Source organism: Coturnix japonica, chromosome 10 (genome assembly GCF_054131305.1).
Source record: "Coturnix japonica strain WE chromosome 10, WE-NBRP24, whole genome shotgun sequence".
In the NCBI taxonomy this organism is placed as follows: Eukaryota; Metazoa; Chordata; class Aves; order Galliformes; family Phasianidae; genus Coturnix; species Coturnix japonica.
Genome location: NC_140672.1, coordinates 8,968,278 through 9,256,635, shown reverse-complemented (window position 1 = coordinate 9,256,635; position 288,358 = coordinate 8,968,278). Strand labels below are relative to the sequence as shown.

The 288,358-nt window shown below is 43.3% G+C and overlaps 2 protein-coding genes and 2 long non-coding RNA genes across 4 annotated transcripts; 2 read left to right on the top strand and 2 right to left on the bottom strand.

Annotated features, from left to right (window-relative positions):
* Positions 1-5,752: 5,752 nt before the first annotated feature.
* LOC146759256 (inositol 1,4,5-trisphosphate receptor-interacting protein-like 1) lies at positions 5,753-22,827 on the bottom strand. Its single transcript, XM_085510335.1, has 4 exons — positions 22,715-22,827; positions 14,350-14,475; positions 7,181-7,241; positions 5,753-6,952 (listed from the first exon to the last, which is right to left on the bottom strand). Exons 1-4 carry the CDS (start codon positions 22,825-22,827, stop codon positions 5,771-5,773), a joined length of 1,482 nt encoding a protein of 493 aa, XP_085366461.1. The 3' UTR covers positions 5,753-5,770.
* A 10,997-nt stretch (positions 22,828-33,824) lies between these two features.
* On the top strand, positions 33,825-35,054 carry LOC146759255 (uncharacterized). The gene is made up of 2 exons (XR_014932280.1): positions 33,825-33,874; positions 34,786-35,054. It is a non-coding gene; the product is annotated as an uncharacterized LOC146759255 (long non-coding RNA).
* A 26,752-nt stretch (positions 35,055-61,806) lies between these two features.
* LOC146759253 (cytosolic carboxypeptidase 4-like) lies at positions 61,807-265,702 on the top strand. Its single transcript, XM_085510194.1, has 7 exons — positions 61,807-62,600; positions 164,604-164,784; positions 198,187-198,316; positions 202,675-202,806; positions 205,942-206,118; positions 235,593-235,759; positions 265,206-265,702. The coding sequence occupies exons 2-7, from the start codon at positions 164,627-164,629 to the stop codon at positions 265,207-265,209; spliced, it is 768 nt and encodes a 255-aa protein (XP_085366320.1). The 5' UTR covers positions 61,807-62,600; positions 164,604-164,626; the 3' UTR covers positions 265,210-265,702.
* LOC146759254 (uncharacterized) lies at positions 230,966-234,726 on the bottom strand. The gene is made up of 3 exons (XR_014932245.1): positions 234,434-234,726; positions 234,172-234,263; positions 230,966-233,021 (listed from the first exon to the last, which is right to left on the bottom strand). It is a non-coding gene; the product is annotated as an uncharacterized LOC146759254 (long non-coding RNA).
* Positions 265,703-288,358: the final 22,656 nt, after the last annotated feature.

Below are 288,358 nucleotides of genomic sequence, written 5' to 3'. Positions count from 1 at the left end.
TAACAATGATGATTAGGATGCCCACATGTGCAGCAGCCTCTTCAGCTGCATGGGCTCTGGCTCCTTTGGGTGAGCTTATGCTGTAGAGAAAACAGCAGGAGCAACTGCTGTCTACCCCATGTTGCAAAATCACATGTGCACGAGGCAGGAATATTTCTCAAAGGCCAACAGAGAAAGGCTTGGCTGGGAGCCTGTGGGTGTTGAACCAAGGCAGCCCTGCAGGCACAGAGTGGTCTGGTAGGTAAGGAGACAGCCCTGTAGGACAGGAGCGTGATGGCAGCTGTCAGACCAGCTGTGCTTCACCTGCATACCTTGCTGCCTGCAGCACAAGGCTCCCAGCCATGGCTGTATTGACTTCTGGGAGGTAAGGCCAGAGTCACCTCCTGAAGCCAGGGGAGATCCCAGATCAACAGGGTTGGAAGTCATTTGAACCTCACGAGATCCCCTAGACCAAATCCCCTGCTACAGCAGGTTCCCTAGTGTAGGTTTCTCCACAGAAGATAATCGCTCTTCTTCTCTGTTTCCGGTAACAAGGATATCAATAAATATTATTAACCAACAGAAGCTGTGTAACCCAGTGAAACAGGACCTATTCTTTCCTGAATCTGAATTCAGCATTCAGATTTCTGTACTTCACCAGTCTCTGGGTGTCTGTTGTTTCCTGCATTTGGCGGAGCCTTGCAGCCGGAGCTCCAGGCTGGTGCCTTCCAGTGCCAAGCAGTGCAACTACAATGGGGGGCAAGTGGGAAGCCAGTCATCATGGTAACACTGGAGCACTTCTGACATCCTCCTCTCCAGATCCTCCTCTCAGGCATGTTAAACTTGACTCTGTGCTTATCTCAGGTCACTGTGCTTAGCGAAGGCCTTTACCAAAACAGTGTTGGAAATGTCAGTGAAGCAGCTCCTCAAACTGTTTGTATCCTGTTCCCCTTCTGCAATCTGGTCAGCCTCCACATGTGAGGCTTTGCTGCTGCTGCTCAGAGAATCACCAATGTGGGTTCCTCTGTAGGCAAACCAGTCAAAGCCCCTTGCATTATGCATCTATCCAGTGCACCCTCAATAATTTTGCACATGACAGCAAGTTGTTAGGAAGTGCTGATCTGCCTTAGGGTAAACAGGCCCCACAGAGAGACCAGGACAGGCTGATCAATAGGCTGGGGCCAATGGGATGAGGTTCAACAAGAGCAAGTGCTGGGGTCACCACCCCTGAGTGAAAAATCTTACATGCTTGGAAGAGGCAGAACACAGCAAAGACCCATTCCATCTTTATTCTTGCAATCTGAGCTGTATTTTTCCTTATTGAAGAATCCACCTTTGCTGGATTAGGACTTTTCCTGAAGTCATTCTCTGAACTGCATAAAGGATGAGCCAATGTCTAAATCCATACTGCTAGCGCAGGAAAAGCAGCAGTGCTAAATAAACACGGGAATATATTTCCACAGGTTGGAAATTCTGGGCAAAATCAGTGGATAGAAAACTAAAAAAGGTGAGACTAAAAAGGAAGGGAAATAAAAACATTCCATCCAAAAATGACATTTCACTGTCACCATTACTAGAGATATATTCTTGGGTGCTCTGCTTTATATATGAATCTTACTTTGATGTTAAAAGAATATCATAAAGGCAAGTATGAGACTCGGCTACCAACTAAGAGATTTCTTTGGCATTCGCCCACCAGGATCCGGCTCTGTCTGCATTCAGAGGCTGCAAGGCAGAGAACATGCAATGGTCCAGCCAGGGAAATCCCCCCGAGCACAGTGCCTCATGGACAGCCTCCCGTTCCACTCCTGCACGCTCCAGGCCCTGCAGGCACCCCCCAGAGTAAATGAATGAGCTCAGGAAGCCAGTGTGATGGTGGCAAGGCTGGGTGGTTGGTTACAAGTGCAGGCAGAAACTGGCAGCACTGCCCACTGACTCTGTCAGTGTCTCTTTGCTAAGTCCTTTGTTGTCAGTTTCTCTCATCCGCTTGTGGATGGACTCCTGTTCTGGGATTAAGAGGTATGAAGCCAAGCGGCATGTTGCATTTCATTCTTAAGGAGCATTTGTTGGGGTGAAAGCAGCAGAAGCAGAGATCCAGGCACCCTCTGTGCAGCCAGAACTGAGCTCCAAACCTGTAGGGCCATCCCCAACCTTGGGACTCTGGAAGCACTCAGCTGGCCACTGTCTTCTCCCCTCCCCATCCACATTAATGACTCCAGCAAGAAGCTGCTCCTCCCTGATCTCGCTAAACATCAAGTCATGACTCGGGGAACAAAAGAACCACAAGGAACACTTCAAAACTTCGAACAAAAGATGAAAGCTCCAACAATGTCAACCCAACCAGGTGTTGCTGTTTACCATGATGGCCTCATAATCCTCCAGATGAAAGGGGCCCTTTGCCACCCTTCAGGCAGTGAGACAGGGAGAGCAGCCGACATGATAAAAATGCTGTGATACATCCCTTTCATCAGCACTCCAAACAGTAAGTACGCAAAAATTATGGTTTGCATACAGCAATTTCTCTTTGCTTACACCATGCATTTCACTTAACTACAACCTATCCCACCGGGCAAACACATACAGAAATCCAGGAGCGCATTCACTGACTCCCATTTAAAGCTTGATTCAAACCAAAGAATGATCATTTAAAAGAGAGATGAAGGTTTCCAGCAAATGAAACTCACCATAGCAAATAAGGGGCCAAATACTGTCGTGAACACAACACAAAATCATGGGTGCTCTGATCTATTATTTTGGTGTTTCCTTGCTTGAAACCCTATAGGCAATCAGCACTGCATGGCAATGCTCCTATAACACAAAGCCTCTTCCTTTCATCTTTGCGGTGCCACCAGCGATGGAATTAGATGATCATTGTGGTACTGTTCAGCCCCAGCCATCCTATGAGTCTATGATGATGATTCTGTGATTCTCTAACTGCTCCTCAGTGATGCTACAGCAATGCAGCATCCCAAAGATCAGCATGGAAAGGAGCAGTGAGAGCACAGCAAAAAGCCTCCAGGTAACAGCAGGGACAGGAAATGCTGAATGGGACTCTCTCTTCTAAATGGTCCGAGACAATAGCTGTTAGAAGGCTTAGCACCAGGTCAGGTTTGATAGGAGGAACTGCAGCTCACTATCATATGAAATTTCTCCTCGTTCTGGTTGCAAATTGCTGGAAGGCAATTCATCTTATCTACCACCTGCTTTCAGCTATACCTTGGCAAGTCCCTGTCCATGTGGGATTGCTCTGTCCTTGCTACCTGCAGGCAGAACCCAGAGATATGTTCCATCTGCACAGGTAATAATCAGGTGGCAGGAGATGTGCAAGCCTCATCCACCTTTAGCACAAGGATTTACAAATCCTTCAGGAGCCCATGGACACAGAAGGGCAGAAAGTGCCATTTTTAACAGCAAACCTGTGCCAACCTCCCACTGATCACAGAGTTCTGTAGTATGTTGGGGTGCTAAGTTGTCTTTGCGAGGATTTATGAGTGCATACAGTAGTTCTGAGTAGATGGAGTGTTCTAGAATAGCTGAGTTAGGCCTGTAGGTTAAGAGTTAGTGGGCTGCGGGTTTAGGTAGGTGTGTGTATAGGTTCTCTCGCGTGCATCGGGTTTTGCGTAGCGGGTGTACGTGTCTACGCGGGATTTAGGATGGCATATAAGGTGTGTGACAGAGCAATATATTGAGAGAAGACATGATGGCATCCATGTTTGTGTCTCTCTCCCCGGGACAGTTGAAGTCCTGGGATAAGTCAGGTTAATTGGCGAATACGTCAGTAGTACCTCTCAGATTACTTTCAAGAAGCTGAATTTTTTACCTAATCCTCTCTCTAAAGTGGATTTTTCATCTCTCTTATTTACTGATAAACTTCCAGGGCTAAGCATCTACAGCACAAAACAGACCTGTGTAGTTCATCACCACGCTATATTTTTGGTCCAACATGATGAAAAAATGGAGCAGACATTTAGAAAGATGACAAGAAGATCCAGAGCAGAGCAGTTATAGTCATTGATGATTATATCAAAATATTGTTGAAGGAATATTAAAACCCCTGCTTCAGGGTATAAAATAATATATACATTTTTGTCAAACAGGTGGACAGAGTAATATATGTTTGTCCACTGTGCTGCATTTATATACCCTTCTGAAAGGTCTATCATTTTTATATATGTAAAGGTATATTATTTCTATATAATACTGCTATCGATGGACATGAGATCTGGTCCTAATGAACTATACAGGCCTTTATGCACCATTTGTATTCGTAAAGCATCTACCAGGATACGACCCCAAACAGGACACCCAGGGCAACACCAGCAGTATTTGGTTAAGAGCACATGAAAAGAAGCATATTGCAACAATAATCAGACAGCGATTTATGTCACCCATCATACAATCATGAAATGGCCGGGGTTGCAAAGGTCCACAGTGCTCATCCAGTCCCAACCCCCTGCTGTGTGCAGGGTCACCAACCAGCAGCCCAGGCTGCCCAGAGCCACATCCAGCCTGGCCTTGAATGCCTGCAGGGATGGGGCATCCACAGCCTCCTTGGGCAACCCGTTCCAGTGCGTCACCAGCCTCTGAGTGAAAAACTTCCTCCTAAGATCCAACCTAAACTTTCCCTGTCTGAATTTAAAGCCATTCCCCCTTGTCCTATCACTGCCCACCCTCACAATGTCATGGTTTTGTACATTTTTCTATTGGTATTCCACATCATAACATCATATAGAGCACAGAGAACAACTACATGTCCCAGAGGGTCTCACAGTCAGAGAGGGAAACACATCACGGAAGTGATGCTGTCTCTCTCTCAAACTGCCTGGTAGCGAGTCTGGGTGTGCTTCCAAGCCGTGGCACCTTCAGTTTCAAAGTAGGCTTCTCGGTCTTCGGAAAACCTCTCTCTCTCTTTCCCTTTTATTTTACTTGGCTTATTAGCCTCAATTTCCATTAGATTGTAATTAGTAAAATAATAAGTTTTCCTCCTTAGATCGTTGCCACTTCTCTGTTTGTTTCCTTGAGTCCAGCTCCCATCTCCCTACCCCTTTCTTATTTTCCCTTCCTATACGCTGGGAGCCAGGGGGAACAGGAGCCTACTGCCCCTCCCCGTCACAGACATAGATTGATCTAGATAACACCGTGACACAGCAATTCCTCCTCTGTATACGCTCCCTTCAAGTACTGCAAGGCCACAACGAGATCTCCCCAGAGCCTTCTCTAAGCTAAACAAGCCCAGTTCCCTCAACCATTTCTCACAGGAGAGCTGCTCCAGCACCCTGACCATCTTAGTGGCCTCTATATTCTTTCAATATACGTACACACGACGGCGAGATTGAGACACAACAGGATATATAGTTTATAAGAGTTTATTAAAAGTTGTTGTTGTTTAGGGAAATGGGGAAGGGAAGTCGGGTGATAGAAAAGAGATAGGAAATAAAAGCAAAGAGTCTTTGTAGAAAGCAAGAGAGAATTAGTCACCACTGGGTTTCCAGCATGACTCGTAGTTCAGATGTTGATCTTTAGTAGAGATGGTCGTCAGAGGGAGCAGGGAAGCATCTGTTTGCATCTTGCCTTCACAAGATACAATGGTTCCATCCCCAGATCTCCCATACCAAGATGGAGTCATTTGGTCACAGGCCGGATCTTCCACTGGTAAGCTCTCTCCAACGTGACACTGACTGCCACAAGGAAACAGCCACCTCTGGCCTCCTAAATAGGTCTCAGAGTCTTATTGCTCACAGGATGTGAGCTTGCAGCCAAAACAAGAGAAGGGTTCGGACAAAGGTCTCTCTCAGCGTCCGAACAGCAGCAGTCTGATGTAGCGATCTCTCAGCTCCCTGAACTCACGCAGCGCTATGGAGTGGGCGTCCGGGTCCTCCTCCAGGTGCTGGAAGAGGTTGAGCGGCTTGGCGGATCGGAAGGACTGCGGCAGGACAATCGTGCTGTGCACCGACTTGCTGCCAAGGAAGAAGTGGTTCAGGCATTTCTCATCCAGGCAGAAGCGCAGGTACCGCAGGAGATTCTCCATCCGATTCAGGAAATATTTCCTGCGCCACTTCTTCAAAGGGATGATGGCCAAAGTGTGGAGGACAAGAGTCTTGATGACATAGGTGGAAAAGCCCATGCCCACTAAGATGCTGGCAAGCAACGTCAGGCAGTGCAGGTGGGAGCTGTCCTGTCCGGTACTCCTGGCCGTGTGCTGGAAGAACTTCTTTTCTGCCACAGCACAGCTCTGTGGCCATGTTGTGCTGGGCGTAAAGCCGGCGTCTGTGTTCTGGCTGGTCAGGTAGATGTCCGAGTATTCTTGCTGCACCCCGAACAGCAGCTCGACGAGGACTTTTTCCCCGCTGTAGGCTTCTGTCAGCTGGAGCTTGCAGGAGCGTCTGGAAGGCAGCACCTTCAGGCTGTAGGCGTGCGCGTGGTGGGTGGTCTTCCAGATTGCTGCCACCTGTACGGTGAACCAGGTGACAGTTCTCTCCACATCCAGGTAGGAGTCAGTGCAGAGAGTCTGTAGCAGGCTGGGGTCCTGATTTTGGCTCAGCTCTTCCTCATGGTGGTGGAGGAAGCACAGCACATTCCCCAGCTGCTTCTCCCTTTGGCACATGCACTGAAGCTCCACGCGGACGCGGGAGTTCCTTGCCAGCCCGTGCCCTTCATCTCCCAGCTCCAGGAGGAAGGTGTGCCCGGGGGGAGGCTCTATGGGCACGAGCAGGCAGTACACATTGTCCCACTCCTGGGGACTCCAGCCTTCAAAGGCACTGCCCACCCCAATGGCAGGCTGCAGCACCGGGAAGAAGCTGTTGGACCAGATGAATCTGAAGGTCTGCACGAGCTCGTTCATCAGCTCCTCCACTATAGGGCACCTGGTGGCCCTTCCTTCCACCTTTTCCAGGGCACGCCTTGTGAGAAATTTTGTCAGTGCTGAATCTTTGAAGTCTTCTTCCTCGTCATCCTCCTCTTCTTCCTGTTCCTCCTTTTCCACCAATTCCACCTGCTCCTGCTGTTCTACCTGCTCCTGCTGTCCGCCCTGTTCCACCTGCTCCTCCTGCACCTGCTGTTCCTCCTGTTCCACCTGTTCCTCCTGCACCCGTTCCTGTTCCTCCTGCACCTGCTGTTCCTCCTGTTCCACCTGTTCCTCTTCCTCCTGCACCTGCTGTTCCACCTGTTCCTCCTGATGTTCCTCCTGTTCCTCCTTTTCCACCTCTTCCTCTTCCTTCACTCCCGATGCCTCCTCCTTGCCACTGGAGCTGTCATTTTCACTGCTGCTTTCATCACGCTTTTTCATTTTTAGGGACTGCACCATGTTCCAAAAGAGCAACAGAATCAGTCCCATACTGAAACAGATCTTCCAGTGCTGCAGCAGAGCAAAGAGCAGAGATGACATGTCCACCCAGCTCTGCTGCTCATTCCTCTGCTCAATCTCGTGCTGCGGAGGTATCATGTGCTTTTGCAGATCAACCTCGCGCCGCTGCACGTTCTCGAGCATGAGCACATCAGTATTGACACTGACACTTAGCGCCCGCACCAACAATGCGAGAACAAACACCAAAGCCATGATCTGCAAGAGATGGGAGAGAGGGGCTCAGTGGGGCTGGGAGGGAGCGGGGCCAGGAGCCGCATGGCCCTGTGCTCAGGTAGGAGCAGTGGGTACGAGGGAGCTGGGTGGCAGCAGGGACCGAGGCCAGCGCTGGCAGGGACAGTTCCAAGCACTGCCCGTGGTGCTCCCACAGGGGCCGCTGTTTGCACCACATCCCTCGTCCAGCCCGACCTTCCCCTGCTGCTGCACTCACCATTGGCCCAGGTCAAAAATGCAGCAGCGCTGCCTGCCTGTGGCCCTAAACCCATCCCCTGCATTGTCATGCAATGCATTCCTGCTGATGTCACAAATGGGCTGCCCGACTCCACCCTTCTCAGCTGCCCAGGGTGGGCACATGGCCACTGAGCCACGGCACTGCCTCAATTTGGAGGCATATCTCTGGACAGAGCTCCTGGGGACGCTCTTTACTAAGCAGGTGGGAGCTGCCCGGGCCTTTCTTTAAAATAAAATGGGGTGGTATTTCCCATGGATGCTGTGCTCCTCATGTGCCACCCCACAGGTTATGTTCCAAACACACTGTCCCTGGAAAATCATTTGGACAGAAATGGAAAATCAAAACTACTGCTCCTGAGGAAACATAAGAATTTGCAGCATATGCAGAAACTCATTTTAGTGCTGAAATGCCACAGAGGGAACAAAGCTGAAGATCAGTGCCGGTCATGTCAAAGTCTCAGCACCTGACATCACACAGCCCTTTGCTGATTGCTCCCTCAGCCACCGGTGGTCTGAACGTCCTCTGAGCAAAAGGCCAGATGGCTCGATCCAAGCAGCTCAAAGGGGCTCTAACAATGATGATTAGGATGCCCACATGTGCAGCAGCCTCTTCAGCTGCATGGGCTCTGGCTCCTTTGGGTGAGCTTATGCTGTAGAGAAAACAGCAGGAGCAACTGCTGTCTACCCCATGTTGCAAAATCACATGTGCACGAGGCAGGAATATTTCTCAAAGGCCAACAGAGAAAGGCTTGGCTGGGAGCCTGTGGGTGTTGAACCAAGGCAGCCCTGCAGGCACAGAGTGGTCTGGTAGGTAAGGAGACAGCCCTGTAGGACAGGAGCGTGATGGCAGCTGTCAGACCAGCTGTGCTTCACCTGCATACCTTGCTGCCTGCAGCACAAGGCTCCCAGCCATGGCTGTATTGACTTCTGGGAGGTAAGGCCAGAGTCACCTCCTGAAGCCAGGGGAGATCCCAGATCAACAGGGTTGGAAGTCATTTGAACCTCACGAGATCCCCTAGACCAAATCCCCTGCTACAGCAGGTTCCCTAGTGTAGGTTTCTCCACAGAAGATAATCGCTCTTCTTCTCTGTTTCCGGTAACAAGGATATCAATAAATATTATTAACCAACAGAAGCTGTGTAACCCAGTGAAACAGGACCTATTCTTTCCTGAATCTGAATTCAGCATTCAGATTTCTGTACTTCACCAGTCTCTGGGTGTCTGTTGTTTCCTGCATTTGGCGGAGCCTTGCAGCCGGAGCTCCAGGCTGGTGCCTTCCAGTGCCAAGCAGTGCAACTACAATGGGGGGCAAGTGGGAAGCCAGTCATCATGGTAACACTGGAGCACTTCTGACATCCTCCTCTCCAGATCCTCCTCTCAGGCATGTTAAACTTGACTCTGTGCTTATCTCAGGTCACTGTGCTTAGCGAAGGCCTTTACCAAAACAGTGTTGGAAATGTCAGTGAAGCAGCTCCTCAAACTGTTTGTATCCTGTTCCCCTTCTGCAATCTGGTCAGCCTCCACATGTGAGGCTTTGCTGCTGCTGCTCAGAGAATCACCAATGTGGGTTCCTCTGTAGGCAAACCAGTCAAAGCCCCTTGCATTATGCATCTATCCAGTGCACCCTCAATAATTTTGCACATGACAGCAAGTTGTTAGGAAGTGCTGATCTGCCTTAGGGTAAACAGGCCCCACAGAGAGACCAGGACAGGCTGATCAATAGGCTGGGGCCAATGGGATGAGGTTCAACAAGAGCAAGTGCTGGGGTCACCACCCCTGAGTGAAAAATCTTACATGCTTGGAAGAGGCAGAACACAGCAAAGACCCATTCCATCTTTATTCTTGCAATCTGAGCTGTATTTTTCCTTATTGAAGAATCCACCTTTGCTGGATTAGGACTTTTCCTGAAGTCATTCTCTGAACTGCATAAAGGATGAGCCAATGTCTAAATCCATACTGCTAGCGCAGGAAAAGCAGCAGTGCTAAATAAACACGGGAATATATTTCCACAGGTTGGAAATTCTGGGCAAAATCAGTGGATAGAAAACTAAAAAAGGTGAGACTAAAAAGGAAGGGAAATAAAAACATTCCATCCAAAAATGACATTTCACTGTCACCATTACTAGAGATATATTCTTGGGTGCTCTGCTTTATATATGAATCTTACTTTGATGTTAAAAGAATATCATAAAGGCAAGTATGAGACTCGGCTACCAACTAAGAGATTTCTTTGGCATTCGCCCACCAGGATCCGGCTCTGTCTGCATTCAGAGGCTGCAAGGCAGAGAACATGCAATGGTCCAGCCAGGGAAATCCCCCCGAGCACAGTGCCTCATGGACAGCCTCCCGTTCCACTCCTGCACGCTCCAGGCCCTGCAGGCACCCCCCAGAGTAAATGAATGAGCTCAGGAAGCCAGTGTGATGGTGGCAAGGCTGGGTGGTTGGTTACAAGTGCAGGCAGAAACTGGCAGCACTGCCCACTGACTCTGTCAGTGTCTCTTTGCTAAGTCCTTTGTTGTCAGTTTCTCTCATCCGCTTGTGGATGGACTCCTGTTCTGGGATTAAGAGGTATGAAGCCAAGCGGCATGTTGCATTTCATTCTTAAGGAGCATTTGTTGGGGTGAAAGCAGCAGAAGCAGAGATCCAGGCACCCTCTGTGCAGCCAGAACTGAGCTCCAAACCTGTAGGGCCATCCCCAACCTTGGGACTCTGGAAGCACTCAGCTGGCCACTGTCTTCTCCCCTCCCCATCCACATTAATGACTCCAGCAAGAAGCTGCTCCTCCCTGATCTCGCTAAACATCAAGTCATGACTCGGGGAACAAAAGAACCACAAGGAACACTTCAAAACTTCGAACAAAAGATGAAAGCTCCAACAATGTCAACCCAACCAGGTGTTGCTGTTTACCATGATGGCCTCATAATCCTCCAGATGAAAGGGGCCCTTTGCCACCCTTCAGGCAGTGAGACAGGGAGAGCAGCCGACATGATAAAAATGCTGTGATACATCCCTTTCATCAGCACTCCAAACAGTAAGTACGCAAAAATTATGGTTTGCATACAGCAATTTCTCTTTGCTTACACCATGCATTTCACTTAACTACAACCTATCCCACCGGGCAAACACATACAGAAATCCAGGAGCGCATTCACTGACTCCCATTTAAAGCTTGATTCAAACCAAAGAATGATCATTTAAAAGAGAGATGAAGGTTTCCAGCAAATGAAACTCACCATAGCAAATAAGGGGCCAAATACTGTCGTGAACACAACACAAAATCATGGGTGCTCTGATCTATTATTTTGGTGTTTCCTTGCTTGAAACCCTATAGGCAATCAGCACTGCATGGCAATGCTCCTATAACACAAAGCCTCTTCCTTTCATCTTTGCGGTGCCACCAGCGATGGAATTAGATGATCATTGTGGTACTGTTCAGCCCCAGCCATCCTATGAGTCTATGATGATGATTCTGTGATTCTCTAACTGCTCCTCAGTGATGCTACAGCAATGCAGCATCCCAAAGATCAGCATGGAAAGGAGCAGTGAGAGCACAGCAAAAAGCCTCCAGGTAACAGCAGGGACAGGAAATGCTGAATGGGACTCTCTCTTCTAAATGGTCCGAGACAATAGCTGTTAGAAGGCTTAGCACCAGGTCAGGTTTGATAGGAGGAACTGCAGCTCACTATCATATGAAATTTCTCCTCGTTCTGGTTGCAAATTGCTGGAAGGCAATTCATCTTATCTACCACCTGCTTTCAGCTATACCTTGGCAAGTCCCTGTCCATGTGGGATTGCTCTGTCCTTGCTACCTGCAGGCAAAACCCAGAGATATGTTCCATCTGCACAGGTAATAATCAGGTGGCAGGAGATGTGCAAGCCTCATCCACCTTTAGCACAAGGATTTACAAATCCTTCAGGAGCCCATGGACACAGAAGGGCAGAAAGTGCCATTTTTAACAGCAAACCTGTGCCAACCTCCCACTGATCACAGAGTTCTGTAGTATGTTGGGGTGCTAAGTTGTCTTTGCGAGGATTTATGAGTGCATACAGTAGTTCTGAGTAGATGGAGTGTTCTAGAATAGCTGAGTTAGGCCTGTAGGTTAAGAGTTAGTGGGCTGCGGGTTTAGGTAGGTGTGTGTATAGGTTCTCTCGCGTGCATCGGGTTTTGCGTAGCGGGTGTACGTGTCTGCGCGGGATTTAGGATGGCATATAAGGTGTGTGACAGAGCAATATATTGAGAGAAGACATGATGGCATCCATGTTTGTGTCTCTCTCCCCGGGACAGTTGAAGTCCTGGGATAAGTCAGGTTAATTGGCGAATACGTCAGTAGTACCTCTCAGATTACTTTCAAGAAGCTGAATTTTTTACCTAATCCTCTCTCTAAAGTGGATTTTTCATCTCTCTTATTTACTGATAAACTTCCAGGGCTAAGCATCTACAGCACAAAACAGACCTGTGTAGTTCATCACCACGCTATATTTTTGGTCCAACATGATGAAAAAATGGAGCAGACATTTAGAAAGATGACAAGAAGATCCAGAGCAGAGCAGTTATAGTCATTGATGATTATATCAAAATATTGTTGAAGGAATATTAAAACCCCTGCTTCAGGGTATAAAATAATATATACATTTTTGTCAAACAGGTGGACAGAGTAATATATGTTTGTCCACTGTGCTGCATTTATATACCCTTCTGAAAGGTCTATCATTTTTATATATGTAAAGGTATATTATTTCTATATAATACTGCTATCGATGGACATGAGATCTGGTCCTAATGAACTATACAGGCCTTTATGCACCATTTGTATTCGTAAAGCATCTACCAGGATACGACCCCAAACAGGACACCCAGGGCAACACCAGCAGTATTTGGTTAAGAGCACATGAAAAGAAGCATATTGCAACAATAATCAGACAGCGATTTATGTCACCCATCATACAATCATGAAATGGCCGGGGTTGCAAAGGTCCACAGTGCTCATCCAGTCCCAACCCCCTGCTGTGTGCAGGGTCACCAACCAGCAGCCCAGGCTTCCCAGAGCCACATCCAGCCTGGCCTTGAATGCCTGCAGGGATGGGGCATCCACAGCCTCCTTGGGCAACCCGTTCCAGTGCGTCACCAGCCTCTGAGTGAAAAACTTCCTCCTAAGATCCAACCTAAACTTTCCCTGTCTGAATTTAAAGCCATTCCCCCTTGTCCTATCACTGCCCACCCTCACAATGTCATGGTTTTGTACATTTTTCTATTGGTATTCCACATCATAACATCATATAGAGCACAGAGAACAAGTACATGTCCCAGAGGGTCTCACAGTCAGAGAGGGAAACACATCACGGAAGTGATGCTGTCTCTCTCTCAAACTGCCTGGTAGCGAGTCTGGGTGTGCTTCCAAGCCGTGGCACCTTCAGTTTCAAAGTAGGCTTCTCGGTCTTCGGAAAACCTCTCTCTCTCTTTCCCTTTTATTTTACTTGGCTTATTAGCCTCAATTTCCATTAGATTGTAATTAGTAAAATAATAAGTTTTCCTCCTTAGATCGTTGCCACTTCTCTGTTTGTTTCCTTGAGTCCAGCTCCCATCTCCCTACCCCTTTCTTATTTTCCCTTCCTATACGCTGGGAGCCAGGGGGAACAGGAGCCTACTGCCCCTCCCCGTCACAGACATAGATTGATCTAGATAACACCGTGACACAGCAATTCCTCCTCTGTATACGCTCCCTTCAAGTACTGCAAGGCCACAACGAGATCTCCCCAGAGCCTTCTCTAAGCTAAACAAGCCCAGTTCCCTCAACCATTTCTCACAGGAGAGCTGCTCCAGCACCCTGACCATCTTAGTGGCCTCTATATTCTTTCAATATACGTACACACGACGGCGAGATTGAGACACAACAGGATATATAGTTTATAAGAGTTTATTAAAAGTTGTTGTTGTTTAGGGAAATGGGGAAGGGAAGTCGGGTGATAGAAAAGAGATAGGAAATAAAAGCAAAGAGTCTTTGTAGAAAGCAAGAGAGAATTAGTCACCACTGGGTTTCCAGCATGACTCGTAGTTCAGATGTTGATCTTCAGTAGAGATGGTCGTCAGAGGGAGCAGGGAAGCATCTGTTTGCATCTTGCCTTCACAAGATACAATGGTTCCATCCCCAGATCTCCCATACCAAGATGGAGTCATTTGGTCACAGGCCGGATCTTCCACTGGTAAGCTCTCTCCAACGTGACACTGACTGCCACAAGGAAACAGCCACCTCTGGCCTCCTAAATAGGTCTCAGAGTCTTATTGCTCACAGGATGTGAGCTTGCAGCCAAAACAAGAGAAGGGTTCGGACAAAGGTCTCTCTCAGCGTCCGAACAGCAGCAGTCTGATGTAGCGATCTCTCAGCTCCCTGAACTCACGCAGCGCTATGGAGTGGGCGTCCGGGTCCTCCTCCAGGTGCTGGAAGAGGTTGAGCGGCTTGGCGGATCGGAAGGACTGCGGCAGGACAATCGTGCTGTGCACCGACTTGCTGCCAAGGAAGAAGTGGTTCAGGCATTTCTCATCCAGGCAGAAGCGCAGGTACCGCAGGAGATTCTCCATCCGATTCAGGAAATACTTCCTGCGCCACTTCTTCAAAGGGATGATGACCAAACTGTGGAGGACAAGAGTCTTGATGACATAGGTGGAAAAGCCCATGCCCACTAAGATGCTGGCAAGCAACGTCAGGCAGTGCAGGTGGGAGCTGTCCTGTCCGGTACTCCTGGCCGTGTGCTGGAAGAACTTCTTTTCTGCCACAGCACAGCTCTGTGGCCATGTTGTGCTGGGCGTAAAGCCGGCGTCTGTGTTCTGGCTGGTCAGGTAGATGTCCGAGTATTCTTGCTGCACCCCGAACAGCAGCTCGACGAGGACTTTTTCCCCGCTGTAGGCTTCTGTCAGCTGGAGCTTGCAGGAGCGTCTGGAAGGCAGCACCTTCAGGCTGTAGGCGTGCGCGTGGTGGGTGGTCTTCCAGATTGCTGCCACCTGTACGGTGAACCAGGTGACAGTTCTCTCCACATCCAGGTAGGAGTCAGTGCAGAGAGTCTGTAGCAGGCTGGGGTCCTGATTTTGGCTCAGCTCTTCCTCATGGTGGTGGAGGAAGCACAGCACATTCCCCAGCTGCTTCTCCCTTTGGCACATGCACTGAAGCTCCACGCGGACGCGGGAGTTCCTTGCCAGCCCGTGCCCTTCATCTCCCAGCTCCAGGAGGAAGGTGTGCCCGGGGGGAGGCTCTATGGGCACGAGCAGGCAGTACACATTGTCCCACTCCTGGGGACTCCAGCCTTCAAAGGCACTGCCCACCCCAATGGCAGGCTGCAGCACCGGGAAGAAGCTGTTGGACCAGATGAATCTGAAGGTCTGCACGAGCTCGTTCATCAGCTCCTCCACTATAGGGCACCTGGTGGCCCTTCCTTCCACCTTTTCCAGGGCACGCCTTGTGAGAAATTTTGTCAGTGCTGAATCTTTGAAGTCTTCTTCCTCGTCATCCTCCTCTTCTTCCTGTTCCTCCTTTTCCACCAATTCCACCTGCTCCTGCTGTTCTACCTGCTCCTGCTGTCCGCCCTGTTCCACCTGCTCCTCCTGCACCTGCTGTTCCTCCTGTTCCACCTGTTCCTCCTGCACCCGTTCCTGTTCCTCCTGCACCTGCTGTTCCTCCTGTTCCACCTGTTCCTCTTCCTCCTGCACCTGCTGTTCCACCTGTTCCTCCTGATGTTCCTCCTGTTCCTCCTTTTCCACCTCTTCCTCTTCCTCTTCCTTCACTCCCGATGCCTCCTCCTTGCCACTGGAGCTGTCATTTTCACTGCTGCTTTCATCACGCTTTTTCATTTTTAGGGACTGCACCATGTTCCAAAAGAGCAACAGAATCAGTCCCATACTGAAACAGATCTTCCAGTGCTGCAGCAGAGCAAAGAGCAGAGATGACATGTCCACCCAGCTCTGCTGCTCATTCCTCTGCTCAATCTCGTGCTGCGGAGGTATCATGTGCTTTTGCAGATCAACCTCGCGCCGCTGCACGTTCTCGAGCATGAGCACATCAGTATTGACACTGACACTTAGCGCCCGCACCAACAATGCGAGAACAAACACCAAAGCCATGATCTGCAAGAGATGGGAGAGAGGGGCTCAGTGGGGCTGGGAGGGAGCGGGGCCAGGAGCCGCATGGCCCTGTGCTCAGGTAGGAGCAGTGGGTACGAGGGAGCTGGGTGGCAGCAGGGACCGAGGCCAGCGCTGGCAGGGACAGTTCCAAGCACTGCCCGTGGTGCTCCCACAGGGGCCGCTGTTTGCACCACATCCCTCGTCCAGCCCGACCTTCCCCTGCTGCTGCACTCACCATTGGCCCAGGTCAAAAATGCAGCAGCGCTGCCTGCCTGTGGCCCTAAACCCATCCCCTGCATTGTCATGCAATGCATTCCTGCTGATGTCACAAATGGGCTGCCCGACTCCACCCTTCTCAGCTGCCCAGGGTGGGCACATGGCCACTGAGCCACGGCACTGCCTCAATTTGGAGGCATATCTCTGGACAGAGCTCCTGGGGACGCTCTTTACTAAGCAGGTGGGAGCTGCCCGGGCCTTTCTTTAAAATAAAATGGGGTGGTATTTCCCATGGATGCTGTGCTCCTCATGTGCCACCCCACAGGTTATGTTCCAAACACACTGTCCCTGGAAAATCATTTGGACAGAAATGGAAAATCAAAACTACTGCTCCTGAGGAAACATAAGAATTTGCAGCATATGCAGAAACTCATTTTAGTGCTGAAATGCCACAGAGGGAACAAAGCTGAAGATCAGTGCCGGTCATGTCAAAGTCTCAGCACCTGACATCACACAGCCCTTTGCTGATTGCTCCCTCAGCCACCGGTGGTCTGAACGTCCTCTGAGCAAAAGGCCAGATGGCTCGATCCAAGCAGCTCAAAGGGGCTCTAACAATGATGATTAGGATGCCCACATGTGCAGCAGCCTCTTCAGCTGCATGGGCTCTGGCTCCTTTGGGTGAGCTTATGCTGTAGAGAAAACAGCAGGAGCAACTGCTGTCTACCCCATGTTGCAAAATCACATGTGCACGAGGCAGGAATATTTCTCAAAGGCCAACAGAGAAAGGCTTGGCTGGGAGCCTGTGGGTGTTGAACCAAGGCAGCCCTGCAGGCACAGAGTGGTCTGGTAGGTAAGGAGACAGCCCTGTAGGACAGGAGCGTGATGGCAGCTGTCAGACCAGCTGTGCTTCACCTGCATACCTTGCTGCCTGCAGCACAAGGCTCCCAGCCATGGCTGTATTGACTTCTGGGAGGTAAGGCCAGAGTCACCTCCTGAAGCCAGGGGAGATCCCAGATCAACAGGGTTGGAAGTCATTTGAACCTCACGAGATCCCCTAGACCAAATCCCCTGCTACAGCAGGTTCCCTAGTGTAGGTTTCTCCACAGAAGATAATCGCTCTTCTTCTCTGTTTCCGGTAACAAGGATATCAATAAATATTATTAACCAACAGAAGCTGTGTAACCCAGTGAAACAGGACCTATTCTTTCCTGAATCTGAATTCAGCATTCAGATTTCTGTACTTCACCAGTCTCTGGGTGTCTGTTGTTTCCTGCATTTGGCGGAGCCTTGCAGCCGGAGCTCCAGGCTGGTGCCTTCCAGTGCCAAGCAGTGCAACTACAATGGGGGGCAAGTGGGAAGCCAGTCATCATGGTAACACTGGAGCACTTCTGACATCCTCCTCTCCAGATCCTCCTCTCAGGCATGTTAAACTTGACTCTGTGCTTATCTCAGGTCACTGTGCTTAGCGAAGGCCTTTACCAAAACAGTGTTGGAAATGTCAGTGAAGCAGCTCCTCAAACTGTTTGTATCCTGTTCCCCTTCTGCAATCTGGTCAGCCTCCACATGTGAGGCTTTGCTGCTGCTGCTCAGAGAATCACCAATGTGGGTTCCTCTGTAGGCAAACCAGTCAAAGCCCCTTGCATTATGCATCTATCCAGTGCACCCTCAATAATTTTGCACATGACAGCAAGTTGTTAGGAAGTGCTGATCTGCCTTAGGGTAAACAGGCCCCACAGAGAGACCAGGACAGGCTGATCAATAGGCTGGGGCCAATGGGATGAGGTTCAACAAGAGCAAGTGCTGGGGTCACCACCCCTGAGTGAAAAATCTTACATGCTTGGAAGAGGCAGAACACAGCAAAGACCCATTCCATCTTTATTCTTGCAATCTGAGCTGTATTTTTCCTTATTGAAGAATCCACCTTTGCTGGATTAGGACTTTTCCTGAAGTCATTCTCTGAACTGCATAAAGGATGAGCCAATGTCTAAATCCATACTGCTAGCGCAGGAAAAGCAGCAGTGCTAAATAAACACGGGAATATATTTCCACAGGTTGGAAATTCTGGGCAAAATCAGTGGATAGAAAACTAAAAAAGGTGAGACTAAAAAGGAAGGGAAATAAAAACATTCCATCCAAAAATGACATTTCACTGTCACCATTACTAGAGATATATTCTTGGGTGCTCTGCTTTATATATGAATCTTACTTTGATGTTAAAAGAATATCATAAAGGCAAGTATGAGACTCGGCTACCAACTAAGAGATTTCTTTGGCATTCGCCCACCAGGATCCGGCTCTGTCTGCATTCAGAGGCTGCAAGGCAGAGAACATGCAATGGTCCAGCCAGGGAAATCCCCCCGAGCACAGTGCCTCATGGACAGCCTCCCGTTCCACTCCTGCACGCTCCAGGCCCTGCAGGCACCCCCCAGAGTAAATGAATGAGCTCAGGAAGCCAGTGTGATGGTGGCAAGGCTGGGTGGTTGGTTACAAGTGCAGGCAGAAACTGGCAGCACTGCCCACTGACTCTGTCAGTGTCTCTTTGCTAAGTCCTTTGTTGTCAGTTTCTCTCATCCGCTTGTGGATGGACTCCTGTTCTGGGATTAAGAGGTATGAAGCCAAGCGGCATGTTGCATTTCATTCTTAAGGAGCATTTGTTGGGGTGAAAGCAGCAGAAGCAGAGATCCAGGCACCCTCTGTGCAGCCAGAACTGAGCTCCAAACCTGTAGGGCCATCCCCAACCTTGGGACTCTGGAAGCACTCAGCTGGCCACTGTCTTCTCCCCTCCCCATCCACATTAATGACTCCAGCAAGAAGCTGCTCCTCCCTGATCTCGCTAAACATCAAGTCATGACTCGGGGAACAAAAGAACCACAAGGAACACTTCAAAACTTCGAACAAAAGATGAAAGCTCCAACAATGTCAACCCAACCAGGTGTTGCTGTTTACCATGATGGCCTCATAATCCTCCAGATGAAAGGGGCCCTTTGCCACCCTTCAGGCAGTGAGACAGGGAGAGCAGCCGACATGATAAAAATGCTGTGATACATCCCTTTCATCAGCACTCCAAACAGTAAGTACGCAAAAATTATGGTTTGCATACAGCAATTTCTCTTTGCTTACACCATGCATTTCACTTAACTACAACCTATCCCACCGGGCAAACACATACAGAAATCCAGGAGCGCATTCACTGACTCCCATTTAAAGCTTGATTCAAACCAAAGAATGATCATTTAAAAGAGAGATGAAGGTTTCCAGCAAATGAAACTCACCATAGCAAATAAGGGGCCAAATACTGTCGTGAACACAACACAAAATCATGGGTGCTCTGATCTATTATTTTGGTGTTTCCTTGCTTGAAACCCTATAGGCAATCAGCACTGCATGGCAATGCTCCTATAACACAAAGCCTCTTCCTTTCATCTTTGCGGTGCCACCAGCGATGGAATTAGATGATCATTGTGGTACTGTTCAGCCCCAGCCATCCTATGAGTCTATGATGATGATTCTGTGATTCTCTAACTGCTCCTCAGTGATGCTACAGCAATGCAGCATCCCAAAGATCAGCATGGAAAGGAGCAGTGAGAGCACAGCAAAAAGCCTCCAGGTAACAGCAGGGACAGGAAATGCTGAATGGGACTCTCTCTTCTAAATGGTCCGAGACAATAGCTGTTAGAAGGCTTAGCACCAGGTCAGGTTTGATAGGAGGAACTGCAGCTCACTATCATATGAAATTTCTCCTCGTTCTGGTTGCAAATTGCTGGAAGGCAATTCATCTTATCTACCACCTGCTTTCAGCTATACCTTGGCAAGTCCCTGTCCATGTGGGATTGCTCTGTCCTTGCTACCTGCAGGCAGAACCCAGAGATATGTTCCATCTGCACAGGTAATAATCAGGTGGCAGGAGATGTGCAAGCCTCATCCACCTTTAGCACAAGGATTTACAAATCCTTCAGGAGCCCATGGACACAGAAGGGCAGAAAGTGCCATTTTTAACAGCAAACCTGTGCCAACCTCCCACTGATCACAGAGTTCTGTAGTATGTTGGGGTGCTAAGTTGTCTTTGCGAGGATTTATGAGTGCATACAGTAGTTCTGAGTAGATGGAGTGTTCTAGAATAGCTGAGTTAGGCCTGTAGGTTAAGAGTTAGTGGGCTGCGGGTTTAGGTAGGTGTGTGTATAGGTTCTCTCGCGTGCATCGGGTTTTGCGTAGCGGGTGTACGTGTCTGCGCGGGATTTAGGATGGCATATAAGGTGTGTGACAGAGCAATATATTGAGAGAAGACATGATGGCATCCATGTTTGTGTCTCTCTCCCCGGGACAGTTGAAGTCCTGGGATAAGTCAGGTTAATTGGCGAATACGTCAGTAGTACCTCTCAGATTACTTTCAAGAAGCTGAATTTTTTACCTAATCCTCTCTCTAAAGTGGATTTTTCATCTCTCTTATTTACTGATAAACTTCCAGGGCTAAGCATCTACAGCACAAAACAGACCTGTGTAGTTCATCACCACGCTATATTTTTGGTCCAACATGATGAAAAAATGGAGCAGACATTTAGAAAGATGACAAGAAGATCCAGAGCAGAGCAGTTATAGTCATTGATGATTATATCAAAATATTGTTGAAGGAATATTAAAACCCCTGCTTCAGGGTATAAAATAATATATACATTTTTGTCAAACAGGTGGACAGAGTAATATATGTTTGTCCACTGTGCTGCATTTATATACCCTTCTGAAAGGTCTATCATTTTTATATATGTAAAGGTATATTATTTCTATATAATACTGCTATCGATGGACATGAGATCTGGTCCTAATGAACTATACAGGCCTTTATGCACCATTTGTATTCGTAAAGCATCTACCAGGATACGACCCCAAACAGGACACCCAGGGCAACACCAGCAGTATTTGGTTAAGAGCACATGAAAAGAAGCATATTGCAACAATAATCAGACAGCGATTTATGTCACCCATCATACAATCATGAAATGGCCGGGGTTGCAAAGGTCCACAGTGCTCATCCAGTCCCAACCCCCTGCTGTGTGCAGGGTCACCAACCAGCAGCCCAGGCTGCCCAGAGCCACATCCAGCCTGGCCTTGAATGCCTGCAGGGATGGGGCATCCACAGCCTCCTTGGGCAACCCGTTCCAGTGCGTCACCAGCCTCTGAGTGAAAAACTTCCTCCTAAGATCCAACCTAAACTTTCCCTGTCTGAATTTAAAGCCATTCCCCCTTGTCCTATCACTGCCCACCCTCACAATGTCATGGTTTTGTACATTTTTCTATTGGTATTCCACATCATAACATCATATAGAGCACAGAGAACAAGTACATGTCCCAGAGGGTCTCACAGTCAGAGAGGGAAACACATCACGGAAGTGATGCTGTCTCTCTCTCAAACTGCCTGGTAGCGAGTCTGGGTGTGCTTCCAAGCCGTGGCACCTTCAGTTTCAAAGTAGGCTTCTCGGTCTTCGGAAAACCTCTCTCTCTCTTTCCCTTTTATTTTACTTGGCTTATTAGCCTCAATTTCCATTAGATTGTAATTAGTAAAATAATAAGTTTTCCTCCTTAGATCGTTGCCACTTCTCTGTTTGTTTCCTTGAGTCCAGCTCCCATCTCCCTACCCCTTTCTTATTTTCCCTTCCTATACGCTGGGAGCCAGGGGGAACAGGAGCCTACTGCCCCTCCCCGTCACAGACATAGATTGATCTAGATAACACCGTGACACAGCAATTCCTCCTCTGTATACGCTCCCTTCAAGTACTGCAAGGCCACAACGAGATCTCCCCAGAGCCTTCTCTAAGCTAAACAAGCCCAGTTCCCTCAACCATTTCTCACAGGAGAGCTGCTCCAGCACCCTGACCATCTTAGTGGCCTCTATATTCTTTCAATATACGTACACACGACGGCGAGATTGAGACACAACAGGATATATAGTTTATAAGAGTTTATTAAAAGTTGTTGTTGTTTAGGGAAATGGGGAAGGGAAGTCGGGTGATAGAAAAGAGATAGGAAATAAAAGCAAAGAGTCTTTGTAGAAAGCAAGAGAGAATTAGTCACCACTGGGTTTCCAGCATGACTCGTAGTTCAGATGTTGATCTTCAGTAGAGATGGTCGTCAGAGGGAGCAGGGAAGCATCTGTTTGCATCTTGCCTTCACAAGATACAATGGTTCCATCCCCAGATCTCCCATACCAAGATGGAGTCATTTGGTCACAGGCCGGATCTTCCACTGGTAAGCTCTCTCCAACGTGACACTGACTGCCACAAGGAAACAGCCACCTCTGGCCTCCTAAATAGGTCTCAGAGTCTTATTGCTCACAGGATGTGAGCTTGCAGCCAAAACAAGAGAAGGGTTCGGACAAAGGTCTCTCTCAGCGTCCGAACAGCAGCAGTCTGATGTAGCGATCTCTCAGCTCCCTGAACTCACGCAGCGCTATGGAGTGGGCGTCCAGGTCCTCCTCCAGGTGCTGGAAGAGGTTGAGCGGCTTGGCGGATCGGAAGGACTGCGGCAGGACAATCGTGCTGTGCACCGACTTGCTGCCAAGGAAGAAGTGGTTCAGGCATTTCTCATCCAGGCAGAAGCGCAGGTACCGCAGGAGATTCTCCATCCGATTCAGGAAATACTTCCTGCGCCACTTCTTCAAAGGGATGATGACCAAACTGTGGAGGACAAGAGTCTTGATGACATAGGTGGAAAAGCCCATGCCCACTAAGATGCTGGCAAGCAACGTCAGGCAGTGCAGGTGGGAGCTGTCCTGTCCGGTACTCCTGGCCGTGTGCTGGAAGAACTTCTTTTCTGCCACAGCACAGCTCTGTGGCCATGTTGTGCTGGGCGTAAAGCCGGCGTCTGTGTTCTGGCTGGTCAGGTAGATGTCCGAGTATTCTTGCTGCACCCCGAACAGCAGCTCGACGAGGACTTTTTCCCCGCTGTAGGCTTCTGTCAGCTGGAGCTTGCAGGAGCGTCTGGAAGGCAGCACCTTCAGGCTGTAGGCGTGCGCGTGGTGGGTGGTCTTCCAGATTGCTGCCACCTGTACGGTGAACCAGGTGACAGTTCTCTCCACATCCAGGTAGGAGTCAGTGCAGAGAGTCTGTAGCAGGCTGGGGTCCTGATTTTGGCTCAGCTCTTCCTCATGGTGGTGGAGGAAGCACAGCACATTCCCCAGCTGCTTCTCCCTTTGGCACATGCACTGAAGCTCCACGCGGACGCGGGAGTTCCTTGCCAGCCCGTGCCCTTCATCTCCCAGCTCCAGGAGGAAGGTGTGCCCGGGGGGAGGCTCTATGGGCACGAGCAGGCAGTACACATTGTCCCACTCCTGGGGACTCCAGCCTTCAAAGGCACTGCCCACCCCAATGGCAGGCTGCAGCACCGGGAAGAAGCTGTTGGACCAGATGAATCTGAAGGTCTGCACGAGCTCGTTCATCAGCTCCTCCACTATAGGGCACCTGGTGGCCCTTCCTTCCACCTTTTCCAGGGCACGCCTTGTGAGAAATTTTGTCAGTGCTGAATCTTTGAAGTCTTCTTCCTCGTCATCCTCCTCTTCTTCCTGTTCCTCCTTTTCCACCAATTCCACCTGCTCCTGCTGTTCTACCTGCTCCTGCTGTCCGCCCTGTTCCACCTGCTCCTCCTGCACCTGCTGTTCCTCCTGTTCCACCTGTTCCTCCTGCACCCGTTCCTGTTCCTCCTGCACCTGCTGTTCCTCCTGTTCCACCTGTTCCTCTTCCTCCTGCACCTGCTGTTCCACCTGTTCCTCCTGATGTTCCTCCTGTTCCTCCTTTTCCACCTCTTCCTCTTCCTCTTCCTTCACTCCCGATGCCTCCTCCTTGCCACTGGAGCTGTCATTTTCACTGCTGCTTTCATCACGCTTTTTCATTTTTAGGGACTGCACCATGTTCCAAAAGAGCAACAGAATCAGTCCCATACTGAAACAGATCTTCCAGTGCTGCAGCAGAGCAAAGAGCAGAGATGACATGTCCACCCAGCTCTGCTGCTCATTCCTCTGCTCAATCTCGTGCTGCGGAGGTATCATGTGCTTTTGCAGATCAACCTCGCGCCGCTGCACGTTCTCGAGCATGAGCACATCAGTATTGACACTGACACTTAGCGCCCGCACCAACAATGCGAGAACAAACACCAAAGCCATGATCTGCAAGAGATGGGAGAGAGGGGTTCAGTGGGGCTGGGAGGGAGCGGGGCCAGGAGCCGCATGGCCCTGTGCTCAGGTAGGAGCAGTGGGTACGAGGGAGCTGGGTGGCAGCAGGGACCGAGGCCAGCGCTGGCAGGGACAGTTCCAAGCACTGCCCGTGGTGCTCCCACAGGGGCCGCTGTTTGCACCACATCCCTCGTCCAGCCCGACCTTCCCCTGCTGCTGCACTCACCATTGGCCCAGGTCAAAAATGCAGCAGCGCTGCCTGCCTGTGGCCCTAAACCCATCCCCTGCATTGTCATGCAATGCATTCCTGCTGATGTCACAAATGGGCTGCCCGACTCCACCCTTCTCAGCTGCCCAGGGTGGGCACATGGCCACTGAGCCACGGCACTGCCTCAATTTGGAGGCATATCTCTGGACAGAGCTCCTGGGGACGCTCTTTACTAAGCAGGTGGGAGCTGCCCGGGCCTTTCTTTAAAATAAAATGGGGTGGTATTTCCCATGGATGCTGTGCTCCTCATGTGCCACCCCACAGGTTATGTTCCAAACACACTGTCCCTGGAAAATCATTTGGACAGAAATGGAAAATCAAAACTACTGCTCCTGAGGAAACATAAGAATTTGCAGCATATGCAGAAACTCATTTTAGTGCTGAAATGCCACAGAGGGAACAAAGCTGAAGATCAGTGCCGGTCATGTCAAAGTCTCAGCACCTGACATCACACAGCCCTTTGCTGATTGCTCCCTCAGCCACCGGTGGTCTGAACGTCCTCTGAGCAAAAGGCCAGATGGCTCGATCCAAGCAGCTCAAAGGGGCTCTAACAATGATGATTAGGATGCCCACATGTGCAGCAGCCTCTTCAGCTGCATGGGCTCTGGCTCCTTTGGGTGAGCTTATGCTGTAGAGAAAACAGCAGGAGCAACTGCTGTCTACCCCATGTGTTGCCTTGTGTAAGGTAACCTAAAGAACTACGTCCATCATTGAGAATGTGCATCTGACGGCCCCATGACCAAGTTACACGCTGATCACACCAATATGGTGAGCTGTAAAATGGCGTTTAATGAACCGTGTGAGACCCTTATATAGGGCTCCAATTTCAGCCTCATACATATACATTACCGAGCACGGGGAGGCCTATCGTGTTACATCCCGTGAGTTCGTGCCGCCTAATACATCATTTCCCCCTCTCCATGCTCGATAAAGTATGCCCCGTTACATCCCGAACGCTAATCCTTAATCCTAATATAAAAATGTTAGTCTCTATAATTTAAACTTAATAAGTTATCTAAAAAGTGAGGTAGACAAGCTACAGAGGTAGGTAGTGCAATATCTAATAACATCAGTAGTTTTCTAATGATTATATCCAAGGCATCTTGGGTTAATACAGTTCCTTCTTCTTCTCAAAGTTTATCATATACCCGTTGGTACTCCATTTTTTCATTAAACATTCTTTCTATCATACGCTGTAAACAACCCTGGACACACTGAAACAAACAAGGTAAGCAAATCATTAAAGCTAAAAAGAATAAAATACCTATGATTAATACTTTGAGAAACTGCTTAAGCCATGGGCCCAGATTACCAAACAGTCCCTCCAACCAGCTTCCGAATGCATCATCTATTGCGATCTTCTTCGTGTGTTCTTGCATCCATTCCAACTTCCTATGTATCGAATCGCTGTGGTCGCTCAGATTGAAACAACACATCCCTTCAAAGTCCTTGCACCCGTGCCCTTGAGCAAGCAGCAGAAAGTCAATTGCAGCTCTATTTTGAAGAACAGCGTGTCTGATGTTGTTAACGTCCATCAGGAGTTCCGACAGGACTGCTGTGGTGACATTAGCTTGCTTCACGGACCAGCATGCCAATCTCTCAATTTCTCTTAGGGCCTGGGCTGAAGCTACTCCCGGAGCCAAGACGGATGCAAAGATTCTAGCTGTGGGACCCCACAGCTGAACCTCATCACTACAATCCTGGTCCAATGTTTTTATTGACCTTTTCTGGCGTCGAGCTCGATCGATCTTTTTCATAACACTTATCATTGCAGTGTGATTGGGAGCCAACAATGTCAGCTTTCCCAAATAACACGGCCCCCCAACTGGATTCTTTGGTATCCCTTGCCAAGCTCTATCCCCACATATCAAAAATATGTCCTTAGGAAGGGCCTTGGCTGTACCATTGCAGTTTATTCCTTCCCCAGCTAAAGGTTCCTTTCGAGAACAACAACCAGAACATGCCAGATCGTCAGGGCCCCAGTAGCATGAGAGATTATAGGTGGACCCGTTAGGATGACGTACCACATACTTCTGATTGTAAGAGAGCCACCTCCCACCCTGCTTTATGCATTGGTCTGCAAATCCATTCTTGGAGCCATCCCCGGAGCAGGGACGGGAGAATCCCTCCACCCTTTCAGCTGAGAAACCACAATATGCCCCTGACAAGCTATATGTGTCAAATTGAATGGGGTTAAGTAAAGTAAAGGGTTCCGACCCAGTTGTTCCCGAGAATGGTGCCCCATTCCCGAGTAGGCCTTCCCATACCCTGCGATTGGACAGTTGACCCGGTGTCCTAAAACCCGAAAAATACAAACATCTAACCGGGCGTTCCCACTTTTGAGAGTTCTTATTCCATGTTACGTTACCAACCGATTGGGATCCAAGAAGCTGCAACTCTGGTGGATCCCAGGGCAAGGAGGTGTTCAGGGATCTAATAAAACATGCAGACATTCTGGCCCAGTCAGTGAATTTAGACTCAAATGCTTTCATAAAGAAAACTTTGTCCACTGCATCTCTCTTGCAGTTGTTCTTATGCACATATCCGTTGAACTCCTTTGGGTCCCACCTGGGTACACCTATAAGGCATGTTCTAAACGGTGATGTGGCTGACTGCAGGCTAAGGCAGAAATCTTTCTGCCCAGTTCGATTAGACCATGTAACCCAAATATTTTCTGGTTGTGATGTTAAGTGAGTACCCTCTCCCCTGGTAATGAATGCAATTACACAAAGACACACAGCAAGTGATACAACAGATGTCCTTCTCGTTGGTACTAGCAGCAGTTCTTTATCTGTTCTTTTTCCTTTTTCTGAAGAGTCACTTCGCGGTTGCGGCTGGCGGGTTCCCATCAACCATGCCTGAAAAGAAAGTACTCAGCTTTCTATTAGTTTTTTGTTTCTCCTAGATCACCCCTATGGGTGATCGTCGTATCAGGCTTTATCTTTCTTGACGGGACCCATAAAATTCTCCCCGATTCTCTGTCTTTTACAGCAGCATAACCTCTGCCCCAAACTAAAACAGACCACCCTGATTCCCAGGTACCATCATCCCTTTTTATCTTTACCGGTGGCCCCTCATCAATGATTGTTGGTCTCCAGTGTCTCTGTATTGGGGTGTGCTTACTCTCTCCTCGCTCAAAATGGTTGACTGCATAAAGTGCTCGTGCCAATACTTCAGCCTGCTGAGCTAGTGGGATCCTGCCTTTGTGACCATCCCCCTCCCCAAGGACACGTATCTTGTCCTTCAAGAGACGGTTGGCCCTCTCCACAATTGCTTGTCCCTGGGAATTCCCAGGGATGCCTGTAGAGTGAGATATTCCCCACCGTTCAAGCCAATCTTGTGTAGACCGCGAGATGAAACACGAGCCATTATCAGTCTTGATGTGTTGTGGCAAACCGAGGGCCGCAATGGCAGTGGCCCAGTGTTGCTGAGCTGCAGGAGAGTTAGCACGCGCATGCTGGGTGGCTATGATGATTGTCGATGATGTGTCAATTGTGACCGCCAACCATTGCTTTGGTGCCATGCGTTGTTCGAAAGTGAAGTCAGTCTGCCAAATATCTAGAGGAGAGAGCCCCCGAGGGTTAACTCCCGCCCCCAACACAGGTGCTGAATTACAATGCGGACACGTTTGAACCACGTCTCGGGCTGCAGATAAAGGAATGGAGCATGTTCGTGACAAAGCTCGTGCTCCAATGTGCAGAGTGGAGTGTAAGTCACGTGCTTTCTGAAGGGTGAACACCTGTCCACCAGCAACCCGGTCAGCCATCGCATTCCCAGTTGTAAAGAACCCCGGTACCTCCGAATGACTGCGGACATGAAGAATAGCCACAGGTGCAGATCGGAAGGCCAGAGCCTCCTCCAACAGAAAAGCAATCTCAGTGCTAGGCACACCCTCATTGCCCATGCGAAGCAACAACTTTGCCACAAAGGCTGAATCGGTGACCACATTACATGGAATTTCTGGCCACAAGCGTAAGGCTATTGCTACAGCCCTGGCTTCAAGCACCTGAACACTGACCGTTTTATCTGTTATCAGCTTGTGCTCCCATTTTTTAGATGAATTCTGCCAAACCACTGCTCCCTGGCCTGTGGCAGAAGAAGCGTCTGTAAATACAGTTGGTCCCTTCATCGGTTTGTCAAATACCCTGAGTTTTAATGAAATCTGAAGGGGTTTTGCAAGATCATAGATTGGCAGTGAGTCTGAGTAGAAGATTTTACCACTGAAACCTTGCAAAGCAAGTAGAATGGCATCAGGTAAAGGGTTAACATTTCTAAAGGCACTTGGTATGTATATAACATCTGGCTCTTTTCCCAATGCCCTCACAGCAGCGAGCCTGATTTTTTGAAGCAAAGAGGATAGCTGCTCAAGCCAGGAGGTGAATGCTCTCGCTGGCTGTACAGAGAACAGCCACCAGAGCGGACGTGGCCGGGAACCCAGAGTATGTCCGAGAATCCCCACCGCCCCATCTTGGCACTTGGTAACTGCCCCCTCCAGGGGTTGATCAGGGCTCCATCGAGCAAGAGCATTGGAGGAGCAAGCCTGCAAGATTTCCTGCCAGGCCGAGTCCATCTCTTGTGTCCACGCTCTCTCCTCTCTGGGGTCCGATCCTTTCAGCTGGTCATAAAATGGTTTCATAATACGCGGAGGTATGCCAAGGGCATTGCGCACCCACTGGATAGCCCCCACCAGCTTCTGGACATCCCACAAAGTCCTAATGTGGGGTTTAATATCCAAGCCTTGGGGTGCTACCATTGTGGGTCCAAAACGGTAACCCAAAAATTCAATCCCTGGCCCCTTTTGAATCTTTTCTTGGGAAATAGTAAAACCCGCCGTGGTGAGAGCTTCAACCACCCGCCTTTCCAAGTCGTGTAATTGAACCTCACTAGGAGCCGCAAGCAACAGGTCATCCATATAGTGAGCAACTCGACAAGCAGGTAGCATTGCTCGGACTGGCTCAATTAGCTTGCCCACAACAAGTTGGCAAATTGTGGGGGAGCATGCCATACCCTGAGGGAGTACCTTCCAATGGTACCTCTCAGCAGGCCCTTGGTTATTAACGGTGGGTACAGTAAAGGCAAAGGCCTCTCGATCCTGGACTGCCAAAGGAATGGAAAAGAAACAATCTTTAAGATCGATAACCACCAAAGGCCAACCCTCAGGTACAGCTGATAGTAGAGGGCTGCCCTGCTGCACCGGACCAAAGAGGATGAGCTGAGCGTTAACCATGCGGAGGTCATGTAACAGCCGAAATGAGCCTGATGATTTTCGAATGACAAAAACAGGAGTGTTCCAAGAACTAAGAGAGGGTTCCAAATGACCTAAAAGGAGTTCTCGTGAAACCAACTCCTTGAGCGCTGTTAATTTTTTATAAGGAAGAGGCCACTGATCTACCCAAACAGGACGAGCATCCTGCTTCCAGCGCAAAGGAATGGCGTGTTTTATTGCCAATTGGTAGACAGTGGCCCTTACCATAAATTTGTCATGCGAACCCCTAAGGCGTCAAGGAAGTCTCGGCCCAAAATTGTGCCTGGAACAGACCCAATCATAGGTTCGATCAGTACAGGTTTGTCTATGGAGTCATCCCTATTGACAAGGGCGATTTCCACCTGTTCCGCTGACTCGCCAGCTGACACTGTACCTCCAACCCCAGAGATGGAATTCGTCAAGGCAAGAACTGGCCAAGCTGGTGGCCAGTCCCTTTCTGCTATTACCGTAACATCCGCTCCGGAATCAAGCAGGGCGGTGATAAGGATGGAGCGAGGAATCTTTTTGTAAGGCAATTGTCCCATATATGTCAAGATTATCTTGACTATGGGGCGCTTGCTGAGGTCCATAGTTAGCGCCACTGTGGGCGAGAGGTCTGGCCTCTCCCCCTGAACGAATTCGATGGGATGGTAGGCCCAACTGCTTGATTGTGGGAGGGACCCAGGGCCTGAGGTGCCCTCCCAAAATCGTTTCCCTGCGGCATGATAACATATTTCCGGCACTGTCGGGCCTCATGACCCAGCTTGCCACAGGCCTGGCACTTTTCTCTACTCCTATGCCCCTCTTCTTTAGCTGTACACTGCGTCTTGTAATGGCCAGTCTGGCCACACTTAAAGCAAGGGCCATTTTTTCGATCATTTTGTATGGCCATAACAGAAAGCCATGCGCTTGCTAGCCCTTCACTGGACAACGGCGTTGTTTGTTGTTTGTCCAGTACATACTTAATAATTTCACCAGGAGTCTCAAGATCTTCAGGAGCCGCTCGAATGATATCCTTAATCTCTTTATGAGCCTTTTGCTTCAGGCAATCCTTTATAACAGAAGTCAGCGCTTCCTTAGGCAGTTCCGATCCTTCTACTGCCCGTATCAATCGATTGGCAAACTCAGAGAATGACTCTGAGGGACCCTGCATAATCTCTGACCACGGGGCTACAGGCTCTGCTTTTCTTATAAAGCGTATAAAAGCAGAGGTAGCCGCCCCCGTGGTGGCAAGCAGCTCTCCTGGGCGGAGGTCCCTAAGCTGCCTCTCTGCAGATCCAGCCAAATCCGCAGATGAACCTGAAAGCCTCATTAAATCAGTTTTTGGATCTCCCTCCTTCCCATTTGCTGGATGCTGTGGATCGCGCGCAGCCTGTGCTAAAACAGCTTTGAGTTGTATTATCCACTCCTCCTTCCACACAGTAAACTGTACTGGTTCGAGGGCTACTCTCATAAGGCTTTCAATATCATATGGGAGTAGGGGACCTGGGGCTACGAGAGCCTCAAAGGCACTCATTGTCATCGGGGATCTCAATCCCTTTTTGTCAATCGCCTCTATAAACCGAGCAACTGCTTTTGCTTCCAAAGGTACCCAAACCGGTCCCTCCTGTTTGACTACAATTGGGAACACCGCCCAGTCCCGCTCCTTGAGCCCCACCTCTCGCATTGTATCGCAAATGTCAGTCCAATCAGTGGGCTTACGCGATATCTCTCGTTCCTCCCACTTCTCCCCCCTCCTCCGGGGAACCACGACCGACTGGGTGGGGACAGGCAATTCCTTCCGTTCCTCCCCTTTCTCCTCCCCCTTCGCGGGAGACGAAACCGACGGGGTGAAGGCAGACAGTACCTTTTGTTCCTCCCCTTTCTCCTCCCCCTCCTCGGGAGGCGAAACCAAAGGGGTAGGGGCAGGCAGTACCTTTCGTTCCTCCCCTTTCGGGGAATGAGGTCCCTCCTCCGGGGGCGGGTCTAGGGGTGGCTTAACGCCTCCACGGCGCGCCTCCCCCCATGACTCTCCCTCCCTCGGACAGGACCCACCCCCCTCAGGTGAACGAAAGCTCTGCAAACAGGGGTATAGGCGGGGATAATATGGCGGCGCCTCCCCAGATGAGGCAACTTCCGCCATCCCTTCCGGAGTTGTTTCGGGCGCCGCCATGGCCATTGTGAAAACGGCCGGCGTGGTCGGCGCCATCTTGGGTACGGAGTCGCCACAAGGGAGCGGTTCCTCCGCACCCTCCGGGACCCCAGACGTCCCGGAACCCACCCCAAAAACCCCATTCGCGACTGCCTGGATCTTTTTCTCCTCCTTAGCCGCTTTAAGCGCACCCAGGACCAAAACCCAGGTTTTTAACTCCTCCGCCTTATAATCGTTTGTTGCTCTTAGGAGCAGGGCAGCGGTGAAAGATTCCCACCGCTCCGAATCGAGCAAATTACAAGGGGAGGGTGAAAGCTCCGCTTCCTGCAAAAAAGTAATAACGGCAACAATCTCCTTCTTAGAAGGAGCATTCCTACCGCAGTGGGTTTTACAAACCCGTAATAGTACCTTTGTGACGGAATCCATGTTTTTTCTGGTGCTCGACACCGTACGTCCTCGCACCCTTTGTATATATACCCGGGCCCAAAGTCCCACGGTCTTCCACGGTCTCACCGCAGGATAATCAGTAGCTGCAGTCAATATATCGCCCCTCCGGCGCTTCCACGGGATCTAACCGTAGGATTCGCGTCCGTCTCGCGGTTAGCCGTCGCACACTCACTCTCAGGACGGCCTCACACGGGGCACCAATTGTTGCCTTGTGTAAGGTAACCTAAAGAACTACGTCCATCATTGAGAATGTGCATCTGACGGCCCCATGACCAAGTTACACGCTGATCACACCAATATGGTGAGCTGTAAAATGGCGTTTAATGAACCGTGTGAGACCCTAATATAGGGCTCCAATTTCAGCCTCATACATATACATTACCGAGCACGGGGAGGCCTATCGCGTTACATCCCGTGAGTTCGTGCCGCCTAATACATCACCCATGTTGCAAAATCACATGTGCACGAGGCAGGAATATTTCTCAAAGGCCAACAGAGAAAGGCTTGGCTGGGAGCCTGTGGGTGTTGAACCAAGGCAGCCCTGCAGGCACAGAGTGGTCTGGTAGGTAAGGAGACAGCCCTGTAGGACAGGAGCGTGATGGCAGCTGTCAGACCAGCTGTGCTTCACCTGCATACCTTGCTGCCTGCAGCACAAGGCTCCCAGCCATGGCTGTATTGACTTCTGGGAGGTAAGGCCAGAGTCACCTCCTGAAGCCAGGGGAGATCCCAGATCAACAGGGTTGGAAGTCATTTGAACCTCACGAGATCCCCTAGACCAAATCCCCTGCTACAGCAGGTTCCCTAGTGTAGGTTTCTCCACAGAAGATAATCGCTCTTCTTCTCTGTTTCCGGTAACAAGGATATCAATAAATATTATTAACCAACAGAAGCTGTGTAACCCAGTGAAACAGGACCTATTCTTTCCTGAATCTGAATTCAGCATTCAGATTTCTGTACTTCACCAGTCTCTGGGTGTCTGTTGTTTTCTGCATTTGGCGGAGCCTTGCAGCCGGAGCTCCAGGCTGGTGCCTTCCAGTGCCAAGCAGTGCAACTACAATGGGGGGCAAGTGGGAAGCCAGTCATCATGGTAACACTGGAGCACTTCTGACATCCTCCTCTCCAGATCCTCCTCTCAGGCATGTTAAACTTGACTCTGTGCTTATCTCAGGTCACTGTGCTTAGCGAAGGCCTTTACCAAAACAGTGTTGGAAATGTCAGTGAAGCAGCTCCTCAAACTGTTTGTATCCTGTTCCCCTTCTGCAATCTGGTCAGCCTCCACATGTGAGGCTTTGCTGCTGCTGCTCAGAGAATCACCAATGTGGGTTCCTCTGTAGGCAAACCAGTCAAAGCCCCTTGCATTATGCATCTATCCAGTGCACCCTCAATAATTTTGCACATGACAATAAACTTCCAATCTCTACTTTTTGCATTTCAGGTAAACAACTAAACTGAATACTCATTATCAACCAAGAAATAAATCCGGACAAGCACTTGAACTGCACACTCACAGGTGAGCACTCACCACAGTGTGAATGCAGACTGTGTGCACAACTGAGACAAATGTAGTTTGCAGCCCTGGAAGGAGGATGCTCTCCACTGGTTCCCATCATTTATTGCTCAATTTCCCTCAAGTGAGACAACGGAGAGAAAATCAGCTCTGTATGCAGAAACCAGGAGCTGTCTATTAATGTGCTTGATTTTCACTAACCTGAAAATCATGCTTATCTTGTTCAAGTTTTTATGCAGGTCTTACTTCATATTTTTGAAAGAAATCTTTCTATGAAGTCACAAAAAACCTGTGATTTTTTGTCAGAAGTACTTTTCTAAACAAAACAGTGATGACGTATTTCCAGTTCTTCTCCAGTCAGTTCACACATGGCCTAGTGCATCCCCTCCAGTGGTGCACTCCCCATGTGAGACAGAAATGCGATGAGAAATGTCATTAAGTGTCATTGTGTTGTTATAAACTGTGAGGTCTGGAGGCTGCCACGTGGAAGCACCTCTGATTGGGAGTGAGACACTGAAGGAAGCTCTCATTTTGAAGGGCTTTTATCCAGTTACAGTGGGCTCATAGTTTCTCTGATGATGAAAATATAATTGAGGAAGGTGCTCCTGTCAGCAAGACTGATGCTAAAGTGCTCCCAAGCTTGGAAAGTGTTTTATTGTTTTTCTGTTGTTATTGTAGCTTTAAAAGACAAGAACGGGAGAGATGGCCAGCAATTCTTTTTGTTGAGTTTGAACTTGTTCTTGGTTGTGGCTGAGGCTCCTTCTTAACAGTTCGGGTTTAGTTCTAACAATGAAACTTTTAAATAATAGACATTTTTCAAACCATTCACAGCGCAGGCTGAGTTCAACTCCCTGGGAAGCCGTCTGTGCAAAATCATGTGTGAAGGAATACTAAAAGTAAGTTTGCTTTTCCAGGCAGAATGTACTGCATAAAGCAGTCTTTAAAGCAGCCCATGCCTATGAGATCACACAAGTCATCTCAGCCTCATGCAGAAAGCACACAGTGAGGGCACGGGGCAGTCTGACCTCTACGCCTTTGGAAATTGAAAGGATTCACTGAACTTCTCCTCCAGAGAAAAGAGAGCTGTTGTTCCTTTTAAAGACCTATTTTATTTCTGAACCACAACACATCAGACCACGACCCAGCATCTGCCTTAAGATATCAAAAATAGTTTTCTTTTCAATGCTGTGTGAAATTTCAGGTTTTCCTTTTCTCATTCTAAGTGTGTAAATGCAGCACTGGCTGCTGACTGCCCGTGCTATGCTAACTTGTTTCAGAGATAATAGAGGTTTCTTCCATGAACACTGAATCTTATTTGCTGACTATTTCCAGTGGAGCACTCAGGAATATTTCTTTTAGTTTTCTTAAAAAGATAATCAAGAATATACAGATGTGCTCACAGTCTAAGTTGAGTTTGTCTCTATACTGACATCTTAATGCCCTTTTTTCCTGAAATCATGTTTCTTTTGACACCTGTCTGAGAACTGATCAGGGATGAGGGGAAGTCAGAGTTGCACCATGGTGATGCCACAGTTTTCCCTCACATTAACGCTGCACGGGAGAGTTGGTGGAGACAACTGCGGGGTGCTGAGCTGGGAGGAGGAGGAGGGGGAAACGGCACCTGCTGAGCCTTCTGTGCGCCGGCTGTGCTGTGCTGGGGCTGCATGGACTGCAGGCACTGGCTGCTGCCTGCCTGCACGGGCTGCTGGGGGAGCATGGAGCTGAGCCCAGGCAGTGCCCCATCAGAGCAGCCAGCCCATCCCTGTGGGATCGGATGAACCTTTACTGCTTTGCAGTCTCTATGGGCTGAAAACAATCCTGATATAAATAATTTATATGAGAATGTTGTGGAGACAGATTTTCAGTTGTTTTCATTCATTCTCAAAACATGAAATGGTAAATGAGATAGATTTGCTCATCTACACAACACTGCTCTCCTTCACTCTCAAGCCCAGACCAGAGAGGCAGGATGACCTTCTAAGAATCACTGTGGCCCCCCAGGACCAGCAGAGGGAATCCCTCCCAGTGCTGCCTTCTTTTATCACAACCAGAGCAATGTAATCACCGAGGTCTGCTCCTCAATCTGCATGTGGTGCTCATCTCAGTCAAAGAATGTCTGTGTAAGGTTGGCTTTGATTTTTTGTGTGGATTGCATCAATGACAGGTTGGACTCCAGACTCAGTGGGATCATTTTTCATTGCGCTCCTTCCTCTGCAAATCTTCCAAAAATGTTGGTTTCTGCTGAGCTAGAGGAAGGAAGGAGTTCAGGCCTCCTTTACTTTGAACTAATTCTGAATTATTCTTCCATGAAAGTGGGTGATGAAATAAAACCTTCAGTATATGCAAAAACAAAACAAACAAAGCAACAAATGCTTCACAGTCTTTGCATCCTCTAGTTGTATATAGCTGCATCTTGAGAAAGATGAAAGGAACCCAGTGCCTGAATACCACAGTAAACACAGCAAACATTCCCTTCAGTTTGAAAATAAATTCCAAACTCATGGGAGTGGAGCATTTTTCTCAGCACGTTCCTAATTTATCGAGAGCACTAAAATCAATAAAACTATTTCTCTTCAACTTGGAAGCAGACCCAGAGCTCATGAGCATTTGTCTAATTTTAAATAAAAAAGCAAGATCACTTTTCACGTGCTTAGTTTACCCAGAAAATACTGTGTTAGCTCGATTCAATACATCTTTAGGACACTGAAGCAGTCTTCATGTGTCTGTTTTCTAGTGGAGAAGAATGGAAATTCTTTGATCAAGAAAAAAGACCAAAGTTGCAAAAACTGACCAATAAAACCATTCCAACGTAAATCACATCATTAGATGCACTGGTAACATACATGTAAAAATCTGGGAAAGCACCATGTGAGGATCACTTTTAGGTAACATTTGTGTAATTCATAGGATGAGTTTTGCATGTATCAGCTTTCTATAAGTATTCAGTTAATTCAGGTATTCATGAGGCTTCCTACTGAAGCACGGAATTTTAAGTTAATATTGCAGGGTATTTTGAGACAGGATATTCAGAACTGAAAATCTCAAATATTTGTATCTGGGAATGGGTCCTGAAAGTCCTATATAGATTGAAACAAAAACAAATTGAAGACTGGTACATGTTTCTTTCATAAAGACACATAGTGAAATCATAGAAATAGGACTCCTCTATTCCAGACAAGACTGATTCTGTAATGGCAGAAGTTATTCAAGCCAGAGAAATATCAAGAAGAAGAATGCTAGCAGCATTTAACCAGCAGTATATAACCAGAAATCCGAGAGCAAGGAATATGGAAGTAAAGATGTGCAATATAAAGGTCTCCATCAGACTAACTCATTTAAAAATCTCACATTATTATACTTGATCTACATTCATAGAAATAGAAGGTGTCTTAGGACACATTGTTCCTGTAAGTTTTTTGTGTATCATCTTTGCATCATTCTGAGAAGTCTGTTCCCAGGCCTGCCTGCTTATTTGCTTTGCTCGTTCTTCACTCTGGAATAGATGTAACCCTAATTGAAGTCTTGGGTCACCCTCTCCTAAACCTGAAGCAAATGAAGAATAGAAATATTTATTTTCTTTCAAGGTGTTGGTTCTTATACAGCATTTTGAACTCAGCGTCACAAAGAAACACAAGTATTTCATCAGGCAGTTGTTTTTTAGAACTGCCCTTGGCCTACACTGTCTGCGGTCAAGTGAGCTTCACATTCATCATTCACAGCACACAGTCATTGGTTTTCCTGGTACTTTGCAAGTGCATGGGGAGACACTGTTCCTGATCTGAGTTCGCAGCCTAATGAAAGACAAAATAACAGAGACACTTGTGGCATTCAGAGTACAGGATTGAATTATGGGAGAATAACACACATCACATTCAAAAGTGTTTTCCTGGCAATGTCTGTTCAGAGGAGAATGTGAAAATTTGCTTTCACTGAATCTGAGAAGAAGAGGAAATACCATAATATATTTTCTGCAGATGAAAATGATTTTACAGTGGTTTGCAGATTTTGTGTAATTAATCTGGAAATGGGTTTAGAGTTACAGTATGTCCAGTCTGGCAAATTATGGGGCTCAGCCCTCACATGAGCCAGAATTCTTGCCTCCCCAGTGCTATAGGCTCTGTTTAGGGTTCCCACTTTGTTGTGAGAAGACCTACTGAAATTTTTGTCTCTGATCTCATTCATAAGAAGCTTCTGACAGTGGGGTAGAACTGCCTGCACAGGCTAACCATGGTGTTGCCTAATTTGGCAAGGCTACAGGCAACAGATGAGTTCAAAAGAATTCAGGCAGGCAAACTCTTTGATCGCAAACCTTTCCCTCACAACAAGGGAACCCCTCATGCCAATGGGAGACCTGCTGTGCCTATCAGAGACATTTCACTGCCTTCATCTTCACATGGAGTCAATAGAAGCCAAAACTGGAGCACAGGACTTCACCACCTCTTGTAAAAGTCTCATTTTGTTATGACCCTCAGTAAATTTCTCATCTACTTTCCTCCCTTCCATCTACTCGGCCACATCTGTATGTACCCTCTATGATCTTGGTTTGCTTTCACTGCTCCTCTGCCATTCCCCCTTTGCTCCTCACATTTGTCTGGTTCATTATTTTGCATCAAAATTACATGCATTAATCCCTCTTATTCTAAATATAATCCTATAACTGATCCTATTTGCCTTTCCTATCATAATTCATACTTCCACCAGCTGGAAAATTACTTTACAAGCAATACAGACTGACTTTCATCTGTTTTATACCAATGACCAAACACTTGAAAACTTTGTCCCAGCTGTTCCCAGTTAGTTTGATTCCCCAAAAACACAGCACAGTGGAGAGCGATGGATTCCTCTCACAAAAGCCCACTGAGTAATCAGCTCATCAGCATAAGGAATGAATGGGCAATTGATTCCCTGCCAGCCCATCTCTTCCATGTATTTCTCAACTAATAATCAAGCTTGGCACTGTTTATGCCATCAGCTATTTACATCTCCCTATTTCCGTACTCACCTCTGCACTCTGTCATTGCCTGAATGTGTTTAGATCCAGCTACTGCCTTGAATTTTCATCTTACAACTGTCTACCTGAGCAAGTTAATTCCCATTTGCCCTATGGTCTCTGCTCAACTTTCACACTTCTATTTTTTATAATGCCTACACTAACCAAGTCCTAAATGTACTGTTAGTAACTCCATTAGCCACAGAAACTGCTCATATGAAAATCTCTGAAAAACTCCCCTTGGAATCCACACTTAATCTCCTATCCATCTTCTGTTATATCGACTGTGAATCTAAAAGCCAAATAAGTAAATTAACTTCTGTTTTTCAAAAATAAAAAACAAAGCAACAACAAAGAATTAACATAGGATCCACTGTCTGAAATATGGCTGGTGCTTTCTATTTCTGATTTCAGCTAGATCTGTTATTCCAAAATGAATCTGATGAAACTGACAGTTATGAGGGAAAAGTTGGGCTCATATGTCTGTTTCCCAAGTCAGAAGGAAAATAATTCTGCTTTAGAAGAAGAATTAACAGGTGCCTCCCATCATTTGCTTATTGAAGCACTTACTAAATCTCAGCAGTATTTGACTGTATAAATGGTTACTCCAGTGTGCTAACAGGAGACCAGGGGCTATTTCCTTTGTCCCTTTCAGTTTCAACATCCATCTGCTCCTCGTGCCTACAAGATCCCCTGGCACTGGGCAAAGCCCATCGCAGTTAAACTGTGCCAGGTGCTTTGGGCAGGACCTGAGGAAACTGGGAATTCCTGTGTTTTGGAAGAAGTACAAGAGAATGACCAGCAAGGTTTTTTGGTGGACTTGACAATAACTGGGCCTGACAGCAAGGGATTCCATCTGTACAAGCTTCAGTCCGTGACAGCCTGGTAGGTCACATTAGATTCACAGAACAAGAAATTCAACACATACATGTCTGACATTTTCAGTAGGATGAAGGGCTAACATCTTTTTTATAACTAAAGATACAAACTGTTTCTGAAACTGACTACTGCTACTGCTTGTGGACAGTCACTGCAATTTTCACTTTAAAACAGTTGTTGTGAGTAACTTCCTTGCTGAGCCAGATGGCACAATACTTGCATCATTTCATTCAACAATGCGGTGATTTATTCATTCATTTTTTAAGCTATCAAGCCCAGGAAAAAAATACCTCAGTGCTTTAGCTCCTGTGTTTTTGTTTCACTGCTCTATATGCAAACCTATGGAGCAATATGATGTGAGTTGCTCTCAGGCCACTGATTCCTTCCAGCTCCATATGTGTTGTGCCAAGAATGTTAAAACTGCTGAAAGGTGTATGTTATGGTAGTAAGGGGCACTGGATAAATGTTTCTCTTCTCACACTCATTAATTAGGCTAATATTGTATCTAAAGAAATCATATGTAGTATTTAAAGAAACAACAAAAGAAAACTATAAAACTGATTTTGGCATGAAAGGATGCACATCCTGAGACCATTCTTAACAAAGTGCAGTTTGTAGCACACTGCAGGACTGAAGATGCAGCAGACCCTCATAGGCAAAGCTATGTGTAATGGTCACTGCTGGAAGGGCAGCAGGAGAAAAGGAAGATGAAGACATTACTGGACAAGAACAGGCTGTTACTTGGTGAGACACAAGGAAGTTGCATTGAGTGGAAGTGGTAGTGGGTGTGTGTGTCAGTACAAAATCATACAGCCCATCTTGTGCCAGACACCAGCGCTGCTAAGTGCAGCATCTGAGTGCTTTCTACTTCAGTGTTTATAAAACCAAATAATGTGATCTGCCAAGGAATAGCAGAGAACTTACAGCCACAGGCCTTCTGTGGAAGGCTGGAAATTTGCTTTTGACCATCTGCAGAGGCTGCTGGGCTTTAGGGAGGTGCAGACAAGGTAATCAAAGGACAGAAAGACAAAGCTTGGCTTTGGGCACATACCCAAACTTTCACAATATTCCTGGGTAAATTAAAGGGAAAATACGCTCCTAAGGTAAGGGCTTGTGAACTGTTCTGCACCCAAAATTACTTTCTCAGAGAGGAGTCCAACCCTGCAAACATAGTGCAGAATTAAAATGCTTAAACAACCATTACAGCAGAGATGTGAATATGCTCCTGTAATTATATAGCTGTTTGTTCATTAAAGGAGAAATTTAATGCAATTAAAATATTTACAATCCTGCACACTAAAATCCAAACCAAAATTAGTTTGTACCAGAGATGCAGGCTGTGTTGCCTCCCCTCCAAACTGGCCTTTAGATACCAGAGCTTACAATGGAGAACTTTCCCCCTTCAGATGATGTAACCCAGAGTTAAGAACTGAGCTGGTGACTGAAGGGTCCCTAATAATCTTTAAGATATCAGATTCATGCCAGGCATGCCGTGTAAAGTTCTTGGGATCAGAAACCAAAGGAGAAAGGACCCTGGGACAGCCACACAGAAGGGTCACTGGAGCTGCACTGCTTGCTGTGTCTGTGTTCTTTCAGACTGGCACATGGCTATGTGGGATGGGAAGACATGCTGCCCAAACTCTTGCCCTTTTGCGCGCTCCCTGAGGGCTGGATCTCTGAGATTAAACATTTTCACTTCTCTCTTCAAATGAAAACGTAACAGAACAGCCCAAAGGCCATCCCTACCAAGAGTGCGAAGTGCAGACACAGAGAGGCACAGAACCACAGCAGACAGATGTGAATGCAAGCTGCGAGCAGCACATTTCAGATCCAGCTGCAAGGAGAATAGAGAAGCACTGCAAGAGCACGCTCCTCTCCCATACAGATAGCTCACTGCTATATTGGACCTGAATTTACATGCCATTTCACTGCACCTCAGCCTTCTCCTTGCCTGTTGTTACCAGCTTGCCTGTGTCACTCACTACTGCGGGGGGGGGGGGGGGGGAGGGAGAGGGAGTAGGGGGGTGAGGAGGTGGTACACCCTTGTGGACTTTCCTTTTCTTATTGAGGTACCTGTAGAAGACTTTCTTGTTCTTCTCATCAAGTTTAGTTCAAGCTGGGCCTTGGCTTTCCTGACTACATCCCTACACAAGCATCCTCATACTCCTCCTACAAGACCTGTCCCAGTTTTTACTGCCTGTGCATTTTCTTCTTGTTCTCCAGTTTGACAAGCAGGTCCCAGTACAGCTATGCTGGTCTCTTACCTTCCTTTCCTGACTTGCTATACTTGGGGATGGAGAGGTCTTGTGCTCTGAGGAAAGCATCTGTAAAGCTTTCTCTCATTCTTCAGCCATCAGAAATCATCCAGTGAGTGCAAGTAATGAGGATGACATGGTGCATGTAGAAAATGTAATTGGCAAAGCTGAGGGGACAGAGAAATGTGAATGAACCTTCAGTACTTTCCAGCAAGAGTGGCTTGGTATAAGATCTGCTCTTAGCCAAGGAATGCAGGGCAAGCTGAGGAAAAGCTGGAACGACAGCTTGGACAGTTATAGTATTTAACTTTATTCTAACACTCATTACTCATGGAAAACTTAAATGAATAGCACACTGAAGGCTGCACTTGACTTAGATGAAGTGGATGTAACTAAAGCATCTCAGCTACATCGTTCAGACTGAATGTATGGTAACAGGAAATCAATTAATCTCCACCAATATTTGTTCTTTTTAGTATGAAACTGCTTTAATGAACTCATTGTGAGTGGTCAGTCACCACTCACTCTGGAAGAGCCTCACACATTTGATAAATCACCGTACTTTTAAAATTCATGTTGGAAAAGTGACAAATGTTGAAGATGAATTGCTTGGCATATGTGATCAGCTAATGAAATATCTTCCTCATCCCTATTATTTAATTCATTTTCTGCTGTTTTTCCCAATTAGGCAGTAGTCTTCTGCCTTTGGCTCTGAGTCCAGAAGCAAGCCTGCCATTATCACTTGTCAACATTTAATTTGTATGCAAAAAACTGCTTTAGTGGAGGTGGCAGTCACCTAATTTTTACCTGGTACTTTCTGTAGTCATTAAAGTGTTTGAAATGAATAAAAGCCACCAGCAGCCCAGGGTAGGTCCTTCACTGCAAACAACATGGGGTAAGGGAGCCCATTGCTTGATGGAGCAGCTACAAAGGTGTGTAAGGGAGTCCCTGTCAGCTGCATGAGGCACACCTACACTGCTCCAGGCAGAAGTCAGTGTATAGAAGGGAGAACTGAAATGCATGGAGTCTCTAATAAGATAATAATTAAAAAGAAAAAAACAACCAAGCAACCAAACAAAAGAAAGAAAACCACTGAAAAACTGAAAAACACCACAATCTTGGGCCCACGTCACTGTCTGAAGCTTCATACCAGCTGGAACATTTGCAGCCAGATAAGCAAAGGGAAGCTCCGTGATTGCACTTGTTTTCTTTGGTGTCAGTTTTCTCATTTCCTCACACTGCTGAATTTTGTGACTGCACACAGGCAGGTTTTGGTACATAAGGCGAAGGTAAGTGTAGCTTCTGCTTGTTGCAACACAGCCCACGATAGAACAGATGTGAAAGAGATTAGAAGGGGGAAGAGTGGGTGAGCTTGTGCTCCTGCCTTGCAAACAGAAGGTGCCAGCAAAGCCCCACTGCTCTGCTGGGCAACAGGGCTGCCAGATGTACCCACACCAGTGGTTGTCTGGCTGACACACCCCAGGGTTGGTAGGAGGGTCATCGGTAATGTGGAGAGCAGAGAAGAGGGGATTACTTTGGAGCAGATGTTTACACCTTTCCTCTTCTCATTGCTTTCATTTGCATCACCTGCAGGAGCTGCCTCATCCCCACTGGAGCCAGTTTCACCACTGGGGATGATTATAGGGCTCTTATCAAGTACATGCAAACCACTTCTCCAAAGCAGGCATAGAGAGTGCTGATGACACCCTGATGAGAGACAAGGAGTATGGATCACGACTATTGTCTGTGGGCAGCTCTGGCTGCACCTTCCTGAAGAAGGAGCAGAGGTTACCCACAAGTACTAACTGGAGGCGAGAGCTACAACAGACAAAACCTGGAATGCCTCACCTGGTAATCAGGTGGCTTTTCTAAGCAGGAGGTCAGGTGTTGCATGATTATGGTGATGGATGTAAGAGTGCTGCACAGCACCCCAGCTCAGGGAGCAGCAGCATGGCAGAAGCTCATTTACGTCCTCTCAGTCATAAAGCTTTGTTGTTGTTGTTATTGTTGTTGTTGGTGGTGGTTTATTTCCCCCTCAGAAAAAATGTAGTAATCCAAGCTTGCCTTGACAAAGTCCTTCAGCCTTATCTTCCACACGTTATCACTGTTTGGAGGTCTGTGCTGGGAGAACAATGTCCTGAACTACTTAGCAGCAGTGAGGCACCCACTGGCTCTCACCTGGCCTGCCCCAGAGGAGGACTTGTTTCCTGGTGTTTCTCATTTAGAGCCAAGGGAAGAGATCTGAGTCCCTCAGGCAAGAGATGGCTATAAGAGATGGGAGGCGCTGCAGCAAGACAGGACAAAGTGCACTAAGCTTCCCAACAGAGAACTTAGTGGTGGCAGAAGTCACCAGTGTAGGAGTACTTTGAGGAAAAGTCAGTGCCCTGTTTTCCAGCAGTGGTTGTTCTGAGGACATCCCCACGTGTTTTTTCCTCTCTTCATGCAAGTGACAGGAAAGGAAATAGGTAGTCAAACACCTTATGAAGATAGCCTAAGATTGGGAGAAAAAGATTATTAATATATATATACATATATATAATAAATGTTAATTAAAATATTAATAAGGAAAGACTTCAGTCATTCATGTATAAATGAAAAGATAGTACTGTGGGCATGACATGGGAGCAAAGCAGAGCTCTGACCCCCAGCATGTACCTCACACACATCCTTCTCTGAGCACACAGCAGCAATCTTTGCAATTTGTGTGGCCATAATTATATTCTCAGTATCTCTCCTTAAGCTGTCTTTGACAAGTCATTTATATTTTGCCTGCTTCCATGAGCTTTTATAGAAAAAAATGTTGGCAGGCAGCTCTCTGCTATCCTGCCTGTCTCTTGTCTGTCTGATGACTGATTTCCAGTGGGAGTCAGTTTTGATACTTGAAAGGATCCAGACTGTTATTACTGCACATGTGAGTGGTGCGATGGAGGTGTCTGACAAACGCAGACGGGTATTTGAGTGAAGGGTTCAAAGGCTGAGGGAAGTTCTGGATCATGTGTAAACCACTGTCCAGTGCCTTGTGTCTCTGCATCAGACAGATAATGGAGCAAAGGCAGCACCAGAGGAGCACAATCAAGTGAAGGGAAAACAGAACAAACTGAATATTTCAAACAAGCCAGCAGAAATAGTAAATTCTCTGAGGACTGAAAAATACAACACACGATGGGACAAAAAGAACTGATCCTGATGTATGTATCTAGGCAAAAACCTCTCCAACGGGGAAAGAGTGTGCCCCTGATCTGCACTAGTATCAAGACTTTGGGCAGACAAAATTGGGTGGATACTACAGAAAAGGGAAAAAAATCACACCTGGTCCAATAAACAGTCCGAAGCCAATGTGAGGGCTGTTGGCAGCTTGATGTGTGCTCAGACTGGGCTTAAGATGAAGTTTGTAGGTGGGTAAACAGAACCACCCTCAGCTGAGGACCAGGCACTGGTGAGAGTTTAGAGATGAGCTCTGCCAGGACAAACACCATGCATGGAGCCGGGCAGTGTCAGCTGGTTACAGGGCATGCCCACGTTGCACTGCTCAGGGCCCAGTTCCAGCTCAGAGCATCGTGAGCAACATGTGCAGATCTTGCACAGGACAGCTGTTTTTTCTGGAAAACACACAAAGGTTACGCAGTTTGCACCCTCAGCTGTGGCCCCCCCGTATCTCATTGCTTATGTCAAGCACACAGCTGGGCTGATACAGCACTCACATTATTGCTCACAAACTGCTGAGGGGAAGGCACGTCAGATGTGAGGCAGTGCTGTGCCCTCAGCAGCCAACAGCTGTGAGCCATGAAGGAACTCACCTCTTGTAGCCAGGTGGGCAAACACATTTCAGGGAGCCGGGGGAAGGATAACAGCCATGTCTTGAGGCACTGAATGCACAGGGAAATGCCACTCATATGTGCAAGGAGTCATCATCACAGTGATGTGCTTCCTCACCACAAAACCAGTCCTGAAGCCTGACTGCTGTGACAGTGGTGGTGCATGGTGTGATCCTGGCATTGAGTGGGCAGAGCAGTGAGTGGGGTTGGCACTGTGCAGGAGCGACCCAAGGAGCTGTGCCCTACAGCAGAGCTGTGCAGGCAGTGCTCTGCAGGTTGGGGAGAGGTCTGTCTTGGCCTTTTTGTCATCAGTCCCAAGCAGGTACTTCGTTTGCTGGGCTTGTTACAGCAGGTGCATTATTTCTGGGGGTAACTACTCATTGTCATGTTCTAGTACATCTTGTCAATTGACTTAATTGATTTATCAACTAACTTAGTTGATTCAGGTGAGGGTTGGCCTCTTCTCCCACATAACTAGCAATAGGACAAGAGGGGCTGGCCTCAAGTTGCACCAGGGCAGGTTCAGGTTGGATGTCAGGAAAAAAATATTCTCTGAATGAGTGGCACTGGAATTGACTGCCACGGTGATGGAGTTACCTTGCCTGGAGGCAACATGTAGTGCATCACTAAGGGACATAGTTCAGTGGGGAAATATTGGTGGTGGATGGATGTTTGGGCTGGATGATCTTTTCCAGCCTTGGTGGTTCCATGATTCTATGATTTTAACTTTTTAATTTTTTTTTTCTCACAGTTGGATTTGTTTACCAGTTTTATCAGTGCAAGCTGTTTCCAGGGTGCTCATGGATCACACATGCAGCCATCCCACCCAATCCTCCCAAACTGTCCCAAATCCACTCTGCTCCAGAACCATAAAGCAGAACAGGATTCCCTTAAACTGTTCCATGTTTTGATCTGCAGAAGTCTTTCGGGCTGCTCATAACATCTTTCCACTGTTCTTCAAACAAAGAGAAGAAAATTTTCCTAAGATCAGGAAGTCCATAAGAGTTAAACAGCCTTGCAGAAGAGACACATCATCCCATCCTAACACAGAGACAAATGCTGTCAGAGCCTTCATTAGCACTCTGCTTTGTTTTTCACTAATCAAGTCAGTGTGAATGATGCTGCTCATGATTGTGCTTGATTGTATTAGTGTTACCGATTGAACAGTCCATTTTTTAATCTGCAGAAAGCAGCAGCATTATTGCTGAACTATATTTAGAGATTTTATAGATAGCATGCTCTGTTCTCTTACTGCTTCCTTGTAATAGGATATTACATGTAGAGCCCCAGGGAAAAGGAAATGTGCCCTACACAGGTGGCTGCGAGGTAATTTTGCATGATGAGCATGTACATTTCTGAGTCATCAGTCATTTCACATCTTCCTGTCTGACCAAAGACCATGATGGTTCCATACAAAAACACTGTCACCTCGGATGTTGGTACAGATCCTGCACAGTGGTGGGGGTTGAGGCAGAGCCTGGCAGATGCTAAAGCCCAGAACCCTCTTCTGGAGATTGGTAAAGCCAGGTCAATAACGCAAAGGAGAAGGGAAATTTTATGATTTCTGGTGTAACTTCTAATAGTTTTATTAAACTGGGGGCAGTTTCAATGTCAGAAGGACGGAAGATTCAGTATGCTCTCAACTCCTACATCCCCCACAAAGGTGATGAGAAGATTCTCTTAGTCCCACCTTTGTCAGGTGTCAGCAAGAAATAAGGTCAGTAACTGTGAAGAGAATAACCCTACTCTCATTTTAAAACTACTGTTATTTCTAATGGTACTTTCAGTTTGGTATTTTTGGATTCCTAAAATAAAATTAGGTAAGGTTGATAAGGAATGCACTCATAGGCTGCACAATCGCTGATAGAGGAAAAGATAATGCTCACCTCCATCACACTCTGACTTCAGTGCTGCTAAATAAAACCCAGAGGTGACACTATAGTTTTAAACCTCATAGACAAAATCACATTTTGTAAATCACATCCGCCTTGCCTGCACTTATACTATATCAAAATTAATGGAGACATTTTCTGCTCCAGCAGTAAAAAGTAATTTATATGTCAGGCCTGAAGTTATAATTGCAGGCAAAAAATACGTGAGCACGGGAAGCAGATTTCTATGTAGCTTTAATCACCAGCCACGGTCCTTCGAGGCCACAGAGGCTTGAAGGTGATGGTGCAGCACCATTGCAGCCATAGCAGGATTTATGGGCAGCTCCACATGGTTTCCGAGAGTGGGGAGCAGAGCCCTGGCAGCCCCCTGGGGCACAACTGGAGCATCGGGGCCCCCACCCCATTCTGGCCCAGAGCTCTGGCCAGGGCTGCAGTGTCCCATGGGGAGGGCCTGGAGTGGAGGCACTTCTTTGTGGGAGGGATGGCTCTGACATCTCTCCTTCACTGATGGCCCTTTGGGGGGCTGCCAGGACAAGAACCCCACTGACATGGCTCTGTGGGACCCCCTGCACTGACCACCAAGCACCTGCACCACATCTGTATCACATCCTGCCCTAACACCAACAGTGTGTAGAGGTACAGGTGCCATGGGACGCAGAGCCATACCTAATGCAGCCATGAAGAGAGGGAAATGGAGCGTTTGCCTCACTTTTACAAGGCTCCAGCTGATCCCTTTACACTGAGTAAATTGGTATGTTTGATTCCTCCACAGGAAGGAGCAGATAAGGAGACAAACAAAATCAAAACAAATATGCACAGCCAGAGCAGTAGATTTGTTTGCTTTAAAGAATGGAGACCATGGTTAAGATTCTAGACTATGAAGCTACAGGATGCTTGCAATGACATTAGTTGAATGGTTCATACATTTGCTCCAGTGAGAGGTGGGTACTGACATGTGTGACTCCGGAAGGATGAAGGAAGATCTGGATCCTGCAGCTCAGCAGTGGAGTGGGGGGGGACAGACCCTCCTCAGCAGAACCTGCACACCCACCCACTGCCACTCTGCTCTGCTCAGGCTGTGGCACTTCTCAGCCAAAAAGGGCCATGCAACCATTCTCTAAACATCTTTGTACTCACTTACTAATCCATTTCTGTCAAATATTCTTGCCTGATGTCAAAAGCACAGTTTCTATTACTCTGCTCCTCACATTCACTTTACCTTAATGCTGTCTGTAAATACAGAATTTGCATAATGAATGGTATTTATGAAAACCAATTGCACTCTGTGCGGGTGACTCTGTGACTTCATCACCTCTGAACGCAGAGGTCTACAGTTACACAACAGTGGAAGGGAGTAAGTGCTGCCAGCACACAGATGGGGCTGCGAGGTGGTGGGGAGGGTGTGACAGACACTAATGGGCTGTGGGAGCTGAATGCACAAAGCCAGTGCCGAAACAACACACAGCTGATGGGATGGGAAAGCACAGTCAGAGACCCACTTCTCAGCGACAGGCAGTTTGTTGCATTGCTACAGCAATTGAAAAGCCATTATTAGAGGATGATGCTTACAGACTTGTGTAACATTCAAGTATTAATGATGCCACACAGAGAAAAGTCATCCAATTTTGCCTCTTTTTCAGAAAAAATGAATTTAGTTGCAAACCGCATTCTGGGCCTAAGACTTTATTCATGCATTCTCTAATTATCTCAAAGTTTGTGAAATCAAGCTTTCTCCATTCATATGCTCGTATTTCCTATTACCCACATTTCTTTCTGTCTTTGTCATGCTACAAAAGCCTCAGTCCATCTTTATGAAGTCTCTGAAATAGAAAAAAAAAATGAAAACACCAATAGAGAGGGACTGCACTGGAGTTGGGGATCAGCACTGAACCAGAGGGTCATTTGAGGGGTGGGAAATGGGAGCCAGGACCAGGCCAGGGGCTGAGGTCCCATTGCCTGAAGGCAGTTAATCACAGGGAAATCATCGTATTCTCAGCCCAAGCTCAGTCTTTCAGTGAGAAAGATGTGAGATAAAAATAAATTAAAAACAAAACAAAAAACTAACCAACCAAATAAAAAAACCCACCATAATGGCAGGTTTGGGTTCCTAGTAACTGCTTAGTGGTACCTGCCAAGAGCAACACGCATCTCCTTCATTAAGCTGATCACCTCTGGACTGCACCACAGAACGCTCACAGAGAAGCAGTGGGAGGTGGCAGGAAGGGCAGCCCCCAGCACTGCCCAGCCCCAACCCCCTACAAGGTCTAGGAGAAGGAACAAGGCAGCTCAGGGAAGGCAGAGGTCTACCCCCAGTCCCCCCGCTTGTGCCACAGGACCCCAACTCAATCTTCACCCCCTCCCCCCGTTGCCTCTGCAGAAAAGTTCCACAGGAGTCCTTGGGTTGCCCCACCAGGTGTTTCAGTGCTCAGATGAGTTTTGCAAGGCTGGGGGCTGCTGTCCTGGAGTGACATCGGGACATGCTCAGCCAACAGGCCTCTATGCGCTGTGCTGCTGCACAACGTCCATTTGAAATGCAATCAACTTGCTCTCCCAGTGAAGCAAGGGGAAGTACAAAGGAAACAGTAAATGTGCACTACTCGTGACACATAAATCACTGAACAATCCTGCAATTATTGTTCTTTCAGATAAGTCATAAATAATATAGCAGAAGGAACGAGGCCTAATGAGAGAAAAGGAAACCGCACTGAGATTGTTTATCAGCCCTGCCCAGAAGAGGAGCAATCTGTATTTCTAACAGTGAATTTCCAGGCAAGCAGCAGAGACTGCTTCAAGAAGTGCTGCTGCTGGTCTGCTTTGTTCATGTGCTGCAAGATGCAGTGCAGAATGTTTCTCAATTGTTTTCCTTCCCTCTTCCCATACCTTATCTTTTGCATAGACACCTCTTCCTTGTGCTGAAGAACTCCATTACATTTGGTTATGTCCTTTGTGAAGTTCACCACCACATTTTCCAGCTTGGCAGGATCATGGCTGCACAGAGCAGGGCAGAGGCCAAACCAGACAGCGCTGCCTCAAACTCTGAGTATTCAATTTGCCTCTTGCTGTCTCCAAGACCTGATTCAGTATCAAATATTTGCAGTGATGACATTTCATTTGCTTCTTGCAGAAATACCAGATACCTAGTTATGCACTGTGTACAGTTCACTATAAACCCCTGCCTTTTGTTTCAGCAGTATAAACTTCATCAGTGATTTTATACCTGATTATTTAAAGCCGACACCAAAGGCATGAAAGAAGGACCTCACACAACTAAGTATCAAGAGAGAAAGTGATGAAGTCCACTAGCAATGGAAGTTTTTCAGCATAGGCTGAATCATCTGCAGGCTTTGTGTTCCCACTATGTACTGAGTTTTCCAGGTTATCTATTGAAGGAGAAACAAGAATGAAGTGTCCTTGCAAAATAAAATTTGGGAAGGATATGGGGTCCCCTCAAAACAAGACATAGAAAAAGCTGAAAAGAAGAATTTCAGCCCCAAGGATCTGGTTAAGCAATCTTATCTTGTAAATATATGGCAGGAGATGCTAGCTTAGCACCTGCAAGTAAATCTTGTTTGCAAAAGCGAGACTTTACAGGATACAAACATGGTTCTAGTTGGGCAAAGCAAGAAACTGGTGAATCAAGGAGAACGTGAACCCTGAGTAGCTCAGCCAATGGAGAAAGGGGAAGGGCTCATTAGTGTCGGGGCTCAGGGGACTGTGCTCCCCAGAACCTTGAGGCCCCACAGGGATACAAATACAGAAAGATGAAGACTCTCTTCAGTCTCTTTCTGGGATTAAAAGACAACTGAGCAAAATGTTTGGAGCTGAAATTTTCCCAACATCTATGAACAATATATACTAAATATATTACGTAGAAACAAAAGACAACAAATGCTCTCTCCACACATCCCACAGCACTGTTACTTTGCAGAGAACATTTGGTGAGAACTTTATAAAAAACTTAAGGAAATCCAAATATGCTGCAGGAATTAGGCATCTCTGGGAACATTTTTTATTATTATTATTTTTTTAATCAGTAAAGGTAAGAGACGGCAGTGCTGCTTCCTGCAGCTCCCAACACACCTCACCCACAGCAAAACACTGACTGTGCTACAGGGCGCAGCCTAGGGGAAGGAGTGATGCTAGGACACTGCTAAGACACAGCTGGGAGCAAGCAGCACCGTTTGCTACGAACAGACCGCAGGGAAGAACCCAGACCCAAAGCACAGGACAATGAAGAGTGGAGAGCAGAAAGTACACAGATCCCGAAGCACCAGCTAAGCAGAGAGGAGAGTAACAATTAAGGTAACATCATAATATAACATAATTAAGTAACAGCAACAATTAAGGGTTTTATAGCTGCAACTTGCAGGAGCAGGTGTTGTCCATGGGGTCAGGGGATGGCATTAGATTGGGTGGGATCCCAAGCAACAAGGGTATCCCTGGGCAGCAGCAGCACAGGGTGGGGGAAGCACCACGTGGAAATGGGCAACATTTCTGTGGGGAACTGCATCTCAACGATCAGAACTGTGTAAAGTCCATTAAGTGTTACACTTAAAAACTGAGTTTAATTACCACCTTTCAAAATGAAGAACACTCCACATGTGAGTACCAACTTCAGAGGAGAAAATCATGGTTTGTGTTACAACAGAAACACGATAGACAGTGCAGTAATAACAGCACTGTAGGCTGTAACAAAGAGAGATATGCTCAAACAGAGCAGCTGTGTACACAGAAAAAAAAGATAAGAATCTGCCTACTCTTTCAAAGCCTCAACTACACAGCGATCTCCAACAAGAAATACTCACCTCCACTGCCAACCTGTTAATGAGGTCTGGGAAGGGGAGGATCCTGGTTCCACCTCTTTCAGTCAGAGCTCCCCTGGGTTGGCTCTGCCTTCCCACCATGTGCTCCATCATTGCTTCAGGCCACTACAGCATTTCCACTACAGCAACAAGTATTATTGAAGTAATACAACTTGTGTATGAGTTAATGTTATTTGTTTGCTGTAGTCTTATGGTTCCCAGCAATGTTTTTGCACATGTAGCTGCAGTGGGCATCCTGCCTTTTCCCATGAGTAGTGGGAATGAGCAGGTGAGCGCCTGCTGCAGCCATGAGATCTGGATTATCATGAATCTGATTCCTAAGATTTCAATAATGCTCGGTAATGCCATGGTTTTGGTTATATATGAGGTGTGCCCATGTAAGTACAGCGCACAGCTGGGCTCCAGTAACTTGTGTGACCCTAAGAGCCCTGGCAAGAGCAGCCTTGCCCCAGGGATGGCTCAGGCTACATACACTTACTGCACTTAGTACTCAGGAAACATCACATCTAAATCCCACAAATCTCAGGGGTGAAAACATCATGCCATCTTTGTGTCTTTCTGTTTCAGCAATGATGAACAGTTTCTCAGTTCAGTTAGTGCCTTAATTCTGACAGGACACAGAACTATAATGCTCTTTTGCTCTTTTACTAATGGAGGACAGCTCACTAGCAATTTCTGGCTGATCAGTTGTCTACCTTTCCTGCTTTCATGACAGCTGTAAGAAAGTGCTCTTAAATGACAATCAACAGATGATGATTCCCACCTGACAATGCAGCATAATGAAAGGAAATAATTCTTTTCAGTTTTACTCAGGGCAGTTACACTGTAAAACAGACACCCATGCTATCTTTGGGCCAGACCCTTCTGTCCTAAAAAAGGCAGAAATGGAGAGATGGTGACACTCAGTGAAGCTAGTGTAACTTCTGTGAGGTCAGGGAGAGAGGAAATGGGTTATGGTCCAGGGGATTGGGTGATGATGGGAAGGGGCATCAGCACACAGGGGTTCATCCAGATGGACGGCAGTGGCAGAACCAGCTTGAGATAGCCATCATCAGGACATTATGTTGTATAAAAAATAGACGCACAGAATCATTAAGGTTGGAAAAGACCTTTAAGGTCATCAAGTCAACTGTCAACCCATCACACCATGCCCACTACACCACATTCCTACGATAAATACTAAGAAAAGAAAAAGAGAGAAGAGAAGAGAAGAGAAGAGAAGAGAAGAGAAGAGAAGAGAAGAGAAGAGAGGAGAGGAGAAGAGAGAAGAAGAGGAAGAGAAAGTTGGAGGAAGGGATTCCTCAGTGAGTTTCCACTTCTAGTAAAAGAAAGCTTAAATCAATCAATATTTTTGTTCTGTGTTATGTTCCTTCCATTTTCTTTTCATCCCTTTTCCATTATGGAAAGATGGAAATGAACTGGGAGAAGCAGGAAATGGTGACCTGAAATTGCAGATGAGAAGGGGATTAGAACTGAAACATTTTCCAAAAAAAGAGAAAATTCTTCCCAAACTCTTGATTCTTATTTAAGCAAAATTTGAGGGGGGGGAAAAAAAAAAGAAATATGTTTATGCTTCATTTTGCTGAATTATTTATTTATCCTGCGGGAAAAAAAATAGTGTGTCTTTCTGAGTGGCCGTGGTGGCTTAGGACTTTCAAGGCAATCATGAGATAAATGGGGCCTCCAGACTGCTCAGTGCTGCCAAGCAGAGTTCATGGCATGTGAAGCAGTGATAAATAGTAACTGCTATACAGTGCAGACTGAATAAATGCATACAAATTGGGAAAATAAATAAAGCACAAAGGGGACACCCGAATGGGAAAAACACACAACTTGGAGGCTCATAAAGTGGATTGTGAGCCTTGGGAAAATATGGAGGACAAGTTTTCAGTAATAGTTTATGCGATGTCTGTAATACATCAGATCTTCTTTGATGCATTATTAACTGTACCCACAACTGAAAGCTTGAATTAACACCTGTGCAGCAGTAAGTGTTGGTTCCTGGGCCATGATGCTCCCTGAGCTTCACCCACAGCCACTCTGCCATTCTGTGTGCAATGTGCTGCTGTTTTCATTTGGCACACCCTATGTTAGAGCACAGCAAAGCTCTGCTTATGGAGCTGTTCTGAAAATCACAGGAACATTTTGTATTTTTGGCCTTTTTACTTTTCATTCTGGCTTGCAATTAAAAAGTGTGAAGCACGTAATTAGCCAGAGCAATCCCTTACATGTTTAAGGCTTAGATGCATTATCAGCAGCTCAGCTCAGGGTGAAAGGAACTTCTTCCTGGATGCATTGTTTTGCAATTCTAAAGCAAGAGAACACAATGTTTTGTGTGAAATCCATGTGTGGTATGGAACTATATCAGAAATGAGACCAGGTGTTTTGTGTGGGTTCTCTTTTGTGTGTTTTGGTGCCCATCATGTTTGAAGATAAAACCAGGAATGGCAAAACTCTCCTCTGCTTTTCTGCTGGAAATATACACAGACTTACTGAGTTGCAATGGTAAATTTATTTTTTAAAAATGATTCTTAAATCAGATAGAGCTAATAAAATCTCTAGGAATGTGGTTAAAGATACTTCTTTCTTCTCTTGTTGTTTGTTTTTGAGAAAGCAAACAGCTGTGTGGATCAGTCCCTGGGTGATGTGTGGCTCTGCAGCAGGGAGCAGGAAGGGCTTTGCCTGCAGTGAGTGGGGCCCACATGCTCAGAGCCTTGGGGATGGGCTCTGAACCAACTACACAGGACACACATTTTTGGGTGTGCTGACTGAGAACATCTTGTCCATGAGTATCTGCACTTCTCCAGGAGGTGAAAAGCTTTTCTGGCAGCACACCCTTTTGCTATCCAGCCTGAAATCTGAGAGCGGAGTCATAAGAGAATGGACTAAATGGAGACAGTAGTACTTATTTCTTTACTGTACATAGACAGCCCCACTTTGATTTTAAAAAAATCCCTTCCTACTAACATGTAGCTGTGTGCAGCACATTTAGGCTCCTCCACAAAAGGGAAAATTTGAGTGATGGTGCCTCAAATGGATGAATGTTTTAAAGAGGCCATAAGAAATGAGAAAACTTGCAAGAACTGGGGAAAAAAACTTATTGACCATAGGGAAATGCATCCAGGATTCAATAAAAATCACAGAGGAAACAAAGGTTTCTAAAAGAAAAGTAAGAAGAGGTTTTGATGGAGCGTGTGAAGTACTATGAGAGAAGTGGAACAGCAAAGCAGGAGTGGAAGAGGGCTAGGGAACATGTTTCAGGTCAGCACCAAAGGGCTGGTGCTGCTACAGCAGAAAAAAGTGAATTTCTGATGTCCACTTTTAACAATAAAAATAATAAAGTCACCTGGGTTTTAGCAAGAGGGTGGGCTGAGGGAGCTTCACACGTCCCTTTCCACCCCTGTGGTTCTGATTTTGTGACATACGTATTCCCCATAGACTGCCCCATGGCACCATGAGTAGAAAATAGTTCCAAATGGGCTTTAAAATGTGCTTGCTGCCTGACTACGTGGGAGTGAATCCTCCATTGGAAACACTGCCACAGCTAAACTCAGTAATTCAAGAGTGTTCGGAAATTGCATAGTATCATCTTTATTAGATTTATCTCACAGCTCTTCCTTCCTCCTCTGTAGGGTCCTTTATTCAGAATTTGCTCAAATATTTTTCTTCAGAAGATTTAATATCTCAAAGTGCAAATATCCAAACCTTGTATCATTTTGTAATTTCATACTCCATGGTTCTTTCATATGCATATCACTCATTTGCTATCCCTTTGAAGAATGCAGCTTGAGTAATGGAAGTGAAAGAAAACCCATTCAGTGTTGATTTTAATTGAACAAGCTTGGAAGCTATGGGGATCCATGCCAGATTCCAGCTCCCTCTCTTTTGAAGAATTATTACAAGACTTCTTTTGCCCATGTGCCTCTGCATTATTTTTTTTTCCCCATTGGCAAATTCCTGACAATATTAGTTACCCCAGCATCTTTCCATTTCTACTTGTTTGGGATGTTTCTGCCTAAGTCATTCTATCTAACTCCTTTTCCTGCCCAGTGGAATATTCCTTCTCTGGTGAGAAAATCATCAGACAGAATTAGACCCTGCCAGTACCTGTGAGTAAAATTTTGGAGTAACAATTGATTTGCTTTGATGCAACTTTGTCACTGAAGTGTGGTTATGCCAGTGATGAAATTCTGTAATGAAATTCTGCTTTAAGCTGTGACCACAAAGACTGTAAACCGAGTGATTATTATTTATTTTTTTTAAACTTGTGTGCATAAATGGTTCTTCATCCTCCCACTCATCAGCTAATTGAGAGCCTTCAGCTGATTGGGTGGGTATAATAGATAGGACATGCAGAAGGAAGATGGAGCAAGCGGCTCAAATTACTCTTCTCCACTTAAGTCTTGGCCTAAGGTAAATACTTGAATCAGCAGCTGGGAGACAAGCAAACCATTTTCAGTTCATGCTGTAAACCAGCCCTTCACCTGGCTGCTTCAGAAGCAGCAAGGATGCTCAGGCAATTCATGCAGGCTAATGATGCTGACTTTGCTACTTCCTATAGAGATGTCATCTCCACAAGGATAAGTCACATAAGGAATAATGTGAATAAGAAAGCATTAAAAAAATAAAAACAACCAAGCAAACAGCAACATGAAAAGAGTGCAAGTGTTAAGGGAGCTCATTAATAACTGCCAAGGGCACACCTAAGTACTGCCAGAAGAAGGGAAAAGGAGATGGGCAATGGAGCACATCCTTAACCCAGATGCTTGGTTTTATTTCATGAGCACAGGGGTGGCTGCAGTGTGTGGGACAGAGGCACTTCACTACAGCTGGGTGCAGCCCGTCCCATCCCATGCACTCCTCACCCAGCAGCTCTGCCTGCCTGAATGCAGTGGGAGTGCACTGACCCTGTGGTGAGCAGGCTGGAAAGATGGACAGTGCTGATGGAGGCACTTGGAGTGGTGCTCTGTGTTCCTCCCCATCCTCCCCGTCCCCCATGCAGCCTGGTGCTGGGGCCACGCTGCTGTCCAACAGGCCTTGTGCTGGTACTGATCTGCTGGGTGGCATTTGTTAGATAAAAGAGAGATATAAACCACCATTTTGAAAGTCAGGTGCCAATTGGTAGAAATCTTCATTTTATCGCAGACGAGATTTAGAAATCAACCCAAAAGGTGTCAGTGCTTTGTTTTACTTCTTTCTCAGAAAGCGAGGCTGTTAGAGAACAAACAGTATAATACTGTAATCATGAATGTAAATCTAGGCTGAAAAGATTTGTAAAAGATTAAAAAACAAAACAAAACAACAACAAAAAAGCCCAAAACAACCCACAATCAAACAAACCAACAAACCCATAAACTAAGAATCCCAAGGTGCACATCAGCAACCAAGCATCTATTTCACCTGGCTTAGTTTCAGCCAGGGAACCAAGCTGACCTGATGACCAGCCTGCTTCACCACCACCCAGCAGTGAAGCACATCCAGGGGCAATAAATGAGTCCGTGCTGCTGCTCGCGAACACGTGTACTGTGGGCTTCAATGCAACGCCAGTCCACTTTACATAGCGTTAGAGCTATTAAAGTAAGGAAGAGGCTTATCCAGCAATCCCTTCTGTGTGCCAGGCTCCCGCGGAGCCATGGCCGGTGATGGATCGGGTGAGCCCGGCCCGGGAGGCTCTCACCGCGTGGAACCGGGAGGAGCAGCCTGCGCGGTTCTTGTGCAATGCAACAGCTCCCCCATCTTACAGACCGCAGAACTGAAACTAGAATAATTTAAACCGTGGGAAACCAACAGCGATGAACCTGACGTACCGCGCTGCTGCCGCCGGACAGAGCGTCCCCTGTGCCCGATAACCGCAGTGCTCCCATTGCCCGGCCCTCAGGGGAGGACACACTGCATGCAGCGCTGCCCCGACATTTCCGTCACTGAGGCATTGAGCTTCTTGTAAAAATGAGTAAAAACCGCAGTTCCCAAACGCTTCTTGATTAGCCACAACAGACTACCATAAAAAGAAGCATTTACTCCCTCTTGCTTCAAAGTTCCAACAGGGATGCTAAACCTTGCAGCCACCCATCCATTGCTGTTCTACCTCCCTGCACTGCTGTTGGTCTCCTTTAGGGTGTGTACATAGCACACTGCATTAGCACTCAGAGGTGGTTTTGGTTTGTTTTTAAGCATTTTGCTCAATCCAGACTGTCTCCCTAATCTGTCACTTCCCCAGGTTTGCACACAACACCTTAGGAAAGTATTTCTCCTTCCTTTCCCCAAGAAAAACGCCTGCGTGCCCAGCTGCTGGGCAGCACTTCTAACTGATGGCATCTTCCCCAGCTGCAAGGCCAGCAAGGGGTTATGGTGTGAAGCAGGTGGGGAATAGCAGCCACTGTGCCTAGGGCTGAGTGGGGCACATGGCTCTGGGGGGCAGGAAGCACTTGGGCAGCATGACAGGTACAGCACGTAGCTGCAGCCTTCCATCTTTATTTCAGCCAAAAGAGACCAAAGTGATGTCCGTGAGCCAGTAATGTGCCCTCACAGCCCAGAAAGACAACTGTATCACAGAATCACAGAACTGTAGGGGTTGGAAGGGACCTCTAGAGATCATTGAGTCCAACTGTACCCTGGGCTGCACAAAAAACAGTGTGGTCAGAGACTGAGGGAGGTGATCCCACCCCTCTGCTCTGCTCTGCGAGACCTCACCTGGAGCACTGCTCCATATGTGGAGTCCTCAGTTCAGGGGAGACACAGACCTGATGGTGTGTTCATCCAGAGGAAAATGGTTAAATGGTTTCAAACTGAAAGATGGGATATTTAAATTGGACGTAAGTTTTTACAATAAGGGTGGTGTTGGCACTGCACAGTTTGCCCAAAGAGGTGGTGGTGCCCCATCCCTGCAGGCCTTCAAGGTCAGGAAATGGGTTCTGAGCTTCTGACGGAGCTGTGGGTGTCTCTGTGCATTGTAGGGGAGGTGGATAGGATGACTTTCAATGGTTCCTTTCAACTCAAGCCACTCAGTGATTCTATCAAATAATTCTTGAATGATACCTACGAAAGGAGAATATAGGGTAACAAGTGGTCTTCTGTCAGAAATAAGGCATTTATCCTGTTCCTGAAGGCTGCAGTAAGACAAAGCTCCCTCAAGGGCTCGTGGGGAAGGGTGGAAGTGCAGGTACAGTGGCTGAGCTGTGGCACAGCGGGTGCTCCCCATGGCCACCTGCCTCTCAGCGCTCTCAGACCCTCTGGAAAAGAGCATTTTTCCCTGGGGATGTTACCAAAGCAGCAGGGCCATTTCAGGCCCATGCCCAGCATGAATTTTGAGCTGGCAGTAGCCCCTGCACAGCCCTGAGAGCAGAGGGTGCAGGATGTTCCTGAACCTGCCTGTGAGGAGGCAGCTGCTGGGAGGTGCTGTCACAGTACCTGTTCAGAGTGATTCTGACCCAGACCTGGTGTTTGTGTTGGATGGTAGCAAAGCAGTGCAGCCTCCACTATGAGCCTGACTTGGAACAAGCTTCTCCTGTCACCAAGAAAGTCATACCCAAACATTTGCTTCCTTTCCTCGCACCAGAACACAGCTGGCACCGCTGCTGTGCCCGCCCTGCTGCTCCTGGGCCAGAACGGAGTGCCAAGGCAGCAAATGCTGGGAATGAGAGGCCTGAGGAGGCTGCTCCATGTGGCAGAGGTCAGCCAGGACTGCAGATGCATTACCACAGAGCGCCTTCCTGTCTGTCTGCTCCCTCCAGGGAGCACACTGCTAATGCTGAGCAGGGCCAAGCATGGGACTGAGGAACACCAAACACACTCCCTCCAGTTCTAAAAGACAGCAGTGATAGAACTGAAAATTAGGGATGCACAAGAAAACCCTGGCAAAGCCAACTTTCTGACATGGCTTTTCTCTTAGGGGAGCAGAGGAATCAGTCGCTCCCTTCCTTCATCACTTGGGCCTCTCTGCCCTTGTAACAGCCTGATCCTGATCCATGGAGCAGAGGGCTTGAAAATGGATAGAGGAGAGCTGCCCTCAGTGCCAATCCTCAGTTCCCAGCCCCAGGCAGCAGTTGCTGATAGGGCAGAGGTGGCCACTGCTCTGGGAAGGGCAGTTTTGATGGTCCACAGGCACAAGCTGTGGTGCTGATCTCAAAACAATGCTCCTTTTCCCCCTTAGAGGTTGCAAGAACTGTGTCCTCAGGCTGCACAGAGATGGGTCTGGGAGCAAAGCCGCATTCCCTTTCCTTGCTCACACTGACCCCAGGCGCTGGATCCCAGGGCAGGAAGGTTTCCAGGAGGAAGGTGTGAGGTGCAGCGCTGCAGCTTTCTTCTTCTTCTGGGGCTGTGCCCCCCCACGTGCGCACCCAGCACAACGCCCAGCACAAGGTATCCAGAAGCATTGCATCCATCCCGGCACAACGATGGGCTGTACCCACATGCTCCACAGTAACCCTGGCCCCGCGCTCCTCCAGCTGCAGGCAGCATGAGAGTGGGGACAGCCCCAGCCAAGCGGCACCACTGCTGTCCCCACGGGAGGGTGGCCGAGGGGCCAGGGTTCATGGCCAGTGGTGGGGGCCTCTTTCCAGGCGCAGGGTTGCTGCATGTTGGCAAGGTACGGCGGCTCCTCTCCGGGCAGGCAGTTTGTCGCGGTGCTCTGCTCGCCGTGCTGTAACATCGCTGTCATTTTCTGAGAAAACCGGACCAAGGTTTCAAAATGTCAGAGCTGCACACTGCTAGGAGTCCTGGAGACAGGTAACAACCTCTAAAACCCTGACGCCTACAGAATTTATTGACCCCGGAGACAACGTAACCTCTCATTTCCGCGCCGGGCTCATCTCCTCCACCCAGCCGCGTGTCGGGGCCGGGGCCGGGCCGGCAGGAGACGGTTCCGCTCCGCGCAGCTCCGCGTTCGGCTTCCAACGCCGCCTCGAATCCGTGCGTGGCTCCTCCTGGCGCCGCAGCCGTTTCTGCCGGTTCCCTCAGCGCAAAAGCCGCTCGAAAGCCGAAAACGCTCCTGAGCGGTGGCAGCAGCATTCCTCTCCGCTCCTCTCCTCTCCTTTCCTCTCCTCTCCTCTCCGCTCCTCTCCTCTCCTTTCCTCTCCTCTCCTCTCCTCTCCTCTCCTCTCCGCTCCGCTCCTCACGCACCCGCCTCCCCACGGGGCCCGGGGTCCCGCGTCCCTCCCGCATCCCGACCCGAGTGTTGGTCAGACTCGTGGCTCCGTGCTCCCTGTCGGCGCTGCCCCGCCCGGTGCGCGGCTGCCCGGCCCGCGACACGTCTGCGCGCGGTCGGGCGGCTGCGGCTCAGCCGTGCGTGCGGGGCGGGGAGCGCCCGCATCCCGTGCCCGCCCCGGCGCGGCGGCGCGGCGCGGGGGAGGCGGCGGCCGCCTCCGTGCTGCATCGCGCGGCGCCGCTGGCGGGGGCCGGGGCCGGGCGGCAGCGCTGGGTGCGGAGGATGGGCGCAGCGAAGGGCCGGGCCGAGCACCCCGCCCTGCCCCACCGCACCGCGCGGCGCCGCGGCTGCTCCGCCTGAGCGCGGAGCCGCATGGCCCTGCCGCCCGCCGCGCCGTAGGTGCCCCCGGGGAGGCTCCGCGGCCCCCCCCCCCCCCCCCCCCCTCCAAGCTCCGTCGTTCCGCAGCGAAGCGCGGACACGCAGCGCTCGGCGAGGATTCACCCGGCTCGGCTCCACCGCGAGGTCGGCGGGCGCGGAGCGGAGCGGCGCGGGCTGCCCGCGGCGGGGCGATGCGAGCGGGCTCGGAGGGCTGCGCCGCTGCGTGCCCCGCGCCCGCGCCGTCCCCCCGCCTCCCGCCCGCCCGGCGCGGTGTGTGCGTGTGTGCATGTGCGCTGCCGCTGCCCGCGCCGGAGCCGGAGCCGGAGCCGAGCCGCCGCGCTCCATGGGGCCGTCCGTGCGGGCTGCCCTTCCCTCCGCGGCCGCCGGCAGCCGCCACCGCGGAGCCGGTCTAGGATGCGGCTGCTGAGCCATGGCACAGGGCAGAGAGGCGGCCAGCCTGCCTGCTGCGAGAGTCTGAAGCCCCGCCGGAGCCCGGCCGCGGCCGCCGCTGCAGGGGAAGCGCTCCGGACGCCGTCTTTCCCCGAGAGGCACCAGGTAATCGCGGAGCTGGCGGCCGTCGCCCGGCTCCCGCCGCATTGCAGCCGCCGTTACTTATTCATGGGGGAAGGGGCGCGGGAGGGCGCCAGCGGCGGGGTCCCGCCCGGCTCCGTGCAGGGCTCGCCCCGCATCGCACCGGGACGGGACGGGACGGGGTGTCCGCCGGCGCCTGGGACTCCCCTCCCGGGGGGGCGGCGGCCGCGGGGCCGCGCGGGGCGAGGGTGGGGTGGGCGCCACGAGCCGGGCCGGGCCGGGCCGCGCTCCCATCGCTGCCCGCGGGACGGCGCCGGCGGCCGCCCGCGGCTGGGGGTGCTGCAGGGCCGCGGATACCGCGGCGGCCGCCGCCCCCTCCGCTCCTTGGCGCGGTGCTGCCGCCGCCTGGGGAGCGCCGGCACCGCCGGGCCGGGCCGGGGCTGCGCGGTGCCGCCCGAGCCCTGCGCTGCCGGGGTCGCGGCCGTGCCCGCGGTCCTGCCGGGCGCTCGCTCGGGGGCACGGCTCGGCTCCTCCGGCTGCGGGGGGTTCCTGAGCTCCTCCGCAGGGAACGCACCGGGTGTGCGGAGATGCGGCTCCCGGCTCCCTCCTGCCGCCTGCCCTCACCGCGGGAGGCTCCCGTCAGCCGCGCCGTCCCGCTGCCCTCGCCCGGCACACGCCTCTCATTGCACCTCTGTCCTGGGAGGCTGTCGCTTGTCCCCTGGATCCCAGGATTTGTGTTAAGTGCCGTCCCTTCCCCTCCCCTCCTTTTTGTGTGTAGTGAGCGCTCCTCGTCTGCGGGAAAGCAAATGTAGGACACAATCAACCTTTTTTTTATTTATTTATTTTTTTTTCTGATGGAAGGTTCCCGTTAGGGGAGACAGCACGGCAGTTGTTGAGGAGCCAGCCGAAACCTTGCAGCCATGTTGATGTCAGGAACAAACAAACCTCCCTGCAGGGATCGGCTGCAGCTGAGGAGGGGGCCACGGAGGGCGGCTACATGGAGGGGCAGTTCAGTGCTGCCACACCTGGGGAGCACGGGCAGAGGTGGGCGAGGAGCTGTCACAGCCCTTCGTGCTGTTGCTGCTTGCCAGGCGCTGGCTTGGCATCAGCATGGCATCTGCAGATCACGGCCACTGCCCTCTGTCATTTTCTTCTGTGATACAGGGCAGCAGTATTTCCTCTCCTGTGCTGTTGTCTTCTCTCTCTAGCCTGGTCTGTCATGTCTCCAGGGCAGGCAATTTTCATTGCATTGAGCAACTGGAACAGGAGGGTGTGTTGGCCTTAGCTGCTGGTGTGAACATCATCTGACCAGCCCCCAAACCAAGGAGGGGAAAGCTGGGAGCCTTTAGCTGGGGCTGTCCCTGCACGGTCTCTGGCTGTCTCCTACAGAGCTTGACAGCCCAGGATACCTATGCCTTTCTCGTCATGTTGCTGGTTACTGATCTTTCCCATTCACGTTTACATGTCCCCAGAGTAAGGTGGTGTCTGCTCATTCCTTCTGAGAATCCTTGTCTGAATGCTGCATGTCCAGCCCTTTTCAAGTGAAGGTCGACAGACAACAAAGCAGTGGGATGGATGGATCCTCCCTGGGTTGTTGGAGCCTTTTGGTGATAACTGTGTGTCAAAGGGTTTCTACTTCCTTGGGAGGGCTGGGCTGGTTCTGGCAGCACCCATCCTACCTGCAGCCATCGGCAGGAGCACAGTGCCCAGGGCTGTTGGGGCAGTGTGTGCCTCGTGGTGTGGTGGGGCCTCTGCCTGGTTCCATTAGCTTGGAGTCATCCCCTGGAGCCGTGGGCTGTGTGTGGGTCTCCCCTTGGTGTCAGCCCACTGCTGTGTTTTACTGCTGGAATCTGTCCTGGTGGGGTGGAGCCGCTGTGCTCCAAAACGTGGAGCAGCGATTCCTCTCTGTTGGTCTGAGAGTCAGGTTCAATTCTGCAGGAAGAACCATACCAGAAACTGAATGCTCTCAGTGCCCAAACACCTTTCTGATCTACATTTCTAAATATAAGCTGTTCTCAAGGGATTATGCATTTGTTTAAATGCATAATAAATGCATTTTAATGCATTAAGGCTGTATCAAAATGCACACCCAAGCTTGCCAGCTAGGCCTCCAGTCACAAAGCTTACTAAGAAGCTTCCCATGGTATATTAGCTTGCATTTCTTCTTTCAGAAAAAGCAGTTACCAGTTTTCTCATGGCAATGCAGTCAGTGGAAATAAATCCTGGCTATTTGAAGCGTCTCGCATGAGTTAGAAGCTGAGCTGGTCTACCAGTTTTGTGGCTTACTAAAACCTACACAAGTCCAGGAATGGACTCCTTGCACTCATCAATCTCATCTTTGGTTTATGCTCAAGGAGGTGCAGTGTTATTCAGATGGTTTCTTGGGTGCTGTCTTTGAATTTGTTGTACAAATCTTTTGCCTGAAGAGATTTGTATTTGGCTGCATCATTATGAACATTGGTAGATGTTGACCATGAGGTAGAGGAAGAAGGTAAGGTGTTGTCCAACCTAAGAATGGGACTGATGAGGTATGTGGGGCAAAACAGGTGGGAACCCAAAAACAAATGTGTCAGAACAGCACAGAAAGAGGGAAACGGAGCTTCCCCAGGCCAATCTGTAACTGAGCTCCCCACGCAGCTGCCTTGGTGTACATTTTTTTCCAAAAATTTCAGAAGATGGGGATGGTGTTCCCGCTGGTGTGGTCTGGGCAAGCAAAGGTGCCTGCAAGCAGTGGGGAGATGGAGCGTCCGAAGGTACCTGGAGAGCTTGTCGGTCTGTTGGGGCGCATGGGGATATGTTAAATGCTGAAAGGCTAATGGCTTTCCATTGTTGATCAATATTTCCTATGCTTTCAGATGTGGTAACGGGTTTAGTTTATTAGAACAGTCTTTGAATATTCTCTAAGCAAGCAACCCATCCAGAAAATCATGCTAATAGCTTTGTTATTAACAGGCCTGGCAGAATTTGAGCCAAGTAGAAAAGGCTTGTCTAAGTGCTGTTGCAGTGTTTGGGGCCAGGCAAATTCCATGCATTAGGAAAGATTTGTACTCCTTTGACCAGACATCACCGACTGTTGTCTATTTATATGCATCTAAATATATCCTCTGCAGACTTCAGACTCTTAGATAGTAGTAAAATTACTTTTCGATATTATGCTATTAAAATGTGCTTGCTGACACTACTTGATGAGTTTTATGCTAAGAGATGTGTGTGTATGTTTAAAATAAAAATTGTTCTTCAAGTTGTTACCTGAAATGCTTTGGAAGTGAAAGCGTGTTATGGTGCAGATGGAGAGCAAAAAGAAATACGGTTTAATTGAAGCAGTACTGGAGACATACTCAAGCCTCTAAGGCCAAATCCAAACAACTACAGGCTTTTGTTGCTTAAAAGTGAGCCATTCCCTCCATAAATATATATAAAATAATTGTTTACTTTGTGATACAATGGGAAGATTTGCTTCTGATTAGTCAGATATACCTTCTGACTACATGGTTCCTGCATGCTGAATACTGTGAAGTTTGAGACATCATTTTGGAAACAAATCCTGGAAGAAGCACCTTCTTGTCTGTTGTAGGTGTGCATGAGGCCCAGGCAGCCAGCCAATGTTCTTCAGTGGTGCTCCTGCTGGGGCCACCCCTCATCCACAACAGCGCTAATGTGGGTACCCACCTGTGCTTGGCAGCAGGGGAGCTGACAGAGAGGAGCATGAGGTTCTCCTGACCAGGTTAACTGATCTGTCAGCTCCTGAGCTCTGGGTGAGTGGGAGCTGTGCTGTATGCTGCCCCAAAGGGACACACCAGGAATTAATTGCAGGTGGAGGGGCTGATCTCACTGCATGCTGTGGTGCAATAGTAATTGCTGTCCAGGTAGTGTTTTGGAACTGGCAGTACAGATCCAGGGGTAAAAGATGATACTCTAGTTCCAAGCTTTCATAAATGTTCCCAGTTAACCCTGCTGCAAAAGTGGTTGCGTTGGTGATTCTGTGTCTGACTGGCCTTCAGACTATGATGGAATGGTAATAATAGTAATTTTCTGTGGCATCTCTTGCTTATGGTTCTTGAAGTAAGAAAACCTGTAGAGGAATTGAGAGCAATTGGTATCTGTAGGATGTTGAGACGGGCCACAGAGAAGTTAAATGTATGGTTCTCAGAAAAGGTCTCAAGTCTGGTATTTGGTCCCCTGATGCTCAGGGACAGGTACTGTGCCATCTTCAGCTCCTTGAATCATAGGATGGTATGGGTTGGAAAAGCTCTTAGTCATCATCTAGTTCTAATGCTTACATCTTTCTCTAGATCAGGTTACCCAAAGCCCCATCCAGCCTGGCCTTGAACAACTCCAGGGATGGGGCATCCATAGTTTCTCTGAACACCCTGTGCAGTGCCCTTACTACAATCATAGGTGGACAATCTGAGATCCAGACTGTTAGTCAGAGGAGTCCATTGCCCTGCCATGAACTGGGGTCATGGATTTCAGTGACAGCTGTCCTAGCTGCCAAATAGTCCTGTCATTTAGAAGGGTGTAGTGAAGTCTGTGATGCCTAAAGGGAGTAAGACCTAGGGGAAGGTCTGTGTCTGAGTGCACATTGACGTAGTGCCTGGTGCAGAGGAGGGTGGCAGCGCTGGCCACAGGGCTCCATTCCCCCGTGCCTGCCTTGCTGGCTGCCTGCTGCCTGTGGCTTGGGGCTGGAGCTGTTCTGCTGGCCTAAGCCAGTGTAGCAGTTCTCATGTTCTTGTGGGTTAAATCACTCTACAGATAATGTTTGTCCTGAGCAGGCTGAATAATGCAAAAGGTGATTTGTCAAATGGCTAATTCAGTGGCTAATGGGAAACCTCAGTAAAGGCCTCTTTAATTGCATAGCATGGGACTGGCAAACTGAGTGCTTGTATCTGGTTCCCAGTGCTGCAAAACCATGTCTCATGCTTTATTTTTGAGGTTGCTCTTCCTGCTGAGTTTCTCAACAAGAACTCCTATAAGATCATTTCCATGAGAACACACGATTAGCTGACTTGAAAGTTGAATGCCTGTTTTTTCCCTTGAAGTTTTTTGTTGTTGTTGTTCAAGTTTCTCTGACAATGTCATGTTGGATTGTTGTTTTTGTTTTGGTTTGGTTTGGTTTATTACAGAGATGAATAAAGCTGTTTTCATTGCCAAAGCATTGTTACGTTGCCAGGTATCTGGTATTCCAGTTTATAATTCCTCATTGTCACGGAGTTCTCTCTAGAGCTCACTCCGGGACAGTGGGCACAACCCGGGGCAGCAGGAACAAAAGCCCCCCCCCCTTTTCTCTAGCGGCAATGCAGCGCGGCCCGGCCACGTGCGTTTAGGGAGACGGGGAAGGGAAGGGAGATTGCGATTAGGTCTAACAAAAAGTAAGGGAGAAAAAAAAGGTGATCTGAGAACGAATGGCAGTTTAATAACCCAATAATGCTAAACAGCAACAAGAGAGTTTCAACAAAGAGAATACCAAGTCCCAAATCTCACCTATGGAGCTGTGGAAGGCAGGAAGGTCTGACCACGTTGTCTCCTCGCAGGGAGCCGGTCCAGCAACGCCGTCCCCTTCCTCACTTCCCTTCCGGTGCCCCACCCCACATGCTCATTAAGGCAGTTCACAGAAAAAAAAACTTGTCCCCTTTACTCCCATTATTAGCATGGTGTTCTGATGTGGAATACCAACACCAACCAAATTGCAAAACCATAACATTCCACCCCTTATTACACATCATCACATCATGCCTAACTTTTATCAACATATAAACAGAACAGTAGTTAACATGCATTACATATGTACATACAGATATATATATATATACACACACACATGGAATCACAGGCTGCACTCCCCCAGCATCAGATTTCCCTGTGGCACACACTGAACATCCCCATCCTTCTGCATCACCCACCAGGTGCACCCAGGTCCCTGTGCAAAGACAGTTCCACGGAGGGGCCTCCCCTTTCCAGAGGCTGGAAGGACCCAAACCGCTTTTCCCAGCATATTCTTTACATGCACCACAGGAACCTTGTCTCCCTCCACGGTACGCAGGGAGTTGGACTGTGTAGGGCTGTCTCAGTTGGCTGATCCTCGGGTGTTTACCAGCCAGGTGGCTTCTACTAGATGTTTCTCCCAGTTCTTAAATGTTCCACCACCCATCGCTTTCAGCGTGGTTTTCAGCAAACCGTTGTGGCGCTCGATCTTACCAGCGGCTGGTGCGTGATAGGGGATGTGATAGATCCACTCGATGCCATGTTCTTTGGCCCAAGTGCTCACCAGTGAATTTTTGAAATGAGTCCCATTGTCTGATTCGATCCTCTCTGGGGTGCCATGTCGCCACAGGATTTGTGTCTCTAGGCCTAATATGGTGTTTCTGGCAGTGGCATGGGGTACCGCATATGTCTCAAGCCACCCAGTGGTTACCTCCACCATGGTGAGTACATAATGCTTACCATTACGAGTCTTTGGCAGGGTGATATAATCAATCTGCCATGCCTCCCCATATTTATACTTTTCCCATCGCCCTTCCCCCCAGAGAGGTCTCATCCTCTTGGCCTGTTTGATCATGGCACAGGTGTCACAATCATGGATGATCTGCGCAATAGCATCCATAGTTATGTCCACCCCTCGGTCTCTAGCCCACTTATGTGTTCCATCTCTGCCTTGATGGCCTGAGGTCTCATGGGCCCACCGAGCTAGGAATAACTCTCCCTTATTCTGCCAATCCAGGTCTATCTCAGCCACCTCAATTCTGGCAGCTCGATCTACCTGGTGGTTATTTTGTTGCTCCTCTGTTGCTCGACTCTTGGGCACGTGGGCATCTACGTGACGCACCTTTAGGACCATGTTCTTTATTCGGGCAGCAATGTTCTTCCATAGTTCAGCGGCCCAAATAGGTTTACCTTTCCGCTGCCATTTTGCTCCCATTGCTGCAACCACCCCCATAAGGCATTGGCCACCATCCATGAGTCAGTATAGAGGTAAAGCACTGGCCATTTCTCCCGCTCAGCAATGTCTAGGGCCAGCTGGACAGCCTTTACCTCCGCAAATTGACTCGATTCTCCTCTTCCTTCCGTGGCCTCTGCAACTTGTCGTGTGGGGCTCCACACTGCAGCCTTCCATCTGCGATGTTTCCCAACAATGCGGCACGATCCATCAGTGAACAGGGCGAACTTCTTTTCATTTTCCAGAAGTTCATTGTATGGGGGAGCCTCTTTGGCGCGTGACACCTCTTCTGCTGGTGGTGCTTCAAACTTTTTACCTTCGGGCCAGTCAATGATCACTTCTAGGATCCCTGGACGGCTGAGGTTCCCCATCCGGGCCCGCTGTGTGATTAGTGCAACCCACTTACTCCATGTGGCATCTGTGGCATGGTGAGTGGAGGGAACCTGCCCTTTAAACATCCAATTCAGCACTGGAAGTCGAGGTGCCAGGAGAAGCTGCGTCTCGGTGCCAATTACCTCAGAGGCAGCCCGAACCCCTTCATATGCGGCTAAGATCTCCTTCTCAGTTGGAGTGTAGCCCTCTTCCGACCCCCTATATGCTCTACTCCAGAATCCTAGGGGTTGGCCTCGGGTCTCATCTGAGGTTCTCTGCCACAAGCTCCAAGTGGGACCTTTCTCCCCAGCAGCCGTGTAAAGGATGTTCTTCACATCCTGTCCCATCCGTACTGGCCCCAGGGCCACAGCACGGGCTATCTCTTGCTTGATTTGCTCAAAGGCCTGCTGCTGTTCAGGGCCCCACGCGAAGCTATTCTTCTTTCGGGTCACCTGATAGAGGGGGCTCACAATGAGGCTATAATTTGGGATGTGCATCCTCCAGAAGCCTACCACACCCAGGAAGGACTGTGTCTCTTTTTTGTCAGTGGGCGCAGACATTGCAGTAATTTTGTTGATCACGTCTATTGGGATGTGGCGACGCCCATCTTGCCATTTCACCCCAAGAAACTGGATTTCTTGGGCAGGGCCCTTCACTTTGTCTCGCTTAATAGCGAAACCAGCAGACAGGAGGATCTGGATTATCCGTTCTCCTTTTTTAAAAACCTCCGTCGCTGTATCACCCCACACAACGATATCATCTATATACTGCAGGTGCTCTGGAGCACCGCCCTGTTCCAATGTGGCTTGGATCAGCCCATGGCAGATGGTCGGGCTGTGTTTCCACCCCTGGGGCAAACGATTCCAAGTGTACTGAACACCCCTCCAAGTAAAAGCAAACTGTGGCCTACACTCTGTGGCCAAAGGGACAGAGAAGAATGCATTGGCAATATCAATGGTGGCATATCATTTTGCCTCTTTTGATTCCAGTTCATACTGGAGTTCCAACATGTCTGGCACTGCAGCACTCAATGGGGGTGTGACCTCATTAAGGCCACGATAGTCCACTGTCAGCCTCCATTCTCCACTGGCTTTGCGCACTGGCCATATGGGGCTATTGAAGGGTGAATGGGTCTTACTAATTACTCCCTGACTTTCTAGTTGTTGAATGAGCTTATGGATAGGGAGCAAGGAATCCCTATTAGTATGGTACTGTCGTCTGTGTACTGTTCTCGTGGCAATTGGTACCCGTTGTTCTTCCACCCGTAGTAACCCCACAGCAGACGGGTCCCCTGATAGGCCAGGCAAATCAGACAGCTGCTTAATATTGTCTGTTTCTATAGCAGCTATTCCAAAAGCCCATCTGTATCCTTTGGGGTCCTTGAAATGTCCCCTTCTTAGGTAATCTATTCCAAGTATGCAAGGAGCCCCCTGGCCAGTCACTATACGATGTTTCTGCCAGTCTCTACCAGTGAGGCTTATCTCGGCCTCCAATACAGACAGTTCCTGCGAACCCCCAGTCACCCCATGTATATGTATCCGTTCTGTCCCTTCGAAACCTGAGGGTATCAGAGTGCACTGTGCACCGGTATCCACCAGTGCTTTATATTTTTGTGGTTCTGATGTGCCAGGCCACCAAATCCACACCGTCCAATACACTCTATTATCCCTTTCCCCCCCCTGGCTGAGGGCAGGGCCCCTCTATTGGTTGTCTACAGCGGTAGAGGCAACCTCAGTAGTGGCTGACCTCTTTTGTAATTTTCTTACCCGTGCTCGCAGTACAAAATTGGGTTCGTCATGCCACTTCTTCATATCCTCTCCATGGTCACGCAGGTAGTTCCACATGGCACCACGTGACATAGGCTCACTGCGGTCCTTCACTCGGACAGGTGTGCATTTGCGTCTGACAGCTGAGACTGCCACAGGTTCACTGTGGTTCCTTGCCGCAGACCAGCTCTTCTGCATGTTGTCCTGTCTTTTCTCCATTCGGTCCATTCTATCCACCATTTTACAGATGGCTGCGATGGTGGTACGGTGTGGCAGTAGTGAGTATTCGATATTTTGCAGTGAAAGGATGAGCTCAAAAATTTCAGGTCTCCTATCCAGCTCATCATACCTGTTAGAGTTCGTTAATAGTACACTGGAATACTTCACTGGTGCTGACCGTATGAGTTTCTTGCATATTTCTGGAGTACCGCTCACCTTTTCTGGGTCATGGTAATCCTCTGGGTCCCCAGGGACAAACGTGGGATCGAACAGCATTTCTGCCACAGCCATTTCTCTCAGGTACTGGATACCTTCCTCAGCTGTACTCCATTTTTCCAGTACAGGCTCCAAATCACTTTTGAGAAGACAGGTTGCCTTTACAGCTGATAGAATCCTCTCCCAGAGATTGGCGACTCCATCGAGACATCTGCTAATCCCTCTATCAATAGATGAGTCTCGAGCAATGTTTCCTAATTGACGAGCCTCATCGCAGCTTAGAGACATGCAGGAGGCCCCATTGTCCCAACACCGGAGCAGCCAAGTGACAAGGCGTTCACCTGGGAGTCGGGCAAACTCCTTTCTCGCACTTTGGATTTCAGTAATTTTCAGAGGTTTACGAGTAGAGGAAGCAGTGACTTTTCCCTCATCATCACTATCTTCTCCGCGTCTGTTAGTCTTCTGGGTTGCCTTTCTCAGTGGTTTTGGGGAGGGTCCCTCACCAGGATCTTCCTCTACTTCCTCCATCCGTTCCAGACGTGAGGGCACACGCTCCCATCTCTGGCCTTCATCGTCACTATCTTCTCCATGTCTGTTAGTCTTCTGAGTTGCCTTCCTTGGTGGTTTTGGGGAGGGTCCCTCGCCCGGATCTTCCTCTACTTCCTCCATCCGTTCCAGACGTGAGGACACACGTCCCAACTCTGGCCTTCCACTGGGGCGACTGACACTGATGCTGGTGCTTCCTGTGGTCGGCTGGGATTAACTTGTTGCCTTCCCCTTAGTATTTGGATCTCATTCTCGAGACTCTCTATCTTTTTCATAAGCCATTCGTTCTGAGATCCCCCTGATCTCCCACACTCACTCAGGGGTTCTATTAATTTCCCAAGGTCCCCCTGGTGTTCAGGGGTGAGATTACCTGATACTGGGGGTCCCGATGCTTCTGGCCCTTTTCCTGAGTCTCTCTGCACTATTCTTTGCAAGTCTCTCTGCAATTTATAATAAACTACTACAATTAGAGAGACTAACAACACAGTATTCCAATTGACACCCCAGTCATACTTAAGGAATTGAGAGCATTCGTGAGCCAGTTCAAGCACGGTGCCTGTGATGTTCGTTAGTCTGGAAGGGAGCCAGGCAGATATCTCTATCCCTGCCAGCCATCGGCTTAATAAATCTACCCCTACCCCCAACATCAGGAAGTCCTTAAGCCAGGACCACAGGAACCTAGGGACTATCAGTCCTACATACAGGGCTGCTGAAAAAGACCACCTAATTACTGCCCAAAACATTGCCCTGAGCTGTGCCCGCATTCTCCACCAAAAATGTCACGGAGTTCTCTCTAGAGCTCACTCCGGGACAGTGGGCACAAACCCGGGGCAGCAGGAACAAAAGCCCTCCCCCTTTTCTCTAGCGGCAATGCGGGGCGGCCCGGCGCGGCCTGGCCACGTGCGTTTAGGGAGACGGGGAAGGGAAGGGAGATTGCGATTAGGTCTAACCAAAAATGAGGGAGGAAAAAGGTGATCTGAGAACGAATGGCAGTTTAATAACCTAATAATGCTAAACAAACAACAAGAGAGTCTCAACAAAGAGAATACCAAGTCCCAAATCTCACCGATGGAGCTGTGGAAGGCAGGAAGCTCTGACCACGTTGTCTCCTCGCAGGGAGCCGGTCCAGCAACCCCGTCCCCTTCCTCACTTCCCTTCCGGTGCCCCACCCCACATGCTCATTAAGGCAGTTCACAGGAAAAAAACTTGTCCCCTTTACTCCCATTATTAGCATGGTGTTCTGATGTGGAATACCAACACCAACCAAATTGCAAAACCATAACAAGTGCCTTTGCAGTGCTGCCCATCCCAAGCACAGCCCGAGTGCCCCAGCAGCAGCACCACCATGCAGGAGCAGGTCAGCATCAGTGAGGTGAAGCTGAGCATCTTAGATGGGGACTTAGAGTCAGGCTGCCAGTCCCAGGCACCAGGCAGCAGCACCAGCTCTGAGCCACTCTCATCTTGACAAGAGGAGTCCCATCTTCACCCCTGACCTCTCAAGCCCTCCTGTCTTTTATTGAATAAAGTCACTCATGCTCAATTATCGCCTTGACTGCATTCTGAGTATTCATTCACAGTGATTGCGATGAATGCAACAAACAGCAAGGCAGCTCAGCTTGCAACACTCTGGCTGTGGGGTTCGTGCAGGCAGAGCTCTGGGTTCCCATTTTGCCTGGCTTTGGGATGTCTGCAGCAAGATCTCTACCATTTTGTATGGGAGCAAATAATCTCTAGCATCCAGGTTGCTGCTCATGATATATCCCAGTCTTCCTGGCTGTCACTTTGTGATACTTTTCAAAGCCTTTTGATACTCTTTGATGCCTTGGCTGCTCCCTAACACCTCTGTCCTCCTGCCATGTTGACTCATGTCTCCCACTTTTAAGCTGGCTTTGCAGATCATCTCCAGCCCTGTCATCATCACGCTGCAGCAGGAGGTTCTCACCTGGCCCAGTGTCTGGCAGTGCTGCTTGTTCTGCAGATGAGCAGCTGCCTCCTCATCTCTTCAGCTACAGTAGTTTTTCTCAGGGCAGTTAGATGCAGTCATGCTGCTCTGGATTTGGTGTGTTAAATCCATGCTGCATGGCAGCAGTCAGTGCAATACAAAGGTGTTCTGTGTGCCACAGCATTTCTCCAGGGGCTGCCAAAGGTAGAAGCACAACACAGCACCATCCTTCTGACAGTAATGTCTGTGAGTGTTAGACATGTGAGCACTGCATCATCCCCAGCGTGTCAGTGCTTTTCCACACCAACCTGACTCTCACACTCTGCACTGAATGTAACTCTGCTCTTGTGGAGACAAATGCTTTCTGTCACATCCTCCATCCCTGCAACCATTTGCCGGTAGGCAGCTCTTGCAGAAGAATCAAGCAGCAGAACCTTGTGCTCACCCTACAGCATGCAAATGCTATGAAAGCAGAAATAACCTGGCATGCTCTGGGTCTGCAAGGCTGCACAGATGGGAGAGGTAGATTGTGTTTTTGCAGTGGAAGTTTCCAGTATTTTCAGTACATAGTGTAGGCCCTAACTGAATGTATAACCCTCTTGTAAAACAGCTGTATAAGTAGTTTTTCCACCAAGAAAGTTGCTGAACAGAGTTAAGTTCAGACTGGGGGCATTCTGACATGGGGAGAATTGAGACAAGCACAAGATAAATACACAGGGTGGGTAGAGCCCAGCACAGGACAGAATGAATGTACTGACTGTTGGAAACATTGCCCTTCTCTCTCTGCAGAAAAGTACAAGGCAGACCTAAAAACAAGAGGTTGGTAATTGACCTTATATGGAAATGAATCCTAGCAACAGTCTGGAGGAGTCTGTGAGCCTGAGATGCTCAACCAATGAGAGCCACGAGAGCATCACCTGCATTGGGTTTAGGGCATAGAACAGAATTGATTTCACTGACTGGTGTGCAGTTTCTCCCTTGCCAACAGGGGATGTGCGCGCAGTATTGCAATAATGAATAAGCACTGCTGCTATCGCTGCCATCTTTGCCTAACTAGAAATCTTTGACTTTGAGAGTTTCTCACACAAGGGGAGAGGGTAAGAAAGTAAAGAGGCACAGAAAACTAAGGAAAACTGCTCTTCTGTATCTTATCTATAAAAATTGATACGATGCTGTTGTGCATTTTTTAATTTATTTTTAATTTTTTGCCAATGTCAGTTAGATTGTTTTAAAATATCCACACACCAAAATCTGACTACCAAGCAAATGTAATGAAAATGAAATGAAGGTGAGTTAGTGGAAAGCACAAGGCCATATTATATTAGGCTCCAGCAAATTTACAGGCACTCACTGCACAAAGAGGTAGATCTGAGTTGCACATTATATGATTCCCACAAAGATTAAGGAAATCTGAAGCTTTCAATATATTTTTTTTTTATTCTTTTTTCATTTCATTTTTAAACAACTGAACCAGACCCCAACCCTCACAGGAGCTGTAAAGATAACAGCATTAACCCACAATGTAACTCTAATCCTAACCCTTACCCGGATTCTAAAATCGTCTCTAACTCCAAATGTAACAACAAAAATGATGCTAGAAGTTTGTAGCAAAAGGAACCTTTACCCTGATCATAATCCAAAAAAAAAATCATTATGGTAACAATAATCCTTACCTTAAAAGTAATATTAATCAGAGCCCAGATGATGCTTGCATCCAATCAGAAGCATGCTTTGCATTATTTAAAAGTTGTATTTTTTCCAATGAACTCTCTCTATTATCACGTTTATAAAGTAACAGAGTCTGTTCTTTTTCTCCTGACACTGTGCCTTACTCCTGACATCCCCTGGAAATGACCCAGATAGGGCACCATCAAAGTAATGCTAATAGTAATGTCAATCCTAAGGGTATCTCTAGCCTCAGTGTTAATGGGACGCTAACAACAATCCCAACAGCCTTAAACATTCTGGTGGTGTGACAGAGGTGCTGCCTTGCACATGCTGGGCAGTCCCATTGCCTGTTAAATGCAGGCGGCAGCGTAGAAACATGATGCCCGTGGTCAGAATGCCCTGTGGCAGATCCTGGCACCGGAGAACTGACCGGAGAACCATGAGAGAACTGACAACAAATCACTCGACATCAGAACCGACCCAGTGGTTATTTACAAGCCTTGGGTGACCCAGACAGGATCTCAGAGTGGTGAATGTAGGTACAGAAGTTGTTACTACTCTGTTTTCTTCTAAAAGCTGCTCAGCTGCTTTGCGTTTCAGACCATCCCTGGCTTCACTGTGTGCATTTGTCCAATTGATACCAGGTGTTTCTTCATCTCGGAAGTTGAGGGGGGCGGGGGAGAGTGGAAACAGAAATCAATTCAATTACTCATTTATTTATTGACAGACATTCACGTTTGCTACGTTTGGAGAAGTTTTTATTTGTTTGCTGTGGTTTGTTTTTTTCTTTTTTTCTTTTTTTTTTTCCCCCTTCCCTCCTCTTCCATCTTTGTGTTCTTCCCCTATAATCAAAAGAGAACGGATCCCCAGGGTCTGTCCCGCAGACGTTCTTTCCGTGGTCTCTGCTGCCACCTGCTGGCCAATACACGGAACTGCCACTGTTGGGCGTTTGGTGCCACAGGAAGCACAACGCAGATCTGAGTTCTGACCGGTCTACGCAGCAAATCCGCCAATCTTTATTGCGATAAGCCCTCCACATGGCATTGCGCATGCACTCGAACACGCAACAGGCATAGATTTCTCCTAACTCCGTGAGGAGCAGGCAAGCAGAACAACTGAGCGCACCACTGCTTGTGATTGGGCCACCCCCATCATAGAGATGTGTGTTAGATCTTTTACCCACCCCTGGACTGGCCTTGTTGTTTAACGATAACCTCTGAAATCTGAGTTACTGGTTCTACCACCTGTAGTGTAGAATAGGTAGCCAATAAATGCTTTTCAACTGTGATGTATCTTTATTCTGCTCCATGCCAAACCTGTGACCAAAACCTCATAGGGGTTCACAAAGAACTCTGGCTCTGCCAGAGCCCCCATCCAGACCCTTCTTGAGTTACATTCATATCTAGTTTGGCTGAAAAGGTTGCACTATAAATACTCAGTGCTTGGGCCTGTTTAACAGATATTTTTTCCTGATTATGCTGTCCATCGATCTTTTTAAACTGAACTCCTGCTCTAATCTGGTCTTTAAACATTGGTTGTCTCAAGACCCTAATGGGTCCAGACTGGATTACCTTAGGGGCTGGACGCCTAAGTCATGGCAGCAGATGGTTCTCTGACCTTTCCACCACCATTCAGAGACTGCATCTGGCTGCAGGCACTCTTGTCTCCCCATCAATTGGGCAGCCTGTTGTATTACAGCACCTGAGGGCCACTGGGGGGTTCAGTATGGATAACATAGACCCATCCTGATGTAAAGGTGATGGCTGTAGGATGAGATCCCTCGTTCCTGATGAAAAATTTATTGACTGGGCTCTCAAAATCATCTTCATAGATTGCCTCTTTCATGCCTAATTCTCTAATATAATTTTGTTAGTCCTCCATAGAGGACCACAGGCTGATATTTAATGGTATGTCATTCTTATTTGGCCATGTTATATGACACACAGCCATAAATCATTCACTGATCAAATGGCTATCCTCATTATGTTGGACAGAACATACAGTCTTTGCCTGAGGGCAGGGTGAGTAGTAATGGATGTCAGTTTTGAAATTTCCAGTCCATTCACCACAGCGCTTTCTGCCTCCATGTCCCATAACCAGAGCAGCTATGCTGGCATGCTCTCTTGGTTTCTGTCTAAACCACTGTACTATATCCATCAGTTCAGCTGCTGTATTATGGGCAGCAGGGTTTGGGGGGTTGGACACTGGTCAGGGCACTCCCACCAGCCTATCCTGCATTTTTTTTTTTTCATTTTAGGGTTACAATCAGTCAGATCTCAAATAGATCTAGTCCAAATGGAACCTCAAAATCTGACCTTTTAGTGCCTTCATTTACAGAGTCCATTTTATACAGATTCCCTTGTACAGGTTCCCCATGGTCTTCCAGAAAGATGTTCCTGATCTTCCATAGGAGAATGATTGAATTAGGTTTTTTCCCCATCAAAACTGCCACCTGTCTTTCCAGTTTTTCAACACTGTCATTCAATAGCTGATTTGCATCAGCCTGAGCCTCTTCAGTTATGTTCAGACAGTTCAAGGCCATCAGCAGTGGCCATGCCACCATGAACGCAGCTAACTGTCATTCTCAAGTTGTACGTATGTCTTTGCTAAGACCATGGAAATACTCAGTCAGGTGGGCCAGGGACTCATGGACCCTCCCTCCAATCCACACAGGGCCCCATTTTTCAGTGACAGAAGCAGTGCTGCATTTTGAGGATCCTAGGAATCCCAGGACATGCCCTGACAAAAGGTCATTCAAAGGGGTAGTCTTTCCTCATCCAAACCACCCCATGATATTCACAGAATCACAGAATTGTAGGGGTTGGAAGGGACCTCCAGAGACCACTGAGTCCAGCCCCCCTGCCAAAGCAGGTTCCCTACACCACGTCGCACAGCTCAGCATCCAGACAAGTCTTGAATATCTCCAGAGAAGGAGATTCCACAACCACCCTGGGCAGCCTGTTCCAGTGCTCTGTCACTCTCACCATAAAGAAGTTATTGCACACATTAGTGCAGAATTTCCTATGGTCCAGTTTCTGTCTGTTTCCCCTTGTCCCTCCTCCACACACTGCTGACAAGAGTCTGGCCTCAACACTTTGCCCCTCACACCTCAAATATTTATAGACCTGGATCAGGTCCCCTCTCAGCCTTCTTTTCTCAAGGCTAAACAGACCCAGTTTGCTTAGTCTCTCCTCATAGGGGAGATGCTCCAGGCCCTTCACCATCTTTGTGGCCCTCCACTGGACTCTTTCCAAGAGATCCCTGTCTTTTTTTACTGGGGAGCCCAGAACTGGACACAATATTCCAGATGAGGCCTCACCAGGGCAGAGTAGAGGGGGAGGATCACCTCCTTCGACCTGCTGGACACGCTCTTTTTAATGCACCCCAGGATGCCATTGGCTTTTTTGGCTACAAGGGCACACTGCTGGCTCATGGTTAATCTGTCGTCCACCAGGACGCCCAGGTCCCTCTCAGCAGAGCTCCTCTCCAGCAGCTCTTCCCCCAGCCTGTACTGGTGCATGCAATTATTTCTACCCAGGTGCAAGACTCTACACTTGCTTTTGTTAAACCTCATCCGGTTTCTTACTGCCCAGCTCTCCAGCCTGTCCAGGTCTCGCTGAATGGCAGCACAGCCTTCAGGTGTGTCAGCCAATCCTCCCAACTTCGTGTCATCAGCAAACTTCCTGAGGGTGGTCATTGATGAAGATGTTGAACAAGACCGGACCCAGCACAGACCCCTGGGGGACGCCGCTAGTTACAGCCCTGCAGCCAGACACTGCACTGCCAACGACAACCCTCTGCACTCTGCCAGTCAGCCAATTCTCGACCCACTTCACTGTCCACTCACCTATCCCATACTTCCTCAACTCTGGTATAAGTATGTCATGGGAGACTGTATCAGTTATAGAGGTTATAGAGTTCAATTCCTGTAGTCAATTTGGCGGCCCAGGTGGGACCAGCTCTGTTCGCTGCAGGACCAGCTGCGAGGGAGACACTTTTGGCGCACCCTGAGATTTCTCTGAAGGACTCCCTTCCTCACCTGATCACTGCAGGGACAGACAAGGACCACCCATAGGTGGACCAGGTATGTGTATGGTAAGTGGAGCCCATATGTCTTGAGGAGACATCCTACACAGTTTACAGCCATACGTGCTGCTCCCAGGGAGGTGAGCTCATGGCTTTGGTTGCCAGCTGGGGTAGGAAGACTCCTTGGGTGAGTTCCTATGAAAGGGAACTGTATGTCATATGAATGGAAACAAGAACAAATACTCTCTCCCAGGTAGTTGACAATAGGAGGGACCTAGGTTGGTCTCTCCTACAGGTATGGGATATAGTGGATAGCCTGTCAAATGGTAGCCTGGGTTCTCCAAGTTGTAATCACGGGGCTTATAGGTTGTATGTTCAATATTATCATCTGCTTTAAGTGTTTGGTACCGTGTGTCAAGCCGACTCTGGGAAAAACATTAACGTTTGCAACTGGTCGACCAGAGTATGAGTGTTATTAAGATTCCAGCTAGAAAACGTTGTCAGCATTGTGTAGTATGAATAAACCATGGTTTTTGATCTAAATGTCAGAGTGAGTGTGGTGTGAGTGAGACACAGAACAGCTGCAGGGTGAGTGCCGAGTCCCGATCCATGTTTCCTTCCTCCTGTGAGGGAAATGGCCAGACACGGACAAAGTGAAAGACTGTGTTGTCTGTCCACTCATAAGTACTTTCTGCTTGTATGTAAGAAGACAGGAGTTTGTACTCTGTAGATTAGTAAGATTGTCCTGAGGAGAGGTGTACATTCCACCTGACCAATGAATGTCAACCCATTTATGTAATACTATGTACTGCTTGTGAGGAAGTGTGTGAGGGAGGTGGTTCAATCAGTGCTGGTTCTGTGGCACAGTGTTTATAACTGAAGAATACAGACTGTATTAAGGGAGTTTATGTGAACTGAAGAACTGTACTGTTTGACAAACTGTTTTGATGGTATAAGAAAGTGTAATTGTTAATGATGTTTGCCTTTTGGTACCATGGCAATCACCTAACAGACTATAACTAGTGATTGAAGGGAAAATGAAGGAAAAAGGGTTGATGGATAGGATGGCAGAAAGTCCTTAAATACACTGTCGGTCAGGTTGCACCTTCAGGAAATAAAAATGCAGAGAGGCTTTTATTGTAAAAGTGAGGCTGTAGGGATAATATAACAGAAACTATCAGTGCCTTGATTTGTTTCCTTTGTACTTGCTGTGCTGGAGTCATTTCTGAAAAAAAAAAAATGATGGCTTTTATTTTTATAGCATTCCCTTCCCTTGTAGCCTGGTGTAAAAGGTGCAGCCAACACCAAGGTCATCCCTTCCCCTTCTTGACCAGCAGGAGACAGGGTAGACTGTAACAAGATTAGTGTCTCAGCTGCTCTGTCATTTTGTAGTGTTGCAGGTCACCCCATCGGAGCTGGGGAATTTGTATTGCGGCAGAGTAGGAGTGTGTTTGGTAGAGCAGGCGTTGAAGGCCGTTCTTGAAACGCAGTCCTGTAAATCCTGGCCTCTGGCAGCCCAAGCTGTTTAGTTATGTTTTATGAATCAGGTCATATCGTGTCTGTCACAGCTTCCAGATGCCGAACTCCTTCTGTGACAGCTTTGTCAAGTGTTTTGAAAGGGCAAAAAAAAAAAAAACAGCTCGAGGGTCACCGTGGAGGGTAATGCAACGTGCAGGAATTGTTTTTCACAAAGAGCGACTGGCCAGGGGCAAAAGAAGAGTGAGAAATATGAAGAAAGAGGGGGCCTCGGTGGCTGTGGTGCCCTCACTATCCATCATCTCCCGTGTTTAGCACTAACAGACTGTGAATGAGCAATCCACGTAGTGACGTGGAGTCTCTGTACTAACATAGGTGGCGGGCCTGCAAGCAATGCAGAATGTGGATAGACTTGAAACAGCATCCCTGCTCTTAAGTGGTGACTTGCTGCTTAATTTCCTTTACATCTTCCCCTTGCAATCAGAACGCTCTCTGGGCCCACCTTCAAGCTTGTCAAGTGTCTTTCCCACCAGTTGGGATATTACTTGCAATGCAGATACTGTGACCTTATTTGTTAGCTTGTCAAGATATAACTTGAAATTGGGCTCAGCTAAGATACAATAATTGCTGTTTGCACAGGGGGTGATGCTGGCGAGATGCTCCCCATGAGGCCATCTGCTAACCTGTCTCAAATGTAATTTAATAGAAGTCAAATAAAATAAATCAAATTAAAGCATGCAGCTAATGCATGCAAGCTCTGAAATGAATTTGGATTACAAGCAGGCAGTGAGACTAAATAGTTGGTTTCTTCATCCATGAAGAAGGCATGCTGGATAAGACAGTAAACAGAAATAATTGAAGGAGACTCTCAGATTTTGAGGTTGATGGGATATTAGATGACAGGGAGAGATTACTGATATAAGAAGGTTTTTGTTACTAGTATATTCTTGTAGTTAGAAATCGTGAGTTAGAAGTCTTTACAAACAATGTGTTGATGTGCGAAGCTTTGTTAGATGTAGCAGGAAGATAAATCATCTTTGCAGTGCTTGCTGTTAGCTTGTCACGACTGTGATTTACAGGGATTTTCTTTTATTTAAATAAGTGTTTCCTTTAAAAGCATTCCGATAGTTTACAGAGCGGAAGATGAAGTGGCAGCGAATGCTCTGAAATAGAACTGTTTCATTGCAAGTGCTTCATTTCAAGTAAGGATTTGTTCAGACTGTGAAGAATGGCTGAGCTGCAGTGGAAGGATTCCTTGGCAACATAAATTGGAAGAGTTCTGCTAGGAAAATGTTGGGTTGAATATACAAGGAGGCACCAGAATTGGAGAAACATATCAGGCAGTATCAGCTTCACAAACATATAGTGTAAGTCTGCATTGTTTGTAGTAGGCATCAGAAATTCAAACTGATCAGCAGCCATCATTCATGCTGTTAAATTATTTGACAAAAAACAACCTTCTGGAGATTGTATTCAAAACAGAATATCACTTATGAAGATAGGAATTAAAGAACAAACTGATCTCTTGTGTGAAAACTCCCACTTTAATGATACATAGCGTGTTATTAAGGAAAAGCAATTGGGTGCTGGACATTGTGTTCACTTCTGTTAGTTTTCCTTCTGGAGCTGATAAGACTGTTTCACAACCTGACTCCTTTATTCAGGTATACCTTTATTCCATGCTTTGTAGCAACTTCTGGGGCAAAAAATTATATATATATATATATATATATATATATATATATATATTTCATTTGTCCAACCTTCCTACTGGTAGACCTAAGAGGAGACAGTTTTCCTCTGCCCAGTAGTCTTCCTGGCTTGATGTTCCACTCCCAATAGTGATTGATGTAGAAAGGTGTGATTCATCAGAAATCTCTTCACTGAATGGAAGATCTTCCTGATCTCATGGTGGCTGCACAGTGTCTTGGCATACACACACTGGTTGAAATTTCCTCATGCTATCTACTTTATTGCAATGGCGAATCTTGCTTTATCTATCTTTCTGCCAAGTATGCTGAGATTCTGATTATGCCATAGGATCTCAGTTGCCTGATCATCTTGATGATATGTAAGTATTGCTTAGTTCTGAGCTTGCCTGTGAGCTCCAAGGTTCATCCGTGTTCTCTTGGAAAACTGATGTTCTGTCCATGATCTAAACAGCTACTGAGGAGCCTTTGATTTGAGGGTTTGAACACAAGCTGTTAAAACACTGCAGTGTTTCCAAGTCGCTCTTTAGCCAGGGGAATACAGATTAGGAGCAGCCACTAACATTGAATTGACAGTTCTCCTAAACACTTTTTTTTTTTACGTGCGTGATCAAGTTCCATTAATCATGTTTTAGACACAAACACTGGCTCATTCCACTTAATTCTTTATCAAGACAACACTGTATATCTAGAAGTAAGCTTGTCCAGGCTGAAGGATACATCAGTCCTCACCATTGGAGGGTGGGCAGCAGGACTCCCTGAAAGACCTTCTACGTTATTCCCCTACTTTCAATTTCTTACTCAATTCTCTGAGTTCATCTGAGCTCTTGCTGTCAAGATAAGATTAATTGTTATGAACTGGGAGACAGTTCTTGCTTATTAGTCTCTTTATATGGGAAGAGAGAATTGCTTTTGGGATATTCTACAATATGGGGTAGGTAGACTTGGACAGCAGTGATTCCCCAATTGAGGTCCTTTATTGAGAAGCTCTTGGTGAAATGAAGTGTTAGAAGGTGTATTTTCTAGACTTTGTTTTCTTTCCTTTTTCTCTTTTCCTATGAGTTTTTTAGGTGTAACAAGACACACAAGTTCATACTCTCCCAGCTTGCTAACTGAGGAGAAATGCAGGATAATATTTTAAGAAACATTCCCTGTCAGAATATTTCTAGAGCGGTGGAGTGATAAATATCAAATCAACTGAAGACCAAGAATTTAATTTTTCCCATCTGAGCCAATCTACGATGCTTTTTATCTTGACAAAAAATTGATATTTTATCCCTTTGATAATGGGAGGCTCTGATTTCACTTCCTTTTAATATATCTCATTTCTTATGAGCCATTCCCTGAGGAAGACCTCAAGTCAGAGGCAGAGATGGATCTGTACCTCTTAAAGACACAACCCATGTTTAAGAATGAGCACTGCTTTATGCTGCTGGTGGGATTAGGTGGGTTTAAATTCTTCTCTTTACTACAGAATGTGTCTCACGTAGAGCAGAAGAGCTCGAGGGACTACACAACACAGCTTGTTTCCCTGTTAAATTTGGCTGGTAGTCCCAATGGTGAAAGAAATAGTGACAGGTGCTCTGTTTTCCACGCCCATCGTAGGGCCAACAGGTATCATTTCATGTCCCACGCTGATCTTAGCTTCATGGAGTAAAGAAACACTGGGCAAAACATTGAATCATTTGCACACCGTTCCTCACCTGCCCAGATTCCCACAAGGTGCTTTTCCAGAAAAAAATAAGGGCTTCAGGGGTAGATCCATAGGAATGAGTAAGAAAACAAATGCCTGTCGGGTTATCTCTGTCTCCAGCCTCTGTGAGGCTGTTATGTACAGAATGGCTTCTAGTGCTCAGGGCAATGTATATTTAATGTTAACTTCTACTTCTCCACGGGGGAAACTCTTCCATATAATTCACTGATATTCAACTTCTGCAAAGTTTCGTCCTGTTAACCCTGGCTTCGCCATAGTTGAGTGTTCTAAGCAACTACTTTTGGTACTGTGCCTGTTCTCTGAGTGATGGCAATGAAGGGCAGGGGAATGCTGCACTGGGGTGAAGGCTGTCTCTCATAAGGAGAAGAAATGGGTTGAGGTGTAAGTCAGCGTGAGAGACGTTTACTCCTGGAGTGTGCCCTGGGTGCATCCTATTGTTTGTGATCGCTACTGCAGACTGTCCATCTGCTACCCTTGATTTCTACAGAGAAGCTATTAATGACATCCACAGAGCTGGGGATGTGGCCCATGGGCAGCTTATGGCTCAGAATTCAAAGCTCTGCTGCTCTGCCCTGAAGATGCAAAGTCAGCTTGATCCCTTTAGGGATCTCAGATAGGCAGAGGTTTCTCTAGCTGAGAATGTCACCAGAAAGTGCAGAGGAGTTGTTGTTCTCACAATATAGAAATATGCCCTGCAAATGAGATAGATGGGCTATGAGTGAGCAGTGTATGTGTAGGATAAAATGCAAAATAAAGGGTGAAAATATTGCTGTTTTGAGGCTGAAACCTTATTAAAGTCCTGTCTGTCCGATTTGGGCAAATTCTTTCTAAAGTATCATGTGTCACCAAAATCCCATTAAACTGTCACATAAATTATCAGAGTTTCCTTTTCCCATCAGCGTGGATTACCCAGGGAGATATTTTTATGACAATGGAAACTTTCTCAGTCTGCTTCTCCTGCCTGATTTCATTTCAGATGAAATCCTTCTCTCAGAAAATAGCCAGTGGATTTCATAGCTCTGTGGATTTCTTTGCTTTGCCTTTGCAGCACTTATCCTGCAGGTCTCTGCTGCTCTCGTGTCCTGCCTATACTTCATTTTACGTATGGGACAGTTTAGGGCAATGGTTCCACTGCTTTGCTCATCCTGAATGAGCATATTGTTGCAGTCTGTTTTATGGATCTCCAGTGTCTTCTGCATCTGCTGACTGCATCTTCTACTGTTTCTACAAGGCAATCTATGTTTTTCTCACATAGACTGAAAAACATATGGACTGATGATTAGTAGTAGAAAATACATGCTAGTAGGAAATACTTGGATACCTGAAATTACCTGGTGCTGCAGGAAAAAAATAATCTCAAGCCAATCTCAGGATCCAAGAGTTGGTTTCAGTGGTATAGAGGGCATTCTTGGACCTAATTTCTAAACCTGTAGCTAGGATGACCTATGTGATAATAGACTTAGCACTGATTCTACTCTGAGCTCTGTGGTGGAGTATCTTCATACAGAACTTTTATAGACAAAGACTAGCGGGAGGGTAGTGTAAATATGGAGGCACACATGAATGCAGTCAAGTTACTGTAGATAGGTTTAGCAGATAGACAATAACACTGTTGTTTCTTCTCTGTTCATCTTTCCTTTTCTAGCTTAAAATCCATTTTCCCTAATTTTCTTAATACATTGTTAACACCAAACATGTTATCGTTCCTTCATGGCTTTTTCACCAGTTTAAATTTTTAAACTTTGGTGGCCAGCAGTAGACACCATACGTAAGCAAGTTGTTTTTGTTCATTGGGTTGAACAAGGTGGGGAAAAAAAGACCAATAGAACAGCATTACTTGTGTTAGCTGAGACATTGATGTTAGTGTGTCCCAGAAGGAGAAATGTCATTTTTGGGAATTTATTTACATCATCAGCTCATCCAGTATAATCCCCAGTTGTTTTTGGCAGTAATCCTTGCTAGCCAGCTGTCCTCTGTCTTAATTTGATTCCGATGGAATTTGTCTCAATACTCTGTCTCTGGATATTGCCGCCAGGCTAGACTGAGAATGTGTGGCATACAATCGTGGATGGGAACGTTCTTACCCTACAGTAAATGCAAGGTTAGTTTGTGATGAGTACCTGTGAAGCTAACATTAGCAGCAATATAATAGGTATGCAGTTTAAATTTTGAAACTCAGTTGTATATGCATAGCTCAGAGGACTGGCAGAGTGAGATAAAGAATGCCAATGAATGTTGAGTTGCATATCTGGTTCAAAATGCAGTGGTTGTAATATCATGCTATACTAATGCAGATGCAACTGCTTAGATGGAGATGTTAGTTAAAAACTTAAACAGTATTCAAAGCATTGAGGACTTTAAGCACTGTGGTTTCTCAGCAATGAGGTTCCTAAGCATTGAGGTTTCTAACCAATGAGGATTCTAAGCTAAGCATTGAGGATTCTACGCATTGTGGTTTCTAAGCATTGAGGATTCTAAGTTAAGCATTGAGTATGCTGAGCATTGAGTATGCTAAGCATTGAGGATTCTAAGTATTGAGGTTTCTAAGTGTTGAGGATTCTAAGCTAAACATTGAGGAATCTAAGTACTGAGTATTCTAATCATTAAGGATTCTAAACATTGAGGATTCTAAGCTAAGCATAGAGAATGCTAAGCGTTGAGGTTTCTAAGCATTGAGGATTTGAAGCTAAGCATTGAGGATGCTAAGCATTGAGGATGCAAAGCACTGAAGATTCTAAGCTAAGCATTGAGGATTCTAAGTATTCTGTATTCTAATCATTAAGGTTTCTAACCATTGAGGATTTTAACCACATAGGTTTCTAAGCAATGAGGTTCCTAAGCATTGAGAATTCTAAGCAAAGCATTGAAGATTTTAAGCATTGAGGTTTCTAAGCAATGAGGATTCTAAGCATTGAGGTTTCTAAGAATTAAGGTTTCTAAGCAAGGAGGATGCTAAGCATTAATGTTTGTAAGCATTGAGGATGCAAATCATTGAGGATGCAAAGCATTGCGGTTTCTAAGCAGGGAAGTTTCTAAGCATTGAGGTTTTTTAGCTAAGAAAACAGGATGCTAAGCATTGAGCTTTCTAAGCATTAAGGATTCTAAGCATTGAGGATTCTAAGCTAAGCATTGAGGATGTTAAGCATTGAGGTTTCTAAACTTTGAGTATGCTAAGCATTGAGGATTCTAAGCACTGAGTAAGCAAGGAGATTTCTAAGCATGGAGGAATCTGAGCATTGTGGATTCTGAGCTAAGCAATGACGATTCTAGGCATTGAGGTTTCTAAGCATTGAGGAATCTAAGCATTCAGGTTTCTAAGCATTGAGGTTTCTAAGCTTTAAGGACTTTATGCATTGAGATTTCTAAACATTAAGGACGCTAAGCATTGAGGATTCTAATCATCAAAGGTTTCTAAGCATTGATGTTTCTAAGCATTGAGGATGCTAAGCATTGAGGATTCTAAGCATTGAGGATGATAAGCAATAAGGACTCTATGCATTGAGGATTCTAAGCGTTCAGGTTTCTAAGCATTGAGGTTTCTAAAAATAAAGGACTATAAGCATTGAGGTTTCTATGCTTTAAGGGCTCTACGCCTTGAGGATTCTACGCCCTGAGGATTCTACGCCTTGAGGATTCTACGCCCTGAGGATTCTACGCCTTGGGGATTCTACGCCTTGGGGATTCTACGCCCTGAGGATTCTACGCCTTGAGGATTCTACGCTAAGCATTGAGGACTCTAAGCATTGACGTTTCCAATCATTAAGGATACTAAGCATTGAGGTATCTAAGCCATGAGGATTCTAAGCATTGATGATTCTAATCTAAGCATTGAGGATGCTAAGCATTGAGGATGATAAGCAATAAGGACTCTATGCATTGAGGATTCTAAGCGTTCAGGTTTCTAAGCATTGAGGTTTCTAAAAATAAAGGACTATAAGCATTGAGGTTTCTATGCTTTAAGGGCTCTACGCCTTGAGGATTCTACGCCCTGAGGATTCTACGCCCTGAGGATTCTACGCCTTGGGGATTCTACGCCTTGGGGATTCTACGCCTTGGGGATTCTACGCCTTGAGGATTCTACGCCTTGGGGATTCTACGCCTTGGGGATTCTATGCCTTGGGGATTCTACGCTAAGCATTGAGGACTCTAAGCATTGACGTTTCCAATCATTAAGGATACTAAGCATTGAGGTATCTAAGCCATGAGGATTCTAAGCATTGATGATTCTAATCTAAGCATTGAGGATGCTAAGCATTAAGGATGCTAAGCATTGAGGATTCTAAGCATTGAGGATTCTAAGCATTGAGTATTCTAAGCACTCAGGTTTCTAAGCAGTGAGGATTCTAAGCTAAGCACTGAGGATGCTAAGTTTTGAGGTTTCTAAGTTTTAAGGACTCTGTGCATTGAGGTTGCTAAGCACCGAGGATTCTAAGCATTGAGTATTCTAAGCTAAGCATTGAGGATGCTAAGCATTGAGGATGCTAAGGATTGAGTTGTTTAAGCATTGAGGATTGTAAGCAAAGCATTGAGGATTCAAAGCTTTAAGGTTTCTAAGCATTGAGGATTCTACCCAAAGCATTGAGGATGCTAAACATTGAGGATGCTAAGGATTAAGGATTCTAAGCATTGAGGTTTCTAAGCATTGAGGATTCTAATCTAAGCATTGTGGATGCTAAGCATTGAGGATGCTAAGCATTGCGGATTCTAAGCATTGAGGATGCTAAGTATTGAGGCTGCTGAGCTTTGAGAATGGAAAGCAATGAAGATTCTAAGCATTGAGGGTTCTAAGCATTGATGATTCTATGCTATGCATTGAGCATGCTATGCCATGAGGTTTCTAAGCATTGAGGTTTCTAAGCTGAGCATTGAGGATTTTAAGCATTGAGGTTTCTATGCATTAACGACTCTGTGCATTGAGCTTTCTAAGCAGTGAGGTTTCTAAGCATTGAGGATTCTAAACATTGACGTTTCTATGCTTTAAGTTTTCTATGCATTGAGGTTGCTAAGCATTAAGGACTCTATGCATTGTGGTTTCTAAGCTTTGTGGTTTCTATGCAATAAGGTTTCTCATCGTTGAGGATTCTAAGCAATGAGGTTTCTAAGCATTGAGGTTTCTAAGCTTTGAGGTTTGTAAGCATTGAGGATGGTACACATTGAGGATTCTAAGCTAAGCACTGAGGACTCTATGCATTGAAGTTTCTAAGCATTGAGTTTTCTAAGCATTGAGGATTCTAAGCATTGAGGGTTCTAAGCATTGAGGGTTCTAAGCATTGAGGACTCTATGCATTGACGTTTCTAAGCATTGAGCTTTCTAAGCATTAAGGACTCTTTTCATTGAGGATTCTAAGCATTGGGGATTCTATGCATTGAGGATACTAAGCATTCAAGATGCTAAGCATTGAGGATTCTAAGGTAAACATTGAGGGTTCTAAGCATTGACGATTCTAAGCACTGAGGATACTAGGTTAAGCATTGTGGGTTCTATGAATTGAGGTTTCTAAGCATAAATGTTTCAAGCATTAAGGACTCTGTGCATTGAGGTTTCTAATCATTAAGGATGCTAAGCATTGAGGATGCTAAGCATTACAGATTCTAAGACATAAAGATTCTATGCATTGAGGATTGCAAGGTTTGAGAATGCTAAGCACTGAGGATTCTAAGCATTGAGGTTTCTAAGCATTAAGGACTCTAATCTTTGGGGATTCTAAGCATTGAGGATTTTAGGCATTGAGGATTCTGAGCATAGCATTGTGGATTCCAAGTATTGAGGATTCTAAGCATTAACGACTCAATGCATTGAGGTTTCAAAGCATTGAGGGTGCTGAGCAATTAGGATGCTAAGCAATGAGGATTCTAAGCTTTGAGGTTTCTAAGCCTTAAGAAGTCTAAGTACTGAGCTTTCTAAGCATTGAGGATTCTAAGCATTAAGGACGCTATGCAGTGAGGTTTCTTAGCATTAAGGATGCTAAGGATTGAGGTTTCAAAGCAAGAAAGTTTCTCAGCGTTGAAGATTCTAAGGAATGCGGATTCTACGCATTGAGAATTCTATGCATTGAGGTTTATAAGCTAAGCATTGAGGATGCTGTGCATTGAGGATTCTAAGCATTGAGGATTCTAAGCTATGCACTGAGGTTTCTAAGCATTAGGGATGCTAAGCATTGAGGTTTCAAAGCAATAAGTTTTCTCAGCGTTGAGGATTCTACGCATTGAGGATTCTATGGAATGAGGTTTCAAAGCAAAGAATGGAGGATGCTAAGCAATGAGGTTTCTAATCATTGAGTATTCTAAGCTAAGCATTGAGCATACTAAGGATTGAGGATGCTAAGCATTACGGTTTCTAAGCATTGAGGATTCTAAGCTATGCAGTGACGATGCTAAGTATTGAGGTTTCTAAGCTTTAAGGGCTCTAATCATTGGGGGGATTCTAAGCATTGAGGATTCTAGGCATTGAGGATTCTAAGGTATGAATTGAGGATGCTATGCATTGAGGTTTCTAAGCATTAAGGACTGTACGCATTGAGGTTTGTAAGCATTAGGGATTCTAAGCATTGAGGTTTCCAAGCAATAAAATTTCTCAACGTAGAGGATTCTAAGGTATGAGGATTCTACGCATTGAGATTTCTAAGCAATGCATGGAGGATGCTAAGCACTGAGGATTCTAAGCATTGAGGATTCTAAGCTAAGCATAGAGCATACTAAGGATTGAGGATGCTAAGTATTGAGGTTTCTAAGCATTAAGGACTCTGTGCATTGAGGATTCTAAGCATTGAGGATTCTAAGCATTGAGGATTCTAAGCTAAGCATAGAGCATACTAAGGATTGAGGATGCTAAGCATTGAGGTTTCTAAGCATTGGGTATTCTACGCATTGAGGATGCTAAGCACTGAGGATTCTAAGCATTGAGGTTTCTAAGCAGTGAGGATTCTAAGCTAAGCACTGAGGATGCTAAGTATTGAGGTTTCTAAGCATTAAGGACTCTGTGCATTGAGGTTTCTAAGCATTGAGGATCCTGAGCTTTGAGGATTCTAAGAATTGAGGATGCTAAGCATTGAGGATGCTAAGCTTTGAGGATTCTAAGCATTGAGGATTCTAAGCATTGAGGATTCTAAGCTAAGCATAGAGCATACTAAGGATTGAGGATGCTAAGCATTGAGGATTCTAAGCATTGAGGATTCTAATCTATGCATTGAGGATTCTAAGCATTGAGGATTCTAAGCATTGAGGATTCTAAGCATTGAGAGTTGTAAGCATTTGGGATGCTATGCAATGAGGTTTCAAACAATAAAATTTCTCAGCATTGAGGTTTGTAAGCATTGAGGATTCTAAGCATTGAGGATTCTAAGCTAAGCATCTAGCATACTAAGGATTGAGGATTCTAAGCATTGAGGTTTCTAAGGATTGGCGATTCTACGCATTGAGGATGCTAAGCACTGAGGATTATAAGCATTGAGGTTTCTAAGCAGTTAGGATTCTAAGCTAAGCATTGAGGATGCTAAGTATTGAGGTTTCTAAGCATTAAGGATTCTGTGCATTGAGGTTTCTAAGCATTGAGGATCCTGAGCTTTGAGGATTCTAAGATATGCATTGAGGATGCTAAGCATTGAGGCTGTTAAGCATTGAGGATGCTAAGCATTGAGTTTTGTAAGCTAAGCATTGAGGATGCTAAGCATTGAGGATTCTAAGCATTGAGGATTCTAAGCATTGAGGATTCTAAGCATTGAGGATTCTAATCTAGGCATTGAGGATTCTAAGCATTGAGGATTGTAAGCTAGGCATTGAGGATTCTAAGCATTGAGGATTCTAAGCATTGAGGTTTCTAAGCAAAGCTTTGAGGATTCTAAGCATTGAGGATTCTAAGCATTGAGGATGCTAAGCATTGAGGATGCTAAGCATTGAGGATTCTAAGCATTGTGGATGCTAAGCATTGAGGATTCTAAGCATTGAGGATTCTAATCTAGGCATTGAGGATTCTAAGCATTGAGGATTCTAAGCATTGAGGTTTCTAAGCAAAGCATTGAGGATTCTAAGCATTGAGGATGCTAAGCATTGAAAATGCTAAGCATTGAGGATGCTAAGCATTGAGGATTCTAGGCATTGAGGATTCTAGGCATTGAGGATGGTAAGCATTGAGGATGCTAAGCATTGAGGATTCTAAGCCAAGCATTGAGTTTTCTAATCTTTGTTGTTTCTAAACATTAAGGCCTCTTTGCAATCAGGATTGTAAGCATTAGGGTTGCTAAGCATTGAGGTTTCAGAGCAATAAAATTTCTAAGCAATGAGGATTCTGCGCATTGAGGTTTCTAAGCAATGCATGGAGGATGCTAAGCATTGAGGTTCCTATGCAGTGAGGATTCTGAGCTTTGAGGATTCTAAGCTAAGCAATGAGGATGCTAAGCAATGAGTATGCTAAGCAATGAGGATGCTAAGCATTGAGGATGCTAAGCATTGAGGATTCTAAGCATTGAGGATTCTAAACATTGAGGATTCTAATCTAGGCATTGAGGATTCTAAGCATTGAGGATTATAAGCATTGAGGATTCTAAGCAGTGAGGATTCTAAGCATTGAGGTTTCTAAGGTAAGCATTGAGGATTCTAAGCATTGAGGTTTCTAAGCTAAGCATTGAGGATGCGAAGCATTGAGGATTCTAACTATTGAGGATTCTAAGCTATGCATGGAGGATTCTAAGCATTGAGGATTCTAAGCATTGAGGATTCTATGCATAGAGGATTCTAAGCCAAGCATTGAGTTTTCTAATCTTTGAGGTTTCTAAGCATTAAGGCCTCTATGCATTCAGGTTTGTAAGCATTTGGGATGCTAAGCAATGAGGTTTCAAACAATAAAATTTCTCAGCATTGAGGTTTGTAAGCATTGAGGATTCTAAGCATTGAGGATTCTAAGCTAAGCATAGAGCATACTAAGGATTTAGGATGCTAAGCATTGAGGATTCTAAGCATTGAGGATTCTAAGCTATGCATTGAGGATTCTAAACATTGAGGATGTTAAGCATTGAGGATTCTAAGCATTGAGTTTTCTAAGCTAAGCATTGAGGATGCTAAGCATTGAGGATGCTAAGCATTGAGGATTCTAAGCATTGAGGATTCTAAGCATTTAGGATTCTAATCTAGGCATTGAGGATTCTAAGCATTGAGGATTCTAAGCCTTGAGGATTCTAAGCATTGAGGTTTCTAAGCTGAGCATGGAGGATTCTAAGTATTGAGGATGCTAAGCATTGACGATGCTAAGCATTGAGGATGCTAAGCATTGAGGATTCTAAGCATTGAGGATTCTAAGCATTGAGGATTCTAAGTATTGAGGATTCTAAGCTAGGCATTGAGGATTCTAAGCATTGAGGTTTCTAAGCAAAGCATTCAGGTTTCTAAGCATTGAGGATGCTAAGCATTGAGGATGCTAAGCATTGAGGATTCTAAGTATTGAGGATGCTAAGCATTGACGATGCTAAGCATTGAGGATGCTAAGCATTGAGGATTCTAAGCATTGAGGATTCTAAGCATTGAGGATTCTAAGTATTGAGGATTCTAAGCTAGGCATTGAGGATTCTAAGCATTGAGGTTTCTAAGCAAAGCATTCAGGTTTCTAAGCATTGAGGATGCTAAGCATTGAGGATGCTAAGCATTGAGGATGCTAAGCATTGAGGATTCTAAGCATTGAGGATTCTAAGCATAGAGGATTCTAAGCCAAGCATTGAGTTTTCTAATCTTTGAGGTTTCTAAGCATTAAGGCCTCTATGTATTGAGGTTTGTAAGCATTTGGGATGCTAAGCAATGACGTTTCAAGCAATAAAATTTCTCAGCATTGAGGTTGTTACCTCGATCTGGTAACCTGGAGAGTCAAGTCTCCAGAAGGGGAAGTGATTAACACTGAACCAGGGGCACGAGCACTCAGAATGCTTTGCTTTTGTCCCCATTCAGAAGTAACGATTTGTTTACTTTCAGAAGCGGCGGAGCCGAGGGGCGGGGGGGGGGGGGGGCTGGGGGGGGGGGGCGGGCTAAGCAGTGAGGGAAGGGCAGCGCGGGGGTTTGCGTTCTCGTGCTGGCACTTAAACTTCTCTGGCTAGAGCAGATCACATTCAATATTTTAACTCACTGTTCTTTTGTAACCTTTTTCCCGTTTTTTTGTTTTTCACAATTCCACTACTCGAACCCTCAATTACACTTCCATGTAACATTAATAATTCCACTTCCATATAGCATTCATGTTTACACATCCCTATAACATTAACAGTTCCATATACCATTTGCATTTATACTTTCATATACCATAAACATTTAACAATCACAAAGACAGTAACAATAATCAATACAGTTTATCCTAAGCATTCTTCCTCTCCTCCAAGTTGTCAGCAGGAGTTTAACCGACTCCAACTCGGGCTGCCGTGGCTCGCTCGACAGCTGGACTTGTTTCTGCTTCAGAGGCTCCACTCGAGCCCGGGGCCCCCTGACCGGGCCCCCAATTAACGATAAAAAGGAATGCCTCCCTTATCTTTGACCAATCCGAGATTTGGTCGCTCTTGTTCTCCCCTCTCCCTCCCCCCAGGTAGAGCCGGACCAGCAGCCCACCCTCTTGGGGAAGGGTTATTATGATTAGGAACGCCTCCGCCTCCGCCCCCGCTGATGAGGATTGGCTTCCATCTTGGTTAGTCCTATCCACCCCGCCCCCCGGGGCGGAACCACATCCACAACCCATCCCATCTCGAGGATAGGACCCATCCTCCCGCCCCTGCTCACTCCTCTTCCCCACCCCCAAGGATGGGCGAAGGAGTGCAGAAGATACCGGTTGCTTTGGATACCGATATGGGGCCTCAGAGGAAGGCTTCTCCTGGTCAAGAGATAAGGATGTGGAATGTGTGGAATGCTGCTGGACGGGGCCATCTGCTCGTTGTTCAGCCGGAGTGATGGGTGCGGTCGGGATGGCTCGCGCCACCTTGTCTTTGTCTTTCAAATCCTCACATCTGCAAGAGAAAAAGCCTCCCGACCCAATTCCCAAAGCAGCCCCAAGCCGAGTCTTCCCTTTTCGAGCCGCTTTCAGCGCCCCAAGCACCAACCCCCACGTTTTGAACTCAGAAGCTTTTTGCTCATTCATTGCGCGCTCAAAGAGCGAAAAAGTTAAAGAGTCCCACTTATTGTGATCCAAAATCACCCGAGGAGAGGAAAGCTCACTCTCCTTTTCAAGACAACTAATGACGACTGCAATGTCCTTCTTAGAAGGCGTAGCTTTCCTACCATAGTAGGGTTTACAAAGTTGCAATACTACTCTAATGACGGAATACATTTACCCAGAGACCTGAAGTCTTCCTGGTCTTCTACGAACTATCGGCCGTAGGATAGGCGCAGCGCTGCATTCCCCTTTGCACCCCACCGAGAGTGCTTCCACGGGCTCGAACCGTGGATACCGCGTCCGTCAGCGCGGTTTTAGCCGTCGCACACTCACCTCCAGGACTTTGCCTCACACGGGGCACCATTTGTTACCTCGATCTGGTAACCTGGAGAGTCAAGTCCCTTTGTGAATGTGTATCGACGGCCCCGACCAAGTCACAGCTGTTTGTTACACCATTATGGTGAGCTGTAAAATGGCGTTTATTGGAATGTGAGGGTCCCTTATATAGGTATCCAGTTTCATCCTTACCTTTTTTACATATGCATGACCCAGCAGGGGAGGGCCTATCACGTTACATCCCGAGGGTCCGATTTCGCCTAATACAACATGAGGTTTGTAAGCATTGAGGATTCTAAGCATTGAGGATTCTAAGCTAAGCATAGAGCATACTAAGGATTGAGGATGCTAAGCATTGAGGATTCTAAGCATTGAGGATTCTAAGCTATGCATTGAGGATTCTAAACATTGAGGATGTTAAGCATTGAGGATTCTAAGCATTGAGTTTTCTAAGCTAAGCATTGAGGATGCTAAGCATTCAGGATTCTAAGTATTGAGGTTTCTATGCTAAGCATTGAGGATGCGAAGCATTGAGGATTCTAACTATTGAGGATTCTAAGCAATGCAAGGAGGATTCTAAGCATTGAGGATTCTAAGCATTGAGGATTCTAAGCATTGAGGATTCTAAGCTATGCATGGAGGATTCTAAGCATTGAGGATTCTAAGCATTGAGGATTCTAAGCCAAGCATTGAGTTTTCTAATCTTTGAGGTTTCTAAGCATTAAGGCCTCTATGCATTGAGGTTTGTAAGCATTTCGGATGCAAAGCAATGAGGTTTCAAACAATAAAATTTCTCAGCATTGAGGTCTGTAAGCATTGAGGATTCTAAGCATTGAGGATTCTAAGCTAAGCATAGAGCATACTAAGGATTTAGGATGCTAAGCATTGAGGATTCTAAGCATTGAGGATTCTAAGCTATGCATTGAGGATTCTAAACATTACGGATGTTAAGCATTGAGGATTCTAAGCATTGAGTTTTCTAAGCATTGAGGATTCTAAGCATTTAGGATTCTAATCTAGGCATTGAGGATTCTAAGCCTTGAGGATTCTAAGCATTGAGGTTTCTAAGCTGAGCATGGAGGATTCTAAGTATTGAGGATGCTAAGCATTGAGGATGCTAAGCATTGAGGATGCTAAGCATTGAGGATTCTAAGCATTGAGGATTCTAAGCATTGAGGATTCTAAGTATTGAGGATTCTAAGCTAGGCATTGAGGATTCTAAGCATTGAGGTTTCTAAGCAAAGCATTCAGGTTTCTAAGCATTGAGGATGCTAAGCATTGAGGATGCTAAGCATTGAGGATTCTAAGCATTGAGGATTCTAAGCATTGAGGATTCTAAGCTATGCATGGAAGATTCTAAGCATTGAGGATTCTAAGCATAGAGGATTCTAAGCCAAGCATTGAGTTTTCTAATCTTTGAGGTTTCTAAGCATTAAGGCCTCTATGTATTGAGGTTTGTAAGCATTTGGGATGCTAAGCAATGAGGTTTCAAACAATAAAATTTCTCAGCATTGAGGTTTGTAAGCATTGAGGATTCTAAGCATTGAGGATTCTAAGCTAAGCATAGAGCATACTAGGGATTGAGGATGCTAAGCATTGAGGATTCTAAGCATTGAGGATTCTAAGCTATGCATTGAGGATTCTAAACATTGAGGATGTTAAGCATTGAGGATTCTAAGCATTGAGTTTTCTAAGCTAAGCATTGAGGATGCGAAGCATTGAGGATTCTAAGCATTGAGGATTCTAAGCATTGAGGATTCTAAGCATTGAGGATTCTAAGCATTGTGGTTTCTAAGCTAAGCATTGAGGATTCTAAGCATTGAGGATGCTAAGTATTGAGGATGCTAAGCATTGAGGATGCTAAGCATTGGGGATGCTAAGCATTGAGGATTCTAAGCATTGAGGATTCTAAGCATTGAGGATTCTAAGCATTGAGGATTCTAAGCTTTGAGGATTCTAAGCTAGGCATTGAGGATTCTAAGCATTGTGGATTCTAAGCATTGAGGTTTCTAAGCAAAGCATTGAGGATGCTAAGCATTGAGGATGCTAAGCATTGAGGATGCTAAGAATTGAGGATTCTAAGCATTGAGGATGATAAGCATTGAGGATGCTAAGCATTGAGGATGCTAAGCATTGAGGATTCTAAGCATTGAGGATTCTAAGCTATGTAATGAGGATGCTAAGCATTGAGGATTCTAAGTATTGAGGTTTCTATGCTAAGCATTGAGGATGCGAAGCATTGAGGATTCTAACTATTGAGGATTCTAAGCAATGCATGGAGGATTCTAAGCATTGAGGATTCTAAGCATTGAGGATTCTAAGCATTGAGGATTCTTAGCATTGAGGATGCTAAGCATTGAGGATGCTAAGCATTGAGGATGCTAAGCATTGAGGATTCTAAGCATTGAGGATTCTAAGCTATGCATTGAGGATTCTAAACATTGAGGATGTTAAGCATTGAGAATTCTAAGCATTGAGGTTTCTAAGCTAAGCATTGAGGATTCTAAGCATTGAGGATTCTAAGCATTCAGATTTCTAAGCAGTGAGGATTCTAAGCTAAGCACTTAGGATGCTAAGTATTGAGGTTTCTAAGCATTAAGGATTCTGTGCATTGAGGTTTCTAAGCATTGAGGATTCTAAGCATTGAGTTTTCTAAGCTAAGCATTGAGGATGCCAAGCATTGAGGATTCTAAGCATGGAGGATTCTAAGCATTGAGGATTCTAAGCTATGAGGATTCTAAGCCAAGCATTGAATTTTCTAATCTTTGAGGTTTCTAAGCATTAAGGCCTCTATGCATTGAGGTTTATAAGCATTTGGGATGCTAAGCAATAAGGTTTCAAACAATAAAATTTCTCAGCATTGAGGTTTGTAAGCACTGAGGATTCTAAGCATTGAGGATTCTAAGCTAAGCATAGAGCATACTAAGGATTGAGGATGCTAAGCCTTGAGGATTCTAAGCATTGAGGATTCTAAGCTATGCATTGAGGATTCTAAACATTGAGGATGTTAAGCATTGAGGATTCTAAGCATTGAGTTTTCTAAGCTAAGCATTGAGGATGCTAAGCATTGCGGATTCTAAGCATTGAGGATTCTAAGCATTGAGGATTCTAAGCATTGAGGATTCTAAGCATTTAGGATTCTAATCTAGGCATTGAGGATTCTAAGCATTGAGGATTCTAAGCCTTGAGGATTCTAAGCATTGAGGTTTCTAAGCTGAGCATGGAGGATTCTAAGTATTGAGGATGCTAAGCATTGAGGAAGCTAAGCATTGAGGATGCTAAGCAATGAGGATGCTAAGCATTGAGGATTCTAAGCATTGAGGATTCTAAGCATTGAGGATTCTAAGCTATGCATGGAGGATTCTAAGCATTGAGGATTCTAAGCATAGAGGATTCTAAGCCAAGCATTGAGTTTTCTAATCTTTGAGGTTTCTAAGCATTAAGGCCTCTATGCATTGAGGTTTGTAAGCATTTGGGATGCTACGCAATGAGGTTTCAAACAATAAAATTTCTCAGCATTGAGGTTTGTAAGCATTGAGGATTCTAAGCATTGAGGATTCTAAGCTAAGCATAAAGCATACTAAGGATTGAGGATGCTAAGCATTGAGGATTCTAAGCATTGAGGATTCTAAGCTATGCATTGAGGATTCTAAACATTGAGGATGTTAAGCATTGAGGATTCTAAGCATTGAGTTTTCTAAGCTAAGCATTGAGGATGCTAAGCATTGAGGATTCTAAGCATTGAGGATTCTAAGCATTGAGGATTCTAAGCATTGAGGTTTCTAAGCTAAGCATGGAGGATTCTAAGCATTGAGGATGCTAAGTATTGAGGATGCAAAGCATTGAGGATGCTAAGCATTGAGGATGCTAAGCATTGAGGATTCTAAGCATTGAGGATTCTAAGCATTGAGGTTTCTAAGCAAAGCATTGAGGTTTCTAAGCATTGAGGATGCTAAGCATTGAGGATGCTAAGCATTGAGGATTCTAAGCATTGAGGATTCTAGGCATTGAAGATGCTAAGCATTGAGGATGCTAAGCATTGAGGATGCTAAGCATTGAGGATGCTAAGCATTGAGGATTCTAAGCCAAGCATTGAGTTTGCTAATCTTCGTTGTTTCTAAACATTAAGGCCTCTATGCAATGAGGTTTGTAAGCATTAGGGTTGCTAAGCATTGAGGTTTCAGAGCAATAAAATTTCTAAGCAATGAGGATTCTGCGCATTGAGGTTTCTAAGCAATGCATGGAGGATGCTAAGCATTGAGGTTCCTAAGCAGTGAGGATTCTGAGCTTTGAGGATTCTAAGCTAAGCAATGAGGATGCTAAGCAATGAGGATGCTAAGCAATGAGGATGCTAAGCATTGAGGATGCTAAGCATTGAGAATTCTAAGCATTGAGGTTTCGAAGCTAAGCATTGAGGATGCGAAGCATTGAGGATTCTAACTATTGAGGATTCTAAGCAATGCATGGAGGATGCTAAGCATTGAGGATTCTAAGCATTGAGGATTCTAAGCTATGCATGGAGGATTCTAAGCATTGAGGATTCTAAGCATTGAGGATTCTAAGCATTGAGGATGCTAAGCATTGAGGATGCTAAGCATTGAGGATGCTAAGCATTGAGGATGGTAAGCATTGAGGATTCTAAGCATAGAGCATACTAAGCATTGAGGATGCTAAGCATTGAGGATGCTAAGCATTGAGGATTCTAAGATTTGAGGATGCTAAGCATTGAGGATGCTAAGCATTGAGGATGCTAAGCATTGAGGATTCTAAGCTATGCATGGAGGATTCTAAGCATTGAGGATTCTAAGCATTGAGGATTCTAAGCCAAGCATTGAGTTTTCTAATCTTTGAGGTTTCTAAGCATTAAGGCCTCTATGCATTGAGGTCTGTAAGCATTTGGGATGCTAAGCAATGAGGTTTCAAAGAATAAAATTTCTCAGCATTGAGGTCTGTAAGCATTGAGGATTCTAAGCATTGAGGATTCTAAGCTAAGCATAGAGCATACTAAGGATTTAGGATGCTAAGCATTGAGGATTCTAAGCATTGAGGATTCTAAGCTATGCATTGAGGATTCTAAACATCGAGGATGTTAAGCATTGAGGATTCTAAGCATTGAGTTTTCTAAGCTAAGCATTGAGGATGCTAAGCATTGAGGATTCTAAGCATTGAGGATTCTAAGCATTGAGGATTCTAAGCATTGAGGATTCTAATCTAGGCATTGAGGATTCTAAGCATTGAGGATTCTAAGCATTGAGGTTTCTAAGCTAAGCATGGAGGATTCTAAGCATTGAGGATGCTAAGTATTGAGGATGCAAAGCATTGAGGATGCAAAGCATTGAGGATGCTAAGCATTGAGGATTCTAAGCATTGAGGATTCTAAGCATTGAGGATTCTAAGCATTGAGGATTCTAAGCATTGAGGTTTCTAAGCAAAGCATTGAGGTTTCTAAGCATTGAGGATGCTAAGCATTGAGGATGCTAAGCATTGAGGATTCTAAGCATTGAGGATGCTAAGCATTGAGGATTCTAAGCATTGAGGATTCTAAGCTAGGCATTGAGGATGCTAAGCATTGAGGATGCTAAGCATTGAGGATGCTAAGCTATGCATGGAGGATTCTAAGCATTGAGGATTCTAAGCATTGAGGATTCTAAGCCAAGCATTGAGTTTTCTAATCTTTGAGGTTTCTAAGCATTAAGGCCTCTATGCATTAAGGTTTGCAAGCATTTGGGATGCTAAGCAATGAGGTTTCAAACAATAAAATTTCTCAGCATTGAGGTTTGTAAGCATTGAGGATTCTAAGCATTGAGGATTCTAAGCTAAGCATAGAGCATACTAAGGATTGAGGATGCTAAGCATTGCGGATTCTAAGCATTGAGGATTCTAAGCTATGCATTGAGGATTCTAAGCATTGAGGATTCTAAGCATTGAGGAATCTAAGAATTGAGGATTCTAATCTAGGCAATGAGGATTCTAAGCACTGAGGATTCTAAGCATTGAGGATTCTAAGCATTGAGGTTTCTAAGCTAAGCATGGAGGATTCTAAGCATTGAGGATGCTAAGCATTGAGGATGCTAAGCATTGAGGCTGCTAAGCATTGAGGATTCTAAGCATTGAGGATGCTAAGCATTGAGGATTCTAAGCATTGAGGATTCTAAGCTAGGCATTGAGGATTCTAAGCATTGAGGATTCTAAGCATTGAGGTTTCTAAGCAAAGCATTGAGGTTTCTAAGCATTGAGGATTCTAAGCATTGAGGATTCTAAGCTAAGCATAGAGCATACTAAGGATTGAGGATGCTAAGCATTGAGGTTTCGAAGCATTGGGGATTCTACGCGTTGAGGATGCTAAGCACTGAGGATTCTAAGCATTGAGGATGCTAAGCATTGAGGATTCTAAGCATTGAGGATTCTAAGCTATGTAATGAGGATGCTAAGCATTGAGGATTCTAAGTATTGAGGTTTCTATGCTAAGCATTGAGGATGCTAAGCATTGAGGATTCTAAGCATTGAGGATGCTAAGCATTGAGGATGCTAAGCATTGAGGATGGTAAGCATTGAGTATTCTAAGCTTTGAGGATGCTAAGAATTGAGGATGCTAAGCATTGAGGATGCTAAGCATTGAGGATTCTAAGCATTGAGGATTCTAAGCTATGTAATGAGGATGCTAAGGATTGAGGATTCTAAGTATTGAGGTTTCTATGCTAAGCATTGAGGATGGTAAGCATTGAGGATTCTAACTATTGAGGATTCTAAGCAATGCATGGAGGATTCTAAGCATTGAGGATTCTAAGCATTGAGGATTCTAAGCATTGAGGATGCTAAGCATTGAGGATGCTAAGCATAGAGGATGCTAAGCATTGAGGATGGTAAGCATTGAGGATTGTAAGCATAGATCATACTAAGCATTGAGGATTCTAAGCATTGAGGATGCTAAGCATTGAGGATTCTAAGATTTGAGGATGCTAAGCATTGAGGATTCTAAGCATTGAGGATGCTAAGCATTGAGGATTCTAACTATTGAGGTTTCTATGCTAAGCATTGAGGATGCGAAGCATTGAGGATTCTAACTATTGAGGATTCTAAGCAATGCAAGGAGGATTCTAAGCATTGAGGATTCTAAGCATTGAGGATTCTAAGCATTGAGGATTCTAAGCTATGCATGGAGGATTCTAAGCATTGAGGATTCTAAGCATTGAGGATTCTAAGCCAAGCATTGAGTTTTCTAATCTTTTAGGTTTCTAAGCATTAAGGCCTCTATGCATTGAGGTTTGTAAGCATTTGGGATGCTAAGCAATGAGGTTTCAAACAATAAAATTTCTCAGCATTGAGGTCTGTAAGCATTGAGGATTCTAAGCATTGAGGATTCTAAGCTAAGCATAGAGCATACTAAGGATTTAGGATGCTAAGCATTGAGGATTCTAAGCATTGAGGATTCTAAGCTATGCATTGAGGATTCTAAACATTGAGGATGTTAAGCATTGAGGATTCTAAGCATTGAGTTTTCTAAGCTAAGCATTGAGGATGCTAAGCATTGAGGATGCTAAGCATTGAGGATTCTAAGCATTGAGGATGCTAAGTATTGAGGATTCTAAGCATTGAGGATTCTAAGCATTGAGGATTCTAAGCATTGAGGATTCTAAGTATTGAGGATTCTAAGCTAGGCATTGAGGATTCTAAGCATTGAGGTTTCTAAGCAAAGCATTCAGGTTTCTAAGCAATGAGGATGTTAAGCATTGAGGATGCTAAGCATTGAGGATGCTAAGCATTGAGGATGCTAAGCATTGAGGATGCTAAGCATTGAGGATGCAAAGCATTTAGGATTCTAAGCATTGAGGATTCTAAGCATTGAGGATTCTAAGCTATGCATGGAGGATTCTAAGCATTGAGGATTCTAAGCATAGAGGATTCTAAGCCAAGCATTGAGTTTTCTAATCTTTGAGGTTTCTAAGCATTAAGGCCTCTATGCATTGAGGATTGTTAGCATTTGGGATGCTAAGCAATGAGGTTTCAAACAATAAAATTTCTCAGCATTGAGGTTTGTAAGCATTGAGGATTCTAAGCACTGAGGATTCTAAGCTAAGCATAGAGCATACTAGGGATTGAGGATGCTAAGCATTGAGGATTCTAAGCATTGAGGATTCTAAGCTATGCATTGAGGATTCTAAACATTGAGGATGTTAAGCATTGAGGATTCTAAGCATTGAGTTTTCTAAGCTAAGCATTGAGGATGCTAAGCATTGAGGATTCTAAGCATTGAGGATTCTAAGCATTGAGGAATCTAAGCATTGAGGTTTCTAAGCAAAGTATTGAGGTTTCTAAGCCGTGAGGATGCTAAGCATTGAGGATGCTAAGCATTGAGGATTCTAAGCAATGAGGATTCTAAGCATTGAGGATTCTAGGCATTGAAGATGCTAAGCATTGAGGATGCTAAGCATTGAGGATGCTAAGCATTGTGGATGCTAAGCATTGAGGATTCTAAGCCAAGCATTGAGTTTTCTAATCTTTGTTGTTTCTAAACATTAAGGCCTCTATGCAATGAGGTTTGTAAGCATTAGGGTTGCTAAGCATTGAGGTTTCAGAGCAATAAAATTTCTAAGCAATGAGGATTCTGCGCATTGAGGTTTCTAAGCAATGCATGGAGGATGCTAAGCATTGAGGTTCCTAAGCAGTGAGGATTCTGAGCTTTGAGGATTCTAAGCTAAGCAATGAGGATGCTAAGCAATGAGGATGCTAAGCAATGAGGATGCTAAGCATTGAGGATGCTAAGCATTGAGGTTTCTAAGCTAAGCATTGAGGATGCGAAGCATTGAGGATTCTAAGCATTGAGGATTCTAAGCTATGCATGGAGGATTCTAAGCATTGAGGATTCTAAGCATTGAGGATTCTAAGCCAAGCATTGAGTTTTATAATCTTTGAGGTTTCTAAGCATTAAGGCCTCTATGCATTGAGGTTTGTAAGCATTTGGGATGCTAAGCAATGAGGTTTCAAAGAATAAAATTTCTCAGCATTGAGGTTTGTAAGCATTGAGGATTCTAAGCATTGAGGATTCTAAGCGAAGCATAGAGCATACTAAGGATTTAGGATGCTAAGCACTGAGGATTCTAAGCATTGAGGATTCTAAGCTATGCATTGAGGATTCTAAACATCGAGGATGTTAAGCATTGAGGATTCAAACATTGAGTTTTCTAAGCTAAGCATTGAGGATGCTAAGCATTGAGGATTCTAAGCATTGAGGATTCTAAGCATTGAGGATTCTAATCTAGGCATTGAGGATTCTAAGCATTGAGGATTCTAAGCATTGAGGATTCTAAGCATTGAGGTTTCTAAGCTAAGCAAGGAGGATTCTAAGCATTGAGGATGCTAAGTATTGAGGATGCAAAGCATTGAGGATGCTAAGCATTGAGGATTCTAAGCATTGAGGATTCTAAGCATTGAGGATTCTAAGCATTGAGGTTTCTAAGCAAAGCATTGAGGTTTCTAAGCATTGAGGATGCTAAGCATTGAGGATGCTAAGCATTGAGGATGCTAAGCATTGAGGATTCTAAGCATTGAGGATGCTAAGCATTGAGGATTCTAAGCATTGAGGATTCTAAGCTAGGCATTGAGGATTCTTAGCATTGAGGATTCTAAGCATTGAGGTTTCTAAGCAAAGCATTGAGGTTTCTAAGCATTGAGGATGCTAAGCATTGAGGATGCTAAGCATTGAGGATGCTAAGCATTGAGGATGCTAAGCATTGAGAATGGTAAGCATTGAGTATTCTAAGCTTTGAGGATGCTAAGCATTGAGGATGCTAAGCATTGAGGATGCTAAGCATTGAGGATTCTAAGCATTGAGGATTCTAAGCTATGTAATGAGGATGCTAAGCATTGAGGATTCTAAGTATTGAGGTTTCTATGCTAAGCATTGAGGATGGTAAGCATTGAGGATTCTAACTATTGAGGATTCTAAGCAATGCATGGAGGATTCTAAGCATTGAGGATTCTAAGCATTGAGGATGCTAAGCATTGAGGATGCTAAGCATTGAGGATGGTAAGCATTGAGGATTCTAAGCATAGAGCATACTAAGCATTGAGGATGCTAAGCATTGAGGATGCTAAGCATTGAGGATGCTAAGCATTGAGGATTCTAAGCATTGAAGATTCTAAGCATTGAGGATTCTAAGCATTGAGGATTCTAAGCATTGAGGATTCTAATCTAGGCATTGAGGATTCTAAGCATTGAGGATTCTAAGCATTGTGGTTTCTCAGCTAAGCATGGAGGATTCTAAGCATTGAGGATGCTAAGCATTGAGGATGCTAAGCATTGAGGATTCTAAGCATTGAGGATTCTAAGCTAGGTATTGAGGATTCTAAGCATTGTGGATTCTAAGCATTGAGGTTTCTAAGCAAAGCATTGAGGATGCTAAGCATTGAGGATGCTAAGCATTGAGGATTCTAAGCATTGAGGATTCTAAGCTATGTAATGAGGATGCTAAGCATTGAGGATTCTAAGTATTGAGGTTTCTATGCTAAGCATTGAGGATGCGAAGCATTGAGGATTCTAACTATTGAGGATTCTAAGCAATGCATGGAGGATTCTAAGCATTGAGAATTCTAAGCATTGAGGATTCTAAGCATTGAGGATGCTAAGCATTGCGGATGCTAAGCATTGAGGATGGTAAGCATTGAGGATGCTAAGCATTGAGGATTCTAAGCATAGAGCATACTAAGCATTGAGGATGCTAAGCATTGAGGATTCTAAGATTTGAGGATGCTAAGCATTGAGGATTCTAAGCATTGTGGATGCTAAGCATTGAGGATTCTAAGCATTGAGGATTCTAAGCATTGACGATTCTAAGCTATGCATTGAGGATTCTAAACATTGAGCATGTTAAGCATTGAGAATTCTAAGCATTAAGGTTTCTAAGCTAAGCATTGAGGATTCTAAGCATTGAGGATTCTAAGCATTCAGGTTTCTAAGCAGTGTGGATTCTAAGCTAAGCACATAGGATGCTAAGTATTGAGGTTTCTAAGCATTAAGGATTCTTTGCATTGAGGTTTCTAAGCATTGAGGATTCTAAGCATTGAGTTTTCTAAGCTAAGCATTGAGGATGCTAAGCATTGAGGATTCTAAGCATGGAGGATTCTAAGCATTGAGGATTCAAAGCTATGAGGATTCTAAGCCAAGCATTGAATTTTCTAATCTTTGAGGTTTCTAAGCATTAAGGCCTCTATGCATTCAGGTTTCTAAGCATTTGGGATGCTAAGCAATGAGGTTTCAAACAATAAAATTTCTCAGCATTGAGGTTTGTAAGATTTGAGGATTCTAAGCAATGAGGATTCTAAGCTAAGCATAGAGCATACTAAGGATTGTGGATTCTAAGCATTGAGGATTCTAAGCTATGCATTGAGGATTCTAAACATTGAGGATGTTAAGCATTGAGGATTCTAAGCATTGAGTTTTCTAAGCTAAGCATTGAGGATGCTAAGCATTGAGGATTCTAAGCATTGAGGATTCTAAGCATTGAGGATTCAGAGCATTTAGGATTCTAATCTAGGCATTGAGGATTCTAAGCATTGAGGATTCTAAGCCTTGAGGATTCTAAGCATTGAGGTTTCTAATCTGAGCATGGAGGATTCTAAGTATTGAGGATGCTAAGCATTGAGGATTCTAAGCATTGAGGATGCTAAGCATTGAGGATGCTAAGCATTGAGGATGCTAAGCATTGAGGATGGTAAGCATTGAGGATTCTAAGCATAGAGCATACTAAGCATTGAGGATGCTAAGCATTGAGGATTCTAAGCATTGAGGATTCTAAGCATTGAGGATTCTAAGCATTGAGGATTCTAAGCTAGGTATTGAGGATTCTAAGCATTGTGGATTCTAAGCATTGAGGTTTCTAAGCAAAGCATTGAGGATGCTAAGCATTGAGGATGCTAAGCATTGAGGATTCTAAGCATTGAGGATTCTAAGCTATGTAATGAGGATGCTAAGCATTGAGGATTCTAAGTATTGAGGTTTCTATGCTAAGCATTGAGGATGCGAAGCATTGAGGATTCTAACTATTGAGGATTCTAAGCAATGCATGGAGGATTCTAAGCATTGAGGATTCTAAACATTGAGGATTCTAAGCATTGAGGATTCTAAGCATTGAGGATGCTAAGCATTGAGGATGCTAAGCATTGAGGATGGTAAGCATTGAGGATGCTAAGCATTGAGGATTCTAAGCATAGAGCATACTAAGCATTGAGGATGCTAAGCATTGAGGATTCTAAGATTTGAGGATGCTAAGCATTGAGGATTCTAAGCATTGTGGATGCTAAGCATTGAGGATTCTAAGCATTGAGGATTCTAAGCATTGAGGATTCTAAGCTATGCATTGAGGATTCTAGACATTGAGGATGTTAAGCATTGAGAATTCTAAGCATTGAGGTTTCTAAGCTAAGCATTGAGGATTCTAAGCATTGAGGATTCTAAGCATTCAGGTTTCTAGAAGTGAGGATTCTAAGCTAAGCACATAGGATGCTAAGTATTGAGGTTTCTAAGCATTAAGGATTCTTTGCATTGAGGTTTCTAAGCATTGAGGATTCTAAGCATTGAGTTTTCTAAGCTAAGCATTGAGGATGCTAAGCATTGAGGATTCTAAGCATGGAGGATTCTAAGCATTGAGGATTCTAAGCTATGAGGATTCTAAGCCAAGCATTGAATTTTCTAATCTTTGAGGTTTCTAAGCATTAAGGCCTCTATGCATTCAGGTTCCTAAGAATTTGGGATGCTAAGCAATGAGGTTTCAAACAATAAAATTTCTCAGCATTGAGGTTTGTAAGCATTGAGGATTCTAAGCAATGCATGGAGGATTCTAAGCATTGAGGATTCTAAGCATTGAGGATTCTAAGCATTGAGGATTCTAAGCATTGAGGATGCTAAGCTATGCATTGAGGATTCTAAACATTGAGGATGCTAAGCATTGAGGATTCTAAGCATTGAGGATTCTAAGCATTGAGGATTCTAAGCATTGAGGATTCTAAGCATTTAGGATTCTAATCTAGGCATTGAGGATTCTAAGCATTGAGGATTCTAAGCCTTGAGGATTCTAAGCATTGAGGTTTCTAAGCTGAGCATGGAGGATTCTAAGTATTGAGGATGCTAAGCATTGAGGAAGCTAAGCAGTGAGGATGCTAAGCATTGAGGATGCTAAGCATTGAGGATGCTAAGCATTCAGGATTCTAAGCATTGAGGATTCTAAGTATTGAGGATTCTAAGCTAGGAATTGAGGATTCTAAGCATTGTGGTTTCTAAGCAAAGCGTTCAGGTTTCTAAGCATTGAGGATGCTAAGCATTGAGGATCCTAAGCATTGAGGATTCTAAGTATTGAGGTTTCTATGCTAAGCATTGAGGATGCGAAGCATTGAGGATTCTAACTATTGAGGATTCTAAGCAATGCAAGGAGGATTCTAAGCATTGAGGATTCTAAGCATTGAGGATTCTAAGCTATGCATGGAGGATTCTAAGCATTGAGGATTCTAAGCATTGAGGATTCTAAGCCAAGCATTGAGTTTTCTAATCTTTGAGGTTTCTAAGCATTAAGGCCTCTATGCATTGAGGTTTGTAAGCATTTGGGATGCTAAGCAATGAGGTTTCAAACAATAAATTTTCTCAGCATTGAGGTCTGTAAGCATTGAGGATTCTAAGCATTGAGGATTCTAAGCTAAGCATAGAGCATACTAAGGATTTAGGATGCTAAGCATTGAGGATTCTAAGCATTGAGGATTCTAAGCTATGCATTGAGGATTCTAAACATTGAGGATGTTAAGCATTGAGGATTCTAAGCATTGAGTTTTCTAAGCTAAGCATTGAGGATGCTAAGCATTGAGGATGCTAAGCATTGAGGATTCTAAGCATTGAGGATTCTAAGCATTGAGGATGCTAAGCATTGAGGATGCTAAGCAATGAGGGTGCTAAGCATTGAGGATGCTAAGCATTGAGGATTCTAAGCATTTAGGATTCTAATCTAGGCATTGAGGATTCTAAGCATTGAGGATTCTAATCTAGGCATTGAGGATTCTAAGCATTGAGGATTCTAAGCCTTGAGGATTCTAAGCATTGAGGTTTCTAATCTGAGCATGGAGGATTCTAAGTATTGAGGATGCTAAGCATTGAGGATTCTAAGCATTGAGGATGCTAAGCATTGAGGATGCTAAGCATTCAGGATGCTAAGCATTGAGGATGGTAAGCATTGAGGATTCTAAGCATAGAGCATACTAAGCATTGAGGATGCTAAGCATTGAGGATTCTAAGCATTGAGGATTCTAAGCATTGAGGATTCTAAGCATTGAGGATTCTAAGCTAGGTATTGAGGATTCTAAGCATTGTGGATTCTAAGCATTGAGGTTTCTAAGCAAAGCATTGAGGATGCTAAGCATTGAGGATGCTAAGCATTGAGGATTCTAAGCATTGAGGATTCAAAGCTATGTAATGAGGATGCTAAGCATTGAGGATTCTAAGTATTGAGGTTTCTATGCTAAGCATTGAGGATGCGAAGCATTGAGGATTCTAACTATTGAGGATTCTAAGCAATGCATGGAGGATTCTAAGCATTGAGGATTCTAAGCATTGAGGATTCTAAGCATTGAGGATTCTAAGCATTGAGGATGCTAAGCATTGAGGATGGTAAGCATTGAGGATGCTAAGCATTGAGGATTCTAAGCATAGAGCATACTAAGCATTGAGGATGCTAAGCATTGAGGATTCTAAGATTTGAGGATGCTAAGCATTGAGGATTCTAAGCATTGTGGATGCTAAGCATTGAGGATTCTAAGCATTGAGGATTCTAAGCATTGAGGATTCTAAGCTATGCATTGAGGATTCTAGACATTGAGGATGTTAAGCATTGAGAATTCTAAGCATTGAGGTTTCTAAGCTAAGCATTGAGGATTCTAAGCATTGAGGATTCTAAGCATTCAGGTTTCTAAGCAGTGAGGATTCTAAGCTAAGCACATAGGATGCTAAGTATTGAGGTTTCTAAGCATTAAGGATTCTTTGCATTGAGGTTTCTAAGCATTGAGGATTCTAAGCATTGAGTTTTCTAAGCTAAGCATTGAGGATGCTAAGCATTGAGGATTCTAAGCATGGAGGATTCTAAGCATTGAGGATTCTAAGCTATGAGGATTCTAAGCCAAGCATTGAATTTTCTAATCTTTGAGGTTTCTAAGCATTAAGGCCTCTATGCATTCAGGTTCCTAAGAATTTGGGATGCTAAGCAATGAGGTTTCAAACAATAAAATTTCTCAGCATTGAGGTTTGTAAGCATTGAGGATTCTAAGCAATGCATGGAGGATTCTAAGCATTGAGGATTCTAAGCATTGAGGATTCTAAGCATTGAGGATTCTAAGCATTGAGGATGCTAAGCTATGCATTGAGGATTCTAAACATTGAGGATGCTAAGCATTGAGGATTCTAAGCATTGAGGATTCTAAGCATTGAGGATTCTAAGCATTTAGGATTCTAATCTAGGCATTGAGGATTCTAAGCATTGAGGATTCTAAGCCTTGGGGATTCTAAGCATTGAGGTTTCTAAGCTGAGCATGGAGGATTCTAAGTATTGAGGATGCTAAGCATTGAGGAAGCTAAGCAGTGAGGATGCTAAGCATTGAGGATGCTAAGCATTGAGGATGCTAAGCATTCAGGATTCTAAGCATTGAGGATTCTAAGTATTGAGGATTCTAAGCTAGGAATTGAGGATTCTAAGCATTGTGGTTTCTAAGCAAAGCATTCAGTTTTCTAAGCATTGAGGATGCTAAGCATTGAGGATGCTAAGCATTGAGGATTCTAAGTATTGAGGTTTCTATGCTAAGCATTGAGGATGCGAAGCATTGAGGATTCTAACTATTGAGGATTCTAAGCAATGCAAGGAGGATTCTAAGCATTGAGGATTCTAAGCATTGAGGATTCTAAGCTATGCATGGAGGATTCTAAGCATTGAGGATTCTAAGCATTGAGGATTCTAAGCCAAGCATTGAGTTTTCTAATCTTTGAGGTTTCTAAGCATTAAGGCCTCTATGCATTGAGATTTGTAAGCATTTGGGATGCTAAGCAATGAGGTTTCAAACAATAAATTTTCTCAGCATTGAGGTCTGTAAGCATTGAGGATTCTAAGCATTGAGGATTCTAAGCTAAGCATAGAGCATACTAAGGATTTAGGATGCTAAGCATTGAGGATTCTAAGCATTGAGGATTCTAAGCTATGCATTGAGGATTCTAAACATTGAGGATGTTAAGCATTGAGGATTCTAAGCATTGAGTTTTCTAAGCTAAGCATTGAGGATGCTAAGCATTGAGGATGCTAAGCATTGAGGATTCTAAGCATTGAGGATTCTAATCTAGGCATTGAGGATTCTAAGCATTGAGGATTCTAAGCATTGAGGATTCTAAGCATTGAGGATTCTAAGCATTGAGGTTTCTAAGCTAAGCATGGAGGATTCTAAGCATTGAGGATGCTAAGTATTGAGGATGCAAAGCATTGAGGATGCTAAGCATTGAGGATGCTAAGCATTGAGGATTCTAAGCATTGAGGATTCTAAGCATTGACGATTCTAAGCATTGAGGATTCTAAGCATTGAGGTTTCTAAGCAAAGCATTGAGGTTTCTAAGCATTGAGGATGCTAAGCATTGAGGATGCTAAGCATTGAGGATGCTAAGCATTGAGGATTCTAAGCCAAGCATTGAGTTTTCTAATCTTTGTTGTTTCTAAACATTAAGGCCTCTATGCAATGAGGTTTGTAAGCATTAGGGTTGTTAATCATTGAGGTTTCAGAGCAATAAAATTTCTAAGCAATGAGGATTCTGCGCATTGAGGTTTCTAAGCAATGCATGGAGGATGCTAAGCATTGAGGTTCCTAAGCAGTGAGGATTCTGAGCTTTGAGGATTCTAAGCATGGAGGATTCTAAGCATTGAGGATTCTAAGCATTGAGGATTCTAAGCCAAGCATTGAGTTTTCTAATCTTTGAGGTTTCTAAGCATTAAGTCCTCTATGCATTGAGGTTTGTAAGCATTTGGGATGCTAAGCAATGAGGTTTCTAACAATAAAATTTCTAAGCATTGAGGTCTGTAGCATTGAGGATTCTAAGCATTGAGGATTCTAAGCATTGAGTTTTCTAAGCTAAGCATTGAGGATGCTAAGCATTGAGGATTCTAAGCATTGAGGATTCTAAGCATTTAGGATTCTAATCTAGGCATTGAGGATTCTAAGCATTGAGGATTCTAAGCCTTGAGGATTCTAAGCATTGAGGTTTCTAAGCTGAGCATGGAGGATTCTAAGCATTGAGGATGCTAAGCATTGAGGATGCTAAGCATTGAGGATGCTAAGCATTGAGGATTCTAAGCATTGAGGATTCTAAGCATTGAGGATTCTAAGTATTGAGGATTCTAAGCTAGGCATTGAGGATTCTAAGCATTGAGGTTTCTAAGCAAAGCATTCAGGTTTCTAAGCATTGAGGATGCTAAGCATTGAGGATGCTAAGCATTGAGGATGCTAAGCATTGAGGATGCTAAGCAATGAGGATGCTAAGCATTGAGGATGCTAAGCATTGAGGATGCTAAGCATTGAGGATGCTAAGCATTGAGGATTCTGAGCATTGAGGATGCTAAGCATTGAGGATGCTAAGCATTGAGGATTCTATGATTTGAGGATGCTAAGCATTGAGGATTGTAAGCATTGAGGATTCTAAGCTATGCATGGAGGATTCTAAGTATTGAGGTTTCTATGCTAAGCATTGAGGATGCGAAGCATTGAGGATTCTAACTATTGAGGATTCTAAGCAATGCAAGGAGGATTCTAAGCATTGAGGATTCTAAGCATTGAGGATTCTAAGCATTGAGGATTCTAAGCTATGCATGGAGGATTCTAAGCATTGAGGATTCTAAGCATTGAGGATTCTAAGCCAAGCATTGAGTTTTCTAATCTTTGAGGTTTCTAAGCATTAAGGCCTCTATGCATTGAGGTTTGTAAGCATTTGGGATGCTAAGCAATGAGGTTTCAAACAATAAAATTTCTCAGCATTGAGGTCTGTAAGCATTGAGGATTCTAAGCATTGAGGATTCTAAGCTAAGCATAGAGCATACTAAGGATTTAGGATGCTAAGCATTGAGGATTCTAAGCATTGAGGATTCTAAGCTATGCATTGAGGATTCTAAACATTGAGGATGTTAAGCATTGAGGATTCTAAGCATTGAGTTTTCTAAGCTAAGCATTGAGGATGCTAAGCATTGAGGATTCTAAGCATTGAGGATTCTAAGCATTTAGGATTCTAATCTAGGCATTGAGGATTCTAAGCATTGAGGATTCTAAGCATTGAGGATTCTAAGCATTGAGGATTCTAAGTATTGAGGATTCTAAGCTAGGCATTGAGGATTCTAAGCATTGAGGTTTCTAAGCAAAGCATTCAGGTTTCTAAGCATTGAGGATGCTAAGCATTGAGGATGCTAAGCATTGAGGATGCTAAGCAATGAGGATGCTAAGCATTGAGGATGCTAAGCATTGAGGATGCTAAGCATTGAGGATGCTAAGCATTGAGGATGGTAAGCATTGAGGATTCTAAGCATAGAGCATACTAAGCACTGAGGATGCTAAGCATTGAGGATGCTAAGCATTGAGGATGCTAAGCATTGAGGATTCTAAGATTTGAGGATGCTAAGCATTGAGGATTCTAAGCATTGAGGATGCTAAGCATTGAGGATTCTAAGTATTGAGGTTTCTATGCTAAGCATTGAGGATGCGAAGCATTGAGGATTCTAACTATTGAGGATTCTAAGCAATGCAAGGAGGATTCTAAGCATTGAGGATTCTAAGCATTGAGGATTCTAAGGTATGCATGGAGGATTCTAAGCATTGAGGTTTCTAAGCATTGAGGATTCTAAGCGAAGCATTGAGTTTTCTAATCTTTGAGGTTTCTAAGCATTAAGGCCTCTATGCATTGAGGTTTGTAAGCATTTGGGATGCTAAGCAATGAGGTTTTAAACAATAAAATTTCTCAGCATTGAGGTCTGTAAGCATTGAATATTCTAAGCATTGAGAATTCTAAGCTAAGCATAGAGCATACTAAGGATTTAGGATGCTAAGCATTGAGGTTTCTAAGTATTGGGGATTATACGCGTTGAGGATGCTAAGCATTGAGGATTCTAAGCATTGAGGATTCTAAGCATTGAGGATTCTAAGCATTTAGGATTCTAATCTAGGCATTGAGGATTCTAAGCATTGAGGATTCTAAGCATTGAGGATTCTAAGCATTGAGGTTTCTAAGCTAAGCATTGAAGATGCGAAGCATTGAGGATTCTAACTATTGAGGATTCTAAGCAATGCATGGAGGATGCTAAGCATTGAGGATTCTAAGCCTTGAGGATTCTAAGCTATGCATGGAGGATTCTAAGCATTGAGGATTCTAAGCATTGAGGATTCTAAGCATTGAGGATGCTAAGCATTGAGGATGCTAAGCATTGAGGATGCTAAGCATTGAGGATTCTAAGATTTGAGGATGCTAAGCATTGAGGATTCTAAGCATTGAGGATGCTAAGCATTGAGGATTCTAAGTATTGAGGTTTCTATGCTAAGCATTGAGGATGCGAAGCATTGAGGATTCTAACTATTGAGGATTCTAAGCAATGCAAGGAGGATTCTAAGCATTGAGGATTCTAAGCATTGAGGATTCTAAGCATTGAGGATTCTAAGCTATGCATGGAGGATTCTAAGCATTGAGGATTCTAAGCATTGAGGATTCTAAGCCAAGCATTGAGTTTTCTAATCTTTGAGGTTTCTAAGCATTAAGGCCTCTATGCATTGAGGTTTGTAAGCATTTGGGATGCTAAGCAATGAGGTTTCAAACAATAAAATTTCTCAGCATTGAGGTCTGTAAGCATTGAGGATTCTAAGCATTGAGGATTCTAAGCTAAGCATAGAGCATACTAAGGATTTAGGATGCTAAGCATTGAGGATTCTAAGCATTGAGGATTCTAAGCTATGCATTGAGGATTCTAAACATTGAGGATGTTAAGCATTGAGGATTCTAAGCATTGAGTTTTCTAAGCTAAGCATTGAGGATGCTAAGCATTGAGGATTCTAAGCATTGAGGATTCTAAGCATTTAGGATTCTAATCTAGGCATTGAGGATTCTAAGCATTGAGGATTCTAAGCCTTGAGGATTCTAAGCATTGAGGTTTCTAAGCTGAGCATGGAGGATTCTAAGCATTGAGGATGCTGAGCATTGAGGATGCTAAGCATTGAGGATGCTAAGCATTGAGGATTCTAAGCATTGAAAATTCTAAGCATTGAGGATTCTAAGTATTGAGGATTCTAAGCTAGGCATTGAGGATTCTAAGCATTGAGGTTTCTAAGCAAAGCATTCAGGTTTCTAAGCATTGAGGATGCTAAGCATTGAGGATGCTAAGCATTGAGGATGCTAAGCAATGAGGATGCTAAGCATTGAGTATGGTAAGCATTGAGGATTCTAAGCATAGAGCATACTAAGCATTGAGGATGCTAAGCATTGAGGATGCTAAGCATTGAGGATGGTAAGCATTGAGGATTCTAAGCATAGAGCATACTAAGCATTGAGGATGCTAAGCATTGAGGATGCTAAGCATTGAGGATGCTAAGCATTGAGGATTCTAAGATTTGAGGATGCTAAGCATTGAGGATTCTAAGCATTGAGGATGCTAAGCATTGAGGATTCTAAGTATTGAGGTTTCTATGCTAAGCATTGAGGATGCGAATCATTGAGGATTCTAACTATTGAGGATTCTAAGCAATGCAAGGAGGATTCTAAGCATTGAGGATTCTAAGCATTGAGGATTCTAAGCTATGCAAGGAGGATTCTAAGCATTGAGGATTCTATGCATTGTGGATTCTAAGCCAAGCATTGAGTTTTCTAATCTTTGAGGTTTCTAAGCATTAAGGCCTCTGTGCATTGAGGTTTGTAAGCATTTGGGATGCTAAGCAATGAGGTTTCAAACAATAAAATTTCTCAGCATTGAGGTCTGTAAGCATTGAGGATTCTAAGCATTGAGGCTTCTAAGCTAAGCATAGAGCATACTAAGGATTTAGGATGCTAAGCATTGAGGATTCTAAGCATTGAGGATTCTAAGCTATGCATTGAGGATTCTAAACATTGAGGATGTTAAGCATTGAGGATTCTAAGCATTGAGTTTTCTAAGCTAAGCATTGAGGATGCTAAGCATTGAGGATTCTAAGCATTGAGGATTCTAAGCATTGAGGATTCTAAGCATTGAGGATTCTAATCTAGGCATTGAGGATTCTAAGCATTGAGGATTCTAAGCATTGAGGATTCTAAGCATTGTGGTTTCTAAGCTAAGCATGGAGGATTCTAAGCATTGAGGATGCTAAGCATTGAGGATGCTAAGCATTGAGGATGCTAAGCATTGTTGATTCTAAGCATTGAAGTTTCTAAGCAAAGCATTGAGGATGCTAAGCATTGAGGATTCTAAGCATTGAGGATGCTAAGCATTGAGGATGCTAAGCATTGAGGATGCTAAGCATTGAGGATGCTAAGCATTGAGGATTCTAAGCATTGAGGATTCTAAGCTATGTAATGAGGATGCTAAGCATTGAGGATTCTAAGTATTGAGGTTTCTATGCTAAGCATTGAGGATGCTAAGCATTGAGGATTCTAATCATTGAGGATTCTAAGCATTGAGGATTCTAAGCATTTAGGATTCTAATCTAGGCATTGAGGATTCTAAGCATTGAGGATTCTAAGCCTTGAGGATTCTAAGCATTGAGGTTTCTAAGCTGAGCATGGAGGATTCTAAGTATTGAGGATGCTAAGCATTGAGGATGCTAAGCATTGAGGATGCTAAGCATTGAGGATTCTAAGCATTGAGGATTCTAAGTATTGAGGATTCTAAGTATTGAGGATTCTAAGCATTGAGGATTCTAAGCATTGAGTTTTCTAAGCAAAGCATTCAGGTTTCTAAGCATTGAGGATGCTAAGCATTGAGGATGCTAAGCATTGAGAATGCTAAGCATTGAGGATGCTAAGCAATGAGGATGCTATGCATTGAGGATGCTAAGCATTGAGGATTCTAAGCATTGAGGTTTCTAAGCTAAGCATTGAGGATGCGAGGCATTGAGGATTCTAACTATTGAGGATTCTAAGCAATGCATGGAGGATGCTAAGCATTGAGGATTCTAAGCATTGAGGATTCTAAGCTATGCATGGAAGATTCTAAGCATTGAGGATTCTAAGCATAGAGTATTCTAAGCCAAGCATTGAGTTTTCTAATCTTTGAGGTTTCTAAGCATTAAGGTCTCTATGTATTGAGGTTTGTAAGCATTTGGGATGCTAAGCAATGACGTTTCAAACAATAAAATTTCTCAGCATTGAGGTTTGTAAGCATTGAGGATTCTAAGCATTGAGGATTCTAAGCTAAACATAGAGCATACTAAGGATTGAGAATGCTAAGCATTGAGGATTCTAAGTATTGAGGATTCTAAGCTATGCATTGAGGATTCTAAACATTGAGGATGTTAAGCATTGAGGATTCTAAGCATTGAGTTTTCTAAGCTAAGCATTGAGGATGCTAAGCATTGAGGATTCTAAGCATTGAGGATTCTAAGCATTGAGGATTCTAAGCATTGCGGATTCTAAGCATTGAGGGTTCTAAGCTAAGCATGGAGGATTCTAAGCATTGAGGATGCTAAGTATTGAGGATGCTAAGCATTGAGGATGCTAAGCATTGAGGATTCTAAGCATTGAGGATTCTAAGCATTGAGGATTCTAAGCATTGAGGATTCTAAGCATTGAGGATTCTAAGCATTGAGGATGTTAAGCATTGAGGATTCTAAGCATTGAGGATGCTAAGCATTGAGGATGCTAAGCATTGAGGATTCTAAGCATAGAGCATACTAAGCATTGAGGATGCTAAGCATTGAGGATGCTAAGCATTGAGGATGCTAAGCATTGAGGATGCTAAGCATTGAGGTGTCTAATCTTTGAGGATGCTAAGCATTGAGGATTCTAAGCATTGAGGATGCTAAGCATTGAGGATTCTAAGCTATGCATTGAGGATTCTAAAAATTGAGGATGTTAAGCATTGAGAATTCTAAGCATTGAGGTTTCTAAGCTAAGCATTGAGGATTCTAAGCATTGAGGATTCTAAGCATTCAGGTTTCTAAGCAGTGAGGATTCTAAGCTAAGCACTTAGGATGCTAAGTATTGAGGTTTCTAAGCATTAATGATTCTGTGCATTGAGGTTTCTAAGCATTGTGGATTCTAAGCATTGAGTTTTCTAAGCTAAGCATTGAGGATGCTAAGCATTGAGGATTCTAAGCATTGAGGATTCTAAGCATTGAGGATTCTAAGCATTGAGGATTCTAAACATTGAGGATTCTAATCTAGGCATTGAGGATTCTAAGCATTGAGGATTCTAAGCATTGAGGATTCTAAGCAGTGAGGATTGTAAGCATTGAGATTTCTAAGGTAAGCATTGAGGATTCTAAGCCTTGAGGATTCTAAGCATTGAGGTTTCTAAGCTAAGCATTGAGGATGCGAAGCATTGAGGATTCTAACTATTGAGGATTCTAAGCAATGCATGGAGGATGCTAAGCATTGAAGATTCTAAGCACTGAGGATTCTAAGCATTGAGGATTCTAAGCCAAGCATTGAGTTTTCTAATCTTTGAGGTTTCTAAGCATTAAGGCCTCTATGCATTGAGGTTTGTAAACATTTGGGATGCTAAGCAATGAGGTTTCAAACAATAAAATTTCTCAGCATTGAGGATTCTATGCATTGATGATTCTAAGCTAAGCATAGAGCATACTAAGGATTGAGGATGCTAAGAATTGAGGTTTCTAAGCATTGGGCATTCTACGCGTTGAGGATGCTAAGCACTGAGGATTCTAAGCATTGAGGTTTCTAAGCAGTGAGGATTCTAAGCTAAGCACTGAGGATGCGAAGTATTGAGGTTTCTAAGCATTAAGGACTCTGTGCATTGAGGTTTCTAAGCATTGAGGATCCTGAGCTTTGAGGATTCTAAGCTATGCATTGAGGATGCTAAGCATTGAGGATTCTAAGCATTGAGGATGTTAAGCATTGAGGATTCTAAGCATTGAGGTTTCTAAGCTAAGCATTGAGGATTCTAAGCATCGAGGAATCTAAGCATTGAGGATTCTAAGCATTGAGGTTTCTAAGCAGTGAGGATTCTACGCTAAGCACTGAGGATGCTACGTATTGAGGTTTCTAAGCATTAAGGACTCTGTGCATTGAGGTTTCTAAGCATTGAGGATTCTAAGCATTGAGGATTCTAAGCATTGAGGATTCTAAGCTAGGCATTGAGGATTCTAAGCTAGGCATTGAGGATTCTAAGCATTGAGGATTCTAAGCATTGAGGATGCTAAGCATTGAGGATGCTAAGCATTGAGGATGCTAAGCATTGAGGATTCTAAGCATTGAGGATTCTAAGCATTGAGGATTCTACGCCAAGCATTGAGTTTTCTAATCTTTGAGGTTTCTAAACATTAAGGCCTCTATGCACTGAGGTTTGTAAGCAATAGGGATGCTAAGAATTGAGGTTTCAGAGCAATAATTTCTAAGCAATGAGGATTCTACGCATTGAGGTTTCTAAACAATGCATGGAGGATGCTAAGCATTGAGGTTCCTAAGCAGTGAGGATTCTGAGCTTTGAGGATTCGAAGCTCAGCAATGAGGATGCTAAGCAATGAGGATGCTAAGCATTGAGGATTCTAAGCATTGAGGATTCTAAGCTATGCATGGAGGATGCTAACATTGAGGATTCTACGCGTTGAGGATGCTAAGCACTGAGGATTCTAAGCATTGAGGTTTCTAAGCAGTGAGGATTCTAAGCTAAGCAATGAGGATGCTAAGTATTGAGGTTTCTAAGAATTAAGGACTCTGTGCATTGAGGTTTCTAAGCATTGAGGATGCTAAGCATTGAGGTTTCTAAGCATTGAGGATACTAAGCATTGAGGATTCTAAGCATTGAGGATTCCAAGCATTGAGGATGCTAAGCATTGAGGATTCTAAGCATTGAGGATTCTAAGCTATGTAATGAGGATGCTAAGCATTGAGGATGCTAAGCATTGAGGATTCTATGCATTGAGGATTCTAAACATTGAGGATTCTAAGCCAAGCATTGAGTTTTCTAATCTTTGCTGTTTCTAAACATTAAGGCCTCTATGCAATGAGGTATGTAAGCATTAGGGATGCTAAGCATTGAGGTTTCAGAGCAATAAAATTTCTAAGCAATGAGGATTCTACGCATTGAGGTTTCTAAGCAATGCATGGAGGATGTTAAGCATTGAGATTCCTAAGCAGTGAGGATTCTGAGCTTTGAGGATTCGAAGCTAAGCAATGAGGATGCTAAGCATTGAGGATGCTAAGCATTGAGGATTCTAAGCTATGTAATGGGGATACAAAGCATTGAGGATGCTAAGCATTGAGGATTCTAAGCATTGAGGATTCTAATCTAAGCATAGAGCATACTAAGGATTGAGGATGCTAAGCATTGAGGTTTCTAAGCATTGGGGATTCTACGCATTGAGGATGCTAAGCACTGAGGATTCTAAGTACTGAGGATTCTAAGCATTGAGGATTCTAAGCTAGGCATTGAGGATTCTAAGCATTGTGGATTCTAAGCATTGAGGTTTCTAAGCAAAGCATTGAGGATGCTAAGCATTGAGGATGCTAAGCATTGAGGATGCTAAGCATTGAGGATGCTAAGCATTGAGGATTCTAAGCATTGAGGATGCTAAGCATTGAGGATGCTAAGCATTGAGGATGGTAAGCATTGTGGATTCTAAGCTTTGAGGATGCTAAGCATTCAGGATGCTAAGCATTGAGGATGCTAAGCATTGAGGATGCTAAGCATTGAGGATTCTAAGCATTGAGGATTCTAAGCTATGTAATGAGGATGCTAAGCATTGAGGATTCTAAGTATTGAGGTTTCTATGCTATGCATTGAGGATGCGAAGCATTGAGGATTCTAACTATTGAGGATTCTAAGCAATGCATGGAGGATTCTAAGCATTGAGGATTCTAAGCATTGAGGATTCTAAGCATTGAGGATTCTAAGCATTGAGGATGCTAAGCATTGAGGATGCTAAGCATTGAGGATGGTAAGCATTGAGGATGCTAAGCATTGAGGATTCTAAGCATAGAGCATACTAAGCATTGAGGATGCTAAGCATTGAGGATGCTAAGCATTGAGGATGCTAAGCATTGAGGATTCTAAGCTATGCATTGAGGATTCTAAAAATTGAGGATGTTAAGCATTGAGAATTCTAAGCATTGAGGTTTCTAAGCTAAGCATTGAGGATTCTAAGCATTGAGGATTCTAAGCATTCAGGTTTCTAAGCAGTGAGGATTCTAAGCTAAGCACTTAGGATGCTAAGTATTGAGGTTTCTAAGCATTAATGATTCTGTGCATTGAGGTTTCTAAGCATTGTGGATTCTAAGCATTGAGTTTTCTAAGCTAAGCATTGAGGATGCTAAGCATTGAGGATTCTAAGCATTGAGGATTCTAAGCATTGAGGATTCTAAGCATTGAGGATTCTAAACATTGAGGATTCTAATCTAGGCATTGAGGATTCTAAGCATTGAGGATTCTAAGCATTGAGGATTCTAAGCAGTGAGGATTCTAAGCATTGAGGTTTCTAAGGTAAGCATTGAGGATTCTAAGCATTGAGGATTCTAAGCATTGAGGTTTCTAAGCTAAGCATTGAGGATGCGAAGCATTGAGGATTCTAACTATTGAGGATTCTAAGCAATGCATGGAGGATGCTAAGCATTGAAGATTCTAAGCACTGAGGATTCTAAGCATTGAGGATTCTAAGCCAAGCATTGAGTTTTCTAATCTTTGAGGTTTCTAAGCATTAAGGCCTCTATGCATTGAGGTTTGTAAACATTTGGGATGCTAAGCAATGAGGTTTCAAACAATAAAATTTCTCAGCATTGAGGATTCTATGCATTGATGATTCTAAGCTAAGCATAGAGCATACTAAGGATTGAGGATGCTAAGCATTGAGGTTTCTAAGCATTGGGCATTCTACGCGTTGAGAATTCTAAGCACTGAGGATTCTATGTATTGAGGTTTCTAAGCATTAAGGACTCTGTGCATTGAGGTTTCTAAGCATTGAGGATCCTTAGCTTTGAGGATTCTAAGATATGCATTGAGGATACTAAGGATTGAGGATGCTAAGCATTGAGGATGCTAAGCATTGAGGTTTCTATGCTTAGCATTGAGGATTCTAAGCATTGAGGATTCTAAGCATTCAGGTTTCTAAGCAGTGAGGATTCTAAGCTAAGCACTGAGGATGCTAAGTATTGAGGTTTCTAAGCATTAAGGACTCTGTGCATTGAGGTTTCTAAGCATTGAGGATTCTAAGCATTGAGGATTCTAAGCTAGGCATTGAGGATTCTAAGCATTGAGGTTTCTAAGCATTGAGGATGCTAAGCATTGAGGATGCTAAGCATTGAGGATGCTAAGCATTGAGGATTCTAAGCATTGAGGATTCTAAGCCAAGCATTGAGATTTCTAATCTTTGTTGTTTCTAAACATTAAGGCCTCTATGGAATGAGGTTTGTAAGCATTAGGGTTGCTAAGCATTGAAGTTTCCGAGCAATAAAATTTCTAAGCAATGAGGATTCTAATCATTGAGGTTTCTAAGCAATGCATGGAGGATGCTAAGCATTGAGGTTCCTAAGCAGTGAGGATTCTAAGCTTTGAGGATTCTAAGCTAATCAAAGAGGATGCTAAGCAATGAGGATGCTAAGCAATGAGGATGCTAAGCATTGAGGATGCTAAGCATTGAGGATTCTAAGCATTGAGGTTTCTAAGCTATGCATTGAGGATGCGAAGGATTGAGGATTCTAACTATTGAGGATTCTAAGCAATGCATGGAGATTGCTAAGCATTGAGGATTCTAAGCATTGAGGATTCTAAGCATTGAGGATTCTAAGCTATGCATGGAGGATTCTAAGCATTGAGGATTATAAGCATTGAGGATTTTAAGCCAAGCAATGAGTTTTCTAATCTTTGAGGTTTCTAAGCATTAAGGCCTCTATGCATTGAGGTTTCTAAGCATTTGGGATGCTAAGCAATGAGGTTTCAAACAATAAAATTTCTCAGCATTGAGGTTTGTAAGCATTGAGGATTCTAAGCATTGAGGATTCTAAGCTAAGCATAGAGCATACTAAGGATTGAGGATGCTAAGCATTGAGGTTTCTAAGCATTGGGGATTCTACGCGTTGAGGATGCTAAGCACTGAGGATTCTAAGCATTGAGGTTTCTAAGCCGTGAGGATTCTAAGCTAAGCACTGAGGATGCTAAGTATTGAGGTTTCTAAGCATTAAGGACTCTGTGCATTGAGGATTCTAAGCATTGAGGATTCTAAGCATTGAGGATTCTAAGCATTGAGGTTTCTAAGGTAAGCATTTAGGATTCTAAGCATTGAGGATTCTAAGCATTGAGGTTTCTAAGCTAAGCATTGAGGTTGCGACGCATTGAAGATTCTATTGAGGATTCTAAGAAATGCATGGAGGATGCTAAGCATTGAAGATTCTAAGCATTGAGGATTCTAAGCATTGAGGATTCTAAGCCAAGCATTGAGTTTTCTAATCTTTGAGGTTTCTAAGTATTAAGGTCTCTATGCATTGAGGTTTGTAAGCATTTGGGATGCTAAGCAATGAGGTTTCAAACAATAAAATTTCTCAGCATCGAGGTTTGTAAGCATTGAGGATTCTAAGCATTGAGGATTCTAACCTAAGCATAGAGCATACTAAGGATTGAGGATGCTAAGCATTGAGGTTTCTAAGCATTGGGGATTCTACGCATTGAGGGTGCTAAGCACTGAGGATTCTAAGTATTGAGGTTTCTAAGCATTAAGGACTCTGTGCATTGAGGATGCTAAGCATTGATGATCCTGAGCTTTGAGGATTCTAAGATATGCATTGAGGATGCTAAGCATTGAGGATGCAAAGCATTGAGGTTTCTAAGCTTAGCATTGAGGATTCTAAGCATTCAGGTTTCTAAGCATTGAGGATTCTAAGCCAAGCATTGTGTTTTCTTATCTTTGAGATTTCTAAACATTAAGGCCTCTATGCTCTGAGGTTTGTAAGCATTAGGGATGCTAAGCATTGAGGTTACAGAGCAATAAAATTTCTAAGCAATGAGGATTCTACGCATTGGGGTTTCTAAGCAATGCATTGAGGATGCTAAGCATTGAGGTTCCTAAGCAGTGAGGATTCTGAGCTTTGAGGATTCGAAGCTAAGCAATGAGGATTCTAAGCAATGAGGATGCTAAGCATTGAGGATTCTAAGCTATGTAATGGGGATCCTAAGCATTGAGGATGCTAAGCATTGAGGATTCTAAGCATTGAGGATTCTAAGCTAAGCATAGAGCATACTAAGGATTGAGGATGCTAAGCATTGATGTTTCTAATCATTGGGGATTCTACGCATTGAGGATGCTAAGCACTGAGGATTATAAGCATTGAGGTTTCTAAGCAGTGAGGATTCTAAGCATTGAAGATTCTAAGCAGGGAGGATTCTAAGCTAAGCACTGAGGATGCTAAGTATTGAGGTTTCTAAGCATTAAGGACTCTGTGAATTGAGGTTCCTAAGCATTGAGGATTCTAAGCATTGAGGATTCTAAGCATTGAGGATTCTAAGCATTGAGGATTCTAAGCTAGGCATTGTGGATGCTAAGCATTGAGGATGCTAAGCAGTGAGGATGCTAAGCATTGAGGATGCTAAGCATTAAGGATGCTAAGCATTGAGGATTCTAAGCATTGAGGATTTTAAGCTAAGCATAGAGCATACTAAGGATTGAGGTTTCTAAGTATTGGCGATTCTACGCGTTGAGGATGCTAAGCACTGAGGATTCTAAGCATTGAGGTTTCTAAGCAGTGAGGATTCTAAGCTAAGCACTGAGGATGCCAAGTATTGAGTTTTCTAAGCATTAAGGACTCTGTGCATTGAGGTTTCTAAGCATTGAGGATCCTGAGCTTTGAGGATTCTAAGCGAAGCATTGAGGATGCTAAGCATTAAGGACTCTGTGCATTGAGGATTCTAAGCATTGAGGATTCTAAGCATTCAGGTTTCTAAGCAGTGAGGATTCTAAGCTAAGCACTGAGGATGCTAAGTATTGAGGTTTCTAAGCATTAAGGACTCTGTGCATTGAGGATGCTAAGCATTGAGGATGCTAAGCATTAAGGATGCTAAGCATTGAGGATTCTAAGCATTGAGTATTCTAAGCACTCAGGTTTCTAAGCAGTGAGGATTCTAAGCTAAGCACTGAGGATGCTAAGTATTGAGGTTTCTAAGCTTTAAGGACTCTGCGCATTGAGGTTTCTAAGCATTGAGGATTCTAAGCATTGAGGATTCTAAGCATTGAGGATTCTAAGCATTGAGGATTCTAAGCAGTGAGGATGTTAAGCATTGAGGATTCTAAGCACTGAGGTTTCTAAGCTAAGCACTGAAGATTCTAAGCATCGAGGAATCTAAGCATTGAGGATTCTAAGCATTCAGGTTTCTAAGCAGTGAGGATTCTACGCCAAGCACTGAGGATGCTAAGTATTGAGGTTTCTAAGCATTAAGGACTCTGTGCATTGAGGTTTCTAAGCATTGAGGATTCTAAGCATTGAGGATTCTCAGCATTGAGGATTCTAAGCATTGAGGATTCTAAGCATTGAGGATTCTAAGCATTCAGGTTTCTAAGCAGTGAGGATTCTAAGCTAAGCACTGAGTATGCTAAGTATTGAGGTTTCTAAGCATTAAGGACTCTGTGCATTGAGGATTCTAAGTATTGAGGATTCTAAGCATTGAGGATTCTAAGCATTGAGGATTCTATGCACTGAGGATGTTAAGCATTGTGGATTCTAAGCATTGAGGTTTCTAAGCTAAGCATTGAGGATTCTAAGCATCGAGTAATCTATGCATTGAGGATTCTAAGCATTCAGGTTTCTAAGCAGTGAGGATTCGACGCTTAGCACTAAGGATGCTAAGTATTGAAGTTTCTAATCATTAAGGACTCTGTGCATTGAGGTTTCTAAGCATTGAGGATTCTAAGCATTGAGGATGCTAAGCATTGAGGATTCTAAGCATTGAGGATTATCAGCATTCAGGTTTCTAAGCTAGGCATTGTGGATTCCAAGCATTGAGGATGCTAAGCATTTGGATGCTTAGCAATGAGGTTTCAAACAATAAAATTTCTCAGCATTGAGGTTTGTAATCATTGAGGATTCTAAGCATTGAGGATTCTAAGCTAAGCATAGAGCATACTAAGGATTGAGGATGCTAAGCATTGAGGTTTCTAAGGATTGGGTATTCTACGCATTGAGGATGCTAAGCACTGAGGATTCTAAGCATTGAGGTTTCTAAGCAGTGAGGATTCTAAGCTAAGCACTGAGGATGCGAAGTATTGAGGTTTCTAAGCATTAAGGACTCTGTGCATTGAGGTTTCTAAGCATTGAGGATCCTGAGCTTTGAGGATTCTAAGCTATGCATTGAGGATTCTAAGCATTGAGGATTCTAAGCATTGAGGATGTTAAGCATTGAGGATTCTAAGCATTCAGGTTTCTAAGCAGTGAGGATTCTACGCTAAGCACTGAGGATGCTAAGTATTGAGGTTTCTAAGCATTAAGGACTCTGTGCATTGAGGTTTCTAAGCATTGAGGATTCTAAGCATTGAGGATTCTAAGCATTGAGGATTCTAAGCATTGAGGATTCTAAGCTAGGCATTGAGGATTCTAAGCTAGGCATTGAGGATTCTAAGCATTGAGGATTCTAAGCATTGAGGATGCTAAGCATTGAGGATGCTAAGCATTGAGGATTCTAAGCATTGAGGATTCTAAGCATTGAGGATTCTACGCCAAGCATTGAGTTTTCTAATCTTTGAGGTTTCTAAACATTAAGGCCTCTATGCACTGAGGTTTGTAAGCAATAGGGATGCTAAGAATTGAGGTTTCAGAGCAATAATTTCTAAGCAATGAGGATTCTACGCATTGAGGTTTCTAAACAATGCATGGAGGATGCTGAGCATTGAGGTTCCTAAGCAGTGAGGATTCTGAGCTTTGAGGATTCGAAGCTCAGCAATGAGGATGCTAAGCAATGAGGATGCTAAGCAATGAGGACTCTAAGCATTGAGGATTCTAAGCTATGCATGGAGGATGCTAAGCATTGAGGATGCGAAGCATTGAGGATGCTAAGCATTGAGCATTCTAAGCATTGAGGATTCTAAGCTATGCATGGAGGATGCTAACCATTGAGGATTCTACGCGTTGAGGATGCTAAGCACTGAGGATTCTAAGCATTGAGGTTTCTAAGCAGTGAGTATTCTAAGCTAAGCAATGAGGATGCTAAGTATTGAGGTTTCTAAGCATTAAGAACTCTGTGCATTGAGGTTTCTAAGCATTGAGGATACTGAGCTTTGAGGATTCTAAGATATGCATTGAGGATGCTAAGCATTGAGGATGCTAAGCATTGAGGATGCTAAGCATTGAGAATGCTAAGCATTGAGGATTCTAAGCATTGAGGATTCTAAGCTATGCATTGAGGATTCTAAACATTGAGGATGTTAAGCATTGAGGATTCTAAGCTAAGGACTGAGGATGCTAAGTATTGAGGTTTCTAAGGATTAAGAAATCTGTGCATTGAGTTTTCTAAGCATTGAGGATGCTAAGCATTGAGGTTTCTAAGCATTGAGGATACTAAGCATTGAGGATTCTAAGCATTGAGGATTCCAAGCATTGAGGATGCTAAGCATTGAGGATTCTAAGCATTGAGGATTCTAAGCTATGTAATGAGGATGCTAAGCATTGAGGATGCTAAGCATTGAGGATTCTATGCATTGTGGATTCTAAACATTGAGGATTCTAAGCCAAGCATTGAGTTTTCTAATCTTTGCTGTTTCTAAACATTAAGGCCTCTATGCAATGAGGTATGTAAGCATTAGGGATGCTAAGCATTGAGGTTCCTAAGCAGTGAGGATTCTGAGCTTTGAGGATTCGAAGCTAAGCAATGAGGATGCTAAGCATTGAGGATGCTAAGCATTGAGGATTCTAAGCTATGTAATGGGGATACAAAGCATTGAGGATGCTAAGCATTGAGGATTCTAAGCATTGAGGATTCTAAGCTAAGCACAGAGCATACTAAGGATTGAGGATGCTAAGCATTGAGGTTTCTAAGCATTGGGGATTCTACGCATTGAGGATGCTAAGCACTGAGGATTATAAGCATTGAGGTTTCTAAGCAGTGAGGATTCTATGCTAAGCACTGAGAATGCTAAGTATTGAGGTTTCTAAGCATTAAGGACTCTGTGCATTGAGGTTTCTAAGCATTGAGGATCCTGAGCTTTGGAGATTCTAAGCTATGCATTGAGGATGCTAAGCATTGAGGATTCTAAGCATTGAGGATGTTAAGCATTGAGGATTCTAAGCATTGATGTTTCTAAGCTAAGCATTGAGGATTCTAAGCATCGAGGAATCTAAGCATTGAGGATTCTAAGCATTCAGGTTTCTAAGCAGTGAGGATTCTACGCTAAGCACTGAGGTTGCTAAGTATTGAGGTTTCTAAGCATGAAGGACTCTGTGCATTGAGGTTTCTAAGCATGGAGATTGCTAAGCATTGACGATTCTCAGCATTGAGGATTCTCAGCATTGAGAATTCTAAGCTAGGCATTGTGGATTCTAAGCATTGAGGTTTCTAAGCATTGAGGATGCTAAGCATTGAGGATTCTAAGCATTGAGGATTCTAAGCATAGAGGATTCTAAGCATTGAGTTTTCTAAGCATTGAGGATTCTAAGCATTGAGGATGCTAAGCATTGAGGATTCTAAGCTATGTAATGAGGATGCTAAGCATTGAGGATTCTAACTATTCAGGATTCTAAGCAATTCATGGAGGATGCTAAGCATTGAGGATTCTAAGCATTGGAGATTCTAAGCATTGAGGATTCTAAGCCAAGCATTGATTTTTCTAATCTTTGAGGTTTCTAAGCAGTAAGGCCTCTATGCATTTAGGTTTCTAAGCATTTGGGATGCTAAGCAATGAGGTTTCAAATAATAAAATTTCTCAGCATTGAGGTTTGTATGCATTGAGGATTCTAAGCATTGAGGATTCTAAGCTAAGCATAGAGCATACTAAGGATTGAGGATGCTAAACATTGAGGTTTCTAAGCATTGGGGATTCTACGCGTTGAGGATGCTAAGCACTGAGGATTCTAAGCATTGAGGATTCTAAGCATTGAGGATTCTAAGCATTCAGGTTTCTAAGCAGTGAGGATTCTAAGCTAAGCACTGAGGATGCTAAGTATTGAGGTTTCTAAGCATTAAGGACTCTGTGCATTGAGGTTTCTAAGCATTAAGGACTCTGTGCATTGAGGTTTCTAAGCTAAGCATTGAGGATTCTAAGCATTGAGGATTCTAAGCATTCAGGTTTCTAAGCAGTGAGGATTCTAAGCAAAGCACTGAGGATGCTAAGTATTGAGGTTTCTAAGCATTAAGGACTCTGTGCATTGAGGTTTCTAAGCATTGAGGATCCTGAGCTTTGAGGATTCTAAGATATGCATTGAGGATGCTAAGGATTGAGGTTTCTGAGCTTAGCATTGAGGATTCTAATCATTGAGGATTCTAAGCATTGAGGATTCTAAGCATTGAGGATGCTAAGTATTGAGGTTTCTAAGCATTAAGGACTCTGTGCATTGAGGATTCTAAGCATTGAGGATTCTAAGCAGTCAGGATTCTAAGCATTGAGGTTTCTAAGGTAAGCGTTGAGGATTCTAAGCATTGAGGATTCTAAGCATTGAGGTTTCTAAGCTTAGCATTGATGATACGAAGCATTGAGGATTCTAACTATTGCGGATTCTAAGCAATGCATGGAGGATGCTAAGCATTGAAGATTCTAAGCATTGAGGATTCTAAGCATTGAGGATTCTAAGCCAAGCATTGAGTTTTCTAATCTTTGAGGTTTCTAAGCATTAAGTCCTCTATGCATTGAGGTTTGTAAGGATTAGGGATGCTAAGCGATGAGGTTTCAAACAATAACATTTCTCAGCATTGAGGTTTGTAAGCATTGAGGATTCTAAGCATTGAGGATTCTAAGCTAAGCATAGAGCATACTAAGGATTGAGGACGCTAAGCATTGAGGTTACTAAGCATTGGGCATTCTACGTGTTGAGGATGCTAAGCACTGAGGATTCTATGTATTGAGGTTTCTAAGCATTAAGGACTCTGTGCATTGGGGTTCTTAAGCACTGAGGATCATGAGCTTTGAGGATTCTAAGATATGCATTGAGGATGCTAAGGATTGAGGATTCTAAGCATTGAGGTTTCTAAGCTTAGCATTGAGGATTCTAAGCATTGAGGATTCTAAGCATTCAGGTTTCTAAGCATTGAGGATTCTAAGCATTGAGGATGCTAAGCATTGAGGATGCTAAGAATTGAGGATTCTAAGCATTGAGGATTCTAAGCCAAGCATTGAGTTTTCTAATCTTTGTTTTTTCTAAACATTAAGCCCTCTATGCAATGAGGTTTGTAAGCATTAGCGTTACTAAGCATTGAGGTTTCAGAGCAATAAAATTTCTAAGCAATGAGGATTCTGCGCATTGAGGTTTCTAAGCAATGCATGGAGGATGCTAAGCATTGAGGTTCCTAAGCAGTGAGGATTCTGAGCTTTGAGGATTCGAAGCTCAGCAATGAGGATGCTAAGCAATGAGGATGCTAAGCAATGAGGACTCTAAGCATTGAGGATTCTAAGCTATGCATGGAGGATGCTAAGCATTGAGGATTCTAAGCATTGAGGATGCTAAGCACTGAGGATTCTAAGCATTGAGGTTTCTAAGCAGTGAGGATTCTAAGCTAAGCAATGAGGATGCTAAGTATTGAGGTTTCTAAGCATTAAGAACTCTGTGCATTGAGGTTTCTAAGCATTGAGGATACTGAGCTTTGAGGATTCTAAGATATGCATTGAGGATGCTAAGCATTGAGGATGCTAAGCATTGAGGATGCTAAGCATTGAGAATGCTAAGCATTGAGGATTCTAAGCATTGAGGATTCTAAGCTATGCATTGAGGATTCTAAACATTGAGGATGTTAAGCATTGAGGATTCTAAGCTAAGGACTGAGGGTGCTAAGTATTGAGGTTTCTAAGAATTAAGGACTCTGTGCATTGAGGTTTCTAAGCATTGAGGATACTAAGCATTGAGGATTCTAAGCATTGAGGATTCCAAGCATTGAGGATGCTAAGCATTGAGGATTCTATGCATTGAGGATTCTAAGCTATGTAATGAGGATGCTAAGCATTGAGGATGCTAAGCATTGAGGATTCTATGCATTGAGGATTCTAAACATTGAGGATTCTAAGCCAAGCATTGAGTTTTCTAATCTTTGCTGTTTCTAAACATTAAGGCCTCTATGCACTGAGGTTTGTAAGCATTAGGGATGCTAAGCATTGAGGTTTCAGAGCAATAAAATTTCTAAGCAATGAGGATTCTACGCATTGAGGTTTCTAAGCAATGCATGGAGGATGCTAAGCATTGAGGTTCCTAAGCAGTGAGGATTCTGAGCTTTGAGGATTCGAAGCTAAGCAATGAGGATGCTAAGCATTGAGGATGCTAAGCATTGAGGATTCTAAGCTATGTAATGGGGATACAAAGCATTGAGGATGCTAAGCATTGAGGATTCTAAGCATTGAGGATTCTAAGCTAAGCATAGAGCATACTAAGTATTGAGGATGCTAAGCATTGAGGTTTCTAAGCATTGGGGATTCTACGCATTGAGGATGCTAAGCACTGAGGATTATAAGCATTGAGGTTTCTAAGCAGTGAGGATTCTAAGCATTGAAGTTTCTAAGCAGTGAGGATTCTAAGCTAAGCACTGAGGATGCTAAGTATTGAGGTTTCTAAGCATTAAGGACTCTGTGCATTGAGGTTCCTAAGCATTGAGGATTCTAGGCATTGAGGATTCTAAGCATTGAGGATTCTAAGCATAGAGGATTCTAAGCCAAGCATTGAGTTTTCTAATCTTTGAGGTTTCTAAGCATTAAGGCCTCTATGCATTGAGGTTTGTAAGCATTTGGGATGCTAAGCAATGAGGTTTCAAACAATAAAATTTCTCAGCATTGAGGCTTGTAAGCATTGAGGATTCTAAGCATTGAGGATTCTAAGCTAAGCATAGAGCATACTAATGATTGAGGATGCTAAGCATTGAGGATTCTAAGCATTGAGGATTCTAAGCTAAGCATTGAGGATTCTAAACATTGAGGATGTGAAGCATTGAGGATTCTAAGCATTGTGTTTTCTAAGCTAAGCATTGAGGATGCTAAGCATTGAGGATTCTAAGCATTGAGGATTCTAAGCACTGAGGATTCTAAGCATTGGGGATTCTAAGCATTGAGGATTCTAAGCATTGAGGTTTCTAAGCTAAGCATGGAGGATTCTAAGCATTGAGGATGCTAAGTATTGAGGATGCTAAACATTGAGGATGCTAAGCATTGAGGATGCTAAGCATTGAGGATTCTAAGCATTGAGGATTCTAGGCATTGAGGATGCTAAGCATTGAGGATGCTAAGCATTGAGGATTCTAAGCCAAGCATTGAGTTTTCTAATCTTTGTTGTTTCTAAACATTAAGGCCTCTATGCAATGAGGTTTGTAAGCATTAGGGTTGCTAAGCATTGAGGTTTCAGAGCAATAAAATTTCTAAGCAATGAGGATTCTGCGCATTGAGGTTTCTAAGCAATGCATGGAGGATGCTAAGCATTGAGGTTCCTAAGCAGTGAGGATTCTGAGCTTTGAGGATTCTAAGCTAAGCAATGAGGATGCTAAGCAATGAGGATGCTAAGCAATGAGGATGCTAAGCATTGAGGATGCTAAGCATTGAGGATTCTAAGCATTGAGGATTCTAAACATTGAGGATTCTAATCTAGGCATTGAGGATTCTAAGCATTGAGGATTCTAAGCATTGAGGATTCTAAGCATTGAGGATTCTAGCATTGAGGTTTCTAAGCTAAGCATGGAGGATTCTAAGCATTGAGGATGCTAAGCATTGAGGATGCTAAGCATTGAGGATGCTAAGCATTGAGGATTCTAAGCATTGAGGATTCTAAGCATTGAGGATTCTAAGCATTGAGGATTCTAAGCTAGGCATTGAGGATTCTAAGCATTGAGGTTTCTAAGCAATGAGGTTTCTAAGCAAAGCATTGTGGTTTCTAAGCATTGAAGATGCTAAGCATTGAGGATGCTAAGCATTGAGGATGCTAAGCATTGAGGATGGTAAGCATTGAGGATTCTAAGCTTTGAGGATGCTAAGCATTGAGGATGCTAAGCACTGAGGATGCTAAGCATTGAGGATGCTAAGCATTGAGGATTCTAAGCATTGAGGATTCTAAGCTATGTAATGAGGATGCTAAGCATTGAGGATTCCAAGTATTGAGGTTTCTATGCTAAGCATTGAGGATTCTAAGCATTGAGGATTCTAACTATTGAGGATTCTAAGCAATGCATGGAGGATTCTAAGCATTGAGGATTCTAAGCATTGACGATTCTAAGCATTGAGGATTCTAAGCATTGAGGATGCTAAGGATTGAGGATGCTAAGCATTGAGGATGCTAAGGATTGAGGATGCTAAGCATTGAGGATGCTAAGCATTGAGGATGGTAAGCACTGAGGATGCTAAGCATTGAGGATTCTAAGCATAGAGCATACTAAGCATTGAGGATGCTACGCATTGAGGATGCTAAGCATTGAGGATTCTAAGATTTGAGGATGCTAAGCATTGAGTATTCTAAGCATTGAGGATGCTAAGCATTGAGGATTCTAAGAATTGAGGTTTCTATGCTAAGCATTGAGGATGCGAAGAATTGAGGATTCTAACTATTGAGGATTCTAAGCAATGCAAGGAGGATTCTAAGCATTGAGGATTGTAAGCATTGAGGATTCTAAGCATTGAGGATTCTAAGCATTGAGGATTCTAAGCTATGCATTGAGGATTCTAAACATTGAGGATGTTTAGCATTGAGAATTCTTAGCATTGAGGTTTCTAAGCTAAGCATTGAGGATTCTAAGCATTGAGGATTCTAAGCATTCAGGTTTCTAAGCAGTGAGGATTCTAAGCTAAGCACTTAGGATGCTAAGTATTGAGGTTTCTAAGCATTAAGGATTCTGTGCATTGAGGTTTCTAAGCAGTGAGGATTCTAAGCATTGAGTTTTCTAAGCTAAGCATTGAGGATGCTAAGCATTGAGGATTCTAAGCATTGAGGATTCTAAGCATTGAGGATTCTAAACATTGAGGATTCTAATCTAGGCATTGAGGATTCTAAGCATTGAGGATTCTAAGCAGTGAGGATTCTAAGCATTGAGGTTTCTAAGGAAGCATTGAGGATTCTAAGCATTGAGGATTCTAAGCATTGAGGTTTCTAAGCTAAGCATTGAGGATTCTAAGCATTGAGGATGCTAAGCATTGAGGATGCTAAGCATTGAGGATGCTAATCTTTGAGGATTCTAAGCATTGAGGATTCTAAGCATTGAGGATTCTAAGCATTGAGGATGCTAAGCATTGAGGATTCTAAGCATTGAGGATTCTAAGCATTGAGGATTCTAAGCCAAGCATTGAGTTTTCTAATCATTGTTGTTTCTAAACATTAAGGCCTCTATGCAATGAGGTTTGTAAGCATTAGGGTTGCTAAGCATTGAGGTTTCCGAGCAATTAAATTTCTAAGCAATGAGGATTCTGCGCATTGAGGTTTCTAAGCAATGCATGGAGGATGCTAAGCATTGAGGTTCCTAAGCAGTGAGGATTCTGCGCTTTGAGGATTCTAAGCTAAGCAATGAGGATGCTAAGCAATGAGGATGCTAAGCATTGAGGATGCTAAGCATTGAGGATTCTAAGCATTGAGGTTTCTAAGCTAAGCATTGAGGATGCGAAGCATTGAGGATTCTAACTATTGAGGATTCTAAGCAATGCATGGAGATTGCTAAGCATTGAGGATTCTAAGCATTGAGGATTCTAAGCATTGAGGAGTCTAAGCTATGCATGGAGGATTCTAAGCATTGAGGATTTTAAGCCAAGCATTGAGTTTTCTAATCTTTGAGGTTTCTAAGCATTGAGGCCTCTATGCATTGAGGTTTGTAAGCATTTGGGATGCTAAGCAATGAGGTTTCAAACAATAAAATTTCTCAGCATTGAGGTTTGTAATCATTGAGGATTCTAAGCATTGAGGCTTCTAAGCTAAGCATAGAGCATACTAAGGATTTAGGATGCTAAGCATTGAGGTTTCTAAGGATTGGGTATTCTACGCATTGAGGATGCTAAGCACTGAGGATTCTAAGCAATGAGGTTTCTAAGCAGTGAGGATTCTATGCTAAGCACTGAGGATGCGAAGTATTGAGGTTTCTAAGCATTAAGGACTCTGTGCATTGAGGTTTCTAAGCATTGAGGATCCTGAGCTTTGAGGATTCTAAGCTATGCTTTGAGGATGCTAAGCATTGAGGATGCTAAGCATTGAGGATTCTAAGCATTGAGGATGTTAAGCATTGAGGAAGTTAAGCATTGAGGATTCTAAGCATTGAGGTTTCTAAGCTAAGCATTGAGGATTCTAAGCATCGAGGAATCTAAGCATTGAGGATTCTAAGCATTCAGGTTTCTAAGCAGTGAGGATTCTACGCTAAGCACTGAGGATGCTAAGTATTGAGGTTTCTAAGCATTAAGGACTCTGTGCATTGAGGTTTCTAAGCATTGAGGATTCTAAGCAGTGAGGATTCTAAGCATTGAGGATTCTAAGCAAGTCATTGAGGATTCTAAGCTAGGCATTGAGGATTCTAAGCATTGAGGATTCTAAGCATTGAGGATTCTAAGCATTGAGGAAGCTAAGCATTGAGGATGCTAAGCATTGACGATGCTAAGCATTGAGGATTCTAAGCATTGAGGATTCTAAGCATTGAGGATTCTGCGCCAAGCATTGAGTTTTCTAATCTTTGAGGTTTCTAAACATTAAGGCCTCTATGCACTGAGGTTTGTAAGCATTAGGGATGCTAAGAATTGAGGTTTCAGAGCAATAAAATTTCTAAGCAGTGAGGATTCTACGCATTGAGGTTTCTAAACAATGCATGGAGGATGCTAAGCATTGAGGTTCCTAAGCAGTGAGGATTCTGAGCTTTGAGGATTCTAAGCTAAGCAATGAGGATGCTAAGCAATGAGGATGCTAAGCAATGAGGATGCTAAGCATTGAGGATGCTAAGCATTGAGGTTGCTAAGCATTGAGGTTTCTAAGCTAAGCATTGAGGATGCGAAGCATTGAGGATTCTAACTATTGAGGATTCTAAGCAATGCATGGAGGATGCTAAGCATTGAGGATTCTAAGCATTGAGGATTCTAAGCTATGCATGGAGGATTCTAAGCATTGAGGATTCTAAGCATTGAGGATTCTAAGCCAAGCATTGAGTTTTCTAATCTTTGAGTTTTCTAAGCATTATGGCCTTTATGCATTGAGGTTTGTAAGCAGTTGGGATGCTAAGCAATGAGGTTTCAAACAATAAAATTTCTCAGCATTGAGGTTTGTAAGCATTGAGGATACTAAGCATTGAGGATTCTAAGCTAAGCATTGAGGATGCTAAGTATTGAGGTTTCTAAGCATTAAGGACTCTGTGCATTGAGGATTCTAAGCATTGAGGATTCTAAGCATTGAGTTTTCTAAGCTAAGCATTGAGGATGCTAAGCATTGAGGATTCTAAGCATTGAGGATTCTAAGCATTGAGGACTCTAAGCATTGAGTTTTCTAAGCTAAGCATTGAGGATTCTAAGCATTGAGGATTCTAAGCATTGAGGATTCTAAGCATTGAGGATTCTAATCTAGGCATTGAGGATTCTAAGCATTGAGGATTCTAAGCATTGAGGATTCTAAGCATTGAGGTTTCTAAGCTAAGCATTGAGGATTCTAAGCATTGAGGATGCTAAGCATTGAGGATGCTAAGCATTGAGGATGCTAAGCATTGAGGATGCTAAGCATTGAGGATTCTAAGCATTGAGGATTCTAAGCATTGAGGATTCTAAGCTATGTAATGAGGATGCTAAGCACCGAGGATTCTAAGTAATGAGGTTTCTAAGCTAAGCATTGAGGACGCGAAGCATTGAGGATTCTAACTATTGAGGATTCTAAGTAATGCATGGAGGATTCTAAGCATTGAGGATTCTAAGCGTTGAGGATTCTAAGCATTGAGGTTTCTAAGCAAAGCATTGGGGATTCTAAGCATTGAGGATTCTAAGCATTGAGGATGCTAAGCATTGGGGATGCTAAGCATTGAGGATTCTAAGATTTGAGGATGCTAAGCATTGAGGATTCTAAGCATTGAGGATTCTAAGCATTGAGGTTGCTAAGCATTGAGGATTCTAAGCATTGAGGATGCTAAGCTCTGAGGATTCTAAGCATTGAGGATTCTAAGCATTGAGGATTCTAAGCATTGAGGATTCTATGCCAAGCATTGAGTTTTCTAATCTTTGTTGTTTCTAAATATTAAGGCCTCTATGCAATGAGGTTTGTAAGCATTAGGGTTGCAAAGCATTGAGGTTTCAGAGCAATAAAATTTCTAAGCAATGAGGATTCTGTGCATTGAGGTTTCTAAGGATTGAGGATCCTGAGCTTTGAGGATTCTAAGATGTGCATTGAGGTTGCTAAGGATTGAGGATGCTAAGCAATGAGGATGCTAAGCAATGAGGACTCTAGGCATTGAGGATTCTAAGCTATGCATGGAGGATGCTAAGCATTGAGGATTCTAAGCATTGAGGATGCTAAGCATTGAGGATTCTAAGCATTGAGGATTCTAAGCTATGCATGGAGGATGCTAAGCATTGAGGATTCTACGCGTTGAGGATGCTAAGCACTGAGGATTCTAAGCATTGAGGTTTCTAAGCAGTGAGGATTCTAAGCTAAGCAATGAGGATGCTAAGTATTGAGGTTTCTAAGCATTAAGGACTCTGTGCATTGAGGTTTCTAAGCATTGAGGATCCTGAGCTTTGGGGATTCTAAGCTATACATTGAGGATGCTAAGCATTGAGGATTCTAAGCATTGAGGATTCTAAGCAGTGAGGATTCTAAGCATTGAGGATGTTAAGCATTGAGGATTCTAAGCATTGAGGATTCTAAGCTAAGCATTGAGGATTCTAAGCATCGAGGAATCTAAGCATTGAGGATTCTAAGCATTGAGGATTCTAAGCATTGAGGATTCTAAGCATTGAGGTTTCTAAGCTAAGCATTGAGGATTCTAGGCATTGAGGATGCTAAGCATTGAGGATGCTAAGCATTGAGGATTCTAAGCATTGAGGATTCTATGCTATGCACTGAGGATTCTAAACATTGAGGATGTTAAGCATTGAGAATTCTAAGCATTGAGGTTTCTATTCTAAGCATTGATGATTCTAAGCATTGAGGATTCTAAGTATTCAGGTTTCTAAGCAGTGAGGATTCTAAGCTAAGCATTGAGGATGCTAAGTATTGAGGTTTCTAAGCATTAAGGACTCTGTGCATTGAGGTTTCTAAGCATTGAGGATTCTAAGCATTGAGTTTTCTAAGCTAAGCATTGAGGATGCTAAGCATTGAGGATTCTAAGCATTGAGGATTCTAAGCATTGAGGATTCTAAGTATTGAGGATTCTAATCTAGGCATTGAGGATTCTAAGCATTGAGGATTCTAAGCATTGAGGATTCTAAGCATTGAGGTTTCTAAGCTAAGCATTGAGGATTCTAAGCATTGAGGATGCTAAGCATTGAGGATGCTAAGCATTGAGGATGCTAAGCATTGAGGATTCTAAGCATTGAGGATTCTAAGTATTGAGGTTTCTAAGCAATGCATGGAGGATTCTAAGCATTGAGGATTCTAAGCGTTGAGGATTCTAAGCATTGAGGTTTCTAAGCAAAGCATTGAGGATTCTAAGCATTGAGGATTCTAAGCATTGAGGATGCTAAGCATTGAGGATGCTAAGCATTGAGGATTCTAAGATTTGAGGACGCTAAGCATTGAGGATTCTAAGCATTGAGGATGCTAAGCATTGAGGATTCTAAGCATTGAGAATGCTAAGCATTGAGGATTCTAAGCATTGAGGATTTTAAGCATTGAGGATTCTAAGCCAAGCATTGAGTTTTCTAATCTTTGTTGTTTCTAAACATTAAGGCCTCTATACAATGAGGTTTGTAAGCATTAGGGTTGCTAAGCATTGAGGTTGCAGAGCAATAAAATTTCTAAGCAATGAGGATTCTGCGCATTGAGGTTTCTAAGCAATGCATGGAGGATGCTGAGCATTGAGGTTCCTAAGCAGTGAGGATTCTGAGCTTTGAGGATTCTAAGCTAAGCAATGAGGATGCTAAGCAATGAGGATGCTAAGCATTGAGGATGCTAAGCATTGAGGATGCCAGGCATTGAGGATTCTAAGCATTGAGGTTTCTAAGCTAAGCATTGAGGATGCGAAGCATTGAGGATTCTAACTAGTGAGGATTCTAAGCAATGCATGGAGGATGCTAAGCATTGAGGATTCTAAGCATTGAGAATTCTAAACTATGCATGGAGGATTCTAAGCATTGAGGATTCTAAGCATTGAGGATTCTAAGCCAAGCGTTGAGTTTTCTAATCTTTGAGGTTTCTAAGCATTAAGGTCTCTATGCATTGAGGTTTGTAAGCATTTGGGATGCTAAGCAATGAGGTTTCAAACAATAAAATTTCTCAGCATTGAGGTTTGTAAGCATTGAGGATTCTAAGCATTGAGGATTCTAAGCTATGCATAGAGCATACTAAAAATTGAGGATGCTAAGCATTGAGGTTTCTAAGCATTGGGGATTCTACGCGTTGAGGATGCTAAGCACTGAGGATTCTAAGCATTGAGGTTTCTAAGCAGTGAGGATTCTAAGCAAAGCACTGAGGATGCTAAGTATTGAGGTTTCTAAGCATTAAGGACTCTGTGCATTGAGGTTTCTAAGCATTGAGGATCCTGAGCTTTGAGGATTCTAAGATATGCATTGAGGTTGCTAAGGATTGAGGATGCTAAGCATTGAGGATGCTAAGCATTGAGGTTTCTAAGCGTAGCATTGAGGATTCTAAGCATTCAGGTTTCTAAGCAGTGAGGATTCTAAGCTAAGCACTGAGGATGCTAAGTATTGAGGTTTCTAAGCATTAAGGACTCTGTGCATTGAGCTTTCTAAGCATTGAGGATTCTAAGCATTGAGGATTCTAAGCATTGAGGATTCTAAGCATTGAGGTTTCTAAGCATTGAGGATGCTAAGCATTGAGGTTTCTAAGCATTGAGGATGCTAAGCATTGAGGTTTCTAAGCTTAGCATTGAGGATTCTAAGCATTGAGGATTCTAAGCATTCAGGTTTCTAAGCAGTGAGGATTCTAAGCTAAGCACTGAGGATGCTAAGTATTGAGGTTTCTAAGCATTAAGGATTCTGTGCATTGAGTATTCTAAGCATTGAGGATTCTAAGCTAGGCATTGAGGATTCTAAGCATTGAGGATGCTAAGCATTGAGGATGCTAAGCAATGAGGTTTCTAAGCTAAGCATTGAGGATTCTAAGCATTGAGGATGCTAAGCATTGAGGATGCTAAGCATTGAGGATGCTAAGCTTTGAGGATTCTAAGCATTGAGGATTCTAAGCATTGAGGATGCTAAGCATTGAGGATGCTAAGCATTGAGGATTCTAAGCATTGAGGATTCTAAGCCAAGCATTGAGTTTTCTAATCTTTGTTGTTTCTAAACATTAAGGCCTCTATGCAATGAGGTTTGTAAGCATTAGGGTTGCTAAGCATTGAGGTTTCAGAGCAATAAAATTTCTAAGCAATGAGGATTCTGCGCATTGAGGTTTCTAAGCAATGCATGGAGGATGCTAAGCATTGAGGTTCCTAAGCAGTGAGGATTCTGAGCTTTGAGGATTCTAAGCTAAGCAATGAGGATGCTAAGCAATGAGGATGCTAAGCAATGAGGATGCTAAGCATTGAGGATGCTAAGCAATGAGGATTCTAAGCATTGAGGATGCTAAGCATTGAGGATGCTAAGCATTGAGGATTCTAAGCATTGAGGATTCTAAGTATTGAGGATTCTAAGCTAAGCATTGAGTTTTCTAATCTTTGTTGTTTCTAAACATTAAGGCCTCTATGCAATGTGGTTTGTAAGCATTAGGGTTGCTAAGCATTGAGGTTTCAGAGCAATAAAATTTCTAAGCAATGAGGATTCTGCGCATTGAGGTTTCTAAGCAATGCATGGAGGATGCTAAGCATTGAGGTTCCTAAGCAGTGAGGATTCTGAGCTTTGAGGATTCTAAGCTAAGCAATGAGGATGCTAAGCAATGAGGATGCTAAGCAATGAGGATGCTAAGCATTGAGGATGCTAAGCATTGAGGATGCTAAGCATTGAGGTTTCTAAGCTAAGCATTGAGGATGCGAAGCATTGAGGATTCTAACTATTGAGGATTCTAAGCAATGCATGGAGGATGCTAAGCATTGAGGATTCTAAGCATTGAGGATTCTAAGCATGGAGGATTCTAAGCATTGAGGATTTTAAGCATTGAGGATTCTAAGCTAGGCATTGAGGATGCTAAGCATTGAGGATTCTATGCATTGAGGATTCTAAGCATTGAGGATTCTAAGCATTGATGATTCTAAGCATTGAGGTTTCTAAGCATTGATGATTCTAAGCATTGAGGTTTCTCAGCATTGAGGTTTGTAAGCATTGAGGATTCTAAACATTGAGGATTCTAAGCTAAGCATAGAGCATACTAAGGATTGAGGATGCTAAGCATTGAGGTTTCTAAGCATTAAGGACTCTGTGCATTGAGGTTTCTAAGCAATGAGGATGCTAAGCATTGAGGATGCTAAGCATTGAGGCTGTTAAGCATTGAGGATGCTAAGCATTGCGTTTTCTAAGCTAAGCATTGAGGATTCTAAGCATTGAGGATTCTAAGCATTGAGGATTCTAAGCATTGAGGATTCTAAGCATTGAGGTTTCTAAGCTAAGCATTGAGGATTCTAGGCATTGAGGATGCTAAGCATTGAGGATGCTAAGCATTGAGGATTCTAAGCATTGAGGATTCTATGCTATGCATTGAGGATTCTAAACATTGAGGATGTTAAGCATTGAGAATTATAAGCATTGAGGTTTCTAAGCTAAGCATTGAGGATTCTAAGCATTGAGGATTCTAAGCATTCAGGTTTCTAAGCAGTGAGGATTCTAAGCTAAGCATTGAGGATGCTAAGTATTGAGGTTTCTAAGCATTAAGGACTCTGTGCATTGAGGTTTCTAAGCATTGAGGATTCTAAGCATTGAGTTTTCTAAGCGAAGGATTGAGGATGCTAAGCATTGAGGATTATAAGCATTGAGGATTATAAGCATTGAGGATTATAAGCATTGAGGATTCTAATCTAGGCTTTGAGGATTCTAAGCATTGAGGATTCTAAGCATTGAGGTTTCTAAGCTAAGCATTGAGGATGCTAAGCATTGAGGATGCTAAGCATTGAGGATTCTAAGCATTGAGGATTCTAAGCATTGAGGATTCTAAGCATTGAGGTTTCTAAGCAAAGCATTGAGGTTTCTAAGCATTGAGGATGCTAAGCATTGAGGATGCTAAGCATTGAGGATGCTAAGCTTTGAGGATGTTAATCATTGAGGATGCTAAGCATTGAGGATGCTAAGCATTGAGGATTCTAAGCTATGTAATGAGGATGCTAAGCATTGAGGATTCTAGCTATTGAGGATTCTAAGCAATGCATGCAGGATTCTAAGCATTGAGGATTCTAAGCGTTGAGGATTCTAAGCATTGAGGTTTCTAAGCAAAGCATTGAGGATTCTAAGCATTGAGGATTCTAAGCATTGAGGATGCTAAGCATTGATTATGCCAAGCATTGAGGATTCTAAGATTTGAGGACGCTAAGCATTGAGGATTCTAAGCATTGAGGATGCTAAGCATTGAGGATTCTAAGCATTGAGGATTCTAAGCCAAGCATTGAGTTTTCTAATCTTTGTTTTTTCTAAACATGAAGGCCTCTATGCAATGAGGTTTGTAAGCATTAGGGTTGCTAAGCATTGAGGTTTCAGAGCAATAAGATTTCTAAGCAATGAGGATACTGCGCATTGAGGTTTCTAAGCAATGCATGGAGGATGCTAAGCATTGAGGTTCCTAAGCAGTGAGGATTCAGAGCTTTGAGGATTCTAAGCTAAGCAATGAGGATGCTAAGAAATGAGGATGCTAAGCAATGAGGATGCTAAGCATTGAGGATGCTAAGCATTGAGGATGCTAAGCATTGAGGTTTCTAAGCTAAGCATTGAGGATGCGAAGCATTGAGGATTCTAACTATTGAGGATTCTAAGCAATGCATGGAGGATGCTAAGCATTGAGGATTCTAAGCTTTGAGGATTCTAAGCATGGAGGATTCTAAGCATTGAGGATTCTAAGCATTGAGGATTCTAAGCCAAGCATTGAGTTTTATAATCTTTGAGTTTTCTAAGCATTAAGGCCACTATGCATTGAGGTTTGTAAGCATTTGGGATGCTAAGCAATGAGGTTTCAAACAATAAAATTTCTCAGCATTGAGGTTTGTAAGCATTGAGGATTCTAAGCATTGAGGATTCTAAGCTAAGCATAGAGCATACTAAGGATTGAGGATGCTAAGCATTGAGGTTTCTAAGCATTGGGGATTCTACGCGTTGAGGATGCTAAGCACTGAGGATTCTAAGCATTGAGGTTTCTAAGCAGTGAGGATTCTAATCTAAGCCCTGAGGATGCTAAGCAATGAGGATGCTAAGCATTGAGGATGCTAAGCATTGAGGATGCTAAGCATTGAGGATGCTAAGCATTGAGGTTTCTAAGCTAAGCATTGAGGATGCGAAGCATTGAGGATTCTAACTATTGAGGATTCTAAGCATTGAGGATGCTAAGCATTGAGGATGCTAAGCATTGAGGATTCTAAGCATTGAGGATTCTAAGCATTCAGGTTTCTAAGCAGTGAGGGTTCTAAGCTAAGCACTGAGGATGCTAAGTATTGAGGTTTCTAAGCATTAAGGACTCTGTGCATTGAGGATTCTAAGCATTGAGGATTCTAAGCATTGAGGATTCTAAGCATTGAGGATTCTAAGCAGTGAGGATTCTAAGCATTGAGGTTTCTAAGGTAAGCATTGAGGATTCTAAGCATTGAGGATTCTAAGCATTGAGGTTTCTAAGCTAAGCATTGAGGATGCGAAGCATTGAGGATTCTAACTATTGAGGATGCGAAGCATTGATGATTCTAACTATTGAGGATTCTAAGCAATTCATGGAGGATGCTAAGCATTGAAGATTCTAAGCATTGAGGATTCTAAGCATTGAGGTTTCCAAACATTGAGGATGCTAAGCACTCAGGATTCTAAGCATTGAGGATTCTAAGTTATGTAATGAGGATGCTAAGCATTGAGGATGCTAAGCATTGAGGATTCTATGCATTGAGGATTCTAAACATTGAGGATTCTAAGCCAAGCATTGAGTTTTCTAATCTTTGCTGTTTCTAAACATTAAGGCCTCTATGCAATGAGGTTTGTAAGCATTAGGGTTGCTAAGCATTGAGGTTTCAGAGCAATAAAATTTCTAAGCAATGAGGATTCTACGCATTGAGGTTTCTAAGCAATGCATGGAGGATGCTAAGCATTGAGGTTCCTAAGCAGTGAGGATTCTGAGCTTTGAGGATTCGAAACTAAGCAATGAGGATGCTAAGCAATGAGGATGCTAAGCATTGAGGATGCTAAGCATTGAGGATTCTAAGCTATTGAGGATTCTAAGCTAAGCATAGAGCATACTAAGGATTGAGGATGCAAAGCATTGAGGTTTCTAAGCATTGGGGATTCTACGCATTGAGGATGCTAAGCACTGAGGATTATAAGCATTGAGGTTTCTAAGCAGTGAGGATTCTAAGCATTGAAGTTTCTAAGATGTGAGGATTCTAAGCTAAGCACTGAGGATGCTAAGTATTGAGGTTTCTAAGCATTAAGGACTCTGTGCATTGAGGTTCCTAAGCATTGAGGATTCTAAGCATTGAGGATTCTAAGCATTGAGGATTCTAAGCATAGAGGATTCTAAGCCAAGCATTGAGTTTTCTAATCTTTGAGGTTTCTAAGCATTAAGGCCTCTATGCATTGAGGTTTGTATGCATTTGGGATGCTAAGCAATGAGGTTTCAAACAATAAAATTTCTCAGCATTGAGGTTTGTAAGCATTGAGGATTCTAAGCATTGAGGATTCTAAGCTAAGCATAGAGCATACTAAGGATTGAGGATGCTAAGCATTGAGGATTCTAAGCATTGAGGATTCTAAGCTATGCATTGAGGATTCTAAACATTGAGGATGTTAAGCATTGAGGATTCTAAGCATTGAGTTTTCTAAGCTAAGCATTGAGGATGCTAAGCATTGAGGATTCTAAGCATTGAGGATTCTAAGCTTTGAGAATTCTAAGCATTGAGGATTCTAAGAAATTGAGGATTCTAATCTAGGCATTGAGGATTCTAAGCATTGAGGATTCTAAGCATTGAGGATTCTAAGCATTGAGTTTTCTAAGCTAAGCATTGAGGATGCTAAGCATTGAGGATTCTAAGCATTGAGGATTCTAAGCTTTGAGGATTCTAAGCATTGAGGATTCTAAGAAATTGAGGATTCTAATCTAGGCATTGAGGATTCTAAGCATTGAGGATGCTAAGCATTGAGGATGCTAAGCATTGACGATGCTAAGCATTGAGGATGCTAAGCACTGAGGATGCTAAGCATTGAGGATTCTAAGCATTGAGGATTCTAAGCATTGAGGATTCTAAGCATTGAGGATTCTAATCTAGGCATTGAGGATTCTAAGCATTGAGGATTCTAAGCATTGAGGATTCTAAGCATTGATTTTTCTAAGCTAAGCATTGAGGTTTCTAAGCATTGAGGATGCTAAGCATTGTGGATGCTAAGCATTGAGGATGCTCAGGATTGAGGATGCTAAGCATTGAGGATGCTAAGCATTGAGGATGGTAAGTATTGAGGATGCTAAGCATTGAGGATTCTAAGCATAGAGCATACTAAGCATTGAGGATACTAAGCATTGAGGATGCTAAGCATTGAGGATTCTAAGATTTGAGGATGCTAAGCATTGAAGATTCTAAGCATTGAGGATGCTAAGCATTGAGGATTCTAAGTATTGAGGTTTCTATGCTAAGCATTGAGTATGCGAAGCATTGAGGATTCTAACTATTGAGGATTCTAAGCAATGCAAGGAGGATTCTAAGCATTGAGGATTCTAAGCATTGAGGATTCTAAGCATTGAGGATTCTAAGCATTGAGGATTCAAAGCTATGCATTGAGGATTCTAAACATTGAGGATGTTAAGCATTGAGGATGCTAAGCATTGAGGATTCTAAGCATTGAGGTTTCTAAGGTAAGCATTGAGGATTCTAAGCATTGAGGATTCTAAGCATTGAGGTTTCTAAGCTAAGCATTGAGGATGCGAAGCATTGAGGATGCTAAGCATTGAGGATGCTAAGCATTGAGGATGCTAAGCATTGAGGATGCAAAGCATTGAGGATTCTAAGCATTGAGGATTCTAGGCATTGAGGATGCTAAGCATTGAGGCTGCTAAGCATTGAGGATTCTAAGCATTAAGGATTCTAAGCTATGCATGGAGGATGCTAAGCATTGAGGATTCCACGCGTTGAGGATGCTAAGCACTGAGGATTCTAAGCATTGAGGTTTCTAAGCAGTGAGTATTCTAAGCTAAGCATTGAGGATGCTAAGCATTGAGGATTCTAAGCATTGAGGTTTCTAAGGTAAGCATTGAGGATTCTAAGCATTGAGGATTCTAAGCATTGAGGTTTCTAAGCTAAGCATTGAGGATGCGAAGCATTGAGGATGCTAAGCATTGAGGATGCTAAGCAATGAGGATGCTAAGCATTGAGGATGCTAAGCATTGAGGATTCTAAGCTATTGAGGATTCTAAGCTAAGCAGAGAGCATACTAAGGATTGAGGATGCAAAGCATTGAGGTTTCTAAGCATTGGGGATTCTACGCATTGAGGATGCTAAGCACTGAGGATTATAAGCATTGAGGTTTCTAAGCAGTGAGGATTCTAAGCATTGAAGTTTCTAAGATGTGAGGATTCTAAGCTAAGCACTGAGGATGCTAAGTATTGAGGTTTCTAAGCATTAAGGACTCTGTGCATTGAGGTTCCTAAGCATTGAGGATTCTAAGCATTGAGGATTCTAAGCATTGAGGATTCTAAGCATAGAGGATTCTAAGCCAAGCATTGAGTTTTCTAATCTTTTAGGTTTCTAAGCATTAAGGCCTCTATGCATTGAGGTTTGTATGCATTTGGGATGCTAAGCAATGAGGTTTCAAACAATAAAATTTCTCAGCATTGAGGTTTGTAACCATTGAGGATTCTAAGCATTGAGGATTCTAAGCTAAGCATAGAGCATACTAAGGATTGAGGATGCTAAGCATTGAGGTTTCTAAGTATTGGGGATTCTACGCGTTGAGGATGCTAAGCACTGAGGATTCTAAGTATAGATGTTTCTAAGCATTAGGGACTCTGTGCATTGAGGTTTCTAAGCATTGAGGATCCTGAGCTTTGAGGATTCTAAGATATGCATTGAGGATGCTAAGGATTGAGGATTCTAAGCATTGAGGATGCTAAGCATTGAGGATTCTAAGCATTGAGGATTCTAAGCATTCAGGTTTCTAAGCAGTGAGGATTCTAAGCTAAGCACTGAAAATGCTAAGTATTGAGGTTTCTAAGCATTAAGGTCTCTGTGCATTGAGCATTCTAAGCATTGAGGATTCTAAGCATTGAGGATTCTAAGCTAGGCATTGAGGATTCTAAGCATTGAGGATTCTAAGCATTGAGGATTCTAAGCATAGAGGATTCTAAGCATTGAGGATGCTAAGCATTGAGGATGCTAAGCATCGAGGATTCTAAGCATTGAGGATTCTAAGCCAAGCATTGAGTTTTCTAATCTTTGTTTTTTCTAAACATTAAGGCCTCTATGCAATGAGGTTTGTAAGCATTAGGGTTGCTAAGCATTGAGGTTTCAGAGCAATAAAATTTCTCAGCAATGAGGATTCTGCGCATTGAGGTTTCTAAGCAATGCATGGAGGATGCTAAGCATTGAGGTTCCTAAGCAGTGAGGATTCTGAGCTTTGAGTATTCTAAGCTAAGCAATGAGGATGCTAAGCAATGAGGATGCTAAGCATTGAGGATGCTAAGCGTAGCATTGAGGATTCTAAGCATTCAGGTTTCTAAGCAGTGAGGATTCTAAGCTAAGCACTGAGGATGCTAAGTATTGAGGTTTCTAAGCATTAAGGACTCTGTGCATTGAGCTTTCTAAGCATTGAGGATTCTAAGCATTGAGGATTCTAAGCATTGAGGATTCTAAGCTTTGAGGATTCTAAGCATTGAGGTTTCTAAACTAAGCATTGAGGATGCGAAGCATTGAGGATTCTATCTATTGAGGATTCTAAGCAATGCATGGAGGATGCTAAGCATTGAGGATTCTAAGCATTGAGGATTCTAAGCTATGCGTGGAGGATTCTAAGCATTGAGGATTCTAAGCATTGAGGATTCTAAGCCAAGCATTGAGTTTTCTAATCTTTGAGGTTTCTAAGCATTAAGGCCTCTATGCATTGAGGTTTGTAAGCATTTGGGATGCTAAGCAATGAGGTTTCAAACAATAAAATTTCTAAGCATTCAGGTTTGTAAGCATTGAGGACTCTAAGCATTGAGGTTTCTAAGCTAAGCATAGAGCATACTAAGGATTGAGGATGCTAAGCAGTGAGGTTTCGAAGCATTGGGGATTCTACGCGTTGAGGATGCTAAGCACTGAGGATTCTAAGCATTGAGGTTTCTAAGCAGTGAGGATTCTAAGATAAGCATTGAGGATGCTAAGTAATGAGGTTTCTAAGCATTAAGGACTCTGTGCATTGAGGTTTCTAAGCAATGAGGATGCTAAGCATTGAGGATGCTAAGCATTGAGGCTGTTAAGCATTGAGGATTCTAAGCATTGAGGATTCTAAGCATTGAGGTTTCTAAGCTAAGCATTGAGGATTCTAGGCATTGAGGATGCTAAGCATTGAGGATGCTAAGCATTGAGGACTCTGTGCATTGAGGTTTCTAAGCATTGAGGATTCTAAGCTAAGCATTGAGGATTCTAAGCATTCAGGTTTCTAAGCAGTGAGGATTCTAAGCTAAGCATTGAGGATGCTAAGTATTGAGGTTTCTAAGCATTAAGGACTCTGTGCATTGAGGTTTCTAAGCTAAGCATTGAGGATGCTAAGCCTTGAGGATTCTAAGCATTGAGGATTCTAAGCATTGAGGATTCTAAGCATTGAGGATTCTAATCTAGGCATTGAGGATTCTAAGCATTGAGGATTCTAAGCATTGAGGATTCTAAGCATTGAGGTTTCTAAGCTAAGCATTGAGGATTCTAAGCATTGAGGATGCTAAGCATTGAGGATGCTAAGCATTGAGGATGCTAAGCATTGAGGATTCTAAGCATTGACGATTCTAAGCATTGAGGTTTCTAAGCAAAGCATTGAGGTTTCTAAGCATTGAGGATGCTAAGCATTGAGGATGCTAAGCATTGAGGATGCTAAGCATTGAGGTTGCTAAGCATTGAGGATGCTAAGCTTTGAGGATGCTAAGCATTGAGGATCCTAAGCATTGAGGATTCTAAGCATTGAGGATGCTAAGCATTGAGGATTCTAAGCATTGAGGATGTTAAGCATTGAGGATGCTAAGCTATGTAATGAGGATGCTAAGCATTGAGGATTCTAAGTATTGAGGTTTCTAAGCTAAGCATTGAGGACGCGAAGCATTGAGGATTCTAACTATTGAGGATTCTAAGCAATGCATGGAGGATTCTAAGCACTGAGGATTCTAAGCTATGAGGATTCTAAGCCAAGCATTGAATTTTCTAATCTTTGAGGTTTCTAAGCATTAAGGCCTCTATGCATTGAGGTTTGTAAGCATTGAGGATTCTAAGCATTGAGGATTCTAAGCTAAGCATAGAGCATTCTAAGGATTGAGGATGCTAAGCATTGAGGTTTCTAAGCATTGGGAATTCTACGCGTTGAGGATGCTAAGCACTGAGGATTCTAAGCATTGAGGTTTCTAAGCAGTGAGGATTCTAAGCTAAGCACTGAGGATGCTAAGTATTGAGGTTTCTAAGCATTAAGGACTCTGTGCATTGAGGTTTATAAGCATTGAGGATCCTGAGCTTTGAGGATTCTAAGCGAAGCATTGAGGATGCTAAGCATTGAGGATTCTAAGCATTGAGGATGCTAAGCATTGAGGATTCTAAGCATTGAGGTTTCTAAGCTAAGCATTGAGGATGCTAAGCATTGAGGATGCTAAGTATTGAGGATGCTAAGTATTGAGGATGCTAAGCATTGAGGATGCTAAGCATTGAGGATTCTAAGCATTGAGGATTCTAAGCATTGAGGATTCTAAGCTAGGCATTGAGGATTCTAAGCATTGAGGATGCTAAGCATTGAGGATGCTAAGCATTGAGGATTCTAAGCATTGAGGATTCTAAGATATGTAATGAGGATGCTAAGCATTGAGGATTCTAAGCATTGAGGATGCTAAGCATTGAGGATGCTAAGCACCGAGGATTCTAATCTAAGCAATGAGGATGCTAAGCATTGAGGATGCTAAGCATTCAGGATTCTAAGCATTGAGGATTCTAAGCATTGAGGGATCTAAGCATTGAGGATTCTAAGCCAAGCATTGAATTTTCTAATCTTTGAGGTTAATAAGCATTAAGGACTCTATGCATTGAGGTTTGTAAGCATTGAGGATTCTAAGCAATGAGGTTTCAAACAATGAAATTTCTCAGCATTGAGGTTTGTAAGCATTGAGGATTCTAAGCATTGAGGATTCTTAGCTAAGCATAGAGCATACTAAGGAGTGAGTATGCTAAGCATTGAGGTTTCTAAGCATTGGGGATTCTACGCATTGAGGATGCTAAGCATTGAGGATTCTAAGCATTGAGGTTTCTAAGCAGTGAGGATTCTAAGCTATGCACTGAGGATTCTAAGCATTGATGATGCTAAGCATTGAGGATGCTAAGCATTGAGGATGCTAAGCATTGAGGATTCTAAGCATTGAGGACGATAAGCATTTTGGACGCTAAGCATTGAGGACGCTAAGCATTGAGGACGCTAAGCATTGAGGATGCTAAGCATTGAGGATGCTAAGCATTGAGGATGCTAAGCATTGAGGATTCTAAGCATTGAGGATTCTAAGCTAAGCAATGAGGGTGCTAAGCATTGAGGATGCTTAGCATTGAGGTTCCTCAGCAGTGAGGATTCTGAGCTTTGAGGATTCTAAGCTAAGCAATGAGGATGCTAAGCATTGAGGATGCTAAGCATTGAGGATTCTAAGCATTGAGGATTCTAAGCATTGAGGATTCTAAGCTAGGCATTGAGGATTCTAAGCATTGAGGATTCTAAGCATTGAGGATTCTAAGCAAAGCAATGAGGATGCTAAGCATTGAGGATGCTAAGCATTGAGGAATCTAAGCATTGAGGATGATAAGCATTGAGGATGCTAAGCATTGAGGTTTCTAAGCACCGAGGATTCTAAGCTAAGCAATGAGGATGCTAAGCATTGAGGATGCTAAGCATTGAGGATGCTAAGCATTGAGGATTCTAAGCATTGAGGATTCTAAGCTATGTATTGAGGATGCGAAGCATTGAGGATTCTAACTATTGAGGATTCTGAGCAATGCATTGTGGATGCTAAGCATTGAGGATTCTAAGCATTGAGGATTCTAAGCTATGCGTGGAGGATTCTAAGCATTCAGGTTTCTAAGCATTGAGGATTCTAAGCCAAGCATTGAGTTTTCTAATCTTTGAGGTTTCTAAGCATTAAGGCCTCTATGCTTTGAGTTTTGTAAGCATTTGGGATGCTAAACAATGAGGTTTCAAACAATTGAATTTCTCAGCATTGAGGTTTCTAAGCACTGAGGACTCTAAGCATTGAGGATTCTAAACATTGAGGATTCTACGCATTGAGGATTCTAAGCTATGAGTTTTGGATGTGAAGCTTTGAGGATTCTAACTATTGAGGATTCTGTTTTAAGCATTGAGGATTCGAAGCATTAAGGATTCTAAGCACTGAGGATTATAAGCATTGAGGTTTCAAAGCAGTGAGTATTCTAAGCTAAGCACTGAGGATGCTAAGTATTGATGTTTCTAAGCATTAATGACTCTGTGCATTGAGGTTTCTTAGCATTGAGGATCCTGCGCTTTGAGGATTCTAAGCTAAGCATTGAGGATGCTAAGCATTGAGGATGCTAAGCATTGAGGATTCTAAGCATTGAGGATTCTAAACATTGAGGATTCTAAGCAGTGAGGATTCTAAGCTATGAATTGAGGATGTGAAGCTTTGAGGATTCTAACTATTGAGGATTCTGTTTTAAGCATTGAGGATTCGAAGCATTAAGGATTCTAAGCACTGAGGATTATAAGCATTGAGGTTTCAAAGCAGTGACTATTCTAAGCTAAGCACTGAGGATGCTAAGTATTGATGTTTCTAAGCATTAAGGACTCTGTGCTTTGAGGTTTCTAAGCATTGAGGATTCTAAGCATTGAGGATTCTAAGCACTGAGGATTTTAAGCTGAGCGTTGAGGATTCTAAGCATTGAGAATTCTAAGCCAAGCACTGAGTTTTCTAATCTTTGAGGTTTCTAAGCATTAAGGCCTCTATTCATTGAGGTTTGTAAGCATTTGGGATGCTTAGCAATGAGGTTTCAAACAATAAAATTTCTCAGCATTGAGGTTTGTAAGCATTGAGGATTCTAAGCATTGAGGATTCTAAGCTAAGCATAGAGCATACTAAGGATTGAGGATGCTAAGCATTGAGGTTTCTAAGCATTGGGGATTCTACGCGTTGAGGATGCTAAGCACTGAGGATTCTAAGTATTGAGGTTTCTAAGCTAAGCATTGAGGATGCGAAGCATTGAGTATTCTAACTATTGAGGATTCTAAGCAATGCATGGAGGATTCTAAGCATTGAGGATTCTAAGCATTGAGGATGCGAAGCATTGAGTATTCTAACTATTGAGGATTCTAAGCAATGCATGGAGGATTCTAAGCATTGAGGATTCTAAGCATTGAGGATTCTAAGCCAAGCATTGAGTTTTCTAATCTTTGACGTTTCTAAGCATTAAGGCCTCTATGCATTGAGGTTTGTAAGCACTGAGGATTCTAAGCAATGAGGTTTCAAACAATAAAATTTCTCAGCATTGAGGTTTGTAAGCATTGAGGATGCTAAGCACTGAGGATTCTAAGCATTGAGGTTTCTAAGCAGTGAGGATTCTAAGCTAAGCACTGAGGATGTTAAGTGTTGAGGTTTCTAAGCATTAAGGACTCTGTGCATTGAGGTTTCAAAGCATTGAGGATTCTAAGCATTGAGGATTCTAAGCAGTGAGGATTCTAAGCAGTGAGGATGCTAAGCATTGAGGGTTCTAAGCATCGAGGATTCTAAGCATTGAGGATTCTAAGCAGTGAGGATTCTAAGCATCGAGGATTCTAAGCATCGAGGATTCTAAGCATTGAGGATTCTAAGCATTGAGGATGCTAAGCATTGAGGATGCTAAGCATTGAGGATTCTAAGCATTGAGGATTCTAAGCATTGAGGATTCTAAGCATTGAGGATTCTAAGCTAGGCATAGAGGATTCTAAGCATTGAGGATTCTAAGCATTGAGGATTCTAAGCATTGAGGATTCTAAGCATTGAGGATGCCAAGCACTGAGGATGCCAAGCATTGAGGATGCTAAGCATTGAGGATGCTAAGCATTGACGATTCTAAGCATTGAGGATGCTAAGCATTGAGGATGCTAAGCATTGAGGATTCTAAGCATTGAGGATTCTAAGCCAAGCATTGAGTTTTCTAAGCTTTGAAGTTTCTAAACATTAAGGCTTCTATGCATTGAGGTTTGTAAGCATTAGGGATGCGAAGCATTGAGCTTTCAGAGCAATAAAATTTCTAAGCAATGAGAATTCTGCGCATTGAGGTTTCTAAACAATGCATGGAGGATGCTAAGCATTGTGGTTCCTAAGCTGTGAGGATTCTGAGCTTTGAGGATTCTGAGCTAAGCAATGAGGATGCTAAGCAATGAGGATGCTAAGCATTGAGGATGCTAAGCATTGAGGATGCTAAGCATTGAGGATTCTAAGCATTGAGGATTCTAATCTATGTAATGAGGATGCTAAGCATTGAGGATTCTAAGTATTGAGGTTTCTAAGCTAAGCATTGAGGATGCGAAGCATTGAGGATTCTAACTATTGAGGATTCTAAGCAATGCATGGAGGATTCTAAGCATTGAGGATTCTAAGCATTGAGGATGCTAAGCATTGAGGATGCTAAGCATTGAGGATTCTAAGCATTGAGGATTCTAAGCCTAGCATTGAGTTTTCTAATCTTTTTTTCTAAACATTAAGGCATCTATGCATTGAGGTATGTAAGCATTAGGGTTGCTAAGCATTGAGGTTTCAGAGCAATAAAATTTTTATGCAATGAGGATTCTAAGTATTGAGGTTTCTAAGCAATGCATGGAGGATGCTAAGCATTGAGGTTCCAAAGCAGTGAGGATTCTGAGCTTTGAGGATTCTAAGCTAAGTTATGAGGATGCTAAGCAATGAGGATGCTAAGCATTGAGGATGCTAAGCATTGAGGATTCTAAGCATTGAGGATTCTAAGCATTGAGGATTCTAAGCTAGGCATTGAGGATTCTAAGCATTGAGGATTCTAAGCATTGAGGATTCTAAGCATTGAGGATTCTAAGCAATGAGGATACTAAGCATTGAGGATGCTAAGCATTGAAAATGCTAAGCATTGAGGATTCTATGCATTGAGGATTATAAGCTTTGAGGATTCTAAGCTTTGAGGATGCTAAGCATTGAGGATTCTAAGCAGTGAGGATTCTAAGCATTGAGGATTGTAAGCATTGACGATTCTAAGCATTGAGGTTGCTAAGCATTGAGGATGCTAAGCATTGAGGTTTCTGAGCACCGAGGATTCTGAGCTTTGAGGATTCTAAACTAAGCAATGAGGATGCTAAGCATTGAGGATGCTAAGCATTGAGGATTCTAAGCATTGAGGATGCTAAGCATTGAGGATTCTAAGTACTGTGGTTTCTAAGCTATGCATTGAGGATGCGAAATATTGAGGATTCTAACTATTGAGGATTCTAAGCAATGCATGGAGGATTCTAAGCATTGAGGATTCTAAGCATTGAGGATTCTAAGCCAAGCATTGAGTTTTCTAATCTTTGAGGTTTCTAAGCATTAAGGCCTCTATGCATTGAGGTTTGTAAGCATTGAGGATTCTAAGCAATGAGGTTTCAAACAATAAAATTTCTCAGCATTGAGGTTTGTAAGCATTGAGGATTCTAAGCTAATCATAGAGCATACTAAGGATTGAGGATGCTAAGCATTGAGGTTTCTAAGCACTGGGGATTCTACGCATTGAGGATGCTAAGCACTGAGGATTCTAAGCATTGAGGTTTCTAAGCAGTGAGGATTCTAAGCTAAGCACTGAGGATGCTAAGTATTGAGGTTTCTAAGCATTAAGGACTCTGTGCATTGAGGTTTCTAAGCATTGAGGATCCTGAGCTTTGAGGATTCTAAGCTAAGCATTGAGGATGCTAAGCATTGAGGATTCTAAGCATTGAGGATTCTAAGCATTGAGGATTCTAAGCATTTAAGACTTTAAGCATCGAGGTTTCTAAGCAATAAGGTTTCTCAGCATTGAGGATTCTAAGAAATGAGCATTCTACACATTGAAGATTTTACGCGTTGAGGATTCTAAGCATTGAGGATTCTAAGCTATGCATTGAGGATGCTAAGCAATGAGGATGCTAAGCATTGTGGATTCTATGTATTGAGGATTCTAAGCATTAAGTACTCTAAGCATTGAGGTCTCTAAGCTTTAAGGTCTCTATGCATTGAGGTTTGTAAGCATTGAGGATTCTATGCCAAGCATTGAGTTTTCTAATCTTTGAGGTTTCTAAGCATTAAGGCCTCTATGCATTGAGGTTTGTAAGCATTAGGGATGCTAAGCATTGAGGTTTCCAAGGAATAAAATTTCTCAGCGCTGAGGATTCTAAGCTATCAGGATTCTAGGCATTGAGGTTTCTAAGCAGTGCATGGAGGATGCTAAGCATTGAGGATTTTATGCATTGAGGATTCTAAGCTAAGCATAGTGCATACTAAGGTTTGAGGATGCTAAGCATTGAGGTTTCTAAGCATTGGGGATTCTACGCATTGAGGATGCTAAGCACTGAGGATTATAAGCGTTGAGGTTTCTATGCAGTGAGGATTCTAAGCTAAGCTCTGAGGATGCTAAGTATTGAGGTTTCTAAGCATTAAGGACTCTGTGCATTGAGGTTTTTAAGCATTGAGGATCCTGAGCTTTGAGGATTCTAAGCTAAGCATTGAGGATGCTAAGCGTTGAGGATGCTAAGCATTCAGGATTCTAAGCTATGCATTGAGGATTCTAAGCAATGAGGATTCTAAGTATTGACGATTCTAAGCTCTGATGTGAGGATGCAACACGTTGAGGTTTCTAAGCATTTAGGGCTCTTATCATTGAGGATTCTAAGCATTGAAGATTCTACGTTGAGCATTTAGGTTTCTAAGCAATGAGGTTTCTAAGCATCGAGGATTCCAAGCATTGAGGTTTCTAAGCTTGGCATTGAGTATTCTAAGTATTGAGGTTTCTCAGTGTTGAGGATTCTAAGCAATGAGGATTGTATGCATTGAGGATTTTATGCATTTAGGGTTCTAAACTAAGCACTGAGGATTCTGAGCATTGAGGGTGCAAAGCGTTGAGGTTTCTAAGCATTGAGGTTACTAAAAATTAAGGTCTCTAAGCTATAAGTTTCTAATCATTGAGGATACTAAGCATTGAGGTTACTAAAAATTAAGGACTCTATGCATTGAGTTTTTTATGCATTGTGGAGGCTAAGCATTGAGGATTCTAAGCTTTGAGTATTATAAGCATTGTGGATTCTAAGCATCGAGGAATCTAAGCTAAGCATTGAGGATGCTAAGGATTGAGGTTTCTAAGCATTGAGTGTTCTAAGGTTTGAGGATTTCAAGCTAAGCATTGCGGTTGGTAAGCATTGAGGTTTCTAGGCATTGAGGATTCTTAGCATTGAGGATGCTAAGCATTGAGGATTCTAAGCATTGAGGATTCTAAGCATTGAGGATTCTAAGCTAGGCATTGAGGATTCTAAGCATTGAGGATGCTAATCATTGAGGATTCCCAGCATTGAGGATTCTAAGCTAAGCATGTAGGATTCTAAGTATTGAGGTTTCTCAGTGTTGAGGATTCTAAGCAATGAGGATTCTATGCATTGAGGATTTTATGCATTGAGGGTTCTAAACTAAGCACTGAGGATGCTGAGCATTGAGAGTGCAAAGCACTGAGGTTTCTAAGCATTTAGGTTACTAAAAATTAAGGTCTCTAAGCTATGAGGTTTCTAATCATTGAGGATACTAAGCATTGAGGTTTCTACGCATTAAGGACTCCATGCATTGAGTATTTTATGCATTGAGGATGCTAAGGATTGAGGTTTCTAAGCATTGAGTGTTCTAAGCTTTGAGGACTTTAAGCTAAGCATTGCGGTTGGTAAGCATTGAGGTTTCTAGGCATTGAGGATTCTATGCTTTGAGGATTCTTAGCATTGAGGATGCTATGCATTGAGGTTTCTGAGTATTTCAGATTCTGAGCATTGAGGATTCTAAGCTAAGCATTGAGGGTGCTAAGCAATGAGGATTCTCAGCATTGAGGATGCTAAGCACTGAGGATTCTCATCATTGAGGATTCTCAGCATTGAGGTTTCTAAGCATTAAGAACTTTAAGCATTGAGGATTCTAAGCATTGATCATTCTAAGCATTAAGGACTCTATGCATTGAGGTTTCTAAGCTTTAAGGGTGCTAAGCATTGAGGTTTCAAAGCAATAAGGTTTCTCAGCATTGAGGATTTTAACCAATGAGGATTCTAAGCATTGAGGATTCTGCGCATTGAGGTTTCTAAGCTAAACATTGAGGATGCTGAGCATTGAGGATGCAAAGCATTGAGGATTCTAAGCATTGAAGTTTCTAAGCACTGAGGACTCTATGCTTTGAGGTTTCTAAGCATCGAGGTTTCTAAGCATTGAGGATTCTAAGCATTAAGGACTCTATGCATTGAGGTTTCTAAGCACTAAGGACTCTATGCTTTGAGGTTTCTAAGCATTTAGGTTTCTAAGCATTGAGGATTCTAATCATTGAGGATGCTGAGCTAAGCATTGAGGATGCTAAGCATTGAGGATTCTAGGCACTGAGGATTCTAAGCATTGGGGATACGAAGCTACGCAGTGAGGGTGATAAGCATTGAGGTTTCTAAGCATTAAGGACTCTATGCATTGAGATTTTTAAGCATTGATGATGCTAAGCATTGAGGATTTTATGCTTTGAGAATGCAAAGCAATGAGCTCTCTAAGCATTGAGGATTCTAAGCATTGACGATTCTAAGCACTGAGGATTCTAAGCATTGAAGATTCTAAACTAAGCATTGAGGTTTCTAAGCAATGAGAATTCTAAGCAATGAGAATTCTAAGCTAAGCATTGAGGTTGCTTAACATTGAGTAAGCTAAGCATTGGGGTGTCTAAGCATTAAGGACTCTATGCATAGAGTTTTCTAAGCATTGAGGATTCTAAGCTGTGCATTGAGGATGCTAAGCATTGATGTTTCTAAGCATTGAGGTTTCTAAGCATTGAGGTTTCTAAGCATTGAGGATTCTCTGTTAAGCATTGGAATTCTAAGCATTGAGGATTCTATGCATTGATTGTTCTAAGCCATTGCGGGATCTAAACATTGAGTGTTCTAAGCATTGAGGATTCTAAGTAAAGCATTGAGGCTTCTCATCATTGAGGATTCTTTGCAGACTTGTTTCCCTATCCTTCGCTATAGGTATGCTTTTGTTTCATCAGGTATTAGTTCACTTGGTTGTTTTTTAGTTGCATCATATGGAATATTAGTCAAATGTGTGTAGAATTTCCATCTGCCTTCAGAATTTGGGATTTTGGGATCTGCCCCAAAATGATTTATAGAACCTGACATTCTAATTTCTTGGAGTTAAGGGGCTGGGGGAATAACCCAGAAAAAGAATAACGAGAATATCCATCTTTAGTAGGATGTTAAACTGTACTATGTCTGGATGCTTTGTACATGTATTGGTCTCTGCAGTCATTTCTAATCATTCTGATTCATTGGTGAGTGAATTCATAAAACTCATCCACTAAGGGATGTTTCCAAGCAACTTGGAGCCTGGAATACCTTCACCCAGCTTTGATGGTAGAAAGCAGTTAACCAAGGTGATTTGTAACATTCACTTCTTTGCCATGAGGACCATTGATAACGCATATCGTGTAAGTGTATTTAAGGGAGGGTTATCTCTCTGATAATTCTGGAAAACAGCAGTGGGCCCTGTCAGACTAGGTAAGCTGCCTCTGCATTAAGATGTGTCTCTTTGAGTAGGATTTTGCCAAATGCAGGGTCAGGAAATAAGGAGGAGGTGGGGTAAATGGAGGAGCATAGTATTACATCGTGGAGTAACTGAAAATGTGACAACTTGGGGAAAGATTTTGGGTGGGGAGCGGAGGAAAGTGACCAACACAGGTTCTGCCTCAGAGCAGTCTCAAGTTTTCTGTGATCTCAGTATTTGAAGTTGTTTTTTTTTTTCCTTCTCCTTGAATATATTTGATGTACATCACACCATATCCTGTCTTTGTCAGACTTTGTTTAACTAGGCAGCCTTGGGCAGTTCAGATGTATCCAAGGCAGGATGCAGCCGTGATACACGCAGCAGAACTGCGTTTGATGCTCTTTTTTACACATCATTTGACTCTCAGAATATGCTGTAGAGGTCACACATAATGAAGTTGGGTGGGAATGTTGGCTTTCTTTGTTTATCTCTTATGTCCAGGGGGTAAACTTGAACCTTTGATCTGTGCAGCTCTCATGATAAAGTCATGTTGTATTTAGGAATAAGGGGGAGTGGAGGGAAGGCCTATGTTTTGTGGGCTCTGGCTTGGGGCTGATAGGATGAGAGGTATGCAGAGGCACAGCCAGAATCATTCCAGTCAAGACCTGGATCTAGGTTGAATTTGTCACACGCTCTTTATGATTCCCTTTGACTCCTAATGAAATCCCAGTCTTGTGTCATTTCAAAACCTTGTTCCCTTTCAAACGCTGTGGCCCAAATAGCAGCTTGACAATGCATAGAATTTTAACCCATGTCAGGGCATCTGGAAGTGCACTTCATTTCCCTTCTGTGCCTCTTTTTATGAGGCGAGACATTGATTTGTTAACGGGGTTTCATTCTTTTATTTCAGATTGATCTTTCCCCAACTGATGTCATGATTTCTAACTTCCAAATCAGATAAAATCAAGAGGAAGATCCCTGCAATAGGCAGGAGATTAAGCAACAAGTTAGCAGTATTGTAGGAACAAAGCTCTTATTTTCATGCATATATCCACAGTTAAAATGAATAAAGAGAAGGGAAGGTGGGAGGTGGTTGATACGTTAGATTTATTACTCAAAGGGTTTTTGCTCCATGTTTTGCAAGAGGCATCAGTGCCTTTAATCTCTCATCTCTGGTTTTGTTAGTGGCACGTTATATCCTGGCCATGTCAGAATGTAGCACAGAGTAATGAGACAAGATCTGTTGGATGGGGCTTTATGTAGCACGAAAAGGTTCCTCTGCTCACTCTTTTTATTATTTACATTCCCAGTGAAGGTTACGTGTCATGTGGGCTTTGCAGAGATAAATGGGTAACCTGAGCTTTCTGGCAGCTTCCCCAGGACTTGGGGAGGATTCAGTGTAAGGACTGACTTGGGGATTTTGAAGCATCAAACTCAGTTCTGGGCCCTGAAGGAAACATAGAAGAACATGTGTCTCGGTGTCCTGAGGAGGTGCAGTGTAGCACAAGGTGGTATCAAGGGGCTCTGGACCAAAATTACACTTCAGAACAGTAGGTGTGTCCCAGAGCAGATCAGCAGCACTGGGGTGGCTTCATCAGCACTGCTGTTATGGGGCATAGTGAATCAAGAATGAAGTGTAGCAGCTCAGCTAAGTGCAGAAATCTTGACTATTGCCGGCCAGTTGGTGCCCGGAGATGTGATTTTGGCATTGCAAATATACCTGTCAGGAGGGGAGTGAAGCTTAGAAAGGGAGTTTTAAGTGGAATAGAGATGTTTCCCCACCTGGATCCTATGGATCCACTATTTCCTGGGGTTTAAAATCAGGACTCTCTAGAAGCTTTTGTCACGTTGAATGTTAGACAGAGGTTTATCAGTCTTGAGGAGAGCAGAATTCACATCTCTGCCAGTCTCACAGTATCCTCAATTAGCTGAATTGTGGCAAACCTTCCATTTCTGAGATGTGAAGACCCTTTCTTGTGGTTTCGTTTTCTCATAGAGTAACTGAAGAAAGAATCGCTCAATTAACATGCTGCATGCTTTCCCAATGTATAGAAGAGACAGGAGTTAAAGCCGTTTTCATCAGTTGCAAGGGAGCATGTTTTATTTTGCTTTGTGCTATTTACAGCTGTTGTCCATTAGGAGTCCTCAAGAGCCTCATTCTCAACTACAACAACACAGTCCCATAAGTTTAGCTCAGCAATGAGCCTGCAAAACAGCACTAAATCATGATGATGGGAGAAAGAAGAAAATGTTTGGAAATAGCAAAATGCAACTGATGCCTTTGTGAAAAGTAGTTTTTGCTTGTTGCTGTTTTAAAGCATTACTAAGGTAGACTGTAATGCACAGCATCTAGCTGGAGCTGAATAGAGGTTGTTTTCTAATATATATATGTTTTTGTAATAAAAAGTAAGCAGAACTCCTAGTATGTCTCTATTGGCTGAAGGGATCTTTTACAGTCCATTAGCGCCTTGGGCACTAATGTATACACAGCAGTGAAAATATACTAATCTCAGGGTAAGGTGCAAGAATGATAAAGGAAAAATAAAGATTAGTACACGGCTATTGAATAGCAGAGTTCTGGTTGCTTTACTGGACCACAGTATGATTGCTCTGTATGAATTCGAGTGGAGACTCTGGTCATGCCCATCAAATGCCTATGAATGGGAAGGGGTGAATGTGGGATTGTTTCCAGACCTGTCTACATCCTTGCAGAGGAGTTGGACCAAGTGACCTTTAAGGATCCTTTCCAACTCAAAAGGTTCTGTGATTCCACCTCTGTGTTTCACATTAATTGAGTAATGATTTGTAAAGCTGTTAGAAAACTGAAGGACTTTAGTACAGCTTTGGGAGCTGAGGACATAGAAGCATAACTTGCTAAATCAGCGTTTGCTTACAAGGATGCTCAGATGATACCTTTGATTGTTTTCTGTCCCTTTACTAGAGAGCCTGTGCTCTGACAGAGCTGCAAAAAACATCATGGCATCGTTGTGATTCCCTGTCAGATAGTGGCTTCCACTAAAGCAAATGTGTCAGGTTGATTTGTGACAGCAGCCTGAGATTGTGAACATTCACAGAAGGATAATTTTAAGACACATCATTGCTTTGTCCTTTTCTTTTATTCTCTATGCTTGGCAGGTGTCTACCTCTGTCTTCTTCCCTTGGCCCATCTGTGGATTTTGCTCAACACAGATGGGATTTTCAAACAATCTGCTGTCAAATTTGGTCTCTTCTGAGCATGTGTATACAGAGAGCTTTTGGAGACGTGTAACTAGGCCAAATGAGGGTGCTTTTTCATGGGAATGGCAAATAACGTATCTGATAGCAAGACAATTTTCTCTGCCAAATTGCTAGTCTGCTTTGCAACAGGGGTTCATTAGGCTCTGTCCATGAACTGTTTAGTAAGATTCTCTCTTAAAAAAAAAAGTTGGCATCGTATCTCTGCAGCTTCTGTGCATAACATCTCCATGCCTTTGCTTTGTTTTACAGACAGTCGTCCTTATGTCTTTCTGATGGCCCGTGTTCATCCTGGTGAAAGCAACGCCAGCTGGGTGATGAAGGGGACCCTGGAGTTCCTTGTGAGCAGTGATCCCATTGCTGATCTCCTGAGGAAATGTTTCATTTTCAAGATTGTCCCCATGCTCAACCCTGATGGAGTCATCAATGGCAAGTGCGTTGTAGTAACATACTTATTGTGAATTTTCACTGGGTTTACCTGCAGGCTTTACTGCTGTATACTTAGCAGGCCTAGTCTTCAGTGTTTTGGGCCAGAATTCCTGTTGCCTTTTGCCTTGTGTTTTATTCATCCTGTGATCAGTCCTGTAAGGAGAATGTAAGTCCTGGATACAGCCCAGTGTGCTGTCTCGTGTGCATCAGATATTCATGGTTCTGTACTGTGTGGGGCCGTAAGGTGTCCCAACTGACTGGGTGAAGTATTAGCGATAGCAGACAAACTGAATCTTACTTGCTGAATGGAAAGTTATCTATTCTGCCAAATCAGCAGGGCAAACTTTATCTGCAAGCTGATATATCTGGGAATAACTGGCTTTAATTAATGCTTTATATAACCTGAATGGGGGAAAGATGTAAGGATCTATTAAATGCTCGTATCTTTATGGAAATGTTTCCGTATAATGAAACTCCCTCCTTCTCCTATCTCCTTTACTCTGTTTCCTCCCACATGCTTCTGAAGAGATTCCAAGTCTTTCTGAGCTTATGAATATACCAGTTTCTTTTTGCATTCTTCAGAGCTGCCTTTACATTGCTCCTACCCACATCATCACTACAACCATTCATCTGGTTTCAGGTCAGGTTGTGCTGATCCGGTGCTGAAGAAACAGGGTAAAGACCTTAAGCAAATCTTGAGCTTATTTGGTCCTAATCTAATTCCTTTCTGTTGTGGTCTGGGCTTCAGCAGAGGGCAGCTTGGAGTGTTCTTAGCCTCTGGTCTGCGACTATGAGCATAGTTTTTTGTGTTCCTGTTCTCCCCAGGACATGAGTGTGTTGTAGTTTAGGCTGTTCAGGGGAGCTGGATGCTGCCCCCGAGTATTGGAAGCTTCTGCTGGCACCAAATGTTTCCTTGATTCTTCAAGACAGCAGAAGCAAAAATGAAAGATTGTGGCTTTCTGTTTTTCCTTTCACTCTGCTTAATTAAAGTTTCCAGCAGATGGAGGGCTGGAGGGAATGTCTGACCTTTTTTCTCCAGCTGTCAGGAGTGAGCATAGCAGAGGAAGGGTCCTCAGGAGGGACAGTGTGGCTTTTGGTGACACCTGGAATGAAGGGTACTGTCTGAGCTCATATCACACAGGAACGTGTGGAGCTTCCACTGTAGTTCAACCTGGTGATGAGTAGGAAAGTTTGGTGTGGGATAGGAGCAGAGGTCCAAGGACTTGGCTATGGCTCTGTAGCTAAGCATGAAGCCTGGGGAAGGGAGAGAACCATTCCATCATGCTCCAATTTAAATGCTGTGCTGTGGGGCCTCCCATGGCTCTGTTGCTCTTGCTTCTTCCCATGTGCTTTTTCAGTGGACTGAGGTGTTCCTGCACAGAAAGAAAAGCTTCTTTTCTTGGCCTAGAGTTTATTGGCAGCTTTTTGGAGATGACTTTTAGTCCCTTGCTGCATGTGGAAGCACATGCAGGTTTCTTTGTCCATTAATGTTCTACTTCATCTAGGTTTAAGTGCTGTATTAAACTCTGTTGTCATTCAAATCACTGCCACAAAGGGAAGCTCTTTTTCCAGGAAAAGGGTCTGTAGGCCATTATTGACTGAGTAGCTGTAAACAGGTCCATACTACTTACTTTTAGGTCTCTGTAGCACATTTCAGGAAGCCACTTATTTGCCTTGAGATTTACAATCACGACTGAATGTGTCAAATCCACTGTTTATTTTGAATCATCACTCATTTCGAATCTTCATGCTTTGAAAGTGCATCTTCTGTACTACCCATCCATCCTTCTGTTATCTGGTATTAATCCTGCTCTAGTCTCGTTACCTCGGTATCTTTATATTTTAAAAAGGGTTGAATTCTTTTCTGTTGGCAGTTCTTTTGAAGCTCCTCACTCTCTCCCTCCTCCCCAGTCCTGTGTGCTGGGGTGTGCATAATGCTTCCCTGCCCGTCACAAAGATGAATGCCATCGCACGGTTACAAAGGATTTCTTCCAGCAGCCCAGCTGTGCCCCTTCCCCAGCTGACTCCCTGCTGCAGGCACAGCTCAGTGGAAGAGTGCTCATCCCAGCAGGATACCGTGCAATCACACTTCGAGAGCCTTGTGCAGCAACAAGACGATCAGGGCCTTGGTATTTGCTTTGGTTAATGTGATCTGAAAGTTGCATGCAGAGAATGTTCCTCTGTCACAGATATGATGGCAGTAATGTGATTATGCTCTGACTGTGTGTGGCTGAGCTAGGAAACAGCCTTCCCTTTCACTCCCTTTCACATCAGTCAGTACTATGAGGATTTATTCCTGTCTGTCAGTGATGGAGAGAGTTGAGTCCTGTTGCTGATGCTAAATGAAGGTAGTGGTGATGCAAGCATGTCTGTATGAGTAAGGCTGTCATCACATAAAAATAAAAATCACTACCCAATATCACATATAATTTGAGTTTGTTCAGTCCAGAGAGTACTGATGAGCAGTTGTGTTCTGTGCGACTGTTCTCATGGAATCATTAAGGTTGGAAAAGAAGTCTGTCATCTGGTCCAACCGTCCGCCTACAACCAGTATTGCCCAGTAAACCGTGTCCTGAAGTACCACATCTCCATGTTTCTTTAAGGTCTCCAATGGATGGTGACTCCACCTCCCTGGGCAGCCTTTGCTCTGTCCTGAATAGCAGTCAGATGTAGGGTTTGTCAAATAAATTTCAGCTGATCTGGTAGTGGCTATATATTTTAATGTTAGACACTACTTTTTATTAAGTGCATCCTGTGTGTTGTCACACAGTAGTGTTTGACCACTGCTGGAAATGGGATGCTGCCTCTGATAGATGTATGGTCTGACCTGATATAGTTATTTGTGTGTTTTTTTTCTTCTTTACAAGTAAAAGTAGTCTTAATCTCCAAGAACGGTGCTATAAGATGGTCCAAAGTGACAGGCATTAAATTACTAAAGGGAAAGTGTCCTTGTAGGCTGATTATCTTGCGAAGGCTGTTCTGTGAAAACCCAAGGTATTGGTTGGTGTTCAGCTGACTGTTTTCTCTCATCCCTTTATCGTCTTTTTAAATTAAATCACGGATTAACAGGAAAGCTAGAGAAGGAATTCCATTCTACACAGCGGTGGAGAATCCATGAAGGAGCACAGCACTTTGATTAGGAAACTGCTGAGTTATACTGGGTGAGTGAGAGACCCGTGCTTTGTTCCTGGCTCTGCTGTTGATGAAGTATGTGACCTTGAGCATTTCCCCCCTCCTTTTTTTTTCTTTCCCCTGAGTTTTCTTCCTGGGAGGATGAAATAATGACACACCACAACCTTCACACAGCTTGAAATGAGTGAAATATGTGTACCAGGAGCATTTTCTCTTCAATCTAGTTCTTCTGATTCATCCACTAAAACCAGGGTCAGGAAAGGAACTTGTAAAAGCTTATGACAGCACAAACAGTTCTGTTACAAAGAAATACCCAGCACTGTTGGCTGTTCACACTGTTCCACATAAGCTCATTACCACACAGTGGAGCAACAAGTTGCCTGTGCACCAACACTTCTCCATGCAGTTGTGTACCATCTTGTGACCTGCTTTTAGGCTGTCTTCTCTGTGCACATGCTACATACCCTTCTGTCAACAGCTTGTGTATGCAGCCATTCCTCAGTGTCTGCTCACACCTGCATATCTTCTGCACCCACGTACCTGGTGCTCCCATGTGTATGTTAGCAGTCACAACGTGGTAGTCAGCATTTTGTGGGGATTTTTTTGGCTGGACTTCTTCAGAGTCTGCAGTTTCATATAAATATTGCTATTTATTACCCCTGAATTTAGGGTTATTAATTATATCAGTATAACCTAATTTATATCACCATAAACAGCAATAATAAATAGTGCCAAATGCTAACGCGCAGTGCTTGCCAACCGTGCCCGTGTTTAATGAGTGCTTCCCCCCCACTTCCCAGAAGTATTAAATTAAAAATGATTCGGCCTTGCGATATGATTGATCAAACAAGAGGTGGAACTCCTAGATAAGTGCTTTTGCTTTAAAGAATATTTCGTCTTCAGACTGCCCATGCACTGTCTATTATGAGCATCCACAGGTCTTGAACTGCCCAATCTCTCTCTTCCAAGTTCATGTCTCTCTCCTCCATTGCCACCTTCTTCCTTTTTCTTTACTCCCTTTCATGTTTCCTCTTTCTTCCCTTCTGTCTGCCCTTTTCTCGCTTTCCTTTCCCTACTGTTGAATCAAAGAAGCTTTTCAATGAGAGGAACTTGATGTGTTTTTGTAAATGAATTGAACCAATCAGTGGAGATGGGAGCCGGTGAGTCTATTTTGGTAAAGAAAGATTAATTTTTTTGGAAGCAGTGTGACTTCTTCGAAGGCATGGGGTAACCATAGAAGCTGTTAGGAAGAGGAAATCCTGATTTGCATTTTGGATTATAGCCATGGACTATTCTTTATCTGGTTTAAAAACACCCTGTTCCCTTCTGCACCTGCCTTCCCACAACACAGGCTGAGTAAGCTTTGCTGCTGCTTATAGGTAAGGCAGGTGAGCTGGGTTTTTTGTTTGTTTCTCTTTATTGATATTCACTCTCACTTTAGTCAGGCTGTTTGTTCCATCCTGTTTTACTTACAGGGCTTTGTTTATTGCGCCCTGGAATCCAGCAGAGAAAAGCTTTAACTCTGACAATTACAGAAATGGAGAGATAGAAACGTCCTCTGAAAGCCCTTTCAGAACACATTTCTATTGCATGCTCTCAGAAGGGAAACTATTAACTATTAATGTTTCCCACTTACTTTTTGAAACAAGGGCCTTTTTTTTTTTTCTTTTCTTTTTTTTTTGAAGGATACTTGTAGGAAGAACAGAAGCAAGCTAGTTCTTCTACCCAAAAGCATTATCTGTGTATATAACTTCTATTTCCTCCTATATTATTGTGCACTCTCCTGCACTGAGACATTTTGTTCTCCACGTAGTCAGAGGCAGAGCTGGACATAGACAGCAAACAAGCTAAGGGCCGCACTTGAGGACTCACTTGATGACCCAGAACTGCATCCTTGAGGATTAAATCTTGAAGTAGAGGCACACAAAGCCATGTGGCTGTAGACATCCCTCCTACTCTCCCTTCCCTTCTCTTGTTTGCTTCTCTCTGATCAGAGGGTTAAAGAGGAGTTGAATTCTCAGAATCTAGTCTTGCATATCTAAATGGATGCCATGCACTTTGCAAGCACAATTTAAGGGGTCTCTCCAGACTAGCTGATGTGTGATGCGTGCATTTCTTTAAGGATAGTGCCAACGGTAGTTGGGTAGATGCGTGTGGAAGAACATTTTTGCATAAGATTCAGTCCTTACTCATTTAGAATGGCTGTGCTCTGAGCTCTGTGTTATAAGGTGGTCTATTTGCAAGCGCTGACTCGGGACCTCAGAGCAGATGAAAATGCCATGTCTGAGGAATGCTTGTACTGCATCTGGAATGTGGCTCAGGGAAGTGCTATGAACTGTGGGTGAACTTTCTTTGAGTGCAGTAGATGGTTCTTATCTAAGTGCTGCTCTCTTGCCTCTGGTGTTGCCTCAGCTGTCCCCATAAAGAGGACAGTGATCTTGCACTGGTGGTGAGGCATAACTGGTGAAAATGTGCTTCTTGTTGGCCATCACGGTCTTCTCAGCAGGCCGTCCTGAGAATTTTGGGTGCTTGTTCTTTAGTTCTAGTGAAGAGGGTCTAAGACCACTTATACTTCTTCAAGGCAAGCAGCCTTATTGTTCCTGATAGTCTCAGCAGATTCCCTATAGCAGAAGCCCATGATTTGGAAGGTTAGATCTATAGGATGTGAGGTAATGGCCTCAATTTGCACCAGGGTAGGTTCAGGTTGGATATTAGGCAAAATTTCTTTTTAGAAGGAATGGTGGTGTGTTGGAACAGCTGCCCAGGGAGGTGGTGGAGTCACTGTCCCTTGAGGTGTGCAGGAACCGTGGAGATGTGGCGCTGAGGGATGTCACTGGGCATGGTGGGGATGGGCTGATAGCTTGGCTAAATGGTCTTTCCAACCTTAATGAGTCTATGATGCTATGAAATCTGGCTAGTACATGAACAACATAAGATAAAATATGGGTATGTGATTCTTTAAGTCTTTGCAGCTTCTCCCTTGGTGGACCCAGAACCAGAGTCTGATCCTCCACCAAACTCTTCTCAGTACATCAGTATGCTGTGGGAGATGACCCTATTTCAGACAAAGCCTTTGCCCTGTGCTAACATGGCAGTCCATCCTTGGCTCTCCTATGGTAAACCTCTGTTGGCACGCAGCTACACCCCAGGACTCCTGACAGCACTTCTAATGCAGTATTGTTTATTCCTTCCTTTATCAGCTGGAGCTGTTGGGCTCCCCTGAGTTATTAGATCTATTCGCTCATTGTCAGTGTTTCCTCCTTTGTAAATATGTCCCCATATGTCTCTGCTCCTGAGGAATATGCTTTCTTTTCTATTTACTGCTTTTCCCAGGCACCCACCTCCTCATTGCTCTATCCACCCAGTGGCCCAATAACAGCCACAGAGATAAATAAGCAACATAACTCTTCCTAGCTATTGTTGTTATTGTTGTTGTTGCCGCCCTGCATAGTAATACATATAATAACAAGGAAACAAATCTTATTACTAAAGTAATTACAATAAATAAAAAGCTGAGAAGGGAGATGAAGGAAGGGTCTGTCAGGGGAGTGATTGCAGTAGGGGTTTTTAAAATTTAATTTACTCGAGATGTTCTTTGCTGCTTTATTGATACCCTGCTGAGGGGGCTGCGACTAATTAGCAACCAGCTGTTGTTCTAACACACCCTCACCTAATTTATTGTTTCGTCAAGTCTCTAAAATAGGAGTCTGTCTGCTATCGTTGTCTGTGGGACTCGGCACCAGTCTCATGTCAGCAGTTGGTTTTATTGCTTGGTGCTTCTGTTTTCTGAAAGCTGAGTAGCTGAGACTTTGGGTGCTTTGCTGCCTTTCCTTTTATTTTCCAGCACTTTCCATGCGCTTTCAGGAGGTCGGGCAGGAGAATACGCTCAGTCTCTTGAATTATAAGAGCTTGTCCCAGAGTCCAGAGGCCTGTTATTATAACAGGCCAACACAATGCTAGATTCTGGTAAATTGCCCAGAGGGCTGTGCCACTGTTTGTATGCCTTGGTAGAGACCAAAAAAGACCTCACAGAGGAGGTCTGGCATAGATAGGGCCAAGGGTTTCTTAATATGTAATGTCTATGATCTTGTTCTCTTGCTTGTCAATATCCTATGGAAGTGCTGTACTATTGTTTGCCTTTGGAGAAAACAGTATCATGTCTAAACATCCACAAAAACGAATTAGTTAATGGTCATTTTAAGAACAGGGGGGACCAAATGCATTGTCTCTTGTTTCTTTGGTCTTCCAGTCCCAAAAGCACGCACAGTGTTTGCTCTGAAACAGTAAAGGTTCCCCCCATGAGGTGCCTGCAGCTCCCTCGATGCTTTCATACCCAATCTGTTCAGATTAGTCAAGGTCACTTGGGAATTTCACTGCAGTTGAAGATTACTTGATATGAGCTCAGTGATATTAATGTCTTGGACTACTAAACAATTCAGCTTTAAGCCTCAGAAATTATTCCATTTTATATGGCTACTACCTTGTATTTTCAAGGTAGCATGAATATTAGATATGAACACGATGTTCCGTGGGCTCAGAAAGGAATTATTTTTGTTCAGCATTCATGTCTAGTCTCCTGACTGACAACGGGAGTTCATAATCAGATGTCTGCGCTCCTTTGACAGTTCTAAGAGCCAGGAGGCTGATGTACAAAGCTAGCTTTTAGTAAAGTTAATGAGTTGATTGAATTATATTCTTATTTGCATTAGTTTGAGTGTGTATGATTATCTTTTGTTTGTTATTATGCTCATTTAAGTCCATTTGGTAATATATTATTCCCATAGCAATTGTGCCTGTGCTAGGCTCTGTGCAGACAGGCAAGGACCAGCTTGTCTCTTGTTAGGAGCTGATCCAATACTGGCACAGCGTGCTTTAGAATTGGCAAGAACAAAGAGGATACTGGGGTGCTGGCTAATGGATCTGTTGTGAAGGCTAATCCATTTTCTCGTGATGTACTTTATGGAGGTGGAAGCTTTTGTAGTTACTGCTTTCCTTCACTGTTTCTTCTTAGGATGGGGCGGAGAATCTCACTGCCGTGACTTCTTCAGCCACCCAGGGAAGATTTGTGAGGTTCAGTATCATCAGTGAAGGGACTGGAGAACGCTGTAAGATGAGGGATTTCTTTATGCTTTCTTGAAATTGTCAGGATGCACCTGCAAACCCTGAACCCAGTTCACCCCATAGTTAAACACTACAATGAGATGTCACACAGATACTAACGAACTTGGATTTTGCATCTGATTCCTGGTTGTGGTAGGCATGGAGTACCGACATAAATGCTGAATGTACTGGGTAGAAGCTCATGTCATGAGTGCAAGGGCTAGTTTTGATCACTTATCTCAAGACCAACTCATCTTACCCAAGTTAATGCCTTTTGGAAGCTACAGATTCAGACTTGGAGTTGTTATTCATGGGATGGGAAAAAAGTCCACAAAATGAAATTGTAAAAACTTCACTTTTATAGATGCAATGAAGAATGTCCAATACTTTACTGCAATATCCACACTACCTGGAAAGCTGAAATTGCCTGGGAATGAAGATTATTGTCTCTCATAATATACCTTCATATATTACTGTGTAATAAATCGAGCAGTATTTCTTTCACCCTGCAAACTGGACATCCCTGGAGTTCCAAGTGACATTTCAAATTTTATACGACCATTCAGTCCCTTTTAAGTATTAAAACACATCATTTTTTGTGATATATGCACAGAAGTTCTTTCTAAAAGCATATGAATAAAAAAACTTGGAGCTTAGTTATGCAAAGGTAGAGCTGCCTTACTGCGTGTTGGCTTTTAAATGTCTCTGTTTAGTTAGCTCGGTATTTTAGCTACTACTGTTCTTTAACATCTCTGTTTCTGTGTTTCTTTTCCGCTCTTCCCTGCCCTCTGTTTCATTTGAATAACAGATTCAATTGAATAACAGCTGGCAAAGTACAGTGGTAGGAGAGCAGATATGTGACTGCCTTGGGTTGGAGAAATGGGCTGGCAATTGGAAAATGGTGTTTTAAAAAATGGGACAAAGAGGCATAACAACAAAAATAAGCTTCATCTGGAAGCCTGTATTTTCAAAATTGCTTGTTCAAAAATGCACCCACAGAGGACCAGCTGAGGTTGAATAGTTCACCTGTGTACATGGTTCATATGATTGCACATGCAATTAGGGTAATTACACGGGCAAATTTTACCCCAGTAGTTTGAGCAAATTGTCACCTTAATTTCTGAAACCAGCTGCATGTCCCAGGGAAGCAGCAAGAGAATGAAAAACAGAAAATTAAGTTGATGCTGGAATGACAAAGAGTGGGAAATCAAAACCTCTCCTGTGACCTGAAAGACAGCACTGCTGGGAGTCAGGGAAAAAAAAGTCAGCCACACTTCTAATGCTGTAAAGCGTTGGAGTCTTAAAGGGATAGAAAAATGAAGAGCTTTTTGAAGTCATCTGGCCCAGAATTTGAGCTGGAGGAAACAATATGAAACAAAAAGAAGAGGGTGAGATGGGCAGCAAAGGGGGCTTCAGTAATGATGACCTTGTGTCTGTATGCACTGTAGAACTACGAAGTTGGTATTTGAACACACCCCAGCTCGGTGCTTGTTGTGATCCTGTTAGGAACCTTCAGATTAGCACGGTGATACTTCATTGCATGGGAATAGTGATTATTTTGGCATTAAGTTGCTGTAGAGATCTTGCTGTGTTCAGAGCTCAGCCACTCTTCCTTGTACTGTTAGAACTGGCTTGTAAATTCCACAGGTGGATGTGTCCCTGTACGAGGTGCTTAAATATTCCATTACATTCGATAGAGCCTCTTCTGCGTTGTTTGCTTGAGGAAGTAGAGCACAGTGAGGAAGTGGTAGTGGACAATACAGTCTAGATCCTAAACCACCTTTTGGGTCGCTTTGATTTGTCTCCAAAAATGATAAGTACTTAAGGTATAGTTATTATAGTTGAAGAAGTCCTATTACTCCTACTCCTGTAAAGTTATTATGCAGTGACAACGTTCTGGGTGAGTACAGGGGTTCTTTCTATGTATATCACATGGCATCTCAGATGGTAATGTTTCTTTATCTCCCATATCTCTAATTTTTCTCCCCTACATGTTCAGAAGCTCAGCTTTTGATTAAAAAAAATCTATCCTCCATTTAAGGGGCACCTGGTCCCACTGAGCACCATCTAAAGCAAAACTTGCTTCCCAGGTCTATCTCTGGTCTGTGACGTTTCTACCAGTAGATAACAATGATAACAGTAATGTAAACTTTGAGGAACATTTTGCATATTCATTGTCTGGTAGTTTAAAGGCTTTTGTATTTTTTTTTAATGTAATTTAAAATATACATTAAAATTTTAAATTATATTAAAAAAAAAAAAAAAGATTTAAAAAAAAGTGTCTATTTTTCTGTCATCCCCCAAATGGTTATGACACATAAGAGGATGTAAAGTGCAGAGCAGCTGAACAATCATAAACTATTTTAATACCACTTAAAAATGAGAAGAAGCAGGAAAAGAGGTTTGGGTATTAATGAAGTTTATTGCACTCGTCTGTCACTTCTACAGAGCATGATTGGGGTTTTAAATCCTTGCTCCAGTGACGTGGAAAAAAACGTGGTGGTCTTTCATCCAAGTCCCTTATAGATGTTATTCTGTCACAGAAATCTCTAGTACCACATTTGAGCTCACGGTGAATTCTATGCTCCAGTGGATGTAATGTTAAGCAAAGCAGTTCTGGATTATATTTGTGGTAGCAGAGCTGTAAAGCAGAGCCTGAAAGTGAAGTCAAGAGTTATAGGAGATTATGGCTGTTACATTTTATTTGAACTTTTTTAGGTGATTCAAGGTAAGCTCCTTGGATTTAGGCTGAGATATCTGGGGAGTCAAGGCTGGAAAGACAGGCCATACTCTGTGGGTTAAACCATTTGCAAGGAATACCCAAACCTCTTTCTAGTTGACCTGTTTAGTGTCTCACTATAAACATATATTAACATTCAGTGTAGAAAGCTCACTGCTGAAGGCAGCAGAGGGGTGACTGTTCCCCACCCCCTCCAAAACATGTCAGGGAAGAAAGCTTGCTTTGGAAGACCTCCATGCCTGGGTGATGCATTGCATGTTTTTGTGTGTGTGCTAGTTTTCAAGTGAAGAGCACCAAAGAACTGCACTAACTGAATTAGCTGTAATTTGTCTCTTTCTGTGATGTGCAGGTGAGGGCACCCTTGAACTGTTCTAGTTCTCTGTCTATCTTTAGACTGATTCGAGCAGCACAGGATCTCATCAAGCATGTAGTCTGTTCAGAGGCAGTGGCTTTGAGCCTCCCAACTCATAATACTAATACAACTGGGAATCTAAATAAAAAGGAGAATGTTAAGAAAAAGTCTCTGTTGCTGTAAGCAGAAATAATCAGAATCAAGTCTATCTTTCCATTATGTGGTTTCTTACAGAAACAAAAGCCCAGCTCGGGGCTGTTACTTATAATGAACTGGTTTGGCCAGTGTTCGTGCCTTTCCCTTTTTTTTTGTTGCCATGTGTCAATTCTGACTGTGTGTACTGCTATGACAGCAATTTATTTCTTATATCTTTTGTCCCAAAGGGTGTCAAAGAGCCATAACAAAACTGTATGTACTTTAATGTCAGGCATTGCTTAGTGTGCTACCTTTGGGCTGCTACAGAGTAGTTCTTTATAACCTCTGAACCTGTTGCCTATGAATACAGGACGTTGCTGGATTTAAGCCATCGGGCAAAAGTCACAGCAACTGGGTGTGCAGCAGTTATTGTGAGCTACAGAGTGACTGAAAGAAATCCCTTAGATGCAATCAGACAGTGTCCGTATTCTGTTTTTGTTTTCCCCCAGCATTTTATCCATCTTTGAGAAACACCTGGCAGCTCTGAAACCACAATTGTACTTGCATGATCTCAAGTGGAATGGCTGGTCCCTAAACAGCATGTGTCTACCAAGCACTATGTCTCCACAAACTACCTGCAGGGCATGGTTTCTTGCTTAAGCCTGATGTGAGCTTAAATAAGGAGTTTGCTTTGAGGTTTGCCAAGAAGCGTTCTTTGTGTGTAAATGTGTATGCAGCCATAGAGTAATGGAGACCATTTTGACACAGGCTATCAGGATTGAAAGGCTGCAGTTTTGCTTGGAGGTTACGTATACGTTTTTATATGCAATTAGTTAAGTTGGGGTTTAGGCATTTAAATGGCCATTTGTGCTCTCACTTTTGAATATTATGCTCATCCTTTGGGAATGAGCTTGTGCAAATTAGGCATGAAAATAAGCATACGTTTTGTGTGCTGTACTGTCAGCATTTTGCTGTATTTGGTAATAAACTCGTATTGATTTATCAGGTTTTTTTTTCCCTCTCTTGATATTTCTGCTGTAATCTGAAGAATGTGAGCTGGTGGCTACAAAGCAGCAGTACAGCAGTGTTTTCCTTTTCCTAGTGACTGACTCCTTTAATTGTTCCTGTAGCATAAGCTCATATTTCCATCTAACTCTTATTTAGGATACTCTCATGGTGAGTTGGAATTCATCCCTGCTTTGCCTTGTGGTTGAGTAGTGACCAAGACTTGCCCCTAGCTGATTTATCCTTCTTTTATCTTCTTTCCCTTCATACCCACACAAAAAAAGTCTGTCTGTGTACCGAACTGTGAAATACATGGGAATACAGAATTGATATTGTTGGTTCAGAGCTCCATCCTGGAAGCTTCAGAGAAAAAACTGCTTACAGGGGGATGAAGGCCTTTGAAGGGCTTATTAGTGACTTGGCCTATGGGCTTCCTGGGGGCTTGCTGGACTCTGCTGTATCACAACTTTAATGTCTCCACATAAAGTTATCTACTGTGAATACTTAATAAGGGGGATGAAAAGATCAGATCAGTTGATGAAAAGAACAGTTCGAGCTGATGCTAAGTTGCTGCCCCAAAACCTTGAGGATACTGAAATTTGCAATGAAATTTGGAACCTTTGAGTCAGCTGACTTATGATCCATTGTAGCATAATAATATACACTGTTGTTTAATATACCTTCCATGATTCTACTGTTAGAGTAGGCATCAAGACATGAGAGCAGCATTGTGAGTGCCACAAAGGGTAAGAATTTTGTCAGTTAATGTTCATTGAGGAAGAAATTAATCTTTGGTTCTTTCACATTAATAATCCTATTAAGGGTTGGCTTAATGAAGTTTTACTGACTAATTTTCGAGCTGTAATTTGCCTGTGATTCTTTTGAAAATTTTTTAATGAAATGGAAATTTACATAGACTGCACAACAATAACCTAATGAAGTGGCAAATCATATTTTAAAATCACTTGTGATTCCAAATGGCATCTTAATTCTTGGAATTGAAGACCATTCACACTGAGAGGTTCTGAATCATTGAAAGTAAGATGGAGCTTTTTCTAACCCAGGAAATGCTAACGAGTACAAAATGAGTCTGTGAAATGGTTCATGCAAGCTTGGACCAGTTCTGTGTGTTGCTGAAAGAAAATGAAATAGAGAAGATCTGAAAGGAAGCCCTCATCTTCTTGAATGAATGCTATGGAGAGTCTGTGCTTGGGTAGCACAAACATGATACTGTCAGTGAATGCAGCCAGTACCGAGATGGGGCTGCATTCCTACAGACTAATGGCAAAAGAGCCTGGATGGATCATGGTCTGATTGTCATCTCTTAACACTTGAGAGGGAGCGCAAAGAGTGATGAATGTATGTGAGTGTTACAGAGAGCAGAGCTGAGGCCCCAGCAGTGGCTCCAGTCTCCTCTTATGTTTTCACAAATCACCTGGGAACTGACTCAGTGAAATTTTTCATTATAGAGTGATTTCTGATTACTGTAGGTAGCCCAAAACAGGGCCTACTGGGTAATCTCTAGAGGCTTTCCTGGGTGTTTTAACTCCATTCCTTGCCCTTGAAGAGATATGCCTCCATTAAGCAGCCGAGTTCAGGAGCTTATCTGCATTGCTTTAAGCTTTCTAGTTTCGCATCAGCCCATTAGAGAACCTCTTTCCTGGGTTGGAAAGGAGAAGGAATTCTTTAGATCTGCCAGTATTTTTCTAATACCTGATGCTCATAGGCTGCTCTTTTTACACTTTAAAATGTCACATTGGATTCCTGATGGAACTGGAGATTTTTATCTTCCTCTTTTCTGCCAGACCTGACATTTTTCTGGTTTTCTTCTACACTGAAGGCTTAATTTCTCACATGTGTGAGACAGAGTGAAAATTAAACAAACAAGCTGGCAGATAGATAGAATGGTTCTTCATGTCTGGAAAGCTGCAATGAGCTGTGACTTAGGAATTACAATGCTTCATATTCAAACTTTTCTTTTTGATGCATTGGGGTGGCACAAGAGCTGACAGTGACATATGGAGAAGGCCCTGTTAGGAGGATTGAGGCTGTTATGTGATAAATGACACAGTATGTCAAAGGACTTCTATTATCCATCATGCTGGCTTCCTCTGAACACGGTCTCATTGAAAAGAGAAGTAGCTGCACGTACAACTGGGGGATGCTGTAATAGGGTCAGTGGTATGCTCCAGAGAAAATAAGAAAGCTGGCAAGTACATGTTTGCATGGGAATTGATGACTCTGGAGCTTTGAGTTCAGAATTTTCAAGTCAAATTTAATTCAAATATCTGAGGTATCCCCACTGTACATTTGTGTCAAGGATGAGCCCTACCTTCAAAAGAAGCTTTCTCAAAGCTCGCTCACGTATTCAGAAGGCTTCAAAAACCCACCAAGTTTTCAGTGTTGAGAAGCTAAGCTTTCTTAGGAAAAAAAAAGAAAGCTATTTATTATCAAGTTCTGGACTGATGGCATGATTCTGGCTGCTAATAAATCCCCAGAGTTCTCTTATTGCGTTTTTTTAACCTCTGTTGACTGCTTTGACTCTGAAATGCAGTGGAGTAAAAGTTGTGATCTGCGCTTTCCTATATGCAGGAGACATGTAAGTACTGTTGCCCTTATAAATACAAGGGATAAAAAGTACTGCTGACGGAACAAGACTTTGTCTCTCGTGACCTGATACAGAAATATCCTCTGTAAGGCGCCTTCCACCCTTCTTGACCATACAAGTTAAGAATCAGAGCAGGCTTTCACAGCTCTGTGCCTCACACTGGTGGAGAGTCTGTCAACATTTTCCTCTCTCTCATCACCCTTAACCCAACAGTGCCTCCTTGTTTGTATAATCTATGTCAGAATGACGCACGAACTGGGGGCTGTTCAAGAGAAGCGAGGAATGTATGGCACGGCACAGGCACTCATCCTTTTCAACCTCCTTTAGACCATCTCTTTTTGCAGTACCCATAATAGCTGTTTTTTTCCCTGCTTGATTAATGGACCCTCAATAGCTATGTAGTCTATAAACCCAGACAAGACAAGTAGCCTGTCTCTTTTGATCCCTGCACCCTAATAGCCTGATTTTGACTCCGCTTAAGTGGTGTTTATGTGCCCACATGAGCGGTAGTAATTGGTGCAGAATATCAAATGTCACTATTTGACATTTCATTCGTAACAGTAGTATTTAAAGTAAAGGCTTTAACTTGATGATTCATCAGTAGCCAGTGTCAAATGATCTGGGACGGTCGGTATTTTAAAAGTGTCAATCAACAGATGGATCACTCTGGAGATAATTTAATCAGAGCCCATCAGTGAACTGGCCTTAAAAAACAATCCTTCAGGATTATTGTCACAGCCGTATTGTTTAGAAGATGAGAGCGGTGCTTCCTTGGGAGCAGGCTTGGTAGCAGAGTGGCTCCTTCCATAGCTCCTCTAACAAGCCTGTTTCCTGAGAGGATGGAGTTGCAACTTCCTCAGTTGACTCTGCCCTGTAGTTAAATACAGGACTTCAGGCTCTGTTGCTGTTGAGCTGAAAGCTCTGCTTCTTCAGAACAAAATCTGCAAAACACAAACCAGCCTAAATATATAGATAACTTCACCCCCTCCAACTCCTAGCACTGCTGTGCTCTGTTTTATTTGACAGTACAGCTTTTTCTTCACCAACTCTTCATGTGATGAGACGCTTATTTCAGCTGTTGACCCCTATCAGTGACCCCTCACTGGGAGATCAGGTGTAGAGAACTGGGCTATTATCTACCTTCCACTCCTGTGTTTCTAATCAAAGCAGCCGATTTTGCTAATGCATACAGCTGAAGTCACAGTGAGGAAGACCTGGCTGAGTACAGAGAAAAGAAGTGCTTGGAACGGTAGAGCAAGGGGTAAGAAATCCTAAGAGTAAGAAAAATCAAGCTGGGAGAAAAGATGAACAAGCAAAGCAGGGAGAAATGTTAAATTCAGTTTCATATAGAATGTACAGCCATGGCAATCAGTTCGTGGAGTGAGGCAGAGCATCACCCTCCATGCACCTGTCCATCCATGTTCCTTTAGCTTTCATACTCACTGAGGTGTCAGCAGCACGCAAGCGTTGTATTAGATTTTCAGTTTATATATTTAAGATAAAGCAGGTTAAAAAAATGAAATCCAGAGCGGATCTGAGAGGGTTTAGTCCAGGTGAAACACATACTGTGCTCTTCTGACCCAGGCATTGAATTCTTTGACATCTCAGATGCACAGAGTTCTGAGCCCCAATGCATTGGGTTCACAGAAGAGGAGATGGCAGGACTGTCACTTAGCATCTTCTGTTTCAGAACTTACGGTCCGTGCTACTACTGGCAATCACTGTTTACGGTTATTACCTGTAACCAGGTAAACCTTGTTAGAAAGGGCAGTGATGCTTGATAATGTATCAGGCATTGCTGCTGTTCCCTTCCTTGCAGTATTAGCATTGGTTCAATCATTTGAAACTCAGTTCCTTTTCACCATGATGTAGAGCTGTTACTGTTGTCACGTTTGAATGTTTTAACTGCACTTCAGTAATAGGCGAGTGATCCCAGTATCTTATAACCTGGCAGAGCAGGTTGTCAAAGGTTTACAATCAGAAATGATTGGCTGGCAGCCCAGGCTGGAAACTGACACTGCCTTTATCTGCCATGGTCTTTGATTTTCATTTTTTTTTTTCTGGTTTAAAGGTCCTGTAGTCTGTAATTGCTTTTTTTGGGCTGATAAGGTTGTATTGTTAGCCATGAATTTGAGACCAGCTGTTGTCTTCAGTAGTTGGATGTTTCACTGCCTGAGTTATAATTATAGTCCATAAATTGTGTTAGAATACTTGGTAGCAAGGAGCATACTGAAAATGAGATTCTTTTCAATATTTGTGTCACTTTGCAGAAGACAGAGAAAGAAGTATTGTCAAAGGACAAGTGTGTGCTGTTTTTCTTATCTTTCTGGGGCTTTGAGGTGAACGAGAGTTTGTCTGGCATTTTCTCTTGGATTGTACTCGGATAAGCATGTGGCACTACTTGGATTTACAGCATGAACTTTAAGCCAGAACCACCATGCTGCAGAAACTTCACAGCCATAGGAGTGCAGTGTGAATATCTTTTCCACTGAAAGACCCGATTCCTTGTTTGTAACCCTGCAGTGAAGCTGATGGAAGAAGCTCTAAGCAAAGTGCTGGCTCTCTATGTGTAAACAAAACAGCACTGAGAAATCCCCCAAGGTCCAAGCTGTTGGTTTTTCTTATGATTTATACCTTCTCAGTTATGTGAATAGAAACGTAAATATTTACCCTATCTTTGATTGTTTTCTTCACTATCTCAGCATACATTTTCTTTCCTTGAGGTGCCCCCAAAGGGAGTGAAATCCCAATTTCTTTGCAGTTCAGAGTCTCTTTTATTTTTGTCTTTTATTTCTTAGCAGAAGTCTTTCTTTCTGTTTGCACTTCAGCTTCTGCCCTTTGTGTGCTGCTTTCCTGCTCTTCCTTTTTTACTCATTTTTTGTTTTGCTAATCCACTGAGATTATTGAAGCATCACATGTCGTTACTGGTAGGTACTGTCCAGAACTCTTTCCAACCCTTTACTTTGTTCTTTGCCAAATATAGCTCGATATTGGCCTATGGTCACAGTTTTATCTCTATGGAATCCATCCATGCTGTCAACTATAGAATCTCTGTCCTAGTAGTTCTTTAATATTTGGAAAATAATTCATCTTCATTCCTATTCAATGCAATGGACTGTATCGTATTTCTTGAGTAGCTTTGTTCCCCATTGGCCTATTCTGTTACAATATTTTCCCTATTACTTATGTAGGACTGTTTTATATTAAATAATAGAGAGCGTTAAGTGGTTTTGTTATTAGTGTTCAGAAATCGTTAGTGTAGCTTATGCTCTCCTCAGACCCGAGTTTAGAAGATATAATCTGTAGTTTTCATTGCTGTGGCAGTTTCCCTTCATCAGCAAGGAAAAACAAGTGGTGCTTGTAAATTCTCTGTCTAATAATTCAGTGATTACGATATTAGTAACATGTTGTGCAAAACAGGTGGTGGTGGGAGGAAGAACTAGAAGAAAAGAGAAACTGTCAGTCTTGAAAACGGCAGTAGATTTCTTTGTTTCTCCTCCTTGAAACTCATTTGGTTAAGTGAAGTGGGATTGGGTTTGATCGCTTGTTTGAAAAATCACGTTAAGTAATCCATTTATCTGCGGGATGTGTGGAAAGGCCTCTGGATTCCATGACTTACTGTAAAGAGCTGTGGGGTTTCACTCTTGGCAACTGCATTTGATGCCACTCATCACAAATAGGTAAAACGTACCTCAGTGGGGTAGGAAAAGATCTTGATATCATTTAAAAGCCACACTGTGGGGTTTATTTAGATAAAATTAACCAGTATATGCCTTTTTTTTTTCCCCTCTTTCTTTCTATTTTTTCTTCCAGTCGTGCGATATGAATAAAACATTTGCCTGTGTGGAGCTGATTGTAACGCAGTGTTCCTATTGCTTCCAGTAGGGATTTGAGAAGGAAGTTGCTTTTCATATACAGTCCTATCTGGTGGTTAAAAAGATAAACGTCTGGTAGGGAAGATGAATTGTTTCCATATATTTTTCGGTTATATTTCTTAATGGGGCACATTTAAGAAAGAGATGATTGTGTTTATGTAGAATGATGTGTGTCCTATCTGTGGTACATCCAGGTGTTTGAAGGTCATTGATGGATCAACCCCCTATATGTGAGGCTTCTCTTTGAGCAATACTTTTCACAGTCCATAAGCGTTTCTTCACTGTGGCTTTGAAGTGTACTGAAGATGGTTATTGTTGTTGGAAAGAAGGCATCTTTTCTTTAAAAACGTACAATGTAATGGAAGTTGAAAGGAAGGTAGAAAAGCACAGTGAGGAATTGACAGGCAGCTCTATCTATCACATGGCAGTTGTACTCTAACAGGACAAAAGTTGACATTTGCTACAGTCATATTCAATAGGCGACACTGAGTGTCAATATGGAGCTCTGGGCAGTCGTTATAATGGCTATGAGTGGTAAGGGAGAATGACATTTTTGATCTGTTTACTGAGATCATCTTATATCCAGAAACTGAAGGAATAAGAATCTCTACGACTTGGCTCTAAGTAATTTATTTTCATTTGCTCCTCTTATTAATAGAAATCACTTCTTTTAACATGCACCATAATGCATTGAATGACAACAGTGATATCTTTGGCAGATTCTGAGCCTACAAATGTACTGGAAATGCGTGTTCTGCTGGAAAATCAGACAAAATAGGAAGATACTGAGTTGGTGAACTTTCTTGTTTGCGTTGTTACAGGAAATGATTAAGGAAAACCAACTGATGGCCTTTTGAGTCGCATTCTGTGAAGCATCTCTAGTGCCATCAGCATGATGGGGAAATTGGTCAATAAAGGGGCAGTGGCTTATGGTTGCATTCTGCTTCCCCTGCATTCTGCTGTAGATCTACCATTGCTCTGCTGTAGTAAGTGAAATTAGTTTGCAGGCTGGTAGCGTTACTGGTAGTGTAACCCAATTGTGGTGTGTAAATTCCCCCATTTCCTTTTTTATCTTCCTTAAGAAACTGTAAACTTTATTTGTCAACCAGTCAGAATCTCTCAGTGAAACATCTGGCTGAAACAACTGCTAGCAGATAAAACAAAAACTTCATCACTGCTAAAAACAAGTAGCAAATGTTGTGTATGTGAGGATAGTGATGATAAGGGACCATTTCCTTTGGGAACAACAGAAATGAGGGATGTACCGATGCTTTCTTGCCATTCCAACTTTTGCTAGGACCTGATGTGTACACAAGTGTGCTCTGTTAGAGGATATTAGAGGATATATATTTGCTGTTCAGGAAACCTTCTCTGATAATCTGGCTTAGCCCAAGCCTGGGGTGAGTTTCCCTGCTCCATTTTTTGTTTGTGCTGATGCTTTTTTGACTCAGGGTAAATGGCAGATGAACTGACCCTTCCACTCTATGGCACTATGGTTTTGGTTGTGCATGAGTCATCTACTGGTATTCAGTACTTGGTGGGATGTGACCAGAGTCCTTCCTTACAGTGCTAGCTGATTTTTAGCCCAGGTTAAGTATCCATTAAAATGTAGCCCATGATCTCATGCATAAATGCAAGGCACATCTTCTCCAAATGTAGTGTGGATATTTTCTGTGTGGACATTCTGAGTGTAGTTTGAAACATAGATAAGTGATCAGGTTAATGGAGCAGCAAAGGGATATTTGCAGTTGCAAGCAGAGAGCTAGATAATAATAATAAATCAGTAAGAAACTAAAATTCAAACATCTCTCTTCTTTGATTGCCATTAAGGGATTGTGGCCATTCAATCAGTGGATATACTTTGCATTTGATGAAATCCTGGGATGTGCGTGTAAATAATACTTTGAAAACGTAGTTGACTAAACTACAACTTAAAAGACACATGATTTGACTGTACTGATTTCTATTATTCCTTTGTTCAAATGGCATCTCCCATATTACTGCTGCAGCAAAGCTCTCTCTTCAGAGAGCTTGTCAGTGGTATCATTGCTTCGAGTGCCTCAAGGGTTCTTCTCCTTGCTCTTCCCTTTGCCAACTTTCAGTCACATCTATGACCTCAGCAGGAATGTTATTTGAAGCAATGGCAGTGCTTCAGTTCTTCTAACAACCCTCTGCTAAATCATTTCCCTGAACTCAAAATGGCAATGCATCTGAACCACCGATGGACTTAGTGAAGGGAAAGTATGGGAGAGTTGGGAAGGGCTCAGCCAGATGCCACAGTGAAGCAAAGCTATTGAATATGTGATCATGCAAAAGTATCTTAGCTTCTTCCACCTTTGCCAGCATCTTCAGATGGAATTATCTTAGACATAAGCTAGATGAAGGAGGTGCATGCACCCTAAAGGGTATATTCAGAAGTATTTCTCATCAAGTATGACATAATATTGAGGAAGAAGACATAAGTCTGTACTTTTGCATGTAACTGTCAGGCTGTTAATTTGTCCCTAGTATCTGTGAACCATCCAACACAGCTACTCTTTTAGACAGCAATCAGTACTCAGTGCCACATAGACAGGAAAACCCTAACAGATAAACAAGAGAAAAAGGCACCTGCTTGTTCTGTAATCATTGGAAACTTGCTCAAAGTTGGAGTCATGAGGATTTCCTCTGAGATGTGTCTACTCTGAAATTCAGCTATTATCTTTCTGTTTGAAACCATTATGCTTAGGAGGTCACCTCATCACCTCTTCCAGTGGCGTAAAACCACGTTCTTGTGATATCTTCCAAGCAAGTCCTATTCACCTGACTGAGCTGGGAAGCGCTAGAATGAAATAATGCTCAGCAATTTTGAACCATTCCAACACCCACAAAATTTGTGTTTTCCTAACGTTTGCACACAATTGCAGTTACTGCCTTTTTTGCGAGGCAGCAGCTGGGGGCTGAGAGCAGGCAGCTGCAGCCTGCCACAGCCACCGCTGGAGTGCCTGCACATATAAAAATGATGGAACATCCAGCCCCGCAGTTCCTTAATTGCAGCTGGGATTTTGCAGCTGTGGAGTCATACCATGAGAAATACATTCAGTGCTGCCATTCAATGAGCATAATTTTGGGGCCAACAGATTTGCTGTGTGAGAAACGAGCTCTATAAGGCCTAGTTCTTCCTCTTTCTTTTTACCTTGTTGCTATCTCTGTTAGCTTTCTGTTCCTGGTATTTTGCAGCACTCAGGGCTAGAGATAAGCGTCTATCACGCTATCCACCACTAAGGAACTGCTGCTCAGACTTTGAGGAGGTTAAAAAAGTGTTACACCTTAAGAAGAATTAAAGATATTTAGCATTTCACAGCACTATATAGCACTATTAATTATATATATTTGGAATTAAGTTGTTCAAGAAAGGTGGAAGGCTGAAGTTTTTTTCTAGGTCTTCTGCTTCAGGCAATCAATGACTTTGCTTACAAATACACTATAAAGATAAGAAGCTGAGAAAGCACTAATTTACCTAAATTCAAACAGTAACAGCTGAACTACGTTGTTTATATATATAGGAGAAAGATAACTTAGATCTTAAGGTCTTTCCTTTGTTGGTGTTTATTCCTCAGTGTTTTTACAGCCACGGTCAAAATAATTTGCAACATTTATTCCAGTTGATCAGAATGGCCTACTTGAATTTGCACATTGATTTTTGTAGAGGATATTTCTATGAGCTTATCGGTATTGATTAAATGTTATGCAGCTGAGTCTTTAATCTCTCCTGGGTCTGAGAGGGGCGGGATAGCTCAAAGTACAAGGAGTCCTGGAGAAATTCAGAAAAGAAAAACACTATCAGATAACATCAGAAATATTCCAGAGCCTCGTTAGCCTTCCTGCCTCTATTTATGATTCTAAGCACATGGCGTGTTTCTGTTTCAAATCCATCTTCAAACAGAGAATTTTATTCCCCTGTACTTCCCTTCCATGTCATTCTGTGGATAGAAATGCTATGGATGCCCTCCACTGAAAAATATGGTTGGAAGTTGCGTCTAAGGTTGTTTCTTTGCAGTGATGAAATATTGGTCTTTAGAAGGCAGTTTTGAAGCTCTTTTGGTTTAAAGTTGGTGCTTAGCACAATTTCTCCTTCGTGGCATAAGTAGTATTGCCCTGTATGATGCACTTAGCAATAAATCAGTACTGTTATTCACCTGTTAGGTCTGGAAGGTCCATCAAGAATTAAAACATAGAATCATGGGCAAACCCTGCTTTACCCATGAGGTGATGAAAACTGTTTCTCGTATTAGAGAGAAGAAAACTGTAGTGCTCGGTCGTTAACTTAAGTAAAGGTAGACAGTATGGTCCTACTCCTTGTTTAGTGACTGAGCATGTAGAGCAGCCAGCAGACACATGTTGTTTAGTGGCACTGTATCAGCTTTTAAACATGGACCTTTGAAGTAGAAGAGCTATAATGATCCAGTGGTCCTATTAGTGTTCTTATCTTGTACCCTTTTCTCCATGTCTAAATGAGAGAGCTTACTGTGCTGCCCTTTGCTATGTCGTGAGTTATTTCAGCTTTTGATCAGAACCTGAGGTTTTGACTCACTGACGCAGGACAGTGCTTCTAATCTGAAAGTTTTTTAAGTGCTTTATTACCAGAATTGGATGCCGATCATTGATTTTCTTCATAAGTGTCTTCAAACCCATTGATGCCCAAATATCCTTAATTCATTACCCTTCAAGAGATTTTTCCTCTACTTCAATACATTAAAAACAAGGGAAGGGAAGGAAGAGCTATGCAGAAACTCACCAAAATACTTGGAAAAGTTCTGTGTCCTCCATTCTAGAATATTGCTGATATATTCTGATACGTAAAGCTTCCTGATTCAATTGAAGAACAGAGATAAAAACGAATAGTAAGGACCATAAATTAGTTGCCCTGATCCAATATGTTTTAGGAAGCTAGTTAAGAATTTCCTGACTTTGGAAGATGCTGAGTGCTTGCAATTCTATTGAACTTCAATAGGCAGTGATGAGTAGCTCCATATTTTGAAAAATCAGGTCATTTATTTCAGAATTCAAGTAACTTCACTTTACAAATCTGTTTCAAGAGGGATTTTTTTTTGATCGTACGAGCCCCCAATTAAAATTTGCCAATTGCTATGGAAAAAAAAAAAACAGCTTAGATTTCTGCTCACATAAGTATATAAGAACCGCTTACATTTGTTCCTATCTACTGTCCTAGTTTTTCTTTGACTTTTGTTTTTTTCCACTGGAATCTTCCAGCAAAACTGCTGCACTTAATGTGTTTGCCCTGGTTTCTAAGGCAGATCTCCCCTCAAATTCAAATCCTTTTTCTTAGGAGTCTTCATTTTTCTCTATGCGCCCTCACTTTTCTGTGCCAGCTTTACTTACCACTTGCGTGGCATCTCTTAAACACTTGGCCCAATCTCACCATTATGTGAGTTTCCCTGGAGAATTGGGTCTGTTTTGTTTTGTTTTATAGCGATTTTATCAGTTACTGCATTTTATATGGATATTTTAATTTATTTTTTTTTTTTCCTGAATGTTTTGCAGACATTTACAAGCCCATCAGGTTTCTCCAGTGAATACTTTATTTTAATAAGTGGGTATTGAATGCTTCGTTTAACTTTACTATTGTGCAGTGCCCAGAGACACTGTGCTTGGATGAGCAGTTACGTAAGTGCAATTTGTTTTAGTGCATCTTTTCGTATCAGAATTAGCATTCAGTTGAGCTTTGAAGTCATGTAGTGCATAAGCATAGGGGGAAAGTAAATAAAACAACTTAGTGCATCTGCAGATATAACCCCAAACTGATTTACTTATCTGTGCCTGCTCACTCTGCTCAGTGACAGATCAGTCCCTCAGATGCTTTTCTAGTGATGGTAGAGCAGCGGTTGCCTGATCTCTGAGGATGCATGGAATGCGTGTCTAGTTCAATAGAAGACATGCATTTCCCTTCAGAGTCAGGTGGAATGCATAACTTGAAAATAAGTCTTTTGTTGTTTTTTCAGTGTTTTGCTCTGGCTTTTTTTTTTATTTTGACATGGAAACTGTATTGCAAACAGACCTGATCTGTAACTATTGCTTATCTCTACAGAAAGGAACACTTATTGCAAAGAAATCAAATTGTTTCATAGGAATTCGTGACTGTTCAGTGGACTAGGCAGGCAGAGCTGGAAATTCTGTGTTCAGAAAGGGGAAAAGCTTGCATTCATGTATATGATTGCTGAGTAACCTGTGAGGAATTATTACTTCATTGCGGGGAGATTGTATTTGTCATGCAAGTAGCCTGTGAAGTTAGTAGGCATCGTCACACAACAGTGTATATATCCTGTTATAGCGGGCATTTCCAGTGGAGCTGTAGGCATCAGTAGCAATATGATCACAATCATATTGGTTTTAAGGCGTGACTGTAAAAAGAAAGGGAGAAAAGTAGGAAGAAAGAAGGGAAAGCTCCTCCAATGTGAGTGATTAGCAAAGTCTAGTGTTACTTTCTTTAACTGTGCCTGACATGGAGAGGGTGGTTGACAAACTGTGTTCTTGGGTTTGTGTTATTTCATAAGCTACCGCTCAGCATATTTCTGGTAATGGTGCTTTGTCAGTACTCTAATTTACTGACGGAGGAAGTATAGTATGTCTTCATATATGTCAACCTGCAGTCAGTTCCAGCATAAATCACATCACAGTCTCATGTACTGAGATCTCTGCTCGTGCTGCTGTCAGTTTGCTGAAACAAGTCTGATACACAGATCTTTGCAGGCCCCAAACTGAAAAGGGACTCTAGGTTTCCAAAATTGGTTTGTCTTCTGAGGTAGGCGCACAATGTCCTGATCAATGACTAGCAGGAAGCGGGATGTTACAAGCTGGACAAAACCTTTTAGATGATGCTGAACATGATTAGACCAGGATGATGTTAGTGATGGTCCAGAAGGGAACTGTATCATAATATCTTGGACCACAGTCCTTGTGCAGTGTTTGTTTCATTACTCTCATTACTAAAACAAAAGTGCAACGGTTCTTCAGCACTCACTGACAATGTTTTTGGATTACTCCAATTATTCTATAACTTATTAGCAGAATATTTCTGATTCGTAGCATCTGTTCTGAGGTCTTTTCCTCCCATTCTAATTAACATCTTCAGTTCGCTCTTGCCTGTAGGAATGAGTGCTACCTACTGGACTATGGGGCTGCATAAGGATCCTAGGAAAATTGAACAGATCTGAAGGTATCTCTGCACATTCTATTTATTTTTTATTCTTGGCCTCTACGCAAGGCTCTGCTTGTAGTTCTTATTATTGATCTATGATGCCACACTTTGCTCTTATGTGTCACTTAGTTGGGTTTAAATTTTAGAACAGTCATCTGGAAAATGTATTTCTTAGTGTTCATTTGTATATGGAGATTGCACTGATATAACTACCCAATATTTAAATCAACTCAATTAATGCAATCCATATGTGAGCAATTAGCTTAAGTCAGTTAAGAACCTTTCTTCAGGTATATGAATGTAAACCATATTTAAATTAAGAAAGTGAACAATGCAAGACTTAGAAGCAGGCTGAAGGACATTACTTCAAAAGTAAAATGTTAGTTATTCAGTCCTTTGTCTTGAAACCTCTGGTTCTGGTCTTAATTTTTCACTGATTTGCTACCTTGTTGCATGAGTGTCTTCACTTTTCAATATTTGTGCCTGCAAAATTAGGATCTGCTGAAAGAGTTTGTAGGAGGATGAGGCTGTCTTAAAGAACTGTTTTCTCCCCATGGTAAACTTAAGCTTTTCAATGAGTAATAGTCAAAATTGGAGCCAAATCTTCCCATTTAAAAACATCATTTCCATTTGGAAATGTCATTGCAGTGCCATTTGGGAGTTGCTTGGCTGTCCCGTTGTCCTGGCTTCACCTGCCTCCCCTGCTGCATCTTAATTTGTGCATCTTACTGAATTAGTGTTGTCAGCGCTTTAAGTTGTGTTGTAGGACACGTGGCCCAGACAAAGAGGCGCTTTGGCAGAGAAGAATGAGTACCTTAGAATCCTTAAGTGCACATATTCTGCCATATGCTGAGGGCATCTCTTAAACAGTTTAACATTCTGAACTGGCCAATTTGAAGTTTTGATGGAAAACTCCAAGTTTTGAAGAGAATGAGCTGAGGAAAAGCTATGATTTCCAGCAGGAAGCAGGTACTTGTTAAAAGAAAAATCTTGAGTTGAAAATTACTTTTTCCAGTCAGAACTAGTGACTAAAAATTCTGTTTTGGGCTTTCTTACCAGTGAGAAAGTATTTGAAGTTGTTGCAAAAAGGGTCTAAAGATGACTCAATCTCATGGTAGGTGTCAAGAAACTTTCAGTTTTTAGGTGCTTCCTGAATCCTTATTTACTCCTCCACAAAACAGTACAGATCATCATAACTTGCATTTTCCTCATAAATGACAGTGCAAAGTGTCACCAACTGCAGGTGAATTTGTTCTCATATTTGATAGTTACTGTTGTTGCAGCTAAAATAGTAGAAATCTGATGAGCGTCCTTTCATGTGGAACTGAGGAGGTAGTTTAGCTGTGATAAGGCTGTTAACTCACCTTTTCAGTAGGTCATGTGAACTTCTTGTCTCATTTGATTATGACATTGACAGTGTTAGCTGGGAATGATGCAGATCTCATTCTGTGTCTAACTGGTTTGTGACAAAGTGCGGCTTAATGAAATGTGTCCGCTGAGAGAAAAGGAACTCTCCTATCAGAACAAGGACAGAGACACAGTTACACGGACCAAAAGGAGAAAGCACAGACTAAATCATTTATCTTGGGAAGGAAGAATTGTCTACTGTAAAAAAAATCAGTCAGATGTAGAAGGTGAAACTCTGAAGGCTCGTTATGCTAATTAGCATCAATGCTCTGATGTGGGTAGGCAAGAAGAAGCTGATGGAGTGGTGCTTTAGAACACCATTTGCTCAAGAGGAAGTACAACGCATCATGGATTCATTAATCTGTGCTGAAATGGAAAAGTCTTTGAGCAGCAGTGGTCTAAAGTGGTCAGGATCTTTCCAGTGGCCTTGTTCAGTTGGTTGGCAGCCAGATAGTACGAGTGTCATCTAAGAGATAAGCTATGATCAGTAGTGAATTGTTAGCTGCAGTAATGTGGATGGAAACTGCTTTGGTCATTGGTGCCTGTATATATGCCTTGCAGATATTCACCTATATTTCACTGTGAACAAATGAAAATCTGGTAACTTCAATCCCTGAACAAAGAAAGAACATTGCCCCCTTTGTTTCTTGAAGTAAATGGGGAAGGGATCACATTTCTTCAGTGAAACCCCGTGGCTTGCCAAGATGCCCAAGTGAGGTATCCCAGAGGGAACTTTAAGCAGCTCACTTAAATGATGGGAAAGAAGTTTCACTATGAAATTAATGATGCAGCCCAGAGCACAGTAGGAAAACACCTTGCCCTCTTTTTCCCCATCTTTGATTCCAGCTGTAGAGTCCTGTAGTGCTTATCTGTATATTTATCTGCTATAAAATGAAATGGATTATATGAAGAGCTCTACGAAGCAGTACTCAGTACTTCAACATTTCTCTAATGCAATTAAGGCAGATATTTCAGAAAATGGAAGACTGTTAGTTGCCATAAGCTGGTGTTTCATTGGATTGCACACAGTTTAAAGCCTCCAATATTGCTGTTGTTGTGGGGGCTTCCTGTTTCTAGAATGACCATAGACATCGCAGGGCAATGCTGTAATGCAACGACTAGATGGCATTGGATGAGCATCTCCATGGAATAAATGTATGGTGAATGTAGTCAGTTCCAGCGCATGGACTTCAGGCTGTAAAAAAATAATTCTATTTCTGTCACATCTTCCTTTTAATTATGAGGGAGGGCTTTACTGGTTCTGCTGCTTTCCAGCATCACTGCCTTGTTCTCTGAAAAGGTTAACAATCAAGAAAATTCACGATTCCACCTGCCCTCTCCACATGTACTCACATCTCAGGTTGATCTGAGCTTTCTTAATTGCAAGACCAAAACACCTTAATGCAAATATTCCTCTTGCTTCCATCCTGGGTAAGCAGTAGTTATTTATAAGTCCAGCATGCTGTGTCTGTCTGAGGCTGCCACACGCTGTTCAACGGCATCTTGATGTTTACTTGTGCCTACGTTCCTTTATAGATATTCTTATCCTGTGCTGGTACTGCTGTCTGCTTTTAAGATGCACAGTGAATGGTGATGTTGCTCTCTACATATCAAACACAATGCATCCCTTTAGATTTCATAGTTCACTGTGCCCCAGGTGCTGTTATTATCAGTCCTGACATCATTCATTTGATATGATGGGCCCTGTCTTTCCATTTATCTGTAATGGACAGGAGATTTTGAATCATTTTATCTTCCAAGCACAGCAACATCTTTTCTTTAAAAAGTGACTTTCCTCTCTTTCCACTTCTCGCTTTCTTCCTGGTCTAATATCTTGTGCATTACATTTATCCCCCCCATGTCTTTATTTCATATTTCCTTTTCCCTTTTGTTTTAGTGGTTTTTTTTTTGTTTTGGTTTGTTTTGTTTTTTGGTGTTTGTTTTCTTTTTTCCCCTCTCCTCCCCATGTGTTCCCTTCTCTCTTTTTCCCCTCTCATTTTTCTTTCCATGCAGGGCATCGAACCAGTCTTACAGCAGCCAACTGAAGGGTTCTGTTGACAATATCAGCCTTGGGTTAGGACTAGTTCATGTCTCCCAGTCCAAAGACATTTCAGAATTCAGTACAGTTGGAAGCTGAGGCGCTCAGGGATCTTTTGCTTTGCTCTTAAACCAAGCAGACCTAAGGGTGAGAGAAAAAAAGAGGATGAATCTTCATTAAAACTTGATGTCAGACTTCGAGGTACAAGATTAAAAGCAAGGTCTTAAAATTGCAAACAGACTTAAAATATCATTCTGTTTTTAACTGAATAGGTCCGTGCTTTAGCAACTTAACCTCTTTCTCATTAACTCACTGTGAGGTGTCCCTGCCTTCAGAGCAAGGTCTAATGCTTCTCTTAGAAGTGCATTTACTGCCTGTGTATTCAGAAGAGAAAACTCAACCTCATCTTTATGACTGTGGTGTATCAATTTGAGATGTTAAGGATCTGGCTTTTTTAGAGTAGTTCTCCCATTTGCAGTTCAGAATGACTACCTGCCTTTATACATCTTTAGAGGTGCGGCTTGCAGAGGTGCAGGAGTATTACTGATGATGTGTACTGATATTTGAAACCAACAGTCATCAACAAATTCACCTGTGGTTGAGTTTTCTTTGCTCACAGCCAGTCACAGGAGAGCTGAGCGTGTTCCATCAAATCTTTGCTTCAGGGTGTGGGCTTGACTACTTTCTGTTCATTTTCCAGGGCTGCATGGCACTAGTATATCTGAAAGGCAGACAACCCAAGCGTTTCTTTCCTCAGACAGTTGTGAGTGCTGGGTGCTTTGCTGTGGATCACTGTGGCAGTGTTTTCTGGCTACGTACGTTTTTAGAACACCTTAGTTATGCTTTGAGGGTCCCATCTTCTACCAGCTCTGTGGCTTTTCCTGAGTTATTCTAGAACTACTTACAGAAACGTTACAGCCCCAGAGTCTGCTTGGAGGAGAAGGTCAAAAGTGTTTGGTCTTGATTGGTGGGAGAGATGTGTGATATTTGCACAAACTACTTCAAATTGTGGAACTGATCCTTTCTACAGTAGCACTAATGGATCGTGTATCTCAAAGGTTGTGGCCAAACGTTTAATGGAGCCACTTCAGTTCTTATGTAGAACAAAGGAGCAAATAGTTTCCTTTTTTCTGTGCTCTGGTAGTCAAGCAGTACCCCAGGAGGCAGCTAACAGCTGTCCCACATGCTGACCCCCGTCAAAGAACTGTTTAAAGGTAGAAAAGGAGGTAGAGCTATAACAGAAGTTCAATCCAAAGCATCAGACTTGTGAGCAAGAGAAATACAATTTAATTACGGGTAATCTGTTTAGAGGTAGAGGTGGGGTTTCCTTTACTCTATTGGAATTCCTTGTGGCAAACATTTTCATCACTTGGTTTGAGCTGCTGGGAGTCCCATCCAGGCTGTCACGTAGTCTCACTAATGCTGCAAAGGAGAGAAGACATAAAGCACTTAAAGCAAATACAGTAGCTTGGAACTGCGTTGTGAGAAATGCCTTTGGTTTGAGAAGTGAATTTCATTAAATCTTGCCAAATGTAGAAAGCCAGTCTCAGCTTTCCAGTCTCTTTATTTGCTATCAGCACTTGAGATCAGCTTAATATTTTACCTTCACCCTTGGATGCAGAGCATAACGGACAAAACCATTATCTGCGAATGTCATCGCTATTAGGAGAGGAAGAGAAGGACGAAAGGAGCAAGGGAACAGAGCTGGTGGGGATCTCCAAAAATAAACAGCCTATAACAGTATGGTCAGAGGGAGTGAGCGAGGTTGGAAAAATCAGTGTCTCATAATTTAATTAAAGTTCTGCATCTCCTTCAGAGCTATGGCTACAGGCTGCCAGGCAGAGGGCTAATATCTAAAGATCATTCGAATGAGCGAAGATACTAATCACTGGAGGACAAAACTGAACTCTGCCTCCCAGTTCTTGCCTTCTTGGTGAGATTTTACCTTCCTTCCATTATAAATTAGCCTGTGAATGTCATGGGGCAATTGAACTGTCATAGAGTCTCCTCTAGGAAGAACCTCCTTTTGTATCAGAATGATGGAATTGGTAAATTGCAACATGGGCAGAGTAAAGACTGAAGAGTGAGGGTACTGTGACCTATGAACATGTCAGCATGCTGTGTACAAGATGTGCTTGTGAACCAGCCCTACATTCCAGACCACAGTCCATAGCAGAATCTAATGCTGCAATGAGAAACACTGCAATGCAACAGGATCGATTAGTTTTTCTTGCCTCCTTTTCTAAGAGAACATCTAATTTCTTCTTGTGTTCAGAAAGAAGAATAATTTATATATATATTTACAAACTGGCTTTTTGTTTAGTGACTTTTAGAATGGAGTTACGCCTGCTGGAAGGAAACTGTGTATGCACACAAGTTCTTGGCAGAAATACACTTGTAAATCTCAGCTGAGCATCTGTTCTCTTGCAGGTCAGGAAAGGTGAGCCTGCAGGTAACTTTGCCTGAAGGGCTATTAAGAAACATAACAGAAACGGTCATGTTTTTACATAGAATATTTGGTAGAAGCATTCAGTGACTTCTCATGCTTTTGTTACTGGCAATATTTTTCAGCTTTCAGAATGAGCAATGTAGCAGCTGTGGGTTATGAGGAAAAAAGGGAATTCAGGTAACACTGAAACTAGAGTAAAGTCAGAATGAGTCTTGTGATGTTGCCAGAAACCCCAAGATGGCATCAGAGACCTTGTTTTTCTCCATTAGAAACGTATGACATTTTTAGTGGATTTTATTGTTTCTTTGTTTTCCTTTCTTAACCAGTTCTCCATTGTATCTAGTATTTTTTGAAGTATTCCAGCCTTAAGACCTTTTTTCTGCAAGCATTATTTGCAAGGCTCACTGATAACGCTGGATGCAATGCACCCCAGTTGCAATGCGAGATTCTATCTTCAGACCGCCAGATTGTGTCCCCAGGAATACATCTGTACTTATTCTGTGACTAGGAGGCTGGAACAGCAAAGCTGGATGTAACTCTGTAGCTAGAAATTTGTCCAGTACTTACAATAATTAGGCTCTGCAGTGCACACAATCACTAATGAGGGAAATTAGTCAGATTCTGCAAAATTGTACAATGATGTGCTGCTCCTTACAATCAAATATCCTGCAGATTTTTTCACTGATCACTGAGTCAGGAGCAGAATATTTTCAATCCAACTAATGAAAACACTTTCTCAGTGCAAATCTAGGATCCTTATTTAGCTTTTTATCCAGTCTTTGCAGTGAATCTAGGTAATTGTTCCACATAATGATGTAGCATGCATCAAGATCTTCTTGATGTGCTTCAGATAGCTACATTTCTCATGAGCGGAGGAGCTTAAATGAGATATCCAGCTCATCTCATTTAAGTGCATACATATTTCAGGCTGGTCAAAGAGATTCAAGCACCTGTCTTCAATTAGAATGAGTAGGAGTTGGATGTACTTATTTGCTGTGGAGGTTTTGAGAAGCCTTTGCTGTGCACGTAAGCTGGGTGAGTTTTGTAGATAGCGCAGAATTTAGAGCGTTTCCGAAGGTAATTTTGTTTGTAAGTGGTCCTGATTGTGTATGTACTTAAGTAAAGGAAAATCTGCATTTATTTTCAGGGCTGTAACTGTCTGAATTCTGGAAGGAAAGGGGATGATAAAATCTGCATGGTGGTACGCACCTCTGAAATGTACCGACTGTTGATTCATTCCAACCCAGTGTTAAAAGTCTTTGATCTGTGTTTTAATTGGCATTCCCCATCTTTGTGCCAGGTCTTGCCAGAATCAGGAACTCTTTGGAATCAACTTTTGTTTGTGATGTGTTGCTTTGTGATTTCAGCCACCGTTGTTCCTTGAGTGGAGATGATCTGAACAGGCAGTGGCTGACTCCCAGTTCTCAGCTCCATCCAACAATTTACCACACCAAAGGTCTTCTGTATTATCTGCGCAGCATCAACCGGGCCCCTGTGGTGAGTAACTCCCTGTATCTTCTATGGGTTATTGCACGCAGATGGATTATTGCAGTTGTGTCAACAGCCCTGTTTTATGGTTAGAGATGTGGAAAGCATACTATACCGCTATACTTTCATCATTGTGGGGTGTTTTTGAAAGTCTTGGGTTATCTACTGAATCTTCTAACCAACTCCAAACTTCAGAGTCTTCGTGCACCTGCAGAGTGAATACAAATTCCTTACAGCTCCTTAGTATCCTCAAAGTACTTCAGCTAAACTAGATATTGTTAGTAAGTTATTGTTATCTTTCTGGCAATGACAGGAGAAATTCTGTGAAGACATAGTCTGAATGGATCATGCAAAAGCCCAAACTGGAGCAATCTGTGCAATCAGAGAAACACAAGTTAGCTTTCAAAATGGTTGAACTTTTCTGCTGCTTCAGTGAGAAGAAAATGACTTTTTGGGGGAACTACCGGAAGTTCATGAGGGGTGATACTACTGGCATATGTCTGGGATCTGTCCCCATCTGTTCGGTCTTGATGCCCAACAGAATGAATAGTTCTGAGACCTCAGGATAAAAAAAAAACACTGATGGTTTCAAATGTTGATGAACAGAATGGAAGTGGATGGAACAGCAAGTTGGCTTCTTATAGCCCCAGTTAGGCAGGAAATGTCCTAAGATGCACTGTTCACTCTGGTCTTGATGAGAAAATCCTCAGACAAGGTGAAAATGTCTGTGAGTTTCTTTAAGTGAATATTTGTGGAAATATGCTATTTTTGGCCTAAATGACAGCCCTGACATCGAGCTCTGCACTCCAAGGAATCTACTGGAAGTTCAGCTTGTATCTGAGAGTTTATTCCACCTACATTTTCTTTGGGTTTTGAGCTACATCTGATCAGTTTTGTTTTATTGTGCTAATCGTATTGGGCCTTTTTAATTTAAATTTATCATAACCATCCCTGTCACATCCAGATGCATGAAGTTGAACATGCGCCCAGTGGAAGTTTTCATCTTGCTGAGTGAAGTAAGACTATTGATCGTATCATGTCTCTCACTCACAGGCAGTATGTCAGACGTGGTAAACTGATTTTTTCTTTGCCTTTGAAGAGTACATTGATTTTGGTTTATACATGCTCGCAAATGTCTTTTCCCAACTCCAGAAGAAGCTGGATTTCTTCTGCCCTGCACTCACTGCCAAGATGCCATGAAGGCAATTTCACTGATAGCCAAATGATTTCTGTGGAGTGAATTAGTTTAATTTATCTTGGGGATGCGCAAGCAGTTTCTTCAAAGGAAAGGAAAGCTTCTTGAAAGTGAAAAGGAAATAACTTTAAAGTTAGCGGCCTTTCAAACCAAACCCATTTTAATTGGTAACTTCAGCCATAGAAAACAGCCATCTAAGTGCTTTATTTGTTTATTTATTTTTGCTTCTCTTGTTGGTTTTGGAAACCCTAGTAAAAGAAGGGGCTGGATACGCTGTAGTATTGCAACTCTCCACTGAGGGTGGTTTCTTTTCAACTGAGAGCAGCGGGAGTATCAGAGAGCTAAGCTTGGGAGCAGCTAGGACTGAAGGGGAAAGAGATGTTGCTTTTTCCCCTTGAGCATTCGTGGTGAGGAAATGTGCAGTTTGTGAATTACAGTTGACAGTGCACTTGCAGGATGCAACAGGAAAAGTGTAGCTCTTACAGAGGGATCAAGCTGCAGCAAAGAGCAAGTTACTTTTGGAGGGGACAGGAAGATGCTGTTAGGGACCAGGAGACACAAAGCGGTGTTTGCTTTTTGAGATATTCTATCAAGGTTGGAAACAGAATCTGACTGCAAGTACATAGCTTTTTGTGAGCAAAGCATCCTAAACGTGTCTACCTCAGCAGTCTGAGATTGGGTCCTCTCACGAAGCTACTAAGGAAAAAAAAGAGTATTTGCATCCATTTTCTGTCTTGCTTTTCCTTTGTTTTAAAAGCTTCCTGATTCTGTGAGTCATGAGGGGGATTGTTTTTGAGTTTGAAAGCAGTCCTTACCTTTGTGGTGCTCAGTGCTGGCACATTACTTTAAATAGATAAAAATTTGCATGTGTGTCTTGAGTCATACCCCAGTGAACACCAGACTTGGAATTTGACTGTGTGTTGGTGTCACAGCTGTACAAGAAGGATAGAGAGAAAAAAGGGGTGGGTAGGTCTCAAGTTTACCTTGTGGTTGCCCAGGCTTAACCCAAGGAAAGTTCTTCATTGGGTGCTGCAACTATAAAATACAGTTTTGTCTTGGCTGAGTGGTGAGGCTTGAGCTACTCTGTAGAATAAAAATAGAGCAGAAGAATGCATTGTAAAAACAAAAACAAAACGATTTGTCATAAACATTGAGAATAACTGCAGTGCTCAGTAAAATTAATTAAAATGTAGGTATATATGATACACAAATGGAATGGAAACATTTCCAGTAGTGTTGACTTCTCTGCTGTGGAGGTGGGTGGCAGTCATGGATTCATCCCATGGCATGAAATAGTGGTGTTACAGAGCCTGGCTTTTACAATGCTTTACTAATATGGAAGGCTTGTTCCAGACTTGTCACTTAAGGATTCACTCTTGAGATGCAGAATTATGGACCTCCTGCTTATCAGGCAGCACAGCTATCTGAGCAGCTGATCATCCCTGTGTGGTTTCTGATAAGTAATCTTTTAGGTAATAATATATGCATCTTGCATGTTAGTAATTCTGTAAATTGGCAGGTAATTGATACCTGGTTGAGCTGGGATCTCTGCCTCAAAATAGAACCACAGCTATAAAACCTTCTTTGATATTCATAGGAGTAAATTCTAGTTGGTACCTGTGGTTAAACTAATCTATGACTGTATTGCTGGAAGCATAGATGGAACGCTAACTGGAAAAATGCCTGTCATTAAAAGAACCAATAAATGCAGCTGTTTAGAAGGGGGCTTTATGGGATAATTCCCTGTTTTTCAGGCAGTTGCTTGAAGTGTAGGACTGCATAAGCCCCATGTGTTGGACTGGGTGATCCTTTTACAGGTCCTGTCCAACTCAGGATGTTCTGTGGCTATAGCAGTCCTGTTAACTAGGACTTGTGGGATGAATCTGCGTGTGAGTGTCTTAGCATCTCCAATCAACGTGCAGCTTGTCAGAGCAGCTGGAGGAATTTAAATGCTCAGTTCCTTAGGTAATTAAACTTCCTGACTGGCTGCAGCTAAACTGAGTTACTGTATAACTACTAAACAAGCATACTAGGGTAAAACTTGCCTTAACAGTTGGTGGAAGAAGTTGATCTATTCCATCTGTTTCTCTCCTCCTGTCTATGTTTATATAAGAATATGTATCTTTCTTCCTCATCTTTTTAATTGATCCACAGTGCTTCCCTACCTTATGACACCTGTCCCTTTGTCTCTGATAGATGCCTCAGAAAACTATTTAAATGATATCACGATGTTCCTTTCTAATCGGCAATGAATATTGCCTTAAAACAAACCAATTTCTTCTCTTTAGAAATCCTTGTCTTTTCACTGCTGGATTTCTGAATGTTTCTGATAAAGACATGGAGAATATATGTAACAGCAGTGTCTATATTGACTTCATATTCCGGAGGGCAATGAGATTGATTATTATTTAACACTTGGGTCAATATTTTCCTCTTGGGTCATTAAATCGTGATTTTCATTTTTATCAAAGTTGATATGTGCCTATGAAGGCAATCAAAACTTCCATTAAAACCTGGAATGTACCTTGTACCTAGTTTATATGATAGCTGACATGAGAGATGGATTAAATAGATACATTACGTTGTGTGGAATCAGATTATTTGTCTGACAAAGATAATGTCCCGTGCTTTATGTCCAGGAATTCATGTAAGTATCTGACCACATACAATACATTTTTACACAACTGCACAATTACATTTTCCTAAACATTGTGTAGCACAGTTTTTGTGTTTAAAGAAGCCAAGGTGATTAATTGCTGGCAAAAGGTGCAGTTTTAAAATCTCCTGAGGCTAATGCTAGAGTTGAGAAGTCAGAGGAGCCCAACAAATTGCTCCGTTGTATCATAAGTTACCATGAACTCTCAGGTTCCTCGGTTGGCATGGAATCTTGCACAGATGTCATGTTTATTTCTGCTGTGGACAGAAATGCACCGGTGTTGACACTGGATTCATGAGATCATGTCAGTTCCAATAGGTAAAACGAGGTACGGCTGACTAACAAAGTTTGACACTGATTATAGGCTTGGCCCAGAGCTCTGCTCTGAGTTTGTCTGAAGAGCACTGACAAAGGTGTAATTCCTCACATACAATCCTCTAGTATTTATAGTGTCTGTTGTGAAGAACCACAAAGCTTACTTCAGTATTACAGATTTTGCCTTTCTTTCCTCCCTAGGTGTTCTGTGACTACCATGGACACTCCCAGAAAAAGAATGTGTTCCTCTATGGTTGCAGTATCAAAGAGACCTTGTGGCAAGCAGGTTGCGTGGTCGACACAGCAGTTATCACAGAAGATGTTGGCTACAGGGTAGGTCTGCTTTGTTCCTTTCTACAGTTGTTGGCATATATGTGCACCTACATCCCTCTTTAAGATGAGGTCAGATCACAAGTTCTGTTGGTAGGTGCAAACTTGTCTTGCAGCAGAGGAGTAGAGATCCAGAAAAGTTTAAATGATTCCTACTATCTTCATGCACCAGATATCTGCGAGAATATTGTCAATAGGTGGATCTCTAATTCATTTCATTAAGATGCTGTTTTGTTGTCACTGCCGCTGACTAATAGAAATGTTGTATTTTTGTGTTTTATAAGTTCCAAGTATACATGTGCTTCTCTCACCCTCAACTCACGAGAAGTCCCCGTGGAAACACTTGTTTCACAAGGAAAAGCAGGAAGGGTGCTTACAGTCAGAACATCGCTTGTTGTATTTGAAATCAGTGGGCTTGAAAAGGCTGAGGATAGTTCACTGTTACACAAACAGAATTCAAATGCTGCTTTCAGCATCTGGTGCCTGTCTTGAATCTGCAATGAAGAAACCAAGAGCAAGCCTCCAAGGGTGTCCAAGAATCTGCAGTGGCCTAGATGAAAGGCTTTGTGATTGCAAAATATGGGAAGTTTCTCTCCTTCCTCCCATGAGTAATTGGGGACGATCCTGCTCTCCATGTATTTACTTCCCAAAAACATGAGCAAAATACCTCAAGAAAATTGTGATTTTTGAACAGCCTTTGCTGTAGCCCTTGATTCGTGGGAGAAAGAGGCATTGTTACTTCCTAATACTTGGCCTCAGATGACATGCGTAGCATTGACATTGGAAAACCCAACTTCAGGATTTCTCCTTTTAATCACCATTCCAGGCCCCTTTGACAGTAATCTCTGAAGGGACCTCAGTAAAGAATCCTAATTCCATTCTGACCAAATGGGAACGGAGGTTTATGGACATGGGCAGCACCCCCGTTTTTGTGCATGCTAAATCCAGCTGTATGAGAGACAGGGAGCATGGTTAAAGTAATGTGTTGTCATAAAAGAATCCTTTGAAAAGATGCATTTTCACCCTCCCAGAAATACAATTGAAAGGTAATTAATGAGAAAAGCAGAGGGGAAAGAACTATTAGTGTGAAATCCAGTGAAAGCTGGTAAAATGAAAGGAATATTAAATTCAGATTTGATAATGCTTCTAAATGAGTCCTGACTACAGAGACATTACTGTTACCTGCCAGCGTTTTTATTTAATCAAATATAGAAGACTGATTATGCATATAATTTCAATTGTTTTAAAAACTAAACTGGATTAGAGATCTGATTATGGTACTTCATAGCATATATTTACAAAGATCTGTGTGCTGTTTCAGATAAGGACAGAATGAAAACTATCTGAACCTTCACACGCAGTTTAGCTGGATCTCATGATTGTGTTCAGGATTATAATTGTTTGGGTGACTGTGCTTTATTTTTAACCCAGCTCCAGGAAAACCTGGATGTGTTGCTCGGAATCATAATATTTTGCAGCAAATTGTACTTTGAGGGCAATTCAGAAGCAGTGGATGTTTAGTTCAGAGCAAGTAATCAATTTTAAAGATTCCTCTGTTCGGTATTCTCCCAGGAAAAGGAATGCTGTAGTTCTTAATAGCACACTGTAGATCTTGACTTAAGAGTTAGGCTCATGCTGGTCTCAGGTTTGAAATGTAATCTCTCACTTTGTTCCAGTTATCTGTTCACAAGGTTTTTTTCTGCTGATGAATGGACCTTATAGATCTTTATGTCTGTACCTTACAGAACTGGTAGGGTCCATTCATAGCTATAGATTGGATATGCTGAAAATAACATTTACTTTCTTATTACAGAGGTATGTATGATTATGATGTTTGCAGTGGATATTGCAGAACAGTTTAGGCCAAAGATTTTATCTTCTGCGTCAGTCATCCTTTAAGAGAAGACCAGCTATTAAATGTTATTTTCTCAATTTTGATGAAACCAAGCAGTCCTGTACAGAACTGTGATGTAAAGCTCAACAGAGTGGAACTAGAATTGCTTAGAATCAATCAGTTTCACTGATTGTTATTGGAAAGTGAAATTAGCTGGTTGGCTTTCACTGCCCAAACTGAATGAAATTTGAGGGTCAATGCCATTAGCAATGAGCAGAAACTCCTTCTGTATGATTCCATTCCATTCAGAAGTTTAAGAAAGCTGTCATCAAAGAAATAATGAACGTTCTTATTTTACAAGCTCTTCACTGGATGGTCTTTGGGCATGTACTGGGATGCAAGCACAAAGGTTTATATGCACATATGTGCTTTTGTATGTAAATGCCCAATTTCTACACCGAGTACACCTAGTGTTAAGGTATCTAGTATATACTTTTACAGTTAGCATGAAGAAGTGTTGCATCCACACTGATAGAAATATTTGATAGCGCTGTGTATTAGCAGTGTTTATAGGCTGCTGTTGAGAAAAATGATTTCTAGAATAAGAAAATCACTCAGAGCTAATTTTACTGAATTTTCATATTTACTCTTTATTGCCGCTTTCTATACAGAGTGCATTCAATGTACCATTTGATCCCAGATGAGAATAGTTTGGTTTATTTCACAATGCAAGATAGTTAAATGCTAAGCTCTATTTTCCTATAATTATCTGTGACCTTCAGTGGGATTATGCATTCCCCTTCTTTGCTGTGTGCTGTGTTCAAACAAAATTCCTCCTATAGCTGAATCCCTTGTCAAATTGTGAGGAGGAGCTGGAAAGGAAAGAATGGAAACATTGTGCGCTGAGCTATGACTGCAGCCCTCTAGGCAGAACAGGAAAATGTAGTTAATGTTGAAGCAGCTTAAAAAATAAAGCTTCATAAGTGACTTCAGCAGTCCAAAACTATAGGATGTGCAAAGACATCATTTTGGATGGGATGTACCAAATGTACTTACAGCATTTTTGTCTGTGACTGGGGACAAAAAAACAAACAAACACAACAAAACATTAGAATATGAAGATTTCACTTGGGATGAAGATGAGTCCAGTTTGGCACTAACTGGAACTATCACAGTGACAGTTTCTACAGGTAGCTTTGGTGATACGCGCTTTAAACAGCATAGGCCTCTTGTAGATGTATTTGTGATATAAATGCATGTACATCTGTTTGATTCATTTTCTCATTGCTGATACTTTCTTATAGACTCTTCCTAAAATCCTGGACAAAGTGGCCCCTGCATTTGTCATGAACAGCTGCAGCTTCCTTGTAGAAAAGTCCCGCGAGTCAACAGCCCGGGTGGTGGTATGGCAAGAAATGGGTGTGCTGAGGAGCTACACCATGGAGAGCACGTACTGCGGCTGCAGCCATGGTCTCTACAAAGTAAGTACCTCTTCCAAAGAACTACATGGCACACTCCTTCTAATGTGTGTCTAATGAGCTTGGGAGAATAGAGAGTGCTGTTTTTATGCTGTTTGGTATTGCCAGCTTCCTTCTATAATATAAGTGTAGCCATTCTACTGAGTTTCTTCTCAGTTAAATCCTTCCACGATCCTTCACTTTTAATCTTCCATGCCAGGGAAGTAGGTTCCTTGCTACGAGGTTTCATTTGACAGTGAAATAAAAAGAAATTCCAGTCTAATGCCAAAAATATTGAGCTGAATGAAGGAGTGTTTTTGAGATGATACAGACTGTGTCTTTATAATGGTATTCACAGTAGATCTGAGGTAATTAACATGAATATTAGGAGTCGTACACTTCCTGTTGCAGTCTATCTGGGCATTTGCTTGGCTAAACTTAAGAGCCTGCACTGAGAATTCTGCACTTGGAGTTTGTTACTGACAGCCAAAGGTAGCTCATCTATGAGCTGAAGCCACAGCTTTAACTGTGAACTAAATGGAGCTAAATTTCTTACCAAATGATGTTCCAGATACTGTGGGAAGGGCTGTACTTGTGCTGAGTGCATCAGAGACAGGAGCCTCTTGGCACTTTTTAAGTACATGGTTTGAGCTCTGGTAATTGTATTTAGCTGTACATAATTCTCCACTTGCTCAGTTGGTGAATTCTTTTTGTTCCTTTCCCAAACCTGTTGCTTTCCATGGAAGGGATTCTGTGCTCCACCTTATTTCTCCCACTAGGGAGCAATCCTTATCTATACAGCATTAATATGTGGTTAAGGATCCGAAAAGACCCTTAAGGAAAAAGCCATTGTTACAAATAACAATTAATAAGACGTTCAAATTATTCTTTGCAAGTTCTATGTTAATCCTTTTACATTCCATAGAATGTGGCCAGCAAGTACTCAGCTACTGTTTTAACAGTGCTCTACTATACTCACATCATTTCTTAGATAGAAAAGGCAGAAGAAATATCTGAAGATGGTTTAAAGAAAGAGAATATAACTGCCCTGAGCATTACACCTGGTGCTCCCTACTCTGAGAAGTGCTGATGGGGTGCAATAGGTACCACAGGTTGTGGTGGGGTTTTAAATTTCCTTCAGACAGTGGGGAGAAATTCTACCTTGACTAATGTCAGTGGCAAAACTCCTAGTGATCTCCATGGAGAATTTAACTCATTTCCTAGATAATCTGAGTAACATCTAAAAGCAGTTGGACATCAGGTTATATCAGTGTCTAATGATTTGTTCTCTACTTCCTTCAGTATTTTCAACCCAAGTTTGCATAAGTTGTGCCAGCAGATCTAAAATGTTTTATGCAACGTTCTCCCAAGTGCACCACCACTCAGTAAGCTGGTGGTCAGGCTTCTAATGGTGTTGGTAGCAGTTCTGGATCCTGATCTTTGACTTTCTTCCTTCTTGAAAATGGTGAAAATAATGGTGAATGTAGCTGCTTTGCTGACTGTAAACTGAGATACAAACTTCTTGTGCTTGAAGTTGCACATATCTGATAGGGAGTTTGCAAAGGATTTAGGAAAAAACAGAGGAAGGCTTTGTAGAGACTGTAAGAAGCTTAAATATTAAATACACAGGGCTGTCAGGTAAGCCCCCTCTCACCACAGAGCAATGTTGTAGGAGGGCTGAGGTAACCTGTCTGATAGAGAGGCCCAGAAAAGAAGTTCCTAAAGTTTTTCGATTGCACGGTGTGTGGCATATCATGTATAGAAATGTGACTTTCATTTCTAAAGCAGTTTAGTGAGTGAAAAATAAGGCATGAATTTGTTACTAGTGATATGTAAATGAGAAACAGTTGTGACCCCAGCCTCGATTAAAAGTCATTTGATTTCAAATGGGTATGGGGGGAGGGCAGAAATGAGAGCAAAAGAAAAGATGACTTGTCTTTGTTGAATCTCCCTGTCTGTGTGATCAATGGAAATGCAATAAGCCATCTACCCTTAAGGAAGAGAAACATAAAACTAAAGAAACTATTGATCTTATCTAAGGTTTTATTCAACATAAAGAAGAAGAAAAGAAGGGGAAAAAAAATCCAGACTCTCTTTGATTTTGTCTGGATTGTCCAATTGAGTCTTAGAACAGCAGTGTCTCCATTTGAAAGCTGCCTAAAACAAAGCAGTCCATTTCAACAAGGAATTCTCCTTCCTACTTCTACCAGTTTACAATCTCACAATCAAAAAGTAATCAGAAACTGCCTATCATTTCTCTCCCAGTGTGAATGCAGTCTGTATTAACTCCCTCACTGGACCTATTGCCCTCCAGGTTTGTATTACTGTCCTCCTTTTGCAGGATTTTGTTGAGCCATCTTGTCTTATTTGGTTTGCAGAATACTGAATATAAGGCTGTGCCATAGAAAGCTCTATTCAGTACAATCGGGAGCAAATATTGGCCCAAAAGAATCAAATCTGCACTGACGCATATGGATATTCTCCTAAGTTTCTTCAGTGTGATTCATTTTTAAACTGGCATAGCTCTTTGTTTTACCATATCCTATTGTACTACACTTTATTCTTCTTGATTCTTGGCTGACTAGTTAAGACGCCTGTAGTAACGTACTGCACTGGGATGTTCAGATTACTAACTGTATTCACCATCCTATGAGTTTGATGTATTTTGAGCCATGTATACATTTGCGTTCCAAAACAGATATAGTAGAAACATGGCAAATCTCAAAACTCAGCTCCGTGCTCTCTCAGTACATGTGGTGTTGGAAAGGCATTTTCCTTGACATGTTGTGCCTGGTAGAGGAGATGAAGTACTGATGTAAATAGACTTCAGCTTCTTGCTTCAAAGGGATACACGCAACAAGGAGTAACAAATGAGTTTTTAAATTATTCCAGATATTTTGACAGTACCCTTTGAAGGAGATTTTACTGGTGACGTGGATCCCTTTTTGAAGAAAGTCTTTGGGAGAGTCAAGAGAAAAAATTAATTCTGTCCAGTCTAATGCTTCTGAATGAGGGGAATTGAATGCCCCAACTTTTATTATCCGACTTGATGAGAGGGAAAAGCCATCCATTTGCAGAGATGATGGAATCAGGGAGAGCAGCACCGAGCAGAGTGGCCATACGTTCATAAGAAATTGTTGATAGTTGTTCAAAACACCTTTGAAAGGAGGATTTGGGGAATTTCAGGAACGCTCTTCCATAGAACCCATCTTCATGTTGGAAAAGTTTTTCTTCTTTTGAGTCCAACTACTCAATTCACTGAACTGGTAAAGCAAGCTAGAGGTGAGGAAAAACTGATGTTGTTTTGTTGGTTGGTTGGTTGGTTTGATTTGATTTTGCTTGCATTCTCTCCAGTCATTTACAGTAGGAGAAATTAGAGGTAAAATTGTGCCTGATGTAACGGCAGCAATTGGCAGGTGGAGCCTGGCCAGAGTAACTGTCAAAAGTCATGGCCTGTCTAACAATTAGAAGCCCCCATCTCTACAAAACTCACCCCAGATAAATTGTGAGAGTGAATGTCCCTGAAGGTTCTGTGAGCCATCTTCGTGTGAGCGAGGATGTGACATTAGTCATGTAACGTGTGTTCCACAAATCATGTGCCATCTTGCTGAAGTCTGTCTCGTTCTGTTTAGAAGGTTAATAAATTGCATTTTTTTGTTTTTCCTATGCTATACTGGCATAAAACCAAGATAACTTTCTTGTTAGATAAGAGCCAATAGTTTGTATTTCGGAGATGGAAGTACTTAAATGCTGAGGGATAAAAGGACGGAGCTGCTGATAAACGGGTAGCAGAACTGGATGAAAAGCTCTGCATCCTGGCCCCTTATACAGTAACTGCAGAGATGAGAGTCTAATAAATGGGAAGAGCTGCCATTATCCATCCCCTGTAACCTGGCTAGCATTTACTGAATTATTTTATACAAGTAATGAACCAGTGAATTGCCGTGAAAGTGTGGCAGAAATAAAGCAGTATGCCAAGATGAAAGCCTTTCCTCTTGCTACTCTTTCAGAGGTGGACTGCTCTGGTTTGACCCATTTCTGTCCAAAATAACCAAATTGTTACTAATACATCATTTGTCCCTGAAATTGCAGTTCTGTTTCTTTATAGTTATCTATAGGCAATGAAAGATTTTCTTTATCTTCCTTATTATTGCGTATCACATATTATATTTCTGTGGAATTTTTATGTATGCCTTATTCATAAGCAGTTTATTACAGTCGATAGTCAGAAATTGGGTTGTTTTGAGGGAGTTTGCAGTCGCATAATGTTGTCTTACTGGCATACAGAAGCAATGATATTCTTGTATATCATTCTTGTAATTGGATGCCTAGTGCACAAACTTGCAAATAATTTTAATTTGGACTCATGCCAGTATTCAGGCACCAACAGAAATGGTTGCAGCAATGTTCTTGCCACAGAGCGTATTTGATAAGTACTTGCAGAAGGGAAATGAAAAGAGATGGAGTTTATTCTGGGCTTTCTGATGAGCATTCCAGTAAATTGTTTACATCATCTTTGAAATCTGAGGCTTTTCCTATTTCTGGTTTCCATTGTCTCCCACGTTTTACACTTTTCCTAAGTATGAGTAAGTTTCACAAGCATCCAGAAGTTTCTATCCAAAAAATCATCTCTAAAACGTGCATCTAGTGAACCCTCTGAGGCCTGGGCACGTCATTCAAAAGCAGATGCTAAGAAATATAGAAGAATGTTTTTTTGTTTTTTTTTTCTAAATAGTTCTGCTTCCAGTTCTGGTCCAAAGTGATTCAAATTGGAAGCAGCTGTAATTGTAAGAGAAGTATAAGAGAAAAACAAATAGTTATCTTGTAGTAATCTAAGGAGTGAAGGATTAAATTAAGGTTTTCTGCTCATTGTGTTTTCTTTAGTTGTTGCCCATTGCAAACGTTTGCATCCTGTTTTCCGTATTTTCATGCTCCTTTTGTGCCCACCAATCCTTTTCAGTAAATTGTGATTCAGTTTTCAAGATATTCTAATGGTACCTTTTAGTCTTGATGATTTCACTTAATGCAACAATATAAAGGTTAATGGCATTTAGGAAATGAGCAAAGGCACATGGGAAAGAGCAAAACAACCAGGAAACGGTGAGCATTCATCTTCCTTGGATGGCCAGAGCAACATAATGATTAGTCTGCAAGCACAGCACCAGGGCTTGTGGCTTGCAGCCACAAACCTGTATTTTCTGGTCCTCTTAGGCTGGATTGAGTCAGATGAGCAAAGTCTTGGATGAGAACTCTCCACGGACTTGGCAGAAAAAATGAGTGTTATATCCTTACTCGGATTTTGTTGATATAAACAAAAGGAGAAATGTATATGGCCTTGAACTACAGAGAAATGAAAAATCAGCTGACTTCTCAGCCTTTTGGAACCAATTTCAAAGCTGATCAAATAGGATCTCGACTTCTCCAACTCCTAAATAAACAGAGTAGCACAATCTGAGCCCTTTGGAAGTAATAGCATCTTAAATCAGTTCCTTTGTCTCTGTTGTTGATAGATTATCGAGGGCTGTCTGTCAGTGTAACTGGAGAACAGGTTCCCTCCCTTGTTGTGGTTTGTAATTGCTTTGTGTTTTGTTGTTAGTGGTGTTTTTTAGGTTTTGTTTTTTTTTTTTTCTTCAGCACAACAGAAAGTAATGATGGGATGAGGTCATTGTAGATCTGACTTTGCAGAGTTGGAAGCATCTAGTTCTGTGGAGGTACACTAGACATGGATGTATTTGGAACAGCAAAGCAGAGCCATCATGTGCTCCCCTCTTTCTCTCAACTCTTTTCCACTACTGTATATAATCGATCAGTTGCTGTAGCTCTGATGTTTACCACTTCTGTTTGGGGCTTAGTCTTAAAGGGCTTGTTCCAACAAATCCCTGCGTTTCTTTCCTTTTACTTGCAAATGATGTGAGCATCTCCTAGTTAGCAGCTGGTTTATTTGTTAAACCAAGGAACACAGCAGATTCTGTGGGACCCAGGAAAGGAAAACAGATGTTACCTTGATTCTGTACATTTCTGAATGCTGATATTTCTCTTTTTTCCCCTTCCAATATACCATAAACAGCTGATACCTGTTTTGTTTGTTTGTTTTCTCCCTCAACTACTTCTAAACCTTTCTAGATGCTTGGTTGCAGCCCAGTCTTCCCATACTCTTGGGAAGAAAGGTGGTAGTAGGTACAGATTGGAAAGAGTTATCGAGCTGCTTCCCTAGAAGCTTTTTTTTTTTATTTCCCTAGGAAATAAAAAGCCAGACTACATGGAATCAGAAATGCAAGTATTCAGTCATACCCATTTTCTGGGAGTTGTGGATGGGATTAGATCGAAGATTCCCAGGTGCTGACATTGCAAACCCAGACAACTTAGATGTTAGAATCAAAAAATTCATTTGCAATTAATTAATTTATGGTTGCATGGAAAAGATGCTGCACTTTGGATGAAATGTTACTCTTTCTGAAGCCCACTGAACAGTTCTGAACGGTGCAGCCTTGAATATAAGTGGGATTTAAGTCTGCTAATGAAAAGAACTCTTGGGAAGGATGTGAGACAGAAAAGCAAAATTCCTAATGAAAACTAGCTGTAGTATTCTGGCAGTGTCTCTTTAAAAGTCTAAATATCATTGCACATCATCCTTTCAAGTTTTCAGTGGAATTACAGCGGCTAGGTTTTTGATTTCTGATGTCTCTCTTGCTTGTTAATCTGGTCCCATGTGGATTTATTGTACAAATCTATTTGGCAGCTGAAAATTGCCCTTTGATGAAGCTCATAGTCTAATCATGAACTCCTCAGGCATGGCAAATAAGAATGGGAGGTTGCAAAAGCACAGGCTAGAGGAGCCACGTTTGTCTTTTACTCTGCATGGATTTTAGAAGCATCTAAATTTCAAAGTCTTTTATACACAGGATTTTCTGCGAAGATTGATTTTTACCCCTCTTAGCATCATAACATTTGCCATGCTGGATCAGACCATTGGTCCATATGATCAGGTATCCTGTCTCATACAGTGTTTGGTTCCTCGTGGCTCCTAAGAGAACAAAACCAGGCTGTAGTGCAACTGATTCAATTACACTAAGACATGGAAAAGAAGAAATAATCCTACCGGCCCACCTGACCTGCCTCCTTTCTGCTTCATATGCTGCAGCATGAGGCCTGATTATTTCGAGGGTGTGGTAATGATAATGAGCAACTTTCTCTGTTGATAATTATGGCACTTTTCTGTCCCCTTTCGTAATATTTTCCCACACGGGATTTCCTGCAGCAGTGAACTCCACTAGTTCATACTAGTGATATTAGTGGTATTGGATATGCTGTCCAATATTGAATGTAAACTATATATTGAAATTTAATCTCACTTCCTCCTCCATTCTGTCCCTCCACTGATTTCTGCACTGTACTTCTCACAGCTGCTGTAGCTCCCAGGTTCTTTAATCTGCTGTTCTCTGCCACATCCACTGTTGTCTTTATTCATGGATGATCCAATCGTAGGTCCCTTGGTCTTGTCAAAAAGAAATCAAACTAACTCTATTCATTCTTGCCAACTTTGAAATCTGTAGGTGCATCCTTTCTTCTTCTTTTTTTTTCTCATCCAGTTCTTGTCTCTTTGGTCTTTCCTTTTTTATGTTCCCAATTGAGATTTATATTTTTTTTTTCATATGTGCTAAGCTCCTGTACTGATAGCATTGTCTTTCCTCTTTCCCTTCTTCCACAACACTTATTTCAGCTTATGGTCCCAGAGAGAACCATCAGCTCTTCTGGTTTTGACCTCCTATACTACATAGGCAGCTTTGTACCAAACCCTCGTGTTTGTGTAAGATTTTTCATAGAAGAAAGAATTCAGACTGGATTTGAGAGCATCACATGATTGGAAATCCATCTGGTCCCCTGATATTTTGTTCCAGGGATCAGAAAGTGCTAAATATTATTTCCTTGTACGAATTTGAATTCGTCTGCCTGCTATTTTCAGATGTACTCTAGTTTTTTCTCTGTTGGTTTAAAGAGAGATTTAGTAACTTGCAGGTTCTTCTCTTAAAAATACTTACAATGCAACCAAGTTACCTTTCTGTTTTGATAATTAATTAAAACAGGCTGAATTCTATAATAGTTTGTATGAGAATGTGCAGGTAAGTACCTCTGAATTAGCTAAAGGAGCAAGTGGAAAGTCCTGTGCTAAACCACATTAAGCCACATGTCAACACTCTGAATCAGAATTAAGGTGGCCTTAATTAAATTTGGCTTAACTCATTTCCAAAGTAAATTAAACCAAACTGAATTGCAAACACTTTAATTCTGAATAACGGAGGAGAAATATGTGTTTCTGAATGTGATAAACTTACAGATGAAAGAGGTTGCTTGTGCTGGGTAATCTATGAGGCAGAGAAGGCAATATGTTTAGACATGATATTTCTGGAGCTTCATGGCTTATCTTTAGGTAAGAGGCTCTGTTGTATACCACATATGGATGACAAAGAGAAACCTGCTATATTCTAATTTTTGTCCAAGGAAGAAATTTTTGATGCATGTGATGCCAGATGGTGGCTATCTGCAAGTGAAGATGCATGGTCAGAAAAGAGAAATTACAGCACACAGCCTATGGAAATGCAGACATTAGGGACAATTAAAAAGTGATTCACATACATACTATAAGTGGGGACAGATGAGAGGTGAACGAGCTGAAGACAGTAGAGATCAAAGAAGTTGTTGGCTACTCATAGTTGTGAGAGAAGGAGAATTTGGAGACATCCAAGTGCTGATGTTTTGCAGTATTTCTTTTACTCTCAGACACTCAAGACAGGCAGCTTCTGGAGTATAGAATATTAATCTTTGATGAATAGCTGCTGAAGTGAGACAAGGAATCGTTAAAATATTTTCAACCAAGTAATTATCATAAGCGAGTTCCACTTAGAAAAATGGACAAAGGAATAAACAAGTGTAAGTGTGATTTGGCGTCACACTTTCTTCTTAAAGCAAACAAATATGATACCAAGAGGAGCTTAGATGATGCATGTGGAAATGAGTGCAGTTGTGTGTCATGGGATACGTACGGTTCTTGGTGAAAAGGAAAGATGTATTATTGTTATTATCTAACAACTTTTTAGAGCTGAAATTGAGAGAAGGAAGAAAAGATGGAAAGGTAATGGTTGTGTAAATGATGGATAAACCGAACTGCTTTCCAGTGGTCATAGAGGAGAGTGGTCATAGAGACTTCTGTCTAGGTGTTATGTACCTGAGATTTTGTGTAGGCAGCAGTAAATTCTATTACAGATTCCGAACATTACAGATGATTATTTTCTAGTACAAAAGATGTTGTATCCAATATAGCTCTATTCTGGACCACACTATGATAGGAAAGGGTGAAATAATCTTCGGTGTGAGAGTTGGTGGTTACCTAGACACCAGTGATCATGACCCAATTACGTTTAATAAGGGCAGAGCGCATCATTTCTATTAACATGTGTTCATGTATGTTTTTCCCTTAATATGGGATAATAGTCCAGGACTGAGGATGTATTATAAATAAAGCAGACCACAAGAGGAAGAAAAAAAAGATTACGGAGGTATTATAAATTTTAAAACCAATGTTTTTAAAATAGATTCTGTTACATATCCCAAAAAAAGCTTAATCAAGAATTGAGAACACATTTGTTTAAAACCCATCTTGGTATAATAGTAAAGAGAAGGTGATAATTAGAGCATAGAGGACAGTGAATCATAACACTGATGAAGAATCTATGTAATAGATGGATTGTCAAGAGGTGGATTTCACTTCTTTTAGTCTGTTTCCTTTTTGCCAGTACTAATTGTTTACTAGAGATTCTGACAGATACGAGTAAACAGTGGTAGAGGCCATTTACCTAATCATGATCAAGATATTCTGAGGTGAAAAATGCATAGGTTAATTCTCTGTGAACAAAAGAAAAAGGGGAAAAAGGGTATCAGCCAAAGTAATGTAGGAATTAGATGTGGGAAGCTAAGAAAGTAACTGAAAATTCATGGCAATTGCTACTAAAGACAGTAAAAAAGAATTCAATGCAATGACTGGAAAAGAAAAAGCTATTCTTCTTATGACGTCTGATCAGAAATGTAACCTAAAACCCAAGGAGTTCTTTCTGAGAAGAGCCGCCTGAAGCCTGGTGTACTTCACAATTAAGTTCTGCCTTGGATTAAATAAGTTTTTCCCAAAGTATTCCTAACCAAATCTCTTACTGCGTGCCACCTCTTCTTGGCTATTGCGAAAAGTTTCCTTTGGTGGTGCTGGAAGTAGCAGGTGAACTTACACAAGAATATTGAATCAGAGATTCACTCAGAAACAAAATGAGAAAGGCGATTTTCAATGAGTTTGAAAACGATATTGCAAATGAGTCTGTGAGAGGAGTACAGCTACATACAATGGGAATAAAAAGCCCTGAAACACTGTCCATTTTGCAGTAGCTTATTCCTGGTAGAGATGACTTCTTTTACTAAGTAGGGTTTTAAGTATGTGTATGTTTTTGCCACATGATCAGAAGGACGGTTAGCATCTCAGTGGGAAGTATTCCTTTAAAAGCTGATGGCCAGCAGGCTACAAGTGGAAAGACTTGTTCTGACTTGGAGATAAATATAAAATGCTGTTAGCTTGTGAGGGAGCTGAGAATTGAATTAAGTAGTTTATTTGATTTGAAATGCTAATTCTGTGTGAAAACAATGGAGGACCAGCACTTGTTAAGATATTTCCTCTGCCGCTTTCTTTTTCTGTTATATTATGCCTTCAATTCCATTGTATTATTGTCTGTCTTGTGTTCTTTTTCCCAGCATTGAGAAGTAATAGAGTTGGATCTGACTTGTCATCTGGGTTGGGGAGAATGGGCTGTACAGCCATGTTGTGATGGCCCAGGGCATGCATGCATGCATCGCCAATTGGCAGTGATGGGAAAAAGGGAGACAGTTCTGTAACGCAGCATAAACACGCTTGAGCAACACAATACCTTGCTCACAACCTTCAGATGTTCTGCACCTGGGTGAACAGGCACCTAAAGTCAACACCGTGGCCAATACTACTGCTTTCCACCAAAGATGAAAGCACTGGATGAGCTATGTGATGGGCTTTATGTTCCCTGCAGTCTGATGGCGCATAGGAAGTTTGCAGCAGGCAGCTGGACACCATTTTCCCAGTGACCTTTTGCGAGCAGCCCTCTTGTCTTTTCTAGTGAGGGAGAATGAAGTAAATGGAGTCTGAAAACAGCTCAGACTGGCTCTGAAATAGTGACCGAAAGGTCGCTTTTCTGATCAAGCCATTGTCTTTGGTGATTGGAAGGGCTTCCAGAGGTCAAAGTGCTGAAGTTTTTCTAAATCAGGAATGCTTTCATGAGCCCCCGTGTGCACTGAAATGGCTGGAATTTCTGCTGGTTCATCAGTTGTAGGTAAATGTATTACATAGGCTGAATATCTGCAGCAAGCTACAGCACTGGTTCTGTGGTTTCATGTTTTTGATCATCCCTCGCTCACATCAAATCCTTTAATTTGTGAAGCCTGATGTATGATTATGCTGGGAGTGATATTAAATGTCAGCTTTGAAAATGGGCCTTGTCACGACTAATACGAAATTCACTCCTGTTGTTAATTTAATGAGATAGAGTGACATGCATCATACATTTATTAAATGACGATAATTATATTTATATTAATGCCAATCTCTGCCCAGGAGAGATTCAGGCCTGGCGTAATGGGACGTGTTCATAATGCAGAAGATCTCTGAATATAGATACAGTGAGAAACTCAGGACTGTAAAACCAAGGCCATGTTGTAGGCTGAGACCGAGTAGCTCTGAGATGCTTGGACAGCATTTTGGGTGGGTGAGGCTGTGAGCTTTGATGGAGGTACATGATTAGAGCTCGTGTCAGACCAACAGCTTTTTGGTTATTCCACATGCTGCAGGATTGGTTGAAATTCATTGAGGTATTGACTTGCTCTTAAATGTAATGCATTTGTATGTTCATTCCCTTTAAAAGGTCAACGAAGCAACTTGACAATTTTTAAAGGTAGCCTGCTGTGTCTGAAGTATATTTAGTTTCATGCTGTCTTCTCTGCAGGATATGATATCGAGTTGTTCTGGTGTTATACCGAGCATGTTGTGCATCGTTATGTAGACAAGATCATTGCTCAGACCTAGGAAACAAATAAGAATTGAATTTTTTTTCCGAATCTTTTTTTTTGTACAATTATGTTGTTTTAGGAAAATGGCCCTCGGTTATTGCTCTGGTTTCTTCTATCTGGTTGCATCAATTTCCTGGGAATAAACCAGATTTCTGGGACAGCGGCAGCTCTGCTTGTTGCAGGAGGCAAGAGCAGCCACTACTGAATTCAGTAGCTCCTGTCTGTTGCTTATGCTGATAGTGTCCACTTCTCCTACGCTGCATACTGATGTGTCCCCTGTCTTCACTCTTCTTGTCTGTCACTATAAACAGAGGGGAACAAAGTTGACAGTGTTGGATTGAAGGGCTGTAAGTGGTTATTGATTCCCAGCCTTCTCGCATGCATAGAGGTAGGGTATGTGTTAGAATACAGACACGAGCACACAAGTGGCAATGGCATGTTACTGCCACTGAGTTATGGGATGTGCATAATTGTTCTTTTCAATGCAGTAGCTAGGGGAACATCTGTATGCACACTAGAGGATGTGTTTGTGTGCTGCACTTGGAAGAAGTTGTGCCCAAAGATGTTTGTATGCATGCATTTATTTCTGGTTTTAGGCAGAACACAAAAGGTGTGCAACTGACATGCATATTTATTGCTTTAAATACATGTCTGTATTTTGTGCATCTATGCATAGCACATGTGGCTACCTTAAGGTCTATATTTTCTACGTACAGCTAGAATTATGTTGTGCTGTGTGTCATTCCTCTGTCGTATGACACTGTTTCATGGCTGTCAGTGGAAAGAGAAAAAGGAAGGGATGCATAACTCACCCTTTTGGCCAAACCATTCTTGCAAAGCACTTGTGGGAGCCTGGATTATCTCGTGAAGGGGAAAGGAAGTTCATTTCTAAATGAAAACTGAAAAGAAAAGGTACACAGCAATGATGAAGTTCAGGTTTCATTAGCTTTTGATGTCTGTTCACAGGAAAAAAATCCTGTGAGGTGACCTTTTAATAAATGCAAAGCTAGGTGGGAAATCTGTCCTTCAGTTCCTTTGCATTTGTAACTAATTAAAGGTGTGGAGTGTGGTGTATAGGATTGCAATGAAGCCTGATGTCAGGCAGCACACTCGCAGTGCTGGGGTCTATGGATGTGTGCCTTGCTGTCCTGTGGGCTTCCACGTGCAGAGGAGATGGATGTCTTCTAAGGCTGTTTCGCATCTCCTCTTCTAGCTGAGATTGGAGCAGAAGGGTAAGGTGGGCTCCTCACACTGCGCAGCTCAGTTCTTACATGTATTGACACAAAGGGTGCTAAGGTGGTGGAAAGCAAAACAAAGCAGGCAATTGCTGTCAGTACAGGCTGTCTAAGCTGGTGTGACCTACTGCATTGTAAAGTGAGGGGAAGTGCCTTATTCCTTGTAAAGTATTTTCACTTCTGTTCATCCAGTGTTCATCAAGGTGTTGGAAGGAACGCAGCACATGTTCCTTGACTCTTCTACAGCTTTTTAGTAATATCTTTCTCAGCGTAGGTGTTGCAGAAATTAAACCAATCTGGTTACGTTTTGTGGCATAGGAAGACAGGATAAGCAAGGTTTGCCACAGCAGTGGGTGTTAGAGAAGCTGCTGACAGAAAGCAGAAAAGATAACAGACAGAAGTCAAGTCAGCTTCCATTTAAATACCTTCAACCTCTTGATTCAGAGATACAGTGTGTAAATGGTGAATTGTTTGTCATGTTTTTGATACTCACTGCTTCTGGACAGACATTTGATCTCAGGGTATTCAGGTAACGTTTTAGTGTCTGCCCTTAGTTGGTGTAGCATGAATGATGTCTTCTGTGAATTCATTGGTAGAGAGGAGGAGGAATATTAGCAGAATTTTCTGTGTCTTTTTGGAATAATCTTTAGTGATGCTCTCTGGAAGAGAAAACCTTAGATTTCTGAGTCTGTGTGAAAACATTCAGAGATGAGGGACAGCCCAAAGAGGTGTTGGTTTCATACTGATAAGATCTGGTGTGTTACATGCTGACATGCATCATAAGAATGAGTAGCACCTGACACTTCTGGGCTCACTCCAGATATATAAATGCAGTCCACTTAAGGCCAGGTTGCCTTTGCTTGAGATTCTGACTGGTTGGAATAAATGGGAGTGAAATTTTGTTTATTTCATGTACATTTAATAACACACATTTCAATCCCCAAGGTGCTTCATCAAGTACCCTACTCTTCTCAGTCAGTTCCCCTGATTTCACATGAGGATGTACAGCTGTGATAAGCTGAACTGAATGTGAGGTCTCATAACTCTACAATTTAAACAGTAAGAAGCTTCCAGAAAGGCCAAATCAGTCACTGAAGACCTTCTTTTTAAGACAACCAGAGCAGTCCCAATACAAATCATGTTTTACCCATATTATTTCTGTGTCCGTGTTACAGAGACTTGGCACAAGCCCCAAATACATCTCATTTATATATACACGCTTGACATTAACTGGAAGGGGGAGACTGTGGAAGTGGAGAAAAGACTCATAAAACCTTTAATTCTTGCAATGGCACGTTGGCACTTTTGTGTGCCACAGCTCAGCTACTTGTTGTATAGAGAGAACTCAGCCTATAGGACTGTGTAGGATTTGCATCCTGTTTAGAGGGGAAAGCCAGCAGCAGAGTGCATGGAGAGTACATGCCTATGGTTTTTGAAATACACATTAAATGAGTGTTTGTTCCGCTGGGCTGGGTTTGTGCAGTTAGTATTCGTGGGTGCAAACTACAGACTGTGGAAGACTACAATATAAACATGAATGTGGATACACGTGGGTGTGGAAGACAGTCCAATGCATGTTCAAGTGTGCACCAGTGTGTCTGATGAACGTGTAACTTTAATTGTGTCTTTATGGATGGTTGTTGTTTGTTGTAATGCTAGAGTCTTAGAAATGTGTCCCTGTACATCTGTGATCATGTAAATGTGTGTGTATGCACAGATCTATATAAATGCCTGATGAGAAGTGCTCAGGGTTTCCAAGTAGGAGATAACACAGTGTACCAAAATCAGCGGGAAACTCCAGTGCATTCACATTCAGCCATCATTTTGTTCTAAGAAAATGGGGATTTTCCTTCATGAAAGAAGAGGCACAAGTGCAAAAGGGCTTTTGTGGCACTGACTGTGCAGCTGATTGTCAATCTGAGACGGAGGACTTTCCATACGTGCCTTTTTCTTTCACTTACCCTCACAGATGTGACCTCTGGAAAGAAAAGCTAATAAAGCCTTTTTCCCCCCACAGAGAAACACACATAAGAGCTTGGCAGAAACTGCCATTTCTTCAAAGTCATGTCTAACAATTTTTCCACCAGCACCAGCTCTTCCTTTTAGTCTCTGAAAAGAAGGCTTGCCAGTAAAAGTCCAGAAATAACTTCTCTCACTAGAACCCGTGTTTGCCAACAATAGCTAAGGAAAGGGAATCTATTTTTGTATCTGGATTGTAGTGTGAGATAGTTCTGGTGGCCTAATCTAGTTGTGGTTTAGGATGTTGTAATCTCTGTATTGAGGTATATGGGAGAAAAATAGTATGTGTGCCTCTTCTGAGAAAAGAATTAGGGTCAGTGCTAGCAGTAGGAGAAATTGAGATAATACCAGATAGTCTCTGTTTGGCAGCCAAGGCCAAGTCTCACTGTCTCCAAGCAAGGTAAGCAGACCAGGCTTCTGAAGAGTACTTGGATTCAGCCACGAGTCCACATTATTAGGCAAGTCCATGGTAGTGTAGCAGATCCAAAGTGAAAACACACGTTAGTAATTCAGGGTGATGTTTGTGGGATCAAACAGCTCAGAAACCACTTGGCAGGTCCACAGTGACAAGGTGATGCTGGGAAGTCAGTTCTGTGAGTCAGAGTCTCACCATAGGGTACACCATATACACACCATAGGGTGTGCTCAGGTAAAAGCATGTAAGCGTTGCTACAGGAGCTACAGACCTGCAGTTTTACAGCAGAGCCCTAAGCTGAAGTGGGGCTCTTAGAATAGGTAGAGGGTATGGGTAAATGCCCCAGGCGGGTCTGGCTGAGGACCTTTATGGCCTGTTAGTGCTTTCAGAGCTCTGAAAGAATGATTCATTTCACCATCAGAGTATCATGTCTGGGTTGTCTCTGTTCTGTATCAGAACTGTGGAACAGCTGCTAAAAATAAACCTTAGAAAATCTATTCCAGACTTTATACGAGACCCTGTCTGTGTTGAGCAGGAGATCTGGGGTTCATTCAGACAAGTATCTGAAAACCTCACAACCAGCTGGGTGTACTCAACATGTGTGTTAGCTGTTCTGAGTTTTGTAACTTAAGCTATTAATTTAAGGCTTCTGTTCACTCTGACTAGCTAAGATCCTGACAGGGACTTTAATTCACAGGCATAAAGCTCTGACAGTCTCTGCTTCTAACTGCCATAATGGACAAACTTGATGGGCAAATGCGTTTGTTATTTTTCTTAGGAGACAAAAACTGATTCAGGTATTCAGTTGCTGTGATAATAGCTATTCTAATAGAAGCAGACGTCTCCTAGTGTTGTTTCTATCTCTTGCCAATCTTGAGCTTCACCACTCTCCTGAATGTGTAGCTTTTTAGTCCTTCTATTTACTGAAGGTCTGTAGTTGTACACTGCCTTTCTGAGAGAGCTCAGATTCCACTTGTCTGTCCCTAGTGGGCAGGATAGAAGGTACTCCCCTCCCATATGTTCAGGGGCACAACTGCATCTGCAGAGCTTTGAGGTTCTTTGTCAGAGAGTAGTGCTTGCTAGTTACTCTAGAAGCTGCAGGTGACCCAAAACACTGAGCAAGGGACTCCACACTCTCTACGAGTGTGGGATTGGCAGCACATCTGCCTGATAGAAGGTCTTTATCTCACAAGAAAAGAGAGAAGAGGGAAGCAACTGCTGCCGTGATCTCTGCAGCTGCCTGTCATCCTGCCTGAGTGAGTTTGATGTGGTGCTGTTGCTTCTTTACAGAAAAAGACGCAAGTTATTTTAAGACACTCTTATTATTTTTCTTATTTTTAGGAAATCTTAATCTTTTAAAATATGGCAGGATCTCGAATTAGATGCTTCAAACAATTTTGCTTCCAGCAGTGAGGGGTGAAGTGTAGGAGGTAAAGAGAACTGTGGGTTACCTCCCCATCTCTGCTGATGTCCTTCACTAGGTGCCCTTCACTAGGTCACTCCTCCTCTGATTCAGCATCCCTGTTGGCAGCTTGCAGTACTGCTCTCCTATCTCCCAGAGGATATCCTGCGATTAATTGAGGGATGTATCTAAATCGCTTTAGCATGCAAGCCAAAAGTCATCGGGGACAAAGCTGTTACTAGGGCAGGAATAAAGGTCAGACCCTTGCTGACATGGTTGTCTTGATTAATTACTACACTAATCTCTATAACTCCTCTTCAGCAATATAATTTGGCCTCATCCCTTGCTTGTTTGTTGGTTGTTGTGGTTTTTTTTCCTTCCATTTTCTGCAACTTAGTGGTGAGAGAATTACTGAATAAACCCACATGGAAAATGCTACTTCTCTCTTTCCCACCTCTTGGCCAAACCTATGCCTCATTCCCCCTTAGTGTCCTGGGGGAATGTGTCTTAGTGTCCTGGGCAGCCTTAGCTGGTGGGGGCAACCAGCCCATGGCAGACAGTTGGAACTCTGTGATCTTTAAGGACCCTTCCAACCTAAGCTAAGAATCTATAATTCCACGATTCTTAGGGATTTGAGGAGTGATAGACAATTACTTGAATTACTAGGAACATGATGCATGGAACTGGCAAAATCAGTTCATTTGATACTATTTTCCTGCAGCTTTTTTTATGTAGAAAAGTACGAGGTCGGTGCAAGAAATCCTTAGCATCCCTGTTCTCTGGGTGAAGTGTATTGAAGGGCTGAGCAGCCAACCATGGCTGAGGGCAGGAGGTGCTGGTAGTTTGGATTCTGCGACTAATACAGCTCTGGGGCTCATTGTTTTGGGACAAACACTTTTGAACACAGAGACTGTGCAGAGTCCATTAAGGATCACCAGCAGCATCAGAAGAAGATACAGAGGGGCTTGGAGAGGAGCAGAAGGCAGACTGAGTGAACGTGTGTAGTGAAGGGTAGTGAACCGAACCTGCTTTGGATGAACAAGAGGGAAGATTCCCTCCAGGTTACTGCCCAGTGGGAAATCAAAGAAATGAAGAAAATCACTCCGTGTTTCCTATTCAGCTCCTCATTCGGATCTGTTGTATTTTCCACTCCTCTGTGATTACGTCCGTGTCTCAGTCAGGTATTGTTTTCTGCTTGAGTTGGGAATGTTCCCTAAAGCTGTTCCGAGTGCGCAATACTCTCTCATTCTCTTTCCCAGGCCAATTTTGGAGTGAATTTTGGCAGATTACACAAGTGCAGAGTGTTTACTGTCCTGTCTTACATCATCATTTTCCCGTATCGTTTATTTTTCCTTTGACAGATTTTTAACACTGCCAGTCTAATATGCATCAGAGATTGTCGAGTATTACCATAATGCAGTGTATTGTGGGTAATCCCATGCAAATTGTTCTGTGGAAAGTCATGCTAAATTATCTTCTTGGGGGGAGAAAGAAAAAGGCTTTTGCTTTCATTTATTTTAACCGTTTGTTCTTTGGATTTCAGAGCAGCTGCCAGTGGCAATGATTTAGAACAGTTGTTTGACACTCGGCACCATGTGAGGCGATGCTCCTCCTCAAAAGACATGGTGCTAAATGCATGGCGTTGTGTACTGTGCTAGGTTTATTGTATACGTGTCTCCAGTGTTCACATTTAAAACGTTGGTAGGTTGTCTAAGGAAAACTCTGAGTGTATGTTGGGTTGGCACAGTGAAGGTAGGCATTGCCAATTTTTCCAGCTCCATTGTATGAACATATTGAGGAAATACCAGTTCTTGTGAGCCTGAAGTGCATCAGATGTCTCTTGGAAGAGGCAGATCTGATCATACACGCTCTTGTTTTCTTTTTTTCTTTATTATCAAGGTCATTTGCTTGTAAACTGGCTGCTTTGTTCTTTCTGAGGTCCATATTACTTCCCCAAACCGAGACAGTAATCCTCCTTCTGGATGGAACACTTGATTGTAGTAGAAATGATTGCAGTGTCACAAACAGAGGATTATCGTTTTAAGTGGAAATCATAAAAACAGGTTGAAAAAGACTTCTAAGAAAGAGGCAGCTTGTTCTTATGCAAATTTTCTCAGGTAGTACAGCTGCAAGATAAGAAGTCTTGAAAGCCTATAATCTGGAGTCAGCATCTTCTCTGTTAATACAGGTTTGCTTGCGTCACACTGTGAACGGTCAGTAGGTCTCCAAAGACTCAGAGAAACTTAGTTTATTCTTCTGAGGCCTACATGTCTTTCTCTTTTTGCATGATGCTCTGGAGGTTGAGGCATTACTCAGCTGCTGTGCATTTGCTTCTGGCTGGTCTCCTCTGAAAAAGACAAAGTGGAAATATTCATTGCAGAACAAGAGGAAATATAAGCTGCTTTTGTGTGAGTCACATCAGTTATCCCACTTGATAGAGATAGTTGCCTCCCCCTCACCCTACTTCTGTCTCTCTGATCTTGTTTCCCTTTCTTCAGTCTGTTCCTTACAGCCTTCAAACACCTGATTTCTTTTTCTCTTTCTTTCCAAAAGCACAGTAAGTGGAGAAGTTAAAGTAAGCCTTTGCTGGTGGGATTATAAGAGCAGTAAAGGCTTATAGGTGGTTTGAAGAAGTTTGTGTCTAATTGACACTCATCCTTGGTAAACAAGTCCAAACGTCTGAGCTCATGCTGCTGGTAGGTTCCTTGTGGGCAAGCAACAGGGGCTCATATCTGCTGTAATAATGTAGAATATTCAGTTTTGATCTCTGTTGTTTTTGTTTGCTGGTTCCTTTCTTTTGATACTAATCGTATTCTCAGCCAAAAGAGTGGTTTAAAAAAACCCCATCAGCCATCAGACTACTTGTACCAGCGGACATCTGGGTTGGCAATAAAGTGAGCCTTTGGACTCCGCAGACCTATAAATCCTGGTTAGCAGCTGGTGGCAACTGTTTCACCTGGAGGAACTTATCTTGATGTCTGGCATCTGGTTGTGTGGTCTGTATTCCCAAGACCCTTCACAGGATGTCCCTCCTAACCCAACCTTCTTGTAAAAAGATCATTCTTTCTCCCTGGGCCTTTTGGTAAAATACGTCTGTTAAGGTAACTTTCTGACATATTCAAGCTGCAAGAAGCATCCTGTATCAGAATAATTATGCTAACACCCATTAGAACACAGCCAACAAGCCCCTTCTTTGTACTCCCATCCTTCACCTTCAAAGGGAGCAGTTACCAGGCTGGATTCCTCACCAAACAGTGTGTCTCTTTCCTCTCTGATCTGAACTGGGCACGTATGCCTTTTGTGCTTTCCTGTGTATCCTTGGCTTGGGAAATCAATGGTTCCTTTGTTGCTTTAGAAGTGCTAATACAATGAATTCTGGAATTGTAGTTGCTTACTGTCACTGATCACTTGGAAGTGTGTTAGGTGGGGAAACCAGCTTTGGCAGCTGGCTGAAGATAACCAAAGAGAACTTGTGAAATGAAAAAAGATAGAAAATTGACATGAGGAATCCTTCATAATATAGGGGAAAAGGCGCAGTGTAAGGGGACAGCCATACAATATATATGAAATTTGAGAAACGAGAAAGGAAGGCTCAGAGCTGCAGATGGCTCTGTGCCCTTACCTCTCACTCATGAGTCTCTTTATGAAGACGTGTTTAAAGTAAATGTTTAAGGAGACCAACAAAGAGAAGGTCTTGGGCTGATCTGTGAATATGTGCATGGCAATTTAACTGCAGGAGCTGGCGTGTGGCGTGGCCCAGGCAAGGGGACTGCCATCGGGTAGAAGTTTTGCTCTGGTGCCAATGGAAGCAGGAGTCAGAGGAAATGAGGGATTTAGTATAGAACAGACTTAGATCTGGAAAAAAGAAGCATGCTCCAAGGCATAATCAAAAGGCTCTGGAAGGAAACAGTGGACCCTCAGGACTGGAATAATAAGGAATTGTGAAGGCTGAGATTTGGATGCATGCTGGAGCTATTTATGCTGTCCTGGGGCCACAGGCATGTTGGCAGAGCTGGTAGGCAGCCAGGACAGGCACAGAGCAGAATGCTGTGGGACCACTCTGGCTGTTTTATGCAGGAAGACAATGTCTGCACGTTATCTGTCGGTGTTATTTTATATTCAACCAAGGCTACAACACACAGAATCAGTAAACCTCAGGTTTTATTGCTGTAAGAGTTATAAGGGAACAAAGGAACTGAAGATTCAAACTGGTAAAATCATTAATAATGGCCAGTGGGGTAGATAGCAGACATCTCAAACATGCTAAACAATGTGCTCATTCTGATTCCTTATGTTTTAAAATTTACTCCAGAGGTTGAGAACCACCAAAAAAAGAAAAAACCTACGAGAAACACAAGGGCAGGGAAGCACAGTGACTGAGTTAATTGCCTTGATGGCATGAGTGAAGGGAGATGCAGTATACAAAGTTTGTCATTTGTTAAGACTCATATTTAAGTGAGCAGCATTGGTGGACATCCTAGTTAAGTCAGAACTAAGGAGAAGAGAGTTTCCCTCACCCAAAAGAAATCCCAAAGGGATTGGAGTTTTGGGGTGAGGCACAAAAGGGTCATTTGTATAGTGAAAATCTACTTAAAAGTCTGGAAAAATAGGTGGGATGTATTAATCATCACTGGGGTGGGAAGAAATGGATAGTAAGGTGACTCCAGCTACCACTCTGTTTTGGTCTGTATTTCTTTAATGACTGAGAAATGAGGAGAACAGTAAAATGCTAAGATTTACTGTTTGCAGCTGATATGAATTATACAGTAGGAAGGAGGACAGCAAGACTGTGGTTACGGGAATGGAAGATAAAATACAGACGGTGGCGGGGTAAAGCATGTTTGAAGGAATAGTTTAAAGCATTCAAACACATGGTTGGGTTCTGAATTAGCTCTGACTGTTCAGGAAAACATAAGTAGCGATTAGAAAGACAGCTCAATAAAGATATCTGTGCCATGTGCAGCAGCAACAATAAAGAAGAAAGTGAGTAAGATGCTTGTGTATGTGAGAAAATGTAGGCTTGGAAGATGCTATAATATCCCTATAGACGTGAATGGTAGTACCTCCTTTGGACTGCTTTGTCTGTTATGAGTTATTTTCTTTGTAAGGCAAAAGAGATAATGAAAGGGGGGGCTAGAGGAAGCACACAGTGGCCTGGAAGGCAGATTCGATATGGGAGAGTATTAGTGATACTTGAGCTATTGAGAGAGAAAGGGAAAGAGTGCAGAGAGCTCAGCAGTAACACTCAGCACTGTGCTGGGGAGAGGCTTCACAGTGATGTGGATATTTGGTGGCAGCATAGCAGGAAGCAAACTCGCCACCCCATTAAATTCCACTCCATGTAACGTTGCTATCAGGCCAACATGCAGCTTTGCCGGTCTGCTTGTGTCTGTAATGTGCTAGCATGGGAACAGAGCACCAGAGATCCTGTGGGGCAGACAGCTATCAGGCTGGAGCATGCTGTGATGTCTGGGTCATGCTGTGCTGGCTTCTTTCTAAATGCACTCTAGTGCCTAAATCATTATGTTGGTGCAAAAGTGATACCATGATCCATCATGGGGTCTTATTTTGTATGGGGAAGAAAAGCGTACTAGTGTTGCTGTGTCATTTTGGTCAATACATATTTTCATCACCTCTGGGATGGGCAGAATGGCATATGTTTTATCAGAGTAAGAGGGAAAGGCTTCAAAGCTTTCTATATTGCAGATTATAGTATAGTGAATTTCAAAATAAAATCTACTTTGTAATTTCCCAGTAACTATAAATACTTGCTCTGCTTTAAAGCCACACAGAAAAATAACAAGGTGTTGTGTAACATAGAACAATATGGAGGGCATTTCATGAAAAGATACAATTGGTTCTTTATATAACACATAATTAACCAGGAGAACCTGATAGTGAATGACATTATGGAGACAAATACTGTACTAAGAATGTTCAAAACAGGTTAGACGCTTTCTGAATAGCATCTGTATTTACGTTAGCCAGAATAAACATCATAAATCCTTTTGTTGCCAAGCATGTGGTGATCACCAGCCAGGATTAGGAAGTTATTTAACTCCCACGGTGAAATATGGCCAAATGAGTTAAACTCATAGCTGAAAATGCTTGGGTGGGCCTGGAGTCTGCTCACTTTTCTGTATGCTGAAGTTATTCATACAAGCAGAGAAGTGGAAGTAGAGAGGGAGGAAAAGTGATCCAGGGATTAAACTGCCAATTTAGGACTTGCAAAAATTCAACTTCTTGCTTTCCCAGACTGCTTTTATGAGCTAATTCATTTGACACAGACTCTCAGATGTACTTAGAGCTCCACCTCACATTTAATCTTCAGGCACCTCAGGCTATAACCTGGCTGTGACTTGTTCCAGGTTCCATAGAGTTCACACAGCAGAAGGTGTACGAGTGAGAGAAAGCCGTGGGTAGACTACAGATGAATGTTGAAGGCACAGTCAGATGGGGTAACAGCAGTTAACCTGTTGCCAGTACTGGAACCTGCATTAAAGACAGAAATGTTCTTGAACAAAGCACTTGGTTGTCACCAGTGTAAAGTAGTTTTCTTTTCTTACACTGCCCCAGAATCACTGTATGACCTTGAACAGTTTCCCCATTTCTTCTTCTTGTCTGCCAAGTAGGAGAGTTAATTATCTGGAGCACTATTTGTTTTCTTTCAAGAATTAGCACTTATTTTTTCTATTTATTTTCTGTTTTGTTGTTGTTGTTGTTTTTCCTGACAAACAAACAATGACAACAACAAAAACATACTGACAATTCCCACTACTTTTGTTCTTTGCCCTCTGGACCTTCTTTATGGCTCATCTACGTTGGTTTTGCTTTCTATTTTTGTCCATCTTTTATTCCTGATTCAGCCACTTTTCACAGTTATGCCCCACATAAATGTATGCATTGGTCCCAGTGATACCCAAGAAGTGATCTGGCAAAACTGGACCTTCTGGTACCATGTACTACCTTCCATCTCAGGAAGCAATGCGAAAGAGGTGCACCAGCATCCAGCAAGTATGGAAGCATTCCATACCCAACCACTACTGCTCTGTGTGAGTGTGCAGTCTCTGGGGGAGGGTGATGAGAATATATCCCCATCTTTATGCTTACTTTGGTTGGCTATCTATGCTATCTGAATAAGTAGAACTTGACAACCAGTTTTACCATTTGCTAAATCCTCAGTTCTCTTACAAACAGGCCTTTCAGGCCTCTTTCTGCTCTCTGATCTGCTTTCCTCCATCCCTTGAACAATCTAGCCTGTAGCATCTTTAGCCAGGGAAAGAGTCCGTTTGAATGACAAATCAATAACCCATCTTGTGACGAAACAAAGAAGTTTGCTCAGTCCCAGCTGAATCAGAGCATCAGCTAAATTCAGCAGATTTTCAGGGAGGGTTGACAGCAAGCTGGGCCTTGTTTCCTCACCTAGTAGCCAAAGTACTGAGGAAAGCGAGGATGGGCATTCATAACGAAGCACACCTCTCCAACAGTGAGATGGGGATTGAGGTTTCCATTAGTTTTCCTCTTGTTATCATTCCTCCACATCAGCATCCACTGACCTCAACCACCCCTCCCTCTTTCTCATCCTTTTATCTCCCCAGTCCTTTTATCTTCTTTCTTTAACTCAACCCCTCTCATCTTTCTAGAAATTCAAGCTACCCAATTTTTTTTCTCCATCTTCAGCCTTTTCTGCTTGCTTAATCCCTTTGAAATCTTTTGGCCCAAATTTCTATCCCCTAAACTTTGTCTGTTTAGAATGTCATACCTACTGCTTAGGGATCTCTGGGCCATGAGAAAAACTGGCTTGTTCCCTACTGTCCTCATCTCAATAGCTGGTTCCCCATTGTGCATCAGCATGTTTTCTTTCACAGGGGTTTAAAGGACACTATCTTTTGGGGCTGGCCCAGGCTAAAATTTCATCTGCAGGCACCAAATGTTTCATTCAGCTGTGTGGTTTGTCCTGTGCAGCCTCGAAGTAGTTTCTATTAGTATTCCAATGGAGAGCTCACTGATGGAATTAGTGGGAAACCAGACTGCCAATTTATTTATACCCAGCCTTAGGGCATAACCATTGTGCATGTGTAAAGCTGTTGAGATGCAGAGTATACTCTGCATGTGTGTGTGTATGTGTTGACTGGAAGTAAGTTTGCAGGGAAAAATATTGCCTCAAGGATTGAACAGTGCCCAAAAGTGACCGTACTGTGTGCCAAAGATCCCTTTTCTCTGAACGCAAGAGAAAAATGATGGCTCTGAAATCTGTTGTCTACTTGTGTTTATTAATATCTTTCAACTCCAGTTTAACTGCAGCTCTTGTTACCCTGGTGGAGAGAGAAAATTCTAATTTAACTTCTGGAGTCCTTCCACCTTCAACAATATCTGTGTTATGAAACTATCGCTGCCTTTGGCTTGTGGGGTTGTTTAAAGCATATGAGTAATGAATAACGAAGTTTTCCCATTACATTGTCTCTTAGCCTGTGATGTGTTTTTAGGTAAATTGAGAGACGTTGGAAGCATTTAGTTGTGAATATATAGTTGATGCATCAGTGCTGAATGCGAATGAACTCTTTTTCCGGTATAATTTCATCAACTTTCATTAGGAGAATTTTTATTGCCATTATCTTGGCCAAATGATAAATCACGGAATAGCTTTCTTATTTTTCCCCCTCCTTCCGTGTTTCCTATTACTGTGACACAGTGTCATTTAGGAGATGCAGATGAACACCTCACTGCCCTGTTATGATAAAAACAGTTTGGGCAGAGAACAAATGTACTGGTTTAACTAGACCAAGAGCTAATAGGTTGTGTTCATTTAATTCATCTGATTAGCCATGTTGAGTTCCTCTGGAATGTTTCTTCCCACCAAATCATATATACAGATACATCCAGATATTAGAGCATGGTGATGTCTCTTACCATACTGTCTGCTGTGGTATGAAAAAATGAGAAGAGATTAGCAAATAATGTCTAGTTCCATTATTCTTTATAACAGCCAGGAAACTATAAACCTGTTATCCTTTAACATTATGTCTTCAAAAGACATGCATGAGGGGGCCCAGGGGACCAGTGGGCATATTTGTATTGCGCAGCAATGTGTGTATTGAGCCAATGCTGATCCAGACTGGCACTTTCATGTTATGAAGAGCAGAAACTATGCAAAGATATGAGCTGATCATCAAAGAAGAATACCTTTGTTAGCATATCCATGAGGCTAAACTAATTAAGACTGATGATCTTGTCTGCAGCTTTCTGGTACAGTTTTCTGATTCAGACTTTGCTTAGATTTTGCTGGCTTGGAAGACTGCACTGCACTCCGCTTCTCATACAGATGCCTCCAGAGGAGGATGGAGCCATGTAGGATTGTGATGGGGAAAGATAGGGTCTCTGAGAGTTCAGGACATTGCAGAGGACCTGATGGCAGGTAGAACAGCTTCCTCCTGCATGGTAGTGGCAAACAGGTTATATATTGTCACTGTGAGTAGAAACAATCCAGCTTGACTGCTGTGGAGCTTCTTAACCAAAATCAAAAGTTCACCACTTCTCTTTCTTTATCTCTTGTAGAATTTCAAGAATTTCAAGCAAGGCAGGAGGGGCTGGTTTCTACCCAGAGCACCAGCTCTTGGCACTGCTGGCAGATATCATTAATGCTGTTAGTTTGATGCATCAGTTCTGTCAGCATCTTCACTTTAATGGTAGTCACCAATGCAGCTCCAGCTCCTGCCTCTGCTGAGAGCTGAGGAAGAAGAGGGAGAGCATTGTCTGAGTTGGAAAATAAAAGACTGCCTGTGTTTGAAGTGAATTAAATGTGTTAACTTGTAATGTTCTAGCTGAGGTTTCCAGCTGTTATTCCCGAGCTGTCTGTTCTCGAAGCAATATGGGTCCATCATAAAGCAGCTAACTTCAGAGCATGAGCACTTACTGTCTGAGCCTTCTCAGGTGTATTATACTTTTATTATTATTATTTCTCTGTTCATAGTTTCCTAAGGCCTCTTCATATCCTGAATAAAACCCTGGGGAATTGTAAGCCCACAGGCTGAGTTTTAGCACTGTCACTATTCGCATCTCCTGGATTGATAGGTATTTAGTGTGCTGCCTGGATCCTGGAAACAGGACCCTAAGATACACCCCAGGGAAAGCCCCAAGATGTTCCTTGTATTTTTTACCCCTGAGAGAATAATTCCTTTGCTGTGGAAGTGACTTATTTTTGCTCAGAAATGTCACCATTTCCACCTGCCAATTGTAACTGCCACACTAAAATGTCTTCTGAAGTAAAATAATGGAAGTGAGGAATCTATGTAGAGCTGCTAGGCCCTCGTTGTTTTGTATTAATGACCATTGGTTCCTCTAAGCCTCTTCATCTATTTTCTTCCCATTATTAATAATTACTATAGTTCATTGCACCTGGCTCTTACTTAGCAAAGCTTGCAGTGATTAGGATGGGAGAAGAAATGGTGTTAGAGATTTGCTGACTGCTTTAAAGATATTTAAGAGACTTTCTGAGAGCAGAAGTCAGATCTCCAGAGTCCTTTGTCTACGCCTGGCAGGGAGGCTCTGTTTTCTCATATTGTTTGTGTGCTCTTCTAGGCACGTCCTCTGCTTATCTAGCTGTCCAACCACTCAGTATATGTACAAGCTCAAAATAATGCATTATTTGTTCATTATTCATTATTATAATTACCTATTCATATTTATTCATATAGTTTGAGAAAACAAGCAGAATTTCAATGTGGTTACTATAGGAAAATGTGTTTGTTATCAGATAGGGCTGCTTTAATGTTAGATTTTATTTGTACATGCTGGACTTGCTGGAGTTGAAGTGAAGGCATTCGCCTTGTAAGACATTTTGTGGCCTCTAACAAACATGAACCAAAAAAAAGCATTACAAGGGAGCTGTAGATGGTCACTTGGGAAGCCTCTTTTTTCCATCCACCTCCATGCTGTTGGCTCCCAATTTCTCTCAGCTGTGCAGAAGATCCTAGAGAAATTATAAGTGCAACCTTACATAGGAAACATAAACAAATTAAAGAAGGCAAAACAAAACTAACTACTAAGAAACAGGAGACTGGAGCTCAGCCCCCTGTTATCAGTTACTGGTATATTATATATATATAATATATAATATATATAATATATGGGCTCTGTTACCTGTAAGATGTGCAGTAACAAACACCGAGTGAAGGGTCAAGAGCAGGCCATGCTGGTGTGGAGCACACACTGTGCTTGTGGCTGGTGCCAGGGCTGTGAGCACGGACTTATGGCAGTTGCTAAGGAAACAGTCTTGGAAATGGGATTGGAGTTCTTGTCAGAAGGTTGGCTGCAGAAATGGTTTGTGCTTCAAAAGCACACGGGGCTGATACTGACAAAGGCTGCAATTGTTCAGCAATTGATTCAACCCCTGGTGTGATAGCATTAAGGAGTAACACATGATGTGATCACTAAATGCCAAAGATGAGGGATTTTGCAGTTTCTTTGGGTTATTTTCGGTGACTCTTTTGTGGTTTTGGAGGTTTTTTTTGGTCTCTTGCCATCTCACTGCTTGTGAGAAACTACCAGTAATTACACCGGATTACTCCTATGTAGGCCCTTGATGTGTTACTTTTTTGTTGGGTCTTTATTTTTTTAAGTAGTGAAAAAGCATGCACAGACAATTCAAAGTCAGGGCTCTTCCATGTGAGGATCCACAGCTTGAAGGAGTCCTCTTGGAAAGGTGATGTTGATAATCCCAGTCCTGTTTTTGCATTTCTTTGCCTGCACGTCCCTACTAGAGACATAGGCTTTTAATACACTGAGAAATTCCTCAGAGTTATTTGTTATTTTGCAATTACTTTGTAATTGATTTTCTTAAAAAGCAATTCATAACTTGTTAAAGATGTTCCCTCCTTCCCCTCTTCACTGTTTTTTCTCTAATCTCTGCCACTGTCCAGTATTTACAGTCATAAAACCTATTTGTTTCCCATTGCTTAGGGAGATGACGCTTCTAGAGAGAGAAAAAAGATGAGACCTAATGATTTGTAAGAGTGTATTTAGTCAGATCCTCTTGGGGTATGAGTCTAATTTGTACAGTGACAACTTCAGTGTAAGTAACCAGAGCAGTTACACTACTTGCCTCTGTTGCCTCTGTAAAATAGAAGCTATTTTAGAATAGATCCTGTAGAACAAATGCTATCATTGAATTCATGATTGACTGTATGGGAACCTGAATGAGGTGATACTGTAATACTAAGAGCTGTCCTTCTGAAAAACAGTCTCCCAACACCTGCGCTTTGTACACTCAGCAATGAAACTTCCTCCTTTTTTCCACCAGGGCCTGCAGCTGGGAACTCAAGAGCTGGAGGAGATGGGAAGCAAGTTTTGCCTTGCTCTGCTCATTCTGCACCTCAAATCCTTGCCCTGCAGCAAGAAGGTGATGGCTCAGGCAGCGCTACTCCTAGATCTGGAGGAAGAGATAACAATAACAGACCGGGCACAAAGGTCAGTGACAGTTTCCTTACAAATTTCATTTTCCTCTCAAAATATTACTTGAGCATATGGATGGCACTGTCTCAGTGAATTCATCAACAGGAAACTGAAGTTTCAGGTGATACTCTGTCCACCTCAGATCTCCTCTGTGGAGTCAATCTCCTACAGGGAAGATGTTCTCTAGGTGAAGGACTTTGATGGTATGATTTAGAAACAGTATGCCTGATTCTGCAAGGATTCGCACAGTCATTCCTCTTTTCCTCACAGCATTGTATCCTACAGACATATGAAGCATAGGTTTGTGATTTTTGGTGCGTGTGATGAAGTCATTATCCAAACAACCATATGGGAGGTGTTTTTTCCTAATTGCAAAATTCATTTCTTAGCTTCCTGTGTTCAATGGGATGTATGCAAGTGAGGTTGCCTCATATGTGGGGAATTTGGCCTGGGTAAAGGTCAGAATATGGGATGCTTCAGCTGTGATGAAGCAGAAATGTATGTGCTCTTTCTAAACCATGCTATTCCTAGTTCTACATGCAAGCACTTACTCTTGCAATATTGTTTTTCCAAGACAAATGGAGGAAAAAATAACTGAGTGATGTGATATGATTTGAAGTTCCCAGTGGGTTTGTTATCAAAGAGTGCTTCCAGCTTCATCAATGAAAAGCCAATTTTTTCTGTTGCAGAAATGCCCCCATAATTTACAGCAAACTTCCAGTCTTCCCCCTGCAGGAATACTTAACTGACATTCGCACCACCTGTTCCTCATGCCTGAAACCATTCTTACAAGCTTGTTCGTGGTTTTTAATGTTTATGGGGAACAATGAAAAAAAGAGAACTAAAATATAGAGACATTCCTTTTGTATAGCTGTGCTCACTTGTACATATGAACACATAAATGAAGCAATTAACATGTATCCTAAATGGTTTCAGTACTGGGGACAGCCATCCGAGAAATCGTTGGTGTCTCATTAGAGAGAGCTACTGAAGCCTGGCCAGGTGGATGAATTTGAGATATAAATCAGATTTTCCAATTCTGAATTAGAGCTGGAGGAGTTTTTGCATGAAAGTAACTTCAGGGAAGGAAAATATTGAACTCTGACTTGTCCCAGACACTGAAAATAAGTTGGTCATACCAACTCCATGAGCACTTTCTCTCATTTGTGTGGTTTTCCATTACCTTTTTCTTTGGTTGGTTTCATGTTAGTGAGCATTCATTTCATTTTTCCTGATGTTGTGTGGGCGATGAACCTTTACCAATATAGCAGCTCTCTAATGACAAATACTTTTAAAGAAGTTAAGAATTAAAGAAAAATCCCTTACCTTGTACAGCTCTGTCATGGTTTTGTAATTTTGTAATTTTGCTATCAGTATTCCACATCATAACATCATGTCAAGTATGGATACTTCTGTTGAATGTGCAGTCCACAGAAGAAGACTACATATCCCAGAGAACAACAGGAGTGACAATAAGTCACGGGACCAGGACTCTATATAATCTCGTTCCCAGGCTGGAGTGCCCTCCTTCTTCTCTCGAACTTCTCGGAGAGTGGGAAGCGTTCCAGCCGTGTCGCCTAGAGTTCACAGTAGGCCTCTCGGTTTTCGGAGACTCTCTCTCTCTGTTTCGTTCGATTTTGTTAGCCTTAATTATATTATATTGTGTTATCTTGTATTTCGATATCATATTTAGTAAAATAAGTTTTTCCTCCTTAGATTGTCGCTGTTTTATCCCACTCCCCTTTTCCCCCTCCTTTCCGGGCCCCGGGGGGGGGCGTGGGGTGGCTTCCCCTGTCACGGGCATAGGTAAATCTAAGTAACCCGTGACAGATTTTTTGGTGGAGAATGCGGGCATAGAGCTTTTTAGCTTTTAGAACAACTCTCTCTTTGCTCTTAAAGAGCTTCGTTACGGGAGTGTTCGGAGTGTTATCTTTCCGTAGCTGCTCACGGAGAACGTGACCTTGAAATACCAGACAAATTGTCAACATTAAGGGCTGCTGCACATTCTCAGCATTGCTATCTAACTTTTGTGTAGAAAACAAAGGGATTTCTTTCTCCCTTAGAGCAAAGCTAGCTAGCTCTGACTTTTACAGAGCCTGCCAGCTATGAATCCACTCTTCATCCCAGTTGCTCTGTTTAAGGGATTGAAAGCAATTATGATCTTCTTAAAGTATTGGTCAACTATTAACACCATAATTTGGTGTTGTGGAATTGTGCAGATATATAGCCTAATAAGGTGGATACTGATGGAGACACCTGCCTGGTACTTTTACGAGATGTGGTATGGTCAGAATTTTGGCATCTACACCTCAGATGGAATTGTGAATCTTACTAACACTTGCATCCCAGATGGAACAGGCAATTTTACAAATACTTGCATCCCAGATGGAACAGGCAATTTTACAAACACCACCATGTTTAATTCATTGTACAGGCTAAAAAAACCCTTTTTATTTAGGTTGTACTCTCAGATTTCCACACGCTTTTCAGTAACTGAGATAGGGTTCATACTTGCATTCATGTTATCACTATCAATGCATGCATATATGTTCCTATGCATTCGTTCTATGCGGAAGTCTCCTCCAGAACCAGAGAATGATGACTGGCAGGGAATATGGAAAGGTTTAGGAAAAGTCTTAGAAGCATGGGGACCCGCAGTGTCATGGGATTTCACTCTTGAACACCTAAGGGACCCTAAGAAATTAAGTGAGTATTTGGGTCAGAGATCTAAGGAGGTAAACCTTATGTGGGGTTTGGCTTATGCATACCGTGCTTTGTATCATACTATTCTGGAGAGAGAGAGTTTCCGATCTGAGATTCAAGCCCAAGTTAATTCTGATCAGTCACAGGAGGCATCAGTAGCAATATCAGTTGCCCCTGTGGAAGGCAAGAAATGGAAACGGGTGTCCACGCGTCTAGAACGAAAAGAAGGAGAAGCACAGGGGGGGGCAGCAGAAGACCCAGGTGCCGGGCATGGAGCAGTACCGAAAAAAGCAAAGGCAAAAACCAAGAGGCATGAAGAAGAGACTGATGATGAGGAGGAAATCACCTATTGTCGACCTCTGAAGCTGACTGAAATCCAAGGCTCAAGAAAGGAGTTCACACGGCGTCAAGATGAAGGTATCCTTGCTTGGTTGCTTCGCTGCTGGGACAACGGGGCCAACAGCTTGTCTCTAGATGGTAATGAAGCTCGCCAACTAGGAAGCATTGCCCAAGATGCAGGTATCGACAGAGGGATTAGCAGATGTTCGGATGGAGCTGCTACTCTCTGGTTGCGGCTGTTAGAAGCCGTGAGAGAAAGGTACCCCTATAAGGATGCTTTGAAGCCTAAATTTGATAGTTGGAATACCGTCCAAAAAGGTATTCAGCGCCTGAGGGAATTGGCCATGGCGAAAATGTTGTACAGCCCTGATCCAAGCGAACTTGACCCTGAGAGAGTGAGAGCCGATCCTGACATGTGGCAGAAAATCACAAGTACAGCACCAGAGAGAATTGCACAGTCATTGGTATCAGGATCTAAAGGATTCGTGGACAGATGGCCCCGAGTTGTTGAGCTGATTATAATGCTTCAAACCATCGATCAGCAGCTCCCCCAACTGCATGCCGCAGTTTCTGCCATCTCACGGCTAGAAAACCGAGTAGATGAAATGTGCAAGAAATTGTTTCCATCAACTAATTGTAATGATCCCGTAATAGTATCAGAAACAACTGATGAAGGTCAATCCTCGTACGGGCCACCAGGTCTAATGAAGGATCTGATCAAACTAGTCCAGTCCTACTCCCCACCTGCATCATCAAAAGTCTCAGCTGTTAAACGCACACGCTTCCCAGCTCGAGCAAAGAACAACAGTACGATTGCACCGCGTGTTTCCATGTGGCGCTACCTATGTGACCGTGGAGAAGACATGAGGAAGTGGCATGATCAGCCCACGTCTGCACTACGAGCACGGGTGAAAGAACTACTAGACATACCAACCACCAGTGGAGTTGCTCCAGTCATCACAGGTAACCAATAGAGGGGCCCTGCCCTCAGTCAGGGGAGGGAAAGGGATAATAGAGTTTATTGGACTGTGTGGATTCGATGGCCTGGCACATCAGAACCACAGGAATATAAGGCGCTGGTGGATACCGGTGCACAGTGCACCCTAATGCCCTCCAGTCATGAAGGGACAGAATCAATCCATATTTCTGGAGTGACTGGGGGCTCTCAAGAATTGACTGTGCTGGAGGCTGAAATAAGCCTCACTGGCAAAGACTGGCAAAAACATCCTATTGTGACTGGCCCAGGGGCTCCATGTATACTGGGTATTGATTACCTCAGAAGGGGGCATTTCAAGGATCCTAAGGGGTATCGATGGGCCTTTGGGATAGCTGCTGTAGACATGGACAACATTAAGCAGCTGTCTGTTTTGCCTGGCCTGTCAGAGGACCCGTCTGTTGTGGGGCTGCTACGAGTAAAAGAGCAGCAGGTACCGATTGCTACAAAGACAGTGCACAGACGGCAGTATCGCACCAACAGGGATTCCTTGCTCCCCATTCATGATTTGATTCGCCAGTTGGAGAATCAGGGAGTGATCAGTAAAACTCACTCACCTTTTAACAGCCCCATATGGCCAGTGCGTAAAGCCAGTGGAGAATGGAGGCTGACAGTAGACTACCGTGGCCTGAATGAGGTCACACCCCCATTGAGCGCTGCTGTGCCGGACATGTTGGAACTCCAGTACGAGCTGGAGTCAAAAGCAGCCAAATGGTATGCCACCATTGACATTGCCAATGCCTTCTTTTCTATTCCTTTGGCCGCAGAATGCAAGCCACAGTTTGCCTTCACCTGGAGGGGCATTCAGTATACTTGGAACCGTTTGCCCCAGGGGTGGAAACACAGCCCAACCATTTGCCATGGGTTGGTTCAAACTGTACTGGAACAGGGTGGTGCTCCTGAACACCTGCAGTACATTGATGACATTGTTGTGTGGGATGATACAGCAGAAGAAGTTTTCACAAAAGGAGAGCAGATAATCCGGATTCTTCTACAAGCTGGCTTTGCTATTAAGCGAAGCAAAGTAAAAGGACCTGCCCAGGAAATTCAGTTCTTAGGTATAAAGTGGCAGGATGGACGTCGTCACATCCCAGCAGATGTGATCGACAAAATCACTGCCATGTCTCCACCAACTAGCAAGAAAGAGACACAATCTTTCCTGGGTGCAGTGGGCTTTTGGAGGATGCACATTCCAAACTACAGCCTCATTGTAAGCCCCCTTTATCAGGTGACGCGGAAGAAGAACGATTTTGCATGGGGCCCTGAGCAGCAGCAGGCTTTTGAACAGATTAAACAAGAGATAGCCCGTGCTGTAGCCCTAGGGCCAGTACGGACTGGACAGGATGTAAAGAACATCCTCTATACTGCTGCTGGAGAGAAAGGCCCCACTTGGAGTTTGTGGCAAAGAGCCTCAGGAGAGACCCGAGGCCGACCCCTGGGATTCTGGAGTCGATCATATAAGGGGTCTGAAGAGTGCTACACTCCAACTGAGAAGGAGATCTTAGCCGCGTATGAGGGGGTTCGGGCTGCTTCCGAAGTAGTCGGGACTGAAACACAGCTCCTTTTGGCACCTCGACTGCCAGTGCTGAACTGGATGTTCAAAGGACAGGTTCCCTCCACCCATCATGCTACCGATGTCACCTGGAGCAAGTGGATTACGCTGATTACACAGCGAGCGCGAATGGGAAACCTCAATCGTCCAGGAATCCTAGAGGTAATCATGGACTGGCCTGAAGATAAAAAGTTTGGAACATCACCAGCAGAAGAGGTATCACGTGCTAAAGAGGCCCCACCATACAACGAATTACCAGAAAATGAAAAGAAATATGCCCTATTCACTGACGGATCATGTCGCATTGTAGGGAAGCATCGGAGATGGAAAGCTGCTGTGTGGAGCCCCACACGACAGGTTGCAGAGGCCACTGAAGGTAAGGGAGAATCAAGTCAGTTTGCAGAGGTAAAAGCTGTCCAGCTGGCCTTAGATGTTGCTGAACGGGAGAGGTGGCCAATGCTGTATCTTTATACTGACTCATGGATGGTGGCAAATGCCTTATGGGGGTGGTTACAGCGGTGGGAACAAAATAACTGGCAACGGAGGGGAAAATCTGTTTGGGCCGCTGAACTATGGAAGGACATTGCTTCCCGAACAAAGAATATGGTTGTAAAGGTGCGTCATGTGGATGCACATGTGCCCAAAAGTCGGGCTACTGAAGAACAACAAAACAACCATCAGGTAGATAAAGCTGCCAAAATTGAGGTGGCTCAAATTGACTTGGACTGGCAGAATAAGGGTGAATTATTTCTAGCTCGATGGGCTCATGAGACCTCAGGCCATCAAGGAAGAGACGCAACATATAAGTGGGCCAGAGACCGAGGGGTGGACTTAACCATGGACGCTATTGCGCAGATTATTCATGATTGTGAAACATGTGCCATAATTAAACAAGCCAGAAGGATGAAACCTCTCTGGGAGGAAGGGCGATGGCAAAAGTATAAATATGGGGAGGCGTGGCAGGTTGATTATATCACCTTGCCACGATCTCGCAGTGGTAAGTGTTATGTACTCACTATGGTAGAGGCAACCACTGGGTGGCTTGAAACATACGCAGTACCCCATGCAACTGCTCGAAACACCATATTAGGTCTTGAGAAACAAGTCTTGTGGCGACATGGCACCCCAGAAAGAATTGAATCTGATAATGGGACACATTTCAAAAATTCTCTTATAAATACTTGGGCCAAAGATCATGGCATTGAGTGGATTTATCATATTCCCTACCATGCACCAGCTTCTGGTAAAATTGAACGATATAATGGGTTGTTGAAAACTATGTTGAAAGCAATGGGTGGTGGAACATTTAAGCACTGGGAGAAGAATCTGGCAGAAGCCACTTGGCTGGTCAATACTAGAGGATCTGTCAATCGTGATGGTCCTAGTCAATCTAGCCCCCTACACACTGTAGAGGGAGATAAGGTCCCTGTTATACATGTAAAGAACATGTTGGGAAAAGCTGTTTGGGTCCTTCCAGCTTCTGGAAAGGGCAAACCTATCCGTGGAACTGTCTTTGCCCAGGGACCTGGGTGCACTTGGTGGGTAATGCAGAAGGATGGGGATGTTCAATGTGTGCCACAAGGGAATTTGATGCTGGGGGAGTGCAGTCAATAATTTTATGTATCTATATATATATATATATGTTTGCATGTGTAGTGTATTTTAGTTATTATAGTTGTACATTTAGTTATGTTACATGCAATTCTACTATTTAGCTATCACAATTTTACATACGTGTATATATATGTATATATATGTATATATTAACCATGATGTAATAATGTAGAATAAGGGGTGGAATGTCATGGTTTTGTAATTTTGTAATTTTGCTATCAGTATTCCACATCATAACATCATGTCAAGTATGGATACTTCTGTTGAATGTGCAGTCCACAGAAGAAGACTACATATCCCAGAGAACAACAGGAGTAACAATAAGTCACGGGACCAGGACTCTATATAATCTCGTTCCCAGGCTGGAGTGCCCTCCTTCTTCTCTCGAACTTCTCGGAGAGTGGGAAGCGTTCCAGCCGTGTCGCCTAGAGTTCACAGTAGGCCTCTCGGTTTTCGGAGACTCTCTCTCTCTGTTTCGTTCGATTTTGTTAGCCTTAATTATATTATATTGTGTTATCTTGTATTTCGATATCATATTCAGTAAAATAAGTTTTTCCTCCTTAGATTGTCGCTGTTTTATCCCACTCCCCTTTTCCCCCTCCTTTCCGGGCCCCGGGGGGGGGCGTGGGGTGGCTTCCCCTGTCACGGGCATAGGTAAATCTAAGTAACCCGTGACAAGCTCCCATGCCATTCCATATCTGTTTGTGGTGGTCAAAAGCAAAGCGCTCTGTCCCTTCAAGGTTCTGTGTCATCTGGGGATGGGATGTCACTGCTGAAGGCAGTGTGATGGTTACTTGTTCATTTTCACTCCAGTGGGTGGAATTGCAGATTTATGGAGTTCTGATGGGTTAGGTGCAATTAGTTGGCATTTGTAGTACAAGTAAACATTACACTGTTTGCTCCTGTCTAAAGATTTGCCATATTACAGGAGCTTTTTGCAAAAGATCAGGAAAAGGGAGATGTGGGGACCAAGGGGCTTGGCTTGTAAGTGTATTCTATTTTATGATAAATAATTCATTGAAAAGGATTGTGCAGCTTATTGATTCTGATTCAGAAAATTAATATTTTGCTTCTGGGTTTCTTTGAGTCTCGCCAAGAGAACTGCATAATTTGATTTTAGAGGGAATAAGAGGCCTAAAGCAACCAAAGGAAGAATGCAGAATAAAGAGAGCACACTGCTATGGGCAGGAGAGCAGCTGTATCCAGGCCTCTCCCCCAGCTCAGACTTTGAAATAAAATAATGCATAGACTATGAAATAAAAAACTGATTATCCATCAGAACTGGAGGTTGCAGTGTGGGGTTCCACTCGGTCTAATCTTACTCTGTAAAGATGAAATCCAGTCTTTCTCCATTTAGGTAGCACAGGGAGCTCAGCAGAGTCTTTCTGCTTACTGGTGGTGTGCCACTACATCAATGGTAATTATAGTCTACTTTTGCCAAGACTAGAGCTGTCTTTCATGGTTTAAGGAGCAGGAAGTGTTTATAGCTTAGAACCAGTGCTGTTGTCTTCTGTAGTTACCACAAAAAACACTTGAACACTTTCTATGCTTTCCTCTTGTGAGGATGGAAATAACCCAAATTATTTTTGTACCTTTGCCAAAGCAGAGTTGAACTCGGGGCCTGCAGGTGCTACACAGGAGCGACCTAAATGGTTACACTGTGGGATGTCTTTCTTGTGTGCTTTACACTGTGAGCAGAGGTGGTTTAAACACCTTGCAGGCAATCCCTTTTCCAGACCTCTGTACTGTGTAATGAATAGTGGGTGTTTAAGTGGGAGCCAATGGGTCTGACTGCAGCTTAAGTTTGTTTTTGGTAGAGCGTGTTGCAGAAGACTGTCTTGACTGACTTTCTCACCTAGAGAAAGATACACATATGGATGTTTCCTATCAGAGCAGGATTAACAGTGTCAGAAGAAAACGATGACTGTCACTCGACCTTGATGAAAATACGATCTTTATTTAGTTGATAAGGTTCTATTTTGCAGAAAACATGCTGAAATTGCTCTGACCACTCCAGCTGTGATCAGTGAGATTAATTGCACAGTGCTTATGTTCAATACATCTATCTAATTTTCTAAATGTGCATTTCTGAGTGCCCGTCTCTATAGTACTCCGGGTGACAGGTCAAGCCATGGAAAGAGAAGTTAATCCAGTACTGGACAGATCTGACTTCCAGGTGATATGTCTCATGGCAAAGGTACATAGATCACAAGCCAGAGGTCTTTTATGTTACGAAACTCCTACGGTTCATGTTCTGCGTTTGTGTCTTTTTTTTTGTCATGGTGTCTGGTGTGCGTGGCATTGACTTGGCATCTCAGCATCTCCCTCCAACAGCGAACATTTTCACCTGTCAACGTTTATAACTGGATGTGTCTTTTAATTTTCCTCTTAGAGCTCTCTCTGCTCAGGGCATTTTGCAGCCTTACTTTTCCGCTACTGCTGTGAGGAGGATGAAGGAGCAGGCTGGACACTGGCTACTTCTCTAGAATAAACTATTTGCTCTGTCAGAGTCAGTGAGCGGTAGATCGAAGCAAGGTAATAGCTACTGGGGAAATGACTGGTCTAATGGAGGCATCTTGTGTGAATGGGGGATTTCTCCCACCTGATTTCATAGTGTTCAGTGTACAGTCTCCAGTGAGCCGAAGAAAGGTGTGCTAAACCTTTAGTGGTCCTAACAAAATGTATTTTGGAACACAGGCAAGAATTCCTTCTTGACCTCAGTCTAGCACATACAGTATATGAAGTCATTCAGGAGCATTAACTGTGTAGTAAGTTCCCAGCAGAGGCAGGGTAACAAAGTAGCTATATCTGAAAATAAGCAAAAAGGGAGTTGAATTTTTGTCTCTGGGGCTACATTACTAATAGAACAGTAGAGTATTTCCCCCAGAACCTGGAAATCCTTGGAGAACATGAAATTCACATAACAACTCTTCATCTCTGGTTCTCTAAGGGCAGCTGTCTTAAAGACCAACAGGTAACTACTGAGATTATTGCCATGAGATGCAGTGAGATCATAGGATTCTGGATTACCTGAAAGTGCTTGACTGTGTGGAAATAGTTTAACTCTGAAATCTCTACAGTACACTGCAAGTTCCTTACTCAGATATTCTCTCTCCACAAAAACCTCCTATTTACTTCCTACTCAATGCTCTACTCAATGCTGTACCTTTCTAAAACTGGGGAAAGTCTAGTAAGGGGACTTTTGTTTTAGCTCTGTTTAAATGGTATGTAAATGATGTGCTAGCAGAGTCCTGGAACCAGTACTCCAAAGGTTGTTGGTACCTAATATATTGCTTCCCATGATTATTAGTTGAAGACAAAAACAAGTGATTCTTTAAATGTTTCCAAAAAGAATATCATCCAGAGAACATCCTGCAAACTTCAGAAGCATAGATGCATCTGGGGATGGAACAAACTCTTGATCATCCTAATACAATTCTCATAACTGCCTGTCTAGTGGTTAAATTGTTCAAGGTATCAGCCAGCTTTTAGTTAGCATCCTGTGCCCCTGGGGCATTTCTCCTTAACTCTCACACTTGTTTAGGTGCCGTCACCCTCATATTGCACAAGACCTACTAAAGAACTTAGTAGTTTGTGGGTTTTTCTTTTCAGAAACTTTTTATAGGTGTTTTTCTGCATCAAAAGGCTATTCCTCTACCAGCAGGCCAGTTTTAAGGACCATTCTGCCAAGTCAAATGTCAAATATGTGGAGGGTTAACTGCATTTTGCAGCCATCTTCTGAAAAACAAGGTAATGTATCAGTTGATTGTAGAGGCATTTTACTCTCTTATCTAACAAAGATACAGTGCTGTAGATGTTGGCCTCACAACTCTGCTTTTGCTCAAGAAGAGCCACTAATTCTTGTATTTCCAGCCATGTCTTGCAGTCAGTTCAGGCATTCGGAAGCTGTCTTCTGGGAAAACAAAATGACAGCATGTACTTCAGACATCATGTTTTTTGATAATAAGTTTCATGCCTCATTTGCTATGAAACAATTGGGTTTTAAGTCAGTGCTGCCCAGGTAACTTCACATTTTTCATGACCACAAAGAGGATGAGAAGTGACTGCTCACTAAGAGCAGGTTTCAGAAAGCATTACCTTGTTAAGGGTGTTTTCCCCTTTTTCCTCATGTTTTGAACGGATGGCACTTCTGTTCATTCTCTTTTTGCATTTGTGCCTTTGAGTGTTTTGCAAACACTGCAGCAGTTGTAGCCCTTTGTTTGGGAGGTGTTTCTTACATACTGAGGCAGACCCTTGCAAAGTCATTAAGTGTTTTCTGCTGACTCAGATATTATTCATCTCTTGTGTTTCTTTATCATTTTCTTATGTTTCTTGAACAGAGATAAATTTCTCTCCTCCCCAGATGGTAAATATACCTTACTGTGATATTAATCAGAAGCAGAATGTTTAATCACTACCATGGCCCTTTGTCCAGGTGCAATCTATTCATCTTCCATACAGTGAGCAGTTAAAATGGTCAGTGAGTGGATGGCAAATCCAATAATATACAAGAAGGATTTGTAGATCATTTGGAACTGTGCTTGCTCTTCTCCTATACTTCATTGATGCACCATCACAATCCTAGATAGTATTGAACTGTTGGATTTCCCATCTCTTCTCTGTAATGCATCCTCGCCTGATTATGGCTGTGCAAGCAATTCTGCTCATCTTTTAAGCTATGTGGCCAAAATGCCATTCAGATCAAAATAGAGTGAAGCAGACCCAAAGGTGGGAAGTTCAAAGAGCAAAAGAACAAAGAAGGAACGAGGCGTGTTGGTTTCAATTCATGCATCTTTAACACATATTTAAACAGCAGAATTACGACATGATAGTTCTGTGCAGTGATGGCAAATGGCTCCCTTGCTTCCTGGTTTGTGTCTTCCTCTGCTTACAGGTGAATGTGGGTTTCATTTGTTGTTACAGTTTTTTGTTTGTTCGTTTAAATTATATGAACTGGAACTAATTTTGGCTGAAGTGTTTGAGTGCAAGACAGTGCTTCACCCTCCCAAATGCCCCATCTCCTCATGGTTCCAACAGGCTGAGTACCTGATCCACTGGGGCAGTCTGTACGGTTGGACTCTGGGGAGTCCTCTGACACATGCATGGAGATGAAAGGGCTCTTTCATCATTTTGTGAATCTAATTCCCTGGAAAACATCAGCAGGAATCATCTGGTAGTTTTGATTCAGATTTCTGTTTGATTGAACGTTCATTTTTCTTTAAGTAAAGATTTGGAACATTTTTAACCTTGATCATCTGTAGACATTAAATATCTTGGGGCAGCTTTCAGAAGGAGAGGTTATTTATTGATTCCATTTTTTAGCTTGGTCACAGGTTATGTAGCTGTTAGAGGAATTTGAAGTTTCTACTGCTTTGTGAACATCTATGAATGTGATATTCCTGTGTTTGGATGCCTGAGCAAAAAGGGCATGGTGATGGTGATAGCTTATTAGGTAAATCCAAGTTTCGTGTTTGCCATACTGTGTCATGTTAGTGGTGTAGAACATGGAGCAAAAGGAGCTGCTAATGTATTTCATATAACTCTTCAAGGGCACCGCCTAACTTTTAACAGTAAAGGAGTGTGTCAGCTATGAGAGCAGCTGCAGAGTTCTGGGGTAGACTCACATTACTGTAAGGAGTCAGAATCACTTTATGACTACCAGGAGGTATTGCTTAAATACATATATACTCTACAGTGCTCTTTCATACAGATGCTGCAAAAGGGGAGTATCTTCTTTCTGTCCAGGGTCTGACGTAAAACCTTGATGTGCCTGCTCATGAGAGGAAACACCTCCAACTTTGGATTTAGATCTATTACTGGATTCAGATTTTACTCTCAGTACATATATATTGATAATTGTGTTTTGTAAATAAGAACATGAACTTTCTTCCATCCCTCCCTCCCTTCATCCTTCTCATCCAGCACTCTTCAGCGTCTCTCCTTTGTTAGTGTGAGAATACAAGCCCAATGAATTCTGTGGAGGTTCAGCCGAGCAATGCAGTCTATAATTAATGTATTTGGTATTCAGAAGGCTTTTATGTAGCTGTGCACAGGTGAGCCACTGTAATTCAGCAACTTTTCATTAACACTTTCTGGAGCTGTCCCTGTTTTCTTCCTATTGATTTTTATTATTATTATGAAATAACCTTGGGAGCCACACAGATCTTGTTGACTGTTACCAAATACCAGTCCAAGCCTATCTCAGGCTGGGAACAATTATTCATGCTTACTTCAGAGGTAATTCATTTATCATTTAATAGCTAATAATAGCAATTTAAACAGCAGTAGGAAGGGATGAGATGAAAAGAGCAAATGGCAGAAAAAGGAATCACAGAAGGACTGCATGCTATCATATCGAAGGTTATTCAAATTACTGTACACGTACAGATCTGACTGGAGTACCGATAATGAACTTGTATATATCCAGCAGAACAAATGGGCTCTGCATTGCCCTTTCTGTGAGGCACATTGCTACTGCCTGGTATTAGACATTTTCGTATTGATTAGGAGCATCTGTATTTCTGTGGTACAGTCCTTTTCCCTTAAAATCGTACTTGAAATGTGGAAGTCATTGGGTCCCTTCACATGCTGGGATAAAAATTTACTTCTAAAGCAATCAACATTAATTTATGAAGTTATGAAATATCTCCCAAAAGACTGGATTATGAGGGATATGCACTTCCGTCTGAGGTGATCTTTATAGACCAGGATAGTGCTGACACTGGAACGGGATAGAGTCTTTCCTAGAAGTCACAAAGGATAATGAGAGGATTGATATGTTTAGACTTACAGTCATTTTGAATGCAGCCAGATGCGACAATTTTGGGTTGACCATGGATCAGGTGTTTAAGAGGCAGTGTTAGGACACTCCATATAACATTATTGCAGAGCTAGGTGGTGAAGGCTTTACCACACATCAGTCCTGCACAGCATTGATGGCGGCAGGGTTACGTGTGCTGCTACTGTTTAAAACATTAGTGTTTAAAATGGATGTCTTCTGTCGTGGGCAAAATATGATAGAAGGAGCTGCATCCTCAGTGAAACCATCAGTGGGATCCACGTTTTCCTCAGGTCAGAATTTTATATGTATTTAAGTTTCTCAGGCAATAAGAGCAAAGGAAAGCATTGTGGTTCTGATACAGTGATGCTCATCAGCACACTGTGTCCCCATCTCTCTGTTCTTTCTCTGCAGAGGGAACACATGAGATTTGTGCTTTCGAGGCAAACAGCTTATTGCAGGTTTTGGTCTGATGCCCAGCCTGCAAATGAGAGTCTGACCAGGCCACTTGTACTGTGGTGACAGTATACAGCTGCTATCTAGGAGCATATCAAAAATCTTAGCAAGACAAATGAGAGACTGAACAGTTATAGGGATAGAAAAAGACAGATAAATTCATAATTAAAGCTGTCGAGTTGCAGTAAAAGGAACATTTAACTTGGAACGAAAGTGGGTGGGCGAACAAAGTGTCGTATTTGGAGGTGAAAGTTGGCACTTGAACAGCATTTTTAAAGTACTCCAAAGCCACCTCCACTGACATCTCAGCTCTATTGTATATTCTGTCAGAGGCTCTGGCTGTGCAGTGTATTGTGGCTGTGACTCATGCGCAGCCCCTGCTGCTTGCTGCCATATGAGATATTAGAGAGACAGACATGGCAGGAGTATTGTGTGAGACTGAGGTAAATACGTGCAGGTTGGTGTTTTTAGACCCAGCACACACATGTACATGGACATATATGCATAGAGGCATAAACATGTAAGCCAGCTGCTGTAGCCTGTGGCGATTCATTATATCGTCTCAGAAACAGTGGGGGTTTATTAAGATGTATAAGCTAAATGAGATATTAGCAGGAAGAATTTGTGAGAATTTGGCTGGAGCTGGGCCTGCAAAGATGTGATGATAAGATCATGTGATGTTAATACTTCATACGGATCTTCACAGAGGGTTGGAACTTGATGATCCTTGAGGTCCCTTTCAACCTGAGTATGGTTCTGTGAATACTTAACATCTGAAGAACACACACACACAAAAATAAAGCCTAAAATCTCAAATCCAATTCCCATGAATACTGGGGGAGTTCACTCACAAGATGAAGACCTGTGCCATTTTGGCCACGGCCAGTCTGTAGATAACAGTAGTTCAGGCTGAGCAAAGACAACATGCCAAGCACTGGCCACCACCAGAGCAGGAAGGAGAAGCAGGGTCTGTACACTGTAAGAGGATAGAAGAAAAAACAGCTGTTTCCAGCTATTAGAGCGTGTTCTTTCCATGTTTCTCCCCTGATGCAGTCGGAGTCCCTTGCTGAATATGTCTCTCAATCCTGCATCCATTTCTTCTTGGTAAAACTTGTGTTTTTCGGATGGATGTGAAGCTAATTTCTGGAAGGATGAGTTTCATTTTTAAAGTAACAGAAGCAGGCTTTGTGTGGTTACGCTTTCAAGTACATCCTTAACCATTTAAAAGTGCATTACCAGCAGTGTTATTTATGGTATCTTATTACCTGTTAAACTATAATGGCTTCCTATTAAGCATTAACAATTAGTTACTACCTTAAATCCCTCTTTCAAAAAAGAGTTAGAGGAATTGGAGCTTGGAGGGAGAGTAAGCAATGGAAGAAACTAAATTCAAGAAGAGCTATCAGGGCAGTATCATTAGAAATAAGGAATAAAGGGAGGAATAGAAAGCATCTATTCCTGTCTATTCTGTCTATTCCTGTGTAATCTGTTTGTTCTGTCTGGGCTGCTCAACAAGTTTTTACATTACACTGTGTACTTCAGAATTGTTTCTGAAGATGCCATTCTACAGTATCTTCCATAAAGCATCAGCATCTCATTAAAAGATAAAAGTCCAAGGTATTCAAATAGCAAGCAAACTCCCAGTATCAAACAACAAAACAGTGTTTGATCTCCTTTGAACTGCAGGGGGCAGCCAAGAATTTGGGTATTGCTACCTGGATTTGTCTTGTCAGGCTTTCCATCGCATTAATACTTATTTTTCATTGTAACACACAACCTGTATTTTCATCTGTGAAGATGTGAATCATGAGACAGGATCCATTGTACGATGTTCAGCCAGTCAGGAGTCCTTCCTGACAGTGCCCAGCATTAGAGATTTCAGAGAGATGCAAGAAATTGCCATCGTGGACAATTACAAACTATTCCCACCATATGGGGGAATGCCTTTCTATCTTCAGACAGTTATTTATTTATACTTGGAAATGTGAGAAATTATAGCCTTTCCAAGTAATTATAATAACAATAATCCTTTCTAATGAAATGTTCCAATGTTCTTATTTTCTGTACGAGTGGTTAATGCTTTTTGAGTCTATCAGTTGAGTTTCATAGATCAGCTGTGTGTTGCTCAGAAAATGTTTCCTCTCTTCAGCTGCGCTTTCACCTTTGCAAATGCATTTTTGTCCTCTGCTGTAAGAGAGAATAATTGGGAGTGCCCAAATTGCCAGTTATTTTGTAAACAATGATTGTCTCTCTTGTGCATCTGGTCACGAAAGACACTCATATTTTTTAGCCTTCCTATTGCTCTAATGACTTTAATCACCTTCTCTGGAACCGTCCTTATTTATCTACTCAGACATACAATCTGATTTTTGGGTGGTCCAGTATGGACTCAGTAATCTCTATGGGTCCCTTCCAAATTGGGTTGTTCTGTGATTCTATGTGTTATCCTTTAACATGTAGGAAGACAGGAATTCAGGATGGCTTCGATAGAGAAAGCAGAGCATTTCTTAAAATAAGTTTTGTAATATTTTCCATCCTGTTGTCTGTAGGCCTTGCAGTTTATTGTTTTCAGGAAGGATGGAGGTTCCTGGATTAATCAGCCTTATCATCACCTGATTTGATGAATGTGTTGGAGAAACCATTTTATCTTTAAGTAATAATCTTGGAAGATTGCTGGCCACAAAGAGGGGTTGTGAAGGAAACCAGAGTCTCTCAGGTGGGAATGCATGCCCGTAAGAAATGATGTCACTTTTTATATTTAGATCTTTTAGATTTCAGCATTATGTCTGACTTGAAGACGGTTCTCACCTAATTAGTCCAGAAAGGATGAAATGGAAAAGAGAGAGTTGAGTGGATGAGGATGTCATGCTGGCAGCTTGTGGGCAGCACAGGAGCAGTGAATAAGATAGAGGGTCCCCATAAGAAGCTGGGACCTAAGATCCCTCCCTGCTTTCATGGAAGTGAAAAACTGCCTTAATTTCAAGAATTTTCTGTATATACATATATATATATATATTATTTTTTCATGGAGATACAAAGAATGGATTAGGCTGAAAAATTAGTTGGGTCCTTTGACAATATGTCTGAGATGTCTTTGCCATTTTCAAGGAGCAGATTGGAGACATAAGATGCAGAAGCAAAGCTTGTGTTCACTTTTCTCTCTCTCTCTCTTTAAAATCATACCCAGGTTCTTTTTGTGCAAATGTACTACTCAGGATCAAAGCCTCTGCTCCAAGTGGAGGAAGTCCCTGGAGAGCAAGGCCTGAAAGCTAAGCCTCTAATACTGCTGCTGCTGGCCATACACCAGGTACTGCTTGGGAAATCTAGTCATGCATGACCCAGCACCTGGAGATAGAGAGAAACTGGGAGCAGTGTACTCAGCATCCCTGCATAACTTCTGATCTTTGTTCTCTTTGCTAGCTCATGTCCTTCTTTTGGTCGTGGTCCATCAGGAGTTTATTCCCAGCAGTGTCAGATATCTGAAAGACTCTTCTGTAATGCAGCATCCACTGATTCCTTAGGCTTCTCAGAAGTGTAGTTTCTGTCATATGGACTGGGGTTTATCAGAAAGTGGATAATGGATAGGCTCACTACAGGTCTCTGCTTATTTTGGTGTATTTTTCCTCATTTCTGGCATTTCCATCTCCTTACTGAGTGGCTCTAAGTTAACGGCTGTTGGGGAAGGATCAATAGAAAGATGCTCTCTGCAACATCTGAGATTATTTCCCCTGCAGGTATGACAGGAACAGCCTTGCAAGCAGGATACTTCTTTGCCTTGTGGTGCTTTCCTGCCTCTCTTGTGAGGTGCTGGGTTTGCATGCTAAGAAAGCCACAGTTAGCACAGCTTAAACAAGATGACTCTCAAGAAGCAGTGTCCTTGATCCCTCATTAAAAATGTCCTTGACACGTTGTGCCATCAGAAGGAAGGTTTGCGATGCTGATCACCGGCAGCGTTTCTTCTCCTATGGATGTTATACAGCCTCAGAACATTTTGTTTAATTCATGGGAGAAGGAAGCTCTTTGGGTTTTGCTTCTCTTTACTTTTCTTTTTCTTTTTTTAATGCTTCCCTGAAGGCTGCATGAGAGCTATGGGGGTAGGAACGCAATTGCGGGAAGGTAACCTTTCCCATCCCTCAGCCTCTCAAGAGATGCATGCAACAGCAAGATACATGTAAATCCATCAGAGCCGATAGTGTGGTTTAATGCTAACAGATGTAAAGCATTAAAGGAAATAAACAGCCTGGCCCTGAATGGGATCCAGAGGTATAAAGCTGCAGCCTTGTGCTCACTCCCCGTGTTATTCCAGGTAGTTATTAGTCGTTTAGCTTAACTAAGAAAATGTCAGCCTTACTGCTGCTTTCTGTCATGTCTGTACGCTGCTAACAGTAATGCAGGTTGATTTTGGTTTGTTGTTCTTTTATTAGTTTAAACAGCAGATTATGTTCGTTTTTCAGCAAAGAGGACTTCATTCTAAGACTTAGATGCTGAAAGAGTAACTGTTACCTCAGCAGACAGGTAAACAGGCCAAATTTCCTTCTATTTCCCAAGAGTGCTGGAGGCAGAGGTAGACAGAGAAGTCTGTGCATTCTCCAGTTAAGATCTTCTCTTCCACACCAGTAAAATATCTTTGGAAATATATGAGGGAGCCTTGGAACTTCAGGAATAACAAAACCCAGATCCCTGCTATGTTTCCCTCAACAGATTTTATCTTCTTGGTGTTTGGGCTTGGCTATTTATCTGATCCTTTACATCCGAATGACATTCCTATGCAGTGTGTAGCCTTGCTGTTCTTTCCTCTCTGTTAGATGTGTGGTTGATGTAACTGGGCAGAATTTTCAATTAATCGACAGCCTTTATTCCACCTTTTCTTACAGTAGTGGCATGATGTGCCTGCAGAATTTCCCTACTTCCTTCCACCTTACGTTGCTAGAAATCACTTGGCTCAGAAAATAAAAGCATGGAGCCATTTACCCTTGTTTAGTCCCCTACTGATGGGTCAGAAGTGGAGATTAATAGGGTAGGAAGTGTGTTTCTACTCTGCAGTCAGTAAAGGAAATTCACTGGAACTAAATTAATCATGAAACGGACACAAAGAGGAGAATAGATTAGCAGGGAATTAACTCATTAATTAGATTCATGCCGAAGTTCAGAAGAGGCTTTCCTTCAAGATAACAGCCGAGTTCAAAGATCAGCAAGGGCTGATCATGAGAGGCAGGCACACCGTTTTCCTTCTGAACTCTGTCAGGCTTTACCTTAGCCCAACATCTGGCTGGTTATTATAGGATATCAGACATATGGCTGGCAGGAATTCAGCAGCTGGCAAAGCCTAACCACTTAGTGCCCAGCGATGGAGGCTATTATCAGCCCTTTCAGCTCCCTGGGCTCTGGATCCTGGTGTTGGCGTGAATGCAGGAGCTCTCTCTGTTGTGCCACTTGGCTATTTTTAGAGCTCCATCACAAGTCCTTGTGTGAGCAGCAACAGCTTGTTGGAGAATGGGTTTATTTCCAGCGTTAGGGTGAGCAGAAACCAATACAAGCTTAAGATAGGTAAAGTGCTAAAGCACTTCATTGTGGTAGGGTAGAATAGGTAAATCATTGCATGTTTCTAAGGAGATGGGGTTTGGTTGCCGTCTTCTTACTGTTCTAATGGGACACTTCTCTACAGGGAAACTTATGAGAGAAGCAAAGAACTGTCTCTGCAGTTACTTCTGTGCTGCACAAAGCCCCTGCCAGCTCCCTTCAGGCTCTGTATGACCCCTTGCTGCTCACATGCCAGAAGGCCCCATTACTGAGTAGTGCATTGTAATAAATGCCACGCTGTTGCACGATGGAGCTGGTGAGAAGCATGGAGAGACTGATTTCTAACACACTCTTAATGAACTAACAAACCAGTGCTAAACACCGAGAGCAGATCCATGTGAGAAGGGCCCCCTGCCTTCTGACTTAAGCTTTCCCTCCCTTTGCTTTTGCTGCCTCACAGCATGGATGCAATCAAACCATATTCAGGAACATCTGAGCTGTGTATTTGCCACTTAGGACTTTCTGGGTAGTGAAGTTTCCACATTGTTTATTTAGAGTTAAGTGTTCTGCTGGGTCTCTTATCACTTTCAGTAAATAACAACTGTCCTCTAAATTCTTCAGGCTGATTACTGAGACTGACAATCTGTGTGTTTTGAGTTGCTGAGCTGTATTAATCTCTAATATACCCTGGTCTGTGGATGGAAAGGGTAATGTATTGAGGATGTCACAAGAGGTATAAGCCAAAGGACTTGGTCTTCTTGGGAATGTGAAGTGCTTTGGTTGTGACATGAATAAATCTCCCAGCAGTAGCAGTGCTATTTCTGTTGGGAATAAAGATGTAAGAGGAGTCTGTCTTTTAATCCAACTTGTTAGAGATTTTATAGCACCAGAGCTAATTCATTTCTAGAAAAGAGATTGCAGACGTTATTTTTACCTGCCTGTAGTTTGCCCTGATATAGTTTATTCCACTTGCTTAATGGTGGAGTTGATAAGAATCCCAACCCCAAAAGAAAAATCGTACTGCAATTATAAGTTAAATAAGGTATCATACTGGGGAGTGGAGATGAGGGTGGAAGAGAAGGCATAGTTTATGGCTGTAATCTGTTCTTTGTATTGTAGAGTCTAACCTTCCTATCAGTATGAGACCTGGAAACGTGTCTATTGAAACCCTACTGAATGACACCTACCTGCAGCCTTTGCTAAAATGCAGGTAGGAAAGTGAAAGGAGATATCAGGTCCATGGACTATATAAAATGCAATCCAGAATTTATGCTGAGATAATTCAGTCCTCTGTAATCCATACCAGACTGATGAAATATTGACTTGTACTGTGAATGTGACCCAAGGCAACTGAAGACTTTACTGTGCTTTGGATCAGAACAGTTAAGAATGCAGAGTGCACATTCAGTCAACAAAACATTCCATCTTTGTGCTTTTAATACAGCAAAATGCTTTCCTGCTTCTTTTGTTTCCTTCCTTCAGTCACAACAAAGGAGTGTTATAAGTGGCCCCAGAGAAACAAAGCCTGGAATAGAAAAGGGATTTAGAGAGAAGAGATCAGATGAAATTGGTAAGAGAAAGAATTCCCAATACGATGTTCCCAGCTCAGCCTTCTGAAGGGAAGCCCTGTGCTCCTGATCTGTTATGATTCACTTGGCAGCTCTGCCCAGATGGCCTCTCCCCTTCATCTATACCTCTATAAACTAAGACCCAGCGATAACAGCCCTGCCAAACCTGGTTGCTGCTGATAAAATGTACACAGCTTTCAGTAATCTATTTGTTCCTAACGGCTCATCAATGAAAGCTCATTCTAATTCTGTTCATTTTGATCTTCTCTGGAGTTTCTGTGAGGAGGAGTGAGGTTGCAAGGAGTGACCTGTAATCCTCCTAGGTTTAACAGTACCATAGGCAAGTTTTATTCAAGCTTTCATTTTATACTGCCTGATTCCATTGGTGCATATTGATACAGGATTATACTTTCTCATCTTTTTGTTTTCTGACCTTACAGTGATTTGGTTTTAAATACTGCTGTGTCCAATAGCGATTGATTTTCCAGTCTTGGGTATCTTACCAACACATCTCATTCCCAATCAAAGTTGTCCTGTGCTGTTCTAGCAGAAGTGTCCTCTAAATGTCCTGTTACTCCTTTGCCTTTTCTCTGCCAGTTAATGTTGGAATTATTGTTCCTACATATTAGTTGTGGTTGCATAAAATTAATGAAGCTAATGGCTGGCGGTGACCTCCACCAGCCATCTTTTTTCTTCAACTTAGCTGCATCATTTCTGATAGGTTAGTCTAAGTTTTCTGTAGAGATCTCTAATATTGGGATTACCAGACTCTGTAAGTAATCTGTTCCAGCTCATACAACTCTCATGTTTAGAACTGTCTGTCTGTCTTAAGTCCTATCTTGCCATAGGAAGTCCTTGCCATATATATTCTTTGTCTTACCTAGACTAGCCATAGGAAGAAGCTTATTTGCTTTTCAGTGATGTCCTCTGGACCTTTTTCAGTTGTGCCAAGTCTCCCTGTGAATTGCTTCCTGAGTCTGGAAACAGAATTCTAACAGAGAGATTAACAGTGCAGAGAGAACAGATTAATTTGTGTGTCCTGCCAGCGTACAGGTTTTTTTTAATACCCAGCCAGAATTGTATCTGCACTTTGGTACATGAGTGGCTGGCTCACATGCAGCTTGCAGTCTTCAGCAGTGCAGAATGTTGTCGTTTTCCAGTAGAAATGCTACCTTGTCATTGCTCCTCGTTCATGTGTCTGTAGCATTGATTATTCCTGCCTGACTGTAGTAGCTTGTAGTTGACCCTATTGAATTGCAGTTGTTTACTTCAGGCTGCTTTTCCAGTTTGTCAAAATGATTTTGAATTCCAATGCAAACTTGTCTTACATTGGTTTCATCCACAAATCAAATTAACATACTTTCTATTTCATCTAAATCTTTAATAAAAATATTGGATTGTACCAATTCTGTGACCAGGTCCTGCAGAAGATCATTTAGAACAGCTATGCATTTTGACAGCGAGACTGAGAGCTACTTTCAGAGTACTTTTTCTAAGCAATTTTTATAAGAGCTGCTCTGAAAGTAAAGCCTCCTATTTTATTATGTTGGTTGAGGATGTCAGAGGCAGATGTTGGTGGTATGGCAGTAGAGTTTGAACCTTCCCACCAGGATCCCCTTCTGTTTTGTTGCTGTGTGATAAGTGGCAGCAGAGGCAAAATAGCGTCTGTCATGGAAGTGCACATGAAGCAAAGGAATGGAACTGAATTTCTCTGTGCAGAAAAAATGGCATCCATTGACGTTTGCTGGACATGTACAGTGACCAATCAGTGGATGTGAGTACAGTGAGGCAGTGAATGGTACATTTCAGCACTGGTGACAGTGATGTGAAAGACAAGCTGTGTTCCAGATGGCCATGCAGATTTTTTAAGTGCGACCTGCAGGCTCTTGTTCACTGCTGGTGAAAATGCATAGCTAATGCTAGCATCTGAGTTGAGAAATAGTGTTTAGTAGCTGAGAATTTACTCTATCAAGCAGTGTTATTGTGCTCTTTGTATCTACTGTGATGTCCGTGGAAATAAATAGGAGGCATTATTTTTGGAGCAACCTACAGATGTTCATCCTTCTATAGCTCATCTAAACCATGCTGCTTATCTGGCCTGAGAATTTAGTAAAGTTTTGGAAACTCTCTTGGCATCTCGTCCACTCTGTGTTGCTCTGACACCTTCTCACAGGGGTAAATTAGAATCATTAATAGTAATTTGTTCCTGACAAAGGTGTGTTGAATGATACCTATCTCTTCTAAGTTGTTCTAAACTGTTTCTTTCTTCTGAGGACCTGGAGTTAAGCTGACAGGTCTATCATTTTTCATCATCTCCCCCCCTTTTTTTTTTCCTCTCTTCAAAAGAAGTCTGTACATTGCATCAGTTATCTGGTTCATCACCAGGCTTTCCTAAGTTCTAAAAACATAATCGTTAACAGCTTTGAGATTGATTGAGTCAGTCCCTTAGAAATGCAGTAGGAATATAGCAGATTCAGCTCATTCGGAGAGATCTAAGCTATGTATCTTCTCTACCCTATTACTTTTGTATTCTAGGCCTTTTTTTTTTTTTTTACTTCTTTGTTAGTTCTTAACAACCTTAATTCATCACAGTTGACCTTTTTATGAAAACTGATGCAAAATCTCTCCTCACAACCTTATCAATAGGATTTGCTTCTCTGATGAGGAGCAAACTAGGACTTATTATGCAGCTTTTTGCTACTAATAAATTGAAAGAATTGCATCCTTTTCTGTGTGATATTTTTGCCAGACTCGTCTCACTTTGTGCCTTCATTTCTCCACCTTTATTCCTAGTTGTTCTTTCTGTACATTTGTACTCATTCATATTAATCTATTTAAATCTTTTTCTGCGTATTGATGACTGCGTTTACAGTCATCAAAGAGCTTGTGATATGATCGGGTTGGTCTCCTAACCCTTTGGATATATTTATTTGTAGTAACAGAATTAGTGTTTATATTCTTTATATATATATATTGACAGTTCTTAAGTCTCTTAGAAGAAAATTCTTAAGGATTCTTATTCATAAACCCACCCACCCCAATCTCCATTGAGTTGTGTGGAAGATTTTCATAAGGCCTTGCCCACTTGAACTTATGTTTTTGCATAAGTTTTGATGGAGCTCTTCCGTGGCATCACTTTTACTGGGGCCAAAATGGTTCTGAAATGTGTGTTGTCTTTCTCTTCCGACATTGCTTACAAGGAAAATACAAACTTGTTCTTTAATGCTAGCAAACTGCATGTCCTGTGCTGGGTTGACAGGGTCTTTAGAAGTAAGAAAAGCTGTTCGCTACCAGGGTTCACTGCTTCTAAAGGAAACAGAGTTCCTGCTAAGAGTCAGCTTTATGTGGAAATCATGCTTGTAGTCAAGCACATTACGACCACATTATTCTATCAAAATGTAGCTCAAACAAAAATTACGAATTTCATCACAGTTACGAAATGACAAGCAAAATCTTTTCTCATTTTTATCTAAAGACCTTGGCTTTATCTCTCAGCCTGCAAGTTCTGTTTCCCAAAGCATCATTTTCCTTTGAAGGTATTGACAGTAGATTTTGATCGAATGAAGGTATTAAAAGTAGATTGGAGATAAATTCCAGGTTGAAGCCTTCATTCATCCCATCCCTACTGAAGCTGCTGACCTGAGCCCACCAGACACCTCAGGCACCAGCCTGGACTCAATGTCTCTGCAGTGCAGCCCAGCCCAAGCACAGCCCGAGTGCCCCGACAGCAGCACCACCATGCAGGCTCAGGTCAGCATCACCGAGGAGAAGCTGAGCATCTCGCAGGGGGGCACAGAATCAGGACACGAGTCCCAGGCTCCGGGCAACAGCACAGGCTCTGAGCAGCTCTCATGATTACAAGAGAGGATGAGTCCCATCTTTCCTCCAGACCTCACACCCCCTCCTTTCTCCTATTGAATAAAGGCACGCTCGTGCTCAATCAACGCCTTGACTGAATTCCGAGTTTTCATTCGCAGAGATTGGGATGAGTGCAAGAAACATCAAGGCAGCTCAGCTTACAACACTCTGGCTGTGGGGTTTGTGCGGCCGAGCTCTGGGTGTGTTCCCATTTTGCCTGACTTTGGGATGCCTGCAGCGAGAGCTCTGCTGCCGTTGTGTATGGCAGCAAATAGTCTCTAGCATCCTGGATGCTGCTCATGAAAACCCCAAGCTTCCCGGCTGTAGCTCTGTGATGCTTTTCAGGGACTTTTGATGCTCTTTGTTGCTGTGGCTGCTCCCTAACACCTCTGTCCTCCCGCCGTGTCCATTCCTGGCTCTCACCTGTGAGCTGTCCCTGCAGATCATCTCCAGCCCTGCCATCATCGTGATGCGGCAGGAGGAGCTCGCCCTGACCAACATCAGGCAGTGCTGCCTGCCTCTCACACTCTCTAGACCAAGTGTAACTACGCTGTCATGGAGACAAATGCTTTCTGTCACATCCTCCATCCCCGCAGACATTTACCGGTAGGCGGCTCTTGCAGAAGAAGATTCAAGCAGCAGAACCTTTTGCTCAGCTACAGCACACAAATGCTACAAAAGCAGGAACAACCCGCAAGCTCTGGGTCTCTTTGTCTTGCACAGGCATGCACTAACTGCGTTTGATGGTACCCCCCATCCTTGATTTCCTTCCCTGCTCCTTGTCTGATGGCGCTGCTGAGCCAGGAACAAGCTGCCCAGTGTGGCAGAGCATGGTGCAGAGCTGTGCTGGGACCTCCTCCCCTTCATCTGCTGCAGATCAGTGCCCCACACGTGCCATTGGGATGCTCTGGCACGGGATGTGCCTCCAACCCAAAGCTCCTTCCCACCTCCCAAGGAAAAACAAAGCAACCCAAGCATCTCCAGCAAAGCTGCCCAGCAGACAGCAGGGAATGCAAACAGCTTCTGGCTGCTCCCCTGCACTCCTGTCCTAAGTAATAGACCCCATGAGGACTGGCTGGGAAATCAGTGCATGACACATGTGAGTGTGCACAGGATTGTGCAAAGCAGTGGGGTTCCATGAGTTTGTGTGTGTGTGTATCTCGGCTGTTATGAAAGCATGGGAAGACTGCCTTACTGAGTCCCAGATAATTACTTATCCTCAAATGATTTTTCCTGGCCAAATTTAAAGCCTCTTACAGGTAATCGAGACCAACAGGCTGTTGTTGCACAATCAACAGGCACAATCTAGATGAATAGCTGAGGAAAATAAAGCATCATGCCAAGGGTACTAGATAAGTGAGCAGCTTGAGATCTGCACATTTATGTGATGCTCATGGTCTTAGACAATATTTGCTTAGTGAGGTCACATAGAATGAAAGTAAAATAGAAGAAGTGCAATTGGTCTCAGTTCACACAGCTGGCTGGTTTGTCTCAGGCTAATCCTGAACTGCCTCAAGCGACTGCTTTGGGGCTCTACAGAACAGCAACTTCAGAGATCTCTTTTTATTACTAAGTGTTTGAAAGAGCAATTTGCTCTGTTAATTATCCATCATTTCTGTGCAGTCTGTTTTGTCAGACTTGTCTTTAGCTTCCAAGTTGTATGTGAAGAATTGTTTCCGTTGTAATGCACAATGTACTAAAAATTGAGAGATGAAAATGTGAAGAGTTTTTCCAGCTTTGATTTCATGTCTGGAATTTTGGAACCCACTACTTGCAGTTGTTAATCTGTCCAATCTGGTCTGGTTTGGGATGCCCTCATCCTTCTTGAATCGCTGTTAAAGGCGGAGCAATTCCTACAAGTGCCATGGCCCCACTGTTGTTCTAATTCTTGTTTCTTTGTTTTCCACACGCTGCTTTTCAAGCCTCCTTTTTCTTTACAGTCAAAGTGAGAACTGCACTGTGAGGTGTCTGAACCTTGTTGTGCCTCTACATAAATAGAACAGCAGCAAAGCCAGACAGGTGACTGTGCTGACAGCTCTCGTAGCCAGTAACACGTAACTGTGCTAAATCCCTTGTGACGGCTTTGATTTCATTTTTGCCAGTGAAATCCTTGTAAAAGGAACTGCAGCAGTGTGATGAGCTAAGGTGAAGATGCTGGTTTTAGTAGTGCTCTAAGCTGAGTGAAAGGGCAATTGAATGAGGGTTATATGCTTTCTCTGGGACGATAAGGCTCTTTTTCCTGAGGGAAAGAGCCAGCTTTTCATGGGCTATATGTGGGCTTTGGCAAGGACAGACAATCCAGTCTGTCAGGAAGCCATTTGAGGTGCTTCAGGTTTGTAAGCTTGTCTTTTTGTTTCTCAGGTGGATATTTGGAGCATGGGTGTACTGCTGTATGCTCTGCTGTGTGGGTTTTCCCTTTGGATGATGACAATATGATGGCACTCTACAGGAGGATACCAGTGGGTATCAGTGGTGCTAGAATACACTGAGAAGGGAAATAGCTGAGCTTGACAAGAGGCCTTGCTTTTCGGATGGCAGAACATGCTGAGCTGTGGGTAGAAAGGCCTGTCTGCTGAATATTGTCCCTGTTTTTGCTGCTTTGTCTACCAGTATTTTGTGGATTTGGTTCTACGCTTGGTTGGCCTATGTGGCACTGTAGCCTGATTCTATACCATGATAGCATACAGAATTTAAGGAGAAGTATTTTCCTGCCAATGGGCTGGATTTTTTTGTATCTGGTTCTTCAACTGGCTGCTCCCTATACTATCTGTAGTAAAAATATAGACACATCATTTGATTTCCCTGAAATGAATGTTCCTAAATGCCAGCTCTTCTCATGTCTACAAAGGTCAAAGTTCTGCATTTGCTATTAGAATTTCCTCTTCCAGAATCAGGAGGTAATGTAGGACCCCACAGATTGACTTCAGAATTCAACAGTCAGTTCTGTTTCCTTTCGGAGTGCATAACAACCTGAGCACATGAATTGAATGACGTGGCTTTTTAGTCTGGTACAAACTCTGCTGTACACTGAAACCTGGTCCATTTGTAAGCAGGACTTTGTCCATCTCTGCAGGACAGCAGAAAACCCTTTGTGCTAATCATGATGCCAAGAAGCAGAATGCGGCAAATGGCAGATGATCCAACTGCTTCAGGTGTTCATTTCCTTAAAACTGTGAATAGTTTTGGACTGAGAGTTTGTAGGCAGAACAGAGCTCTTAAAGCTGTCAGAGATTATTTCTGCACTGTTCAATTCTATCTGCCTAACATACACCGGATCTCAGAACTGCATTGCTTGAATTGGTGGAAATTGTTGAAGTGAACTGGGATGAGCAAGTTTTAGAACTTAGTCAGAGTGCTATAAAAAATGGATAATCTCATGAGTATTATAGTACAGGATTGCTATTTCTGCACTGAATTTGTTTTTATTTTACATGGCTGTGATCTGAAAGTTGCTTGAAACGCAGGCACCTAGGCACTGTTGTGTAACTGAATTTCACACATGATAGGTCCTGCAATATCCTGGAATCAAAAACTCTGACTTGTTTTAAGTCTGCTGCTTGAGTATAATCAGGGTCATAGTGTCTGTGTGCAGTGTTTCTTTCCCTGTAATGCTCCACATCATTTCATTTTGGGAATATTGAAGGAAATGGACTATGTGCCATAACTGTTGTTAGAACAAAGTATGTCTGGTGTGATCTTATGCATAGGTTCTGTAACTGCTCTTCACAGCTCAGGTGTTTGACCTTCCTTTTGGTGAAGTGATGAAATACTGCTGGTTTCTATTTGTGCTTCTAGGCACCTTGAAGCTCTTAGGAATAGAACAATTGTCTCCAGTTCTTTTCAATGATATCAGTAACAACTCGAGTGTTGCTGCCCACTAGGTAGACCCAAAGAAGCAGATTACAGTGAAACAACACACGAGCTGGACCTGCATGAGGATCACTTTCAAGACAGTGGCTCTGTTGCTTGAAGCCTATTTGCTTCTTCCTGCCGCCACTCTATTACCAAATATCAACAACCTTTCATGATTCAACTTGCAAACGTTTGACACTAACCCTTGTGTTTCTATGCCTTCCTAGGTGATTCGAGCCCTTGTCAACCCCAAAGATCCAAACCAAGTAGTGATGTGCAGTGTGTTTCCATCAATGGAGAGTTCTTATTAAGCACGAATCGCTGCAATTCGGATGACAGCCTTCCACATGGTAACAGTGATGGACACAAGGGGCTCATCCACGTTCATGCTCTCATATCTCCTGGCTCTGCTGAAGCTCCTGACCTGAGCCTGCCAGACACAGCAGTCACCTGCCTGGATTGTGACCCAGCGCCTTTGCAGTGCTGCCCATCCCAAGCACAGCCCGAGTGTCCCAGCAGCAGCACCACCATGCAGGAGCAGGTCAGCATCAGTGAGGTGAAGCTGAGCATCTTAGATGGGGACTTAGAGTCAGGCTGCCAGTCCCAGGCACCAGGCAGCAGCACCAGCTCTGAGCCACTCTCATCTTGACAAGAGGGGTCCCATCTTCACCCCTGACCTCTCAAGCCCTCCTGTCTTTTATTGAATAAAGTCACTCATGCTCAATTATCGCCTTGACTGCATTCTGAGTATTCATTCACAGTGATTGCGATGAATACAACAAACAGCAAGGCAGCTCAGCTTGCAACACTCTGGCTGTGGGGTTCGTGCAGGCAGAGCTCTGGGTTCCCATTTTGCCTGGCTTTGGGATGTCTGCAGCAAGATCTCTACCATTTTGTATGGGAGCAAATAATCTCTAGCATCCAGGTTGCTGCTCATGATAATCCCAGTCTTCCTGGCTGTCACTTTGTGATACCTTTCAAAGCCTTGTGATACTCTTTGATGCCTTGGCTGCTCCCTAACACCTCTGTCCTCCTGCCATGTTGACTCATGTCTCCCACTTTTAAGCTGGCTTTGCAGATCATCTCCAGCCCTGTCATCATCACGCTGCAGCAGGAGGTGCTCACCTGGCCCAGTGTCTGGCAGTACTGCTTGTTCTGCAGATGAGCAGCTGCCTCCTCATCTCTTCAGCTACAGTAGTTTTTCTCAGGGCAGTTAGATGCAGTCATGCTCCTCTGGATTTGGTGTGTTAAATCCATGCTGCATGGCAGCAGTCAGTGCAATACAAAGGTGTTCTGTGTGCCACAGCATTTCTCCAGGGGCTGCCAAAGGTAGAAGCACAACACAGCACCATCCTTCTGACAGTAATGTCTGTGAGTGTTAGACATGTGAGCACTGCATCATCCCCAGCGTGTCAGTGCTTTTCCACACCAACCTGACTCTCACACTCTGCACTGAATGTAACTCTGCTCTTGTGGAGACAAATGCTTTCTGTCACATCCTCCATCCCTGCAACCATTTGCCGGTAGGCAGCTCTTGCAGAAGAATCAAGCAGCAGAACCTTTTGCTCACCCTACAGCATGCAAATGCTATGAAAGCAGAAATAACCTGGCATGCTCTGGGTCTGCAAGGCTGCACAGATGGGAGAGGTAGATTGTGTTTTTGCAGTGGAAGTTTCCAGTATTTTCAGTACATAGTGTAGGCCCTAACTGAATGTATAACCCTCTTGTAAAACAGCTGTATAAGTAGTTTTTCCACCAAGAAAGTTGCTGAACAGAATTAAGTTCAGACTGGGGGCATTCTGACATGGGGAGAATTGAGACAAGCACAAGATAAATACACAGGGTGGGTAGAGCCCAGCACAGGACAGAATGAATGTACTGACTTTTGGAAACATCGCCCTTCTCTGTTCGCAGAAAAGTACAAGGCAGACCTAAAAACAAGAGGTTGGTAATTGACCTTATATGGAAATGAAACCTAGCAACAGTCTGGAGGAGTCTGTGAGCCTGAGATGCTCAACCAATGAGAGCCATGAGAGCATCACCTGCATTGGGTTTAGGGCATAGAACAGAATTGATTTCACTGACTGGTGTGCAGTTTCTCCCTTGCCAACAGGGGATGTGCGCGCAGTATTGCAATAATGAATAAGCACTGCTGCTATCGCTGCCATCTTTGCCTAACTAGAAATCTTTGACTTTGAGAGTTTCTCACACAAGGGGAGAGGGTAAGAAAGTAAAGAGGCACAGAAAACTAAGGGAAACTGCTCTTCTTTATCTTATCTATAAAAATTGATACGATGCTGTCGTGCATTTTTTAATTTATTTTTAATTTTTTGCCAATGTCAGTTAGATTGTTTTAAAATATCCACACACCAAAATCTGACTACCAAGCAAATGTAATGAAAATGAAATGAAGGTGAGTTAGCGGAAAGCACAAGGCCATATTATATTAGGCTCTAGCAAATTTACAGGCACTCACTGCACAAAGAGGTAGATCTGAGTTGCACATTATATGATTCCCACAAAGATTAAGGAAATCTGAAGCTTTCAATATATTTTTTTTATTCTTTTCTCATTTCATTTTTTAAACACCTGACCCAGACCCCAACCCTCACAGGAGCTGTAAAGATAACAGCATTAACCAGCAATGTAACTCTAATCCTAACCCTTACCCTGATTCTAAAATCGTCCCTAACTCCAAATGCAACAACAAAAATGATGCTAGAAGTTTGTAGCAAAAGGAACCTTAACCCTGATCATAATCCAAAAAACAATCATTAAGGTAACAATAATCTTTACCTTAAAAGTAATATTAATCAGAGCCCAGATGATGCCTGCATCCAATCAGAAGCATGCTTTGTATTATTTAAGAGTTGTATTTTTTCCAATGAACTCTCTCTATTATCACTTTTATAAAGTAACAGAGTCTGTTCTTTTTCTCCTGACACTATGCCTTACTCCTGACATCCCCTGGAAATGACCCAGATAGGGCACCATTAAAGTAATGCTAATAGTAATGTCAATCCTAAGGGTATCTCTAGCCTCAGTGTTAATGGGACGCTAACAACAATCCCAACAGCCTTAAACATTCTGGTGGTGTGAAAGAGGTGCTGCCTTGCACATGCTGGGCAGTCCCATTGCCTGTTAAATGCAGGCGGCAGCGTAGAAACATGATGCCCGTGGTCAGAATGCCCTGTGGCAGATCCTGGCACCGGAGAACTGACCGGAGAACCATGAGAGAACTGACAACAAATCACTCGACATCAGAACCGACCCAGTGGTTATTTACAAGCCTTGGGAGACCCAGACAGGATCTCAGAGTGGTGAATGTAGGTACAGAAGTTGTTACTACTCTGTTTTCTTCTAAAAGCTGCTCAGCTGCTTTGCGTTTCAGACCATCCCTGGCTTCACTGTGTGCATCTGTCCAATTGATACCAGGTGGTTTTTTTTCATCTCAGAAGTTGGGGGGGGGGGGGGGGGGAATGGGAAAGGGACATCAATTCAATTACTCATTTATTTATTGACAGACATTCACGTTTGCTACGTTTGGAGAAGTTTTTATTTGTTTGCTGTGGTTTGGTTTTTTCTTTTTTTCTTTTTTTTTTTCCCCCTTCCCTCCTCTTCCATCTTTGTGTTCTTCCCCTATAATCAAAAGAGAACGGATCCCCAGGGTCTGTCCCGCAGAGGTTCTTTCCGTGGTCTCTGCTGCCACCTGCTGGCCAATACACGGAACTGCCACTGTTGGGTGTTTGGTGCCGGAGGAAGCACAACGAAGATCTGAGTTCTGACCGGTCTACGCAGCAAATCCGCCAATCTTTATTGTGATAAGCCCTCCACATGGCATTGCGCATGCACTCGAACACGCAGCAGGCATAGATTTCTCCTAACTCCTTGAGGAGCAGGCAAGCAGAACAACTGAGCGCACCTCTGCTTGTGATTGGGCCACCCCCATCATAGAGATGTGTGTTAGATCTTTTACCCACCCCTGGACTGGCCTTGTTGTTTAACGATAACCTCTGAAATCTGAGCTACTGGTTCTACCACCTGTAGTGTAGAATAGGTAGCCAATAAATGCTTTTCAACTGTGATGTATCTTTATTCTGCTCCATGCCAAACCTGTGACCAAAACCTCATAGGGGTTCACAAAGAACTCTGGCTCTGCCAGCGCCCCCATCCAGACCCTTCTTGAGTTACATTCACATCTAGTTTGGCTGAAAAGGTTGGACTATAAATACTCAGTGCTTGGGCCTGTTTAACAGATATTTTTTCCTGATTATGCTGTCCATCGATCTTTTTAAACTGAACTCCTGCTCTAATCTGGTCTTTAAACATTGGTTGTCTCAAGACCCTAATGGGTCCAGACTGGATTACCTTAGGGGCTGGACGCCTAAGTCATGGCAGCAGATGGTTCTCTGACCTTTCCACCACCATTCAGAGCCTGCATCTGGCCGTAGGCACTCTTGTCTCCCCATCAATTGGGCAGCCTGTTGTATTACAGCACCTGAGGGCCACTGGGGGGTTCAGTATGGATAACATAGACCCATACTGATGTAAAGGTGATGGCTGTAGGATGAGATCCCTCGTTCCTGATGAAAAATTTATTGACTGGGCTCTCAAAATCATCTTCATAGATTGCCTCTTTCATGCCTAATTCTCTAATATAATTTTGTTAGTCCTCCATAGAGGACCACAGGCTGATATTTAATGGTATGTCATTCTTATTTGGCAATGTTATATGACACACAGCCATAAATCATTCACTGATCAAATGGCTATCCTCATTATGTTGGACAGAACATACAGTCTTTGCCTGAGGGCAGGGTGAGTAGTAATGGATGTCAGTTTTGAAATTTCCAGTCCATTCACCACAGCGCTTTCAGCCTCCATGTCCCATAACCAGAGCAGCTATGCTGGCATGCTCTCTTGGTTTCTGTCTAAACCACTGTACTATATCCATCAGTTCAGCTGCTGTATTATGGGCAGCAGGGTTTGGGGGGTGGACACTGGTCAGGGCACTCCCACCAGCCTATCCTGCATTTTTTTTTTTTCATTTTAGGGTTACAATCAGTCAGATCTCAAATAGATCTAGTCCAAATGGAACCTCAAAATCTGACCTTTTAGTGCCTTCATTTACAGAGTCCATTTTATACAGATTCCCTTGTACAGGTTCCCCATGGTCTTCCAGAAAGATGTTCCTGATCTTCCATAGGAGAATGATTGAATTAGGTTTTTTCCCCATCAAAACTGCCACCTGTCTTTCCAGTTTTTCAACACTATCATTCAATAGCTGATTTGCATCAGCCTGAGCCTCTTCAGTTATGTTCAGACAGTTCAAGGCCATTAAAAGTGGCCATGCCACCATGAACACAGCTAACTGTCATTCTCAAGTTGTAAGTATGTCTTTGCTAAGACCATGGAAATACTCAGTCAGGTGGGCCAGGGACTCATGGACCCTCCCTCCGTCCCACACAGGGCCCCATTTTTCAGTGACAGAAGCAGTGCTGCATTTTGAGGATCCTAGGAATCCCAGGACATGCCCTGACAAAAGGTCATTCAAAGGGGTAGTCTTTCCCCATCCAAACCACCCCATGATATGCACAGAATCACAGAATTGTAGGGGTTGGAAGGGACCTCCAGAGAACACTGAGTCCAGCCCCCTGCCAAAGCAGGTTCCCTACACCACGTTGCACAGCTCAGCATCCAGGCAGGTCTTGAATATCTCCAGAGAAGGAGATTCCACAACCACCCTGGGCAGCCTGTTCCAGTGCTCTGTCACTCTCACCGTAAAGAAGTTATTGCACACATTAGTGCAGAACTTCCTATGGTGCAGTTTCTGTCTGTTTCCCCTTGTCCCGTCTCCACACACTGCTGAAAAGAGTCTGGCCTCAACACTTTGCCCCCCACACCTCAAATATTTATAGAACCTGGATCCTGTCCCCTCTCAGCCTTCTTTTCTCAAGGCTAAACAGACCCAGTTCCCTCAGTCTCTCCTCATTGGGGAGATGCTCCAGGCCCTTCACCATCTTAGTGGCCCTCTGCTGGACTCTTTCTAAGAGATCCCTGTCTTTTTTGTACTGGGGAGCCCAGAACTGGACACAATATTCCATATGAGGCCTCACCAGGGCAGAGTAGAGGGGGAGGATCACCTCCTTCGACCTGCTGGACACGCTCTTTTTAATGCACCCCAGGATGCCATTGGCTTCTTTGGCTACAAGGGCACACTGCTGGCTCATGGTTAATCTGTCGTCCACCAGGACGCCCAGGTCCCTCTCAGCAGAGCTCCTCTCCAGCAGCTCTTCCCCCAGCCTGTACTGGTGCATGCAATTATTTCTACCCAGGTGCAAGACTCTACACTTGCTTTTGTTAAACCTCATCCGGTGTCTTACTGCCCGGCTCTCCAGCCTGTCCAGGTCTCGCTGAATGGCAGCACAGCCTTCAGGTGTGTCAGCCAATCCTCCCAACTTCGTGTCTTCAGCAAACTTGCTGAGGGTGGTCATTGATGAAGATGTTGAACAAGACCGGACCCAGCACAGACCCCTGGGGGACGCCGCTCGTTACGGCCCTCAGCCAGACACTGCACCGCCAACGACAACCCTCTGCACTCTGCCAGTCAGCCAATTCTCGACCCACTTCACTGTCCAATCACCTATCCCATACTTCCTCAGCTTTGTTATAAGGATGTCTTGGGAGACTGTATCAGTTATAGAGGTTATAGAGTTCAATTCCTGTAGTCAATTTGGCGGCCCAGGTGGGACCAGCTCTGTTCGCTGCAGGACCAGCTGAGAGGGAGACACTTTTGGCGCACCCTGAGATTTCTCTGAAGGACTCCCTTCCTCACCTGATCACTGCAGGGACAGACAAGGACCACCCATAGGTGGACCAGGTATGTGTATGGTAAGTGGAGCCCATATGTCTTGAGGAGACATCCTACACAGTTTACAGCCATACGTGCTGCTCCCAGGGAGGTGAGCTCATGGCTTTGGTTGCCAGCTGGGTAGGAAGACTCCTTGGGTGAGTTCCTATGAAAGGGAACTGTATGTCATATGAATGGAAACAAGAACAAATACTCTCTCCCAGGTGGTTGACAATAGGAGGGACCTAGGTTGGTCTCTCCTACAGGTATGGGATATAGTGGATAGCCTGTCAAATGGTAGCCTGGGTTCTCCAAGGTGTAATCATGGGGCTTATAGGTTGTATGTTCAATATTATCATCTGCTTTAAGTGTTTGGTACCGTGTGTCAAGCCGACTCTGGGAAAAACATTAACGTTTGCAACTGGTCGACCAGAGTATGAGTGTTATTAAGATTCCAGCTAGAAAACGTTGTCAGCATTGTGTAGTATGAATAAACCATGGTTTTTGATCTAAATGTCAGAGTGAGTGTGGTGTGAGTGAGACACAGAACAGCTGCAGGGTGAGTGCCGAGTCCCGATCCATGTTTCCTTCCTCCTGTGAGGGAAATGGCCAGACACGGACAAAGTGAAAGACTGTGTTGTGTGTCCACTCATAAGTACTTTCTGCTTGTATGTAAGAAGACAGGAGTTTGTACTCTGTAGATTAGTAAGATTGTCCTGAGGAGAGGTGTACATTCCACCCGACCAATGAGTGTCAACCCATTTATGTAATACTATGTACTTCTTGTGAGGAAGTGTGTGAGGGAGGTGGTTCAATCAGTGCTGGTTCTGTGGCACAGTGTTTATAACTGAAGAATACAGACTGTATTAAGGGAGTTTATGTGAACTGAAGAACTGTACGTTTTGACAAACTGTTTTGATGGTATAAGAAAGTGTAATTGTTAATGATATATGAAAGTGTAGTTGAGGGAATGTGGAAGTGTATCTGAGCATAGAAACAGAGGAAGCATTTACAGAGGAAAAAGGATTAAAGTGAGTTTACCTGCATTGACATGAGAGCAACACCCTGCCAGACCGCTGCCCTGTGAGCTGAGCAGAGCAGAGCAGAGACACAGTCCCCGTGTATCAGGTAGTGTTATTCTGCTTACCAAAAGAATGAGTTCACTACAGAAGAGGCAAATCTTCCCCTCTGCTCCATCTGTGGCATACTCTGGAGTTCAAGGCATTGCAAAGCTATGGCACATCTACTTTCTTTCAATGATGAAAACTTAGTGTGCTCTGGGCTCTCATTTCAATTGCATCTATAGAAGTCTAGGGTCATGCCAGCTGACAGGAAGCTGGCAAATGTTGTCTCATTGTAAGGAAGAGCAAGAAAGATGACATGGGCAATTATGGACCTGTCAGTCCAGAGCCTGGTAAAATTATGGAGAAAATGATGGTGGGAGTTATGGAAAAACAGCTGAAGGACAATTCTGTCATTGGTCGCAGCCAACCCAAGTTTGTGAGGCAAAGGTCCTGTTTAATTTAAGCTCATTTTGTGACACAGTTATCCGTTTAGTTGACCAAGGGAAGCCAGTTGATGTAATCCTTGAGGATTTCAGTGGAGATTTTGATACTGTTTCTCACAACAACCTTCTGGACAGAATGTTCTGCATATGGCTAGACAGAAACACAATGTGGTGGGTGAGCAGTTGGCCAGTAGGTCAGTCCCAAAGGATTATAGTCAGTGGGTTCCATCAGGCTGGTAGATGTCCCTGGTCCCCAGGGTTCCATTTTGGGGCCACTTTCCTTTCATGTTTATGCAGATGACTTGAATGCAGGACTAGAAGACGTTCTGAGCAAGTTTGCTGATGAGACCAGATGAGGAGGTGCTGTTGCCTCCACTGAGGGTGGAGAGGACTTGCAGAGAGACGTGGACAAGTCAGAGAAGTGGGTACCAGTTGGTACTAAGCACCAAGTGCATAAAGTATAACAAGAACAAGTGCCTGATTGTGCACCTGGGTAGGGGCAATGCTGGACATACACACTGACTGGATATGGGACACTGGAGAGGATTCTGTCTGGAAAGGATTGGGGTGCTGGTCAGCATCACACTGAATGTGAGTCAGCAGTGTGCCAAGGCAGCCAGGAAAGACAACAGTCCCCTGGAGTGCATGAAGCAACTTATTGCCAGCTGGGTGAGGGAAAGGATCATCCCACTGCTCTGCATTGCTACTGCCTCACTATGTTCTGGGCACCACAGAACATAAAGGACTTCAAACTCTGGGAGAATGTGCAAAGGAGGGCACTGAAACCGAGAGATCTGAAGTTCAGAGTTTCACAGGGATTGGCTGCTTGTTCAGACTGGGCCCCTCTCACATCCCTGCTCACATCCTGCAATGAAACATAGGTCTCATATGGGACATGAACCTCACAGTGTCCTTGCACCACATGTAGAGCCTGGGATCTTCTGTCCCCATGTCTTTCATTTAACATCATACAAAATTCCAACCCATTGCCCCAGGAAATGCCCGGAGCCAACATGAGATACAGGACCTCTCTACCACTGGTCTTGCAATCAGGGCTTGACCTGTCTGCTTCGTAAGGCAAAGGAGAGGTTTCTTAGCATGCCAGTGCCTTTGCCTGCCTTTAGTCATGGCTTCCAGTTATCTTCTCTAACAAGTCCCTTGGGAAGCTTACTTGGTAATGTTCCTCAGCGGGCCCATTAATACTCCAAGAAACTTCACTGTTACTTCTGACTTTGTCTTGTTGAGCACTTTGTGCAAACTTCTCTCTGCACTAGAGGCTGATGAACTCAGCATCAAATGCACCCTGGGACCATTATAACCTAAAGAATCTCCTGTGCCTTATGCCATCTTGTTATCTTCTTCAGGTTATCAGAACTTGTTCAGCAAAAAGGAGGGATATCTGGAGAGAGCTTAAAGAATCCAGTATAAATTTATTGTCTATTTATTTATAGTTGGGTTTAAAGAAGACATTAAAGCAGCACTGTGCAACTGATACCAATCCAGGATGTCCCAATGAGTTCTGTACTGTTACTGTGTTGACAAAGGTCCTTCTCAACCTCCCCACCCAATTTCTGCTCACAATGGACCTATGGGACTTGCATCACTTTTCTTCACATCACTCTTCTCCTCTGCATTCATCCGCTTAGTGTTAAAACTGCTTTGCACCAACTCCCACTGGCTTTCCTCAGAGAACCAGCTACACATGGAAAAGGAAAGATTTCTCTTTTTTATCTGGCCAGCAAATGGAAAGAAAGGTGATGCAATTGAATGAACAGTAAAACACAGTGATCAACTGCATGCCATGTTCAAGCTGCATCTATTGAAGTTTGTCTTTCATATGGAATACTTTTAAAAGAAATGATTTATTCTGAGGTAGGATAGGATAGATTGAATCACAGTGAAGTAGTTGACAACAGAGGCCATCAGACTCTGGTAGATAGAGCAAATTCCAGTAATCTCCCTGGGATAGATCAGCCAGGTAGTTGAGAGGTATCAACTTAAAATTGATCAGGACTTGTGAGTATTTCACACATTGAGACGGGTTAACACATTCTCACTGATTCTCAGACTTTGGGGAGATGGACCAAATTCCAGTAATCCCCCTGAAAGTCAGAAATCAGACAGATAATTGGGAGGTATCTGACTGAACAAAGAGCAAGGGATGGAGAAATCTGGAGGGCAGTGGGAGTAGTTTGTGCCCAAATGGCCTGCTGAAAACATGCCCTTAACCATGGCCATTTCTTTAGGAGAGCTGAAAAAACTTGGAGGATGAGACACATCAAATAGGCAGCAGGGAAGAGTAGTGCTGGGCACCAGGCTATAGTCACAGGGCATTGGCACTGGCACCGCTGTCTGTGTCTCTGAATCTGAAGACATTTGTGTCCAGCGAACACAGTTCTGGAAAACATTGTAGTTTCGGTAAAAGAAAAAAAAAGACATCAAATCACCTCAAAGATTCATATTTACAACTTAAAATGGAACAAGACTCATGAGAATTTTTCATGTTGAGAAGGGTTAACACAATTTCAATGATTTCCATCTTTGTTTTCAATTATTTGTTTCAGTTTTATTGACATTTATGATCAACTATTAAGCTTACAGCCTCAAAATAAATAAATAAATTAAAAGAGATACATTTGCATCTTGCACGTGGCCTGATGCCCCTTTCACCTTCGCAGTTCCCACAAGTCCTTCCATGCCGGAGAGTATGAGATCCAGCAGAGCACCTCTCCTCTTTGGTTCCTCCATGGCTTGGTCAAGAAGCTTCCATCTGTGCTCTCCAGGGATCTGCTGGATGCCACATGCCCTGCTGTGCTGTCCCTGCCACAGATAATGGAGTGACAAAGGCCACCAAATGGGACAAGGGACAGACAACATCAGATTCCCATCTGTCTGCAGAGGGCACCTTCCATTTACTCTCCCTGATCAGGAAGACAGGAAAAGACACTGATGGTCTCCTCTGTTTGCCATTTCCATTAGCTCTGACCTGTCTGCTCTTCCATCCCCAGGCAGAGCTCAGTGCACTCTCACAGAGGGCAGTCACCCTTCTTTATCTCCTCGCCCATCCATCCTAAAGACTCGGTATCCCCCTTGTGCTACAGTGCAGTTGTGGAAGCCATTAAACTGTGTCCCCATGGTCCAAACAGGAGCTCAGGCCTGCAGCTCTATCAAGATTTCTAGCTTCTTGTGTGTTGGTGTTTGCATTAGTGCAAAACCACAGAAGTAAACATCCTAATTGGAAAGCATCACTGGACATAGCCTGACTGGATAGCTAATCTATGGTATCAGTGTGCAGAAGGTGGCACACAAACATTAGACTGATCGTGGGCCTTGGAGTTGACACAGCAACATGGTCACACCATGGGCATGGCTTTCCTGAAGGCCCTGTGCTGCTCTTGTAGCTGTGAGTGAATTCACCGGACAGCCAGTGCTATCCCCTCTCTGGCCCTCAGCTGATGCCCAGGAAGGTGGTGTCTATCTCAGGTATTTCCCACACAGTTTACAAGCACTGGCACACATCAGGAGCAGCCCAGGCACCCTGGGCATCACACAGTGTCTGTGTGTGAGCAGCTGCGTCTCTGCTGAAGGACCGAGGACTCAGAGCAGGAGCTCACATGCAGGCAACTCCTTGTGCACTTCTGAACTGAACCAGAGGAATCCCAGCTCCTGTGGGTGTGTAGGGAGCTGAATCCCATTTCATCTCCAGGATTTCTGTCAAGGGATGAGACTCCTGCACTACCTCAGCTGGATCACTGCCCTGCACAGGGAAAGTCCAAACCTCGCCTTCCTTGTCTGGTTGCCCTTATTGTTTCATCAAACGATCTCTGGGAGCACTCCCCATATGTCTCCAATCAGTCACTGACCACTGGACATGTGGTGGTTAATTGAGCGAATTTCAAAGCACAGTCATGATGCTGTTGTCTTTCAGGAGCTGTTGGCCATGAGGACCCAGGGACATGTCAGGGGAGACAAGTCGGAAAGATAAAAATGACATAATCTGCTGCTTGCCTGTCCAGGCTCCTGGGACACAGGGAGCTCATAAAAGTGTGCAGGGCTGCAGAGAGACAGCTGTGCCCAGGAGCAGCTCTTGTGCACAGCACAGCCTGCAGGTGACAGAAGGAGAGGAGAGAAACTGGAGAGAGCTTGCAGGATGTGTATGGTGTGAGCAGGCTGCATGCTCTCTGCAGGAGCATTGCTCACAGACCATGACAGGGTAAGTCTCACTGCAGACCATGAGCTGCTTTTCATAGAGGGTCAACTTAGTTTGGGATATCCCATAGCAGATCTGGATGCAGGCACTGCATGTTTCTTTACTGTGGAAAAAGCCTTCTGCTCCAGCTGACGGCTTCCATACTGCAGTATGAAATCACAGCCCTGAGGGCTGCATGTCCCAGCACGGCTGCAGGCTGTGCAGCCGGGGCTGCAGGCGGGTGCCCAGGGCTGTCCTGCAGAGCAGGGTCCCTGCTGTGCCCCAGGGGCTGTGTGCCGGGTATGGGACTCTGCCGCCTGCCAGGCTCAGCACTCAGCCTGCCCGGGGAGCTGCCCAGGGCGCTGCGGGGAGACGGGTGGGGGGAAGGAGCCCCCCGGCAGGGCTTGTGCTGCCACAGCTGCTGCCTGGGGCAGGGGATCACAGCTCCACTGCACAACGGAATGTTTCTGAGGGCACTTTGCAAGAGGAGAGCCAAGGCAGGGGGTTTCCATTTCCTGTTCTGAGGCAAAGAGGTTTGGAGTCAGAAATCTAAAAGGGGCAATAAGAGTTCTGAGAATTTTTCGTCAATCAATTGCTTGTTTTGTGAACACTCACACATGATGTGCTTTCAGTCTCCCCTTTCTCGAAGGATGGAATTATCATCATTTTCTGTAGGCATGAATAATTCACTTATCCTACAAACAGGCAGCATTTTCTAACTGAAACTGAATGCCACAGAAGCTCGGGCAGGGGGCTCTAAGAGCACTTGGGGTAAAGATATGAGACATGAAACAGATGAAAATATCCAGGGAGAAGGCATACGAAAATAAAAGGAAGGTTAGAGCTCCATATGCTGCTTCTGCTTAAGGAATGCTGAAATACATGAAATTAAATGCAAGTAATGGTGCTAAATGTACACTGTTGTAAGAGAATAAAAACATTTCATATTATAGCAGGAGGAGTGTGTCTGAGAATGGTCTATATTTGTCATTATCTTCTGCACTCTGAGCAGGACTCCAAGCCCAACAACAGCAGATGCCCAACAGCAGCTCCATCAGCGAGTTCCTCCTGCTGCCGTTGGCAGACACGCGGCAGCTGCAGCTCCTGCACTTCTGGCTCTTCCTGGGCATCTACCTGGCTGCCCTCCTGGGCAACGGCCTCATCAGCACAGCCGTAGCCTGCGACCGCCGCCTGCACACCCCCATGTACTTCTTCCTCCTCAACCTGGCCCTCCTCGACCTGGGCTGCATCTCCACCACTCTCCCCAAAGCCATGGCCAACGCCCTCTGGGACACCAGGGCCATCTCCTACACAGGATGTGCTGCACAGCTCTTTTTCTTTTCCTTCTTCCTCTCAGCAGAGTATTCCCTTCTCACCATCATGTCCTATGACCGCTACGTTGCCATCTGCAAGCCCCTGCACTACGGGACCTTGATGGACAGCAGAGCTTGTGCCACCATGGCAGCAGCTGCCTGGGGCACTGGGGTTCTCTATTCCCTGCTGCACACTGCCAGTACGTTTTCACTGCCTCTCTGCCAAGGCAATGTTGTCAACCAGTTTTTCTGTGAAATCCCACAGATCCTCAAGCTCTCCTGCTCTGGCTCCTACCTCATGGAATTTGTATTTCTCTTTTTTGGTGTCAGTTTAGGCTTTGGTTGCTTTGTTTTCATAGTTGTGTCCTATGTGCACATCTTCATGGCTGTGCTGAGGATGCCCTCTGAGCAGGGACGGCACAAAGCCTTCTCCATGTGCCTCCCTCACCTGGCTGTGGTCTCCCTGTTTCTCAGCACTGGTGCTTTTGCCTACCTGAAGCCCCCCTCCATTTCCTCCCCACTCCTGGATCTGACAGTGGCACTTCTGTATGCAGTGGTTCCTCCAACTCTAAACCCTATTATCTACAGCATGAGGAACAGGGAGATCAAGCACGCTTTCAGGAAGGTGTTGCAATAAGCACTATTCCAGCTACAATAAAATGCACAACTTCCTCAATAGGATTCCCAGTGGTGGTTCTTTATGTTTTATGCATCTTTGTCTGTTTGATTATGTGAGATATAGGAATGTGCAAAAAAAAAATGTTATTGAACTTATAAATAAAAATGTATTTAAATTCTTTCCTACCTAATTTCCATTTTCTCACTCCAAGAACTCATGTAAACATGGAACCAGATTCCCTGAATATGTTATAAGATACCTAAAAAGCTTTCAAAATAGACTTACTTAGATTTTCTTTCTTCCTACTTTGCCTGGATTTGGGGAGGTACAGCCACAGACAGCAGCTCAACGTGCTCTTTTCATTCATGTGCTCTTACCAGTGCTGCAGTGCTCTTGAGTCCTCTCATTTGTGCAGTCCTGAAGGTCTTGTGTGTCTCACAACAGTCCTGTTGCCTCTACAGCAGCAATCCAGGGCTGCAGTCAGTAGCCGGCAATATGAACAGGTCTGTCAGAGCTGGTCTCCTTGCTGGCACTGCCATAACAAGAGGGCCCCTTTAGAGCAGGACCAGAGAACTGGAGGGAGGCCTCTTCCAAAGCTGGTGTAAGGAATATACCTCAGGAGCTGCTCCCTGAGAAAACCTTGAGATCTTCAGGTGCTCTTCACTGTGTGACCAGATCAGATTGAATAGTCCCAAGGAGATCCGTAAGCATCTCAAGGCAGTGCTGTGGTTTAAGGTTTATGGGTTGAGACAAAGAGAAAAAGAAAAGGATAATAATTATGACAAATGTATTTATACATATATAATATATTTAGTGTATTTTCACACATATACAACATATGCAGTTGCAAACATATATGAACTAATCCCTATGCGCATCTGTCTGCAAGTCCAGGATTAGTTGCAGGGGTTTTAACAGCCACAGGGTTCACTGTAGGAGCTGAAGTGGCTGTTGGGCTGTTGCAGGAGTTGAAGTGACCTCAGAGTTCATTGCCAGAGCTGGAACCACCACAGGACCTGTGACTATGTTGGAGCAGCCACTGGGCTCATTGGAGGGGTTGGAGCCACCGCAGGGCTGTACTTCCTCCCTTGGGAGGAATTTGTACCATTTTCTTATTACCATACTTGGAACAGCTACAGGACCCGTAGCAGGAGTAACTGCAGAGCTCATTATGAGGGGTGGAGTGACAGAGGGATCTGCCCAGAGCTTGGAGCAACTGCAGGACGTGTAGCAAAACCTTGGAGCTGCTGCATGGTCTGTGCCAGGAGTTGCAGAGGCTGCAGCACTGTCAGCAGATCCAGCTCTCTGGATCTGGCACACTGCAGTCATTTGTGCCTCTTGGGGGTTACCAGTGCCACAGCAGACCTGCCCCCAATATTCTACCAGTTTATCAGGATCCTGCAGTTGCTCGGAGATGAAGTTCCAAAGCCCTGGGGGTGCCCACCACTCCAGGCAGCTGCCCAGACCGTCCCACACCCTCTGCCATGCAGAGCCTTCTCACCTTGGGGCAGATCTCTCACTGATATTCCTGAATAATTGTTTAACCTCAATCATAGATTCATAGAATCACCAAGGTTGGAAAAGGCCTAAAAGATCATCCAGTCCAACCGTTCACCTATTACCTATAGCTCCCACTAAACCATGTCCCTCAACACAATATCCAGTACACCCCCGGACTCACAGAGGCGACAATGTAAATTGTGTAATTCCTAATCATATGGACAATATTACTTCCAAAACCCAAAGATGACCGCAGAGCTGAATGTGCACAAAACTTCACTTTGTCAGCTGCCAATTTTATCGTGGTACAAACTGAGGTCAAACAGCATAGCAAAATAAATACCCTAATGCAGCATCCAAGCACCAAGTAAGGAGCTGTGCAGTGAAGCTTCATGAGAAGACTCAACAAGCTCCACACATAGGGAGCACATCCACACATATCAGCACCATGGCCTGCACTTCTCCAGCTCCCACAAAGCCCTGTCCGCTCTGGACAGATGTGCTGCTATCTCAACCCTTGGAGCCTCACATCAGGCACCAAAATGACTGTGGTTGTTGAACCCAACATGTGGCTCAGCAGCACACAGTGCTTTGTGCACTGCCCCATTCCCAGTGGGATGGGGATGAGAACTGGGAAAAAGAGTACAACTTCTGGGATGTAACAAAGCAGTTTACTAAGAGAGATAAAAGAAGTGGAGTAATAGTTATCACTATATATCCGTTGATATGGAATTGTATGTAACAACTGATGCACAAGCACTTGCTCAGCACCACCAGACTGATGCTCAGCTGGACCCTGGGCAGTGAAGAGACTGAGATGAACTCCCACCCCTTTCAATACAATTTCTGCTTGCTGTCAGCTGATAGAGAACGTCCCTTTGGCCACTATCAGTCAGCTGTCCTCACTCTGTTCCCTCCCAGCTCCATGTGCCCTCCACTGACCATGGCCTTGGCTCTGTACAACACTGCTTAGCAGCAGCTGTAAACATCAGAGTGTTATCAATGGTTTTCTCCTAGAACCAAAACACTGCACCACAGCAGACAGTCTGAAGAAAACAATTCCATCCCAGCTGTAACTCAGATTCCTGCCTGTCCCCTCTTCTTGTTCTTCCTGATCAGGAAGCAAGGAACAGAATCTGCCGCTCTCCTCTCTGAGCCCTTTCCATCAGTTCTCAGCTGGCTCCTCTGCCATCCCCAGGCAGAGCTCAGTGCCCTCTCATGCATGGCAGAAGCCTTTTCTCTTCTTCCTTGCCCATCCGTCATGCAGAATCTGTACCCCATTTGCTACAGTACAGAGCTGAGAATCAACCCACCATGTCTCTGTGAACCAAACAAGACCCTAGGCCTGCAAAGGCACAGAGATTTGGAGTTAGCTGAGTGAATGTTTGTGGTCCTCTCATTAGTGTAACGACTCTTCAGAAAGGATCCCCTTCCAGAAGCATGTTTTGATTTTGCCTGGCTGGGCCTTGCATCTACACCGTGCTACTGGTGTTCAGAAGATGGCACACAGGTACGAGACCCATTGTGGGGCTCACAGTTGTCCAGTGAACATTGTCACTACCCAGGGCATGTCTTTCCTAAAGGTCCTCAGTGGCATTTGCCAGCTGGCTGGGGGTGTGCTGGAGACCCCAGGGAACTGCCATTCTGTTGTAATACAAGAAGAATTTTACAGAGCAGCAGCCATGGATCAAGATAAGCACTTTACAGAGCAGCAGCTGCAGAGCAGGATAAACAGCATGAGAACCAAGGACACCTCTAGCAAAAGAGTGAAAGGCTCGTGGCTTTGAAGCGGGGTTTTAGGGTTCTTATTGCAGAAGCTTTCTTCCAATTAGTACGTGTGATTTTTAAACACCCTTGTTTGTTTGCTATAAAAGTACGGCTCTTCAGGCAATAGATGGACACAGCTATATTTAACTATATTGGTGTGTGGTTGTTTGTCCTAGAACACTGACTTTTGCCTTCAGGTTTGCCAACACATGGGGGCCCGCAATGTCATGGGATTTAACTCTTGAACACCTGTGGGATCCCGAGAAACTAAGCCAGTATTTGAGTCAGGGATGGCGCAGCCTAGATAGATCTAAGGGGGTATGACTTATTTGGGGCTTGGCTTGTGCTTACCGTGCTCTATATAACACTGTTCCGAAAAGAGAGAATTTCCGAGCTGAGGTTCTAGCCAAAAAGGGAAATCCCCAAGTCAATTTTGATCAGTCACAGGAGGCACCAGTAACAATATCAGTTGCCCTTGTGGAAGGCAAGAAATGGAAATGGGTGTCCTCACGTCTAGAACGGAAAAAAGAAGTGGAGGAGGAGGCAACAGAAGATCCAGGTGACAGGTCTGGATAAGTACCGAGAAAGGAAAAAGGAAAAGTGTCATGAAGAAGAGAGTGATGAGGAGGAAATCTCTGTTACTGTTTGTCGACCCCTGAAGATGACTGAAATCGAAGGCGTAAGAAAGGAGTTCACACGGCACCAGAATGAATCTCTTGTTACCTGGTTGCTTCGCTGTTGGGACAGCTGGGACGGTAGCTTGTTGTGATGTGACAGGCCCTTCCCCATATTCTGGAAGAATCTTAGTGTAATACAGTGGGTGTAGACAAAAAGGCGTAGGTTATATAAGGATGTGTCTGTTTCAATAAATCGCCATTTTGCCACTTCATCTCCTTGGTGTCACTTGGTAATTGGCCTAGCTGCTGCTTCAGTTGAAGGCGAGAGATCGTAAAGAAATTAACGACCATAAAGCCTTCATGTGTATCATTAAAATTCTCAGCTATTAGACACAAGCGCTTTCCAGATTGAGCAAGGAACAACAGTAAATTGCACTGTGTGTTTCCTTGTGGTGTTACCTACGTGACCACAGAGAAGACATGAGGAAGTGGCATGACCAGCCTACTCCTGTACTATGAGCACGGGTGAGGGAACTACAAAACAGTCCAACCACCAGTACGGCTGCTCCAGTTATCACAGGTAACCAATAGAGGGGCCCTGCCCTCATTCAAGGGAGTGGAAGGGATAATAGAGTTTATTGGACTGTGTGGATTTGATGGCCTAGCACATCAGAACCACAGAAATATAAGGCACTGGTGGATACTGGTGCACAGTGCACCCTAATGCCCTCCAGTCATGAAGGGACAGAATCAATCCATATTTCTGGATATCTCTCAAGAATTGACTGTGTTGGAGGCTGAAATAAGCCTCACTGGTAAAGACTGGAAAAAACATCCTATGTGAGTGGTCCAGGGTTTCCGTTCATACTTGGTATTGAGGATACCTCAGAAGAGGGCATTTCAAGGATACTAAGGGGTATCACTGGGCCTTTGGAATCGCTGCTGTAGATATGGACAACATTAAGCATCTGTCTGTTTTGCCTGGCCTGTCAGAGGACCCGTCTGTTGTGAGGCTGCTACGAGTAAAAATAAAAGAGCAGCAGGTACCGATTGCTACAAAGACAGTGCACAGACGGCAGTATCGCACCAACAGGGATTCCTTGCTCCCCATTCATGATTTGATTCGCCAGTTGGAGAATCAGGGAGTGATCAGTAAAACTCACTCACCTTTTAACAGCTCCATATGGCCAGTGCGTAAAGCCAGTGGAGAATGGAGGCTGACAGTAGACTACCGTGGCCTGAATGAGGTCACACCCCCACTGAGTGCTGCTGTGCTGGAGAGCAAATAATTCAAATTCTTCTATGAGCCAGTTTTGCTATTAAGTGAAGCAAAGTAAAAGGGCCTGCCCAGGAAATTCAGTTCTTAGGTATAAAGTGGCAGGATGGATGTCATCACATCCCAACAGTGATTGACAAAATCACTGCCATGTCTCCACCAACTAGCAAGAAAGAGACACAATCTTTCCTGGGTGCAGTGGGCTTTTGGAGGATGCACATTCCAAACTACAGCCTCATTGTAAGCCCCCTTTATCGGGTGATGCAGAAGAAGAATGATTTTGCTTAGGGCCCAGAGCAGCAGCAGGCTTTTGAACAGATTAAACAGGAGATAGCCTGTGCCATGGACCTGGGGCCAGTACGGACTGGACAGGATGTAAAGAACATCCTCTATACTGCTGCTGGAGAGAAAGGTCCCACTTGGAGTTTGGCAAAGAGCCTCAGGAGGGACCCAAGGCCGACCCCTGGGATTCTGGAGCTGAGCGTACAAGGGGTCTGAAGAGTGCTACACTCCAACTGAGAAGGAGATCTTAGCCGCGTATGAGGGGGCTCGGGCTGCTTCCGAAGTAGCTGGTACTGAAATGCAGCTCTTTCTGGCACCTCGACTGTCAATGATGAACCGGATGTGGAAAGGGGAGGTTCCCTCCACCCATCATGCTACCGATGCCACCTGGAGCAAGTGGATTGCACTGATTAGACAACAAGCGCGGATGGGGAACCTCAATCGTCCAGGAATTTTAGAAGTGATCATGAACTGGACTGAAGATAAAAAGTTTGGAACATCACCAGGAGAAGAGGTGTCATGTGCTAAAGTGGCCCCACCATACATCGAACTATCAGAAAATGAAAAGAAATATGCTCTTTTCACTGATGGATCATTTCATATTGTAGGGAAGCATCGGAGATGGAAAGCTGCTGTTTGGAGCCCCACACGACAGGTCGCAGAGGCCACTGAAGGTAAAGGAGAATCAAGTCAGTTTGCAGAGGTAAAAGCTGTCCAGCTGACCTTAGATGTGGCTGAACGGGAGAGGTGGCCAATGCTTTATCTTTATACTGACTCATGGATGGTGGCAAATGCCTTATGGGGGTTGTTACAGCAGTGGGAACAAAATAACTGGCAACGGAGGTGTAAACCTATTTGGGCTGCTGAACTGTAGAAAAACATAACTGCTCAAAAAAAAGATATGATTGTAAAGGTGTGTCACGTGGATGCACACTTGCCCAAGAGTCGGGCTATTGCAGAACAACAAAACAACCATCAGGTAGGTCGAGCTGCCAGAATTGAGGTGGCTCAAATAGACTTGGACTGGCAGAACAAGAGTGAATTATTTCAAGCTTGATGGTTCCATGAGACCTCAGGCCATCAAGGAATGGACATAACATATAATTGGGCTAGAGACTGAGGGGTGGACTTAACTATGGATGCTATTGCACTGGTTATTCATGACTGTGAATCATGTGCCATAATTAAACAAGCCAAGAATATGAAGCCTCTCTGGGGGGAAGGCCAAGGCAAAAGTATAAATATGGGGAGGAGTGACAGGTGAATGATGTCACCTTGCCAGGATCTCATAATGATAAGCGTTTTGTGCTTACCATGGTGGAAGCAACCACTGGGTGGCTTGAAACATACGCAGTACCCCATGCTACTGCCAGAAACACAATATTGGGTTGTTAGAAACAAGTCCTATAGAGACATGACACCTCAGAAAGAACTGAGTCTCATAATGGGACACATTTCAAAAATTCCCTTAATAAATACTTGGGCCAAAGTTCATGGCATTGAGTGGATTTATCATATCCCCTACCATGCACCAGCTTCTGGTAAAATTAAAAGATACAATGGGGTGTTGAAAACTATGTTGAAAGCAATGGGTTGTGGAACACTGAAGCACTGGGAAAAGCATTTGCATGTGGTGCAAGGATGCTGTTAAAGTTCATATCCCACATGTGCCCTGTGTCTCATCACAGGATGTGGGGTGTGAGAAGGGCCCAGTCTGAACAAGCAGTCAATCCCAGTGAAACTCTGAACTTCAGATCTCTCAGTTCCAGTGCCCTCCTGTGCACACTCTCCCATAGTTTGATGTTCTTTATGTTCTGCATTGCCCAGAAGTGCACCCAGTGCTCCAGGTGAGGCAGTAGCAATGCAGAGCAAAGAGGGACAAACCTTTCTCCCACCCAGCTGGCAATAAATTGCTTGATGCACTTTAGGGGACTGTTGGCCTTCTTGGCTGGCTGGGCACACTGCTGACTCACTTAAAATTTTATGTTGAGCAGGACCCCCAATCCTTTTCAGTCAGACGAATCTCATGTGTCCAATATACAGACAGTGTTTATGTCCAGGGTTGCCCATACCCAGGTACCAGGAGATGTCAGAAGGGTGACTAGCAAAACTACTGTCCTGAACTTCTAGAGGGCGGACTTTGACCTGTTCAGGACACTTGTAGCACAGGTCCCTTGGGAGTCGCTCCTTATGGGTAAAGGGGTCCAGGAAGCCTGGACACTCCTCAAGATGGAAATCTTAAAGGCACGAGATCAGGCTGTCCCTGAATGCCATAAGGTGAGCCATAGGGGAAGAAGACCAGTGCAGATGAACTGGGAAAAACTATTGAGACTCAGGAAGAAAAAGAGAATCTCCGTCCTCTGGAAGAAGGGGCTGGGTACTTGGGGAGATTACAAGGAAGTTGCTAAGGCATGCAGGGAGGAAGTTAGGAAGGCACATTAATTCCCTGTCCCTTAATCCATAACCAGAGCTTCTCAGCCATGTCACTGCCAACTGTAAGCTCCATGCAGAGTTCAAGTGGGACACAGAGGGCACAGCCTTCTGCTGGGTGGATGCAAGTGTTGGTGGAACCAGATGGGACAAAGCCCTCCCACCATGCCCTCCTGGGAAAATGGCCACCCCAAGAATGGCAGTCTGCCTCCTCCATGACCCCATCTGAAATGCTCCTGCACTGATTGATTATAGGGCTTTAAACCAGGTCCAAATGGGGAAGGGTGGGGAATTGGATGTGACAGAGAAGGGCTGAGGGATATTGTTGCTGTTGGAGATTGAATGGAAAGCCTCTGAGTTGTTCTATAGGATTGTGTGAGGATTCCTCAGAGAAAGTCTTGTTGCCAATACCCCGTCCTAAATCTTACTGTGTACCCTCTGGGGGTAACCCCAACCTACTGCTGCCCTAAAGTGCCTGTAGACCAGTGCGGGTAGCATGGGAAATAAACGGGACAAATCAAGAGAAAACCACAGAGCTTTTCCTTTCATGCAGGCTGCTGATTCTGAGCAAGGCCCTGAACATCAGTACCACAGTGTAGATGCAAGACCCAGACAGGCTAAATCAAAGCATGCTTCTGGAAGGGGATGCTTTCTGAAGAATCCTTACACTAATGAGAGGACCACAAACATTCACTCAGCGAACTCCAAATCTCTGTGCCTTTGCAGGCCTAGGGTCTTGTTTGTCTCACAGAGACATGGTGGGATGGTTCCCACCTCTGAACTGTAGCAAAGTAGGTACAGACTCTTCATTACGATTAGGCAATGAAGATGAAGAAAGGCTGCTGCCATCTGTGAGAGTGCACTGAGCTCTGCCTGGGGATGGCAGAGGAGCCACCTGAATACTGATGGAAAGGTTTCAAAAAGAAGAGCAGCAGATTCTGTTCCTTGCTTCCTGATCAGGAAGAACAAGAGGAGGGGGACAGGCAGGAATCTGAGTTACAGCTCAGATGAATTTTTTTTCTTCAGACTG

Coding starts and splice junctions, on each gene's coding strand:
- LOC146759253 (XM_085510194.1), top strand. CDS start 164,627: ATGGCCCGTGTTCATCCTGGTGAAAGCAACGCCAGCTGGGTGATGAAG. Junction 164,785..198,186: donor GATGGAGTCATCAATGGCAA/GTGCGTTGTAGT, acceptor TTGTGATTTCAG/CCACCGTTGTTCCTTGAGTG. Junction 198,317..202,674: donor GCATCAACCGGGCCCCTGTG/GTGAGTAACTCC, acceptor TTTCCTCCCTAG/GTGTTCTGTGACTACCATGG.
- LOC146759256 (XM_085510335.1), bottom strand. CDS start 22,827: ATGGGCTTTTCCACCTATGTCATCAAGACTCTTGTCCTCCACAGTTTG. Junction 14,476..22,714: donor CGGATGGAGAATCTCCTGCG/GTACCTGCGCTT, acceptor GTTGCTTGCCAG/CATCTTAGTGGGCATGGGCT. Junction 6,953..7,180: donor GAGTGAAGGAAGAGGAAGAG/GTGGAAAAGGAG, acceptor TTGGTGGAAAAG/GAGGAACAGGAAGAAGAGGA.